Here is a 239792-nt window from a genome sequence, read left to right on the forward strand (position 1 = left end):
AGTTGGGGGTTGGAGATGTTAAGGGCTCGGTGGGTGGCCATCAAGATGTCAGTGGTTTGGGTATCTAAATCTATTCCCCGTGGTTTAGGTAATGCCAGAGGGTGGTAATTGATTTTTGGATACAGGTTTGTTATGAGATGTTCTATTTGTTTTTGTACTGAGATTTCGCTTATTCTATCTTGTGGACCACCACTATCAGAAACATGTATAGGGGCCTTCTTATGCCAGCATACTGGCTTTCCAACAGTGCCTTGGCAAGAGGCCTGTAGATACTTAGTAGACCCAATTGGTGAAGGATTGGACCCCCAGTCTCCTCGGCTAATAGCATTTTGCACTTTTTGCAGTATGGCAGTAAAATAAGTGACATTAGAGGAGATACATTCTTGTATTGACTCATAACAAGTAGAATGCATTTGATTATAGAAGGTGGTGCATTCCTTGGGACATGCTCCTGGCTTGCCATTGGTAGTGAGTATGATGGGAGGCTTATTTACACAATGCCACCTCGGTTTAGAAACCCCTGTATCAGTTACATTATATTCGAGGTAGGCCTTTTTGGAGCCGCAATCTACGGTTTTGGTATAGCGACTGGGTGTGGCGTAATTGGTGGCAGTACCTCCCCTGCAGCTGCAGTAATGAGTCTATGGACAAAATCTGCAAAAGGCTCATCTGGTCCTTGTTTAATGTTAGTGAGAGAGGAGCTCATATCACCCTTAGTGGGGAGCCTCCTCCATGCTCTTGTACCTGCTGACTGAATTTGAGCAAAAAGTCCTGGATCATATTGCATTTGATTGTCACTAATTGCATAGTTGCCTTCTCCAATTAACATATCAAAATTCCACCCATTATTTGCTTATATATTGCGCCTAGCAGTATCCTTACAGATTTCTACATATTCTGATTTCCAGAGGAGATAGATAGTCTCCTCCAGCTAGGGTCGCTCGAGCCAATGTTTGCCAATCACTTGTAGTGAGCCACTGATCTGTGACCGATTCTAAGATGGCCATAGTGTAAGGAGCCGTGGCTCCGTATTGAGCTACTGCTGTTTTCAATTCTTTTATGACTTTGAAATCAAATCCAGTGTGGTGTCGCCAGGCCTGTCCCGGGGCATCTACTGTTTCTGATACCAGAAATGCTTCCATTTCTTCTAAGCCTAGTATTGGGGTATTTTGGGGGCCGCTCCTCTGACTGGGGGCCTCTGGCTCGGAGGGCCCTCCAGAGAAGGCTCAATTTCTTTTTTCTGCTTTCCTATTTTTAGCCCCTCTAATTGTCTTATTAATTCCTGATGTTCCTTCTCTAATTTTATTTGTTCTTTTAAATGTTCAATTTTATCCCTCAGTTCTTTTCAAGGATCAAGGACAGGGTACGCAGAGGGGGGAGCGGAGGGTGAGGTATAGGGCAGTGGCCTTGTTCCCAGAGGTGGCCAGTCAGGGTTATTGTATTTGGCTGTCTCTTCCGCCAAGCTATCCAAATTAACCTCTCCCTCGTCAGAATTATTTGCAGTATATTCTGATAGGTCTGGATATGACTTCTTTTTTGATTTTACCGACACTTCTTTAGGTGCCGCAGCTCCCCCTTCAGTAGTCTGACCCTTTGCCAGCTTACTCTTCGGACTGTTCTGTTTTCCTTTTGGTTTGACTACCTCATTCTCACCGTCACTCTCAAGAGATATTAAATCATCCTCCTCTCGGCTGTCATTTCCCTTATTTTTTCTACTTTCCTCCTTATGATCTGTCTCTAAGATATTTTGACCTTTTTCTACTACATTAGCTACTACAGGATCACTATGCCTTTGAGATAGGAGTTCATCTATTAGATTCCAATAAGAGAAGGCAGTTACAGGAACCTTCTCCGGACCAAATGTATTATAAAAGTCTTTTAAAGCATCTCCTACGCTTTTCCACCGTCGTGGATCAATGTTCCCCTCAGTGGGGAACCAGGGACATAAGTCTTTGATGTAATCAAAATATTTCAACAATTGTTTTACCTTAACCTTAACTCCTCATGCCTTGAGAGCCTGTCCTAGCTGTTCAACAAAGAGTTCATGTCGGCTCACTTCTTGACCCATGATCGCCGTTCACTTACCGAGGTGAGGTCAGCGCGGCAGGTTCCCGCGTAGCCTTTTCCTCTTTTCTACTTGGCCGGCTCCTCGAATGGCGTCCTTCACTGAATCCCCCGTTCTCGGGCCCCACGTTGGGTGCCACTTGACCCGTCCCGCAGGTCGAGCAACGAGGACCCTAGAGGGGGAGTGAGGATGAAGAAGGGACAAGAGACACAAGGGGAGGAGACAAGACAGTGCTCTGATCAAGTCTCATTTATTCTTAGTCAAAACAGCATTCTTATAGCTCAGGAGAAGAGGACTTTTTCATTCGCGGGGAACGCAGCTGCAGCTTGGGCGTTATCTGGTAGATATGAGTTAAACTGCAGGACAGCAATCCCAGGAACAGAAAGAGGGTCGTTGCCCTAGTAAGGAGTAAACAACTATTATGGGATGGTGAGGCCATGCCAAGCAGAACTTTAGGATGTCAGTTAGTAAGACTTCAGCTGAGGAACTTTTTAGTTCCCCATACAAAGTGACTATTAAGTGTGTAAAAGGAAACCACATTAAGTAAAAAGTGACAACTCAAGATTAAATTGTACATAAATACTTAATATTTGTTGTTTTAAAAATGGTTATTTTTAATTTTTTGTAAATCACAAAAAATAACAATATTTAAAGAAGACAACCTTGTTACATATGCTGCTTTTGGGATGTCCTGAGATGAAATGTCAATTCTTTCATTAATCTGCTCACTTTTCCGCATCTTGATCTAATTTATGTCATCTCCCTAGTTTCCTTCTGATAAATAATTTCTTTATAAAAGGAAAAGTTAAATACAGAGTTACGATATGACTTAGCAATTCCACTCCTAGTTATGAAAACATATGTCCCCACAAAACTTATGCACAAAGCTTAAAACAATGTTATTCATAATAGCCAAAAGGTGGAGTCAACCCAAATGTTCATCAACAGGTGAATAAACAAAATGTTGCAAATCTATTTCTATATAATAAAGAATTTAGCAAGTCATTATCCCAAGTTCCTGGGAGATATCCTCTAAATCCTTGAAATTTCTCCAGTAGGTGTGTCTTTGTTATTCATGGTGCTCTCTGATAGCTTATGAGTCTCTGCCTTTGGCTTCTTCAGATTTATATCTACAAATAAATTTTTTACTTTACTATAATAAAATTGTAAGTGTAGGGACACTCCTGAGTTCTGTTAGTTGTTCTATTGAATTATTGATCCTGAGGAAGTAGTGAGAACCTCCAAATTTGTACCAGCTGATCAGAAGTGTGGATAGCCCGGGGACCCCCAAGCTTGCAGCTGGAGCCTGACTTGAGGGTAGTCTTATGGAGGGCTGTGCACTTAACCTGTGAAGTTTGGTCCAACTCCAGATAACTGGTGTCAAAAGTCATTGAAGTTGCTGTCAGGAGAAGTGGAATTTGTTAGAACAGCTCTGACACACTGAAATATACAGTTTGGGAAGAGAAAGAATAAAACGGTGGGGAATAAGGAACCTTGATTCTTGGGTGTCAACAGATAATCTATGGTGTAGAACAGCAGCCTGAGCCCACACAGGCTGTTCATTTTCAACAGTATAAAACGGAAGCTGGAAGGTCAGTAGGGACAAATTCTCTATACACTAGAGCTGTGTGGTGGGTACACTAGGACTTAAGGCAAAAGCCTGTGACTGCCTCTCAGTGATGATTGCTGGGAATTTGGACCAAGGAATTTCTTTTTGAGGGCATATTACTAGCTTGCTGTCCCATTAACTGAAACTGCTCCTATACCTAAAACAGAAAATAATCGTTTTTTTTTCCCCCCTTTCCAGAAAAGTTTTTATTGCCTTTGGTCCACAGCTGGTATTTCACTTTATGTCTTGTTCCCAGGGCTCCTGAGTGGGGCTGGTCCCAGAGAGGGCCTCCTGGTGAAGTTCCCCGTGCAGTACTTGGTTGGGAAGAAAAGACTAGTATGGAATGTGGGGTCTGGCTTTGCCTCAACCACTCAGAACTCCATTGTTCTGTCTGGACCTCAGTTTTCTCATTGGGCCCCTGGGAGGACCCTGGGGAAATCCAGTTCCTCAGGATGCCTAAAATATCTGGGGACTGTGGCCTGGCCCTCTCCCAGGGGACTTCATTCCCAGCACCCCTCTTCCACCATCCCCGCCCCGTCCCCCTGGATTACTTTAGTTTCATTAAAACTGCCTGAAACTTTTCTAGGTACAGAAACCACAAACTGATCAGCATAGAAAAAAGAAGGGCAGAAGCAACTGGAACCATCTGGGGCCAGTTTTCCTTCCTACATGGGTTTCTTCTTCCCCACACAGCTTGGCCCAAAGCCTGCTGGGAAATTTGCTACCTGGCTGTGCCCTGGCAGGGACTCCCACCCAACAAGCATCTGGATCTGGCCTTCACAGATCCTCAGCTGGAAGCCCTTGAACATACAGAAAAACAAGATGAAGACACAGAAAAACCTGAAATCCCGGATTTGGTGATGATATCAGGAGACACCCCACAAGGGAGGCTTCAGTAGCCCGCCTCATCTTGGTAGTAGGGGGGTACTCTGGGGTCCTCCTTGGGCTTGGGTAGTTGCCTACTGACCTTGGAGCCCCATCAGCCACTGGGCCTTGGGGGCAGTATTTGGGTTCATATATCTGCCAGCCTAAGGCAAAGACCTAGCCACTCTAGTTGGTGCCCTGCATGTAGCCCATCTGCAGAGACATGGAGGAGTTGTCACACTTGTCAGTTCCCAGCTTGGTGTCACAGATGTGCCACCAGGTCCCAGGAGCCCTCATGTCCACCTGCCTGGCACACTTGTTGCTGCCCATTTGGAAGCTGATGGTTGAGTGGTCCATGGCTGGCAGGATATGGTTCTTGGGGTCATACAGATGCCTTCTAGTGCCATATGCCATCATGCCTGACTGGGTGGCACACTTGTTGACACCCATCTGGAGCCCGATGGTGCACTGGCCTGCCTTCAGGGTAATATCATCAAAATTCCGCTCCTGCTTTTCCAAGTACTTGATGCTGATGTCCACACCACTCTGCAGCCCCTTTGTCATGGCCTTCCCTGCCAGAGCCAGAAGAGACACCTGCACCTGTGTCATGTTTCCACTTTTTAACTGGCCTCTAACTGGTTCACAGAGTTCATGCCGCTGCTGACAATGGCTTTGGTGAAACTGGAGAGGTTTTGTAGCTGGTGTCAGTTTTGCATGGAGCAGCTGATCTTAAGGACTGAGCCGGGCTGCAGCTTATTCATTAGTGTGTTCAGGATAATCTTGCCCTTCAGACCCTTCTGGGAAGTCAGGACTCATAGACCCATCAGTCCCTCAACCCAGCTGCAGAGCTCTGCTTACTTCTGAGGGTCATAGTTGGACAGGAGCCAGTCTTGACCTTGGCCGAAAGCCTGTACAAGGGCAGATTGTTGAACTGCATGGAGCTCATGCTGGCAGCAATGGCAGGACAGATGGCCTGGTGGTTGGATGGCACAGGACTTGTGAGTCTGGGCCAGAAAATAATCTTAAACATGAAATACCCATAATATTTTGGGTTATATCAGAAAAGTTCTCTAATGGGTAGAAAAGTGCCTAGAAAATTTCTATAATAAAATGAAAATTGTTTGTGTATCATATTCCTCAGCAGGTATACTTTTTCTCCTAGGCGCTGCCAGATTCTGTCCCCACCTGCACAGCCTCCTATTGCCCAGCAAAGAGCTACTTGGTTTATAATGGCAGTTCCAAAGTAAACATACAGCATCTTGTTTGTAAGGCTGCCACTCTGACTGAACAAGGTAAAAAATCAGCTCAATAGGCTGAAATGCAGGCTGTTTGCCCTTGTGTTTGGGTTTTTACTGACTCATAAAAAATAGTGGCATAAATCAGTAAGAACTGGCCTACCCATATGGTCAGGTAGAAGGGCAATGGAAAAATGACCTGCTAAAGGGATGCCCAGCCCTGGCCAGGTGGTTCAGTTGGTTGAAGTGTTGTCCATAAACCAAAAAGCTTGCGAGTTCTATCCCTTGTCAAGGCACATACCTAGGCTGCATGTTTGGGCCCTGGTTGGGGTGTGTAATGGAGGCAACTGATCAATGTTCCTCTCTCACATCCATTTCTCTCTCTCTCTCTCTCTCTCTCTCTATCTATCTCAAATCAATAAACATATCCTCCTTGGCTGAGGATTAAAGCAGTTAAACAGATGCCCATATGGAACATAAACCTACGGAAGCCACTATGGACATTTGAAGGATTTATTAAAGTAGGACATGTCAATGACCAACAGAACAGCCTTCTAGAATTGAAAGGTGATTGGAATTAGTGAGTGGATTTCCTAATATGCTCCCTTGAGATGCTCACCTGGGTCCATAAAGTTAGTGTACATGGGGCTGCTGCAGCAGTGCAGAGAAGGTCTGGATCTAGACATATTCCTCTTGCACCTTCTGAGGCACAAAATGCCAAGAACTGTTCTGTTTGCCAACAAGAGAAACCGGCTACAAGTGGCTCTGGGGCAGACTCCCCAGGGGGAAGGCCCTATACACATACCTGGTAAATGGACTACATTGATCCAATGCCAATAGCCTTGGGGACTATAAGTGGGTCCTGACAGGGACTGAGATTTTCATACCTGGTTGTTGTTGCAGATGTTCAAGACACTATTAGATGATTGGAATAAAAAATACTGTACCAATTGGGGTCACCAATTTATCTTTCTTCAGACCAAGAACCACACTTCACAGCTCATAGTGTCCAATATCGGACCAAGAGATACCACATCAGATGGGCATATTATGTTGCATATCATCCTCAGAGTAATGGTTTCATAGATAATTGGAATGAGCATTGAAACATCTGTTGTCTAAAATGTGGGTGAGGGGAGCAGATAAAGTCATGAAGGGCTTACTTACGTACTTTCCTGAGGGTATGCTCACACTCAACATGAGGGCGCCAAGAGGGAGTCCCCACTAGATAGATTTATCCACTTTTCTGGGGGACCTGGGGAATAGGGAGTGAGGGAGGATGCTGGCATGACTACAATATTCTTTCCCTTATCACCCCCCCCCCGGACCAAGAATACATCTGCAGGTACCAGAAGCAGGATGATCCTTAAACAACCAATTATAACCATGCCTTTAACAAACTATAGAAATTATTTCTGAAAATATAGTTTTAAAAGCAGCAAGAGAGAAGAAGAGAGTTCCTACAAAGGAATTCCCATAAAGCTATCAGGTGATTTCTCAAAGATACTTTGCAGGCAAGAAGAAACTAGGAAGAAGTGTTCTGTATCTGTGTAACGTTACTTTTTATGAGGGGGTGTGGACTAGGGAGAGGGACTTACTAGACTAGTATTGTTGCCAGAAGTCTGGACCAGCACAGGGGTCAACCCTTACATCCCTTTCAAAGGAGGAAAAGTTTGGGTGTAAGTGGAGAAAAGGAAGAAGAGTTGTTGGGGGTAAAAGAGTGAATAAGTGGATTATGCAATGAGGAAAATTCAATATTGCACTAACATTTTGAAAGAGGCTCAGAGGAAAAGATGATGTTGTTTCTTAGCTCAGTTATGACGGCTGTCTGGAAGTTTGAAGCCTTGTATTGCAGAGACCTCTTCTGCTTTTGGAACCTGACAAAATTGAATGGAAGACTGCAAACATGGTTGACCTTGCTGTGAGAGACATTTTTATCATAAAATATAATGATGGACTGTACTAATTTTTGTTATTTTTACATTACATATGCACAATAAGATATACTGTAATACTGGCATTGTTGGTAAGATTATATTACCTATATTGATAGTCACATGTATGGGGAAATTGAGCTCAAAGCCTCCTATGCCTACCTCACACTGATTCTTCCAAATGTTAAAAATATTAATGCTGTTACTATTGCTCTATCTTTGTCATGCTGGCACCTCTAGATAGCTTTAAGATAGAGGAGGCTGCTGGCCAGAAAAGCCAGCCATGTGGTTAGAGGAGTGGAGTTGAGCTAAATCACATAGCCACTGATTTAATCAACCATGCCTACATAATGAGATCTCACTTAAAAAAAAAAAAAAAAAAGAGCTCTGGACAATGAGGGTCAGGGAGCTTCCTGGTTGATGAACACATTGATATACCAGGAGGCTACATTCCAGACCTTGTCCTGTGTACCTCTTCATTGGATTGTTCATTTGTATCCTCTGTAATAAAAAGGTAATCATAATGAAAATGCTTTCCTGAGTTTTGTGAATCATTTTGGTGAATTAGTGAAACTAAGGGGCCATCATGAGAATCCCCGAATCTGTAGCCAAGTCAGACAGTAGTGCAAGTAGCCGGGGACCCCACTTGTGGCTGGCATCTGAAGTTAGGAAAATTTTGTTGAGGACCTTGTGTTTTAACTTGTGGGACCTGACACGAACTCCAAGTAGTTAGTGTCAGAATTGGATAGAAATGTAGGATGTCAGGGTGGTGTCAGAGAATTGGTGTCACAAACAGTAAGCATAATGCTCTCCTAATTTCTGTAAGTTGTTCTAGTGAATTATGGAATCTGTGGATTCATGGGAAGCTTGAAAGTGTAAATAATGGTCAGAGTGAGAGAGGACTGAGGATCCCTGAGCTGGAGAGCAGTGTCTAAAGTAAGGGCAGCCTTGTGGAGGACTGTGTTCTTAGCTGTGAAGTGTGGCCAAACTCTGGGTAGTTGATGACAAAAGTCATTTCATCCCCATGTGGAATGGTAGCCATAGAAAGGGAGGAAGCACTGATACACCATATAGCTTGAAGGGACCTTGAAAACTATATGACAAATGCAAGCAGTCAGTCACAGAAAGATCACATAATCTATGAGTCCATTTATATAAAATGCTCAGAATAGGCAAATCTATAGAGACAGAGGATTAGTGACTAGGGATGGAGTCAGGAGGGTGTGGTTAAGGAGGTGATGGGAAAGGGAACCAAGTTTCTTTATAAAGTGATGGGAAAGTTCTAAAATTAACTGTGGTGATAATTACATATATCTGCAAACATACCAAAAACCACTGAAGTGTATACATTAAATGGGTGAAGGGTATATGAATTATATTTCAATAAAGCTGTTATTTTTTAAAGGGGTGGTTACCTTTTATAAATGCATACTGAAATAGCTATGGATGAAATAAAAGGACATCTGGGATTTGCTTGAAAAGAATCCTTTGAGGGTAAGGAGGGGAACAAAGGAAATAAGACTGGCCATAAGTTGATAATGCTGAAACTGCGGGCTTGGAGGTTCATTATATTACTCTCCACACAGTTAGATATGTTGAACATTTTCCCTAAGAGGAAACAAAGAAGAATCCCTCTCAATGTTCTAACTCAGGAAAGAGGAGACTGTCACATCCTTTGATTAAGTTATTACTTAGAGGCCCCGCCCAGAGATCCTCATATCCGAGATGAATTATTGAGGGGAATCTGAGAGGCATAGAAGCCATACAGTATGGAGAGACACTGAGTGCAGGGGCCGGTTGGGGCCAGGGCAGTTTGGCCCCCATGGCTTTCACTGACAAGCCACAGGCCATGTTCACTGTGGTGGTGGAAGTGGAGCGGGGGAGAGAATCAGGTAAGAAACCACGCGCACTCATTCTCAGTGCTAGTGCAGCTTGGGAGAACCTCCTGGGAGAGGGAGATGGCTAAGCCATCTCAGGATGGGAAACTGAGGCAAAGGTTGAGGGCAGGACTCAGGAGTCCTGGGAGCTCAGTCTCCCCCATGAGAGTTGATAGGAAGTCCACCTTTCTTAGGCCCTGAGAAGACCTGTCACCCCATGCTCCTTCTGGAGGGGTCCAACAGCATCCGCCTGCTTCAGCCGGGGACTCTGGAGACCCAGGTGGAGATGGGATGAAGTGTGGGCAGGGCAGGGGAAGAGGGAGCAACACTGCTGACCCCAGTCCTGCCCACAGGAACAAAGCATCACTTTCGACAGGGTCCTGGGATCCGAAGCTGCTCAGGTAGGGGATCTGATAGGGTGATGGGAGGAGGCTGGGAGCCTCAGCCCCAGGAATCTGGGGTGCTAAGCACTTCCAGAGCCCTTTGCTCAGGCCAGTCTGGGCCAGGGCACCTGGGACAGGGGGCTGTGTCTGTGTCTTCCTGCAGGAGGCAGAGCGGGAGCTGTTAACACGAGTCCAGCCCACTCTGGGCTCTGTAGGCCGAGGATACAATATGGCCCTGCTGCTTCGGGGTCGAGAAACAGAGGCGCCCCGCCTTGTGCCTCAGGTGAGTCCCAGAGGAGCCACCAGATATAGGTATCATGAGGCTCAGGTGTTGCTTCCTCTAGGGGACCTTTGAGCACCTTCCTTTCCCCACCATAGCTAAATGAGGTACCCTCTCTTGGGGCCCCTATTGAGCCCTGTGATCCATACAGGATGTTTGGCTAGGGTCAATTTATTCAGCAATTGACAGGTCAGAGAAGGTAGGAGGCTGGGGCTGATGGGGTGAAGGTCAGGGAGGAGTGGTGTGCAGAGATCAAATATCCAGGGAGATATTATTTTCACAGTTCTTGATAATATTAATAATGATAATAAATTTGAAAGTTTTTTTGTTTTGTTTTTTAGATTTCATCAAAATGCCCCCAAATCAAAATAACTCCCTCAGGACCTTGTCATGGTCCCCTGCCCTAGCAAACAGCAGGTCTCACTACAATTGTCTACTCACTTTGCTCACTTGTGCGGTTGCTGTGAACTGTGAGGCCTGGGCCTATTTCTAGCCTGGACACCATTTTCCCAGCACCTCATCGGGCACAACACAGACATCACCCTCGGAAATGTTGAAAGACATTTCTTAGTCAGTCCCTTTATCAGTTCATTTCTCAACCCCCATCGAACTCCCTTTTTTTCCACTTTAGCTGCTGCAGATGCTGTTTGAGGAAGCTCTGCCTCTTGGGGGATCGGATCCTGTGCTTAGTACCCTTAGCCTGGTGCAGGTGAGGCCCTGGAGGACCGGGAGACCTGGGAGCCAAGGCCATGGTGATGCTCCCGAAAGAGGCCGAGGCTGGAGGGCAGCCGGAAGAGCCTGGGTCTAGCTCCATTCTGCTGCTTGCCAATGTGGGCTGGCCTTCCTGGGGTCTCCTTTCTCCTGGCTGAAATTTCTGCATTTTGGTGCCTTGCTTGGCCCAGGGCTCCAGGACGAGGATCATGTGAGCTGAAAGCTGGGGAAAGGCTTGGTGTGTAACAGGTGTTGTGTTTGTGTGATCCCAGCTCAGCCCCAGTGGGAAGACTCAGGACCTGCTCTCTCCAAGAAAAGAGAACCTGTCAGTGCTGGATGTGATGCCTCTGGGTTTGTGAGTGTCCGGGGCCCAACAGAATCCAAGGATGCTTCTCTTAAGGCAGGGCTGACACTCCCAAACCAGGCCCTTGGAGGTTTTTCCCCACTGCCACCCCAGAGGGAAGCTCTGAGCTTGGGGTCATGCCTACAGGGCCCAGGTTCGCTCCCAGGACTCCTTCTCGCCTTCTTCCCCTCATCCCATACCCTTGTTCTTCTCACTCCTCTCACACATCCATTATACCTCTGCAACTCAATCATCATCATCCTGGGTGATTCAAGCAACTCACTGAGCAGAACTTTATTTTCCCCATCTGTAAAATGGGAGCAATCCCAGCTGCCCTGCTTGCCTCCCTGAGCAAATGGCAGGACAAAAATAATAATAAAAATATATATATAATAATAAGGTTGTGAAGGTGAGAGGTTTTTAGGGGATATACTGAATTTGGAGCTTTAGGGATCATTTTCAAAGGCTCTTGGGAGCCCCAAGGGTGCCCCAGGCAGAGGTCCTGGGGAACTCTGGTACCTAAGAGCTGAACTCAGCCTGCTCTCCCTCCAGGGTGGTGGAAGGCGCCAGGGAAGTGGAGGTGTCTGACGCAAGAGCTGCCTCTGACCTGTACTTGCAAGCCACAGGGTGTGGAGGCAGGTGAGGACAAAAGGGTACCTCCTGTCACCTCTCACCTCTCAGGCCTTTGGCCTGATCCTAGCCTCTCCTCCACAGGGCCTGCTCTCTGCTTACTGTCACTATGTCCTGCCCAGGGCCTGACCCTCCTAAGGGTCCTGGGACTCAGAGTGTATGGAGAGGGGCTTTGAGGATCCTGCAGCTCCCAGGAGCCCTGTAAGTCTGACAGCTTTGGGAGTGGGATGCAGGGGGATGTGTGTGACTGAAATACTCAGCATCTGAGATTTCCTTCCTCACCTCCAACAGGCTGAAGGACTCCCTGTAGCATTTCTTGTAAGGCAGGTCTACTAGCAATAAATTTCTTCAGCTTTTGCTTATCCAGGAATATCTTAATTTCTCCTACATTTCTGAAGGATAGTTTTGCCAGATATAGAATTCTTAGTTGACAGATATTTTTTCATTCAGCACTTCAAATATGTCATCTTACTGCCTCTGGCCTCCATAGTTTTTGATGAGAAATTTGTTTTTAATCTTATTGAGGATCCCTTGTACGTAACAAGTTGCTTCTCTCTTGTTGTTTCCAAGACTGTCTCTGACTCTGGCTTTTGGCAGTTTGATTATAAAGTAGCTTGGTGTGGATTTCTTGGAGTTTATCCTCCTTGAAACTTTTTGAGCTTCTTGGATGTATAGAGTCATCATGTCTTTCATAAAATTTGGGAAAATTTTGAGTAGTTCTTCAAGTATTCTTTCTGGCCCTTTCTGCCTCTCTTCTCCCTCTGGGCTCCCATTATGCATTTATTTGTATACTTGATGGCATCCCACAGGTCCCTTAAACTACTTTTCTTTCACTCGTTTTTCTTTCTGCACCTCAGACTGGATAATTTTATTTAACCTACATTTAAGCTGGATGAGATTTTCTTGCCCCTGCTCAAATCTGCCCTCTAGTGGATTTTTAATTTGTTACGGTGCTTTCAGGTCTAGAATTTCTACTTTAAAAAAAAAAAAAAATCTGCTCTCCTATTGATATTCTCTATTCACTGAGACATCGTTTTATTGATTTTCTTTAGTTTTTCTGAGCATATTTGATAGCCGAATCAGAGTCTTTGTCTAGTGAGTCCCATGTTCATGATTTGCCCTATGAATGAGCCATACTTTCTTGCTTATATGCATGCTTCATACTTTTTGTTTGTTTGCTGTTGGAAACTGGCCAATATAAGTATTTTTTGTAAAGTCTGTATTCATTGTGTCGGTCTCTTAAGTCTCCATCTTTCCCCTTAATGTTCTGATGGCTTGGGTATGGTGATGTAGTGACTCTGAAAACCAGACTCACCCTTCTCTCCAGGGTTTGTGTTGTTGCTTGTTATGGGATGAAGTCCTCTGTTTGCTTAGTTACATTCCCAAACAACTTTTGCAAAGACTGTATCCTTTGTGATCACTAAAGTCTCCATTCCAATCTTAGTGGTTAGCCAGTTACCTGACATGGAGTTCCTTAAACTCCTGGGCGGGATCCACATAAAGAAGGAAGAAAGAGAGAGAGAGAAAAGGGAAGGAGAAGGAGGAAGAGGGGAGGAAGTGGACAAGGGAAAAAAATTCCCCCAGTTTCTACAGATTGGCTCTGTGTTGGGTCACTCCTCTCTGCTTAGCCAGGCCATTTATAGTTCTGCTTTAGCCTCACCTCTTGCTGAGCCTTCTTAGGGCCTTTCTCAGCCAGCATCCTGCCCTGGGCACTGTGCATGGCTTTCTAGGTTCCCCAGTACACGTGGGAACTTTTCTAAGTCCTTATTCCACCCAAATCTCACTCCCCAATTTTTCCTTTGAATCTTTCCATGTATCTATTGTTTATCCCAAGTATTACTATAATTATTATTTTTTATTCCTTTTAGAGAGAGGGGAAGGGAAGGAGAGAGAGAGAGGGAGAGAAACATGGATGTGAGAGAGAAACTGGCTCCTTGTACATACCCTGACTGGGGACTAAACCCTCAACCCAGGCATGTGCCCTGACCAGGAATTGAACCCATGACCTTTTGGTTTACAGATGATCCTTCAACCAACTGAGCCATACTGGCCAGGACCCAACTGTTATTTTTGCTTGTTCTTTCATCTTTCAGCATTTTGGGGCAGGGAGGTTATGTTTTTAAAACAAGGTTTTCAATGTTTTATGTTCTCCGGTGTAGCTACTCTTCCCTGAAAAAGTTCCAGGAAAAGTTAAACAAAGGAAGCCCATTTTGTCAGTCCTTTAGGGAAACTCCAATGAGTCAAAAGAAACCAACACAGTTCCTTGGGAACAAGATCTGCTCCGCTCCCTCCAGAATCAGGCACCCCCAATGGAAATGTTGACTGTTGTCTACAAGACACCCCTGTGCTTGGGAGGAGACCAGGGCTAGGTTAAGTTAAAACATCACAAAGATTTCTTACCATATTTAAGTTGCCTTTCTTCTGGCTAAGCATTCTCTTGGTTGCTATAAACGTTTAAATCCCATACTTCTAGCAAGGTTGATTCTGGTCATTTTTGCCATATGTTTCTGGGGAGAGACAGATCCCCAGAGTTTTCTACTCTGCCACTTTTGTTGATGTGACCTTGCTTTGCCATTCCAAAATTGGGTTATTTGTCTTTTCCTTATTGAGGTATAAGAGCTCTTTATATATTCTGGATACAAGTACATAGTCAATAAACAACTGACATTTTTTATTATGAGAATATATTATTTGTATAATTAAATAATAATGATAAAATAAAAATCTACACAAGGTTGTAAAACTGATGGTGCACAAAAATTACTGGAAATAGTCAAACTTTCCATCAGAGTGTGATTTGGGACAGTTTCTTTCCTCATCCACCAGTGAACAGGTTTCTTCCTTCTTCCCTCTGCCAGAGACTGCCCCCTGCTGCAGGTGTTGGCTGGTAAGGCTGTTGATGAGGAGGTGGAGGGCTCTCTGCCCTGGATTGTCTCATGGCTCCTGGAAGGAAACAGCTACAATGGCCTTCTTCTTCGCCTGGACCCTCAAGGTGGCCTGGGGGTGGGGGGGAATGTCCGGTTTTTTTAGAAAGCTCTGGAATCTGGCCTTAGGCCTGCTCCACCCTCTCACCCAGCCAGCCACAGCCCCAACCCTAGCCCAGAGAGAGCCTGACTCTCTGGGAGGGCCAGGGTTCAGAAAGGCCCCAGGGTGGCCGACCTGCAGAAGTCTGGAGAGGCAGGGCTTATAGTAAAAATAATCCCTCACCCTTCAGAGGCCTTCAACAGTTTACCAAGCATTTTTACACTAATGTCTTTGGTTCTTACTAAAACCCCAGGAGGCAGATCTAATTTACAAACAAGGAAAGGGAGGATCAGAGAAGGAAAGGTAAACTTGCCTACATTCACACACCCATTTGAAAAAAGAAAGCTTTGGCTGCCTGTCTCTAAAATCAACAAACACACATTCATTTGGCTAACACATTCCCAGACCCCCCCCCCCCCCCGCCCCGTGCCAGGCCCTGAGGAATGTGGCAGATATGTTGGGACAGTTCACAACCTCAAGGATAAAGCAGCGAGGGGCGTCAGGCGCATGTTTGTAGGCCAGTTTGGTATCATGATTAATCACACAGGCAGACCTGGGCTTGACTTTCAGCTCTGCCAGTCATCAGGGAGTTGCTTGATCTCTCTGAGCCTAAGTTGCCCCATCTGGAAACTGGCAGGAGGCAGGATAAAACTTTTAGAGCTGTTGCCTCATTGGAGAGTTGTGTGGCTAAAAAGAGGCACCCAGAGAGAGCCTTACCACAGTGACATCAAACACAAGTTAAAAAGCCTGATAGGCATTAGCTGTTTTTATGAATAGTGCTATTAAGAAAAATTAAAAGTGTTATAGGCAGTATGCTTTGGGGTCCAGAGGAAGGAGTGATCCACTCTGAGTCTCCTTTTACCAGGCAGCTCCCTGAGCTTGCTCCAAGCTGCTCTCTTGGGAGCCGCAGGAAGGAGGATGCAGGTAAAACAGGTGAAGCCCACCCTGTGGGATGCAGCAGAAGAGGCCCGAGCCCGCCGGGCTGGCCTGAAGAGCCTGCGTTCAGGCCTCCTTGGGGTCCCACTGACAGATGGTGGGCTCAGCCAGCTGCGCAGGGCACTGCAGGAGTTGCAGGTGAGCAAAGTAAGCCCTGAAGGTGCCTGGGCCAGCAGTGGCCACAGCCCACCTTGAACCATCTCTCCATAGGTGGTAAAAGCCTGGAGCCGGTACCCAGGCAGCCGCTTGCTCAAAGGGGTCAAAGCTGAGGCTGTGGTGCAACCAGAACCACAGGTATGTCTCTTTATCCAACCTCTTGGGAGCCGCACTGATGTCTGCCTGCCTTTCCTCTGTTTACAAAGCACTGTGAGGGAGCCCTTCCTCTACTCATTAATTTATTGATTCCCAAACATTTATTGACTACTCACTATGTGCTGGGCACAGTGCCATGTAGGCTCTAGGAAATCCCTGTCCTCATGGAGTTCACAGTCTGCTGGAGAGAAACAATTACAACATCATATCAGTGCTAATTTAAAGGGCTCATCAACACAAGGTTCCATGGGGCATCTACGTTAGTCTTGGCAAGAAAGGGAAGGAAGACTTCAGGGGAAGTTGATTCCTGGCGGAGGTGGCCAGCAACAAGTGAAGAATATTTAGGCAGAGAAAATAACAAGCACTCAGAGGTAAGTGAGTGCTTGTTCTCTTTGGGGACCTGCTAGCAGCTTAATTTGTTGGAGGATAGTTTGAAGAAGAGAGTCAAGAGAGAAGGATTGGAGAGGGAAGCAGGAGCCAGGTCATACAGGGCTTTGTAAATCTATTGAGATGTTTGGACTTTATCTTGACAATCTAAAGGAAGCTACAGAAGTATTTCAAGCTGGGAGGACAACATTGCTCCCACTTTTCTTTTCTTTCTTTTTTTAAATCCTAACTTGAGGGTATGTTTATTGATTTGAGAGAGAGAAGGAAGGGAGGAGTGGACGGAGGGAGAAAGGAGGAGGAGAGAGAGAGAAGGAGAGAGAGGAGGAAGAGAGAGAGAGAGAGAGAGAGAGAGAGAGAGAGAGAGAGAGAGAGAGAGAGAGAGAGAGAGAGAGACAGTTGACCGGTTGCCTCCCGTATGCACCCTGACCTGGGACTGAACCCACAACCTAGGTATGTGCCTTGACTGGGAATTGAACCCGAAACCTTTTGGTGCACAGGACAATGCTCCAACCAACTGAGCCACCTGGTTAGGACTGCTCCCATTTTTCATGTGAGCAAATAGAGGCTCAGAGAAGAGAAGTGAGTATCCCAGGGTCACTGGAATATCAAAGGCCACAACGGTGCAGATGCCCGACTCCTGAGACTAAATGGGTGTTCTTTCATCCTCTCAGGGTGCAAGCTCACTCTTGTGCAGAAAGGGATACTATCGTCCATGATTTGCCACAGGGTGGCTGGAAGGCTGCCCCTGTCTAGCTTTTCCCGGTTTTTCCCTTTTCACAATTACTTACAACTTGTTTTTATAGCCTTGGGCCTTGGGAATGAGGCCTGTAAGCTCCCATTTATTGAGCAGTGCCTGTCACTGCTCAGTGCTTTGGGTGCCTTATCCCATTCCATACTCTATAATTTTAATCAGTTCCATGTTACAAATGAGGAAAAATGAAGACTCAAAAAGACTAGTCACCTGCCGGAGGTCATACAGCTAAGAAAAGGAGGTGCTAGGACCCTGATCTGTTTTATTTCAGTCTTGCCCTCCCAGGAGGAAGCATGTGGACTTCCCGCTCCTAATATCTTCTCAGCAGGTGGCAGATTCAGAAGCAAGCCACAGCCCAGGCCCCCGAGGAGAACCCCAAGGTGGGTTTGAGGCTTGGGGGTGGAGCGGGGGGGTCTTCACCATTGATGTGCTTAATTGCATTTTCCTCCAGTGGCAGGAAGAGCAGCATGTCCAGGACCTGGCTGCCACCAAATGCATCCCCCCGGGGACTCTGAGGAACAGGTACCCTCAAGTACCCCAGAACAATGGAAAGCTGTTGGGGAGTGAAGAGTTGCAGAGTTGCAGAGCCAGTTAACATGCCTCCGGCTTACCCTGTCCCAATAACAGGGAGGAATATGGAACTTCTGGCAAACGAAGGACCTGAAGGTGTCCTGGATCCCTAAGGGAGGGGCATGGAAGGCCCTGTTTTCCTACTGGGTTGGATTAGGGGAATGCGATCCTTAGGGCCTCCATGGCATCTATTGGCAGAGCCAATACTTTCGCTCTCCCCACAATGGCCTCTGAGTCTGTCCAGACTATAGGCTCTCTCAGGCCAGTTAGTTCCAGGTCGTAGTTCTGGGAGTATCCCTGGTAACAGGACTCTGTTGGAAATGTTGGCCCCTATGTCCCAGTGCTGTGTGCATACATGGGCTTCTGGCTGAGCCCACTGATGCCACCTAGGCCCAGCAGGCCCCAGATGTGGCCTTGCAGTTCTTCCTGGCCCAGGCCCAGAGGCAGAGACTGCAAGAACAGCACCGATTTTGGATCCAAGAGGAACTGAAGCATTTGGAACAGGAGGAGGCAGGTGACCAGATCAAAGGCCTGGTGGCAGGAGAAGAGGTAAGGAGGGTCATGTAGGGGACTTTTGTTCATTCTAATTGGGTCAGTCACTGTGCTAGGGTGCTGAGATCCAATGTCGATCACAACAGACTGGGCCATACCCTCTCTCCTGGCCCTTACAGCTTGGTAGGGGACAGATGAAGCAATTCTCGGTGCTAAGTGCTGTGATGAGGGGAGCTGGGGGCTGTGGGAACAAAGAGGTGTACCTGACCCAAGCAGGAGTGGTCAGAGACAATGGCATCCAAGCTGAGAAGAAAACAACAAATGGATCAGCCACGGAGATTCGCTAGACTCTGCAGGTTGTGCTCATCACACAGAGGCACTTGGTAAATGTAACTTGCCTGAACAAATTGAAAAACAAAACTTATGTGCATGGGGTTTGGAGGGTGGTGTGGAGAAACACATGTTCTAAAAGAGGACAATACTGTATGAACAAAAGTCCAGAGGCAAGCACTGGCCAAATGGGTTCTCAGTATTGCAAACTGTCCGTCTGGATGGAGACTGGCAGGTGCATGGTTAGAGGCAAGGCTAGAGATCAGCGTGTGCCATGCCTCTGCATCTGGGCTTTACCCTGAGGATGATGGCGAACAGTTGAAAGGCATGTCATTTCCAGCTCTGCCCCTCACTAACCATGTGAAAATTTGGGCACATTAGGTCATTCCTCTGATCTAGTTTCCAAATCTGTAAAATGGCAACTACCTCATAAGGTCGACACTGGATAAAAAGAGATCATATACATGAAGTACGTATAACAGAGTGGGTACACAGGTGGCACTCAAGAAAGTCATCCCTTAGTATCCACGGAGGATTGGTTCTAGGACCCCCATGGATACTAAATTCATGGATGCTCAAGTCCCTTATATAAAATGGCATAGTGTTTACATGTAACCTTCCCACATCCTCCTGTATACTTTAAATCATCTCTAGATTACTTATAATACCTAAAATAATGCAAATGTTATATAAGTAGTTGATATACTGTATTGTTTAGGGAATAGCGACAGGAAAAAAAAGTTTGTAGTGTTCGGTTCAGACATGCAGCTACTGTGGGCCAAACTACAGAGTACACATCAGCAATAACATAACATTTAAAAATATATAATTTCAACCTGTGGTTGGTTGAATCCGCGAACCATTTGTGGATATGAAGGGCTGACTGTGTTTTCACTTAAGGCCTCCAAGAGCCAGAGGTGGCACCGTGAGCAGGCAGTGCTGAGACTCCAGCTGGAGGCTCTTCAGGCAGAGCGGGATGCTGCGGAGCAGGACCTGCTAGCCCTCTATGACCTGCATGTGCAGGCCACTCGAGCTCAGACGTGCCACATGTTACAGGTCAGTAGGGACAGGTCTTGAGCTGGTGACAAGGCTGGCTAACTCACAAACATGTCTGAATCTGGGCACAGGTATTCCGAGCCTGGCGGGGACGGTGGGAGGAACAGACCATGACCACAGAGAATCACCACTGCAGCCTGCTGGCTGATATCCTGCAAGACACCATCGACCTGGCTGCACAGAACCAGGAGCTCCAAGCCCAGAACGAGCAGCTTCGGAAGGCTGCAGACTAGGCTGGGTCCTTGCCCTGAGAACTCTGGTGATCAGTAATCCTTCAGAGGCAGTTTCCTCTCTCCTTATTGCTTTTTGTTTTTTATTTTTATTTATTGATTTTAGAGAGAGAAACATTGATTTGCTGTTCCACTTATTTACGCATTCATTGGTTGATTCTTGTTTGTGCCGTGACAGGGGATCAAACCCACAACCTTGGTGTATAAAGATGATGTTCTAACCAACTGAGCTACCTAGCCAGAGGCTTGTCTCCTTATTATTATTATTTTTTAATTTTAAAAAAGATTTTATTTATTTTTAGAGAGGGGGAGAGAGGGAGAGAAACATTAATGAGTGGTTGCCTCTTACGCACCCCCAACTGGGGACCTGGCCTGCAACCCAGGCATGTGCCTTGACTGGGAATTGAGCCAGCAACCCTTTGGTTTGCAGGATGGCGCTCAATCCACTGAGCCACAGCAGCCAGGACATTCCTTATTCTTAAGGGTCCTACAAGTTAGAGGAAGTTGAGACAAAATAACCAAGCTAACCTTCATTGTAATTAATACCACCGTTAACTAGGTGTCATTGTACCAGCCCCTGCTAAGCACCTAATGTCCATTATTTCATTTAACCTAACCTCTTCTACTACCCAAAATAGTTGTAGTTACCACTGACCACCCATTTCAGAGCTAACACAGCTGAAGACAGGAGATGTTAAGTATCTGCCCAAGGACAGTGAGCTGTAAGTGACAGAGGCAGAATTCAAATTCAAGTCTAGTTGGCTATGGCTCTACACAGCTGTTAGTAATGGTTCACAAGTGTGTATCAGGGTCACCTAGGGAGCAACTTAAAAGAAAAGAGATTCTGAAACTCCACTCCCTAAAATTATGCTTCAATAGGTTTAGGACATTTTTTAAAAACAAGTTTACCAGGTATTCTACCATGGGAGCAGGGCCTGCCATTCCTCTGGCCACGAGGTCAGATGACAGGCAGTGAGGAATCCAGCGGAAATGAGAATCATAACTACATTGAATCCTTAAGAGTTCTCTGGCCTAGAGTCTCATTTGTCCTGTTGGGCCTTAGTGACTTCTATTCCCAAGATGCCTCCACATTCCCCAGCACCCAAGTTTTGTGCTTCAGAAAAACCTCAAAAGCACTGTGACAGAGAACAGTCTTTTCTCCTAGTCTATGAGTTAGTTACCCTAGGATTAAGATACATAGGACATTAGGGAAATAAAATTGTTTAAGCGGAGCTAAGCAACATAGAATGCACAGGACAATTATGGCTGATTGTAGGAATTGCCTACACTCCAGAATGCTTTATTAAGACCTTATTGCTTATGCAGTTAGACATTGATTGAGCTATACAAGGTTCCCTGTGCCTGGTCCCAGGTCATTCTGTGTAAAACTTCCGTGGCTGTTGGGAATGGAGACACTGCTAGGCAGCAGCAGGACCTAGAGCGGGAAGGATGGTAACTCCTAGGAGCTGTAGACGGGGCAGCGGGCTTCAAAAGTCTTTGGAAGAGTCGAGAGGTCAGGAGTATAGGCTTAAGCCAGGGCCCAGGGACATTTCCTGAGATGAATTAAGCCCCAGCCCCTCTGGGGTTTCCAAAACAAAGGCTGGGTGTGGAGAGCAGCACTGTGGAGGGAGCAGGGGGCACTGGCTCCAGACGCTGCTAGAGCTAGGGGAACTCCTCATAACAGCCGAGGCAATGGGGGTGGTATCTGTGGCCGTTGGGCTTTTCTGCAAGACAGTGTGTGTGTAGGGAGGATGGGCAAGTATCCTTTATGGGGGAATCATGTGCCACAGCTGGACTGGGCACCCAGCACCAGGCCTTGGGGCTCGGTCTACTGGGGTGGCCACAGCAGGCAAGGAGAACCAACTGTCACCCACGGCCCAGTTTAAGCAACTGCATTCATGGAGGACACGGCAGGGAACCTTCTCCATCAGGGATGTGGGGTCATTTCTCAGGCCTAGGTATTGATGCTCCCTTGATTCCTTAGGAAGAACTCGGGGGAAAGGGGTGTTTTAGGTTTCTAGTTTCCTTAATCAAAGCCACTCTACAAGTCCCTAAGGAGTACACCATCTACCCACCTGGCTGCTCTCACGTCCCCAGCTTTTCTCACAAGGCACTTGTTTCAGGGCTGCTGAGGGAAAGGGGGGCTGGGCGATGCCCAGTCTCCAGGGTCGGGAGTCAGGGTGGAGGTGGTCAGGTGCTAGTGGCTGCCATAGTACAGGCGCACTGCCAGGCCAATGAGCAGTGTGGCCAGGAAGAAGGCGGCAGTGAGCTGCAGCCGTAGCAGAGCTGCCGAGAGCACGGCGTTGACCACCAGTGAGCAGGACACCACGAAGAGGCGTGTGATGCTGCTGCCGTGCTTCATGACAGCTGACATGAGCAGTCCATTCAGTGCCTGGCTCAGCACCACAAGCGCTGCCCATCCTGAGAAGCCCTCTAGGAGGCCTGGGCCAGGGCCACCACCTGCATGCAGACCTAGGTTCAGGAGCACACCAAAAGTGTAGAGAAAGAGGTTCTGAAGTGCCAGGGGCAGCCGCTGTCGCTTCAACAGAAGCTCTGTGTACACAGATGACAAGCCTGAGATGAGGCAGTACAGGACGAGGAGCAGCAGTCCTAGTGGAGTGATATGCAGGGGCATGGGGCCAGCCGCAGCTGCTGGAGGGGACCCAGGAAGGGTGTTCCTAGGGTCTTGGAGGCCACCAGCTGCATAGCAGGCCCCCGCTGCCGTCAGCAGCAGCAGTGCTAAGCCCTGGCGCGCAGAGAGGCGGTGCCGGAGGCAGAGGCAGTAGAACAGGGCCGTGCTTCCAATCTTGAGATTGCTCAGCACCTGGTAGGTGCTGGGGTCCATGTAACGTTGAAGATAGATCACCAGGTTATTGTTAGCTCCATAGAGCAAGGCTGATAGCGCAAAGGGGGCAGCCTGGCGCCAGGGTGGGGCCCCCCGGGGCCATGCTTGCCAGCCCACCAGGAGGGAGAAGGCGCACAGCAGTAGCTTGGTCAGCTCAGTCAACAGCACAGCTGAAGAGGGTCGGAAGGGCACGCGGCCATCCACATGGCACAGTGCCAACAATGGGGCATGGGCGCCATACATGGCAGTGGACAAGAGTAGCATCAGGGTCCAGCGGGCCTGCCTGGAACGGCCCAGGCCTGGCACACCCCCGTCTTCTACACTCATGCCCACACCAGACCCTGGGTAAACTGCATAACTAGCGAGGGGCAGTGAGGATTGTGACACATTTGGCGAGAATCAAGATATGGAGCCAGTTCACAAGAGGAAAGAGCTGTGGTACATGGCCAGAGAGAATGCTAAGGATCACAGTCAGCTGCAAACTCTATAGTCAAGGCAGGAAAAGGTCTGGTGGCCTTAAAAGCCACAGTCTTGGGATTAGTCCCATGGGGACAGGAAGGAAAGGAGTCCAGGGTGTTGGCTGATAAGACGCTGTCCATCCTCTGCAGGAAGGGAAGCAAGGCCAAAGATGGCAGGAAAGTTGCTGACAGCAAATGGGTGACAGCTGGGGAAGCCAGATATGGTGTCTATGGTCAAGAGGTCTCCACCTGCAGGCCCCAGCTGCTCATCCTGCCTCCCCCATGGGATCCAGAGCTAGCCCGGCCCCTTGCGCAGTGACTGCAGATAGTCCCTCAATGTCTTCTCCACATTTGGTACGGCATATGCCTGAGCTGCGTAGATGCCAGTGCAGGTGCCCACGGCAAAGCCCAATACTGCTGATGCCCTCAGTTTGGCCACCACATAGCCAGCCAGGAAGCCTTTGAAGAATGGGGAGGACAAGAGTGAGCCATCCTGTGGAAGAAGATTGAGGAGGAAACTCAGTAAGTTCTCCCCTTCTCTAACCAGGAGCTACTCAAGCCGGGGTTAGAGCATCCTGCCACCTGCTCCTCCTTATTCCAGAAAGCTGTAGTATTCTCTCCAAAGATTTTCTCAAGGTTCTGGAGGCAGAAAAAGAACCTAGGAGTCCTGATCATATAATCTTAGAACCCTAGGGTTAGAAAGCTCCAAACTCAGAACCCTACTGCCACAAAGCAACAGATATGTCCTTGAGGAATCTGACGTCTGTTTGCTTCTCATTTCCTAGCATGCTCTCCCACTATCGCAGCCAAACTGAACTGCTGTCACCCCCATGTTCATCGTGTTATCTCCCACCACAAGAATTTTGTCTCTGTTGTTCCATCTGCCTGGAATATTCCCTCCTCCCCTCTTCACGTTGTTAATCCCCATTTAAGATCCCAGTTCAAATGCCATTTTCCCAGGGAAACTTTCCTTGAAGGTGCAGAGAGCAGGCCCTCAATAACCATGTGCTGAATAAATCTCTACCGCCCATTCAAAAGCATATTCGGCAATGCAAACTAAGGGGGTGGGGTCAGAAGCAGCAGTTACCTGGCCCACACCACTGTTGACTTCGTCTTCCACACGCTGCTGTAGGTGCTCCAGCTGGTTCTTGAGAAACGCCAAGTCCTTAAGCTTGGGCAGAGAATCCTAGGATAAGGGAGACACTGGCTCCAGTAGATTGACCTAGCCCCATCTCCTGTTCAAGCCTATCAGAAGCTGGGATGGGGTGAGCTTGAGAAACCTCTTCATATAACACCTTCCTGAGATGACAGGAAGGCACTGAATTCACACTGGGGCCAGGGAGGGGTGACAGATGAGATGTCCATCAGTAACCTACAGGAACTTTATATAGTAAGCAGTGTGTAGGGAAGGTGGGAGGGACAGCTAGGAGACCTGCAATCAGATCAGGGAAGTACTAATGACTAGAACATAGGCTATCTGGAAGTGGAGGCCAGTCTGTCCTGTCTACTGAGTCCCAAGGCCTAATGCAGGGTAAACGAGGGAGTGGTGCTGAACTTCCAGACCGAAGGTAAGAAATGGCCCGAGACAGTTCCCTGGACAAATCGGGGGCAAATCTGATTTGTGCTGGAACTTCCCCCTTCCCCTGCAAGGCCACCCAAAATGAATGTGTGACTACGCACACGTGCACGACGGTAGAGATCGGGAATGGCTGTCTGTAGGAGTGCGGGTAAATGAACTGAGAGATTTTGATCGCAGGTAAGTAAGAAACTCAGTGTGTGCGCAAGGGACTGTTTGAATGAGGGTGTACCAGCGTGAACTGGAAACGTGTCTCTGGGAGAGGAAATTTCGAGGGCTAGGAAATGGAGTAGAGGGAGGAGTGTGTCAGAGTGCAAGGGTTTGAGTGTGTGCGAATAACTAGGGATCGTGATGGTCTCCCAGAGGGGACACCTGCGGGATCCCCAGCTCCGTTGCCTCCCGTAGCGCTCCGCCACTCTACTTCCCACTGTTGAGGCCGTCGACAGAAGCAAAAATCGGCCCCCAGGGAAAGAAAGGGGCACCCTCACCTATAAGCTGCTCCAGTGTCGTTCTTTCCCCAGGACTAAACAGGTGTGAATACTACCCTGACTGCAGATCACCCCCATGGTCACTCACCTTGTCATCCGCCATCTTCCCCGCCGAACTTGGTGCGCAGGCGCAGCCCCGCCTCCCTCATGCCAAGTGCTAAGCCCATCACTACCTAAAGCGGAGACACTTCCGGGGCAGTTTTGGAAAGGGTGGACGGGCTTTTCGGCGCCCGAGCCTAGGCGGTAGGCTGCCCACAGATACTCCCCAGTGACTCCTGCTGTCGCTTCCCAGGCTGCGCGTGCGCGCGTGCCTACGACCTGGGCGTGATGATTTCACTTGTGTGCGTGTGAACGTGCACACGTCCGCCCGGCGTGTCCCAGCCGGTTGATAAGCCCGTAGTTGCGTGGTGGTGTAGGCAAGCGCGCTCGCGACGGAGTTCCTGCCCCGGACCCAAGCACCAAACGCGCACCGACTTGGAGTCCAGACGCCTGTTTACATGCGCCGCCCCTCGGCGCGCGCCGCTGCTCAGCCCGTCCTATTTCACCACCGGGACCCAGCCCCTGCCCCGCTCTGTACCTGGGCAGTGTCCGCTGTCTGGCTGACTGCGGCGCAGAGAGGCTGAGCATTTCGGCGCAGCAGCTCCAGAGGTCGAGCTGGGCTGACAGTGCAGGCGGGCGGAGGCCGGCGGGGACGCGGCCCGGGGAATGCTGGGCAAGGATTACATGCTGGCCATAATTCTGGTCAACTGCGATGGTGTGCACGGAGGGGCCCCATGGGAGGGAGCACCGGCAATTGAGAGAGTGGAGGAGGGAGCGCGAAGGGCTACCCCAAGGCTCAAAGACAGGGAGGGGGAAACGTCCCGGGGTGAGAACCAGGGTACAGATGAACCCTGATCTTTGTACTGTAATAATTATCCAAGATTGGGAGCCTGGACCGTCAGCCGGGACCTCCAGCATAAGGGTTGACAGTGTTTTTCTGAACCCACGAATATGCCCTTCTCCAATCTTGTGTTCCCCTTCCTCATCCCGTGTTCCTGTAGATGACTTGTGGGGAGACCAGAGTCTGGAGGGAGAGGCAGGCCTGCCCCCTGGCTGGAGGAAGATCCATGATGCTGCAGGTACTTACTATTGGCACGTACCCAGCGGTAGTACCCAGTGGCAGCGCCCAACCTGGGAGCCAGAAGATGCAGAGGGCCCATGCATGGTAGGTGGAGTGTGAGGAGGGGCCCTGAGCTCATGTATGGACCTAGCCTGCTGCTACACTGACCTAGTTCCCTCTCTGCAGAGGACAGAAAGGATTTGGGGACTTCGGCCCCCCAAAGGGAGATCTTTCTCCAGCCTGGAGAGCTCACTGGACCAGAGGTAACAGGAATAGATAGGCCTGGTCAAATGAAAGGCTTGGGGTGCCATGACACTCAGAAATGCAGCTGGATCCACAGTCTGCTTTCCAGCCTAGGTTCTGGACTCTGGCCCATGTTCTTGGCTCTCAGTATTTTGAGTTTTGTACTTATTCCAATCTCTGTCTTTTGCCATATGTTCTTTTCCATATTCTGGGTCCTGACATACCATGTTCTAGACCTTGGCCACTGTCCTGGCCTCTGTTCACAGAAGTTCTCACCCTGTGTTCTAGTGTCTTGTCCTGATTTGGGGCTCTGGTCAAAATTTTGGACCCTGTTCCATGTTTGCAACTTGTAGTCTATGTCCTGTGTCCTGATATTTTCCTCAGATTCTAAGTCACACTCTTTTTTAAAAAAAAAAAAAAAATTATTTATTTATTTATTTTAGAGAGGGGCAGGGAGGGAGAAAGAGGGGGAGAAACATCAATGTGTGACCGCTTCTCACACATCCCCAGCTGGGGACCTGGCCCACAACCCAGGCATGTGCCCTGACCGGAATCGAACTGGTGACCCCCCAGTTCACAGACTGGTGCTCAATCCACTGAGCACCCAGCCAGGGCCTAAGTCACACTCTTTACGTTACATTTATTTAATATGGCCTGGCCTTGTTCTGCTCTGGTTTTATATTTGGGACACTATATTCTGGGTCTTATCCCATATCTGTTGCCTATTAAGTAGTCTGTGCCTCACCAGTATCCCTTCTATAGGAAGTGTGGTCCCTTATTAGCTCTGCTCTGTTCCAGTAACTCTCTGTCCTGGTATGGTGAGGAATCCTACATCCAGAACATGGAACCAGGGGCTAAGGTAATGTCTTGGGCCTGAGGGCCAGCCCTCGGCATTGGGGAGGGTCCCAAGGGAAAGGTCAGGGGTGGGATTGGGCTGAGCAGAGATAATCAAGGGTGAAGGGAGGGGGTACCAGAGGTTTTCTATGTGTGGAGCCTATGGCATCTCCTACCCTGTTCCACCTCTACTCACTTGGCGCCCTTCTGCCCTTTCTCCCAACCCATCAGTGCTTTGCAGTTCGCTCTCTGGGTTGGGTGGAGGTACCTGAAGAGGACCTGGTACCAGGGAAGAGCAGTATTGCAGTCAATAATTGCATCCAGCAGCTGGCCCAGACCCGTAGCCGGAGCCAGCCTCCAGATGGTGCCTGGGGCGAGGTGAGTGGGCCAGCCCTTCAACAGCTTCAGCCCTGGGTCCAGCAGAGGTAGTCATCTCTGAATTGCCTGTTCCCCATGGCAACCATCTTCATCTGAGCTCCAGGCTGTGTTCTGTACTTGGCAGGGCCAGAACATGCTAATGATCCTGAAGAAGGATGCCATGAGCCTGGTGAATCCCCTGGACCACAGTCTGATCCACTGCCAGCCTCTGGTGCACATTCGTGTATGGGGTGTGGGCAGCTCCAAGGGCCGGTGAGGACTCCTACATCCCCCGACCCCACCCTGCAGGCTGTGCTCCCCACTGATCCTGATCCCTTGTACTTGAACCCCTGGACACAGATCCTCTGACATGGACCCAAGCTCTGCCTTCCCTGCCTGGTGCAGCCCTGGTTGGGGAGGGTGGGCCCAGCTCAACAGGGACAGATGGGGGAGAGCCTGAGAGGCTGAGCTGATTCTCTCTTGTGCTCCCACATGCTTCCGGAACAGTGACAGGTGAGTGACGGCTAGGTGCCTTGAGCTCCAGCCCTGACCTTCCTGTCCATCCTTTTCCGTATCCCTTGCCTGACTTTCTAGGTTCCTGCAGGCACTGCAGGTCCCTGCCCCTACCCAGCCTCTACCCTAGCCCCATCTCTGACCTGCCAGGGACTTCGCTTTTGTGGCGGGTGATAAAGACAGCTGTATGCTCAAGTGCCATGTGTTTCGCTGTGACGTCCCTGCCAAGGCCATTGCCAGTGCCCTACATGGACTCTGTGCCCAGGTAAGGGCCAGGAATGTGGGAGGGAGCTGGGTCTGAAGCTGCCAGGGTGGTTGGGGCATGTGGTATTGGCTCCCTTACTTCAATTCCCCTCTCCTTGTGCCTTAAGATGGCTGCATTGTGTTTCAGATCTTGTCAGAGCGAGTAGGGGTTGGTGGTGATTCCTCTTGCAGTTCCCTAGACCCTATCTCCCCAGAAGATCTGCCAAGGCAAGGTATGGGGAGGGAGGTCTGCATTGCAGCAACAGGCTCCTTTAGTGAAAGACGGGGTGGGTGTCCTGGTCACTTAGTACCTCCCTGGAAATATGGGACATCTGATATGTCCTGATTCCAGGAATCCCAAGCGCTGAATTGGAGGCGCATCCATGGTATTTTCTTCTATCTTCTGCGAGCTCCAGCTCTCTCAGAAGGGTGGGGAAGTGGTCATTGAGAGAGCACCCAGGCCAACATGCTGTGTATATTTCAGTGGAGCTGCTGGATGCAGTGAGCCAGGCTGCTCAGAAGTACGAGGCACTGTACATGGGGACCCTGCCAGTCACCAAAGCCATGGGTGAGGACTGAGTGGGCTAGAGGGATTGGTAGGCTGCATAAGGCAAGGGGAAGGTGGATGAGGTGGGATCTATCACTCTTTCTCAGCATGTTTCCATGGGCCTGTATAGCCTGGTATGTACCACCCTTTCCAACTCTGGATTCTAAGCCCAGCTCCAGGAATTCTCTTCCCTTCTCTCTGAATTCCAAGTCAGTGAGATGGGCCTAGACACTCCCTGCAGATGCTTTCCTTCTTTATGTCTGGGAGACACCATGGTGGACATATTCCCCCAGGAATCGATGTGCTGAATGAGGCCATTGGTATCCTTACCACTCGGGGGGACCGGGATGCCTGGGTCCCCGCCACGCTCAGTGTGTCTGACTCTCTCATGACTGCACATTCCATTCAGGTACCAGGAGTTGAAGTTAGGGGTTGTGGAGGGGTGGGCAGGGATGCTGGGGGTCATTCCTTGCTGCCGGAAGAGCTCAGTGGTTCCAGCCTGTGCCTGGCCCTCTAGTGACTAGGCCTGGTTGTGGGCAGGCAGAGGCTGATGCAGAGGATGAGCCACTGTGGCAGTGTCCTGTGCGCCTTGTGACCTTTATTGGCATTGGCCGCGACCCACACACCTTTGGCCTCATTGCTGACCTGGGCCGTCAGAGCTTCCAGTGCGCGGCCTTCTGGTGCCAGCCCCATGCAGGGGAACTCTCTGAAGCTGTGCAGGCTGCTTGCATGGTGAGTTAGGGGTGGGAATGGTGGGTAGGGTTGCCCTGCAGCTGCTTTCTACTAGTGACTGGGGCTCAGGATTGGCACCCTCCCCAGAAATCACAAACCAGTGATACCAGGGCTGACTATGGTTCATAGTGTCTTATTTGGCTCTCATCCTATTTTAGTAAGTTTTAATGAGTTGCCAATATTTAAAGGCCAAAAAACTTCACATAATAATTGCTGTTCCTTTTTTTTTTTTTTTTTTAGTATCAGAAGCTCTGATACTGAGTCCACATGCACAAATTTCAACATTCAGCTGGAATTGTGTAGGGGCTGTGCCCTGTAGAATGGGCATTGTCTTTCCTTTTTGTCTTATGTAGGTTATTTCCTGGTGGGCATTTGAATGTGGAATGGTCACACTCTTCAATTTACTCATTCACTCAACAAATGTGAGTGCCTGCAGGGAACCAGGCACTGTCCTTCAGCCGTATAGAGAGCACAGCCTTAGGTTAATGCAGAGACAGACTAGAAAGGAGAAGGTCCGTTCAGGGGTTCAAGAAGCCTACCTGAAAGAGGTGATTGGAAATTGAGAATTGAATGTCTGAGGAGGAAATTAACTAGGTGAAGGGAAGTAGGACAGGAGGTGTGCCAAGTACAGGGAACTTCAGTTGTAAAGGTAAGAGGTATTAGTGGGATAGAGTATCCGAGAGAATCCAGTGTATCTGGAGTGCGAAGGGGGGGATGGAGTGAGAGATGGGGGCAGAAAGAATGGCAGAAACCAGGTTGTGGAAGAACTTCTAGGTCAGATGGGTGATGAGTGTATTTTATCTTGAGGCACTCTATAAAAGCCATTGAAAGGTTTTGAGAAGGACAGTGAAGTCAGGTTTGTGGATTAGGAAGATCACTTAAGCTATAGTGTAGGTAAAAGATTTGGAAGGCAAGAAGACCATTTAGAACCCTGTTGAGTTCAAATGAGAGAAGATTGGGGTAGTTGTATTGGGAATAGAGTTTGAATTGAAGACCCTCTCCTTGATTAGGGAGTTCACTTTGCTAGAGGCCAGTCCATTGCAATGAGAGATGGAGAGTCAGCGTAGTGGTAAGGCATGGTTTAGAGCACAGGCTCTGCAGTCAGGCAGAACGAAGTCTGAATCCCAATTCCCTCATTTTCTGTTTAGGTGACCTCGGGCAAGTCATATATTCTCTCTAAATCTCAATTCCCTCATTTGTAAAATGGGGATAATAACATGTGATAAATAACTGGGTTGTTATTTTATACAAAGCATTTAGCACAGTGTCCAGCCCCCCTTAAGTGCTCAGTAAATGTCAAGTTTTATATTTTTGTTCTTGAGCTACCTGCGAATGCTGTGGGGGCTCCAGATGTGGTGGAGTACCAGCCTCCTATCAGACTGAAGCCTTGGCCAGTCCCCTGTCCTGCAGAAGCTTTCAGGGAGCCTGAGGCAGAAAGGAGCTGGATCCTCACATACCCATTCTCCCTAGGTTCAATACCAGAAGTGTCTTGTGGCCTCTGCAGCTCGTGGCAAGGCCTGGGGTGCCCAGGCCCGTGCCCGCCTGCGGCTCAAGCGGACCAGCTCCATGGACTCCCCAGGAGTTCCCCTGCCTCTCCCTGTGCTCAAAGGAGGGGTTGGGGGTACAGCCCAACGAAAGCGGGGCATTTTCTCTTTTCTTGATGCCTTCCGGCTGAAACCCTCTCTGCTCCATATGCCCTAAATTGATCTGTGAGGACTGGGGAAAGAGGCTCTGGGTCCATGCCCACTTCTGTTCCCCTTTATTCCCCAGGGGCCTGCAGCCTTTCACCCTTTGGAGCCTTCTCTGCCTGTCCCTCCCACCTTGCACACTCTATTTATTGCCCAATTTATTAATTGTTTATATGGATGACTGAGAGGCCCTGCACCACAACCTAGGACCCTGGCTCTCCTTTCCCTGGGTCCCTGTGTTCCTTGCCCCTGTCCAGCCCTGGACAGTTGGCTCTACCTCAGCAACACTTTATAGCAAAATCAGTACAAATAAAAATCCCTCAGTGACCTCACTGGATGTGAGTATATTGGGTCTGGGACAGGGTTGGGGGTTAACCTGTGTGAAGTGAGTGTCTATGTCTGTGCTTGGTGTTGGTGGCTGTCTGTAGTCACATGAGGACATGGGTGTGATGGGAACCTGAAGTCATTCATTCAACAAATATATTTTCTAAGGTCTTCTCTGTGCCAGGCATTTAAACTAGGCATTGGGGATGTGATAAAACAGGGTTTCCATTTTCTGAGACTGTCAGAAAGGGAAACCAACAAGGGCCAAACAAGATAGAAGATAGTGTAGTAAAACTAGGAAATCTCAGACTTGAGGGAGCTCAATGGGACAACCTGGCCTAAAGCAGTAGGAGGCTTCCTGATGACACCCGCGTACCAAAGGAATTTTGTACTAATAATCAAGTCTACAGGGTATACGTGTAGAGGCAGGGGTCCGGGGTGAGGTTCTAGAAGTCTGCCTGGTTAGGTCACAGACGGGCATACGTGGGGCAGGAGCTTCTGGTGGTTTAAACTTGCTCCTGAGAGCAACTGGGAGAATGGAGAGATTGAGGGTACTAGGGCTCCTAGAGCGCCGCCTCCTAGAAGACAGCCCAGCGCCGTTTGGTGCCTGTGATCAGGGCCCGTCCTTTGAGAGACTGGGTGCAGGGTTGCCGGAGTTTCTCAACGACAGTCCAACCAGAACGGCTCCAGGCCACCAGCCCGGGGCAAGGCCCCCCCCTCCCCGCAAGCTAGGACCGGCTACCGTCCCGGAAGTGACGCGTCGCCCCGCTGGCCGTGCGGAAGTGGAGATGGCGGAGCTATACGTTAAGCCAGGTGAGCACAGCGGGGGTCTAGGGGCGTTGGGCCCTCTCTTCCCAGGCCGGGGGTGGTGACTGCGTGGGGTGCAGACCCTCCGGCTCCCGTGGACTGGCTTCACACTTGCCCTCCGCCCCGCAGGCAACAAGGAGCGCGGTTGGAACGACCCGCCGCAGTTCTCCTACGGGCTGCAGACCCAGGCTGGCGGACCCAAGCGCAGTCCGCTAACCAAGAGAGTCGCCGCTCCCCAGGATGGATCCCCCAGAGGTGCGTGGGGGCCCTGGGCGCGGAGACCGGCCGAGAATGTGCAGTGCCAGGGATAAGCTTGTCCCGAGGGTCCTTTTTGCTCCTCGGAGGATCTCGTGAGAGAAGTTGGAGCCCCGAAAAGGGGCAGCCCCTTTTTCTGACCCCCTTGTTTTCTCTACTGCCCAGGTCAATAAATAATACGTTGGTTTCAAAAGAATCTATGTTTTCATCCAAGGTGATCTCATCCAGATCTATGGCTTTAATGTAGTTTTGCTCTTAAGTTACTTTCAAATTTTATTCCCAACCTGGATCTCTTCCCAGAGCTCCATAGTGGTATGTCCACTTGTCTGTTCCACCTCTTCTCTTGCCTATGTAATAAGCATCTCAGACTTAACATGTTATTCATTCATTATCATCTACTGAGCATCACCTATGAGCCAGGCACTGTTTGAGGGGGAACTAGAGAGCAATGAAGAAGACAAAAAGTTTTCTGCTTTCATGGAGTCCACACTGTAGCTTTGGAGATACACAAATGAAATAGTGGTAAGGAATTTGCAAAGCAGTAAAAGTGATGTGAGAGTGACAAGGTAGCTAAGGTGTCTGAGGGGCTGACATTTAAGCTGAAATCTGGATGATTAAAAGCTATTTATGCAAAGATCAGATGCCAGAGCACTCTAGGCATTGGAAACAGCTAGTGCAAAGGCCTGAACAAGTTTGACAAATTCAAGAGACTAAAGGAACACCTAGTGACCAGAGCACAGTGGGCTAGGGATAGAGATAAATGGTAGTCAGGGGCCACATCATAGTTTTGTAACCCAGGATAAGGAGTTTGTATTTTTAATCTACGTGAAGTTGAAACCATTGAACAGTTTAAAGTAGAGGAGGGCTACATTTTCTCCTGAGCAGTCCCCATGCCAACAGGTACGACTGTGGCCCCAAGAAAGGCTCAGATTCAACTCTTAGCACTCCTCTATTCTCCACACTGTAACACTGCAGAAGAATGATATAAGCTAGGATTTCTTAACCTTGGCATTATTGACATTTTGGGCCAGATAATTGTTTGTGGTGAGGGACTGTCCTTTACACTATTAGGATGTTTGCAGCATCCCATTAGATGCCAGTAGCACCCATCTAGTTGGGACAGCTAAAGGTATCTTTAGACATTTACCCCAGGGGAAAAATCTTCCTAGACTGAGAAACACCGATTTACATTTTAAAAAAGATCACTGTAGCCCTGGCTGGTGTGGCTCAGTGGACTGAGTGCCGGCCTGTGAACCAAAGGGTCGCTGGTTCGATTCCCAGTCATGACACATGCCTGGGTTGTGGGCCAGGTCCCCAACTGGGGGGCATGTGAGAGGCAACCACACATTGATGTTTCTCTCCCTCTCTTTCTGTCTCCCTTCCCCTCTCTAAAAATAAATTTAAAAAAAATCATTATCTGCTGTGTGGTAGGTTATAGGGAAGTGGAAAATTAATAAATAGGCAAGATTTAATGATGAATGGGGCAAGGGTGGGAGTACTAGAGGTGGTAGGAATTGGATGGATATGGGTGGGATGTGTTATGGAGAAAGGAATGAATAGATTAGGAAAAGAAGGATCAATGTAATTTGAATTTTTGCTTGAGAAACTGGCTGGTAGTTTCACTGATATCAGAAGACTGAAGAATAGGGGTTAGGGGGGAGAAGGGAAAGCAAACTTTGTTAAATTTGGGCTGCTATATTGGGGAGAGGTGTAGGCCAGAATTATAGAAATGAGTCACCACCATATGGATGGTATTTGATGTCATGGACTTGACTTAGGTAACCTAGGGGAGAGTGTGTGGATAAAGTCCTAAAGAGGATCCAAGACAGAGCTCTAAGGGTCTGTAGCATTTCAAGGTTGAGTAGAGAAGGAATTAACAAAGGAGGCTGAGAAATAGCCAAAGAAATAAAAAGTAAAATTTATTCAGAGTAAAATCTTGACTCAACTGTGATGAGTGCTGCTGAGAGGTCAAGTAAGAGAAAAGGGACCCCTGGTTTTGACATACATAGTGATCACCACTGACGACCTTAAGAGCAGTCTGTGGAGTGATGAGAACAGAACCCCAGCTGGAATGGGCTGAGAAGAGAATGTGAAAAGACAGGGAGAAGTAACTAAAGACGAGGCATTCAAGAAATTCTACTGTTAAGGCAGAGATTAGAAAGGGGGTGGGGTACCTGAAGATGGAATGTGAGGCAAGGAAGGGTTTTTGTTTTCAAGGTAGTATATACACTACAGTGTGTTTGTATGCAGACAGGATGGTTCAGTCAAGTGGGAGAACTGGTGGTGCTGGAGAAAGGGGATAATGTCAGTGTGGAAGGCTAGCGAAGGCAGGAGAGCCTGGGTGCAGAGTTCAGCTGGAGAGATGGCCTCTGATAGGAGCAGGGACCTTTCACCTATTGAAGGCGGAAGAAAGTGGCCACTGATGTGGTGGGTTAGTAGAATTGGTGGTGAGAATATAAGAGTTCCTGTTCAATGACTTTGATTTTCTCAGTGAAATATGAGGCAGAGTCAGAAGTAGAGAGACAGGTAGAAAGTTTAGAGATGTAAAAATAGTTATTCCGAAGATTGGGAAAAGAAGGCAAAGTGTAGGATTTCCAAGCACTGTTGAACACCTTTAAAAATTTGTAGCCATGGATTTAAAGTGTAACTCCTCAGCATAGTTTTTTTTTTTTCCTTCCAGCAAGTGCAGGCAAGCTGGATTTACCAGAAAAGTGGGACAGTGGGAGGGGATATGTGAGGTAAGAGTGTTAATAAGGGAGTGATTTTAATGCAGGGTCAAATCTGTGTGGCTGAGCTGGAAGGGCAGGAGAGGTGGTTGGATTTTGGAGATGGTTCAGTGTTGTTGAGAACATGGCAGAGGGGAATGAGACTGAGGCAGGGTGGAAAAGATGGTCACTGGAGGTGAGGTCAAGAAAACGAAGCCAAATTATTAGATGAATCCATTATCCACGTGGATGTTGATGCATAAGAGTAAATTCTTGGTTTTTCTCTTCCAGTCTTCTCTGTTTCTGTAGTGGTCCCGCCATCCCATTACTAAAGTCAGACACCAAGAGTCATCCCTGACTCCTCTCCCTCATCCCCAATCCACCAAGTCATGTGTCTGTTCTCTCCTAAATAAATCTGGCCACTCCACTTTCCCTCATCTCTAGTCTTTCACTCAAGTCCATGCAGCAGCTTTTCTTTCCAGGACTTCAGCTTCATTAACCTCCCAACTGGTGTCCCTGCCTCCATTCTTGACCTAGTCTCATCAGTTTTTCACAGAGCCTACAGAATTAACATCTTGACTTTTCTGGCCTCCTGGGCACTGCCCGTACCTCTACCTAGCACTCATTTCCTTCAACTTTTTGTGGCTACATCTATCTCACTCATTAGTTCTTAACTCTGTGAATAGGTTTTGCTACACACCAATCTAGGAGCTGTACCTATATTCTTTTTTTTTTTTTTAAGATTTTATTTATTTGTTTTTAGAGGGGAAGGGAGGGGGAAAGAGAGGGAGAGAAACCGTAATGTGAGAAACACTGTGATCAGTTGCCTCTCTCATATGCACCCTGACCGGGGACTGAACCCACAACCCAGGCATGTACCCTGGCCGGGAATCAAACTGGCGGACCCTTTGCTTTGTGGGATGACACCCAACCAACCGAGCCACACTGGTCAGGGTTGTACCTATATTCTTAATCATCATTGCAACTCTTGAAATAAGTGCTATTATAGTAATATCCCCATTTTACAGATGAGGAACCCAAGCTCAGGTTAAAAGTAACTTGCCAAATGTCACATAGTGGTTGGGCTGGGATAAAGTTAAATGGCCTTCTAGGTAGGACCCTTTATTCCTCTTTATCACTTTATCCATTTTAATTCTTTATAGCATGAAATATTGTAATATACTTTGGTGCCCCGTCCCTTTCTAGAATTTAATCTCTGAGGTCAGAAACCTGTTTCCTCCATCTCTGATGCTTTGCACATTGTCTGGCATGTAGTAAGGACTTCATAAATATACATTTTTGAGTGAATGTTGTCCTAGAGAATAGCCCTCCTTAGAAGGGATGAAGCTAGAGTTGAGCTTCTTACCTATGCAGCAGCTGTACCTTTGTTTGTTTGATCCTGCTTTCCCTTTTCAGTCCCCACTTCAGAGGCTTCTCCTGGGCCCCCCCCAGCGGGGCTTCCACCTCCTTCAAGTAAGGCTTCCAGGCCTCCAGCTATGGGGAGTTGTCCTGCCTCCGCTGTGGAGCCTGCAGATGTCCCAGTCATTGAGTGTGAGACTCTGCTGGAAGATGTGCTGAGACCTTTGGAACAGGCTTTGGATGACTGCCATGGCCACACAAAGGTAAGCCCTGGCACTCCGGTCGGGTGGGGAGGGTTCCTATGGACAGCCAGATGCAGGTTTGACTCCCAAAGGTAGATTCTCTGATCCTGTGGGCAGTGACTCTTAACCTTTTCTGAGTAGTGGACACCTTTGGAAGCTGCTAAGAACTTCCCAGCAAAAAAGAACACAGGGTTTCAGGAGGGTTCAAGGGACTTTTGAAGACCAATTGGTGGAAGAGGCTTATAGGAACAAGAGTTGAATTCAAATCGGGTTAGTGATAAACAGCCTGATTTTCATAACTCTAGGACCTCTAGGCCATTCAGAGCAGACCCTGCCAATTTTGTGCTTAGGAAGGGAAGGAAACCCTCTTTTTCTATCTGTGATGTTTAAGTTCTCTGGAGGTAAGGGATCTGAGGAGTCTTAAAGGCAAGTGGCATAGTAATTTTCACCTCTTTGGTCCTTAGTTTTTGTATTTGTAAAGTAGCACTATAAAATGAGTTTCTGAGGGCCTGAGAAACAGGAAATTTTCAAATTCTAGTCTTACATGGCATTTTTCTTTGAAGGAGATCCACAGGTTTCATCAGATTCTCAGCGGGGCCTCTAAGCTTTGGGTAAAGAACCAGAATGCTAAGATTAAGTGTTAGGTTCCTGGGTCAGAGAAAGCAGGTGCTCCCTATGTGATGCAAGGTCTCCCCTGCCTGTTGGGCAGGCAGCACTGACTTGGAGGGCGTCTCTGTCTCTCAGAAGCAGGTGTGTGATGACATCAGCCGGCGCCTGGTTCTGCTGCAGGAACAGTGGGTTGGAGGGAAGCTGTCAATGCCTGTAAAGAAGAGGATGGCTCTGCTGGTGCAGGGTATGGGTGGGTCCCTTGGTATAGCCTAAGGCCCTCATCCAGCCGTCGTTGGCTAAGCTGGACTAGGTGGTGAGGTTTTGACTGGTTGGGAGGGGAGGAGTGGGAGCTGTCTTTTGCCCCAGACTGCATGCTCAGCTGCTCTCTCTCCTCAGAGATTTCAAACCACCGGTGGGATGCAGCAGATGACATCCACCGCTCACTCATGGTTGACCATGTGACTGAAGTCAGTCAGTGGATGGTGGGAGTTAAAAGATTAATTGCAGAAAAGAGGAGCCTGTCTACAGAGTCGGCAGTTAATGAAGAGAAATCTACAGCCACAGCTGAGAACCAGACCGTACCAGGTGTCCCACAGGATCCATAATCCTGCCTCAGATTCACCTCACAGCACCTCCTGTGTCCTGGCATGGGAGTCCTTGTCTCACTTGGCTCCCTTTTAGCACTTGGGAGACTGTCTGCCTCATTGGGGTCCTTGGCCTGACCCATCTCTAGGGGAAGAGGTCCCACCGGGGCCACAGAGAAGTTACTTGTTAACCCTAACATATGTATTTCAATAAAAACAGCTCCATGGTGGGCCCTGGTTAAGAGATAAACTCTTCCCATGCCCAGCTGGTCACTTCTGGTGTCCTTGACTGTCCTGCTCTCTGTGTACCTTACAAACCTCAGTTCTTCCTCCTTTCATCACGGATGGCCTTACTAGGAATGACCAGATTACTGCCTGCCACTTTCCCCCAAATTAGAACTAAATGCCCACCCCTTGCTGGGCTGAGCAGCCTTATCTTTATATGCTTTCACTTCAGCATGAAAACAGGGGTTCAAATAGCATGGGGAGAATTTTCCTTCAAGAAAAGGAGACTGCCTTGTTTGCACTGTATCACCCTTGAGGCATGCAAGAACATAGCTGAATAAATTTGGGCTCTAAGGTTTCTTCTGACCCTTTGAAGACAACAGAGTCAGGTTGAAGGGGCCTGAGAAGGGCCAGTACAGGCTTTCAGGGTTGGAATAAGGGGATTGGTACTTATAGGTGGGAGGCAGAAAAGCATGGGCAGAGCCCAGAGAGGGCTGAAAGGTTAGGGCAGTGCCTCTTTTTTTCTGCTTTGGTAGATAGGGAGGGATTACTGGAGAGGCCAAGTCCAGGAAGGCTGCTTCCTGGAAAGGCTGGAACAGTCTTTGGCAGGGGTCAGGCTAGTGCTGTTTATGGCTTGGTGTCTTCTGTAACTTGCCTCCACAGCCTGCCACAAGCTCTACTTGCTACTGGGAGTGGGCCCAATCTGCACTGGGAAGGGACCTGGGACCTCTGATCCTAGCCAGGTCTGCTGGGGCCCTCAGTATTGAGAACACTGGAGCCAAGGCATTTCTTCGAATGTTTACTAAGCAGTCAGACAGTGACATACTGCATCCCCCAGTCCCTGCCTCAGCCCCTGGGGGAGGAGAGCTGGGGTTGAGAGGAGTGCCTACAGACCAAAGAGAGTAGAGCTAAGGGCTTGGCAAGGTGCCCACTCCTATACTTGGTTTAGCTTCCTCAGAACTGAGGGAGGCCTAGAACCAAGTCACTCCCTTTCAGATTAGATGAGGCCAGCTGGCCTTTGGATATCCCAGGAAGAGGTGGTGGCAGCAGCAGCATGAGGGATTCTTCTAACTCCATACACAGATCATGTGCACTGGATTAGATGTCCATTACAAATTGTGCGTCATCTGGAGAGAGAAAAGGCAGGACTGTCTGCAAGTTCAGCGTCAGTGCAAAAACCCCACTCTTAACCTAACCAGCACATTTGGACTCAAAGGCATTTCTTAATTTTTAGGTCAGGCCCCACTTTCCTTACCGGGTATCTCTTCCTCTGTCTCCTTCTGCTCCTTTAGCAACTCCAGCTTGGAGGGTGGGGCTGTCCGAGTTGTGACCCCGGGAATCTGAGGGAGGCAGCAGGGGGGTGTCCGGGCAATGGGTGAGTTCTTGCACTCCAGCAGGAACTTTCGCTCGTAGATGATCCTGGTGCCTGTTAAGGGGTAGGGGCTATGTAAGAGGCAGGAGCTTGGATATAGAGCTGTCTGGGGCCCCAGAAAGGCTTTTTTAAGGACCTAGAGGTCACGTTTCCCTGTGTTTTCTAGGGCTACTACTCTAGCCCAGCCAGGATCTCAGCTGACTAGCCTTCACAGCACTTAAAAGACTTATTAGGCCTAAGCAAGATGCTGCTAAGCAAGTGGGACATCCCAGCTGGCCTAAGCAGGAGCATTTGGTTTAGGGAACTTAAGGTCTTGACTCTAGGAGGAGCACCAAACTTGGAGCTCAGGTGCTTCAGGCTACTCTTCTCTGGCTCTGTGACTTCATTGCTTTGGTTTACAAGGTAAAGCCTAGGTGGATCTGGAAACCAAACAGCAGATGTGAAGGCGCTTTACCATTGCTGCCACCTGGGCTCTAATATCCTGCAGGGAGGAGCCGTGTTCCCTATGAAACAGGGACATACTGTTCTTATCCTGACCCCTCCCAAGTTCTATCAGGCTCAGCCCAACCTAAAGGAACTTGGCATAGACTTCTGTCCTCAAAGGGCCCCGCCCTTGTCCTCAACCCTCCCCTGAGCCTTCACGTGGCAGGAACCCCTGAGTGGGAAGCCCAGCAACTTATGACCCCAGGGCGGCTTGCCCAGTCAAACAGCCACCAGCTAGCCAGCCACAGACACCCGAAGCCCATGCCCCCAAATGCCCAGCCCGCTCTAGCAAGTTTGCAAGACCTGGTGATCCCTGCTGAAGCCAAGCTCAGTTGGGGCCATTGCCTCCCACGCAGCAAACTCAGGAGGGACGGGTGAGCAAGGCGCCCAGAACCGAGGCCAGTGAGGATTTGGCCCAGAGTCACCCAGAAACTAGGCTTGGGCTCCACCCGCCCTCCCCCAAGCTACAACCAGCAGTTGGGCCTGCGGAAGAGTTAAAGGACCGCACCTCCCCACCCCTGCCCGTGACAGCCCACACGCGCCGGCTTCCCCATTGCCTGTGGACCCCAGGCCGGCCCGCTGACCTCCCGGGGTAGTGCCGTAGAGCGTGCCTCCCGGCGTGGTACTGTAGCAGTCGGGTAGCCGCTCTCTGCCCCCGGGAATTGGGCAGCTCGTGGATGCGGACATAGCGAGCCAGAAGAGCAGGAAGGCAAGGACGCGGAGCGGAACGCAGCGCGGCGGAGTCTGAGGCGGACTCCGTTGACCACGTGCGACCGCAGCAACAACACCAGGAAAACGTCACGCCCGGGGCGGGACACCCTCCCGTCACTCAATCTGACAGTCCCGCCCTACCCATGAGGGAGCAACACAGGGCTTGACAAAAGTTTGGAAGGCTTCATCGACTTGGAGTTCCTCCTGGCCCAACATTGGCCAGCCAGCCTCTGAATTCTGCAGACGCTCAGCTACTTACTACTCGCTGTTTACAGCTGGGTGGGAACAAGCGAGGTCCCGCACACATTACTACCGTGTATTAATTCACCCATTCCTTTCAACAGTTTAAGACAGTAAAATCACTATTATTTGCCACCTTTTACAGGTGAGGAAACTAAAACCAGAGGTTAAGTCATTGGTTCAAAGCCACCTATCTTGTAGAAGTCCAAGGAAAGTGGGATTCAGACGTGAGTGTATCTGATTCCAGAGCCCGTGCCTATCAGCACAGCTCTGTACTGACTCCCCTTAATCAATTACAGGGTGAAAAGTGCTGTGAAGGCCTAGTGCACAGCACCAAGGGAAAGTCAGGGGTTTTCTGGAAGGAGTGATACCTGGACTGATTAAAGGATGAATAAGTTAGGTTGGGGGACAGGAGACGTCTGCTCTTTCATCTTTCAGCCACCACTAACCTCTTTAGGAAACTAAAGAGCAGGGGGCTGGTGAGGAGGGCTTGGCCTTTCATCTTCTGAAAAAGAAGGTCAGAGTCTGGCCTTAGAAGATTTTTTGAGGTGGTGGGAGAGTAAATCTAGTACCTATATATACATGTGAAGATCACGCCATCCAGTTGTCCTCTGGCTTCCTCAGAATCAGTATTCGGCCACCCCCACCCTCCAAAAAGTATAGACCACCTGACTTCATGCATTTATCAATATTACTTGAGCTCTGGCTTTATCAGGTTTTCCCTTAGCTCTGATTTCTTCACTGAATAATAATAATAATAATAATAATAATAATAATAATAATAAAAGGCTTTTATAAGTCAGTGCTTCTCAAACTTTACTGTGTACATAAACAAGCTGGAGGGCTTGTTAAAATGAGGATTTTGATACAGGTCTGTGGCGGGACCTGAAATTCTGGGTTTTTAATAAGATCCTGGGTGATACAGACCTGTATGTCAGCAGGTCCTTAGAATCACACTTCAGGGACAAAGGATCTGTATATTTTATATTCTAAAAAGGTTTGAGCCTCTTAACAAAGTGGTGTCTACCTAAATAAAGTGTCTTTGCACTGCTGGATGGTAAGGCTTGGGAGCAGATTGTAAGGAGCCACCTATGACAACTCAGCTTTTAAGCAGGTGAGGGGAAAGGGGATGGGATGTAGAACACTGGGACTGAAGGTGAGGACTCTCGCCTAGTGAAATGGGGTGGGCAAAAGGGCAGTGACTGTGAGCATGGAGAGAAGTGAAGGGAATCCAGATACAGAGAGAAGGAAGAATAAGGTGACAGATTAAGGGTGGAGTGAGGGAGATAAACTAGGATAATTCTTCCAGTTTCCTGACGTGAGAGTCATGGTAGCTAGTAATATCACCTAATATAATAGGGAAAACAAAGGGAAGGGATTATCTTATATTGGGGTTATAGGATGTGTGTGGAATGCTCAGATGGAGCACAGTAAGGAGCCAGATACGCTGGTCTGAAGCTCAGAGAACTTTGGGTTAGTGATGCAGATCTAAGTGGAGTGAAATCCAAGAGCAAAGGATAAGATATCATTTGACAAGAAGACACAGCAAAAGAAGAGACCTGGGCACATCAATCAACATTTAAGGGGTAGTGAAGGAAGAGGATTCACCAAAAGAGACTAAGACCAGCCAGAGAAGAACCAGGAGAGAAGTGTCAAAGTTTTCCAAGAAGGATCAACGTGGAAATGAGGTCTCCCTTTGTTAATCTCTACTACAAAACAGCAGCAGGTACTACGACTATAAGTCTGCTGGTAGAAGCTTACTTTTCTTGAGAAGCTGTGTGCTATAAGGGCTGGGGAACAAAAGACTAGATATGTAGTTGGCTTTAGAGAGAAAACCAGATCATCATCCATGCAACCTGGATGAAGGACCAAGAGTTTAAATCAGATAATCAACAATGATTACCCATTAGAGTATGGGAGCTTTAAAACAAAACAAAACCCTATTCCCATGCCCCAGCCTGATATCTGCCTGAACCCACAAGGGAATATCAGGTCTCTGCCACCAGGCAACTTACAGTTGACTCTAGAACAAGATGGGTCTGAACTGTGTGTATCCACTTACATGCCACTTTCTTCAATATACAAGGTCTGTCTGGAAAAAGTCCAGCCATTGTTAATATAACGAGAATGCTTTAAGCAACACTGATGTTACCTGGCAGTCAAGGAGAGTGGACTGGAATGCAAATGCATGAACAATGACAACTTCATTGTACTAGTCAGTGGGGGCGGTAGACACCGTTGAGTGAGCATGTGTACTGTGTGACCATCGCATTCAAAATAACAGAGTGAGTAGGGCAACGAACCTGCATCAAATTTTGTGTTAAACTTGAACGTTCCTCTGTGGAAACTGTTTGGATGATTCAGAAGGCCACAGCTGTGGGCAACTGGTGATTGTCAGCTTCATCATGACAATGCACCTGCTCATGCATTAGGTCTCATGCAGTTTTTCTGAGAAACATCAAATCACCCAGGTGCCTCAGCCCACCTACAGTCCAAATTTGGTGCCCCGTGACTTATGGCTTTTCCCAAAACTAAAATCACCTTTGAAAGGGAAGAGATTTCAGACTATTGATGAGATTCAGAAAAATATGACAGAACTGCTGATGTCAATTGGGAGAACTGTGTGAGGTCCCAAGGTGCCTACTTTGAAGGGGACTGAGGAGTCATTGTCCTATGTACAATGTTTCTTGTATCTTCCTCAAGAAATATCTTTTTCATATTACATGGCTGGATACTCTCTGGACAGACCTCATACTGTGAGCCCTCTGTATCCCTGGGTTTTGAATCCATAGGGCTGACTGTTTGCATTATTCTATGCCATTTAAAATAAGAGCATCTCAAATTTTGGTATCTGCAGGGGGTCCTGGAGCCATTCTCCCATTTGTATACCAAGGTACGACTCTAATTTGGACTCACACCAATGCCACCAAGGTAAAACAGGAGTTGAAAAGTAATCACAAAATAGGTTTGCAATCTGATAATTAGATTCATGATCTTGTTTTCCAAATTAGGTCTTGAATCTCAGGCCTCTGCCCTTTTTTGGTGGTGGTCTTAAAAGACTTAAGTCATGGATATTTAAAACCACCTTTCTCTCACCCATTTCCTAACAGGAGAGTGTGAAAGTAAAGGAACCTGTCTGTTGGTAAACTGACAAATCTTTGAAAATAAATAGAAAATGCAGCATTATCAGAGCCCTTCACTCCAGGGCAGGGTCCACTGGAAGACGTCACAACCAGCCACACTTCTTGGTAGAAGACGACACCTAGGGCTAGCTGGAGAACAAGATGTTCAGAAGCTGTTTTCCTACAGGCTTGTTTGCCTCTTCCCTGGGATTACAACGTGGTCCAAAGGTCTTAAACAGTGAGACAGAACCATGTAAACCAAGTACTCTGTTTGGCTTGAAACTATATGACCAGCCTTTCTACACTACAAGCTACCTGAAACAGAGGATGATCCCCTCATGCACCAATTTTGAGGTTTGGAGTTGGGTTTGACCAGAATCTACAAGAACAAACAGAAACTGTAGTTTCATAGTTCCAAGTCCTGAGATTTCTTACCTCTGGTTAGGAGAGGCCACCATTGGCTGTCCAACTCTCTTCTTCGCTCTGGTTAGCTGAGGTGGTGGGATTTCCCCTTTGAGAGCAGGGACTGAAGGAAGCAGACTGGCCTATAAAAGGGCAAGTCAGCACACTGTAGCCACAACAGGTTTAAAGGGTCTTAAAACATCAATACTTTTATTGATAGTGAAATATTTTTTACACTGAAAATTACTTAAATAAGTGGGTCCCTGATGATATAGTTTTATTCCTTGAAAGAGGTGTTATTCTTGGATTTGCTCTATGCCTCAGCAGGATGTTTCTTAATGACTTGAGGGCTGACTACTGATGTGCAAGGTTTTCTCCTTCCTCTACTAAAATCTCAAAATCAATACTGGACCTAACAATGGCAGGATTTTATTCCATGTGAGAATCAATGGTTGGGGCTCTCAAACCTCAGCAATGTAAACATTCTATTGCCTTCCACTATTCTCATACTGTATATTCTCATTCACAAGAAAAGGAAGAGAATCTGAGTTAGAACTAGGAGACTCTTTTGAGTTTACTAACGTTCAAGTTCATTTTCAGATGAGGAAAGTGAAGCCCAGAAATAAGAAGTCACTTGCCTGAGGTCATATAGCTTCAAGTGGCAGAAATGAAAACAATTTAGGCTTCTGAATCTTGTTCCACTGTACCCATGCTACCTCCCTACCCCCCCACCTCCAATCCCTTGTATAGTTGGAAAGTAATTAAGGTCTTACCTGAGCTAGGTTTAATCCAAGGTTCAGGCTGATAAAATAGCAGTAAAGTAATGCCAGGAAGAGGCAAGATAGAAGAAGAGATTTTAGCAGCAAAATGGAATGGGGAGTAGGCTATTGGGATCCAAATAGTCAGAAAGAAAGGAAGGCAGTGCTGGTAAGAGGGCAGAGAGGAGGTTAGTCTAAACTACTATCAACCGTACAGCTCCTTTTTCTTCCTAATCCTTCTATGGGTTTCTCATAATTGCCTTCTCTTCTCATGGGTTCTAGTTCCTAAGCTGAGACACAATTTTTCATTCTGTTGTCCTCAAGGTGCAGAAGATGGGGTAAAGGACTCTTCCAGGTAATTCAAATGTATTGTAGATAGGTAAGATAGAACAAAACTCACCTTTCTGTCTCACTACATAATTTACTTAATATCATCTTTCACTAGTGTATGTTTCATCAAGAGTAGTTTCATTCATAATATCAAGTGATTTTTTGTTTTGTTTTGTTAGTGCTAAACGGAAACAGCAGGATATGTAGGTGATCCAAGGGGTCTTTTATCCCCCTCAAGGTGGGGGGGGTGTCTCTTGAGAACACTTGATGTTGTTATCAAGCACTTCAAAGGCAATAGCTTCAACACCAGTGATACATTCCAAATCCATTCAAAATAGAAAATAAGAAATGAGTTTAAAGAAGTTTTTATATGTAAGATGATATGAAAGACAAAAGAACCAGGTATGTCTAACACAGAACAGTGTGTCTCATCTAGGGGTAGTTCTTGGAGCTTGGCAGAGAAGATTAAGAACTACTTTCGGTGTAAGAGTAGCAAAGTGCTACTTGTATGGTTCTGCCCCTAATGACTATTTTTCTGTGCATTCTTCTTCTTTTTTATTTTTTTGGTTGATTTTTTTTTTTTTATTTGTTCATTTTGCTATTTTTTGTTTGTGCCTCCTTCTTTGCCTTGATATGTGCTTTGGCTTTTCTATCAGCCTCAAATATTTTCTTATTTACACTGTTAATACATAACACCAGGAAATTAAGCTATGTTAAAACATGAACAAGTTGATGACTGTTCTTTTCAGTGGGATAGTTTTTCCTTTTCTGTTGCATCAGACTCTTGGCATATAGCCTATGGTTTGACCAAGGCAATCTATTCCAGTGTTCCTGCATTTAGCTTGTTAAACATATTGGCTCTTCATACTTGGTGCCATGAACTCAGCCTTGAATTAGTCACCTATTCATAAGCATTACTCAGCTAATTCAATAATACAACAGAATTATTGGAGCCATCCCTGGCCCCTCCCATGTCCCAACCCAAACAAAACGTAAAACACATAAAGTCAAAATATTTAGATGAAAAGGTCAGGAAGTACAAAAGGAACCTGAATTCGATGACTTGGGTGTTCCCCAGTTTGTTCAGTATCATCTGATTGAAATCCTATCGTTCTTAATCATACTCATCATCCATAAAGAGCTAAACCTATCAATCTGCCAACATCCAGTAAGACACATTGTAGGGCTTGAAACTTACTCACTTATAAAATGATATGGAAGAGAAAGAGAACAAGGAATGTTCACAGAATAAGTAGATAACTAATCTTAAATGTGCTTTTTTCAAGGCAGTCTAATAATGGATTCTAAAGTGTAAAATGTGAAAAGCTTGCTACAAATATAGTATTAACAATCTGGTTCAATATGATTGTGATTTGGGTGGTACCTACATGACCACTGAAAGGATCACACCCCACTTCTAAACACTGTTCATCCTTTTATTGAATATTCCGGTAAATATTTCACATTAATACAGGCTACATTAAGTAGAGCCACTATATGACAAGAAATTTACTCAGCTTTTTCCTTTTAAGTATGTAAACAACTGTACATGTATTTACCACCCTAAAAGGTAATCATCTAATTCTCTTCTGCATACAAGTAGCATTCAGTATGTTTAGCCAAAGCACTAAGTTCAAAATGGCTAAACTAATCACAGAAATAATCAGGTGGATAGGAAATCACTTTGTTCTTACACAATGGGCAATCAAATTTCCATTGCTAAAGCCTCAGAGAAAATTTCTTAGTTTAGGCACATTAAAAAAAAAAAAAATCCCCAGGGTTCTTCCAAGGTCATAGGTTTCTCAAACAAGGCTAAAGAATAGGACCTTCTAACTTAGTTGACATATTTGAGATGCATGTTTCCAATATGAGGTGCCCACGTGCCAGGCCAAATCTGAAAAGGGGGAGGAAAAATTGGAATTTCTAATTAGGAATCTTTAGACATTTACAAAATGAATATATAAATGCAATGGCAATTCACTGTTTCTGCCTAGGAAGAATACACATACATGAAATAAAATGTTTAGTAGCAGCATCTTGATATAGAAAAACTTAATTCAGAACAAGGTGATTAGATGTCACGAATTTTGATATTCAGAACTTGCACTACCCAAAGAATGACATGAAAAAATCTAAAAAATAAAAGGGCATTAGGCCTGTTTTACCTGCTGGGCATCAGTGCATTCAGTTGAATTCTGAATAACTTTTATCATAGGATTCCAAGCAGGATCTGGGTTATGAAGTCCATTAAACAGAGGGCCTCCTGGAACATCAGCAAGCTGAGGATGAGAGGGTATTATGGTGCCTCCATACATGGAAATTGGCAGACCCTAAAACAGCAGAAAGAAAGATTTAGCCATTAATTAATTACACAAGGTGATTCCATAATATAGTATCAGCTTAGATCTCTCTAGTTTTCCTTCATTCAAAGAACTCCAAAGGATCCTATATGTACAGTGTTGAGAAACCAAACAAGGTTGTCTGCCTCAGCAACACTTTTCAACAAGAGAAAAAACAACTAAATCCAATATTAAATCATCAGGAAATGTCCATATTTGATGGATACATATAATACCTCAATTTTCCCATAAGCTTGTGCTAAGAAGAAAAGGGGAAAGCTATATGACTGCTTGCAGCCATAATCTGGCTTTATGGCAGGCAGGAAGCTCTCAGAGCAGACAAGAGGGCATCAGGGAGATGGCTGCCAGCTTTTTGAGGGGCAGAGGCTGCCCTAAAGCTGTGGCAGCAAAACTTAAATTTCTCAGGCTCTCAGGGAATAAGGGGGCATCTTCAGCATAGTTTGAGGACAAACTTCCAGACACAACACAATCCACTCTTGAAATTGAGTAAAAGATCCGGCAAAGTCATGGAAACAAATTAGCTCCACCAAAAACGAGAATTATTTCAATACAAACTATTCTTTCACATATGACTACACTGGTTGGCAAAGTGTTAAACAAGTTAAAATGATGTTTGTCAACTCACTTTAGAAAAATCCACAAAGCTGCTTGCCATAGGCTGATGAAAAATGTTAGAGGGGGCTACCATTCCAGAATCATCTCTCTCCATTGTCTGATGCTGGGAGAACGTACTTGGGTCTGATAACTGTTGATGCATTGGATGGTTCCCTATCACAGACTGTGACCAACTCGATAAGCCCTCTGGAAAGAAGAATTGAGAACAGGGTTTGACATTTATTTGGATGAAATAACGAAACATTACCACTTGATCTTTTTTCATACTAAATTTTATAAAAATCATTCCCAGGAAGAACGCAGGGCACGTTCATGACAATCTCCACAAACCAAAAAAACAAGTTCCTGGAAAACTGGGTGAAGTCTTCTGAGTACCCGGAATACTCTACCTTGTCCTTCAAAAGATTAGGTGCTTTCTGGAAGAATTCAAATGATTGTCCCATTTTTATACTTCATGAGAGAAAGGAAATATGCTTTGAATTTTTTACTTCTAATCAACTCAATATTTATTATTTTATATATTATTATTATACATATTACATATATATATATATAAAAAACATTCCAGACTCTGAGACTGGATTGAATTTTTCAAAAGTATAAACACCCCTACTGATTGTTAAGTGTAGGAAATAAGTTGTTTTATTTATTTATTCATTTATTTGAGAGGTGGGAAGGGAGGAGAAAGACAGAGGGCAAAACATCGACGTGTGAGAGAAACATCAATTGGTTGCCTCTCACACACCCCCAACTGGGGACCCACACCCAAGGCATGTGCCCTGACTGGGCTTTGAACCGGCAACTTTTCAGTTCACAGGCTGGTATTTAATCCAGTGAGCCATACCAGCCAGGGCTGTTTTGTCTTATTTTTAAGGAACTAAATTTTTTTTTTTTTTAAGATTATTTATTTATTTATTTTTAGAGAGAGGAGAATGGAGAAAGAAAAGGAGAGAAACATCAATGTGTGGTTGGATCTCATGCACCCCCAGCTGGGGACCTGTCCCACAACCCAGGCATGTGTCCTGACTGGGAACCAAACCTGCAACTCTTTGATTCACAGGCCGGCATTCAATCCACTGAGCCACACCAGCCAGGACAAGGAACTAAGTTTTAATGGCAAAATCCCATAACTTACTTGAGAAATCCCTCTAGAAAGAAGGCAAGGTAATTGTACCTGACATGGCGTTGACACCAAATGACCAGATTCCACTGTGTCCAACAGGAGCAACAAAACTGGTCCCCACAGGGGCTTGTGCGACAGACCCTCCTTGCCGAATCCGGGCTAGTCTCTCTGTTCCGATGGGGGGAGGTATTTTTCGATCCTGATTGGCATTGCCTCCTTTTGGTTGGCCCAGTGTTGGTGGGGCAGAAGTGGCTGAAAGAGGTGAAGATGATCCCGAGGAAACAGATGGAATAGGAGAGTCACCTGGTGGCAAAATATTTCTCTATTGTTTTATTACATATAAAAACTAATGATGAGAATATGAGAAACCTTGTTGGAAAGATCTATTCCACAACATAGGTTCTGTAAAGAAAAATTTTATCATTTTATGGGATCATTCAAATGAGGGTATGTAAGTTCTAGAAACACGACTCTACACTACTTCTGCCTATAGGAGTATAAACAAATAGTCAAAAAAAAAATTTCCACATTGAACTGAACAAGGCTAGAAAAAAGGCCATTCTTATTCTTATACTAGTTCTAAATTAGCTTATGAAAATATATATTGTGATAGTTTAAATGAACTTAAATGTGGCAATGTTTGCACAACAAATTGTCTGGAAAACAGCTGATGACGCTCTATACCTATTAGCTGTTTTCTTTATTTCTCTTTCTATAGTTCTTTTTTTCCCATAAGGAAGACAGGTTAAATGTTAGCAAAACATCATAGGACTCAATTCATGGCTTTGTTTCTTAATGGGACTGTCAGGTAATATGGGTAGTTTTCCTTGTCAAATGGGCCAATATTCACTGACTACCTCATGATGCTCATTAAAAAAATCAAATCCTGTTTAAGTACTGTTATAGCTTCATTCATTCAAAATATTAAAATAAATAAGTCAGAACAGTGGAATACTTTTACTTATAAATGGCAATCACACAATTGCCTAAAATGTAAAAAATAAATAAATCAGGAATCATACCAAATTGACCAGATACATAAATTCAACTTCTTTTCAGACTTAAGAAATTATTTCACAATCTTGTCCCCAACTGGTCCTTTTATAAAACTACTTGTAATACCTCTTTTCTTGGTCCAAGTCCCAATGTAAACATTTTTGGCTTAGAAGAAGAGCTTGACCCTTCTCAAGTTTTCTAACCTACAAATGACTAACCATTTTTGACATGACTGCAATACAAACCTTGAGTATCTGCATACCATTTAGAATACTAAAATTATAGTACAGTGTTCCCTGAAACGAGTAACTTAATAACTTATTCAAGACTCTTAGGGAAGAGTTCCTCCAGGATCCCTACATGAGTTTGAGGCGCTCGTCCAAGGATGGGGAGAAAAATGTTGTCTGTTGAAACTAGGAGTCCCAACAGGAGCTGGCCCTTGCAGGAAAACACGTGTTCCCGGTATGCCGGAAAAACTTGTCAGAGGAGCAGAAGAGGAAGATGGGGAGCTGCCTGATGGGTCAATGGATGGTAACCCTGAAATAGAACAGGTCCAAGACATCAAAATTAGCCAAGGCTTTAAAATGGCAAGTCCAAGGTTCACTTTTCTTTTTACAAAGAAAAAACATGTAGTTAATTTTATAGATTACAGCAAAAAGAATCCATTTATGTGCTGCATAGCCCAAGCCCATTCTTTCTTGTAGTCCAGAAGCCTATCACCAAACAGCACTAGATATAGAAAAAGTGAGCCCAAGGTATAAGAATGGCAGCTACTAGGAGTATGTTCTAAATAAATTTCAAAGCTTTCACTGGAGGGGACATGAAATGAGAGCATGTTGTGACTAAGTGGTACCCATCAATAACTTCTGCTTTCCCCTTTTGTGAAAAATCTCAAAGTGCAGCTGTGCGTCTTTGTACTATAGTCATTTTCTATGGAAGATGAATAATAACAAAACCTACTAATGTTTCCTTCCTAACAAGGAGGAAAAACATACTATCTGACTAAAGATAATTTCACTATGCCATCTGATAAAAAAATCAACAGACACAAACTATAACAAAGTATTTTTTATCTAGTTTGCATAAGTTTAGATTTAGCCATCTTCTCAAATTCCATTGCTTTCTCTGGAGAAGATATTTGGGAAAGAGAACAGGGTCTGGAAAAGGATTACAGGTGCTCATTTCAGGAAAAAGTAGTTAATATGAACAAAAACCTGTCAAACTTTTAAGCAGGTCTTATTCATCTGTTTAAAGTGTATAATTCAAAGGCTTTTAGTATATTCACAGGGTTGTGCAACCACCACAATCAATTTTAGAACATTCTGTCTCCCCTAAAAGAAACTCTATGCACTACCTGTCAGTCTCTGTTGTCCTTTACCCCCTATCCTCACCTCTAAGCAACCACTAATAAACTTTCTATCTCTACAGATTTGCCTGCCTATCCTAGAAATTTCAGATATTTGGAATCATACAACATGCGGTCTTTTGTGACTGGCTTCTTTCACTTAGCATACTGTTTCCAAGGTTCATTCATGCTGTAGCATAAAATCGGTACTTCCTTTATATTATATCTGATTATACAGAAATTATAATATGTATTAATACAATATATTTGTTATATAATAAAAAAAGTCTAATTTAATAGATATGCCACATTTTGTTTTTCCGTTCATCAGTTAAGGAACAGTGGGTTGTTTCCACTTTTTGGCTGCTATGAATAATGCTGTTATGAACATTCATGTACCAGTTTTCATGCAGACATATGTTTTCTCTTAGGTATGCCTAGGAACAGAACTACTAGGACATATGGTAACTGTTTAAATTTTTGAGGAACTGTCAAACTTTTTCCAAAGTGGCTGTACCATTTTAAATTTCCACCAGCAGTGTTTAAAGGTTTTGATTTTTTCATATCCTTTCTCATCTTCTTAACTATTAGTATTTCTTATCTGTAAACTAGAAGAGTAAAAACTATCCCTGAGAGAAGAGCACCAACAAAAGAAAGTATACAAGCAGTTAAGAAATGAGGCCAAACTTCATCAATCCTGGACCCCAAGAGAAAGGTCAAGAATGAATGCTTGTTTTTTTAAATTATTATTTTAAATCAGCAACACATTATTTTGATGTTATGGATATGAATAATTAAAGTCCCAAAACCAAACTAGTCAGATGATTTCCTTGACTTTTTCCTTTTATCCAGACATACATAATCTGTACATTTTCTGGGATGTAGTAAGCGAAGCGCAAAGGGCTCAAACACTGGAAATGAGAGCTCTGAATTCCAACTCTGGCTAAGGTACTCTTTATTCACATATTAGTTAGTGCCAGGCGAGTCAAGAATTAATGCCTTCTATCACAGTGTGAGCACTGGCAATGAACCCTTCTTTTATTCTGGGGCCTTTGAAAACCTCTATTCGTTTCCCGAAATTGAAAAACTAAAATAGATACCAATTTATAAAATACAGAAAAAATCCTAGAGAATATTTTGGATCACAAATGGTCTCATGTAAGTTTACACTTCTATTTGAAAGATGATACAACAGCTATGTTTTCCTGAAAAGACAAGTAAATGGAAGCATATCAGAAATGAAAGCTAAGGCTCTACTATATCCATAAAGTCACAAATTTTAAACAACATAGATCAATTTATAATTAGCAAGAAAGGAAGGATACTGTATGGGATGATTTTCCAACTGTAAGAAAAATGCTAAGTGGCAGTAATTTTTACCTCTCATTCTAGGTCTGCTGTAGTTTCTAATTTGTTTTTCAGATTAGTGCAGGTTGGAGTGAAATTTGTCTCATAGATTCTGGGACATAGATTCTGGCTTTCCAAATACCTCCAAGCCAACACTGGACTCATATCTTTCTATATATGTCTCATAATGCCTCAGCAGCTAATTTCTGATTTTGAGGAATAAATAGCTGAATCTAAGCTGGTCTTTTTAAAATAAAGAGCTCAGAGATGACTGGATGTCTTCAACCAGCTCCATCTAATGTAAATAACATATAGAGTACTACTAAACAAAATCATTTAATATTCAGTTTGAGCACTCGAGACTAAAAACAAATAATGAAGATCATACACTGGTGCCCAAACACCTATGTAACTCAAACTTTTTAAATCTGAGAAAAGTAAGCAGAGTCTGTAAATCTGGAGTCCTTGAAGCATCCTATGTCTTGTTTTATTAATTTCATCTTATTCCAGTTCTAAGAAAATGGACTGACACAAGACCACTGTTAGGAGGGACAGAGAGATCACAGAGAACATAAAGCAGCTCACTATATGTGAGTGACTTACTTTCAGCTACTTTCTTGCCCAATCAGCAATCATTAAATGGTCTTTACCATTTATGAAATATTCTCATTTAAGATTATGTAACATTATGCACAAAATAAACTTTATTATTATCATCTTAGAATATTAGATTATGCTGTTGAGCTGCAGTGATAGTTATAATAACTTACCAACTGGACTAGTAGAAACTCTCTGGGAAGGTGGTCTGAAACCAGGTGCCTTGGAGTTGTCAGGGTGTACGTTTTCCAAGTGTCCAAGTACAGAGTTATTCAGAAATGCTGACTGAACAGTGAAAGAGTCTGCGGCAACTCGTGAGGACAGTGGACCATCTCCCCAACCCTGGTTAGCTGGCACCTGACTGCTGTCAAAAAGACTACTGAAGTGATTAAAAAGCGTGGCTGGGCCAAATGTCGGTGGCAATGATTTATTTGCTGGGTTAATGTGCATCTGAGAACCATTCATAATGTTCATGGCAGAAGAAAGCTGCACTGCAGCTGGTGGGCCTTGAGGTGGTGTTAAAGGAACTGGATTTGTTACAAAAATAGACTGGGGATCCTGGTGGATGGTTGCATTTGGTACCACTGAGTAAAAAGAACTTCTGGGCTGCATTCGATGAGAAACTCGAGGTGCTGGTACAGATAATTGAGGTAAATTATTGGTGTCCTGATTATCAGCAGCAACCAATCTCGGTGATGCCAAAGTCAATGGAGCAGGTTCTGAATTAGACGCAAAAGGCATTGACATAGGACTTAAATCAGACACATTGGATGGCTGCGCATCCTCCTGTGTGTTGCTGGAGGGAGGAGTGGGACTAGCAGATGGGTGAGTTTCTGGAGCTCCTGGGGTGTTACTGGCAGAGCTATTGCAGCTATTTGCAGTGGAAGATGGGGTACACAGGTTTGCCATGGGTTGCTCCTGTGTGGACACTTTTTCTTTGGGGGGTGGCATGGCAGAGAAAGACTCCATCTTTTGTGAAGAAAGCTGTGCTTGAGGAGTACTTGTGGGTAGAAATGTGGTGGGAACTTGCCCACTAGTGACAGGTGCCGAGGAGACTGAAGGCAGGGAACTACAAGTGCTTGTCACAGAAGAAATCACTGTTGCTGGAGGACTTGTCTTAGGCACACAGGCGAACAATTGCTTTCTGACCGACGAAGGAGTCCGGGTGTTAGTCATGCACAGTTGCTGACTGGCAGCAACTACAGAAGAGACAGTGATAGGACAACTGGCAGTAGCTAGTCCAGCAGACTCAGAGGGTAAAACAGTTCCATTTTGGTTAGGTACACGGCCTGTGGTGTTATGCTTTGGAGAACTATTTGCATTGCCAGGATTCACAGGTCTCACTGGGAATGGTCCCCAAGTGTTGGGAGAGGGTGAAAAGGTTCCTCCAAACTGGGCCATGGGTAAGCGAGGATGCCGAATCTGTTGCATAGTCTGAGCTGCCAGCAGGGCAAAATGAGGGTGGGGATAAGCTAAGGGCAGAGAAACTGGGAAAGAAGAACGTACATTTGTTGGAACGTTCTTATTAAGTTTATTAGTGGGCTGGAACGTAGATAATGTTGTCGCCTGTGAAGTTACAAGAGCTGGAGCACCCAAGGGAAATGTATTTTTATTGGAAGCTGCTGTGGTGCCTACTCCAGATGAGAAGTTTGCATGGATGGACTTGGTGCTGGTGGGTGTTCTGATATGATTTTTAGGAATCAAGTCTTCCAGTTCCTTAGCAGGATCTTGAATAAGTGCATTGATAAGTTGAACTGCATATCTTGTTGATTCTGTACCACCCCTGGGAAGAAAACAAACAAAAAAACAAAAAACAAGACCAAAAACGTAAAAATCCAGGTTATCTTTAACATGAAAGAAAATTCTTGATTCTACCATAACTAACAAAAGTATGCTTCTAATGAAACTTAATTTCCACACAGAATTAGCAATATACATTTTCTACAATTACCTTATTGTGATCATTCTCTCGCCATTCTTATCTTTTTGTTTATCCACATCAATATGGGCACCAGTAACATCTTGTATTGCGGTGATATTGCACCCTCCTCTTCCCATTATCCTGGAAACGACTGAGGCTGGAACAGACAATTTCTTTGACCTAAGAAATAAAGACTACACATGAGCTTATGAAATTCAAATGTCTCTGAATAGTAAACTTATTTATAAAAAAGATGTCTCAGTAAGTATGTTCATGGACGTCTATAGAATACTATTTTTTAAATCTTAGGAGAAAATTGTTAAATTTCTTTTTACCTTAAAAACTGACCTCATCACATTTAATTTAGTAAAGGTAAAAATATTTTAATCATTCATGGTCTAAACATTCAATTTGTCCAAAATATCACATATCAACTAAACCGCAGCAACCATACATATTGACTCTTCCTAAATTAAAATAATGCATACTGTATTGTTAAACTTCATACTTAATAATAGAGGCCAGCTTATCAATATCTACAACTTACAGTTAGCAATAAAGAATAAAACTAAGATTTGAACTACATAAAAAGCAACTCACAGGTTTCACTCACTTCCATGGGGGGGTGGGGGGGAGTGAAGCCAGAGAGAAGACTAGAGGGTGATATTGGGATCTAAAAAGATGGTCCAATGGCCCTGCAGGATTATCAAAGAAACTCAGTGTGTCCTGGCATAACGAGATGAGAACAATACTCATTATTTTCATGGTGTCATTGGTAGGCCCTAAGATTCCCCCTTTGAGGGAGGGACATTTAAACTTGAACTACTCTGTCCAGGAGAATATCCAATAGTAGCCCCTAAAGTAAATTTCACAATCAAAATTTACTATCTTAATGCAGACAAGTTGGGAAGAATATATTTATATATTTTGAAAGCTAGAGCATAGAGTAGGCTATATGCCATGAATAATACTTAAATCAATTTGATCATCAAGTGTGCATCAAGGCTCCTATGCTGCCAAGACTTCTTCCTTTTTTGTTTGCAATTATGAATACAAAGTTTTAGAAACATTACAGAATAAAAGACTATATATCTCAGTCCTTTGGTGATTAAATGCACATTAGCAAATCTATGTCTTATCCTGATTCCCTGTTGTAAAGCATGAACAGAGGCTAGAGGTATCATCTGGATTGCGTGTATCATTTAAAAGCAGTGGCCTCTCTCTGCTTTTATTCACTTTCCCCATCATGGCTGAAGTATAAGGCAATGTGAATGAAGGTAGTTGTCAGGGTTAGCTTCAGGGCTGTGAGTGTTTTTCTTATTTTTTTTTTTTTTTTTAAGAGGAAGGTGGTTTTGATTTTATAGGCTCCTTTCCCCCCTTTTATGGTGATCTAATTGAATTAAAAGTAGCTAACTAGTTCTTCAGAATATGCTCTCTAGCCCAGTCTAACTTTATTTAAACACTATAAATAAATAAGCTTGATCATCTAAAATGGGACCATTAAACAATCATAGCCCTCACTAATAACACTGTGACTCTGCTGTCAAGTGTAGACTCTTCCCTTTAAGAAGAAGCTTGTGACCACTTTATATAGTTTGTAGACTTCTGTAAATCTTATTTTTTAAAAAATCTTATGTTTTAATAAAATATATTTTGTCTAAGGCCAACACTTGTTTCATATAAAATATGCATGCAAAATTTATATATTGCTTCTAATTTTGCTTTAGTCTACTCTGGATTTAGTGTGACCCTGCAGTTTAAAATAATAACAACATTCAAATTATTCATTAATTAATTAAATCAACTTCTTGCAGAGAATCTATACAGTCTATGAAAGTTAAAAAAGACAGGACTAATTCTACCTACCTTCGTACAACTTCTTTCCACCCTTCTTCTCTTTTTTGCCCCCTTTTAGGGCTAGTCAGATTCAGCTTTATGTTTGGAGAGCTTAATGGCAATGACACTGACTTGTAGCTTGTTGATAAGGAATTAGAATTCACTTCACCTTCAAGTCTGAGAAGAGAGAAATAGCAAGTCCAATAAATAAAAGACACATTTTACTTTAGATACTCAACAGATTATTACTAAATGAACAAAGTTATGCTGAAATATATGAATTAAAATTTGGCATATCAAATTATCAATAATTCAGAAAAATAGAAATAGATTCAGAAGTCAAAAGTTGTACTATAATGAGTAAAAATAACATAGTGAAAGTCAAGGTATGCTAATATTTTCAACTTCAAAGTGGAATCATAAAAATTTTTAATAATTTCATTTCATAAACAGCACATGATAAGGAGATTGGTAAATTTCACTTCTGAATACTAAAGAACAGGTAATGAGGTAGACTTCAACTGTCTAACATAACTTATGCTTAAAGAATAAACTTCAGAAAACAAACACAGGAGCCTGTCAGAATGAGGAGACAGAAGTATGGCCCAAAAGGGGAAACGGATCAAGGTTCCAGTGGGAGAACTAAGCGATGAGGAGATAGCCAACCTAACAGATGAGAAGAGAGACAACCTAACAGACACAGAATTCAAAACATTGGTGCTAAAGATGCTCATAGGCTTGACAGATAGGCTTGAGTATGGCAAACGCATAAGAGAAGAAGTGAAGGCAATGCTAAGTGAAATGAAGGAAAATCCACACAAAACCAATGGTGAAGGGAAGGAAACCAGGATTCAAACCAATAATTTAGAACATAAGGAAGAAAAAAACAGTCAACCAGTGCAGAATGAGGAAGCAAAAATTGAAAAAAATGAGGAAAACTTCACAAATTTGGTGAAGGAGATGGACATCCAGGTCCAGGAAGCGCAGAGGGTCCCAGGCAAGCTGGACCCAGAGGGGACCACACCAGGATGCATCATGACTGAGATGCCAAAGGTGAAAGATAAAGACAGAGTCCTGGGGGCAGCAAGAGAGAGGCGGAGAGTTGCCTACAGGGGGGTGCCTATAGGACTATCAGCTGATTTCTCAGAGGACACTTTGCAGGCAGGAAGGGACTGGCAAGCAGTATTCAATGTGATGAAAGGCAACCTGCAACCAGGATTACTCTATCCAGCAAAGCTATCATTTGGAATGGAAGGGCAGATGAAGTGCTTCCCAGACAGGGTAAAGCCAAAGGAGCTCATCATCATCAAGCCATTATTATATGAAATGTCAAAGGGACTTATTTAAGAAAAAGAAGATCAAAACTATGAACACTAAAATGACAACAAACTCACAACTATCAACAACTGAATCTAAAAAATAAAAACAAAATCCAACTAAGCCAACCAGAATAGGAACAGAATCATAGGTCTGGGGATCATTTGGAGGGTTATCAGCTGGAAGGGGGAAGGGGTGAAATGGGGAAATGGTGCAGGGATTAAGAAGCATAATCGGTTGGTACAAATAGACAGGGGATGTTAAGAATACTATAGGAAAGGGTGAAGCCAAGGAACTTATATGCACGACCCATGGACATGAACTAAGGGGGGTGGGACTGCTGGAGAGGAGGGAGGTACTGGGCAGAGGGGAGCAAAGGGGGAAAAAATTGGGACTACTATAACAATATAATCAATAAAAAAAAAAAAAAAAAGAATAAACTTCAAATTATTGTGCCAGGCATGAGGAAGGACAGGTGGATGTTGAGTTAACAAATCAGAAAATTTTACCGTGTTTGAGTTTTAGAAGTGGCAGTACTCGTTTTTTCTTCTTGGGAATGGAGTAGCAGTGAGGGGTATCTCCGATCACCAGAGGAATTCACATCCACAGTGAAGTTTAACTCTTGGCTTTTACCACCACTGCTACTCTCACTGTTGCAATCTGTGCTGTCCAAGTTATCTGAATCACTATTCCCACCTGTACCACCACCTCTGGGTTCTCCATTTATTTTATTTTTATCTGCCTTTTGCTGTGCTAAGGAGATATGTTGTTCTGGTAATATTAAAGGTGCAGTGGAAGGGTTCTCTTTTGTTTTGTTCTTCTTATTTTTCCGATTGGTGCTGGGGGTTGTCACCACATTGGCCCTTTTTTTCCCAAACGCGTTTGTGAATGTTGCAGATGTTGCAGAGATTCCAATTGTGGTGGTGGTGGTTGCACTAGGAGGCTCTATGGGAACTTCTTGCTCCACTAAAATTATCAAAAAGGATAAAAATTACATCGAAAGCCACATATCTCAAAACAAATTATTACAGGTAAACCTAATACTTCACAATAACCCAGCTCTTTACATATTTTCCTGTCATTAGTATTTACTAGTAAATAAAGAAATCTTTGCTGTTGTTAGAACAAATACACTATATCATATTTTGATGTCTAAATTGGTATAAAACATTAATACTGTTAACATTCTTAAGATATGAAATGCTTGTCTCATGAACTAACCACAAATCACAATATAGTTTGAATTTAGGAAATTTTTCGAATAGGATTTTAGAATTAGAATCAAAATAAAGCAAGATCATTTGCCTACTACAAGCACTGACAGACTGTACAATAAACAACTCTTTGAGAGTAATAAACCCCAAAGCTGTAGAGCTTTGAGCCTGAACCTTAGCTAAAAATTTATTGAGGAACTGAGTTCAACCACTTTCCAACTGGGGGAGGAGAGCATAAAGAAGAACCTGGCAAACCTCTCACTGTATTACTTTCAGGACATACACAATGTTTTACAGGGTAACTTAAATTACAGCACAACTGAACTTCCTCCAATTACGTTTGTTTTCCCTTTTCACTTCCTCTGTATCACTTTACAATGTAAAATATTTAGAAATACTTACTATAAGAGTCAATTGTCAAAGTCAGATTAAAGTAACTGAATATTTAACTAGAATTAATTAGAGCAAAACCACTCAAAAGAAAGTTGATAAACACAGGAGAATTTTATCACTAATTTGATGGGTCATTTCTCACCATCTTCATCATTCTCCTCTTCATCTTCGTCTTCTGGTAGTTCTGAGTTTTCCTTAGGTTTGTTTTCTTCATCTTCTTCCTGCTTCCTTTTCTGCTCCTCTTTTTTCTTTTTTCTCTTTTCTTTTCTTTTCTCTCTTTTAGCTGCAAGAGCCTGCTTTCTGCTCTCCTCTCTTGACTGCAGATAAAGTAGACATATCTTATTACCAACAAAGCAATAATTTAAAATAAAGAATGAAATTTTATTTTTATGATATGAGGGGCTTCCCATGAATGTCAGTTTCAAAACTTATTTATAAAAGCAACAAAAGAAAAAATAAACTGGACATCATGAGAAATAAAAGTTTTTGTGCTTCAAAGGAACCATTAAGAAAGTAGGAAGACAATCCATAAAAAGGGGAGAAAATCTGCAAATCATACATCTGGCAAGGGACTTCTATCAAGTATACAGTAGTCCTCCTTTATCCATAGTTTCGTTTTTTGCAGTTTCAGTTACCCATAGTCAGACCATTATGGCCTGTAAAGGCTAAAGTATTTACTATTTGGCATTTCATTTTTTTTAAAAAATTGCTGATCCTCTATATTAATGAGAAAGGGACTAAAAGAAGAGACTGTATATTCTCCGTCACACTTTCAAAATAAATAAATAAATAAATAAATAAATTTATTTATTTGTTTGTTTGTTTGTTCAATTACTGTTGTCCCAATTTTCCCCCTGAAGAGAGACTGTATATTCAATTAAAAATCATTTCATTACTCTGCTGGCATAAACCCAATTGGCTATTTAGAGAACTGCTGACCATGTCCCCGTGTAGTTATAAAAAAATAAAAATTATATATGTGGATGGGACCATAGTTGTCATGTAACTTCAAACTTCGCTTTATTTAAAAATGAAGATAGCTTTTTTCCTTCTGATTTTAACTATAATCAAGTTTATCATGGAGGTACTAAAATGTTTTCAATTCCCTAATTACTAAGACTAAGGTTTACACTTTCCCCCCTATTATAAGCAATGCAACAACAAATTATCCTACATACATTTCTATCTTTGAGCATTTCTCTATCTTAGGGAAATTTTCTGTAAGTGGAATGGCTGGAGTAAGGGTATCAGCTTTTTTAATTGATTCATTTGTCAAAACACCTCTGTTAATAGTTATACTAATTTACACCACACATTAAAAAAATCATACTAGAGTGCTAATTTCTCCATACCCTTTGCCATCAATAGCTATTACCAGACCTTTAAATTTTAAGCTTTGACAGTCTGGTCAAAAAATTTAAATCACTCTTTTATTGTGTATTTCTTTGTTTATTTATGATGTTAGGCATTCTCCATCTATTTTTTGAACATTATCTGTATTTCTTCTGTGAATTGCCCATTTGTGTGATCACTTTTTATTCTGAGGAAGTTCTCTTTTTCTCATTGATTTGCAAGCAATCTTTTCTTCTGTCCTTAGCTTATAAGTTTTGTTTTGTATTTTTTAAACTAAGAATTGGTGCCAAAATTTTAGCATTTCTCAAAATGGGATCCTTTTTCTTCCTTTAAACAACAAAATATCTCCACATTAAGTTCTTACATTCCTCGAATGACTCTATTAAATCATGGAGTTTGTTCTTTTAATGTAAATTCTGGATTCAACAATAACACCCTCATTTTCCTGGTAAGCAGATTGAGTGTCATAATGGTGATCTTATTTACTTAATTTTTTCCATTTTAGCACACATCCTAGCATACTTAACACTTAGTCTTTAATTGAGGATCTAATAAACCACTTATAGCCCAGATCTTATAATAAACAAATAATCTCCAACATTTACTAAATTTCTTCTCAGACTGTTACAATCACAAAGGTAGTAATGTCATTTGGTAAACTGTGATCTGCTTGAAATATAGTCCCTCACGGCTATGGTTCAAAATATTTTTTATGAATACGTTCGAATAAAAAATTATTATGGTTTGACAATTTATTGATAATTTCCTTTGAAAGACATTTTGTTAAGATTATTGGTCATATAAGGGGCAAATTTATCCTAGATTTTCAACAATTTCTAATAAGGAAAATTCTTTTTCTCACTCACCTTTTCCAGATCAAGTTCCTTTAAAAGAATACTTGCATTCTTGTTTGCTTCTGCAGCCTGCTGGTCTTTAGCCTTCACAATTGTCTCCACACATTGGTGGCATTTTTTCAACAATTCCTATAGTGAAAAATGGAATTATGTCAATACAGAGACACATAACAATGAGGTGATTAGTATACCAAAATTCAGGGCTTAAATCTCAAATAATTGAAAATTCACTAAAACAAATCGAGCTATCCTTTGAGTTAACTATTAATCAATCTTTTATTAAAATAAGGAACCATTTTCTAAAAACTTTATATGTTCTTAGAAAACTTTCTAAATCAGGCTAATGGTCTAGTAATAAACTTAAGCTGCAGTCACTGTACTTATGGTTCAGAAGAGCAAGGGAATAATTTATCAAAAGTATTATACCCATTCTCTATTTACAAATGGAGAAACTAAAGCATAGAAAGATCAGGTGATTAAGTCTCACAGAGGAACAGGTTGGTAACTGCATATTTTGGTATATAACTCCACAAAAAACAAAAACATGCTTCAATAGCATATTAAAACCTACCTTATCTGTAATCGTTGCTATGTATCTCATGCACTCTATATCAGAAGGGAACTGATTGACTTCCTTCACCAAATACTGAACAACTTTTACATGACCCTGTAAAGAGTACAAGAAAAAAATACGCAAAAGAATCCTTTGAAATTTTGCCCATATGCTTAAAGACTTAGAATAAATGGTATAGGGATACTTCAAGATAGTTTATTAAATTACAAATTGAAATTATAAAAATAAGAACAGTTTTGAGTTTATAAATAGAAAAAGTACAACATGCTCAGGAATATATGGTGTGGACCAAAAGACATTTCTTCTGAATTTAATATGCCCATTTCCCACTGAAAATAGAAAAGCTTTTGCAAATTAGTCCTAAAAATAAAGAGGATATTCTAGATCCCAAAGCATTATTTTGGCTCTCACCTTACTAAAAAAGTAGATTATCACATTTATCTGAGTCTTATGACTTGAATCTCGGTAAAACACTTTCTAAATGTCATTATCAGAGGCTGAACAATCTGTAATCAATTGTAAGTATATCTATTTTAACATAACCAAACTTGCATAGTTTCCCCTCCTATTAAGGTTCTAAAACATCCTCTAGAATTAGTGTAATGGTAACAAAAAACAAAACAAAACAAAACAAACAAACAAAAAAAACTAAGAAAAATAGTTGCCTCCAGGACAGGGAAATAATTGAGAAAAGGCATGATGAAACTTTCTAGAATTATGGAAGTATTTTATATCTTTACGGGGTGTGGGTTACATGGGCATGTGTATTTACCATTACTCATTAAACTGTGGATCTTAGATTTGTGCATTTCACTGTATGTAAATTATACCTCAATTAAAAGGAAAGAAAAACAATGAAAAAAGAATTAACTCTAGAAAGTATCTTAAGATTTTTCCTAAGAAACATAACTTACACTGCTCTCATTCAGTAGCTATTTAGTTACCAGCTATTATGAGTTAGGCACTGTGCTAAACAACTGGGTATAAACATTGGTGAAAAAGTCATGGATCTTGTTCTTCATGGATCTTCCAGCCTAGTTGAGGAGATAGGCATTAAAAAAAGTAAACACATGTTTGAATGTATAATTACAAATAGGGATAAGGAAAACAACAGTGTACTATAAAAGAGAAGAAAGACCTTTTTCAGATTGGGTGTTAGAGAAAGATTCAGTGAAAAGTGACATTTAAAATAGGAGCAAAAGGGTGAGAAGTGAGTCAGGTGATAAGCAAGGGAAAGAATGTTTTGGGGAAAAGAAAACTAGTGAGAAAAAGCCCTGAGGCAGTCAAAAATTTAGTGCATTCTAGGCCAGTGTTTGAAGTATAGTGAGTAAAGAGGAGAGGTAGCATAAATGACTGGTCTGAGGAGACTGGCATGAGCCATACCTTACAAGGCTTTATAAACTTATAAGCCTTGTTAAGTAGTTCATAGTTTATCATAATTGCAATGGGAAGGCTTTTAAAAATATAACAGACAAGTGAACCTTCAAATATGTGTGTGTGTGTGTGCGTGTGTGTGTGTGTGCGCGCAGTATAATAAATGGTTATGAAAGAGTCCATTCATTTTTGTTCCTCCTTAGGTAGAGAAGACATCCATCTGCAAATAGTATTTAACCTTAAATCTCATGTTTTATGTACAACAGCAGAACAAAACTAGTCTAGACACCAAGTGATCTAATAGAGTTGTTTGTAGTGAACTACCATATAGCTGTTAGATTTGGCCATGAATAAAGTGCATATATAGCAGTGATTAGTGTATAGATATGTAGTCAATTATCCAAAGTCAATTTATCTTTCTTACATGGTTTTGACTTAAAATCAATAAATTTTATCCCCCCTCACCCACATCCAATTACCTTGCGAAATGCTGACATAAGAGGTGTGATTTTCCGGTTATCTGCTGCATCCACATCAGCACCTGCTTGCACTAGCAATTGCACCACATCGAAATGACCACCATTGGATGCCAACCAAAGGGGTGTATTTCCCTTCTTGTTATGAACATCAATATGGGCCCCCCTATAAAATCAAAGGATCGTAATATAGTTTGTTTTCTATGAGAAAAGGCAGACTTCTATTTTTCTCTATTTGTCTTCTATCTTTTACAAAATATCAGGCAAATAATCTGCTCTTTAAAATGTCAGTAAAGTAGAACAATTTTATTAACTTTTTTTAAAAGTATATTTTATTGATTATATTGTTACAATAGTTGCATTTTTTCCCCCTCTGCTCCCCCCATTTATTAACTTTAATGCTCTGAAAAGTGAAAGGGATAGTAGAAAGTTCCAAATATAAAATTTACCCACCTGCTAATCAGGAGCTCACAAAATTTGTAGTGACCTTTGTCTGCTGCTATTGTTAAAGCAGTGTCTCTCGAAGAAGGCACAGGAGGGGCATTGACATCTGCTCCTTTATCAAGGAGAACTCTCCCAACCTCTGCATATCCTCCAGAAGCAGCTTCCATCAAAGGGGTAAGACCAGTCTGTTTAAACCAAAAATTATTCAAGTAAATTAATATAATTTCTTTAAAAGACTAAAACAATTGATATGTTTTCCACTTGTGATTTTCTCTCATAAAAGAGCTAAGCAATATTCAGTCTTAAATTTCACTAAAAAGCAAGTGAAAATTGTTAGATTTAGTAAGACAAACTAGAAGGAATTAACTTATACTACCCACATGCTAAAGTAAAAAAAAAAAATTTACAACTTCTATATTGTTATAAATTTACACGAGATCATAACTTCTCTACACAATAAATATACAGTATTCCCTCACTTATCGTGGGTATTACGTTCTAGACCCGCCCCACCGTGAAGTAGGAACTTTACATTTATTCTACACTCTTAAACCTACGTAACTCTAACAACATACATATATAGTACCGCAAAATCCTGCGATATAGCGAAAAATCCGCGATAAATAATGAAATATAATATTTTTAAAAATCCCGCAATACAGTGAGGCCGCAATAAATGAACTGCGATATAGAGAGGGACTACTGTATTGAAAGTGAATAAAAAGAAACTTAAATAAGGCACAATGTTCAATGGGAAAACTTTTAAGAATATAATTTATCCGCCCTGGCTGCTGTGGCTCAGTGGATTGAGCGTCGGCCTTCGAGCCAAGTGTCGCTGGTTCGATTCCCAGTCAGAGCACATGACTAGGTTGCACGTCAGGTCCCCAGTTGGGGGTGCGAGTGAGAGGCAACCACACAGTGATGTTTCTCTCCCTCTCTTTCTCCTTTCCCCTCCCTCTAAAAATAAATAAACAAAACTAACAAATAAATAAATAAATAAATTTTAAAAATGGTATAATTTTTCTGAGAATGCAGTTTGCTAAATAATTCAGGATAAATTCTTTCAATCCTATTCAAATGTAGGTAAAGTAGATTAAAATATCATTTCATAAATTTTATTGTCTTTTATTCATTAGTCTCTAACACTTTTGACAAAAGACATTTCCTACTGATATCATTTCCAAAATATTGATTTTTCTAGGACTTCTAATAATCAAGTGGGTCACACTGAATATCTGTAACATGAAAAGATAAAACTAAATACCAGGAAAAGCTCATTTCTTTGTGCAATGAAAAGTCTGAGGAAAAATTGCAGTTCTTCATTAAATTTTAAGAAATATAACTAATAAAGTTCAAAGAGAAAATATAAAATTTTCATTCAAACCCTTTCAATTTGAAATGACAACCAGAGTGGCCACTGTCCGATTATTAAGAATTCTACATAAGCTATGTTTTTCTTGGGTTCTAAGTACCTAACAATTCTAAGCAAAAAATAAAAACAAATATACTGACATACTCTTACCTTCTGAATGCTAAATAGTCAAGGAATTATCAGAATCTGTCATGGTGAGATTAGATTTTCTCTGTCTTAAATTTATAATCTATGCAGTGATTTTTTGATTGGGTTTTTTACCAATGGCAAGCACATGCTTCATTAAAGAAGTTCTTTAAAAACCTACATTAAAGGACTCCACAAAATAATCTTACTACTCAAAAACATCTTACTACAAAATAATCTTACTACATTCAAAAGTTGCAAACTGGAGGATTAAGAGAGCCACTCCAGCCTGAGGATGAAAAAAGTACTGATTCTATTCCTTCACTGTCCTTAACAAAAATCATGAATGGTGACAGTGTGTCACTGACCACTCTATATCACAATTCTCCAATTCTGCATTGGGGCATCAGGTTTAACTTATGACAATTTAAAACGGCACATTCAATTTGAGTTGAAATGCCATTCTGTCTACTAGAAACATATCTGTGGTAGCTGACAAGTTATTAAATGCTTACCTTTGCCCTATGTTCAACATTGGCTTTTCGGTCCAGAAGCAAACTCACTACTTCTGCTCGGCCTTGGAAACAAGCCAAGGTGAGAGCTGTGTTCCGATTGGTCTCTATTTGGGCGTTAATGTCTGAACCCATATCAAGAAGCAATTTCACTGCAGGAACATGTCCATTCATTGCAGCCAACATCAGGGGAGAAATACCTAGTTTACTCCCAGTCCTAAGGGAGGAAATGCACTTAGAAAATTAAAATGTTACCTGTTATTTTTTAAAAAGCATGGAGAACATAAAAGATGAAAATGTTTCAGTAAAAAGAAACCAATGAATGAGTTAATTGTTTAGACTAATAATTAGAAGTAGGAAAGTTTTACAATTTAAAACATAATTCCTATTCAGAGGTTACAAATTTCCGACTATAGATAATAAAGTACTTTCTGAAGGAGATCTCTTAAAAACAGCCACCTTAGATGAAATAATCTGTGATTATTTGGAAGCACATTACAGGAATAATTATTGGCCCTTGCAACTTTAGTACTATCTGAATTAAAAATGGTATATGTCTAAATATTTAGGGGAAGATACTTATTCCAAGTAGTAACTTATTGATCATGAGTAAGAAAACAAACAAGTGATAGATACCTGGAATTAATTTCTGCCCCAGCATTAAGCAGAATCTTAATGATATTAACATATCCTCCAGATGCAGCTAGACTCAGTGGTGTATAATCAGACACATTCCTATGTTCTTTATTTGCACCTCGAGCCAGCAGCAAGTCTACCACCTACAAAATAAAATATGAACAGAGAAGTCTAGTTTACACCAAGGGTTCAACTTACAATACCATTAATTAGGCTTTATGTATTCAAATATTAGCATTAGAGAAATGGATTCAATTTCACATCATGGAATTGAGAGCTCTGAAATCCCAACTGTATTGAAATTACAAAATGTTACTCTTTCTATCTGTCAATTGTTGAGTAATGAATTTGCATTTCCTATATGTAAGAATTGTGGTTCATTCATCATATGCATATTTAAAATACAAGCAAAATATTTACAATATTAAAATTAACATCAACACACCTCCTGACGTCCACCAGAACAGGCCAATGAAAGTGGAGTATCCTTAGTTCGTTCAGATTGTGCTTCTATATCTCCACCTTTATCCAAAAGGATTTCAACAACTCCAACATGCCCTGCTGTTGCTGCCAGGATCAGTGGTGTAAAACCTAAATCAGAAAATATATGTCTCAAACAAATGTGTGGTTTTCATTTATTAAGTCACTGCTTTCATTGATTTATTGTTTTAGTAGAAAAGTCTCTCAGGCAGATGCTTATAACCATGTAACATAAAACTGCTCTAAACCCTAATTTGTTAGTGACAAAAATCCATAAACACTGAGAGAAGGGAAATGCTAAGTCAAAGAAAACTATTAAAGTTTATACTTGTAATGCACTTTGATACCTCTGCATGCCCAACTTTTGGATTAAAAAGAAAGGCAACCACACTTGCTGTACTTCACTGATGATCTACAGTCTAATTTTTGGAGAATAATTTGGCTCTGAAGATGAACAAATCTGGAATTCATAATTGGAATATGCCTAACCATCTTTTTACTGAAATAGTCTAAGGACTACTTATTGGCAGTGACAACATTCAGACTTTTTGACTGACATTCTTTACCTTTCTTGTCTCTGTGCTCGATTTTAGCATCTCGTGCAATAAGTACAGACACAAGTTCTTCATGACCACCAGCACAAGCTAGTGTTAATGCTGTGTCATGATTGCTCTCAGTCTAGAAGGACAAAAAAATAAATTAAGATTTTTTTTTTACAATGCAGTTATCAACTGAAGAGCAAATAATATCGTTGCAATGAATATACAATGATATTTTCCAAAGGAAATAAAAACATGCAAAATAAGTTTAAATAAAGCAATATACTCACATGTGCATCAATGTCAACTGAGGGATACACAGGGGGCAATGACTGGGAAGCCACATTGCTTGGAGACTGCGAACAGGGTTCAGGTGTAAGACATTCTGTGGTCTGAGAGGAGCTATTTGAACCAGTAGGCACTCTGCTACTCACAGCTGAAAAACAATATTCATATTCCTTAATTCTACTAAAAAGAATAAAGTCACCCACATACAAAAAAATACAGAAAACATAATATCCTGTATCAGCAATATAATGTATTATATAAATCCCAAGCTTTGGAGTGAGATGGACCTATGTTTGAATCCCACTACTGACTTTCTGCTCTTGGGCAAGAAATCAAACATCTTGGAATCTCAATTTTCCTTATATGTAAAATGGGGATAATAATAATGCAGGTAAAATACACAGTACAGTGCCTGGTACTGAGTGCAATATAACAAATAGTAGCCTTTTACATCATCAATAGAAAGAAAATAGTTTCCAATTAAAAAATTTGTTTTATATCTTAACTTGTTAAAGGCAATGATAAAAATATCCTGAAAACAATTCAAAAAGAGGGAGGGGAGAGCACAAGTTAGAATATTTCTCACATAAGTAGCAGAAAGCATGCATTTTTTAAAAAATTCAGTATTTGCTTTGAAAATTTGCTACAGTAAATCAGTGCCTGAAAATCAAACTATTTTTAAAATGAACATTAGAACTTTTATTTGGGATCTCAATATCTGGTGTTTGAAAACTTTATTAACTGAAATTATATCTTTATGTCTCTGCATTTTTCTTACATCTCTTTAGAGATGAAGTCTTCCACATAGAGGGAGAAACAGGACCTATCTTAGAGGGATGCTGTGAATTGTCAGTGAGATGATTTATAAAAAGCATTTAACACAGTGTTTGGCACATAGTAAGTACTTCATTATCAGATACTTTATGGGACTTTTGGTACTATTATTCACTGTATTAAATATAAAAAATTACTAGTCACTCAAGAAGGAAAAACCTCAGAAAAAACATATAATCATTAATAATATAGAAAAAGACAACAAAGCTTCAGTGATGGCAATAAACAAACTTCTAACACTTAGACTAAAAGTCAATCAAAAACACATAGGTCTTAAAGGGAAATTTAAGCATTCAAATGTTAGAGAATGTTCTTTCTCTAGAATTTTGATAGGACTGGACCCCAATTACTTGCTAAGGTATTCACAAGTGTGAATGACTCGGTTTAATACACTACTTTTTAAAAATAACAAATTTTAATATGTTCAGATATATTGCTACCATGAACTGTCCTCCCCTCACCACCATCAATATGTATAAAATTATCTCCGCAATATGAATTTCTACAGCTTGTCACCACATAATTATACGTAATTTAACTATCCACTTAAAAACAGAAATGGTTATTATACATATTTGTTTCACCTATAAGAACATGCACATGGGAAAAAAGCTTTAAAGTTTTTTGCCACTTAATTAAAAACAGGTTATTTGTTACATGTCCTCAAAATAGCTGATATACAGTAGTCCCTCTCTATATCACAGTTCTGCAGTTCACTTATCACAGCCTCACTGTATCGCAGGATTTTAAAAATATTATATTTAATTATTTATCGCGGATCTTTCGCTATATCGCGGGATTTTGCGGTACTGTATACATATGTTGTTAAAGTTACGTAGAGGTTTAAGAGAGTAGAATATGTTTAAGAACATATGTAGTGTTTATAAAAGTGAGGAAAAGGTTAATAAGGGAGTGGGAAAGGTTAATAAGGGGCTGGGAATGGTTTATAAGTGTGTGGGAAGGGTTTATAAAACCTTAAAATATGTATAAATACTAAAATAAATGTAAGGTTCCTACTTCGCGGATTTTCACCTGTCGCGGGGGGTCTAGAAGGTAATACCCGCGATAAGTGAGGGATCACTGTATTTTGAAAACAGCTTCAGTAAACAAGATACTAAAGATTGATATATAGCACCTTTACAGTAAGATTTTTACAGTGTTCTCATAAATTACTAAAGATCTACTTTTCTCTCATTATTAATTTTATTCATGTTATTTCTTTGTTATATGAAAAGCAGATATTTAAATTTTTTTAAATAGTTAACTAGAGTGCTGTGCCAGAATGTGATGTTATAAAAGACTTCTTTAGAGTTAACTTTTAAAAAATACTTTTGTGCATTTAAAAACTCTTATTGCCAAACATGTGTTGTTACATCAATTATTGTACATTTTCTACAACATTCTTAGAAACATTTTTTCCTCCTTGCAATAATGACAAATCAGAAACATTCCATAAAAGTGACTTTGATAGGATTAATTACATACAAAAAGTTAAAAAGATAAAACTAGAAAGTAGCAAAGATTTAAAGGTACATGTAGAATAAAGGTTTAAGATAAAATTATACCAAGACTATGACACTTCATAAATCCTAAATTGTTTCCTACCTCTGAACAAAATGTCTCTGAAAATGTCTAAGATCACTATCACAAAAATCACTATATAATTAAAATTAAACTTATGCATTAGCTTAAAAAGGGGTGATAAAAGAACTAAGTATAATATTCTACTTAATTCTTTAAAAATAGTGATACTAGGTGTACATAAACTATGCTGTAGTTTTAATAAATTAAATCACTATAATCTGTTTTATATAATAATATTAGTTTCACCTAAAGAAATAAAACTCTATAAATGAAATATTAACATCTATTAGAGGAAATTATTTAAAGGTATTTTATTGTAAATGCTCTCTAAAATAGGAGGATTTCCTAATTACTCCTTTATTCTTAAGCCACACTGACTACCAGGGGATTATTTAAAGCAAAATACTTTTGAAATGATATTTGTTGTAAGAGAGTCTATTAAGGTGCCAACAGCAATAACAATATGCTAAAGACACAAAACTATGTTAAACCTTACATGCACATCAAATCTTAATATAAAAATAAGAAAAATTTTATTTAATGTAATTTAGAAGTTTGAGGAAGTAATATCTTTAAGATACATTCAGAACTTCAAGTTGAATCAGATGCATGTACATTACATCTTAGGTTCTTAAACCCGGCTGAACTGACTTTGACTCTTATTAGTTCCTAACAACTTAAATTTCCACCGGCCTCAGTTTTTTAACAGAAAAACGGGTGGAAAAACACCTATTTCATAATAGTATTATAAATAGCGCACAACATAATGTATATACACATTTAGCACAGAGTTTGGTGCATGGTAAGTGCTCAATAAATATGAATAATTGATAGTAGTTGATTTTTAGCCAATGTTCTTTATATACTAATAACAAAAATTTTACTAGATGTTTCTACAACTGCTCACTGGTTGAAGCTATTTTGAATTTCTTTAAGTTGCTTTAAATTTCCAGGCCTCAGTTCCAGACATTTGAACTGAGAGTAACTTAGTATTATACTAAACTCTAAAAGCCCAACACTTTCAGAAGAAAAGGACTTGAAGAACCATGGTCCCAATCAAGAATTCACATATATTATGTCTGGGACTATATCAAGTGTGACACAAATAAGACTATATACTAAAAAGCTAAGTTAGTCAGCTAGTCAAGTCATGACATTAATAAATTATGTAATTACCAACTCATTATCATGACAAATTTTGAGAACAGAACAAGAAAAATACTCCTATATTTGAAGAGTAAATTTCTTGCTATTACAAATGAATATTCTCTAAAGTATAACTGTTAGATGTACAGTATTCTCTCCATTAAATATAAAGCATGAGAACTAGATTTAAATTACTCTTAATGGAAATTTTTAATACTAACATAATTTTTGTATTTATTGGCTGATTTACAAATTAAGGCTTATTAATAAAAGAATATTGTACAATATGGTAGGTCAACTATCACTAGATATTAATGTCTAACAGAAATGAAATTTTAGTTCATATTAACATCACACATAATTAAAAGATATTTTCTATATCAGCTTTTTGAAGTTTCATGTGAACTTTGTAATAGACCATTTCAATTTTAAAAATACTTCAGTGAAATAAAATTTGACCTCCCCTAAAAGAACCATCCAACCATCTATTAAGACTACTATAAAGGTCTTATCTACAAGTTACCTTTAGAGCTGTTTATATAGCCTTTAAAAAACAAAAACAAAAACAAAACAGGTCCTAAATTACAACAAAACTAGATCAGTAATGTGGGTTTCATAACTGAATATTTAATTAGGAACATTATAATGCTATTTATAGAACCCTATGTCTTAAAAATTACTCCCAGGTCACTAATTTCATTATTATTCATAGTCATAGTTCATACTCCAATATCTGCTTTTACCCAGATTAGGAATTAACGCTATAAGTGAACTATAAGTTTATTCATAATTTATAACAACTCTCAACGCTAATGACAAAGTTAATTTGAGTTAAGTGGCTATGGGCTGAAGATATAAAAACACAAATTAAAGACTAACTCCTTAACACATTTCCAAGCATTTTTATTTACTTTACAGAAACTAAGATACCCCTCCTCTGCACAGCGATAACTATTACATATCAGAGGGGTCCCACAGGCTATATTACAATTCTATAACCATTGGAAGTCATACACATGCCCAATAAAATTCCTGATTTAAGTAATCTCATCCCACATTTTTAAAGATCCAGGAAAGAATAGGAAGACTAAAGGTTCACAAAAGATGAATGGAAACTGGAATAGCATATTTGGGTTGGGAGAAGGGTAGGAGAATATGACAAGAAGAAAACAGACAACAGTAAGAAAAAAAATGTTGCAATCAAGAGACAGAGGACTGGCCTGCCTTTGAATATCACTCCAGCTACATCTTAGTTCTTGGTCTTCATCCACTGTCAACAGCCATCTGGCTGCATTTCTGAACTGGGCTCTCATGGAGGTGATACATTCACCAGCCATCTTTAGGAAGGTAAATGATTAATTGCACTGTTTTCCCACTGCTGCAAGGACAATGAAAGGGAAAGTAAACTTGTGCACCTCATTTCATATCTAGTTGTAATATTCCACCGAAAAACAAAAACAAATAAAAAAACCCCAGAAACATATACTTTAATGATACCAGGACCTTGTATGTATGTATGTATGTATGTATGTATGTATGTGTGTGTGTGTGTGGTGTCTGCCTGTCTGTGTGCTTTCATCAACAGTTAATATAAAAATCCCAAACTCCAAATAATCAAGTTGACAATAATTTATAACTTTGAATATTGTAACCACAAACACTGTACCAACATGGAACGCTTAGTTTTCTCTGAACATCTATCCCTTTTAATTAAAAATATTTAAATTGATTTAATAAAATTATAAATAAAGAAAAAGCAATGTAATTTAGAATTCTGATTTCCAAACATCAAAATCACTAGTGGGAAAATTTAATGTATAATCTTAAGTGAATCTCTCTAAAGCCTACAAAGAAATTCTACTTTGAGATTTCCTAACCAAGACACAACACAGGATGGTTTTGATAGCAAAGGTCTAAAATAAAGGACCATGGCAACTTTATCCCTTTTCCTTTGCAAATAACAGAAAAGAAGAGGGGCAAACATACTTGTGTGTTAGTGCTGTTGAGCTTAGTTAAATTCACTTCCAAAACACCTCAAGAAATAATTTTACAAAGATAGTTCTAAAATGGAAAAGTACAAAGTTGGTGTTTTTGGAGGGTCATGTAGAGAAGTTGAGCACACAGATTAAAGAGAATTATTACAGATATATTTCTTAACCCACCTGCTATCAGGTCATCAAGAGTGTCGGTAAGCGTCTGGGCTGGAGTTGCAACCATTAGTCCATCTGGTTCTTGAACTAACAGCCCCTGATCATGTCCAGTAATAGCAATCTGAGGCTGTCCTACAATCTGATGATTACCTGATACTTTCTGAAGTTCAAAAGAATTTGTCCCATTAGAACCTAAGTCACTGGAAAAGTTACACTGTGGAGATGATAAAGGCTGGACTGGGACAAAATCAATTTGTTCTGCCGATGGTGGAGACTGTTGCTCATCATCAACATCATTATCTTTAAATAAGATTGTGTCAACCTGAGGTAACTCTGAAAAGTGATGCTCTAGGAGACTACCATCTCCTTCCCCTTCTGGGAAGACTCCTCTCTGAGAGCACTGCTGGTGTAGAGATATTGTGTCTTTCTGACCTTTGGTTTCCAAGTATTCTTTGGTAAATTGCTGCTGTGTTTTCATCTGCAACTGCCTTTCCACTTTCTGCAGCTCTTTCAGTATTTTCTTCTTCTTCTGGACTTGCTCTTCTCTGTTCTTTTTAAGTTCTTCTATCTTATCTTTGTTCAGAGGTTCACCTTGAATTAACTCCAATGACTTAAGCTGTGCTTTTTCAATAGCACTAATTCTTTGTCCCAGTTCATTCAGCTTGCCTTCAGTCTCCTCTACTATGCACTCCAAAGGCTGGTATGGGTGAAAAGGTGGCAGTACGTCCTGATCTGCTACCTGCAGGGAACTGGACTTCTGCTTGGATGTACCTAAGCACATGAAAAATGTTTGAAAAAGTGCCATGCTAAAAAAAAAAAAAAAAAAATCAGCTCCCCCTCCCACACACATGGACCTCCCTCCCAGAACCCTTTTAACTAATGCTGTAGAATGAAATGTTCAAAGATTCACACAGTGGTAGGTAGATTAAAGACTATACTCATCTATTTACCAGCAAAAACTGGGAAGTTGCTAATTCAAAAGATGTGAATTTTTTTAAATAAAAAATTTTAATCTTTAAAATAGGAAGGTTTTGGAAATTAAGACAGGACAGGGAAAGAAGAAAATCAGAGAGAAAAGAATTGCAAAATTCTGCTTATTTAACTAGACTTTTTAAAGAACATCAAATCTAAAGCAATATCAAGTGTTAAGATACCATTAATGTTAGCTTAACTGCCCAATTGTTCTTTGCACAATATTAACTGTGCAAGTAAAGATTACTACATGAAACTATAACTTGTAGATGAAAGTAAAGTGTTTTGCAAAATGCCAAAAATGTTTCTCTTAATATGTTAAAATACAATGTGAAATAAGTTTTTTCAAGACATATCCTTCTAAAATATTGTACTAAATCTTTTAACACTTCTGTACCTGAACACTAATATTAAAAAGGACAATTTTCCTGAATTTAATTATACTCTTCATGTAAAAGTCTGAGAGAAAAAATAAATGTTACCTAGGAGAAAATCAGATTTCCCATATAAGATTACTCATATTGAAAATGTATGTTGAAATAAAATAAATGTATATTATTTTAAGGTTTTGAATCACACTTGTTACTCCCCTCGTGACAAAATAATTATCAATATTAACAATCCTAACATCTGCACATAGAGTAGAAGATATATATAATCACCACTTTAATTCAAGGCTTAAAGTTCTTGTTTAGGAAGAACTGGGACTATTCCAAATAAAAAGGAACAAACTACTGATATATCCTACAACATGGATGAACTTTGAAAACATAATGCTAAGTCAGCAATTTTCAACAGGTGTGCTGTGACACACTGGTATGCCACAAGAATGTTTGAAATATACAATACCTGACTATTTAGTCAGGGGCACTGACCTCTTTTCACTTAAGATTGTCAAATTTAAAAAATGACAACAGCCAACACAACAATAGCTATCTGGTGTGAATGAGTCAAAATTATACCTATTTTTTCAGTCAGTTTGGCCAAAAAATGTATTTTGTTTGGTGTGCCACAGAAATTTGGTAATTATTTTATGTGTGCCATGAGATGAAGAAGGTTGAAAATCAATATGCTAAGTGAAAGAAGACAGACACAAAGACCGTATGTTGTGCAACTTCATTTATATCAAATCTATAGAGACAGAAAGGAAAGTAGTGGTTGCAGGGATTACAGTGGTGAGAATGAAGACTGTTCACAAACAGCCATCAGAGGCCTTTTGGAGTGAATAGAAATATTCTAAAATTAGATGGTGGTGATGGTTGCACAACTATGTAAATTTATTAAAACTCACTGCATTGTACACTTAAAATTAGTGAATTTTATGATATTTAAACTAAACAACAATGAAGCTGTTTTAAAAAAAGAACTGGGTAAAAAAAATAGTTGTCTACTCTTTTGGATTATAGTCAATATACATGAGTAACATAGTTAACTTAACAATGTAAAAAATAATCATTCAATGCATTCAAAATGATTCTCAAGTCCAAAGGAAAAACATCCCCATTAGATGTTAAAACATACTGAATTGCAAGAGGGTGAGAAAACCATTGAAGAACAGTATCAGAGATTCAATTGCTTTTTTGCTAGAATAGGAGATCTTAAAATTACAAGTAGCTAAAATATCTGCAACATATTTTATTACTGAAAAAGTTTGTTTTTTCACAAGAAACTGTCACATGGTCAAAAGACAGCAGTTTCAAAATCACTGCCACCACTTTAAGAGACCTAGTTTTTTCTTTAAAAGCAAACTCCAGAAAAATTTATTGTCTATACTCAAATTTTATATTCCTATCTGAGCAAAGTAGCGGGGAAAGACTATCCCTTCATGGACTTCCATAAGCTTATACAGGAATCCATGGTTTGGATTTATTTGTTCAAAGTACCTAATGACAATTGACAGATAAGAAAAGTGAGGTTAGCCAGCATGAATAGCAATATATAAACCTGCTAGCCCAGCAAGGACATTTTCAGTTGTGTGATAAATTCAGTGATATCAGCAGACTAAATTTAGAAATTCTGCAAAGACTAAATGTTCCTTTAAACATTTATTAATGCCAAAACACCCTTATATAGTTGCTATGTAATTTGTATATAAGATTAAGGAAATCCATGTAGGAGTACAACACTAACCAGACTGGTAATTATATGAATATATCGGATGGTCAAATAAAAAATCTTATAAATAACAAGATGATCAAAAATAAGACGACAGTACCAGATAGGAATGGCCCTTTCTTAACAAATAAGATGCAAGAAGTTTAGAATACAAGATTACTAACAGTAACTTAACTGACTACGGAAACTATAAGCCTACAATATATGTAGCAGTAAAATCAAAGGATGGTGAAAGGAATGAATAGAAAGCAGTTCTTCCCCAAAGAGCCAATGGCTGAGTATCTGTAACCATGGAGCTAGTGGTATTGCCTGGATCCATATCAAAGCACTAATACAAGTTATAACATTAAGAGAAAAGCAGGTTAGTGAAAAATAAATAATGTAACTTAATCATTCCTAGAAGCTGAAGCAACACTTTCAATTTTGGGGAAAAGTAGACAATGTGACAAGTGTCTTTTTAGTAACAAATTTTCAGTTAGTAGGAAGAGAGTAATATATATAAGATGCTTGAAAATAAGAGTCCCATCTCCTTCCAACACCTCCCACTGCCACATATAAATAAATAAATCTGTTCATTGGTAACTTTGAATAACATTATAAAGTACTTTCTAGGACTTTAGGAAAAGCCACCATTGCATCTTTTTGGTTTGGTTTTTATCCTACTTCCTGATCTTTTACTTTTTCTCCATTAATAAAAGTAGAAAAAATTTGTAATAGGAAACCATGATAAAGCGGCCTTTATTTTTTTTAATGGGCAGTGAGGGAATGAGGTGAACATGTACTTGCCAAATATTTAGTTTACTACTGAAATGAGTTAATTTTACCTATCATTTTGGGTCTAAAATAATTAATATACTGTGAGATAGAAAAATAATGGCCAAAGGACAAAATGCATGACATACAGATGGATCTAGATTTGGTTTCATATTTTCTTACTTGGTTTTGTCTAATCAAATATAAACTTTGGTGTGTGATTCCTTTGCTTTCTTATATCACTACATAGTACCTTACTAGAATAATGTTTTTAAAATTTATGATTTTTTAAACAGCATTCCAAACTGGTTTTTCAATAGAGATATAAAAAAAGGTTGATGAACTAGTACAGAAAATAATATATCAAATGTTATAGAGTACATATTATCTAATGAAATTTGTGTTTGGATAAATTAGATGTATATCGTGTCTTGGGTTTCAATATTCTTACTGTGATCATAGTAAAAAAATCAAAGCCATTGGCCTAGAATTGACTCATTTAAAAAAAAAGTCTAAATATATACGCATCTGTCTCAAAATTTCCCACAGTAATAGGGCATGCTATAAATCTTTAACACAGTGTCCAAAGATAGAGCATCTGTGTTATAAGCTAAGAGATTATTTATTCAACATTCTGCCTTTTACTATAAGCAGTTATATGTTAAAAGACCATTAAATCTGGGCATATGTCATCAATGTAAACATGATTGCATATGGAAATCTACTAAACTAGAGAATATCAGTAAAATTTCCATAAGAACATTCAATTTAATTCACTGTACCTATATTTTTTTCTAAATACATTTAATGATTTGATATAAAAACATGAGAACTTTTCATGTTAACTATTCACTCTGGGATATAAAGCAGCATGTTAATGTAATACTTACTTTACATTTATATTTGTTTTCAATCTTTCCCTCATCATTCTAGAATACTATTTTTTGATTAATTAAAAAAAAAAAACATTCTCTTTAATCACAAGGTCTCCATTCTTAAAAATTCTTAATAATTTTCTTTTGTCTTCAGAGTAACCTATATTCTTAGCCTGACATTCATTAGTTTATTCAACAAATACTGGAACATCTAGTACAAGCAACACATAGTGGATCATACAAAGATAAACAACATAAACCCTGCCCTTGAGGAGCTTACAGTCTAAAAGAGGAGATAAAAGATGTACAAGTCCAAATATAAGGATAAATCCAAGGATTGGCAGGCATGGAGATGGGGGTATTTAGGAACCCTTATGCATTGCTGGTGGAAGTGTAAACTGCCCTCTATAGTCATTCTAGAGAGCAAATTTGTTTAATAGTACTGTCAGATAAACATTTTGCGTTCCTATGACAGGCAATTCTACTCCCAAATTTATCCCAAAGCAATTCACACAGATCCATAAGGGAAGTGTACCAGCATTTTCATCACAGCATTGTCTGTGGTGGTGAGAAGTGAGAGGCCACTGGGTACCCATCACTGGGAGAAAGGATTAGAGAAAAATGGAGGATATATAAGGTGAAGAAGCAGTGTACTGCAGTCAGGAACAATCTAGAGGCAGACATATAACAAGATCTTAAAAACAGCAGTGAGTGAAAAAAGTGAAAAACAACATGGAACTATAACACAATACCATATATGTAAATTAAAAATACCCATAAAGTAGTAAACATAAGAATTTGTAAGAACAAAAAAATCTGCATATCAAACAAAACAGAATGACTGCCCACAGGGCAAGCAGGGGAATATGAACAGGAATAAAAGGTAATAAGTAAAACAAGAGAAGAGCCGCAATATCAAAGCATCAGGAATTGAGCATGATTAACTCAACCTTCTATGGCTGAGGTCCGAAGGGGAGGGCCATAGGTAGGAGTGACCAGAGCCAGACGGAAGACCCAGTAAAGTGCTGCAGGAGTTCAGAGCAAAAAAATTACTCCTCGAGGGCTTGAGGTGCACACAAAAGATGTAGTTTTGTTTTATCCTGACAAAGTTAAATGCTTTGTAACAGATTAAATTCTAAACTGTAAACCTGCATAGGATAATTGAGTCCTCTCTTTTAGAATCTCTGTAAAACCATTACAACAAATAAGTCAGATGCAACAAATAGCTTCAAACAAATTTATTTTAAAAATTGATTTTGAAAGGCAAAGGGTTGATATTACTTATATATCCTTTCCCATCTGAATATTCACGACTATATGTAATAAAGCTAAATAATGCTGGAAAACTGAGTATATCACATTTTGTTTAGAGATGATTCTGAGGTCTGTCAGATGCCACCTAGAATCGCAAATCCTTGAAAATCAACAATAGATACGTGAGATTAGCTGCCTAACTCAGAACGTGAGTCAAGATGGATGGAGCCTAGACAAATGGTGCACATGGGTCATGAAAGAAAAGAATACGTGACTAGGATATATATAAAACACCTGGGTAGCATTTAAGGGCATGAATATATTTTTTAAAAATACAGGTTATAAATAATAAAAAGATTTACTTAAAATACACAGAAATAAAATGTTATAAGAACTTGAAAAGACGATTGCTAGAAGAGGAAAATAAGAGAATCTTAGAGAATAAGAACACTTCCTTTATCCCTAATCACCTATGCAACACTGATATAATATAATACAGTCCTAGGAGAAACAAAAGGGTCAAACATCAATTTCATCACTTAAAGTAACTTCTCTAGACATAAATGAGAAGTTTTAGAGAAAAAGCTACCTTAAGGAGAAAAATATAATAACATATCTTTAATAATTTAAGATAGGTTTTTCTATCCTGCAGATTCAGTGTGTACTTCTATATCAACTGATTTTTCCTAATTCACACTGATATAACATTCTATGATGCACATGAGTTATCCTAACATTACTTCAAGACGATGCATTATCACAGTTTGATCCTGCGTTAAGTACATATTAGGTTGGCAATGTCACTTGGTAGCTGGCAACAGCAAGTATCCAAGTGTCTAGATATAAGTGTTAACTTTTTTCCATCCCTAATAATTTAAAACAATGAAAGATTCCTTAAAAGGTTAGTTCATTTTTATACTATTAATGAAACATCAAAGTGAAGAAGTAGATATTCTATATAAGAAGGATCTCAATAAGCAAAAATATGATTACTCATTTGAGTACCAATTAAAAAAAATCACTACCCAAATGTTTCAGTTTACTTACATATTAAATCTAAATTTAAAAGATTTTACTTCCTCTCTACACATACTTCATGTCTTTCCTAGCTTATTTCTTGGTTATTTTGTGGGCTGTGTTAATAATATATATTTTAAAAATTTCTTATTTAGTACTAAATTTCCCTAGCCAAAGTTAGTACAGTCCTCTATAGGGTTTAGCCAAACAAGAAACAACAAAAACAGAGGCATTTAGGTTTCAATATTTTCCTAAAGGCTGTCAATTAGTTATGATGCTCAGATTCCTTAATAAGTACATGCTTAATTTGCTCTTTGTTTAGATTACAAATGACAGCCTTCATTTTCTGAAAAGTTTGAATAGCTAATGGAAAGCTGCTCAAATTAGCATAAGTCAGAGACTACAGATATGTTATCTCTGAAATTAATAGTTTAGAAATGAAGTAATCCTTGGTGAAGGCCCTCAATCCGCTAAATTACTAACATTGGCATAATTTGAAAGAAACTTCTGTTTGCTGCTATGACAATTACCCCTAACCAACTTTTCTTAAAGCACGGTACTAGATACTAATACACCCTATTGTGATTTCAAAAATCTAGGACTTGATTATTATATACTGAATGAAATATGCTCATAAATTTATTCTTATGTAGTTTACAAAGTACCTATTTTCACATTCAGAGAACTCAGACATAATTATACATGATGTTCAAGTGAAGATATTTTTTATATCTACAGTGAAAAGACAGAAAAAAAAATATCAGAGCTCATAAACTTGAGTCCTTTAAATAGTGTTATCTCCGTAATATTCACTTGGATATTATTTATATACTTTTTGATAGTTATTTGTCTGGGTTTACCTACTGACAGATGTTAATCCACTATATTTTACAGTATGTGAAAGAAATTAAATTTAGTAATTAAAACTTCTCAGTCACTGAATTGAATTGGTGTTACTAAGACTTAATTAGACAACAACTACACATTTTCATTCTTAATATTATACTACTATTTAGCTAAAGAATTGTCAAATGGGAAATGAATGTCTGATAAATTTTCACTACTTTAATTTAATCAAGAACTTGGTTTGCTTCTTCAGTATTTTCACCTGTGCTAGATAAAAACTACACCTAGCAGTATGTTAACAGGAAAATACATTATTTTTCCTAGTACTTAATGTCTTTTCTATTTTAAACAGTCTGTAGGAACTATTAGCATTTTCAGAATTACCTACCTCAATTAATCATGGGATTATGAATTCACTAATTAGATAATAAAATACCCATTTTAAGAAAAATAATTCAACAACTAACCTTTTTGTACTCCTAAATGCGCAGGGGAGTTCTCCTGTGAAGTTCTGTCAGGCTCTTGGGGAGGTACAACCATGGCGAGTGCATGCACTGGTACACGTGGGACCTAAGAAGTCAAGGCAGAAAAAAATAATCTCAGACCAAAGAATAAAACAAAGGGCCACAAATTAAATAAAAGATCTTGTTTTAGATTTTCTTCAAACCACCAAATTCACATTTTTGTTTCTTAAAAAAAAAAAAAAAATCGTCTATTAAGGAATAATTTCAGAAAACACTGATTGGACAAACGTAGGCAATCTACAAGTATTGAATGATTTAAGCTAAATGGAATTAACATTACTCTCTTGCTAAAAAGAAAGCCTTGCTAACTCCAATTATAGTCAGGAATGCAAGTCACATATTCACTGGCTAATTTACCCTTGTTCAAACTTCACATGGATCAAAAGAAAAAAAACATTCTAAATATTTCCTAAATTAGGGTATATTAGCAGTTCTCAGGGTAATTCTGTGGACAAGAATTTATCACTGAACTCTCTATACTTACTTAGTATACTGTCAATATTCTCTCCATATTTTTACGTAGGTTTAAAAATATCTTAACGAACTTTTGGTGCACATATCCTGGATAACTATACTTTGCTGGTTGACAAAGTAGTTATCTCTGGGATAAATAACAGTGTCTTGGAAGGCATTAAGAGAAAAGCTTATTCTTGGTTTAAAAATATGCTTAAAGCATTCATTAAAAAACAAATAACCCTAGCACTGGCCAGGTAGCACAGTTGCTTAGAGAATTGTCCCGATATGCCAAGGTTGTGGGTTTCATCCCTGGTCAGGGCACATGCAAGAATCAACCAATAAAGGCATAAATAAGTGGAACAGCAAATCAACGTTTCTCTCTCTCTCTCTCCTCTCTCTAAATCAAAAAATAAAAAGTTAAAAAAGACACCCACCACACTGAAGACCTCGTTGTAATAAGATGACAACTTGGAATATTTATATTCGGTATTAAGTGTTTTTTAAAAAAATATTATTTTTGTAAATAAGATAAAAAAATTTCCATGAAGAAAATAAGCCTTAATTTCAGATCCTGTTTATCTCAATATGTAATAGAAAAGAGAAAAAAGCAATTTTACTCAAAACAAATTTTAAACAAAAATTCCCAATTTGCAGGAATAGTTATATTTACAAATAAGCTCTGTTTTACTTTACCTGAGATTGATCTTGAGAAGGTGGAGTGAGCAGAGATACATCTGTAGTAGGAACTGACAGAACGTTGTTTGGATAATCCAATAGATAAGAAACAACATTAGTATGGCCACCTTTTGCAGCTTCAATTAGCATTGTTGAGCCATCCTGAGAAAAATTGACACCATAATTAATTATTTGTAAATGTCTTCTTATATGATTACTATACATATTCAGTTTCTTAACAACTAATGTAAAATCAAAAGTCATTTAAACAGTAATGAATATTAAGCACTAAGAGATCAGACAAACATATTGTATTAGAGGATACCTATTTAATTAAAGCTTTTGGCCTGAGGATGTGTTTGGGGAAGAACTAGATTTTAAAAGTAGTATGAAAAACTTATAAAACAGAAAGAGAGGAATGCAAAAGAATAGGGCATGAAATCCAGGAAAAAAATATTTAGAGAAAGTGTAATATTAACTAACTTCTTCAGCCATCATGGCACATATTCAAAATATTATAAATATCAAATAAGATTGAAAAGTACCTCAAGTACTTCAGAAATAACTATAAATTGAAACCTAGATTATGGAGAGCAATTGGGAGGTAATATAGAAAAAGAATATACCATGTGATAAACCAAAATAGCCATTTGGAATTAAGGACAATTCTGAATGATAAAACGAAGCAAAGATGTTTATATAAATGAACTTGCAACTGATCAAATTCATAACTGTGTCTATTACCCAGAGCAGGAATTCTAAAATTTAAGATTAGGAAGTTCTTTCTCAATATACTTTAATAGTAATGTATTTATTATTTATTTATTCACTTATTTTTAAGTAGAATACCTTGAGTCGATGAGTAGGATCAGCCCCATGAGCCAAGAGTAGTTCAACAACTGCCAGGTGACCTCCTGCACATGCCAGTGACACCACTGTATGATCATTATTGGCTGTAGCCCTGTTCACATTGGCACCTTCAAAGAAAAATAAACAGCAATCTTATCAAAAGTTGCAAACAAGCCAGTTCATAGACAATATCATTGTAAAGATTTTTTTGAACTATAATACAGATACAAAAAAGCATATAAATCATTATTGTATAGTTTGAAAAATGTTCACAAAGTGCACAGCTGTTTCATCAGCACCCAGATTAAGAAACAGAATATTATCTACACACCAAAAGTCCCACCTTGTACCCCCTTTCAGTCAGTACCCTCCCTCCAATGGTAACTATTGTCCTGACTTCCAAACTGGCTTTAGTTTTTGAACTTTATATAAATGAAGTCATACACTGTATTCTTTTGTTTGTGTCTGGCTTCTTTCACTCAATATAATATTTGTGAGCTTTATCTACATTGTTGCATGTAGTTGTAGTTTGTTCATTCAATACCACTTTTAAAAGGGAAAATCTAGAAGACTAAGATTAATAAATATAAATAAGTTAACATAAGCATCAAATAACAATATTGTATGCAACTTTCCAAATGTTTCTAAGACATTTTTGATCTATTTCTAGAATGTGGCAATATAGCGAGGTCTCAAAGTAGAGAAAGCAATTTTTTTAAACCATATTTAAGTGAAATATAATTCTTCATATTGTGCACTTTAAGAGCCAGAGGGATCTGGATATGAAGAGAAGACAAGATTATCCAAATATGTTATTTGAAAGGCTATTTAGTTAAGTTGCTTCATAGCTTTGTACAATATGACCTGAAGCAAAACTAAATGCAAAATTTTTCTTAGCCTCCTTTTGAAATACTGTTTTTTGGCCCCTGGAAAAAAGAATTGGTTTTTAGTTCAACTACCTTTTATAGACTTCAAAGGGCTAAAGTAAATAGTTGAGACCATAGCAATATTCATTCTTCCTTCTTCCTTAATTCCAAACTTACTTTATGAAGAGAAAAATAAATCTATGGGTTACTTATTAATAAATCTATTAATTTGTTTTTCAGAAATATCCAGCTGAACCTAATGCTTGGGAAAGGCAAGACCCATCAACAAACATCACATCTTTACATTAATGACATCAGATTACTTTTAAAGTTGTTAATAAATATAGATGGTAGGACTATTTAGCAGGTACTACATCCTAAAAGGGCTATAATCAATGTGTTTCTATTCCTGATGAGCCTGATTATATGCTTAGCAGGATAGTTATTGGGTATGAAAAGGAGCATGAGAGAACTTCAAAGCTTATCCATCTGTTTATTCTGCGTGGTTGAGGTAAACAATATTTACAAAGTATGTTATAACACTATATAAAGATAGGCCTTACTTGGTAGCAGAAACGTGATATGAAGAAAATAAACCTTGTTTTATCCAATTAAAAATATTTTATATTTAAAATGATAAACTATTACACTGAATTCTTAATGGTACATGTCAGAATTTTATTGTAACAGGGACATAAAATTTTTATTTTAATAATATGACATCACTCAAGTGGACATTCCTTGCATCTCACCATCCTATACTAGCATTTTTCAACATATGCCAGAGTACCTCTAACACTATAATACAGAGTTAGACTGAACCAAATTAAAGTGCTGGTATTATCCACCATTTTTGATGTATAAAGTAACAACTTTATATGGTTCAACCTAACATGGGTTCATTCGGCAGCATTTCACTTTTCTATAGTAAACAGTATTGAACTACCTCTTTATATATCATTTGAACTTCTTTGCCTAAATATAAATGAATAAATATAATAACAATAAATAATATCCTTGTATACTTAATTCAACTGTCCCATAAACAACAGTAGCTAAATTTCTCCCTTCTACCTTTCTTCCTCATTTCCACCAGAACTGCCTTATCATTTGCTAAACAATACTTGATCTACAAAATATAGCTGGACTTTTACATTTGGCTTTTCCAACTTTTGGAAGTTAACCACCTGCTATTTGGTTGATAAAAACTTCAAACTCAAAACTAATCAATAAAGATCCCAGTAAGTACCTCAGGAACTCTACGAGTACTAAACAAAATAAAGCAATAAAAGACTAGACTATAGCACTTATGCTGCAGGCAAAGTGGCTTTAACATAAATTTCAACAGTTTAGGATTTTTTTTAAGAAATTGTATCCTCTTGGAAATGATCACTTGTACTTTCTTTACCTTTGCTAATAAGAAACTGCACAGTGCACAAATGACCAGCTCTTGCAGCTTTCATCAAAGGTGTTCTTCCACCTTCAGATTCATGTTCCTATTAAAGAAACAAAAATAATCCATCAGTAACAATTCATTAACTATTTTAAATACTTAGTACCAAAGACATACACATAACGAAGATTTAATGCTTACACAACCTACCTTCATTCCTCCGAAATATAGGATTAATTTCAGTCCACACTAGATGGTGTAATCTTTTAAGGCCAAGTTCAATTTTGCATACCAAACAATAACCATTAAAGATAACAGGTTTAGTTTGATCCCCAAAGAGAAACTGCAGCATTTAAAAAAAATTTTTATTTATTTTTCGAGAGAGGAGAAGGCGGGAGAAAGAGAGATATATCCACTAGTTGCCTCCCTTATGCCCTCAAGTGGGGACCTGGCCCGCAACCTAGGCATGTGCCCTGACCAGATCCAACAGATGACCTTTCAGTTAGTGGTCTGGCACTCGATCCCCTGAGCCACATCAGCCGGGAACCTTTTTTTTTTTTTTCCAGTTCCTAAGATTAAAAAGATGTTTTTCTAACTATTCATCTGAACTATGAAAAAGGAGCCTTAGCATTGTGAAGTTTATTAGATCTTGATCTTCTTTCAGAAGCCAATAACAACTTGGTCATAGGATAAAAATCAATCCCTGAAGAGAGACACTATGGTATTCCAGGAGTAAAGTAAAAAGGAGAGCAAAAATTATACCAATAAGAAGATATTTCTTAGAGTAGAAATTAAATATCTGATTACCAAAGGCAAAAGAAACAATTTTATAATAGCATAAAGATTATTATTCTTTCTAGGAAGTCTGCCAGCAAGAGGAATGAATGATTCAACAGCTTCCAACCATTCTAACATCAAATCCCACTACAAGGAGTATACTTGCATGGTAAGTAGCACTTTCACTATGTATGCAAACACAGTAACTTCTGTTGTTCTGGTCCTCTTCTGTAATTAGGAAATACTTGGTAAAGAACAGTGATTAAGTCAGGCTTTATTTCAGATGTGTTCTACTAATTAACAAAGAATCCTTTAGCTACCACATAGTCAATTTAAAAATTGTGTGCTCTGTCAAAAGGATAGAATTGAATCTATTTACACAACTATATCTGATCTACAACTCAGGCAAACTAACAATGAGAAATAAGAGTAGATTGTCAACTCAAAGGAAATGTACACTGGCCTGCAGTGAATGGAACAGCACTCTAAAGAAATTTTTAAAAATCTTGATGGTGTAGAATCTTTCAACCTCCTATAAAAATCAGTTTATACTTTGACTTTTGTTTATAAAAGTAGGCTTACAGCTGTGAATACATGAAGCAGTTTATTCCTGTACTATTATTTATTATTGTATTATTTTCCATATGAACAGATGTAGACCTACTTTTATCCCACAGTATATTGACTGGACAACAATCTTTATTAAGTCTAAGGTATGGAAAAATGAATATATATAATGCCAACATAATCTGGAATTACAATATAATGGATTTTGAACTTACAGTCAAATGTAGGTAAATCTAAGATTCTGGTAATTTACTTCAAATAAAACAGAATATACACCCACAAAGATCTTACTCAGAAAGGCCTAGAAAGTTGTTTGTTCAGTTTTTCATCTGTCTTTATTTCTGAATTATCATTATCAACTATCAACACACTGGAAATAAATTACTCCTTTAGCAACTTCTGAGGCAAGAAGGGAAATACCAAGCTGTTGTTTCTTCCCCATTTTGATCATTTATACATTTATAGGAAGAAATCAGTATTGATTTCGTCTAAGTATTCAAATTTATTGATTGTTCATGACTGTCTTGCAAAACCTTTAAAGATCTCTACTGCAATCAAATAGTTATAACTTCCTTTAAGTATCTATAATTTACCTGTGCCTTACCCCTTTTTGAAAAGAGTTTGGCTTATCTGATTTACTTGAGTAGTTTTTAAAAATCAGCTTTTAATTTTGCTTTTTACACCTATTTTTTCCTTTTTATTCTTATATTTATATTGTTTTCTATTCTATTAACTTTTGCTTTCATCTTCCTTCTTTACTGTTCTTTTATTAGCTTAATTTATTCTCATTATATAAATACACATATAAAGTTTTCCTTCTACAGACCATTTTAGTTGTATTCTCTTACCCAAGTTTTGATGTGTAGTTTTTGTGATAATTTCTACTTGTAATTTTCACTATGATTGCCTGTTTAAGCCATGAATTATGTAAAAGTATTTTTTATTTCTTAGATGGGAATTTTTTTTAACAAAGATTTTGTTGTTGATTTGTAATTTTAAAGCAACAGAGATCAGATAATGCAGTCCATATGATTGAGGAGTTTTTTTAAAAACTTTTTGTGGCCTAAAATATGGACAATTTTATATATGTTCCATGTATTGGATAAGAGCACATAGCCTATTCATTTATTTATAAGAGCAAACTTGATTTTTTCTATTATTTTTTTTAAAATAGATTTTATTTTATTTATTTTTAGAGAGAGGGGAAGGAAGAGAGAAAGATATTCTTCTTTATCCTTAAAAGTTCTACAGTTTCATTTGTATGCTTAGTTGATTAATTTTTCAATCATGGATTCATATCTGACTTAAATGCTCGGAAATTCTACATCATTGTTTCTTCAAACATTGCCTTTTTTTTCTATTTCTAACTTCTCCTTCAGGTACTTCGAATAGATGTATGGTGGAGCTTCTCGATCTAATCTCTTTCTCTCAATTTCTCTTCATATTTGTGCTATGCTATTATGTTATTTCTTTTTTTATCACCTGGTTCACTAACTCTTCTACTGTATTTAATATACTATTTACCTATATATTGAGGGTTTTTTTTTTTAAATCCTCACCTGAGTACATTTATTCATTTGTTATACAGAGAGAGGAAGGTGGGGGACAGGGTTGGGGAGGGGGGCAGAGAGACAGACACACACACAAACGTTGATATAAGAAACATAAGAAACATCAATTGGTTGCCTCCAATATGCACCCTGACCAGGGATCAAACCTGCAATCTAGGTGTGTGCCCTGCCTGGGATTGAACCAGCAACTTTTCAGTTTACTGGATGATTCTCCAACCAACTAAGCCATGCTGGCCGGGACTATATATTTAGTTTTTATCTCGACAATTTCTCCCCCTCACGAAGTTTGCTATATTTTATATCTACCTGTTTTTAATTCATAATTATCATCTTTTGTTTTATTGTCTCATATTCTTTAACAGCTATTGGCCATAGTTTAAAGAAGCATGTTTAAAATGTTCAAGATCAGAGTCTTTTTATTTCAATTTCCTTGTGTATGAAGTCTCCCATTTTGCTGCTTTTTGTGTGCTTGCCTTTTGACTACTTCACTTGACAATAAATGTGTACTTGAGCTTTACAATTTTTCTTATTTGAATAAGCTCATTTTGCATATAGTAGTTTTTCCTTTTATTTCTATTCACAAACTTATTCCTTTTCATCAGATGGTTTGCCAGTTGCTTCAAACTGGCCCTTCAAATCCATTTCAGAAGATCTTTTACTGGTAACTTGAATTTCTGGCCCCATGGAATTATTTCAGTTCTGCTTACTAAGTCAAAGAATGGTGCTCTCCACGTTTTAGTCACTGCTATCTTTGTTTCTCCCCTTTAGCAAGAACAATTAAATTAATGTCTAACTGCAACTGTGGGAAGCTGCTTGGAGCTTTTTACCCATCTTGGTTCACAGGAAAGACAATAAGGTCCCAGTTCCTTGCTTCGTTCAAGGAGACTAGATCTATTGTGCTCCATGTGAGGTGTGTTTGGTCCCTACACGCACATGAAAGTTGAAATCCTAGTCTCACTTCCCATGGGCCTGTATCTTCAACTGTGGATAATGATCCATTTCTACTCCAGAGCTCTTTAGTCTTGTTTTTGGGTATAACTACATATTTTTTAGTTTAGTTTGTTTTTCTCCTACCTATTATTTAATATGCCTATGTGCTTGAAATGATAGAAGACAGAGAGGTTTCAAAAAGGTAAATCAACTTTACATTCATAGCTGAAAGTCATTTGTACTTATGTTTAAACAACCTTGAGACAGCTGAAAAGAATTCATTCAACACACAATAACCTAGAAAAAAGAACTTGGCCTTTTTTAAAGAAAAGAACACATTAGAAATTGCGTGTATTTCACAGATAGTTTTAGATTAAAAAAATGGGTAACTTTTCAAGTTTTGAGTAGTAAAATGAAACAATACGGATATATATTAGGACACAAAACAAGTCTCAATAAATTTAAGAAGACTGAAATCAAATCAAGCATCTTCTCTGATGACAATGCTATAAAACTAAAAATCAATCACAACACACAAAGACATGGAAGCTAAATAACATGCTATTAAACAATGAATGGGTTAACAATGAGATCAAGGAAGAAATCAAAAGGTACTTTGAAACAAATGAAAATAAGGACACAACAATCAAAAATCTGTGGGACACTGGGAAAGCAATCCTATCTTAGGGAAATTCATTGCATTATAGGCCTATCTCAAAAACAAACAAACAAACAAACAGAAAAGACTAAAATAAACAACCTAACTTCACACTTAAAGGAACTTGAAAAAATAATAAACAAAGCCCAAAGTCAGTATTAGGAAGGAAATAATAAAGATCAGAGCAGAAATAAATGAAATAAGAATCTAAAAAAAAGATACAAAACATCAATGAATCCAAGAGCTGGTTGTCTGAAAAGATAAACAAGATAGATATAAAAAAGAGAAAGGACCCAAGTAAATAAAATCAGAAATGAAAGAGAAATAACAACTGGTGCCAAAGAAATACCAAGGATTGTAAGAACATATTATGAATAGTTATATGCCAACAAACTGGACAACCTGGACAAAACGGACAAATTTCTAGAAACATACGATCTTCCAAAAATAAACCAGGAAGAATCAGAGAATCTGAACAGGCAAATTACTCTTAATGAAATTGAAGTAGTAATAAAATAAACTCCCATGAAATAATGTCCTGGACCAGATGGCTTCACAGGTGAATTTTACCAAACATTCCAAGAAGAACTAACACCTTTCCTTCACAAACTAGTTCATAAAATTCATGAGGCAGGAAGGCTCCCAAACCCATTTTACAAGGCTAGCATTATCCTAATTTCAAAACCAGATAAAAACACTACCAAGAAAAAAAATTATAGTCCAATATCCATGATAAACATAGATGCTAAAATTCTCAACAAGATATTAGCCAAATAGAGCAATGCATCAAAAAGATCATACACTATGATAAAGTTGGATTTATTCTGGGAATGCAAGGTTGGTACAACATTCACATAAACAAAATGAAGGACAAAACTACACAATCATATCAATAGATGCAGAAAAAGCTTTTGATAAAATCCAGCACCCATTTATGATCAAAACTCTCAGCGAAGTGGGAAAAGAGGAAACAAACCTAAACATAATAAAGGCCTATATGAAAACCCACTGTCAGCATTATATTCAACGGGCAAAAACTACAAGCGTTCCTCTTAAGATCAGGAATAAGACACCTCTACTATTCAACATAACACTGGAAGTCCTAGACACAGCAATCAGACAAGAAGGAAAAAAAGCATCCAAATTGGAAAAGAAGAAGTAAAACTGTCTTTATTTGCAAATGTGACATGATACTGTTTATAGAGAACCCCAAAGATTCCACCAAGAAACTAATAGAACTGATAAATGAACTCAGCAAAGTAGCAGGATACAAAATTAACTGCATTTTTATATGCCAATAACGAACTAACAGGAAAGGAAGCCAAGAAAACAATCCCAATCACAATTGCTACAAAAAGAATAAAATACATAGGAATAAATCTAACCAAGGATGTGAAAGACCTGTGCATAGAAAATTATAAGATACTGAAGACAGAAAAAGAAGAAGATACAAATAAATGGAAGCAGATACTGTGTTCATGGACAGGAAGAACATCATTAATATGTCCATACTACCCAAAGCAATCTATAGATTTAATGCAATTCCTACCAAGATTTCAGTGACATATTTCACAGAACAGGAAGAAATATTTCAAAAATTTATATGGAACCACAAAGGCCCCACACAGCAACAGCAATACTGAAAAAGAAGAACAAGGTAGGAGGAATCACTCTACCTAATATCAAGCTATACTATAAGGCCATAATAATCAAAATAGACCGGTACTGGCATAAAAAGTGATACATATCAATGGAATAGAATCGTTCGTTCGGCAGCCGTCCGTCTCGAGAGACGATGGTGTAGCTTCTTAAGAGTCTATCTGCACCGCCGAGAATGGCTGTGCAGTCCGACTCGGGAGTGACACGGTATCTGTCTCCTCCCGTGTTGAATCGACATCTTGTGATGACGCTGGAGTGTCCTCTCCAGTGAAGCTGAAGCTACAGAGCCTGGGCAGGGTGATATGGAGGGTCTGCTGTTGCCCATGCAGCAGACCCCCCCTCTCTTCGCAGCTGAAGGGTCCAAGGGAAAGACGGAGTCAATACAGCTTGGCTTCAGGTGCGCCGCAGGAGTTGCCGGTGTTGACTACAACGTCAAACCGCCTTAGGGACTCCGGCTCCGGATTTTCTGTCAGGGTTTACTCCCTTAGCCTTTCCCCTGAAGAAGTATGCCGCAAGGCAGCGGAGGTTTTTTGGAGTCAGAGTTTTCCTTCTCTGATGTGCCCTGGAATAGAATAGAGCCCAGAAATAATCCCACACCTTTATAGTCAATTAATATTTGACAGAGGAAGCAAGCACACACAATGGGTTACAGTTCAGTCAACAAATGTTGGGAAAGTTGGACAGATACAGGCAGAAAAAATGAAACTAGACCACCTTCTTACACCACACCCAAGAATAAATTCAAAATTGATCAAAGACTTAAATATTAGACCCCAAACCATAAAAACCCTAGAAGAAAACATAGGAACAAAATCTCGGATACTGCGTATAGAAATCGGGTATGTCTCCCCAGGCAAGGGAAACAAAAGAAAAGAATAAACAAATGGAACTACATCAAACTAAAACATTTTTGCACAGCAAAGGGAATCATCAACAAAATAAGACAATCCACAGAATGGGAGAACATATTTGCTGATACATCTGATAAGGGGTTAACATAAAAAATTTATAAAGAACTTACAAAACTCAACACCAAAAAAAAAAACAACATAATTTTAAAAAAGGCAAAGGACCTGAATAGGCACTTCTTCAAAGAGGACATACAGATGGCCAATAGGCATATGAACAGATCCTCAACATCACTAATTATCTGAGAAATGCATATTAAAGGCACAATGAGATACCATCTCACACCTGTCAGAATGGCTATCATCAATAAATCAACAAAGAAGTGCTGGTGAGGATGTGGAGAAAGGGGAACCCTTTTGCACTGCCAGTGGGAATGCAAACTGGTGCAGACACTGTGGAAAGCAGTATGGAGATACCTCAAAAAGTTAAATATGGAATTTCCTATGACCCAGCGATCCTACTTCTGGAAATATATCCAAAGGTACCCAAGACACTAATTCAAAAGAACGTATGCACCCCTATGTTCGCTGCAACGGTACTTACAATTGCCAAGATATGAAAGCAGCCCAAGTGTCCATCAGTACATGAGTGGATAAAACAACTATGGGACATTTACACAATGGAGTTCTACTCAGCCATAAAAAAGAAGAAACTTTTACTCTTTGCAACAGTATGGATGAACTTGGAGAACATTATGCTAAGTGAAATAAGCCAGTCAGAGAAAGGCAAATACCATATAATTTCACTCATATGTGGAATCTAACAAACACACTGAATTAACAGGCAAAACAGAGACAGACTCATAGACGAAGAGCAGATGACCATTAGTGGTGGGGGTTTAGGGGATGCAGGGATTGAGCAAAAAGTATAAAGGACGCATGGACATGGAAAACAGTGTAGTGATTGCTAGGGGGAGGGGAGTATAAAGGGACTAAATGGTAATGAAAAAAATACAATAAAGATTAAATTTAAAAAATATAAATAAAGAAAAAAGTATCCCAAGTTTTGAAACTTACAGCTAGAGAGATTTATAATCACATTTCCTTTAACAAATCCAGGAAGAAAGAAATACATTATCTGAAATAACACTCAGCTTTGTATTCTAGATAGGAGCCTGAGATATTACACAAACTGACTAAAAGTTCACATTTTCACATAATATTTTGTGAAATAAATTGATTTACTTTGTTCCAACTAGAATATAACAACTTCTTATTCAACAAGCATTAATGAAGATATTTAATAAGGATCATAATTAAGAGCGGCTTGATACTGGAAAATTTATTTTAGGTGACCCAACTGAAACGTGATCCAATCACAATTTATTTGTAATTTATATAAATTAAGCACTGCTTCTGAGTTTAAACAAATCTCTCTGGATGACAATGAATATTTACTTGACTTTTTAAACCATCAGGCACAAATTCCACCTATTTTCTCAAAGGAAAAGAAATGTTTACCTATGAACAAGTATTCACCTTCTTAAAAACCAATTTCAGAATGAGGTAACAGGAGATAATTTTAAGAAAAAACTTTATATAAATTAGGGCATGAATAATATAGTAAAAAATGTAACTAATTTTTTGTTTATGAGTTTATATTTTAAAAAATCCAATATGTCACCTTAAATCTAAATTTCATATTTTTTTTGATGAATGAATTTGAATGCAAAGGATGTTATAATTGAGATTTTTTTCCTCTGGGGTATCTTAATTCTCCCTATAAGGGAGAATACAAAAGAACTATCTGAATAAGAAAATCTATTTTCACCTAGGAGATTTTTTGGGAATACCACAATAAAAGAGTACTGAGGAAGCAAATTACTAGTAATGTAAATCTCTTTTTATTTAAACTTTGTATCTTTTTTAATTGAAGAGGATTTCCTTAGTAACCCATCAGTGTCCTGGAACTTCTTGGCGGAATTCAGATATCCAGAATTCTGGTTACCTACAACATCTAGCCTTTATGTAGTAGCTTACAAGCATCAAAGGCCACCCTCACCTGATGCTTGGTTGGATCTACGCCCTCCAAAACAGCCTTCATGTTCTCCTGCTTGTCCTGTGAAAGGAAAAAGAAGAACTCACGGATCTTACTCCAAAAATGAAAATCACATTTGGCCATGAAGACCTTGTGATTGGTATTTTACATGCTGGGCTTTGTTAAACTCAGGAGCTTCAACTAAAAAGATTCTCATCTGTAGAGACCATAATCTCAGAAGCAGAGCATTATTTTTTAAAGGGTGTGATAATGTGGTTCTCTACCAATATAACTTCAATATAAAGCTTAACATAAGCAGATATAATTCTGAATTATTTGATTTTATGCCTTTGTTTCCAAACACAACTAAAGCCACTGAATCAAGACCAATATCTTTTAACATCCTACCCAAAGAATATAATTAATAGATTTGGAAATATCACAAGTTGAGAGGAAAAGGAAAATATCGTAAGATAATTACATAGTTATGTAGCCACCCCCCACATTACAAATGCACTTAGTGCTCACACTTTTCAACTAAAATGGGAACCTTCAAAGAACTTGAAAGACAGAAATATCTGTCTTTTCTCTAGACCTAGACTTGCGACAGAAAGAGGACTTGAAGATGAGACAGCGGTATAACTGAGTAAACAGTATTAAAATTTGCAGTCACTGACCAAAGCCAACTAAGTCTCCAAATAAAAATGTAGCCTAGAGAAGTCTTTGTTCTAAGTCAGTCCTAACTCCTACCTGGGAGATGTGCTTACCTTAAGGGGATGCTTGCTCCTATGGTAGAGATTTTGCGAGAAAGTATTGTGAGACAACTACATGATTTCGAGAAGCTGAACAACTGAGTCTGACTTCCTCTCCCTGTCCCACCTCTATATGATTTCAACAAATGGCAAGCCCCATTCAAATATGAATAATAAGCAAAAAGTATCCAACATAAACCTATTAAGAAGTTCCTTCAAAAATGGAAACACTAAAATTTTAGTCAAATATTGCCCTACACTTTCAAATAAATTAAAGAGAACAAAAATTCTTTAAATACCTCAACAGAGTGATATAATAGCAAGAGGAGATTTAAAAGCGAGCTGGAAGAGCAGAAGAAGCTAAGTAATGATAAAACCATGAAAACCACACTAGAAGCAACAGGTATACAGAAAAAATTGTGACCTGGAAGATGACCTGGAGAGAGAAATAATGCAGAGGAAAAGGAAAAATAAAAAGAATTAAGATAATACAAATAGGGGAGGTCCAAACTATGGATAATAAACATCCCAGATGAAAACAGAATAAAATAAGAAGTATTCAAAGATATAATGAAATAAAACTGGAGGAGGAGACAGAGAAGGAAGAGGAGAAGGAGGAGGTGCAACAAGAGCAAAAATCTTTAGTTAACTTCTGGCCAAGATGGAGGTGAAGATAGACATGCTGTGTCTCCCTCCACAACTAAGAAGGAATACAACTACCTCAAAACTGGCGACAATCAGAAGTTCCAGAATACTGAGCTGCATGGAAGTCCAACAAAGATATAAAGAAGAAATACTCATCCAGACAGGTGGGGTGGGGGGTGGAACCTGGGTGGAGTGGACGCAGCGGCAGCAGCATACCGGCAAAAAGCACAGTCACACATTTTAAAAAGTAGGGAGGGACACCTGGGGAGCACTCCCTGCACTAGACCAGATCGCACAGCTCATAGTTCCAGCACCAGGGAAAATAAAGCCACTTTGCTTCTGACTGTGAAAATCAGTGGGGGCTTGGGGCTGAGGCAGAAACTGCCGGCCTCTCAGCAGAGTCTATTTGTTTAGAGGCCCCCACAGTCCTAGAACGTCCACAGACCCACCCACTCTGCGAACCATGGCCAGGGCAACAGCAAGAAAGGCACCAGTCCCATATGGGAAGTGTGAGAGGCGCCTGGAAAAGGGGCCAGTGCTGAGCAAGCAGCATTGTTCCCTCTCAGACCCCTCCCCCATATACAGTGCCACAACATGGTGAAATGGGTCGCCCCATACTAATGAATACCTAAGGCTCTGCCCCTTAAAGGTAACAGGTGAGAAAGCTCTACCTAAGACACAGAGGCATACACAGGAGCCTGTCAAATTGAGACAGAGAAGTATGGCCTAAAAGAGGAAACAGATCAAGGTTCCAATGGGAGAACCAAGTGATGAGGAGATAGCCAACCTAACAGATGCAGAATTCAAAACACTGGTGACAAAGATTCTCATAGACGTGACAGATATGCTTGAATACGGCCAATGCAGAAGGGAGGAAGTGAAGGCTAGGCTAAGTGAAACAAAGGAAAACCCATGTGAAACCAAAGGTGAAGGAAAGGAAACTGGGTTTCAAATCTATGATTTAGAACATAAGGAAGAAATAAACAGTCAACCAGTACAGACTGTAGAAACAAAAATTGAAAGAAAATGAGAATAGGGGAGGTAAGATGGCGGAGGAGTGAGGAGAGGTTGCGGTTTTAGGCTCCGGAGACCCGTCTACAGTTTGGTCTAATTGCAGACAGAACATCTCAGTGAGCAGCTGGACATTGGCGGGAGTTGAGCCAAGGCACTGTTGGATTAGAGAAAATCCACCTGGGAACAACCTGTTTAGTGAGGATAGCGGAGAAAAAGGGGACGAAACGGGATTCCTGACTGGGGCGGCTGCCTGAGCTGTGGCGGGAAGCACACAAAGGATTTTTGGCGACCACAGGCTACCCCAGAGAGGAGTCAGGCGGAGAGCGGATCTCTGCCCGCTGGCAGAGACGGGACTCGACCAAGTGGCATTGGCGCTGAAGGACAGGAGACAGCGTGCTACCGGGCAAGTGAGAACATAATTCTCCTTTATATTTTTCTCTAGTGGATGGTGGAGACGGGAGGAAAGTTTGGGTGGGGTAGGCCGTTCTGGAGGAGCCCAGGCGCAGGGGCGCGCTAATCCACTCCTCAACCCTACCATTGGGTCGCGGGGGCGCACATAGGGAAGTGCTCTCATTCACTGGCCCAGGTGCGCGGGGCCGTGAGTCCAGGCGTCCCTCGGACATTCCCCAACGGACATAAGATCAGTGCCCCAACGGGCACAGGGAGGGCCCACTGAACACGCAGAGGACTGTGCACAGACACCCCTAGACAGCTCCCGTGGGCGTAGGGCCCCAGGCCGGAAAGCAGACCACTAGCGCAGGCTCTGTTTGTGCCCGCCCAGACGGGTGAGGGAAGGCGGGCGGCTGCAGCACGGGAACAGCGAGAGGCGGCGACCCACGGACGCTCGATTCCACTGAGCGCAAGTGTCCCTGGCCCTGCCCTAAGAGGCGAGAGACCAACTCCCGGAGCTCGGCTCAGCGGGACTGAGGGCACGGGGCAGCGTGCGAGCGTGAAAGCACCTCAGCCCGGGGTCAGTGGGAGCTCTCTGGCCGCCTGTGCGGGCAGGGTCACCTTGGCGCAAACGGGGAACCGCCGCGGCCCAGCGAAAGAAGGAGCCAATCCCGGGGAAAGCGCTCGGGCCGTCCGCGCGGGCAGGGTCACCTCGGCGCGAACGGGGAACTGCCGCGCCCCAGCGAAAGAAGGAGCCAATCCCGGGGAAAGCGCTCGGGCCGTCCGCGCGGGCAGGGTCACCTCGGCGCGAACGGGGAACTGCCGCGCCCCAGCGAAAGAAGGAGCCAATCCCGGGGAAAGCGCTCGGGCCGTCCGCGCGGGCAGGGTCACCTCGGCGCGAACGGGGAACTGCCGCGCCCCAGCGAAAGAAGGAGCCAATCCCGGGGAAAGCGCTCGGGCCGTCCGCGCGGGCAGGGTCACCTCGGCGCGAACGGGGAACTGCCGCGCCCCAGCGAAAGAAGGAGCCAATCCCGGGGAAAGCGCTCGGGCCGTCCGCGCGGGCAGGGTCACCTCGGCGCGAACGGGGAACTGCCGCGCCCCAGCGAAAGAAGGAGCCAATCCCGGGGAAAGCGCTCGGGCCGCCCGTGCGGACAGAGACACCTTGGCACGAACAGGGAACCACCGCGGCCCGGCAGCAGTGGGCTCCAACCGCGGGGCAAACTCTCGGGCCGTCAGAGCGCGCAGGGGCTTACGCGCAAGGGCACCTCAACTGGCTACAGCGGGCAGCAAGGTAGCGCGCCGCGCCGGCAATCGCGGGCGCGCACCATAGCGGCAACCGGGTGCGCACACCAGTCCGGCAAAAGAACAAGAACCTCTGACCTGCCACACTAGACCAGCTGCGGACCCAGAAAAAGAAGGCAACACACCAAGGCTAAAACGCAGTAAAAACATCGTTTTTTTTTTTCTCCAAATTTTTTCTCCCAAATTTTTTCTCCCTTGTTCTTTCTTTCTTCTTAATAATTTCTTTTCTTTCCTTCTTTCTTTATTCTTTTCCTGGGGTTTTTTTTTGGGGGGGTTTTGGGGGGTATATATATATATATATATATATTTTTTTTTTTTTTGGTTCAATTTTTTTTTCTCTCTCTTTTTTCTTTCTTCTGTATTCTTTCTTTTCTATCTTTCTTTGTTCCTTTCTTGCTAACCTTTTGGGGTTTTTTGGGGGGGGTTGTGGTAAATTTTTTATTTTCTTCTCTTTCTCTCTTTCTTCTTTTCTTTCTCCTATTTTCTTGGGGATTTTTTGGGGGAGTGTTTTTCCTCCACCTCTTCCAATAATAACAAACTTTATCTCTAACGTGTTGCATATAACCTCTCCTTCTCATCCTTTCTCTTTAATAGTGGTTTATTCGTTTGTGTGTCTAGCTTAGCCCCCCTATTACTTTAAATAATACAATATAATTACTATATAAACCCAAATACAATACAATCCCACTTTCTTACTATACTAAGTATTTTTCTATCCTTTTCTTCTATTTTTCTTAACATACAATGTAAATATTACTAACTGGCTTGCACAGTCTCAACTATTATTAATCTATCAACCCCTCTATCAAAAATTATATTTTTCCTCCCCAAAAACAACTCGTATCTATTCTTCTTATAGTATAAAAGCTCAAATCTCTTTACATTTATATTAATACGGGCTAGTTGGCTAACGATAGCAGGATAGAGTGGGGGATACTTTCTGAGGGTGTGGGTCTCCTGCCTGGGCTGTGTGTTTATGTCTTTAACAGCATATCCACAAAAGAACTCAAGACAAAGCAGATAGAGTGACTCTCAACCAAGTAGCCAGAAGGAAGATCCTATCAAAGAACATCTGAAATATAACCGAACACCATAAACAAACGACATAAAGGGTAACTTAAGACCATCAGGCTCAGGATATCAAAGAGACTGCACCACTGAAACTCCCAGACCTTCGATAAAGAATATTACACCACAAAGGAGGGAAGTCAAAGCAGACTACCCCCCCAATAAATAAATAGATAAATAAATAAATAAATAAATAAAAACAAAAAGAATCCAACATGGTAAGACGCAAAAATAACCCCTCAATGAAAAGAAAAGAGGAATCCTCAGAAAGAGAGATAGACGAAATAGACATAGCCCAAATGTCAGACATGGAATTCAAAACAATGGTGGTAAAGAAGCTCAATATACTCGACATCCTTAAAATCAACTATGACAACCTTCAAGGAAGTTACCAGCAGCTCCAAGAAAATTACAGGGAACTGGCAGAGAACTACACCAGCATAAAAAAAGACATAGAAATCGTTAACAAGAACCAGGAAGAACTTAAGAATACAATCTCTGAACTGAAAAACACAGTAGAATCAGTCAAAAGCAGACTAAACGAAGCAGAAGATCGGATTAGTGAGTTAGAAGATAATGTAGAGAAAAACTCCCAGACAATACAGCAAAATGAAAAACGATTGAAAAAATATGAACAAGATGTAAGGGAATTACAGGATAGCATTAGGAAAAATAATTTAAGGATCATCGGAATACGAGAGGAAGAAGGAACATGGAATTGAAAATCTGATAGGAGAAATAGTGACAGAAAATTTTCCGAACCTGATGAGAGGAAAAGCTATGCAAGTCCAAGAAGCACTGAGAGTTCCAATCAAGAGGAACCCCCAAAAACCCACTCCAAGGCACATCATAGTTAAAATGGCAACATTCCAAGACAAAGAGAGAATCCTAAAAGCAGCAAGAGAAAAGCAGCAAATAACATACAAGGGAGCTCCGATAAGGCTATCAACTGATTTCTCAACAGAAACATTACAAGCCAGAAGGGAATGGTCAAAAATATTTCAAGCAATGAAAAACAAAGGCCTACAACCAAGAATACTCTACCCAGCAAGGCTCTCATTCAAAATAGAAGGTGAAATAAGGAGTTTCTCAGACAAAGGAAGACTGAAAGAATACATCTCCACCAAACCAGCATTGCAAGAGATGCTAAAGGGACTGTTCTAGGAAAAAACAAGAGAGGAGAGGAACAGAGGTACAAAGGGAAATGAATAAATACACGTCAATAATAACCTTAAATGTAAATGGATTAAATGCTCCAATTAAAAGACATAGGGTAACGGAATGGATAAGAAAACAGGACCCACATATTTGCTGTCTACAAGAAACACACCTCAAAACAAAAGATTTACACAGACTGAAAGTAAAGGGATATAAAAAAATATTCCAAGCAAACGGACCGGAAAAAAAAGCCGGGGTAGCAGTTCTCATATCAGACAAAATGGATTTCAAAGCAAGGACAATAAAAAGAGACAAAGAAGGACATTTCATAATACTTAAAGGAACAATCCATCAAGAAGATATGACTTTGATAAACATATATGCACCCAACATAGGAGCACCCAAATACATAAAGCAAATACTAGAAGACCACAAAAAGGATATCAACAACAACACACTCATAGTAGGGGACTTCAACACTCCATTATCAACAATAGACAGATCATCAAAGCAAAGAAACACCAAGGATATACAGGCATTGAACAACACACTAAACCACATGGATCTAACTGATATATATAGAACTTTTCACCCCAAAGAAGCAAAATATACATTCTTTTCAAGTGCACATGGGACATTTTCAAAGATAGACCACATGATAGGTCACAAAACAAGCCTCAACAAATTCAAGAAAATTGAAATCATATCAAGCATCTTTTCAGATCACAATGCCTTGAAACTAGAAATCAACCTCAGAGAAAAAAATCAAAGACACCCAAACTCATGGAGATTGAATAACATGCTATTAAATAATGAATGGGCTAACAATGACATCAAAGAAGCAATCAAGAAATTTCTAGAAACTAATGATAATGAGCACACAACAACCCAAAACCTGTGGGACACAGCAAAAGCAGTCCTGAGAGGGAAGTTTATAGCAATACAGGCATATCTGAAAAGGCTAGAAGAATCTCAAATAAAAAACCTAACCACAATGCTACAAGAACTAGAACAACAACAACAAACAAAGCCTAGGGCAAGAAGAAGGAATGAAATCATCAAGATCAGAGCAGAACTAAATGACATAGAGACTAAACAAACAATCCAAAAGATCAACGAAACTAGGAGCTGGTTCTTCGAAAAAATCAACAAAATCGACAAGCCTCTAGCCAGTCTAATCAAGAAAAAAAGAGAGAAGACACAAATAAACAAAATCAGAAATGAAAGAGGAGAAATCACGACTGATACCTCAGAAATACAAATGATAGTTAGAAATTACTTCAGACAACTGTATGACAAGAAATTTGACAATCTAGAAGAAATGGACAAATTTCTAGAAACATACAACCTTCCAAAACTGAATCAAGAAGAAGTGGAAAGTCTCAACAGACCAATAACAAAGAAGGAAATTGAAACAGTAATCCAAAATCTCCCGGCACACAAAAGCCCTGGACCGGATGGCTTCACAGGCGAATTCTACAAAACATTCAGGGAAGAACTAACTCCTATCCTCCTCAAACTGTTCCAAAAAATCCAAGAAGAAGGGAAAATCCCAAACTCTTTCTATGAAGCCAGTATTATCCTAATCCCCAAACCAGGTCAAGACACAACAAAGAAAGAAAACTACAGGCCAATATCACTGATGAACATCGATGCTAAAATCCTCAATAAAATATTGGCAAACAGGATCCAGCAACACATCAAAAAGATCATACATCATGATCAAGTGGGCTTCATTCCAGGGATGCAAGGATGGTTTAATATTCGCAAATCAATAAATATAATACATCACCTAAACAGAATGAAAGACAAAAATCACATGATCATATCAATAGATGCAGAAAAAGCATTTGATAAAGTTCAACACCCATTTATGATGAAAACACTCAGCAAAATGGGAATAAAGGGAGCATATCTTAACATAATTAAGGCTATATATGAGAAGCCTGAGGCCAACATCATACTCAATGGACAAAAACTGAAAGCATTCCCCCTGAACTCAGGAACGAGACAAGGTTGTCCACTCTCTCCACTCCTTTTCAACATAGTGTTGGAAGTCCTAGCCACAGCAATCAGACAAGAAAAAGAAATAAAAGGAATCCAAATTGGGAAAGAGGAAGTGAAACTTTCATTATATGCAGATGATATGATAGTATACCTAGAAAATCCTATAAACTCCACTAAAAGACTACTCAATATAATAAGTGAATTTGGCAAAATCGCAGGGTACAAAATAAATATACAGAAATCCAAGGCATTTCTGTACACCAACAATAAAATAGCAGAGACAGAGACAAAAAAGAAAATACCATTTACTATAGCAACAAGAAAAATAAAGTACCTAGGAGTAAACTTAACCAAAGAGATAAAAGACCTGTACTCTGAAAATTACATAACATTGAAGAAAGAAATTAAGGAAGAAACAAATAAATGGAAGCAAATACCATGTTCTTGGATGGGAAGAATCAACATCATCAAAATGGCCATACTACCCAAAGCAATTTACAAATTCAATGCAATCCCTATTAAAATACCAATGACATATTTCACAGACCTAGAACAAATACTCCATAAATTCATATGGAACCAAAAAAGACCCCGAATAGCAAAAGCAATCTTGAGACAGAAGAACACAGCAGGAGGAATCACAACACCAGATATCAAACAATACTACAAAGCCACTGTAATCAAAACAGTATGGTACTGGCATAAGAACAGACATATAGATCAGTGGAACAGAATAGAGAGTCCAGAAATAAACCCAGGCCTCTATGGTCAACTAATCTTTGATAAAGGAGGAAGGAACATAAAATGGAGTGAGAAGAGCCTCTTTAACAAATGGTGCTGGGAGAACTGGATAGGGACCTGCAAAAAAATGAAACTAGACCACCAACTTACACCACACACGAGAATAAACTCAAGATGGATCAAAGACTTAAATGTAAGCCGTGACACCATAAAAGTCCTAGAGGAAAACATAGGCAAGAAAATATCAGATATCTCACGTAACAATCTCTTCACGGATACATCTCCTAAAGCAAGAGAAATAAAGGAAAAAATAAATAAATGGGATTACATCAAACTGAAGAGTTTCTGCTCAGCAAAAGAAAACAACAGCAAATTGAAAAGGAAACCAACCATATGGGAAAACATATTTGCCAATGACATCACAGACAGGGGACTGATATCCAAAATATATAAAGAGCTGATACGACTCAACATCAAGAAAACAAACAACCCAATTAAAAAATGGGCAAGGGACCTGAACAAACACTTCTCCGAAGAGGACATACAGAAGGTCCATAGACACATGAAAAAATGCTCAACATCATTAGCCATCAGGGAGATGCAAATAAAAACCACAATGAGATACCACCTTACACCAGTCAGAATGGCCATCATCAACAAATCAACAAGCAACAAGTGCTGGCGAGGATGTGGAGAAACGGGAACCCTACTGCACTGTTGGTGGGAATGCAGACTGGTGCAACCACTATGGAGAACAGTATGGAATTACCTCAAAAGATTAAAAATGAAACTGCCTTTTGAACCAGCGACTCCACTACTAGGATTATACCCGAAGAATCTTGAAACACCAATTCAAAAGAACTTATGCACCCCTATGTTCATAGCAGCACTGTTTACAATAGCTAAGTGCTGGAAACAACCTAAGTGCCCATCTGTAGATGAGTGGATCAAAAAACTGTGGTACATTTACACAATGGAATACTATGTAGCAGAAAGAAAGAAGGAACTCCTACCATTTGCAACAACATGGATGGAACTAGAGAGAATTATGCTTAGTGAAATAAGCCAGGCAAAGAAAGAAAAATACCATATGATATCACCTAATACAGGAAACTAAAGAACAACACAGACAAAGGAACTAAATAGAACAAAAAGCAGAGTAGCAGTCAATAGGGGGGAGGGGAGAGGGAGAGAAGGGGGATAAGTAAGGGAAGGGTTTAATTAAAGAGCCTGTATGAAGGACTCATGGACATGGACAGCGGGGAGGGATATGATTGCGGGAGAGGGGGTGGGCTGGGTGGGGGAGAGAAATTGGGGGAAAAGGGGACAACTGTAATTGAAAAACCAAAATAAAAAAAAAAAAAAAAAAAAAAAAAAATGAGAATAGGCTTAGGAGCCTCTGGGACAACTTGAAACATGCCAACATCCGAATCATAGGGGTGCCAGAAGGAGAAAAGGAAGAGCAAGAAGTCGAAATCTTATGTGAAAAAATAATGAAGGAAAACTTTCAAAATTTGGTGAAGGAAATAGACATACAAGTCCAGAAAGCAGAAAGTCCCAAATAAGCTAGATTCCAAGAGGACCACACCAAGACACATCATAATTAAAATGCCAAAGGTTCAAGATAAAGAGAGAATCTTAAAAGCAGCAAGAGAAAAGAAGAGAGTTACCTACAAAGGGGTCCCTATAAGACTATCAGGTGATTTCTCAAAAGAAACTTTGCAGGCAAGAAGGGACTGGCAAGAAGTATTCAAAAGTGATGAAAAGCAAGGACCTACAACCAAGATTACTTTATCCAGCAAGGCTATCATTTAGAATGGAAGGGCAGATGAAGTGCTTCCCAGACAAGGTAAACCTAAAGGAGTTCATCATCACCAAACCATTATTATATGAAATGTTAAAGAGTCTTATTTAAGAAAGAGTAGATAAAACTATGAACATTAAAATGACAACAAAGTCACAACTATCAACAAAATCTAAAAAATAAAAACAAAAACAAACTAAGCAAACAACCAGAATAGGAACAGAATCATAGGTTTGGGAATCATTTGGAGGGTTATAAACTGGGAGGGGGAAGGGGGAGAAATGGGGAAATGGTGCAGGGACTAAGAAGCATAATTGGTAGGTACAAAATAGATAGGGGGATGTTAAGAATAGTCTATGAAAAGGAGAAGCCAAAAAACATACAGGCACGACCCATGGCATGAAATAAGAGGGGTGGGACTGCTGGAGGGAAGAGGGGTACTGGGGAGAGGGGAGCAAAGGGAAAAACAATTGGGACAACTATTAACAGCATAAGCAATAAAAGATACTTAAAAAAACCCACAAAACTTCAGTTAAAAAGCTCAGTTTTCCAGGTAAAATTAATGTAGAATAATAAACACCAAGACGCATCCTGGTAAAATCACAGAGGTTTAAATGTAATGGAAGAATCCTATTATAATCCAGGGAGAAATAGGAAATTACTTCATACAATGGGGAACAGTCTAGCAGGTTGTGGCAATATTCAATACTGCAAGACAGAGAATAGAGTGCTTAGAATTTTGAGGGGAAAAAGCAAGTGATTCAATAATTTTATATATGGTGATACTCATTTATAAATACAACATACAGTAGTCTCAAAAATGCAAGCACATGAGAACTTCTTTTTCTTTTCCCCAGGGGAGGGGAGTAAATTCAAATACAAATATCAGTATCAGCCAGACAAAAGATGAGTCAATTCAGGTACTCAGGTTAAAAAGATACATAATATGAAAGAGTAGCAAAACTGACTCCACCTAAATATACAGTTAAAGAACTGGCAGGAAGTGTCATAAAACAGAATGTAAATGTTATAAAACCACTGTAATGTAAAAAATAAAACTCCTGAAACTCCTATGGTAGATGACACATTTATTCTCTTTCATAATGAAGTCAACAGATATTGTCTGAATAATTGATTTTTAAAATATATTTGTTCTTTAAAGAAATTAACAAAAGATTTCAAAATCTGCATTTGAAAATGATTTATGAATATCCTTCCAGAAAATAACTTCATACCTGTGTTTTACAGTTCAAAGTTTTGGGAGCAATTGATGAGAAGCTCATAGGGATACTTGCAACATAGGGAGAATTTTTAGTTAAAACAAACATGGGACTATGATCAAAGATTAGAAAATTAAGCCATCGAGAAAGAAGGAAAGATAGGAACGAAGGAAGGAAGGATGTAGGTAAAGAGATAAATCAATATAACTCATGTTAAAAAGAATGTTGGGCATTAGGAAGTCTCAATTATTAATAGAAGTATAGACTGGCTCAACATTTTTGACCAATCTGGCAGCAGCTATCAAAATTTTAGATGTGGGCCCTTTGATAACCAGAATTCCACTTCTAGGAATTTATCCCTATAGATATATTCACAAAAACAGAAAAGATGTAAATATCTAAACAATATTTAGTGCAGCACCATTTGTAATATTTAAACCTAATAACCCAAGTGTTTGTGAATAAATAACTATTTAAGGAATAAATAACTGAAAAGGAATGATAAATCCATAGGAACTGACATAGAAAAATATTAATAAGGAAAAAGTTGCAGGATATATGTGTGCTAACAAATCCACTCATATAAAAATAGACACACGTATAGGCAACATACATAGAAGATACAAATACTTGGGTGTAGAGAAATGTCCAGAGGACATAAAACATATTAAGTTAAAAAAAAAATCTTATAAAAAGAGGACCTTGTCCACATTTCAATTTCATAAGATTTAATATAAATATCAAATTGATTCTTCATTTTTTCCCCTCCTTTAAGGGAAGTCCATATCAAATCTCATTTTAAGAAGATAAATTCCAGGAATAAGAATCAGAGGACGCTAAAGTTTCCATTAGTTCAGTTATTCTAGGAAAATGCCCACCTGGAAGTTCATTTGGCTGGTAGAATACAGTCCAAGGAAAAAGCAACAAGGGTCAGAGGGCCTACACTTTACGGTTAAGGAAGAAAATCAGTGATAGACTACTGTGACATACTCAAAGGGCCCAATTTCCTCATCAGAGCAAAAATGTTCCAATTTTTATTAAAACGTTAAAAATAATAAACCCTTAAAAGCTATGATCAACACTACAGAGAAAATCAGTATAATAAAAACCAAATTCTATCTCAGTAAGAAATTATACAAAGAATTAAACACTGATAAGAATGTTTCTTTCAATATATGTGACTTTTCATCATTCATACATAAATTATCTCTGGAACAATTTAAGAAATAAACAACATTAATTGCCAATAGAGACAGAAACTGGGTCCCCAAACATTTTTATACTTTGTGAATTTTGAACCATGTAAAGGTATTAACTACTTGCAAGTTTTTTAAAACATGTATTTTTCAAGTAATTTTAAGGTTTTGTTAAATAAAAACTCAGTCACAATAATGAGAAAAATAACTAATCGACACAGGACCAACTATTCAATATAGCAAAGACTCCCTGGTTAGGTATTTCAGTTGATTAGGGTGTCATCCCAATACACTAAGGTTGTGGGTTCAACCCCCAGTCAGGGCACATACAAAAGACAACCAATGAATGCATAAGTGTGTGGAACAACAAATCAATGTTTCTCTCCCGCCACCAAAAAAAAAATCAATTAAAAAAAAACAAAAAGGACTCCATAATTAGCAACACTGTGTGCCTACCGTACTTCTTTAGGTTGGTTCCATTTATTTCCTCTGACCCATTATATATAAAGCAGTTTCATTATGAGCATAAAGAAACTATGTTCTATCTCCTGTCCTTGGGGATCCTCTTCCTCTTCCACCCCTATCTTCAAGGTGACAAACATCTTAAAGTAAAGTGGTATTTTAAATTCCTTGTTTTTCAGTTCTTATATAGACTTGAAAGTCAAAGCTGAAAAAAATCTAAACAAAGGAAATTCTGAAAAGTTTTAAGACATAAAACATGAAAGGAAGACGATGTAACACAAGTTTCCCCTGCTACTTGAAATAAACTTTTCTTGCAGCAAAAGAAGAATAAATTTATCATTTAATAATTCCAAAGATAACAGGAGAGACTATATTCTTGACTTAGTATTCCACAAGGGAGGAGGAAGTAGTTTACTTAAAACAAAAATCCATTTTGAGAAAAAGCTTCCTACTTTTTTGGCAATATTTAGGTAGGAAAGACTTACGGTGGAAGAGATAATGATTTAGCATTATAATGCCAGATTATTCTTTATTGAGATAGCCTTACTAAATTAACTGCATTTTAGGGACTAATAACTTTTATCTATTAAACAAACAAAAACCACACCTGGGCCCAATAAACAAAGATGCCATGCAGAGAAAAAAAAAGGAATAATATTTACTTTAATGCATGATAAGTCCCATTATGGTGGTAATAAGAAATACAAATAGCAAGAAGATATGAATCAGGTTATTTGTTCAGGGCTCCTCTGCTTACAGAGCAAGCTCAGTGCTTACAGAGTAGTTAAAATGATTCTGAATGCTATACAAGGAGAACTTTAAAAAATCTCTGGTATCGATGGACAACTTTTAATTTAATTATTGTTTTTCAAAAAGAACATTTTAAGTGGCCTATTTAAGAGCACATGTGGCTCAGCTGGTTGAAGAGTCATCCTGTAAACTGAAAAGTTGTGGGTTTGCTTTGATGCCCCATTAGGGCACATACATGGGCTCTGGGTTTGATCCCCAGTTGGGGCACATGCAAGAGGAAACCTATCTAATGTTTCTCTCTCACGTTGATGTTTCTCTCCCTATGTTCCCCCTCTCTAAAATTAATAAGCATGTCCTCAGATGAGGATTAAAAAAAACCTAAACTAGCTCAAAGGATTATTCAAATTTACGAAATTATTAAAAAGTTAGATAAGCTACATATCAATCTATAATCTCTAAATATGATGGATATTCAGTGCGCTTTTAACTGGAACTATCTATAAATATTTTAAAATATTTTAAAACTAGAAAAACATGAAATTTGAAATTAGAAGATGCACTTATTTCGAGAATCTACCTGAAAATGCTCCAGTATGCCATTTGTTCTGGCTATAAATTTTTTAAAAGCAATAAATAAGAAATTTTCTAGATTTCATTTAAAATACATTCTAACTTATACCTACCACATATTTAGAATGAAAAGCCCTAAAACTTAGCTTCATCTCATGAAACAATACAAGAAAATCAAATTGTTGCTTGAAAAAATTTTAAACCATAATTAATATCTTAACTAATTCTGGTGCAGATATTTTAAAGAATGGGAAATAACTTTTAAACTTTTAAAAATTACAATATCAAAACCTTAAATTATGCCATGGCCAGTGTGGCTCTGTGGATTGAGTGCTGGCTTGTGAACCAGGGGGTCACCGGTTCAATTCCCGGTTAGGGCATGTGCCTGGGTTGCAGGTCGGGTCCCCAGTTGGGGACGCACAGGAGGCAACCACACATTGATATTTTTCTCCCTCTTTCTCCCTCCCTTCCCCTCTCTCTGACAATGAATAAATAAAATCTAAAAAATAAGTAAATAAAATAAAATAAAATATTTAAAAAAGATAAAAGGGAAAAAAAAAACCCTTAAATTATAGCAGAAGTTACTCTAAAATCTAATTAAGTCTTGAGGGTTGGTCCCAATTGTGTGCCAAAGGTTTACTTGTACATCTTTATTTAAAACTGAGTATAAAAACAGTTCCCAAAAATGAAGGTTCTCAACCAGCCCACAAAAACATCTATTTAACTTAAAGAACTAGCAAGCCTAGATATCAAGAGCACACCCATGGAATGCCAGGGATGGACTATATCTCCACTCCATGCAATGAAAGTAGAGAGTCTTCCATCTGGAAACTACAGGAGGAAATTACTATAGCCCAAAACAGATACTAGGAGGTGGAAACAAAGAATGAAGGACAAGAAAGATGCTAATGCCTTGTTATATCCAGCTAGCAATAATTATTAATCATTTTTTTCAGGACTCGTACTGATAGGCCTGCTTTACTCACTTCTAGTGTTTGACTAGCTGTTTTTTTTCTCTACTGGGCTTACAGTAAAGCCTGAAATTACAAAGTTTATTTATAGGTTTTGAATACCAAACTTACTATACTTTCTTTTACTTTCCACATCCTCTCTGAAGAATATATAATTAGGAAAAAAACTAGTATTAAAGTGGAAATGTCTTCCACAGAGTGCAAACGCATGGACTAGGCAATATGTTTTTTAAATCTACCTAATAATTCAAAAGAAGAAAAAAAGAAAAAGTTATGCATATGAAGCTATTAATTCTAACAGTACAACAGTGAAAAATGAAAAGAAAGTCTAAAGTTCAATAATAAGTGAATGGTTATGGTTCATTAATTTGATGGAAGAGTTATAAACATATAGACTATGTAATAATATGAAAATTATGAAAAAAACACACTGGCAAAATATAAAAATAAATATTAATACCTATGTTAAAATAACAGTATTACCTTTATATTAGTATAGCCTTTATATTTAATTAAGATATATATTTATCTGAGCCAATTCTTAAATCTTATATTTTGAATATAAAATAATATGGTACATTCAAATCTTTCTATTTGTTCATTTAATGCAATTAAAAAGAACTCTAATCACAACTACCTAATTTCAGAAGACTATACAAATAAACCATTTGAAAATATTTCATAACAGATTCCTAACTCAGTTAAAATCAGTAAGATTTTGCTATACATTAGAGCACATTTAACAGACAGTCCCTCTTTCTCCTATTTAATATATTCGGAAAAACTCAACAAACAGGTTAAGAAAGTGACTTTGCTGCAGAAACATGGAAGAAAAAGAGAGAATTCAGTAAGAATTTGGAGGATAAGAGTATTAAATTTGTTTACAGCATCTAAATTTTTATAATCTACCCTATTTCTTCATTTCAAGTGGTGAAATACTCCAATTCTTAATTTTTACAAATGACCCAAAGCAACTCTAAAAAAGGAAAAAGATATAGAAAGAAGGCAGAAGATTGAGATCTACTTATAGTCATCTGTATAATTCTTAAATAAAAAAAGTACACCAGAAATTCTAACTGATGTGGAAGATCCTACTTAATGAGAATGAATGCTAGTGTCATTAATATTTAATATTTGTAACAGTAATAATAAATGGCATAATTATACTATACATTTACCTTATTCAATAATTATATTTTCTAACAATCTCAGGTATCTGTTTTGGAATGTGTGTTATTGGAAATTGTTTAAAAGGCAATACTTGCACAGTTTTTTCTAAATAACTAAAACTAATAAACTTGATTCATTACAACATATCTCAAAAATTTTTATGAAATATATAAGGGAATTCTGTGAGAAACTTTAGAAAGCAGTTTAAAGTACCTTAACAAAATAAAAATGAATCAAAGCACACATTTCAGCATGAAGAATAAACCTTTAAGTGGGATATGATTTATAATTTCCATAGTTGTAAACAATATTACACATATGAATCTACCGTCTAATTTGAAACTTCAAAAAGCCAAAGTAGAAAATGCTAAAACAAACAAACAAAAAAATACTAAAACCAACCCTGGCTGGCGTGGCTCAGTGGATTGAGTGCTGATGGCTGGCGAACCAAAAGGTTGCCAGTTCGATTTCCAGTCAAGACATATACCTGGAATGCTGGCCAGGTCCCTAATTGGGGGTGTGCAAGAGGCAACCAATTGATGTATCTCTCACACATCAGTGTTACTCTCCCTCTTTCTCTCCCTTCCTTCCTCTCTCTAAAAATGAATAAAATCTTAAAAAAAAAAAAAGAAAAATAATAGATTGCTTTAATAATGTTAGCTTTGTTTTAAAAGTTCAATTAAAGAAATAAACAAAAAAATATCACTCAAAGTGATTTGACAAATTATTCTATTCTGTAAACATATTATTGAATTTATAATACGTCTAATAAAGGGCAATTTAAAAAGTTTAGGAATGCCAATTGGGATTGGAGTGAAAGGAAAAGACAAACTAATAGTTTTACCTAGGAATAAAATGGTACACCTTATTAAAAACCAAGTATTTTTAAATACAATTAATAAATGCAACAAAACTAGAAACAATAGCCAATCTTTTAAAAAATAAAGCATGCAACTACAGATCTTGATTAGCTTTTTTCTAAATGTTAAAAATAAATGTATGAGAATTAACACAAAAATATTTGAAATTAAAAATATCTTACTAAATCTGCCCCTGCTTGAAGTAAAACATCTGCAACATCTGTATGTCCATTTTCACAAGCATAGGTTAAAGCTGTGTCTCCTGTTGCTGTTGTAGCATGAACATTAGCACCTAGCAAACAAACAAACAAATAAAATCATACATTTACTTTGTGAATTATAAATTATATTAAATAGTTCAATTTTGCAATTTGGTGAAACTGATAAATTTGAAGTATAAAAATATTGGTATGTATTTTAAATGTCCTAATTTTCCTTTAAATATGCTTTGTAAAAATGCTTTTAGCTACACAAAAAGGAACTGTATCAAATGATTTTAAAACATAGTAAAATCTGCCTACACATCCCCAGTAAGATACACACTAAGAAAGAAAAGAGCTACAAAAACAAAAAAATACCAGTTTTCAGAAATCATATTGGTGCTAGTGTTGGATTGTGTTCTAAGACAGTTCTATGGGTATTGTGGTAAATCAAATAATCCTTTGGTAAAAAGTGAAATTTCTGGCATGGTTGAAAGAAAACACATATGAGATTGTTAAGTAAAAACTCTGTGGTTCTGAATTGGAAGCACTAACATGAACTAATGATGTATTTTACCCATAAAAATAGTTAAGTATTTCCTAACTCTGACCAACTAAAAAGGCCCAGAGACAATGACAGACCAAGCAGAAAAAGTAATCTCTAACTACCTTTTCTTACTAAGTAGAATGGGGGCTTCTTAGAAAAATGATTGGTTCCAAGACTGAGGCAGAAGCTGCCTAAGATGAACATGAAATACCTTGCCATATCAGACAGCAAAGAAACCTCAAAGACTACAATGAGATCATATCAAAAGGATTTAAGGATAATCTTATTAATCATAAAGAGTCAATTACTCTGCCTTCTGACAATTTTTGAATCAATAAAAATGAGGACGGTGATGAAGTAAAAGCCATCATATGTTTAAAACCAAAGTTCAAAATAATGTTCATATCAAAAAATAAAAACACTTCATTGGTCACTACTGAAGGATGCTAGGGAATCACCTCATTATTTTGGAAAGATAAATAAAGGGCGGGAAAAAAAAATCAAACATTTATACTGTTATTCCTACGATTTACATTTAAGAGTAATCAAATAGTTCATGAGGGGAGCTTTCTCTTTACAGACATATTCCAGATAATAAACAAGGAAGAAATAATAGAATTTAGAATATCACCACTTTGCTACCCCTACTGAATTAATGGATGTAAGCAATGATCATCAATGGCTAATATTACAAAAAGAAAGACAATCGGACATCTATTATCTCAAGATAATAAATAATATAATAACAAAAATACCTACAGTCCAGTAAACACACACATACACACATGCACACACAATATCTCATTTAATTAAGTATACATATTTAACTACTTTCAAGAAAATCCAAGGGATAGAAAAACAAATTAAATGAAATCATGGAGATAAAATTAGCAAAGGCTACACATAGAAAGCCTAAAACATAAACATTCCATTTCTTCAACCAAAACTTGTAAGCAGTAAAAAAAAAAAAAAAAAAATGGAAGGGAAGCCCACAGATTAAAAGAGATTTAAGAGACATATTGATTAATAGTTATTATATGAATCTCATTTGAATACTGATTCAAAAAAGTCATTAAACACAAACATACACTTTTATAAGACTATCAGGAAAATATGAAACTAAACTTATTATTTTAAAAATTTAGGCAGGAAATAGTACTGTTACTTTGTAAAAGATTATCTTTTAGAGCTACATATTAAAATATTTATTGATAATTAATTTACAAAAATAAATTTATTTTAAACTAATTTTCAAATTTAAAAAAATTAAAATTTTAGTTTAAAAATGTTTTTGTTAATTATGTATGGTGACAGATGTTAATTACTTTATATCAGCAAAATTTTAAAAGTGCTTATTTTAAATAAAAATAATTTTATAAAAATAATGGGAGATTGAAGAATATACAGATGAAATGAGATTGGCCATAAATTCAAAGTTGTTAATGCTGGCGATGTGTTCTTAGGGTTCATTAAACTACATTTTCTATATGTTAGAAAAAATATCATAGCAAAAAAAGATTTTTCATTTTTCAAACCTGTATAGGCAATGAATTAAAAGAGCGATTGCCTTTTTCTTTAGTGCTACACTAAAAGAAGAACTTTATGTAAATACATTACACTCTAATCTGGAAAAAAGAATGTTTACTAGTACTCATTAAAAAAGTGATTCTCAAACCCTGAAGATAGTTCTGAAAACTACATGCTTCAAGTTAGCAAAAGTAGCTCAGTATGAGAATCAATGGTGATGTAACAGAAAAAACGTTAGGAGTTCTAAGTCTGAATATTGGCTTTGTCACTTATTAGCTTGGTTACATTAGGGAAAATATGTAACATGACCGTGCATCTGTTTCCATATCTATAATAATGTGTTTAGTAATTCCTTACTATATAGGGACCAGTTAATATCACTGGTAGAGAGTGTTTTAATTGAGGTATAACTGACATGAGAAAGACTCTTCACTGGGACACAGACAGTCACTGAAAATGATGAAGAAATAATGCATACACTAGCTATAGTGATTACTAGTATTTGAGTCAGGGAAGAGGTCAGCTTGATGGCTGGTTTGTGCATTAATTCAAAATCTAAACAATCATCTGAATTATTAACCATCTGGATTAAAAAAATTATTTCAATAATAATTGAAAGAAAAGAATTGAGGCTGGGCTATAGTCAAATTAATGTTAACAGTGAAAGCCCAAAAAGGACGAATCAAGTTTTGCCAAATATCTTATTTTCCTTTATGTAGTTTTAAGCAATATATCAGATGTGGTTAAAAGTTTTTTTATTATTTCTAAAGGATATATAAAGTTTTACATCTAACTGAATCAATTTGTTTGGTATATTCTTACTTTACTCAATTATTATTGCTTAACAACGTATAAATTACAAATTATTTAAAAAGTTTAGTACTTTTGCCAAAATGTAAAACTTCCACTTGTTCTTTTGTGTAAGTGTGTGTATGTATATGTAGACTCAGAAATGTCAAGTAATGAATGGGTTTAAAAGTATGAAATTATGATCTCTTATAATGTCATCCCCGCCTCCTGTTACTAGCAAGAGAGACTAGAATTTAGTCTCTCCCTCTTTCACTTTACCTTGTGCTAACTAGAAGTTAGGCTCTCTCCCTTCCAGAAGCCATAAAACCATTCCATGGAGAGAGAAAGTCAATGAGAAGCCTATGGTCACTAAGCAACCTTTTTAAAAATGAAAAAAAAAACCTTCTTAAAAATGATATTTTTATAGATTTAGGAGCCTAAGAAGAACAGTTAAATTGTGGCACACAGCTGTCCTTCAACTTTTGTAGAAATGAAAAAGTTAAGGTTAATTGAAAGCAATGTAAAAGCCTTTTTCTAAAAGGCATTTTAAAGCCACATACCAGCAGCCAATAAATATTTAACCAACTCCAGGTGTCCCTCCTGAGAAGCCTCCATGAGAGGTGTGGAGCAGCCAAGTTCTATATCAGCCCCCGCCTTAATCAGGAAGTCTGCAACTTCAGAAAATCCTCCACAGCAAGCCAAGGTCAGAGCAGTTTCTTGGGTTTCTTCTGTCTGGGCATTTATATTTGCTCCTGGGGAGAACATAAAAGTGGATAAAACTAAGTAAAAAGACTTAAGATAAAGATATTAACTGTTCTGAATTATGATAATCATCTCTATCTTCTCTGCTTCTGGGGTTCCTTCCAGGGTATTGATAATTTACCATAGATGGAAAAAAATATTTTAGTTATAGTAAACTTCATTGATACTGACACAAAACATCCAAAAGAAATTTATTTATTTTTATTAAAGAAGTAAAACTACTTTACCTTGTGCTAAAAGTAGTGCCACCATCTCCTCGTGTCCTTCCCGAGCAGCTTCCATCAAGGGAGTGTATCCTTCATCATTAACTTCTTCAAGATTTGCTCCCCTTTCAATAAGTAGAGCTGCCAATTCAACATGTCCTCCACAAGCAGCTAATGTCAGTGGAGACTCGAATGAATCTGCAGGCATGTTCACTTGAGCACCACTATCCAAAAGCAAGCGTGCTACCTCTACATGTCCATCCTGCAGATTTTCAGAAGTAAAGCAAGAGGAAGGAAATTTTTTGGAGATTTTTAAAGTGGGGAAAAAAGAAGCAAGAAATTAAGGAAATACAGAAAAAAAAGAAAGATGCAACTTAAATGTATATACATTATCATACCTATCTGAGCAATTTGAGATCTGTCTTGTCAAAAGCCCATTAAAATTATTTTACCTTATTTTTGAGCAAGCCCAAAATTTTCCAAAATATTCATACTTGTGATATATGGTTACAATTCCAAATAATTTTGAATTTCTATCTTCTTTGAAGTTAAAAAAAATCCATTAAATCCATAACTGACAGTACCTCAAAATAATGTTTATGTTACCGCCAGGTCAAATATATCATAGCTATACCCTCAAATTTAGGTGTCATGTTTTAGTGTAGAAACTGTGTTAGATCTATTGAAGAAACAAAGACTTGGCAAAAAATAACAACAAATTCTGTGAGGTCATTACCACTTGGGATTATGTTACCAAGGTAAACCCCTATGGACTGATAGTACCCTATATTTTTTCTCATCACTAACAAGCTTGTTGTAATGAGGCAAAGAATTTTACAAAAATGTAAAAATAAACACCCTAGTAAGGCAATTAACTAAAACATTCTCATACAGGGTATTCACTTCATACTTCTATTGCCATAAATACACTTCATTAGTTTCAAATTCTGTAATGAAAAAATTTATGTAGGCCTTAACTGTTGTTGTGCCATATACTATATTGTTCAATACTTTAAACATGACTAAAATATTCCTAATGAAAAGTAAAGACTGAGTACAAAAACAAGGTTTTATAAGGTTGAGCAATTCTTTTATTAATGAATTAATTAAAGAAATCTTAATTAATGTTAGATTTCAGCATCCATCAAGAGTTTCGTTATACTTACATGACCAGCCTAGCTTTAATAATTTGACACAATGCCAAAGACAAGTGACTTCACATTAAAATTTTATTTTACTAATTCTTCAAATATATGTAAAATGAAAAATATTTTAACCAAATTACTGTATTGAGTTATTTGGGGTTTGAAAAACATTTCTAATTGAAAAGAAAATAAGGATTTATAAGTGTTCACAGATCAAGGAACTACTGCCGTGCCTAGCTCCCAAAGGCTCTCAATAAATTGTTTTACTTGAACTTACTTGAATTTTTGAAGATTCTTTATGGATTCTGCTAACATATCTTGAGTACATACATTAGGAGAGACTCTGTACTAATCACTTTTTGATATTAATGGACAATATTAATTTTGTCTAAAATAAATAAATAAATAATCACTCTTTAAGGTCTAGTATCATTATTAATTTTTTTTTTTTTTTTTTTTTTTTTACATTCTAAGACTTCTGTCTCAGTCACAACACAGTAGCTGGTATTGGACTTACTCTCCTATCATAAATAACTATAAAAATTAGGGGAAAAAGATAAAGCAATGGGAGGCACTGAACAGCAACTAAGCTAAGGGCTAGGTTATAATCACTGAAAGAAGGGAGCAATGAGATGAACTCTACATTCACTCCAGCTTTTTGGGCATCTTTCAAACCATGGCCAAAGGAAAGAGAGCCTAAACAAAGAGAAAATTTCTGGGCAAAGGAAACAAAATCAGAACACAGGACAACCAAAATACTTAGGACTTGGGGAGTGTAGGCAAGATACCTAAGAAAAAGAGGACACAGAGAAGGGGTCCTAAAAATCTATGTAAAGTTATCCTCAGATACTTGGGCATCTCCTGAGCTTACACATCAAGGATGAGACTCCCAGGATGCCTAGCAGAGAATGGCTCCAGAAGAGTGGGACTATGGGAGTTCAGACTCAGCCACAATGAAAAGACCTCAGTGAGTATCTCAGGCTATCAGCTGAGATGACAGAAGGCCATAAAGAAGAAAAGAACCCAGAGTCCCTAGTCTAGGATCAAAAGAGTAAAGATTTAGGATTAAGAGTAAAGCAGGAATGAAGCCTCAATAGGATCAGAGTGATCCATTGGTAATATGCTTACCAGAATAAAATTTAACAGTCTTAAAAAGAGGACAGGATAATCCAGAACATTGAAAAGGTATTATCCACAGCACATGGTTTACAATAAAAATATTAGCAGACATATTGAGAGGCAGGAAAAAGAGACGAATTATCAAGATATAAAATAACCAATAAAAGTAGTCTCAGAACTGAGTTAAAGATAGGAGTTAGCAAAAAAGGACTTTAGATGAAAAATGGAAAAATAGATAAAAACAAATTTCAATATAGAACAGAATATAAAAACACCATATCAATATTTATATTTAAATGTAAATGGTCTAAAAGAACAATTAGGAAACTCACTTCAGTATAATGATATAGGCATATTAAACATTTCAAAGTTTGAAAAAAAAGAATAAAAATATTAATTGGGTAAACATTAATCAAAGGGAAGCAGGAATAGCTTTTAATATTAGATAAATGAGACCTCAGAACAAAGAAAATTACCAGAGATAGACAGACTTTATAAAATAATAATAGAATTCATGAAGACACAGAAATTCTTAAAATGTGTATGCACCAAACAACAGAGCTCCATAATGTAAAAAGTATTTTTTTTAAATCCTCACCTGAGGGGAAAATGGGTGGAAAAGGTGAGGGGATTAGGAAGTACAAATTGGTAGTTACAAAACAGTCACAGGATGTAAATTACAGCACAGGGAATACAGTCAATAATATTGTAATCACTATGTGTGATGTCAGGTGGGTACTAGATTTATTAGGGGTAAGTTATATAATGTCCAATCACTGGGCTATATATCTGAAACTAATATAATATTGTATGTCACCTATAACTGAAAAATAAAAAATTATCTAAACTCAAAAAATTTAAAAACTTTGATGCATGAAAGGACAACCAACAAATAACAGGGGAAAAAATTTGCATATTATATCTCTGATAATGGATTAGCATCCAAAATATAGACTCCTAAAACTCAACAATAAAAAACAACCTGATTCAAGAAAGGGCAAAGGATATGAGTAGACATTTCTATAAAGATATAGAGGTGACCAATAAGTACATGAAAAGACACTCAACATTAATCATTAGGAAAATGCAAATTAAAACTATGCAGTATCACCTCACAATCATTATGATGGCTACTTTTGAAAAACATAAAAACAAAAAACAGAAAACAGCAAGCGCTAGTGAGGATGTAGAGAAACTGGAACCTTTGTGCAGTGTTGATGGGAATGTAAAATAGTACAGCCACTGTGAAAAACAGTACAGTGGTGATTCCTCCAAAAGTTAAAAAGATTATCATATGATCAAGTAATCCTGCTTCTGGGTATACATATAGCCAAAAGAGCTGAAAGCAAGGACTTGAACAGATATTTGTACACCTATGTTCATAGCAGCATGATTGAGAACAGCTAAAGCAGAGAAGCAACCCGTGTCCATCAATAAATGAATGGATAAGCAAAATGTGGAATATACATACAATGAAATATAATGCAGCCTTAAAAAGGGAAGGAAATTCTGACACGTTTCAACATGAACGAACCTTTAGGACATTATGCTAAGTGAAATAAGCCAATCACAAAAAGACAAATACTGTATGATTCCACTTACATGAGGTACTTAGAGTAGTCAAAATCAGATAGAAAGTAGAATGGAGATTGTTACAGGCTGGGGGAGCAGGGAATGGGAAGTTGTTACTCAACAGGCATAGAGTTGGTGTTACAAAATTAAAATATGAAGATGGATGAGAGTGATGGCTACAAACATTATGAATGTATTTGATACCAATGACTATACACTTAAAAATGGTTAAGATGGTAAATTTTATGTGGTTTATTTTACCAAATAAAAAATTAGACCTAAACCAGCGTGACTTGGTTAGGAGACATTCCGCAAGGTGCAAGGTCATTGGTTTGATTTCCTGTCAGGGCACAAGCCTGGGTTGCAGGCTCAGTCCCTGGTTGGGTTGCAGAGGCAACTAATCAATGTTTCTCTCTCACATCAATGTTTCTCTACCTGTTTCTCTCTATCCCTTCCCCACTTTCTAAAAATAAACATCTTATTTTTAAAATGGGAAAAATAATAAAAGTGTACCAATGAGTTGGAAATGACATGGCCAACACTGCCTTGTGTACTGTTTCCTACACTGACAGATTTACTATCAAAAGTTAAACAAAATATTATATATTTCCCTTTCTCTCTTTAGTATTCTACAAATTTTTCAAAATCTACTGATGTCATAATAAATATTCTTCAAAAACATAATATTAATTCTTAAAGATTTAAACATATATGACCTTTTCTTCTCAAAAAAATCTTGAGTGAGTGCAATTTAAAATTACCATGCAAGCCTCCATTAAGGCAGTGTGCATCTCATCTGTTTTGTGCTCTTGATCTGCGCCAGCATCAAGTAGAAAGCGAACCATATCCAAATGGCCTTCAAAAAAAAAAAAAACACAAATATTAAAACTATATTTCTAAAGACCTGAGTATCAATTTAATATTTAAGTATTAAAACGGGGAGTCTTTTTCTTTCAGAAGTCTAAACAAAAATTTTAACAGAACTTCTTTTGCATTCAATAAATAAGTCAATGACAGTTTTACAAAGCCAATCCAAAATAATAAGCAGGCTCTCAGCAAGGTATCTAGGTTTTAAAGATTAAATTAGTCCAAAGCACGTAATTCCAGTTAAGTAAAGCAATAATACTTATTCTTTGACTTAATCTGTATAAACTATCAAATCAAAACACTGAAATCAAATAGAATGCCAGGTAAAGTATGTTTGGATCATTTTTCAGAAAACCAGCTTTAAAATAACAACCATAAACTCACTGTGGCAATGAACAGGCACAGAAAACTCCATCAAAATAATTTCAACCCTCTTGATACATATAATATATAAAAAACCTCAATAGTCAATAAAAAAGACAAACACTCTAGCAGAAAAATGGATGAAGGACATAAAATGGTTAATTCAAAAAATAAATGCAAATGAGTATGAAACTGATGAAGAAATATTAAACCTTCCTATTAAACAAATGCAAATTAAAATGACACACCATTTTTTTTACTATCAAAATGGCAAGTATTAAAAAGAATGATAATACCCAGTGTTGGTGAGGGTGTAGGGTGGGGTAAAGGGCACTCTCAAACACTGCTGGTGGGAGTGTAAATTGGTTCAACCTTTCTAGAAGGCAATTTGTCAATATGTATCAAAAGCCTTAAAAATGTCCATACCCTTTGACCCAGCAATTCCACTTCCAGGAATTTATCCTAAGGAAATAATCAGAGATTAGGCAAAAATGTCTGTACAAGGATGTCATCACAGTGTTTAATAATAGTGAAAAACTGGGAACAAAATTCATGTGTCTAACAATAGGCAATTATGGTGCGTCCATTTGATGTATTCGGCCGAGACTGCTAGTTTCCTACTCAATATACATTCTCTCAGTGTTCCTTAATAACAGAACTCTGATTTTATCTGAGTGGCAACTTGCCTGACTAAAAGACTACATTTCCCAGACTGCCTTGTTGCTACATGTAGTCAATGACACGGAAGTGGGAGCTAGTGATAAGGTAGAACTTCTAGGAATACTTCTTAAAGGTAGCTTACCAAATTGGAAGGCACTCCCATTTTCCCTTAACCTCTTCCTCCTTCCTAGAATATATATTACTGGGGCCATAGCTACCATCTTGGTAACCTTGAGAATAGAAACCACATACTAGGATGGTGAAGCAGAGAAAAAGAATGCTAAGATCTAGATTACAATGGAACTGCCATACTTGTCCTTGACAGCCTAACTCTGGACTTGTTTTAACAAGGAGAAAAGGCTTCTCTTTTGTTCATATTATTATTAATTTAGGTTCTGCAGCCAAATCCACTACTAAATGCAATAGTGAAATACTCTGTAACCATCAAATGTTGTATTATAAAAATACTGAGATGACAAAATACTCATGATGTACTGCTAAATAAAATAAGCAGACTATAAAATAGTGTTAGAGTATGACTGTTTAATTTAAAAATACAGGCATACCTCATCTTATTGCATTTCGCAGATGTTGCATTTTTTACAAATTAAAGGCAAGACCCTCCACCTGCAAAAAGATTACAGCTTTGCTTTACTGCGAGACTGCTTTACTGCGGCTGTCTGAAACGGAACCCGCAATATCTCCGAGGTATGCCTGTGTGTATATATATTTGCTTATAAATATACTTTAAAAGCACACTAGAACTAAATACTCTAAAATAGTATTTACATGCTTTTTAAATTTTTAGATGGTACCATTCATTACATGTTATTATAAAATTTCTTTGTTCTATTCTGTGTTTTTCAGGTTTTCTCTATCAAGTGTGATTATTGTATTATTTAAGTGCGTACTATTTTTTTAAAAAGGCTGGAAAAATCGTATAAAACAAAAACCATTAAAAAATGGAAATCTTCTAAATCTGTGCTAAGAGCTGGTTGACTTCATAGCTAATTTAATCTAAATTAAAATAATAAAGAAATATACACAGTGAGGCTATACTTTAGGAAATACAGGCTAAAATAGACTTTCTATATAATATAAGCTAAATAATTTTATAGCACAAGGAATATATAAGCAATATAAAATAACTCAAATACTCAATACTCAAATATTCAAAGTTGTTAGTTTAAAAACCCCTAAATAGTCATACATATATAGAGTACCTTTGTAGCATGCAAGTGTAAGAGCACTTTCTTTGAATTCATTCGAATGAGTGTTGATGCCTGCCCCATGATCCAGAAGAACTCTTGCAACTTCCACATGACCTGCGCTGGCTGCTTCCATTAAGGGGGTATGTCCATTTTCATTATGATCTTCTATATTTGCACCTTCATTAAGTAGCACTTTCACAATGTCAACAAAGCCTCCAGCACAGGCATAAGTTAATGCAGTGTTGCCTAACAAAGAACAAAAGAAAGATAAAATTATGAAAGAATGAATACAATTATGATTATGCTACTCCTCTTACATAAATGAGTAAATTATCATCTCAAGGTTTTTTTTGGTATTGGTTAGAAGCATCATCTTAATTTTCTTATTAATTAAAAGATTAAACAGACCAATTTACCGCTCTTCACATTTCCTTAGCTCAAGATTAAGTACCACTTTGAAAAACCACTTTCAACATATTTTTATCTAAAATATTCTAATATATCATTTAAAATTACTCCTTTTTCTTTCAACACTGTACAATTTAGAAATAATTTTCTTTCTATGTATATTCATTTCTTCATTATCTTTTACCTCTCCTTTATCTTTATAGATTTATTCATAAGATCCTTCATTGTTTTAGGAACATTTTCCTTCTGAAATATATCTTCCACCTATATTTATGTGACCTAGTGAGACAGATATAAATCCCCCTCAGTATAACTCCTTCAAAAGAAAAATTTCTTTAAAAGGTCATTATCCCTTGGTTTGCCAATTATTTTGAGGATTTTTATTTATTAAAAGTAGTGGGGAGACGGTTTAACCATCCAACAGAATGATACTAGAAAAGATTGTTTTAAAAGGTTCAGCGAGAAAACTATCATTTCAGAACCAAATTTGTTCAGAGTTCAACCATTTAACCATATCAGACATTATGCATATTAATGCTACTACAACTAAGACAAAATGGTCAGCAAAATGACCTAATATTTCTTACAGGAAGTCTTGATATAGCCTATACTTATTTAATGGCATGGAACACAGATAAGCTTCCATTATTTAAATTTCTTTTTAAACCATTTGGGTGCTTCACTAAATCCAAGGAATCTCACTACTACAACTATACCTATAACTCAAGACATAGGAACAAGGCTCTTCTTGTCTATGAGTCTGGCAAGCATAATAAAAGACTAGTAGTAGTCCTTACTAGAATAGCTTTCATGCATTATCTTATTAGTAAATATATTCAATACACTTAACATGAAAAACCCTACAGGGTAAATACTCTCAGGTTAATCTACAGTCTAAAGTCAAGGGAGTTGCATTTAAGTGAAATAAAGAAATTATAAAGGAAACGGTTCATAATTTTGAGTCTTTACACAATGAATATCATTGTGGCCCAAAAACAAAAACAAAAACAAAAAGATTTTCCTTTACAGAAAAGTTGCCACTCTTACCAAATAGAATCTAAGTTGTTTTAAAGACTTTTGAAGATATCAATTTCATCTATATTTTACTCAAAGACTCTAACCAAGGGCTAAGGCATTCCTGGAGGTTTACAACTGACTTTCCCTAGGAATCAAATTTTTATCTCTTGGCTTATAATTACTTACATCAATTTATTTTCCTCAAATTCACATATCATTTTCATTTTTCTTAATTTAATAATCTTTTATTGTATTTTTCATTACGATTTAGTCCCCTTCATACATCATTTTCTATATACCTGTTGCAGATTGGGAGTTGACATTTGCATCATGAAGAAGTAATAATTTCACAATATCTAAATAACCTCCACTGGATGCTGCCATTAGTGGAGTTATGTCTCCTTTAGTCCCTCGATCTTCAACATCAGCATGCATAGCAAGCAATACCTTTAAAACACATACACACAGAGAAGTTATCAATTCTTACTCTTAATAGTATATTTGAAAATATACTGACTCTGGGAAGATATTCTTTTAGATTGGGGGGTGAGGAAAAATAAAAAATAATCTTCTTTGGGAAAATATGCCAGTGTTCACTGCTCAAAACATCAAGTTTAGATGCTATATTTTACAATTCCATTACATATTAATCGTTAAGTACATAATGACATTAGCCATTCTATTATAAAAATGAAACTGCTCTGTGAAAAATTTAGTGTTATGTTTGGGATCATCTAAGATAACAGCAAAACTACACTCATAAGATAGAAACTGATAAACACATGGCTATTTCCCAACATTGCTGTAACAGAAGAAAAAATTAAAATAATTGGGGTAATCTGGCAAAATAAAATTAAACCATTTCTTTCTATTAGAGTTGTGTATTATTTCCAAAGACAAATTTAAGTTACTATTATTATTTCCATGTGTTTATTGTATTTATTCATTAGGACTAGTCTTGACTAAGTGGAGAAAAATGGAACATGTCTAGTTGCATGTACAGGCAACAAATTAATTATGTGTCAGTTTCTATTGTACTTAAAGCCAAAAGGGAAACACCTTGGCCTATAATTATAATTGTTTTTATTAATGATAAAAATAAAACATCAAAACCCTTCTATAATTTTAATCACTAGAGGTTATTTCTGCTTACTTGTGCTAATTCATAATACCCTGCTGAACAAGCCAAACACAGCAGGCTTTCTCCTTCTTCTGTATGCTCATTTACACTTCTGCCTTCATCTAGCAATTTACGAACAGCATTTACATCCCCATCTGAACAAGCTTCTGCCAGACTGCGACTGAAAACAAAATCATCAACAATTAACCAACACAGAAAGACTCAGGGTCCTATGATAATAAATTACATTAAATATAAATAGTCATGCATAGACAAATGACATAGTAAAAAAAAAATTGTATGAACATTTTGTTTACTGAGCATCTTGTGTGCAATATTTATTCATGGATGTCAACTAAGCCAGAATAAGAGAATATGAAATAGCTGCCATTTTTATCTTTCAAATGTCCTAACACACTGTCATATTAAATTTTAAATGAAGTTTTTTAAAGCATTAGATGCATAAGTTTTTAAACCATACTATATTAGTGTAATGACTCCCAAAGACATTTGACACATAATCCTATGGTTTAGAATTTTATTTGGTAGAGTAGGTGAAAATCTAAGTAAAAATTTTATTGCAGAATGATTAACAAAAATCAGTGAATCTCAAATTTAATGTGCATACAAATCAACCATGTTTCTTATTAAAATGCAGATTCCAATTCAGTAGATCCAAGGTAGGGGTCTAAAATTCTGCATTTCTAATAAACTCTGAGGTGATGCTGATTCTGCTAGTACATGGACCATATCTGAGTAGCAAGCACCTAGATTATTGCATTAGCAACCCATTTAGTTTATTATTTTTCCCCAGTTTTGCTGAGCTATAATTGGTATAGAGCACTGTACAAATTTAAGTGACTTGACTTACATATATTATGAAATGACTACAGTAAGTTTAGTTAACATCCACCATCTCATATAGATACAAAAAGGTAAGGGTTTTTTTGTGTTGTGACAAGATGATTTACTCTTAGCAACTTTCAGCCATTTTATTTATTATTATTCAAGTAGTCAGTTTAGAGTTTATTCCTCTAATTGTTAGAAAAAGTAACTTTCTTAAAAACGGAAACCAGGTTTTATTCAGTTTGATTTCTCACACTCTAGTATAGTACAATACATTCCATAAGGATGCTCAATGAATATGAGTAGAATGTAAGATAAAAAATATATCTATTTTTATACTCATATCATAAATACATTTATATATCAACTTAAAATACAGGAGAGGGAAAAGTAGGTTTACAGCTGTTTGTATGGAAAAAAGACATGCAGGTTATTATTACAATAGCTTTATTAAATCAAAAGAATGTCAAAATGGCATAGTAAACCTACTTTTGACCATCTCTGTATAATACCCATTTGGCTAAAGTTATAAGCACTTCCAAAAGATATATTTAACCAAAACTTGCTAGTTCCCCAAAATGCACTCAACCAAACATCTAGTATCCAGCAGAAGTCATTCAATACATACGTGTCTATTTGTCCTGCATTGTGGCCATTTTCTGCTTTCATTCGTGTCAGTGCAGCAGCAGCTTCATCCAGTGCACAACTTACTGAGGATGTCAGTCTGCGCAGTACCTCAGGATCTGCAAAAGCTTTACCATCAGCAGTTGACAATTTGCCAATTCCTTCAGTGTGTGTCAATCAATTGGAAGTGCAGGGGAAGAAAAGCATAAAAGTGCAAACTGTAATTATATTTCTAAACATTATTAGCTAGCGCAAAAATGGCAGAGTCTCCATAGAGAAGGCTGACAAGACTATTAGGGTGATGATTTCAATCTTGCTACTAATGTCAAAGGCCACTGCATAACCACCTATGTTTTAGACTTTCCATTTTTTACAACGCACATAATATTAATTTGTCCTCCAAATGTAACTTAATATGAGATTCCTTTCAAAGTATATAGTCATGCCATAAGATCTCTAGTATAGAATCGTACTTGTCTAAACTATTTTGGGCAGTAATGAAGGGGATATTCTGTAACATCACAATTAACAATCCAATAGTTTCTTCATTTGGCCAAACAACCAGTTAGAACCATCTCCTAGGGCCACATTATAAATTGAAATAAATTCATTCTATTTTTAATATTTATTATTTGCTTATGATGTGTCAGACAAAAGGGAGACAAAAAGAAATAAGGCACAGTTCCTGTCTTTACAGCACTCCCAGTCAACTAGTACGTATCAGACATCTAAGTTGACAATAAATCATTTTCTCTAGAATCGGTGAGGAATCAGTGACTACTGTAACAGGAAATTTTGTTGACACTATCACTGTCTATTACTACTAAAAATGAGAGAAAAATAGTCAATAAAATTTTGGAAAACAAAAAAAGGGAAAACTTGCCCAATAACATATAAAACGCATTATGATGCTATGCAAATTACAACAGCAGTATACGTGCACAGGAAAAAGGAGAACTATATCAAGGACACAGAAGTCAAAGAAAGAGATCCTAGATCACCTGTGAATTCAACATATGACAAATCAGTGGAGACTGTAGGGTTTACTTAAAAAACACTGTTCAGAAACTGGCTACCACTTGAAAATTAAGTAAGCTCTCTAATTCACAAAAATAAATACCAGGTAGACTTAAGATCTAAATGTGAAAACAAAAACAAAAACAAAAAACGCTGAAAAGTACTATTATACTGGGTAGTATTTTTCTAATTATGAATGGGGGTGTGATGGGGCTTTTCTAAGCATGAGATCAAATCCTAAAAGCCATGAAGTAAAAGATTAGTAAATATCATATTAATCATTTTTAATTTCAGTAAAAATTTCTCCATAAAAATACCATGAATAAGGTTAAGGCAAAATCAAAACTGGAAAAATTAACACCCGATGATTTTATATTATCATATATAAACAGCTACCACACAATTTACTGGTAATATTAAATAAATGCAAACAATGAAATTGACCAAAAAAAACCTGACTGAGGTGTGAAGTCCTCTCATAAATTGTTGAAAGGTATGTATATTGGTATAAACTTGGGGGACAAATCTGACAATAGTTATCAAAATTTGAAATGCAAATATCTTCTGACCCAGTGATATAACTTTCTAGGAGTTTCGCCTATAAAGATACTTGCACAAGTAAGAGAAATTATATATATATGTAAACTACAGCATTATTTGTGATATGGAAAAATTGGAAATAATCTAACTATCCTTCAAGAAATTGGTAAAATAAATTATAGTGTATCCAAGCAACAGAATATTATCTTATCCCTTAAAAGAATGAAAAAGAACAACATACATGTTAAAGGTGCCCACAATAAATTAACTGAAAAAAAGAAAATTATATCTTGTATGGTATGATCCTACCTCATTTTTAAAAAATTATATACATTCAAACATTTAGATGTCGTTATACAACCATAAGGGAAAAAGTTGATATGTTATGTAAATCTTGACAATCGTAAAGGGTTTATAGCCTACTTAATACATTTCATATTGCTTTAGCTATTTTATAATACATATTACATTTATGATTTAGAAAATATTTTTCTTAAATTCTTGAAATGGCCTTAATTCTTAATTTTATTGATGAATCTCAAAGAATCTTAAAAAAATATCTTCACCTTAATTCTTTCAGTTAAAATAGGGTCAAGAATTCTAGACCCTTAAGAAGCCTAGTAATGTATCATACATTCTCATAATTAAAAACACAAACATGTCTAAAAATTCCTCTTAGCTGTTACAGGTGCAACACAATGTCCAAAAAGCAAATAAAAATACTGAAGAAAAAAACAAACTATTTACTAAACAAGTGACTTGCACAGAGCACATCATCTTAAAATACATCTGAAAATTTCAATGTCTGAAGTTTAAATAATCAAAATATACAAAATTTTAAAATTCAACAATTTTTGACACCTAATGGAAGACAGAAAGTCATGATTTTCAAGGTTTTCTTAAGCAATTCTATGGTATCTTCATGAACCAAAAGAGAAAAGGGGAAAAGAAAAATGTTTAATGTACCATAAAAAAGCCAGTCTTGCCTGAGGATCATGAGGTGTCCAGAAAAAAAAGAGAAGTGAATTTAAAACCCTTAATCAAGAGATCTGAAGTAGTACTCACAACATGAGTGAAGTGTCAGCCTAAACTAAAAGGTAAAGAAGTGTTACCACCTCTAAAAAGAAACTTGGTCTGGAGAAGGAAAGGAAATTAATCCAGAGAAGATTTGGAGAAGAAAAGTGCCTTTGTATCTACATTTCTTTCTGCTCTAAGAAAATGTAAAGTTTCAAAGCACAGGAAAAAAGAAAAAGAGGGTGGCTGTGGCACCTCCCCTTTCAGAAATCTTACATAGTATATCCCTAAGTCACAACTAGGAGACTCACAAGAAATCTCACTAAAAGGGAGAGACATCCAATGTAATCACTAATGTGATCTTCATACCCTTTTTTGTAATTACTAGTCCTGCCCTAAATTAAAGTCTTTTGCTGGATACTTACATATTTTGTTCAATCTACTTTTAAGTCTGTATCAATTTCAAAAAGAGACATTAAATGGACTAAAAACCAATCTGTTAAAAATCATATCTATGCTTTTTCATAACAGGATAAAGTTAAATATCAAGATGATATCAAGTAAATATATTCCCAACATACTATGGCTTTCCGAGAATAATATAGAAATACTCATTTTATTTTAGCTCCTACTTTTCTCCTAGTCATTATTTGGTCAATTGTAACAATGTTTATATTTCCCTCAAGATGAAACTGTTAAAAGGCTACTGTGATTTTTCTAAACACTTGGCTTTAATATTATGCTTATTGAAGTACAGTTGACCCTTAAACAACAGGAATTTAAATTGCATGGGTCCACTTACACGCAGATTTTTTTCAATAGACAAACAGTTGATCCTCCATATCCTTGGGGTTTTGTATCCACAGATGTGGAAGGCCAACTGCATGCATTACTTAATGCCATTTTACACAAGAAACTTGAACATCCGTGTATTTGCTATCTCCAAGGGGTCCTGGAACCAAACCCCCCAAATACTGAAAATTCTGAGGGAGTCAAAATTTACATGTGGATTTTTTACTGTGTGTGGGTCAGCTCCCTTAACTTCCTGTGTTGTTCTAGAATGCCTATATTAAGAAATTCAATGAAATTTTCTATACTTTAAAAAACTTTTTACCTTGTATTTTCTGTATTTTAATAGCTTTAACATGGCCTAAGGTATATATTATGGCCCCCTAACAAGTTTCTAGGCACTATTTTTTAAAATAAGCTGTAAATTCTTCCAGATTAAATTCTTATGTGTGTGTAATGTGCACATATACTTATATTAAATAAGTAAATAAAGTGTCATACAAAGTGAACATCTCAAAAGCAATATACAAGTATCAGAAAAAGTTAACTTCCTTCTTACAGTATAATTTTAGGAGATAAAAGGTTTTCATTACAGTGTAATGTAAACTTTGTGTAGCAAATGAGCAGGTTAAAAAATAAAATAGTAATAAGTACATATTATATTGAGAAAGCACACTTATCATAGATTTTTCTTTTCTGCTACTTCAGAACAAGTTGACATAGCTTGGTATATCTGACTAGGGCTGGTCCAATTTTGTGTTCAATTTTTATTTAAAGTCTTCTAAGTAAAAATTAGCAATCTATTTTAAGATATATACATATAAAGAAAAGAAGTAATTATGGAATTCCCTAAATCAGTTAAAAGATACAGTTTGATGAACTAAATTTATCTTTCACATTTTTTATTTTATAATGTAATTAGTAAGGTTTCCTGATAACTAGCTTATTATATACCACCTTAAAAATGTTAGTTTGGAGACCAGAAATCACCCATAGAAAACTTTCAACCAACGATTTTTAAAATATAAAATGTGAACATTTTCTTTAGTAAAAAAATTAGAAATTTTACAGAGATTTCAAATTTCATAAAATCTTATATAATTAGGGGGTAATCTTGTATAACTTTATATAACAATCTAGACTTCTAAAGAGATGAAAAAGAGAAAACAAAAAATAATGTACCTGCTGCTTCTAGCAATGCTTCTAGTCGTGCCTGTGTCTCTGGATCTACAGTGCGTAAGTCTGCTCCTTCTGCAGTACTTGATAAGAATATCTCTGATGTTTTAAGCACTGGGTTATCCAGATCTTCTTGGTCCAAAATAAATGATTCAACCTGTTTTTGAATTAAAGATGCAAGATCCATGAAACTGATCTCATTATTGTGAGAATAACTGCATTAAAAGTAGATTGACTTCTGATTTGGAATTTAAGTATAACTAGATAAATTATTGTAGAAATATGGGACAATGGGAAGGGACTTTGGGGGAGCCTCCCAACCAGCTGCTTATCTTTAGATCTGACTAGAGGTATCAAATAGACACATCGAATTCAAATTTCCTAGAGAGAACTGTATCTTATGTGCCTAACACAGAGCCTGAAAAGCAGCATTTTTTTAAGAAACAACTATATAAACATAGCCCCCAAGATGATGTATACAGAACCACATAGTAAAAAGACTAGATGGCATAGATTAAGTCATTCAGACAGTTTTTCCTTGCTTCTATTAATTTATTCAGTTCTAATTCTTTAAGTAAAATTTAATCCATTGCCAAATATGTGGAGCCCTATAGACAAGAAAGCTCCATGAGATTGAGAACCATTATCTATTTGTTTACTGCTCTATCCTCTGGGCCTAAAAATACCTTGTAAATAGTAGGTATTCAATACATACTCGCTGAAATGAATAAATGGCATAAACAAAATCAAATTATAAAAATAAATGCAATCCTCTAATTTCAAATCAAGTTAATTCTAAATAAATTTTCTTAAATAAAATATGCACAACTCTTCTGGAATGCAATTTGGAAATGTGTGTCAAAATGCTTTAAATAGCTCATGCCCTTTGTCCCAGTAATTCCATTTTAAGGAATCTATCCTTTAAAAAATTTATATGAAAGCCAAACAAAAGTACAGAAGGATGTTCACTGCAGCATTAATTGAAATTCCAAAAATAGGAGAAAAGTAACTATAGGGAATTTGATAAATACATTTTGTACATTCACATACTACATAGTCATTACACACAGTTTTCTGAAGCACATTGAATGGCATGAGAAAGCATTCATAAAACTACCAGATGCAAAACAGAATGGTCTTTATTTTGCTAAAAGTATATATGTACATATAAGTAATCATGAACATGGGTACTCATATATATAATTATGAGTACCTTTTTATATAACTATATATGTCTATAATATATAAAAATGTATGCCAGGGGAAGTTAAGATTTTTGTAAATAGGTAGAAAAACAGAAATAGAAAGGTTAAGTACTTCTTCAAAGTCACACAGCTAATAAATGGCAAAGCTAGGTTTTAAACCCAGGCCACTAAGCTACAGAATCTATGCTCTTAAAACACTAGGCAATACTACTTCATAAATTTATAAACAAAGGACTACAGTATTTGGACTAGATTATTTGGCATATTTAGCTAGTTGGTCATCAGTTTTCAAAATGAATACCAGATAAAGATATCTTAATACAGACAGTACAGTTAAAATGATTTGGATGTAATTTATTATCTAGTGTACTATAATTTTACAAAAAAAGTCTTTTAACTTCAGATCTAATAACACTGAGCCATGTACTATGTATTGTATGTACTTAGTACAATGCAACATAGCTTTTTTAATATGTAATTACAAAGATGGCATTCTAGAGCCATACCAATAAGTAAATGTAGACTATTAGTTGTCAAATGATATTGAAAGGTAACTAACAGTACAACAAAGAACTTGTTGCAAGCCTACGACATTAGGTATTTGCAGATACACATACCTGCCATCTTTCCAAATTCTGGAATTTTTTTACTGAAGATGGTGTTCAGATGTTAACATTTCTCTTTAAAAAACATTGGTATGACATGTATTATACATTATAAAGACAAATACAAACTATATCATGTAAAATTAAAAAAATCCAAGTTAAGGATTTCTAATTCTCTCCCATTTGTTTCTTCAATATTTACTGAAGTCCTGTTTTATACAAACCACCATGAGAGCACAAAAATGTGGTAGAAAAAAATAAGTCAAAGACTCTTAACTATTATAGAAGATCTAAAGAGAAATAAATGGTACAGCTATATACATTAGAGGAAAGTCACTTCCAGCCCCAGTAATCTAAGAAGACTGTACAAGTAGTATTTGAGCTAGGCTTTTAAGGATGCATAGAATTTCAATAGGTGGTCAGACATAGGAGTAGAGGTGGAAGGGAATAAAATGAAAAACAGGCTTACAGATGCATTTGGAAGATGATGAGGGAATGGTTCTCTCTCAGAAAACATAAGACCCCCTTCATAAATTGCTAGGGGGAATATAAATGTTGCAACCACTATGGGAAACAGTTTGACAGTTCTTCAAATATTAAACATAGAATTACCATATAACCCAGCAATTCCACTTCTATGCATATATATGAAGATTAAAAATGTATATACATGTTCACACAAAAACTTGTACATAGAAGTTCATAGATGCTTTATGCATAACAGGCAAAAAATAGAAACCACCTAAATATCCATCAACTGGTAAATGGATAAACAAAATGTGGTACATCCACACAATGAAATATTATTCACCCATAAAAAGAAGTAAGTACTGACACATGCCAGAATAAAGTTATACGAAAGGTCCAGCATAGGCAAATCTGTAGAAATAGAAAGAAGATAAGTGGTTGCCAGAAGAGTCAGGGAGGGAGGAATGTGTGTGACTAGTAACAGGTCTGAAGTTTCTTTCTGGAATGATGAAAATGCCTGGAATTAGACAGTGGTGAATGCTGGATAACCTTGTGAATGTAATAAAAATCACTGAATTGTACACCTTGAAATGTTAAATTTTATGGTATGTGAATTCTATCTCAATTTTTAAAAAACTGTAAGGTACTTAGAGAAGTATGGCTTTAGGCCAGAAAGAACAACTGGAGGTAGATCTGAATAAGACCATGTAAAGGTGATATGACTGCTCACAGCCTACCTAGTCACCACCAGCAGATCAGAGAGATAGCACATTCCAAAGTACTTGGGAAGAATCAAGCTGAGAAGAAAAACACTACAGATATGTGCCCCTTGCTTTCAGAGGGCTTGTAACCTTTTTGAAAATTACAATTCACAAGACCATTCACTGAGTTTAATTCTCCAATTTCTTACAGTGCCTATAAATTCATTTCAATCAGACAACAAGGCATAATGGAATAAATATTGCAACTAGAGACCAGGAGAATTAGGTTCAAGCACTAGGTTCCATCAGGCATAACACTCAACCTTTCCAACATTCCATTTCTTCCTCAATAAACAAAGACAATACCTGCCTCACCTATCTTCCAGTGCTATTGAAATGATGAAATAAGGTAAAAAACATTTTTGATGATAAGCGTAATTTTTAGAATATAATTCTGTATAACCATAACCCTTTTGTTCTGTCCCTCGCCATGGTATCTATCTTTTATGCCTCTTTAAAATAGAAAAATGATACTCACTGAGAATCTAGCATGATGCTTTTTAAATCAACATTCACTTAAATTTTCTTTTTTTTATTTTATTAATTTTTTCCACTTTTATTGAGATAGCAGACATTAACACTGTATAAATGTAAGGTGTACAACATAATGATTTCATATTGCAAAATGATTACCAAAGTATGTTTAATGCCCGTCACCTCAGTTACCATTTTTTCTTGTGATGATCATTTAAATTTTCAAATGTAGTTTTAGCTATTTTATATTTAAGTTCTAACCCACAAGATCAAAAAAATTTAAATATCCACAACACTTGCGGGAAAAACTTTAAGTTGCCAGGATGTTATAGTCATATACAATGAAATACATAAATGATTTAAATACATTTGTGTCAATCAGATGTGCCAAAAAGCACTCAATTATGTTACACACTGTGTCCTTTCCCTTCTAAAAATTTAAAAGCCTGTTTCAATGTGGAATCAATAAAAAATACATCCAGTTATGCTCACTATTTTGGGAACATTTGGGGATTGCTTTTGGCAGTTCACAAATATCTTACTAATAAACTCAAAGAAACACATGCTCTTGCAATTCAGATTGTAATGACATTACCTCAAAATATATCTGGGCAGCCAAAAATGGAAACCATTGATAACTACATGAAAATATTAAATAAGATCTATTCTGTACATTTAATAAAAGCTTAGTGATATAGTACCAAAAAAAAAAAAAAAAAAAGTCCACATAATGGGTAATTTCAAATTAATGACATATTTAATGAAATTAGCATTCATTATGCAAAGGAATATAAAAAGGCCTCATAGTTCCTTACATATAGCTGAAGGATCACAGAAATTTTCCTTATTGCCTGATGACACAGTTACATAGCTCATCTCTATCCAGCAGCTTCATTCAGTAGCAGACATAAAACATCCTCCTAGACTGATACTGTTTTGGCCAATGGCAGAAAAGTTTATTTCAAGTCTTAAACACTGCAGATTTTTCTTCTACCTTTGATTATGTAGTAAAATAAAAGGTAGAGGAAATAGGACAAGATAGAATCTGGCCCACAAAACAAACAAACAAACAAACAAACAAAAACCACACCCATTTTTCTCTTATAGCTAATCTCTTCTAAAATGCTAAAGGCAAAAACTTTGCTTTCCTTCTCAAAAGTCATTTTCTATTCCCCTTTACAAAAAATAAGTGTTTTTAGCTCCAATTAGAATTTAAATAAAGGGGTGGAGGAAAACACGAAAAAGCATTTTGTCCTATTTTTTTTTAAAAATCTCACTTGACATTTCAGAAATGAACCACTGGATGGCAACAGTTACTAGGAAGAATAACCACAGAATCAGCTTGGGGGAAAAGGGAAAAAAAAAAAAAAAAATAGGCACCCTGGCCAAAATCTAGTTAGAAAAATCTTTATCAATCCAGTTATGATTTGGCCAAAACATGCTTCCACTAAAAAACCAATTTATATCAAGTGTAAGTAAGCAGCGTTATACTTAAAATTTTCAATAATGTTAATATGTTTTGTCATAATAGTAAAAATCTCACCTCTACATTTGTCAATAACCAATTTTTACCTCCTCTAAGACAATAGTTCTGTTAACAGCAATTACTATTTAAAAGAAAAAAGAACTTAGTAAAACTGAACACTATCATAAAACATGTACATTATATTATATATGTTTATATGTTCTCTAGTCAGGTGGTCATATTATGCAACAAGCATGATAAAGAACACCACCAAGCTCTCAAAAATAAGTAGAAAATACATTGTTTTACATAGAATGACTTTAAAAAGACAAATGGATTATGAATTTCTTATTTTTAACATGTTATTTTGTATTTTACATTAGTGACTAAAATATCAGTAGCCACAAATTTTGTTTCTGCTAACTTTTAAGAATAATCATCACTCCCATGAATTCCACCTGGAGCTATGAAAAAAGCTTAAGGGAAGGCTAAATCTTTATTTTACATTAACTCTCCTCACAAACCTTCAAAAATGAAGCTCCCTTAAGAAATTCATATTTGATAAAAATAAGCTAAATGAAACATTTTAAGCTTCTAAAATATAATTTTTAAAAATGTACTTGCTATTTCTCCTCTTCTCTCTTATTCATTCTATCTATAGGATAGACCCACAAGCCTCGCCTTTCCCCACCTAAATTAAGCCCTCTGCCTTTAAGTCAGAATCATCATTTACACCAATTTTAGAATGCAGATGGCTTACTATATTGATTTCTAGTTGGAGCAACCAAAAGGATGGGTCAGTGTTCCAAAACATAATTACTGAAGGACACAGTAATTCCTTTTTACAAAGAAACACAGTATTCCAAAAGTTTCAACAGTAGCATCCACCACAAATATGTTCCAAGAACCTCTCAAAGGGAGAAAGTAACACAGTTGCAATTCAAGACCAAATAATAAGAAATTTAGTAACGAGTTTTGCTGAAAACAGTAAGTCCTAATATAACCAGCAACATACTGAAATACTGGGGAAAAAAGGCTATATTCCTTAACATAAAAACGTCTCAAATTTCTTTCTACAAGGAAAACTGTATTCCCAATTTCAGACCCACAATTCTCTTTTCATAAAGCATAAATGGTATTTTGCGATTTCTTTCGCTTCACACAGAACGAGAGAGCCATCATGCTTTTCCTAATTCTAAGTTAAAACTGGAGAAAATTAACACTACTTTGCTCAACTACAAAAACTTCATTTCTAAACTACAGTTTTAATATAAAATCTATTATTTTTGAAGTCTCTAATTAAAGATGGGAGGTCTTTTAAAAAATAGTAACTACCGTTAAGTACTTAAAAATATGTCACCATTAATAAAATGCCTCATATGTATAAGCATGTTCCATATATTACTCCATTCAACCATCTCAGCTATTCAATGAAGTCAATTAATTGATCATTATTTTAAGTAACAGACTCAAAAAAGGAAGTGGCTTGCCCAAGATCAGACTCCAAAGCTCACACCCTTTCTTTCACCACATAAAACTGTTTTAAGTGAATCTCTTAAACAATGCAGTATAACTAAAACAAATACAAGGCAATGAAGTAAATAGAGAATCTACAAGTATTGCAATGTCACAGTTTAATAGTAATAGTAATGTCAGGAAAAAACTTTTTTACACTAAATTAAATTAAATTAAATGTAATAGATTATCAAACACACTAATTCCTGTCTGCCAGAGTTCTTAAATAGATGAATCATGCTTTCATTTAGTAATTTCTGGCAGCTACATCTATATTATTTCTAACCAGCACACGTATAACAAAATTTGTGCCACAATAAGTTTCTAAAAAAAGAAGACTGCTTACATATTCATTAGAAAAGCCACAGGAATGAAGTATCTGGCAATTAAGGACAAGAAAATCTTACTGTTCAACAAAGAAATGTTACTCTACATTTTTCCTATCATAATAAATGGGTAAGGTTGAAAGAAAGAAGTCCTGGCTTCTGCTCATTATCTTAAATAGAAAATAAACATTGAACACTCCAAATACTCAGTTTAATAAGTTAAAAGAGCTCAAACACCCATAAACCTCCAATTAATACCAATAGGGGGAGGACAGCATAATGACTAAGCGCAAGGACTCAGAATACCAGCTCACATAGCTCACAGTGTGATCTTAGCTAACTTGTTTTACCTCTCTTAGCCTCATTTTCCTCAGCTATGAAGTAAGGATAGCAGTAACTATATCACAGTTATTGATGATTAAGCAAAGCAATATATCTAAACTTGCACAACAGTGTTTAACACATGGTAATTGCTTAACGAATAGTTATTACTATTAATATTACTACTACTACTATTAATGTCAGTTTGCCTTGGGACCTTGTCTTCCTATACTCTCACTCTCTACTCCACAAAAATAACATAGAATCCATTATATTTGTCTTAGATTAACAAGTAACCCGAGCATATTAAGCACTACACATATATTCATTCAACACTTATTAAGCATCTACTATGTGCCAGACTTTCTAGTATATACTGGAAACACAAAAATAAATAAGACATGATTTCTGCTCATTAAGACAGATAATCAAATAAATGCAATAACATATTACAGACACTATAACAGTTACATATGTAACATGGGAACACAGAGAAAGGAATGGTCAATTCCAATTGGAATAGTAATGAAGGAAATCAGTTACGACTCTAAAAGAAGAAGGTATACAATAGGATGGGGAAGAGGGACAATAGTGACAGCAGCAGTGTATAGTAGTAGTAGGAGTTATAAACATCAGCTTTACAGTCCAAAAAAATACCTGGATTCAAATCCTGGCTCGATCATTACTAGATGCACAACTTCATATGTTACCTAATATCTCTAAGCTTCAGTTTCCTTACCTGTAAACTGGCAATAATATCACTTTCTTCATATGGTACTGTAGTTGTAAAATGTATTTGAAAATATGTAGGTAAGCATTTAAGCTCAGCAGACAATAAGCACTCAACATACAGTAATTACTGTTACGATTCTAGAAGCCAAAGCAGTGGAAGAAAATATACCATGGCATATAATAGCTTGAAAGGTTCAAAGAACTACAGATGGAATATAAAAAGGAAATAAAGTATAGAATTGGGAAAACAGAAGCAAAATCCTACATAACCTTGTATACCATACTAAGGAATTTGGATTTACCCTTTATCTAAGGAATGGGAAGGCTTTTTGCCAAAGGCGTGACATGATTGAACTGGCAGTAGAGAATTTACTCTGATAACATGATAGAGGAAGAATTAGAGAGGTTTAGTCTTGAAGGTAGATAGAGCCAAGGATGACTGCAATAAGTTCAGGTGAAAGATGATGGTTTGATTTACAGCAGAAGCAGTGAGGATACAACAAAAGGGACACATAAATAAGGTGCTAAGAACAAACCTACAGACTTAGTGCCTGTTTAGATGTGTGCGGTGAGAAGAAACAGCAGATGTGAGGTCTGACGTTTCTGAAGACTGACTAGCTTTAGGGCAACATAACTTAAAAAGGTCAGGGGGAAAAAAGGATGCGGGTGGAAATGATGAGTTCAGTTTGGAACTGGTGAGCCTGAGATGTTTATGGAATATATTTACAGTAGGCAGCTGGAAGGCCTCTTAGCAGACTGCTAAAAGAAGTGAGACAAGGAAGCAATATGGATCTTGAAGAGAAGATTGCTGAGATTGAACTGCAAATGCCAAAGGTCCTGAACCCAGACATGCTTGGAGAGTTTATAGAACGTAGTGAAGTAGTTGTGGCTTTGCTCAAGTATGAGCACAGAAGACAATCTTATGCTGATGGACTTTGTAGCCTTTCATGTAAAATCACAGCCCCTTTAAACCTTCCACTTAAACCCCATCAAACTACTGAACACACCCAAACATCAAACCAGACCCTGATCATCCACTAACACAGGTCAATGACCCATACTTAGTTTAGGATCTTGAACTGTCACAAGACCATGAAAAAAATTAAATGAGGTGATACAGTTAAAGTGCATAATGCCTAGAACAAACACTCAAATGTAGTTGGTTAATATTTAAAGGAGTTTAGAAAGGGCAAATATAATATGAATAAATAATTTACTTTGTTTTCCTATGCCCTGAAATGTTTAGTTCCTGAAAAGACTGATGTTTTTAACCAACAGGGACCACTTTTTTTTATCCTTGTAATTCCAGAGCCTAGCACAAAGCTTAACAAATAGTAGGCTTTAGATAAATTATTGTGTAATAAATAAATCTACTCTACGATACCAATCAGAATTCTCAAACAGACTGCCAAGGACTCTTAACTGTGAGAGACATAATTTTATTATGCAAGAAGCCCTATCACAAACTAAAGTCTAATTTCTTCTGTAGAGAATGAGTTAATAATAATTGTAACAGATTAGCAGCAAGGAGATCATACACAATAGTCAGTGCCTTTGATACTGTATTATCATATTCTAAGTTTTGTTAGTGGGGTAGTTATAGGTCAAATCCATGTACCTGATTGAAGTAGTCTTAAATAATGGTCTCTTCAAATTAAAAGAAAATAGACTTTCCTTTGCTTAACTTCTCAGTCGAATCCTAAGTAAAAAAGGCACTAAAATAGAGTACAGACTCTTACTGTTCTTCAAATTAAAATAAACAGTAATTTAACATAATTGGAACCACTTGAGCAGTGACATCCAAGATTTGATTTTGCAGTTTAATCACACAGGTGATAACAGTGGCTTGGGTGTCAAGTAAATTGTATGCTACTTAAATATCGAATTCACACCTCTTAAGCAGTTGTTAGAAGATACCAGACACAAAAACTCTAATTGATATGTTTTATATGTTATTCGACTTATCCATTTGTTTATTATCCTGGAAAAACAAATTTTGTCCCTGTTCTTCTTGCAGACTATATTCCACATCAGATGTGCTCAAACTACAATTACCCAAACCAACCATCTCCTCCCACTTCAGTTTTGACTCCTCTCAAACATTTTTCCAGGCTTTGTTAGGGAAAAGATGGATTAAAACAAAACAAAAAAAAACACCAATAATACTATGACAACTTACTCTTCTGGTAGCACAGCAAACACAACTTAAATCACATGAGTTCCCTCCCATCCACTTTCAGCATATACAAGAGGAACAGAAACTTCAAGAGCTGGAATATTATGAGGAATGGGTGAGGATCTTTTGTATGTGACCACAAATTCTGCAGCATATTAAACACCCTCCATTAAACCTCTCTTGAAGACCAAATCAAGAGAACAAGAACAATTCAATAACCCAGAATAGACAAAACAATCTTGAAAAAGAACAAAGGTGGAGGATGTACACTCCCCAATTTCTTGATACTTTTGGTATCAAGACAGTATGCAACAGGCATAAGATGACATGTAAATCAATAGAATAAAATAGAAATAAGCCCTCATATTTACAGTCAATTGATTTTTGACAAGAGTGCCAAGACAATTCAATGGAGAAAAAAATAGTGTTTTCCTCTGGCCCGGCGAAAGGTTGCCTGTTGGATTCCCAGTCAGAGCACATGCCTGAGTTGGGGCTTGGGTCGCTGGTCATTGGGGGTGAGTAGGAGGAACAACTGACAATGTTTCTCTCTCACATCGATGTTTCTCTCCCTCTCTTCTTTCCTCCCTTCCACTAGCTCTAAAATAAATAAAATCCTTTTAAGAAAGTCTTCACAACAAATGGTGTTGGGAACAATTGGCTATCCACATTCAAAAGAATAAAGCTGAGCCTCTACCTCACACCTTACATAAAAATTACCTCGAAATGGATCAAAGACCTAGGTGTAAAAGCTAAAACTATAAAACTCTTAGGAAAAAACAAGCATGAATCTTTGACTTTGGATTATTCAGTAGTTTCTTAGACACGACACTAAAGCACATGCAACAAAAGAAAAAAATAGATAAGCAAAAAATCGGGCTTCACCATATTTTAAAAATGTTAATGACACAATCAAGAAAGTGAAAGACAACCCACAGAATGGGAGGAAATATCTGCAAATCAGGCATCTATAAAGGACTAGTAGTATCCAGAATAGGTAATTTTTTCTAAAAAATAAACAAATACAATTCAACAATAAAAAGACAACCCAATCAAGATATGAGAAAAATATTTGAATATACATTTCTCTAAAAATATACAAATGGCAAACAGGCACATGAAAAGATGCTAGACTTTATTAGTCACTAAGGAAATGTAAATCAAATCACAATGAGCTATCAGTCTATACTCACCAGATGACTAGTTAAAAAACAAAAACAAGTATACAGAAGTAGAGATAGAGATTTCATAAAAATTCATGTTTTTTGTGAAGTTTAATATGTATTCAATAGGAAATACATAGATAGTGGAAATTTGTCTGATTCTATTGTTCTGATGTGTTTTCCATTCAGTTTCTTTTGTATTTACTTGTTAAACTAGGAAAACGCTGTGTTCTCCAACAAGGCCACGCAAGTAATGTCAAGTTTACTAAAGAAATAGTAAAGTTAACACTGCACTAAACATGTACACTTTCTCTACCGATTCCAACCGTTAGAAATTTCCTCTCGCTGTCATAGCATTCTTATTTTTCATTGTGTGTTAGTTAACAATGGAATTATTAGAGTATATCAAAGTAAAGATAGATTTCATTAAAACTCATGTTCTCTGTGAAGTTTAATACATATTCTATAATAAATACGTAGAAAAGTTAAAAAACAAAAACGAGCAAAAAAATGTTAACAAGAATATAGAGAAATTGGGACACTCACTACATTGCTGATGGAAATGTAAAATGTTGTAGTGCTGAAGAAAACACCTTGGTAGTTTCTCAGAAAGTTAAACATAGAGTTATCATACGACCAAGCAATTCCAGTCCTAGGTATATACACAAGGGAACTAAAGAGATATGTTTGTGCAAAACCTGTACACAAATATTCATAGCATCATTATTCATAATAGCCAAAATGTGGAAATAACCTAAATGTCATCAAACAAAAATCAATCACAAAATGTGGTATATCCACAAAATGGAATATTATTCCAATAATACAACATGTAGAAACCTTGAAAATATGCTAAGTGAAATAAGCAAGGCACAAGACTATACTGTTACATTGTATGATTCCATTTATATAAAAATGTCCAGAGAGGCAAATCCAGAGAGAAAGTAGGTAATGGATTACCAGGGACATCAGGAAGCAGGGAATGGGAAATGACTGCTAATGAGTACAAGGTTTTATTTAGGGAGGATAAAAATGTTTTTAAAATAGACAGTGGAGCCCTGACCAGTATGGCTCAGTTGATTGGCTATCACTATAGAGCGAAATGCCGCTGGTTCAATTCCCAGTGGGGGCACATGGCTGGGTTGAAGGTACTGTCCCAGTCAGGGAGTCTGCGAGAGGCAGCCTATCAATGTTTCTCTCCCACATTGTTTCTCTCCCTCTTTCTCCCTCCCTTCCCCTCTCTCTATAAAGAAACAAACAAACAAACAAATAAACATGATGGTTGTTCAACTTTGTGAATTAAAAACCGAATTGTACACTTTAAAGAGTTTTATAATGTGTGAATAATATTTTAATTTTTAAAACTTTGGGAACTTGAATTTGAAAAATTTTCAGAATTTGTTAATTTCCTATTTTGATAAATATACTGTAATTATGTAAGATGTCTTTGTTGTTAGGGATGTACACTGAAGAATTTAAGGGTAAAAAGGCATAATGTATGCAACCTACTTTCAAATGATTCCAAAAATAAATTATTTTCTGTTTATGGAGAGAAAAAGAATGGGTCAAAATGACCAAAATTGGCAAATCTAGGTAAAGGGTATATGGGAAGAGTTCCTTGTACTATTCTTGCAACTTTCCAGTAAGTTTGAAACTGTATCAAAATAAAAACAAAGAGAATGTATCCAATATTATTGGACTATTGCCCCTTTTGGGATTTACTCTTTGAGGATAGTTTGTTTCACATTACTAAACTTAGCAATTATACAATTAAAAAAAAAAATCCTCAACCAAAGATATGCCTCTACTGATTTTGTAGAGAGAAAAGAAGAAAGAGAGAGGGAGAGGGAAAGAAACATTGATGGGTTGCCTTTGCATGCTCCCAGACTGGGGATTGAATCTGCAACCTAGGCATGTGCCCTGACCAGGAACTGGATCCACAACCCTCTGATGCACTGGACAATGTTCCAACCAACTGAGCCATCTGGCCAGGGCAGCAATTGTACAATTTTTAAAAGACAAAAATAAATGTAGAGATTTAAGCAGAAAATAAGTAAACATGTACAGGAAAAAAATCAACTAGAAGTTGATAAGAGTTGAAAGTTCTTTCAAAGTATATCACTCAAAAGTATCAACTGACATGGCCAGAACTTTACCTTCTGACTAAGATGTCATAAAATGCCTATGTAAAAACTTTTAAAATTTCTATATCATTAAAGAAAATACTGTAAGTTCATTTATCAAGGTTTAATACCATATAGATAATTTTTCTAAAACTCAACTCACCGCTAATCATATAAAGGACAAAAAGTATTCTTCGTAGCATTTAATCAATATATGAAGCATCATAATCAATTGCAAATAGTTAATATGAAGACAAATCAACAAGAAAATAAGGGTTATATTAACAGAAACATCTCCTCAGAGCACAGTATTCCATGTTAACTGGGTTCAATGGCTTCAAGGAAGACATCAGTAAGTGTTCAGTCTCTCCCTGTTACAGGTGCTTTTTAATATTTTGCCAATATTTTCATTTGTTAATATCTATTGTAATATTAACATATAATTATATATTATTTCATCACAATAGATATTAAATTGAACAGATTATTTGTACAGCCATGTTCACAGTAGCATATTCACATCAGTCAAAAGGTAGAAGCAATCCAAGTATCCATCAATGGATAAATGGATAGACAAAATGTATATACATACAGTGGGATAGTAATCAGCCTCTAAAAGAAATGAAATTTTGACACCTGTTTATAAGTATGAACCTTGAAGACATTATGCTAAGTGAAATAAGCCAGTCACAAAAATAGAAATACTGTATTATTTCACTTATTTGATGTACCTAGAGTAGTCAAATTCACAGAGAAAAAAGAGTAGGTATTGCGGTTGCTAGGAACTAGGGAAGGGAAGCTGGGTACTACTGTTGAATGGGTGCAGTTTCCATCTGGGAAGATGAAGAAGTTCTGGAGATGTCTGGTAGTGAAGGTTACACAACAATGTCAATGTACTTAATGCCACTGAACTGTATACTTTCAAATGGTAAATTATATCTTAACACAACAAAGAAAAACAAAAAAATGGTTAAATTGGTCATTTTTATGTGATATATATGTTACCACAATTAAAACAAAACACTTTGTTCTCAATCTGTCCTCATTACAAACTGTTAAACATATCAAACTTACCTTGGCAACTTCTTAGCAACTTAATAAACTGTTCTCAGGCTCAATTCTTTAGTTCTCAGGGCTAATCCCTGGGGTTCACTTAGACCTTCTCTTTCAAAACTGCACACTAATGCAGGTAAATCAAACCACTTTGATACAGTGGGATATGTACTTAAAAAAAAAACACAAAAAAAACACCCTTTCTACCACTGAAAACAGCATCCATTAAGGAAAAAAACAGAAAACTGAAGTGTGTGTAGTGGAGAAAGGACAAAATGTGCTCTTTCACAGAACAGTTGCTCAATTTCATCCTAGCAAATAAAAAAGAGCCTTATATACAACTTTACTTTCTTCCTGGTTTATGTAAAGTTGGCCAGAAGAAAAGTAAACCAGTCAATCATCCTAAGGCAAATGATTTTCATTCACAGGAACCATACACTGTCAGTAACTACCACTAGGATAGCATACAGGTTTTAATTTTTACAAATTACTTAGAATGTAACAATACTGCAAAACAAGTGTTTCCCATATTGGCAAAGTTGCAAATGTTGATGCAAGGTTGGATATATACCTTTCTTCATCAGTGGTTTTAATATTTCTAATTCTTTAAAAATGAATAATGACAAGGCCTGAACTTTTCAAGTAAGTTCAATTACAAAGCGACCTTAGAACAGTACTCCTTCTACGCTCAATAGTACACCTTTAATTTTTTCTTAATATATTGATCTATAGGGTAGTCACTAATTTCATTAAATATAAAACCTTTCCAACAAGGTCAACTATGGATTATATGCTAGTTTGAGATAGGCATTTCTTAGGCAACTAATTAATTCACTGGTACAATGTATCAGAAGAGAAACAGTAAGCAGGACAATCTAGCAAGTCGGATAACTAGAATGGGAGTCGGATGACCTATTTTTACTACAAATTAGTTGTGTGATCCTGGATAAGTCACGTAGCTCAATGGTTCCCAAACTTCTGAGGCTTTACCCAGGGTCCTGATAAGCTTCCAATTTGATATTTGTCAAATACAGGTATTTTAAATAATCATTTTGTAAGAGTAGGAAGGGGATTATCTCAAAATAGAAAACAAGTGAAAAAATAGCTCTATGAGAAATTCACTACATTGCCCTTACTTTTTTATTTAACTTGTGAAAGAGAAAGAGAGGGAGGGAGGGAAGGGGAGGAAAGGGAGAGAGACTGATTCATCATTCCACTTATCTATGCATTCCTTAGTTGATTCTTTTATGTGCCCCTGCAACCTTGGTAATCAGGAAGACGCTCTAACCAGTTGAGCTACCCAGCCAGCACCTCCTTACTTTTCTCATTTCACTTTATGATCTATGAAAACATCCACAGGGACTAAGCAAGCATATATTAAAGAAAAAGCATTTTGTAAGCGAAAACCTTGCCTATTTCTTAATCTGAGGAAGCTAAATAGTAGCATGGGTTCTGGATTCAGTACTGAATTCAAATCCTAGTTTTACCACTTACTAGCTGTGTAACATTTTAACCACTTTTTGTTTGTGTTTTGGATTCATCATTTCTCTGAGCCTACATTTATTTGTCTATAAAAATATAGATAATATACCTACCTCAAAGGGATGTTGAAACGATTAAATAAAATAATGAAAGTATCTAGTACGGTACAGGCTTATAATAAGCATTCAATAAATGGTAGCAGTTACCTAAAAATGAGATGAGATAGCATTATCACCAAGATTCTATAACTTTATAGACAAGCAACAGGAGAGGAAAATTATAAATAATAAGGTCAAGAAGATAGATATATTGAAACAGTTCACTTGCAGTAGGTCAAAAAAGAAAGAATTTATTTTATTTCTTACAACTTTGGTTCTGTAGGAAGGTAAATTTGGCAAAAAAAAAAAAAATTAGTAGACTCATTTCTTTTCTTTATACTTGCCAACTCAAGACTAATACTTTTAAAAAACTGCTTTGCTTTCTTTAAAGCAACATACTTTATTTATCTTATCTTCATCACTGGATCAGAAGGCCAGAACTGAAAGGGCATCTAGTACATCATCACTCTACTACCAGACAGGTTCAGAAAGGAATGTCCTTAAACTCCTCCCAAATGCTTCATTCTTAACATGTTTTATCACTTTGTTTAGATAAGAAGTCTAAGTCCTTCCCAAATTTACCATTTAAAAATCTCATATGGATAGTATGATATCTTTTGTGTAAGTGGGGAAAATAAAAATACATATTCGTATTTCGATAAAGAAAATATGAAAGAACATACAAGACATTAAAGGTGTAGAGGGCAAGATACTTGGGAGGAGGGGGTGACCTCAAGACTTTTAATTGTATTTGTCTTTATTTTACTTAAGACTTATAAACTATATGAATGTAATCACTTATTGAAATGTACTAAATAATAACTAAAAGAAAACCCCTACATACTTCAAGTTTCACAATAAGGTTTTCCTTTACCCATACCAGCCAACTGTTCTGACTGGTTATGTTATTCACATAACCGTACTCATTAAAACACATTATTTTATATGTAAAGTCTTCAGGCATGGTTGATACTCATGCTACATAACAAATCATTATAGTCAATAATATGCAACTTTTCCTTCAATAAACATTTCCATTGTCTCCAAAATTTGCTCACTAGAATACAAAGTTCCATATCCTATTTATAGAACAAAGCCCTTTCTACCTTAAAGAGAGTTCCCATAAAGGTGTTTTAGAAATTTACTTTGCTGAATAATAAATGGATTTAAAAAAATAATATAGTACTTTAAGTGAAAGTTCCCCCAAATGTTAAATTTACTTTAGAAAATTTACAGCATTAAAACTTTCAGTACCCTCTTTCAATATTTTTCTTATTCTGGTTATATGCTTAAGCCCTAAGATGCTATTAAAAGCAGTGACTCACCTTGTTTATCTGAAGTTTGAATATAGAGTATAGGATCATAAATATCCCTAAAGAAAATCAGAATGGAACGTCTGTATGGGCCTGTGTCTTCGACTCTGAAAGTGATTCTCAGAAGGAAAAAAACAATCCCTACACAGCTTTTGTTATAATTTGCTATATAATCTGCTATAAATTATTATATACAATGTATGCACTTGCCTCAAGGGGAAAAAAAAAAAACCTCATTATGATATAAAGCTATGATTTTTAAATAGATACCTGTCTTTTTACATGAGACTATATTTTAATTTTTAAAAAATCATACACACACACACACACACACACACACACACAGTGTATGCATACATTCTTATGACAGAAAAATTGAGTCATAAACCTCACCGAAGTCCTTTCTTTAGAAATTTTTTCTTTTAACTTGCTGAAAAGACTACAAATCTAAAATTAACATGTAAAAATTGGTTTTTAAAGAATTTTCAACCTGATCTCTATTCTGAACAATGGGTATATTTCAATAGAATCCATGCAAGTTCCGACTTCTGTTAGAGGCCTCTGACAGGTAAGGAACATTCTCATTATGTGTGAAGAAATACATAACACCTATTTACCCCAATATTTACAACAACAAGAACTAAAGAGTCCTTTGTATACCAAATGTATGACTTCAACTAATTCTAGAACAAATACACTAGGTCTCTATGTTTCTTACCCATTCCTCACCTAGACCATCTGGGGAATAAAACAAACTTCATTCTCAAACTACAAACAACTAATTATTTTGGGGGATGTCTAGATCTAAATACTTCATTCTAAAACATCTATGAAAGAAGAAAATAAAGATTTTAGTTTTATCATCAAATGCCAGTTTGGTGAGTTTTTTGAAGATTATTATTTATGGTCTTCACATTGAAATTCAAAGGCAATAATATGGGAGAAGATAGCTCATCTTGTCAGCCAGAAAAAAAAGCAAGAAATCTGCTTGGCCAAAATAGGTCATTTCACTTACAAGGGCATAGACTATATCCCACCACCTGTACTATACAGCAGTCACTAGATGCTCCAGGAATTTCTTCTCTATGTGATATGGGAGAAATAGAACATAACAAAATTTCCTTTCTCCACAGGTTAAGAAAGAATCTATATACACACTGAGCATCATCTTAGGCCAGTCTCCGTGTATCCTAGAAATCTCTACTTCAAAAAAGAGGTCTACATATACACTTAATACTTAAATCCTTTTTAGGCACAGAGAACAAGTAAACAGGAAACTAAGTAAGGAATTCTTCTATCATTAGCCTAAATAATTTCTATGATAAAAATCAAAACAAGACAAAAGATGTGGATTCTACTCATAGCTTTAACCACATGGTATGCAGACTCCAAATGAAATGCTGTGTGTGCAAGCCTCAGAGAAATGGTAGAAATGGTAAAAATGGTTATTTTAAAAGCTCATTTTCCAGATATAACACATGAGTCCAAAGAGTTAGATTTATGACTTTGGAGGCTCACTAGTACTCTACCTCTGAAGAAATTTAAGGAGACCAGTTATTATGTAAAAGCAAATGAGTGATCTTTTATCCCACCTATGATAATTATGTAAAAGTAGTCCAGAAAATCAAGGACATCATCTTCCCATCACTCTTAGACCAAAGCAAACCTTTTCAGTCTCTCATAAGTTTCAAAGAAAAACAGACTCTAGAGTCTAAAGATAGATACAAAGTATATGTGTTCTAGGATCACCTCTCATCAATTTTCATCAAAAATACAGACAATCAAGAGACTAGCTCTCTTAGAGCCCATACACTGTTTTTTTCCAAAGCAAATGTTGGGGTCAGAATGTGTATGAAGGTTTTAAACCTAAAGGAATCCCTGTTCAGAACTAGAATGTAAAACAGAGCACTAACTGTATTCTGCAACCCACAGATACAGTTTCTCCTATCCTTCTCAAATACAACAGCCAGGATAGTTGTACACACAGAGAAATCCTTGTACTTTAATACCAAGATCAGAGGTTAAAATAATTGGTCATAAGGGAAGAACTAGGCACCTTAGAACCCAAACAGAATACTCTGAGCACTTAGAACAATCGTCATCACAGTACAGTATTACATCCAAGTTATAGTCAAGAAAGGAAAAAGTACATATAGAAAATATCTCCTTTTCCCTAGAGCCCAAAAGATGATGCCTATTATCCTAGGTTGCTAAAAAGGCCCAGTATACACATAAGAGTTAAAAGAAGGACCTGATTAACTAACTCCCCTCATTTCAAAATATGTCGAGGGTGCCTCGCCTTCTCCAAGCCTTATATCTACAGAGTTCAGCTTTCCAGCTATTCAGTAGTTGTTCGGGAACTTCCTTTTCTTAACTTCACAAAAGGTCCCAGGTGCAAGACTCACGTGATTTTTCAGAGTAAAGGCAAGGAGATCCTCAACATTCACCTGTCTCAAACTAAAGACGGGAATTAAGAACACGACTTAAATACACAGGTGAGGAATAAGGCAAATAAGTGTCCAACCCCTCAACTTTGGGGAGAGGCATATAGTGGAAATGCTCTTTGAGCTAGCTAGCTCTGAACTCCCTGTCTCTTCTGACTCAGTCTCTCTCCTCTCTGTCTCGCTCTCTCAGTACCAAGGGCAGGGACTCTGGCAAGACCCCGCCCCCCCATCTCCAAAGCGGGGTGGGCGGGAGGTAGCCTGACGAGTCCTTGTTCCCGCGCGAAGCTTAGAGACCACTGTGGGTCTATGGATGGTGACGGGAACCGGTCCGGCTGGAGCCGCGGGCTGAAGAGTAAGCGGAGGGAGCACTAGGCCCGCACCATGCCATCGCCGCCTTGGAGAATGACTGCTGTCAGAGAATGACTCCGCCGGGGCAGCGGGAGGGTGACCCCCGCCCTGTACTGGCCCATAGGAGCTTTCATGCCCCACACTGTGTGAAAGGTGGGGGTCCTGGTGCCGTACCTCGGACACTTCGTCCTCGTCGCTGCCAGAGGCACCACCTCCACCCCCGGTCCTCAGCACAGCAGCCGCCAACTTGAAATCCAGCGCCGCGTCCCCTCCGCCGGCACCGCTGCCGCCTCCACCGACTCCTGGCGCAGGCCCGGGCTCTCCAAAGAGTCTCACGGTGCGGATCCCCAGCCCGACCCCTCCCGGCGGAGGCGGCTCCGAGGCCCCAGCTGGGGCGGATCGCGGAGCCACCGAGTCCAAGTCCTCCTCAAAGGAGGTGCCGCCGCCTCCGCCATCGGTCAGCATGATTCGCACGCGGAACCGGAGGCACTGCAGAGTCACTCGCGGCCACCGCCGCCCCTGATCCCGGGAACGAGAAGAGCAGCAGGAGGAAGAAGCGTCTCCTTTCCCCCGTCCCAGCAGCGCCACTAACTTCTCACTGCCTAACCTGCTGCCTCCCGCCCCCCACACTCGCCACTGGCTACAGCTCCAAAGCTGCCGCAGATCATTGGCCAAATAGACCCGTCACTCAGGCTCTCCGTCACGCGCCGCTCGCTGGCTCCGGGCCCCCAAGCTGCGTTGACCTGCGCAGGCCTAGGCTGTTGTGAACACCCGCCTTCTAGTCCCCGCGTGCTGACTTCCGGTCTTTTTCTACGTCTATTGGTCAAGTTCTCTGACTATCGCGTCACGACCTTAAAGTGGATTAGTTGGCCTTGTGGTCAGTCATAGGGACCCCTGACAGTGGAAGATTTCATTGGCGTCCTTAAATGCCGGTCACTTTGTCACAGGACGTCGCGTGGTACAATTGGTCATTAAGAGTACCATTCATCCCGCCCCCATCTGAGGTGACGGGAAAGGGTTGGGGAATTTCCACTTCTGATAAAAAGGACGGCTGAGGTGAGAACCAGCAAGAATCGGTGAGATTTGAAATAGAATTCACCGGGCGCTCGGAGGCTTCTAAGTCAAGTATGCAAAAGACGCGGAGGTAACGCCGCTCCCACCTGTCGCTCTGCCAGGCACTGAGACTGCGGCCGGAGGTTTCCTGCACCGGGATTGGAGGAAGAAACAATCAGTCTCAGCTAGACTCCGCCTTCCCGCCCGGCCCTGGTTGGAGGAGTGTTGCGTCAGTCACTAGAGCGGTCGCCCCTCTGGGACAGGTGAGGGTGCCCAAACTATTTCCTCAGGCTCTTTGGGACTGAGTAAGGGGGCAACGAGAGGCGTGGGACAGGGCCCGTCCTGCTATGTGCCTCTCGCCTTTCCGAACACAGCCCAGTGCGAGGATTTCAGGGGACTGGTGGGGCTGCTGGGATGGGCTCCCGGAGGACTTTCCGCCCTCCCGCGTGCAGTGACGCGGCTGGGCGCGGCAGTTCTACAACCTGCGGGCGGGATCGCCCCGCGGGGCCGCGTTCTCTTCTTGCAGAAGGCTGCGGGCCTGAGAGCTGGACAGCGCCATGCCTCAGTACTGGGAACTGTCCCACGAAGGAGTGGGGGGGTGGGGGGAGGGGGCTGCACCCAGCGAGCGGAACCAGACCGCGGGACTGAAGGCAGTGGTTAAAAAATAGTGCGTGATCTGGAGCAATTTCAAGTTCTGGTGCCACCACTTATTTGCTGTGTAACCTTTGGGCGTTTGTTTAATCTCAGTGACTTTCAGTTCGTTCATCTGTAAAATGCGAGTCATATTGGTACTTCCCTCTTTAAGTTGTTGCTGTTATGAATAAATTAGATAATAACATAGGGCTCTTAGCATAGTGCCAAACTTACAATAAAAACTTATTTTTGTTAGATACTCTTCGGTTCACCTGCCCCTGGGTCCTGCCAGCCAAACTGATTCTTGTCAGATCTCTGTGATGAAGTAGAAAGCTAGCTAAGGGGGTCCCTTTGTCCTCTTAAGGAACTCGACCTCTGTCTCCTTTGTCAGTAAAGAGGGGTTTAAAAATGCTCATGCTCCAACTAATCCTATGATCAGAGATCACAAGAAAGGCCCTTGGTGAAGTGTATGGCAGATGTCCTTTGACCCGGAAAATGTCCGTATGATTTTTAGCCAACAGAGGCTGGCTAAAAGCAAACGATTTGGCATTGTCTCCTCTTTTGCAACTTTAACAAAGGGCTTTGTACATCTTGATTGTGCAATATTTAATATTTACCTCTCTGAACTGGAATCTGAAAATTCTGTAAAGAATATAATGGTTTTTTGAAATGACTTTAAAAATGGATTCTGCCTAACGTTTATTTAAAGAGTATTTTGAAGATTGTGAAAATTTCTTTGGTTTGGTACTTGCTTATATTGGCATTTCACGTTTAAAAAAGCAGCAGTGTTCTGTGAGCAGAACATGTAGGGTAAATGGTCTTTCTAAATAATAAATTGTAGAAAATGGAAAAAAATTTTGTATCTTCTATAGAAAACTATTTTGATGTAAATGCCAGGTACATACTGGCTGATGTTAGAATTTGTGGTACTTAATTAGCCCATATCCTCAGTGCTGTTTAAATTTTCAAGGCCTGTGTGACTAGGTCACAGCCCAAACTAATAACACCAACAAAAGAAAGCCAGCTCTGCCCATCCCACTTCAAAGCTGGATTATCCAGAATTGGTAAGGATACATCCTTAGGCAAAAACAGGTATTGACTAGTGCAGCATTACAAAGGAACTACTTGTCATTCCTACTACTAATACAAAAATAATTTCTGATGCAACTCCCTAAACAAACTCATTAAATTCTTTAAACAAATGTAATGAATCTCAAGGACAAAGGAAATTTGGGTATAGAAATTTTTTCCCAGAATATGTAAAATACTCCTGTACTCAGTGCCTAGCAACTAACCTTGAGGATAGCCAGGAAAATATGATTGAGCAATAATCTTTTTTTTCTCTTGGACATTTACCTAAGACACTTACCGTCAGTAGTTTGATAGTAAATATGGGAGTTAGGAACTCCCAGTCTCCTAGATTTGGTGACTGCTATATAAGCTCTGTATTAAAAATGATTTAATTTTTCATATATACCACATTCATGTGGTTTTATAAATGTAAAAGTAATTCATAAATATATAAAATAACACAATATATTCAGTGTAAAATACCAATAAACTATTAGTGTGATTTGGTGGGTAACCTTAGTTTTGATATGTTGTATCTTAAGATGATATTTACTAGTAAAATAAAAGGTGATACATGGACTTTTCAAATGCTGAATAAGTTGTAGAGAGCAAAAATTCTTTTTAAAAGTATATTTGTTAGAAATGAGCATTAGAATAAATGTATTCCCATAGGAAATGAGTGGGAATATTTATTAAGGTATTGCAATGTGTTTCAAAATACTCTTCTGACCATCTTTCAGAAAGGGAAGGAAAAGGAAAAAGGGGACACTTTTAAAACTTCTAAGGTAACAAAAGACTTCATTCCGCATAAGAAACATGAGATTGGCAAACTAAATTGCACATATACGGACTTTAGTTAAAAGTAGATCTTTCACTGCAATCTGAATTTCCTCAAGACATTTAATTTCTGTATGTCAGTCTATCTCAGTTCATTCCAATATATAAGGAAAGTAGATTAAGTAAGCCAACAGATTTGTTACACTAGGATGTTACATCATTTAACCCTTATAATAATAATATAAAGATTTCACCCACTTTGTAGATGAGGAAATTGAAACTCCTTCGTTTTTGACTGGTTCTTTTTTATGGTTTCTCTGTCCTTTTTTGTGCTCTTGAAGTTCTCACTAAGTTTCTTGAGCATGCTTATAACCATTGTTTTGTACTCTGTATCTGGAAGTTTGACTCCATTTCATTTAGTTCTTTTTCTGGACCTTTATCCTATTGTTTTCATTTGGGACCTATTTTTTGTCTCTGCATTTTGCTGCTTCCCTATGTTTGTTTCTATGTATTTAGTAGACCTGCTATGTCTCCTGGATTGGTAGAGTGGCCTTGTGTAGTAGGTGTCCTGTAGGGCCTAGTGGCATAGCCTCCCCAGTCACTCAAGCTGGGCACGATGTGCCAGTGTGCCCCTGTGTGAACTGTGTGCACTGTCCTGTTGTAGTTGAGCCTTGATTGCTGTTGGCGTCCCTGGGAGGGAGTAACTCCCAGGCTGATTGGCTGCAAGGACCCGCTGCAACTACAGAAGAGGAGCTGCTATGCAGGAGTTGACCCTATGGAACAGGACTTGCTTCAGTAGGGCTTTGGTGTTCCTGAGTCCACCCCTTGAGTGTGTCACTTATGAAGGTGATAGAGTTGTAATCCGGCACGGTCTGAGGCTGTCTATCATAGGCACTGGGGCGTCCGGGGAGGTGCAAGGTCAGCCACTGCTGGTGCCCTGACTGGGGACCCCTAGCATGAGCTACAGAGCGATTTGCAGATGGCTGCTACTTGTACTGGGCTTGGAGGTGCCCAGAAGAGGCCAAGCTGTGAACCAACGCCTGCTGCTGCTAATACTGGGCCTGGGTCACTTAGCAAGATGTATGGGGCTTGCTGAGGCCAGATGCTGCTTGTTTATGAAGTTTTAGGAAAGTCTGAAGCATGAGGCAAGAGAGGTCAATTGTATGAAAAAGCCACTGGAAATGGTTTGGGTGGGCCTGCAAGTTGGGTGCAGCAGATCTCAGGAAATTACCAAGGTGGGGCAAACATGTGTGAGCTATCTTGATGGAGACTCACATATGGTGCCTGCTGACTGACTCCATGGGTTGGAGGGGTCTCAGAAGAGGAACAATGGCCTTTGCCAGCATTTTTGTCTGGCAGAAAGCTTCCCGCTTCAGCTCTTGCCCTGATGCCAATCAGTTCCAACCCAGTGTGTCCCTGCTTTCTTTCAAGCTGCTGCCCTGGCACTGGAGCTCAGAGTGACTGAGTCCAAGTAAGTTCATGGACAGGTCCTTTAGGAGGAACTGCCTGGGACTCCAGAAGCCCTCTGTCTCACTCAGCCACAAATCCCACTGGTTTTCACATCGAGAAGTTATGGAGACTTCTTTTCCTGTCACTGGAACCCTGGGCTGAGGGGCCTAGTGTGGAGCTGGGGGGACCTTTGTAGCTGAGGTATCCCACCTGATTTTTAACCACCACAAATGGGTGTGGGACCAGCCTGTTCTGCTTCTCTATCTCTCCAACCAGTCTTGATGTGGCTTCTTTAAATCCCTAGCTAGATTTCGGGTGGTTCTGAATGATGGTTGTTCTGTAATTTAGTTGTAAATTTGATGTGGTTGTGGAAGGATTTGCATACCTCGTTTTACCTACACCACCATCTTGACTGGAAGTCCAGTTTTGCAATTTTTTAAATCTGTTCATTCAGTCAGTATTTATTCAATTCCTGCTATGTGCATAGCACTGTGCCAAGAGCTTTAGAGAAAATGTAAAAGAAACAGAATATTTTATGTATTTCCTTTCAATTACATTGATGAATGTACTTATTGACTGATGATCAGATGGAAAGAATGCACGTGGAATAATAGAGAACACCTTTAAACAACAAATTAACTCTTACAGTTTTGAGTACATGTGAAGTAGAAGAGAAATCAAAATGGAGTGAATGTGTTTTAGAAAAATCTTTGATTATGATCATTTTGAGCTAGGAGACTGACTGAGGGAAATAGAGGAGATAAAGCATTCCAAATGGAAAGGAATGTTAGGAATGATGACAGAATTGAGGATCTTCAGATTGCGTTGTTAGGATGATAAAAAGACAAACTTGGTTAATGCAGAGAAATTGCAAAGGAGAGTGAATGAATTTACATAAATATTGAAGACTGGACTGAAGACTTTCAGTTTGGTTCAATAGAACACTCACCATAGATCTTGAAGAGCAAAGTTACAAAGATAAAAATCGTTAAAAGAAGATTACATTTTTTCGTTGTTTTGGCTGTGTTGTGTGAGTTGGGTAGGAACAAGGAGATACTGTAGTCTAGGAAACAAGCTGTCTTGATGTTGCATTTAGTCCAGTTGTGAGGTAATGAAGGTCTGGATCAGAAGAGTGGCTATCAGAACCCAGAAAAAGGGACTGTCAACACGCATAAAGAATCGGAATGATTTGGTGCCTGATTACATGTGGGGAACAAAGGAGTATAAGAACAAAAATTATTCCAGATAAATCAAATACAAATACAGACTTTGTGAAGAGAAATGTGACTTTATAAATCAAGATCATTTTTCTTTAAATTTTTATTTCCACCTATTCGAATGGCTAAAATCCAAATAAACAACAATACCAATTGCTGGCAAGATGCAAAGCAACAGGAATTCTCTCATTGCTGATGAGAATGCAAAATGGTGCAGCCACTTTGGAAGAGAGTTTGGGAATTTCTTACAATGCTAAACATAGTCTTACTATACAACCCACAATTGCACTCCTAGGTATTTAACCCCTGATTTGAAAACTTATGGTCACATAAAATTGTGCATGTGAATGTTTATAGCAGCTCTATTCTTAATAGCCAAAACCTGGAAGCAACCAAGAGGCTCTTCAATAGGTGAATAGATAGATTGTGTTGTAGCCGTACAATGGAATATTATTTAATAATAAAAATAAATGAATAATTAAGCCATGCAAAAGCATAGATGAATTTAATTTTTTTAATTAAATTTATTGGGGTGACATTGGTTAATAACACTTTTAAGTATAATTTTTTTCTTATTGTCTTGTTTTATTTTTTTAAATTATATTTTATTGATTACATTGTTACAGTAGTTCCAATACTTTTCCCCTTTGCTCCCCTCTGCCTAGTAACCCCTTCCCTCCAGTAATCCCACCCCCCTTTGTTCATGTCCATGGGTCATGCATGTAAGTTCTTTGGCTTCACCCTTTCCTATATTATTCTTAACTTACCCCTGTCTATTTCGTACCAACCGATTATGCTTCTTAGTCCCTGCACCATTTCCCTATTTCTCCCCCTCCCCTAACTCAGCTGATAATCCTCCATATGGTCCCCGTACTTATGATTCTGTTCCTATTCTGGTTTGCTTAGTTGAATTTTGTTTTCATTTTTTAGATTCAGTTGTTGATAGTTGTGAGTTTGTTGTCATTTTAGTGTTCATAGTTTTGATCTTCTCTTAAGTAAGTCCCTTTGACATTTCATATAATAATGGCTTGGTGATGATGGACTCCTTTAGCTTCACCTTGTCTGGGAAGCACTTCATCTGCCCTTCCATTCCAAATGATAGCTTTGCTGGATAGAGTAATCCTGGTTGCAGGTTGCCTTTCATCACATTGAATACTGCTTGCCAGTCCCTTCCTGCCTGCAAAGTGTCCTCCGAGAAATCAGCTGATAGTCCTATAGGCACCCCCCTGTAGGCAACTCTCTGCCTCTCTCTTGCTGCCCCCGGGACTCTGTCTTTATCTTTAACCTTTGGCATCTCAATCATGATGCATCCTGGTGTGGTCCCCTCTGGGTCCAGCTGGCCCGGGACCCTCCGTGCATCCCAGACCTGTATGTCCATCTCCTTCACCAAATTTGGGAATTTTCCCTTATTTTTTTTTAATTCTTGCTTCCTCATTCTGCACTGGTTGACTGTTTTTTTCTTCCTTATGTTCCAAATCATTGATTTGAATTCTGGTTTTCTTCTCTTCACCATTGGTTTTGTGTCGATTTTCCTTCATTTCACTTAGCATAGCCTTCACTTCTTCCCTTATGCGTTTGCTGTTCTCAAGCATATCTGTCAAGCCTGTGAGCATCTTTATCACCAGTGTTTTGAATTCTGTGTCTGTTAGGTTGTCTATCTCCTCATCTGTTAGGTTGGCTATCTCCTCGTCGCTTAGTTCTCCCACTGGAACCTTGATCCGTTCCCTCTTTTAACCATACTTCTCTGTCTCCTCATTCTGACAGGCTCCTGTGTTTGTTTGCCTCCACGTCCCAGGTAGAGCTCTCGCTCCTGTTAGGTTGTAAGGGGCAGACAGAGCCTTAGAGATTCGTCAGTACAGGGCGACCTGTTTCACCACGTTGTGGTGCTGTATGTGGGGGAGGGGTCCAAGAGGGAACAGTGCTGCCTGCCCAGCACTCATCCCTTTTTCCGGCACCTCTCCCACTTCTGCACTGGACTGGCACCCCTCTAGCTGCTGGCCTGGCTGTCGTTCCCAGAGTGGGTGGGTCTGTGGACGTTCTAGGACTGTGGGGGCCCTTTAAACAAACAGACTCTGCTGAGAGACCGACAGTTTCTGCCTCCGCCCCAACCCCCACTGCTCTGCACAGTCAGAAGCAACGAGGCTTAATCCTCCCTGGTGCTGGGACCTCGAGCTTCAAGTTCCAGTGAGGAGTTGGGAATCCTCCCCAGGTGTCCCTCCTGAATTTTTAAAACACGTGACTGCACTTTCCGCTGGCCTGCCGCTGCCGCCTCCACACCACATCCTCTCCACCCTGGCTCCGCCTCTCCTGTCTCTATAAGTATTTCTTCTTTATATTTTTGTTTGCTGGACTTCCATGCGATTTGATTTTCTGTAACTTCTGGTTGTTTCTAGTTTTGAGGTAGTTGTATTCCTTCTTAGTTGTGGAGGGAGACGCAGTGTGTCTGTCTACGCCTCCATCTTGGTCAGAAGTCTTGTTTTTTCAAGAGTATAATTTTATGATATATCGTCTGTATATTGCATTGTGTGCTTACCACCCATAGTCTAGTTACCCTTTGTCCTCACCATCCTCCTGCCACCCACTCCCCTTTGGTAATCTTCATGCTCTTGTGATATAGCTGAATTTTAAATGCATATTGCTAAGTAGAAGCTGGTCTGAAAAGGCTACATATTGTATGGTTCTGTTTATATGACATTCTGGAAAAGACATTGTATAAATGTCCAATAGTCGTTTTATTCATTCATCTGTTGATAGACACTTGGGCTGCTTCCATATGTTGGCAATTGTAAATAACACTGCAATGAACATAGGGATGCTTATGTTCTTTCAAATTAATTTTTGAGTTCCTTTGGTTATATTTCCAAAAGTGGCATTGCTGAGTCATAAGGCAGATCCATTTTGAATTTTTTGATGTATCTCCATATTGCTTTCCACAGTGGCTGCACCAGTCTGCATTCCTACCAACAATGCCAAAGTGTTCTTCTTTTTCCACATCCTCGCCAGCATTTGTTGTTTGTTGACTTATTGATGATAGCCATTCTGACAGGTGTGAGGTGATATCTCATTGTGGTTTTAATTTGTATTTCTCTGATGATAGTGACGTTGAGCACCTTTTCATATGTCTTATTGGAAATCTGTTTGTCCGTTTCCGAGAAGTGTCTATTCAGGTCCTTTGCCCATTTTGTAATTGAATAATTTGTGTTTTTGGTGTTGAAAATTACAAGTTCTTTATAAATTTTGAATATTAACCCCTTACAGATTTATCAACAAATATGTTCTTCCATTCAGTGAGTTGTCTTTTTTTATTGTTGACTTTGCTGTGCAAAAACTTTTTAGTTTGATATAGTCCCATTTGTTTATTTTTTCCCTTGCCTGAGAAGATATATTAGAAAAAATATTGCTATGAGAAGTGTCCAAGATTTTACTGCCTATGTTTTCTCCTAGGATTTTTATGGTTTCAGGTCTAACATTTGTCTTTAAAAAAAATCACTTAGTAGATTAGGGAATTTCAGAATGGAATGCAGGCTATGACAAAAGAATCTAATTATATCATGAATTTGTGAAACAACTTCATTGAAGGGAGTGAAAGAAAAAGGTACCTACGTAACTTTGGAAATGAGTGGTGGTCTAATACCAAAGGCAAAAAGAGCAGCACATAAGAACTGTACTGTAGTAGATAAAGTTGTTTCCCATGGGGATATACATGATCAGTTCAGGAACTACTGGAATTTAGCAAGTATGTAAATGGATGGCAGTTGATGGGGGCATGGTTTCTCACTGTTGAAGTGGGGGATTACAGATAAGCAAGCAGAGGAGGCTAAATGATCTATGTTCAGTATGAACTCATATTTAGTTTAATACAGTTACAAGTGGATTCATGTAAAAACATGTAGATAGCTACGTGTATGTACACAGATAGTATACACATACTTTTCCTTGCTCTATCAACTGAGCAGGCCTAGAAACAATAACACTCTAGTAGCAACATTCAGACCTTGTACTGAGGTCTTGGTTTTTAATATCATTCTTCAGTATAAGGAACCATGGCTCCTTGGAGAAATGGCTGATTCTGGGATGGGGCAGGAAATACACAAGCTGGGCCTGGAACGTCTTATAATGCCATAAAGTAGGAAGGTACTAAATACACGCAAATGCACACATACACATGCACACACACAATAATGAGGGTATATCAAAGAGTCAGGAGCTAATTGAGAGCTGTCAGTGGCCAAAGCTGAAACATTTGAGCAAATAAATAGTATTGGATTATAACTTAAAGTAAACAAATATTCATGAGTCCATCTGGATATAAATAAATGATTGAATAAATAAATAAATGGGGAGAATAGATCAATCTTCCATTCAAAAGAGTTCCAAATATATGTAGATACTCTGTCTTCAAGGAGGTGAAGCATTAACTCCCCTCTCCTAAGTGTGGGCTTTGCAAAGTGACATTCTGCCAAAAAGTACCATATGGAAGTTGGGGGTGAAATAACTATAGTGGAGAAATTTGGTAAACACTACCTCAGCCAGGCGATCAACCACAGTGATAGTCACGTGGATAGTATGTACCCTTGATATTGCGTGCAAGAAAAGTATGAGAAACTGTCACAGTCAAGAGGAGACTAAGAAGACATGATGACTAAATGTAATATGGTATCGTGGATGGTATCCTGAAACAGAAGAAGGATATGAGGTAAACCTGAAGGAAATCTGAATACAGTATGTATCTTAATGATAACATATTCATTAGCTAATAAAAATGTATCGTTGTTGGTTCGTTACTTGTGACAAATGAACTATTCTAATGTAATATGTTGGTAATAGGGGAAACTGGGTATGGGAACTCTGTATTATCTTAATAGCTTTTCTTTTAAATCTAAATTTTCTAAAATTTCTAATTTTATTTTTAATTAAATTTATTTTTGTTAAAAATTAAAATGTTTTCCAGTTCTATTGAGATATAATTCACATGTAATGTATCAGTTTAAGATATGCAACATAATGTTTTGATATATGTACATATTGCAAAGTGATTACCACAATCGCTTTGTTAACATACATCTCACATAGTTTTTTTCTTGTGATGAAAATGCTTAAGATCTACTTTTTAATAAAAGTTTATGGTTTTTAAAATGTCTGTTCCTTTGGTCCTGGCTGGTGTGGCTCAGTGGGTTGAGCACCGGCCTATGAACTGAAAGGTCATTGATTTGATTCCTGATCAGGGCACATGTCTGGTTGCTAGCCAGGTCCCCAGTTGATTGATGTTTCTCTTGCACATCAATGTTTCTCTTCCTCTCTTTCTACTCCCCTTCCCCTCTCTCTAAAAAAATTAATAAAATCTTTTTTAAAATGCCTATTCCTTTGGCCTTCTAGGAATTTATCTTTCAGAGTAATTCAATACTTTCTGTCAAAATGGCAGCATTGGTAAACACGGCTCACCTCCTTGCACAACCACATCAAAATTACAACTAAATTATAGAACAACCATCATTCAGAACCAGCAGAAATCAAGTTGGATGGAAGTCTGACTCCTATAGAATTAAAGAAACCACACCCATTAAGACTGGTAGGAAGGGCAGAGACATGGAATTGGCTGATCCCACATCCACAAATTTGGATAAAAATTTGGGAGGGATAACTTGGGAACAAGGTGTCCCAGCCCCCCACCAGGCTCCCAGCCCAGGGTTCCAGTGCCAGGAAGATAGGTGCCTATAACTTCTGGCTGCAAAAAAACAGCAGGGATTGAGTCAGTAGAAGAAACTCTTGGAGTCCCAAGCAGTTCCCCTTTAAAAATCCACACACAGACTTACTCAGACTCACCTCCTCTGAGCTCCAGCACCACAGTAGCAGCTTGAAAGGCATCAGTGGCATACTGGGGGGAACTGAAATGTCTGGCATCAAGGCAGGAGCTGGGGGATGACTTTCTTCCAGAAAGAAAGGCAGGCAGAGGTGATTATCCCTTTCTTGAACCCTCCCCCAACAGAACCACAGAGCCAGCAGGCGATTGCCATATCTGAGAATCCATCAGCCTGGCTAACACTGTTTGACCTTCCTTGGAGATCCCGTGAGCCTCCGCCCCACTCAACTCATGGGCCCACCCAAGATATGTATCACTGGTCTTGCCTCATGCTTCACAATTTCCTAAATCCTATCAAACAAGCAACAGCTGGCTTCAGTAAGGCCCCAGCCTCAAGCCCCCATTCTTTTGCAAAGTGGCTCCAGGCTTACCTAGCAGCAGCCAGCCTAGATTCACAGCTTGGCTTCACCTGGGAATCTTCAAGCCCAGGACAAGATTGCTTTATAGCTCATGCAGGTTGGCCCCAGGAAAACACAAATTGGGCCTGATCTTGGCCTGCACCACCCAGGAAACCCGAGAGCCTGTGCACCGAGTGGACAGCTACAGACCACGTAGGAGCACCACCACCCCACCCCTGCACAGTGGATCCTCCACAGAGGGTGGAGGTTGGTGGTCAGTGGTCACAGCCAGTTCTTGCAGCTGACTCGCATGGGTAAATCCCTCCCATTGATCTGCCAACAGCACTCGAGGCTCAACTACAAGAGAAGGGTGTACTTAGCCCACACGAAGGGCACACCTTGAGTACCCAGCTTGAGTGATAGAGGAGGCTACGCCACTGGACCCAATAGGACACCTACTACATTAGGCCATGCTACCAAGACAGGGAGTTGTAGCAGCTCTCCCTAATACATAGAAACAAACACAGGGAGGCAACTGAAATGAGGATACAAAGAAACAGGGCCCAAATGAAAGGACAGATAAAACTCCAGGAAAGGAACTAAACAAAATGGAGATAAGCAATCTATCAGATGCAGAGGTCAAAACACTGGTTATAAGGATGCTCAAGGAGTTTAGTGAGGACCTCGCAGCATTAAAAAAGTCTAGTCAGAAATGAAGGATACACTAGTTGAAATAAAGGACAATTTACAGGGAAACAACTGTAGAGTGGATGAAGCTGAGAATCAAATCAATGATTTGGAACATAAAGAAGCAAAAACGAACCAATCAGAACAACATGAAGAAAAACGAATCCAAAAAATGAGGATAGTGTGAGCAGCCTCTGGGACAACTTCAAGCATTCCTACGTTCACATCGTAGTGGTGCCAGAAGGAGAAGAGAAAGAGCAAGAAATTGGAAATCTAATTGAAAAATAATGAAAGAAATACCCCCTAATTTGGAAAAGGAAATAGACATATAAGTCCAAGAAGCACAGAGAGTCCCAAACAAGATGGATGCAAACAGACTCTCTCCAAAACACATCATAATTAAAATGCCAAAGGATAAAGATGAAGAGAGAATCTTAAAAGCAGCAAGAAAAAAGCAATTAGTTACCTATAGGGGAGTTCCCATACGGTTGTCAGCTGATTTCTCAAAAGAAACTTTGCAGGCTAGAAGGGATTGGCAAGAAATATTCAAAGTCATAAAATTCTATCATTTAGAATTGAAGTGCAGATAAAGAGCTTCCCAGACAAAAAAACTAAAGTAGTTCATCATCACCAAACCATTATTATATGAAATGTTAAAGGGACTTATTTAAGAAAAGAAAATTAAAATATGAACAATAAAATGGCAATAAAAACACACCTGTCAACAATAGAATCTAAAAAACAAACTAAGCATACAAGAAGAACAGAGATGGAATCATGGATATGGAGAGTGTTTTATGGTTGCCAGATTGGGAGGGGGGATGGGTGAAGAGGTGAGGGGATTAAGAAGTACAAATAGGTACTTACTGAATGGCCGGGGGGATGTAAAGTACAGTGTGGGAAATGGAATAGCCAGAGAACTTATGCATGACCCATGGACATGAACAATGGTGTGGTGATTGCCTGAGGGAGTGGGAGGTGGGGAGTGGAGGGGGGCAAAAAGGGAAAATAGGAAAACTGTAATAGCATAATAAATAAAATATAATTAATAAAATGAATAGAATATTTCCATACATCACAATGACATACACCAGACAGAGATTATCTATGGACGGTAATGGGTGATTTTTATTTAATTTATATATTTGTGCATTCTATAAGTAATGTGTATATTACTCTGGTGATCAGCAAAGATTTTAATAAAATTTGTAAGAAAAAGCACTACAGGTGTAAAATCAAGGGATTAATCAAATGGGTTATTTATTGGCAGGAACAGTTATTTTTCAGGTGAAGAAGATGATGATGGGTTCACCCTATGTGTTTGGTTTCAGACAGCATTAAGAAGAACTTAGCCAATATAGAACATTACACAATAAATCAGCCAGAAACCCTCAGGAAAAATATACTAAGTAAGAACACAGATAAATATCTACTGTAATTGGGGGGGGGGATTTTTTTTTAAGATGTCAAATTGCAGCTTCTTTTTTTTCTTTCCCCAAAAGGAAGCATCTCTCTGCAAAAAGATCATGTGGTTAGCAATGAAGGTTAAGGTACTTTTCCCCCAGGTGAATCCTCTGTCATATATTTTGGGTATTGCCTCCACTGGATGATACATACTGAAAATATGAATTATTGCAGCAATTATGTGAGCTTCCCTTCACTTCTCAGTACTAATTAAAAGGGAAGGCCAAGAATCACACTGAAGAATAAGTACCAGCAAGTGTATAAGGGTTCAGTCCAGATGCCCTGGTCCATCGTTATATAAGTTTTTGGTAAGAATTGGGTTCTAAGAACCTGCAATCAGTAGATCCTTTGGAGAAACCCAGAAGTTTACCAAGTACATTACAATGAAGTTCCAACTTCCTATTCCACACATGGGAAACCTGAGGCTAACCGCTCCAAACATCCTGTTTCATATATCATCTTGTACCCTGCAACTTGAACAGCAACAAGCATCTTCTGCAGAAGCTCTCCTTGGCTGGTACCATGGCATTCTGCCACAGACTTTAGAAGGTCCCAACACCAGCAAAAGTTTGGAATCTCATGGTCTGAGCAATTTCCTGGCGATAGAACACTTACATAGTAATCACCATAGCAAGAACTGGCTTATTCTCCAGGTCATGGTGGTCTGGTATATAGTGAATCACTACATTTGAATCAAGACCCCTGAGGAGTCATGTAGTCTTCATAATCCCCTTTTTAATAAAGGAAGAACTGGAAAACTGGGCATTAGGGTCAATATCTCCCAGAAATATTTCTGAGGTGACCTACATGACCCCATCCATTACTGATATTTCCTGTTAAAATCAGAAGTACATCATTGCTTACCAATGTGAGGAGAGCAAGCCCAGGATTCCAACTGGAGAGCAATTTTGTCTTATAAGTGAGAACTGAGTCACTCTGAAGGCTGATCATGGAGACTCTTGTGAAGCGTTTGAACTCAACTTAGTTTACCACTTCCCTTGCTCATCAAGGCAGACCCATAAATCAGGAGACGCAGCCTGGCATTCACCTGCAGGGCAGGTAACAACTCCCACCTCCCAGGTGTTCTTCCCCAAAGAAGTAGCATGGTGTCTGCTACAGCTCCAAAAGAACAACTAGAGAGTCTAGTTGAGGCATAAGTTTGGACAAGATCTCAGAAGCTGTAAGAAAAAATGTGGTTGGGACTCTACCCTGTAACTTTTCACTTAGAAAATCTTCTTAAACCCTGACATGGGCATTTTTTCAGATCAAATCTAGGAAATTACATTTAACTCCAAGAAATGTGAACTTAGGGGAGAAATATTTACATGTATTTCTACATATACACACATAACGTATATTGCCTGAGTTCTCAAAGTATGGTCTATAGGCTCCTGGAGGCCCCAAGACTTTTTTAGGAAGTCTATGAAATCAAAACTGTTTTCATTATAATTATAAGATACACTTTTCACTGTGCTGACTTTTGCACTGATAATACAAAAGTAATGATGGGTAAAAATTGCTGGTGCCTTAGGCTATGGTATCAAACTGTTAGTAGTTAATGTAATCTTCTCCACTGAGCACTCAAAGGGGGAAAAAGCCGGTTTTACTAAGGATGCCCTTAATGACACAGGACAAATTAATTTTATTAAAACTTGACCCTTGAGTACATGTACTTTAAAAATTCAATGTAAGGAAATGGGAAATATATGTAGAGCACTTATGCTATACATGGATTGTTTCAAGTACATCAGTTTTCTCAAGTACAGTACATTGTTTGTCTCAGAAAAAACACTTGTAAAACTATTTCAGTTGCAAGCTGAACTAACCACTTTTTCCTGAAACACCATGTTTACTCGAAAATATGACTAACATGAATTTTGGTAAATCAGACATGCATTTGGCAGACATTTTCTGGAGCCTGCCACTTGAAGGAAAATAGCTGACAGTATTTGTTTCCAATCATAAAATTCAAGCTTTGAGGGAGAAGTGAGGATTTTGGAAAGTTATATTCCCTGCCATTGGCTGACAGTTTCCCAAAATGTAAAGATTTTTCTGAGGAGATAGGTGATGTTATTAACGAACGTGGTCTTTTACATTATATAATAAAATATGTCAATATTTGCAAGATCTGCATTACTCAGTGAACCAAGATTTCCAAAACGACCAAAGCATAATTTTACAAAACCATGCCTGAGTAAAAGAATCATCCAAAAATATAACAATGGATTTTAATTGTAACAGAGTACAAATAGTTTATAGTATGATTTCAACCTTCACAAAACTAATAGTTGTTTAAATATGGTGTGGTATTAAGGGGAATAATCACAATTATCTGAAAAGTCATTAAAATATTTCTCCCTTTTCCAACTACTTATCTTTATGAGTCCAGATCTCCTTCACATTTTCCAACCAAAACAGTGTTACAATTGACTGAATACTGAAGCAGATATAAGAATTCATCTGTCTTTTTTTAAGCCAGGCATTAAAAATTCCAATCTTATCACTAATTTTTTTGAAATATATATCTTTAATAAAAATGTTACTTATGTTCACATTTATGAAATGAACTTAGATTTTAAAAATTCCTCAGTTTTATGATATAGTCAATATCAATAGGTAAAAGCCTACATATATAAACAAGAGCTCTTTGATTCTTAAATAATAAATAAAAGCTCTTTGGGTCCTTAATAATTTTTAAGAATATAAAGGTGTTCTGAGACCAGAAAGTTTCAGAACTATTGCAATACCGTATAGCAGTTCCAATGGAGGCAGAAGAATGGAGGAGATGACCTATGGAAACTGATGGATTTCCAGTCTTTTCCCACTCAGCAACTCTCATCTGTAGCCCAGCAGTCAAAGCTTGGGAGCAAGAGCTCTGAACTGTGCTCTGGGTGAATATATGAAAGGGAAAAGGCACTCATTTCTCTCCTCCTTCTCTAAGTCTCTAGACAAAACTGGGGGCAGTGCTGTGCAGGGTGAAGAGAGAGGCTGGGAAAGGGCAGCTGAGAGTAAGGGAACTTCCCAACCATCAGGGGGTTCATTTAGGAACTGTGAGGTTAGATGGTAAGGGCCTGTCATCAGGGGCCACAGCAGGTCCACTCTGGCAGAGGAGCCAAGGACATCCCCTAAAACAGCAATATTCATATTCCCTTCCTCCTGCTCTGGCCCATTTCTTTAAATGGACTAAACCCTTCAATGACCTTTAAGAAGCAACAATTCTTCTATGCCACAGAACCACATGGTTAACTAGAAAAGGCCAACATGGAAAGAAATCAAGCTTAAAGAAAAAAAAATGTAAACCAAAATAGTAACAACTTCTACTTGACCACATACCTCCCCTTCCACATCCAACTCCACTTACCCTCCCCCTTTCCTTCCTACCATCTGTCCCATTCCCCTGACTCGAGCCCTGTCCTTCTTTAGGCTGTTACTGATGCATTCGGGCAATAGTCACCAGCATGGAGAATTTATGGAAATTATTTGAGTCCCCTCTATGCCATTTACTAGCTGTGTGATTGATCAGGTAACTGTCCTTTACTGAACCCTTAGTTTCTGCCTCTTATGGATGAAGTGATCTTCCAGCTCTGTGAGCCTATGGTTATTAATAAACAGGAAATATGTCCATCCTGGAGCTAAGACTGAAGTGAATGTATTATTGAAAAAAGCAAGGGACCAAGAGAGGGAACAGAATTGTAGTTTGTATCACCACACATTATCCCCTTTGGACATGGATATATTCATAGGAGATGAATACAGATTTCTGAAAACAACCTAGAGAAACCTCCCAAAGCCATGGTTCATCCCTTGGGTTCACTTAGCTAGTAGGTTCCTGGAGTTGGTATTAGAGAATTCCCCAGTTCTTGCCCAACAGTGGTAATTCCTTTGGTCTTGGAGGCCTTAGAGACTTTCAACCTCTTTGTTGTGCTTGTTAATTAGATAACAGGCCCTGCCTCCTACCTTAAAAATAATTTTTTAAACAACTTTAATGAAATTTAATTTACATACCATACAATTCAACCAAAGTAATTCAGTGGCTTTTGTTATATTCACAGAGTTACACAATTATAACATCTATTTCAGAACATTTTCATCACTCCTAAAAAGAAATCCTCTACCTCTTAACAATCCCCCAGGTCCCCAGACCTAGGCAAACACTGGTTTACATTCTGTCTTTATAGATTTGCATATTCTGAATATTTCACATAAATTGAATTACTTAACATGTGGTCCTTTGTGACTGGCTTCTTTTGCTTATAATGAGGTTTTCAAGGTTCATCGATATTGTAGCACAAATCAGTGCTTCATTCCACTTTATGGCTGAATAATACTTCACTGTATGGACATAATCGTCGTCGGCAGCCGTCCGTCTCGAGAGACGATGGTGTAGCTTCTTAAGAGTCTATCTGCATCGCCGAGAATGGCTGTGCAGTCCGACTCGGGAGTGACATGGTATCTGTCTCCTCCCGTGTTGAATCGACATCTTGCGACGAAGCTACAGAGCCTGGGCAGGGTGATATGGAGGGTCTGCTGTTGCCCATGCAGCAGACCCCCCCTCTCTTCGCTGCTGAAGGGTCCAAGGGAAAGACGGAGTCAATACAGCTTGGCTTCAGGTGCGCCGCAGGAGTTGCCGGTGTTGACTACAACGTCAAACCGCCTTAGGGACTCCGGCTCCAGATTTTCTGTCGGGGTTTACTCCCTTAGCCTTTCCCCTAAAGAGGTATGCCGCAAGGCAGCGGAGGTTTTTTGGAGTCAGAGTTTTCCTTCTCTGATGTGCCCTGACTGGAAGATCGAACCAGTGACACTTAGCTCGCAGGCCGACGCTCAATCCACTGAGCTAAACCAGCCAGGGCAAATGGACATAATATATTTCGTTTATCCATCAGTTTGGGTTGTTAGGTCATTTGGATTGCTTCCACCTTTTGGCTATCGTGAATAAATGCCTCTATGAACATTGGTGTACAAGTATCTGTTTCAGTCCCTGCTTTCAATTCTTTTGAGTATATACCTAGAAGTGGAATTACTAGATCATATGGTAATTGTATGTTTAACTTTTTGAGGAACACAAACTTTTCCAGAGCTGCTGCATTATTTTACATTCCCACCAGTGATGTATGATGGTTCCAATTTCTCCACATCCTTGCCAATACTTACTATTTCTAGCCATCCTAGCGGGTGTGAATGGTCTCTCATTGTGGTTTTGCTTTGTGTTTCCCTGATGGCTAATAATGTTGAGCATCTCCTCATGTGTTTATTGGCCATATATATATCTTCTTCAGATTAATGTCTACTTAGATCCCTTGTCCATTTTTAAATTGGGTTATTTTCCTTTTTATTAAGTTGTAAGTTGTATATATTCTAGATACAAGTTTCTTAACAGATATATGATTGCAAATATTTTCTCCCATTATATGGGTTGTCTTTTCACTTTCCAGATAGTGTAATTTAGAGTACAAAAGTTTTAAATTTCGATGATGTCCAATTTATTTTTTTTCTTTTGGTATCATCTAAGAAACCATTGCCAAATCCAAGGTCACAAAAACTCCCACCTATGTTTTTTTCCAAGAAGTGGTTTAACCCTTGCATTTATGTTTTTGATCTGTTTTTAGTTCATTTTTGCATATGGTATGAGGTAGGGGTCCAACTTTATTCTTTTGCATATAGATATCCAGTTTTTCTAACACCATTTGTTAAAAAGACTATTCTTTCACTGTTGAATTGTCTTGGCACTCTCATAAAAAATTAATTGACCATAAGTGTGAAAGTTTGTTTCTGGACTGTCAATTCTACATGCCTTTCCTTATGCCAGTACCACACTGTCTTGATTACTGTAGCTTTGAAATAAGAAACTGTGAGTCCTCCAAATTGTTTTTTCATTTTCAAGATTGTTTTGACTACTCTGGATTGTCCTCTACTGTTCTAACCCCAAGAGACAAGCCTCACCCACACTGTCTCTTTCAAGGTACCCATTATTGTAGCCTGCAGCCCTAATCCTCATCCTCTCTAACCTCATCCTGCAATGTTCTCTCCCTCACTCCTTCATTCCGGCTACGTAGGCCTTATCTCAGTTTTTCAAACATTGTGAAATCTTTCCTGCCTGAGAGCCTTTGAACTGATACTGCCTTTGCCAAAATGCTTCCACTCCACTTCTTCCCCGCTATTCCTAAGACTAACTTCTTTTCGTCATTCACGTCTCTGCTCAAGTGTTATCTTCTCAGAGGAGCCCTCACTACCCCCAATCTAAAGTAGTTACCCACCAAACCCTCCCTCTTTATCACATTAACCTATATTAATATTATATCACTGTCTGAAATTATCTTGTGTATATATTGTTATATTTATTTTCTGTCTCCCTCTACTAGAATGGAAACTCCAGGAGAGCAGAGATCTTGTCTCACTTGACAGTGAATTCCTCCACATAAAACACTTCCTGGCATATAATAGATATTGAATACATATTTGAATGAGTGAATCAATCAATCATTTGTTCAAGCTCTAGATAGCCCCTATAGTGGGGATTCAGCACCAGGCAGAGAGGTAAGGAGCAGTGAATTGGTCCTCAAACCAGGATTACTTTCCTTGTGTTCACCTTCTCCCATTTTGCACCACTCAGCAATTCCTCCCTCCTTTTATGCAAAAGTTCCCCCCAAACCCTCCTCCTAACATCTGTCTACATTTGGAAATAGATACAGAAACATTTCTCCCTCTTCCAATCTCTGCCCTGCATTGCTCTTGGGAAAAATGACCAAAGCTATCTCAGATCATAGTGTATATGCAAAAGGGCACACTGAGGTCCATTTGCAAAGACAAAAATCTAGAGTGTTGGAAAGCATGAGTCACTGGGTAAGGGGACAGAAGAGCACAGAACTAAGACAAAAACCCAGAATCTCAGAAAAAGAGCCTAACAGTTCATAGTATAACAGCCTCTGATTCTAATGCCCACAAAAGGTTGAGAACCATTGTTCAACAGCTACAGACTAGAGACGATGGGCCTAGGTTACTGATATGAAGAGAATTTCCCTGGGGTTTGGGAGGCTCTAATAACCCTCTATGCAGACCAGAGTCTTTTAATTAAAGATCTTAAAGACTGTTACAGGCATCAATTAACCCTGGCAGTACCCTAGAATCTAGGCTTTTGGCCCTATTTTACTGACGGAAAACTGAAGCTTATGGGTTAGAGCCAGGAAAGGAATATTCCAGGCTCACATGGCCTAGACAGAGCAAGCTAAGGGCTAAGTTTGAAGCCAGTACTGACCTCAAACTCTTCCCCTTAGGACAGGGGTTCCCAATCCAAGGAGAGGAGAGCACTTAAATCCATGTATATGTTTATCACACCTTGACTGCTGGCAGATGATAATTTGCCTGGTTCCTTGCCATTCAGGTCTCAAAGGTGACCTCCCCAGAGAGGCTTTCCCTGAAAATCCATCTTAAGTAATGTCTTATCCCAGTTCCTATCATATTACCCTGTTTTATTTTTTATTTTTTGCAAGTATTTGCCATTATCCGAGATTACCATATATCTTGCTTATTACTTCTCCCCTTCACTATAGTGTAAGCTCCATGAACTCAAAAACCTTATCTGACAGGACCTTGTCAATGTTCAATAAGTATTTGTTGACTTTAAATATGTATATCTAAATGAAGATATTTTCAACAATGTGTAGATGCTGTTGAAATAAGTAAATGTACAATTATCTAAATTTAAATAATACTTTTGGTATGTATTTCTCTCAGTCAGTAGATACTTAGACTATCATGTTAGATCCTTCTTTATAACATTAAAAAGGACCATCAGAATTTCTGTTTTTGTCATTGTATGGATTTAAATTTCTGAGCAGTCTCCTAACTAATACAATAATATGCTAGGCTAAATATAATTTTTATCTTACCTAAATGAACTGGCACAGAAGTAAGGAGTTAGAATGACTCAAAAACGAACTGTAACCAGAAAATCTTCTCCTTGAAACATTTTCTTTATTTCAAGAATGACACCATGTTTTTCTGGTTTTGGCTTTTATGTCACTACCCACTCCTCAGTCTCCTTTCCTGGTTGCTCTCCAACCTCCTAGCTAACATTAGAGTGTTCCAAGATTTCGTCCCTGGGTCTCTAACTCCATCCACAGCCTTGGCAATCTTATCTAGGCCGTTTTAAATATATTTTAGATCTAATAAACTTACAAATTTTTATCTCTAATTCAGACCATCCCCCTGAACTTCAGATTTTCAGGTCCAGTGTCTGTTTGACATCTCTACATAATTGTCTAAAAGTCATCATACTCAAAATGCCCTAATATGAACTCAGTGAGTGGCAATTCCATTCTTCCTGTTGCTTAGGTCAAAAGCACTGGAATCATCCTTGACTCTTCTTTTTCTCATATTCCAAATGAGTAGAGGGAGGAAAATGGAAAAGAAAAAGAAAAGACAAAAATAGTATGTATATACTGACATGGGGAAAATATCCAATGCATAATCAGTGATAAACGTTATAGAAGTTAAGAGTGTAATCTCACGTAATACAAATATTAATGTGTCCATTGAAATAAAAATGAACAATATACACTCAAGTGTGAACACTAGTTATCTCTAGATGGTTTCCTACAAAATTATACAGTTCTGTAGTATTTCAACATTTTGCAGTAATTTCATTTACTTTTGTGGTAAAAAGAAACATTTTTATATGTGAGAAAAAACTTTCAAATAGAGGAATACTTATTTTAGAAAGAGGTACTCTGTCTCCCTTTTGCAAGCTGAGAAAAGTTCCCCTACGACCCACTAATTCTGTAAAAGAGAATTTTTGAGAACAGCAAGTTCAAAATGGGAAGGGCTTCTGGATTCAGGTCCCTTTGATGGGGTAGAGCATGAATGGGGCCTGGTCAGTTCCTCTGGCTTACCAGCCTTTCCTCACCAAAAAGCAAACCTGCTTGTTCCCTGCTGCTCTTCACCCCAGTTCAGGAGGGTGACTGAGGTCTTGGCCAGCTGCCTTCTAGTCTTGACCCATTGTTCTAGGTTCCCAGCTGACTGAGCATCTGGAAGTTAAGCCAAGGCAAACAACAGCCTGACTTCCTGAGTAAAACACCTGTGAACTGTGAGAAGACACGGTGGGGTCAGAGCAAGTGCTCAGGTACACAGTAGGGCAACAAACAGCAAAGCCTGATAGGGGATAAGGAAAGCCTAGGAGATCTTGTTCTGGGCCAGCCATTGAATCTCCCTGTTGCCCCAGAATTTTCTCTTGTAAGTGGTGAGCTCTTGGGTTCCGAGAGGCATGGAGAAGAGGGTATTCTGTGGCCCCAAGAGTGCTCAGCTTGGTTGGGGGCGGGGGGGGGGGAGGGCAGGATTTCCAGGCTTTGTCCATGTTGTGCCCTCAGCTTGTCCTGGCTAGCTTCTATTCATTCTTCAGATTTCAAGTTGTAGACCACTTCCTCTTTTTTTTTTTTTTTTTAAGATTTTATTTATTCACTTTTAGAGAGAGGAAGGGAGGGAGAAAGTGGGAGAGAAACATCAACGTGTGAAAGAAACACCGATTGATTGCCTCTCAAATGCAGGGTCAGGCCCTGACCAGGAATCGGAATGACAACTCTTTGCCTTGCTGGATGACACCCAACCCACTAAGCCACACTGGTCAGGGCTAGACCACTTCCTCTTTGTAGGCTTCCCTACTCCCACCACCCCACCTTCCAAGAAGGGCTAAGAGGACTCTGCTTACACACCCTGCCCTATTGCACTCTAACAAGTTGCCTGTTGGTCTTTTCCACTGGAGTTTCAACCTCCCATGGTCAGGGACCATTATTCTCTTAACTACTGTATCTCTAGTACTTGTTAAGTACTCAGAAACTGTTTTTGATGAATGGATGAATATAATGAAGAAATGGCAGAGAGGGCAAGTGACAGAGAATTCCTCCGCTTGTCTGGAGTGTAGTTCTCAGGAGCCCAGGGCGGAGCCTCCAAAGGCAAAGGAAAGCAGCCAGGAGATTGGTCCTCCCTTTTCTCCTCCCCTCCGTCCCATTCTTCTGTCATTGCATTTCTCCCTTCCCCACATCCAAACTTCACATCCAGTTTGGCCTGAGATTGAGCTCCCTCTACTGGCCATACTCTAGTGCCGCAGGGAGCCAAGCCCAGGTACCCTCATTTGCTTTTTCTTCCCTCTGGAGAGGCTGTTTACCCACTTCTGGACTCTGGGGTTCTTGAGGACTGGAGCTTTAAGAGAAAACAGAGCTGGTCAACACACAAGAAGTTTCCTAGGCCTGAGCTCCCATCCCATCCCCACCCCCATTCTCGACACTAAGGGGACTTTCTCACACTCTCACCTCATGCTCAGTTCCAGCTAATTCACAGAGATGTTGATTTCTGGAGCCTTTGGCTGATACATCAGCTCTGACTGTGGAACAGAGATCTGAAGATGAGTTTGGAATAGAACAACAACAAAAACAGAAGACAAGGACAACAGAGAGAAAGGGACCCAGAGAGTGAAAGGATATAAACCCACATTGTGACGATCAGGGTTGAGAAAGACAGCCCACCAGAGCTGTGTCCCCAACCCTTTTCCACCCTCCGTGGGCCCATAAACTAGGGCCCTGCCCTAAGAAGAAAGATTTCCCTCACCCCTTCAGTGTGCCTGTCAACACAGAGCTAAGGGGAGCAACTGTATTGATAAGGTCTTCAGGCTTAACAGAGATTTTAGATTTTAGGGACAACTCCTGGATGACAGTGCTTTGCCCACCCCTGTTTCCTTCTCCTGAGAGGGCCCATCCTGGAGCTCACATCTTCACTCTCACTTCCACTGCATGAATACTCTGGCTCCAGCTCCTTCTCAGGGATGCTCCTTTCCTTCTCTGGCATCAGCTCATCAAGCCAGAGGAGTTCCTGTGGTGAGAAGACCCACTCCAGTGCCTTTCGGACCCCGACCAGGCCCAGCAACTGCAGGGACAGAAACAAAGCTCAGGGCTCTCCGCAATAGCAGCAGGAACATTAACAACAGTAACATTTATTCAGCACTTCCAATGTGCTAGGCATTGTGTATCATTTCACTTAATGCTAACACATTCCTATGGGATAGATATTATTGCCATTGTACAGAGAAGGAAAGTGAGGCCTGAAAGTTTAGGAACGTCAGAGGTCACGCAGCTGGGATGTGCTAACCAGATTGGTCCTGTTGCAAAGCCCATGGCTCTTTAACTTCCTCAGTAAGAACAAGGCTCGAAGCCACCTATGTTACCACCTCACTAAGTAACGGAAGTGGCAGCGTTGCCTTTCCCAGAGCCTCAGTTTTTGTTTTTGTTTCTTTTGGGGGGTGGGGCTTATATCCCTACCTGTGTTTGGTCAGCCCAAAAAGGTTGGGAAAGAAGTTGAATCGGGTATCCCAGGACTAGCCCATCTGTAGGCATCCCTCAGCCATCTTTCTTTGTTCTAGAATTCCCGACTGGGCAGAGCCAGGGCAAGTGAAAGGGGGAAAGAGTCTTCCTCTTATGGAGGCCTCGGCCACCCTCCCAGGCTCGGAGTCTCCCAGGAACCCCCAGGATACCACCCAGCCCCGAGTCACCATGATGGGGAAGATGATGGCTGCAGGTGTAGATTTGACTATCCAAAGCAGACCCAGGCAGGCAAGCTGGATGCCTGTGAAGAGGTGGACCCTTCTCAGAGGCACATGCCTCAAGAGCAGGAGGTCTGGCTGGTGTTTTGCTGGCATCAATAATAGCTGCACCCTCTTCGCGAACTGAGGGAACAAGGAGGAGGAAAGCAGGTGGCCTGGAGAGTTTCACTGTTACCCATTAAAGCTCAGCATTGGGGCAGTCAGAAGACTCCCTTGGCACCCTCCTCACTCAGAGCATGGCAGCGGAGTTTCTGTACCCAGAAGAATCAGGAGAAGAGGACAGAAGAGGAACTGGCAAGTGCAGGCAGGAAGTACCAGCAGGAAAGGAAAGGAGGAGTCGGGTTTCATGGTGATTTTAATGGGCTCACCTGGATGCTGCTAATTGCTGCCACCCCCATGTACAGGAAGATGCCATAGAGCACAGGCATTGGGATGAACTGGTGGAAAGAAATGGAGAGCCAGCAAAGGAGTTTGCCTCTGCCAGTTGCCCAGGTACCCCCATTTAGGGTCCAACCCCAGCATCCACATCTAAGTCTACTCAAGTCAGTCCCTTCCTTTCCCACTTTGCATGCCTGATCTCATTGAATCTTCACATCAGTCAAATGAGATAAATTCTGTAATTGGCTCCATTTTACAGATGGGGAAATTGGGTTTCAGAGAGACTTAGTAATTTGCCCATTACCTGGCTGACCTCTCTGATCTTGTCACTTTCCTCTCTGCTTTCTGTTCCTGCTTTATTGAACTCTCTTCCTTCCCTCAACATGCCCAAGTTTATTTCTACCCCTTGCAGGGCCTTTTGCTTTGCTATTTTCCTCCACCCAAAAATGCCCTGACTTCCTTCTCACTATTCATGCTTCTCACTGCTCATCTGATGGCCCCCAGAAAGGCCTTCTCTGATCATCTGAAGTAGACCCCAGACATTCTTAATCACCTTACTCTCTTTTACTCTTCATAGTAGTGACCACTACCTAAAATTACCCTATTTTATTGTGGGGTGTTTTGTTTTTTGTTTTTTTTTTTAATTTGTCTCCTCTCACCAGATTGCAAGAAGTGGATGAACTCTTTTGATCACAACTACATGCCATTCCTGGGACAGTGCCTGGCATGTGTTTTATGCTCAGTAAGTATCTGCTGGATGAGAGTCCCCTAGTTAGTAAGCCGCCGATCCGGTCCATCTGGCTCTTTCAATGACTCCACTCTCACCCAGGCCCGTGACCTTTCCCTCCCCTAACCTGTTGTGCTCCTGCCAGTGACTCTTGTGTCCCATTCTCCACACCCTCCTTGACTGTTGCTGTCAGCTTGTTGAACCTTTCTGCTATTATTCATTATTTATTTTTTGTTTGTGCATGTGTGTTGCTAACAGGGGCTTGGTCCTATATTCCTTTTCAATACTCCCTCTGCCCCTGCCACATTCTCCCAGGTGCCTAGCAGAGCCTTGCACACAGCAGGTGTTCTATAAACATCTGGTGAGGGAGAAATGAAGGGCTTCTACTTGAAAGTTTTTCTGGAGTGTGATGATCACACTCTGAGTCTAAAGCTTGTTGGGAGGCTGGAGCAAGGGTAACGCTTGGCCCCTGGGTTGGGGGGTGGCATGCCTACACCCTGTCCACTGGGTAGAAAGTCCACTGCGTAAGAATTTGGGTTCTCAGATCTAGGAAATGCTCTCTTGGTGACCTCTGAGCTACTTAATTTCTTTAACCTTCAGGCTCCTCATTTGTAAAGGACATATGCATCTCAGAGTTAACGCGAGGATTGAATAAGGCCAGGTATGGAGAAACTGAACATGCAGAAAGAGTTCATCCAGTTTTGGTTTTCTCATTTATTATTACAACCCTGCCCTGATGCCAGCCTGCCTAACAAAGGTACCTTGAGTATAGGTGCCAGGAAGATGGAGATTCCTGTGAGAATGAACACCACCAGGCCTGTCAGCCTCTGCTCCCTGTGGGGAGAGGGAAGGTTGGCCAGGGCCTGGGAGAGCCCCTGGGTACCAAGGCTGAAGACCCAAGCCAGACGCCACTATAGAACCTGGTGGGATGGAAGTGGAGGGACCTCCAACAGTCATCTATCAGGGAGGGGCCTTAGCTTGGCATGAAAAACTGGTGGAGAAGGGGCAGGGCGCTTCATTATGAGATCCAGGCCCCTCCATCAGGTCTTAGTTGCTCTTTGTTTTTATTTTTTTATTTTGTTGGAAAATTAGCAATCTTTACACTGCCGTGAAGACTTTCATCTCAGTTTACCAAGTTGATTTCACATACTTTGGATAGTATGTTACAAAATTGTTTTTGTGATGGTTACTTTGTAACACCAGAGAGGAGCTTCCACACTGAGTGGGGTTTATTAGGTGACACCTCCCCCTTGCTCAGCCCTGGCTGCCTCCAGCCTTACTTCAGTGGTGCTCATCTGAGGGCCCTCCCAGTCCCGTGGCTGAAGGAGGAGAGGGAAGATCTGCCACACCCATCTCAGAGCCCAGAACCCACTATTCACCCACTGCAGTGATCAAGGGGGCAGTGAGAGAGCCCTCTGGAGTCACCAGCTGAGAATTTAAGCTGCGCAGATAACTCTGCCTTGTCCCCTGCTGCCCTGCCTTGCTGTACACCTCTCATTCCAGCCTCCTGAATACTAGCCTCACCTGATGCCCAGGAAGCTGGGGGGCTCCCCCGGAGCACAGGCTCTGCTCTCCCTCCGAAGGCTGTCCATGTGGGCCAGGGAGATGACTGTGGCTGAGACATACCAGGGCAGCCCAAGTGCTGATGTGAGCAGCATCAGCACAGCCACACAGAAGAGGTCCAGATGGAAGCCAGCTCCCTTCTGCAGGTGGCGGTGGGGCAATGAGGATGAAGCCAGCCCAGGCTAGCCCTCTGGGGTGGGAGAGGGGAAGCCTGGAACCCACCCAGGGGCTTCTGTCCCTTGTTCCAGAGGCCTAGGGTATAACCTGGCAGGCCTTACCCGCAGTCTATATTCGGCACGGTTGAGAATGACCGCTGTGATCTGCTGGTCCATGAAGATGAGGATAGAGAGCAGCAGGGCAGGCAGGGCGGCTGCCACACTCAGCCACCAAGGGTTGGTCCCAAAAGAAGGTACCAGCCAGTCACGCCCAGGTAGTGTGGGCTGGGGGAGGACATTCCATGGACAGATTGGAGAAAGTCTCCCAAGGACACCTCACCTGCACACTCCAGCCTTGGCATTCTTCCACACACCCCTTACCACAACCTCTCCCCATGAAGACCCTGGATGCCAGGTGGGAGCAATGAGTGTGCATGCATAGCTGGTTCAAAGCATCCCAGTGCCTTAAAAGAGGGCAGAAGGAGGGAGACGAGCCTGGGCTCTGGAGCCAGGGGCTCTGGACTTTGGTTCTCTGGGGCCCTCCCTCCCTACAGATAGAGGAGGTGGTAGATGAGGCCTGCCCATACTTTTTGATGTACAGAGCTCTTCCTCCCTAGGCACCCATCTCAACTTCCAGGGTGGGGCAACTCAGGCTCAGACCTGCCTTGATCTGGAGCAGGGGCAGGGGCAGGGCGAGGTGTGTCTGTGTCTGCTCTCATTATAAGCGTCTGTGTGGGGGATGGGGCCCCAGTTGTCTCAGGTTCTGAGTCCCTGAGGCAGCCTCCATTGGAGTTCCCCTGTGTCCTGTCCTGGGGGAAGCTGGAAGGGAGGTCTCCAAATGCACAGGCAAAGTCTAGGTGCCAATGCAGTGCACTGTCATGCCCAGGAGGGAGCTCCAGCTTTCCTGGATCAGAGCAGGCAACCAGGGGTCAAAGAAGAGAGTAGTGGAATGGGTAGGGCCATGCCAAGGATAGGGAGAACCATGACAACAGCTAACATTTAGTGAGCTAGCTAACATTTGGCTAACGCTGTGATAAGTACTTTACACTATTATCTGTAAACTTCAAAACACCTATGGGATAGAATATATTGTTATTTATTATTTGTATTTTTAGAGATGTATAAATTGAGGCTCAGAAATGTGGATTAACTTGCCTAAGGTCACACAGGTAGGAAGTGGCAGAACTGGAGCTCAGACCCAGGGCTGGATGACCGCAACCCATCCTTCTAACTCTATACATAGAATAATAGCTACTGAGTATTCTTTGCTCACTGTGTGTCTGGAGCAGCATCTTATTCATCCTCACCACAACTCTGTGAGGCTATTATTACTATTTCTATTTTATAAGTGAGCAAACAGAAGCCTAGAGGAGATGAAGTGTGGGATCTATGCATCTTCTTCCTCTGGGGTCCTGTCTGCTGGTCGTGCTTTCCCCTCTCCCAGCTCTCACCTTGAACTCTCTGGGAACCATGAGCTTTGGCGTAGCTAGGCCCAGGAAGGCATCAAGGCCACAGCCCAGCAGGATGGCCAGGACTGAGGAGAAGTCGCTGAGTACCTTGCGTACCTGGCCACACAGTGGACACTCAGTCAGGTTCATGCCTGCCGTTACCCTAATCCTATACCCCTTCCCATTTACATGCAGGGCCCAAGGCCAAGAGCTAGTCCTCTCCCACAGAAAGAGAGGCAACACTCACCACAGATGGGAAGAAGCGGCTTGTCTTCACATGCTTGAGGGCCATGGCAAAGAGGAAGGAGGTAAGGAAGAGGAGAAGTGAGAAGAAGGCAACATCTGGGACTGTATGACAGCTGGGGCCACGAGGGTGGCCTCCCCGCTGGACACACTCAGGTGGAGGCAGCAAGGATGCATTGACCAGGCCTAGGTCCTGTAGGGATCAGGTTAAGGGTGGCAGCATGAACATCCACTGACACCCACTGAGACACCAAGGGCGCAGGAGAGGAGGTTCCCCAGCCACAGCAAATGGCTGAGTCTCAGTGACCTACAAGAGTTTCTCTAGCCTGTGGGATGGAAAGACCCAGGAATCACTAACTTCTTTGGCCTCCACCCTTTCTTTTCCAGGTTCTCCCAGGAACCAGCTCTCACCATACTTGAGATGTCATCTCTGTCTCTTGGCTTTGTCCTTGTCCACTGAGACTCATTTCCTGGGAGGCAGAGAAGAATTTGAATGTATGTCCCTCCCCTGGGAACTTTCTCCAGCCTGTCAGGAGCCCAATCTCATGGGTCCAGCTGAACCAGAAAGTTCTTAGTTCTGACTCATCTGTCTGCTGACTCCAAGTGCTACCATGTCTGCTCCTCAAGACACTGCCTGGTGCACTGACCCCTTCAGATTCTCTGCTTATCTGTATCCCTGGTGCCCAGAGCAGATGCCCAGCAAATGTTTGCTCAATGGATGAGCATAAAAATCTACCAGGGGCAAAAGTGGTCTTGTTCAAGCCTAGCACAGAGTCTGGCACTCGAGGGACACCTCTTCCCCAGTCCTAGTGTTTCCGTCCCTGTGGAGGGATATGTGCAAGTATAATACTCTGAGCTTCTTTCCACCTGGTCAGTCACTCAGCCCCAGGGGAAGAGCAGTGATTGATTTGATTGATGAGTTTGGGAGAAGGAACTGGACAGGTCTGGCCATGCCCCTTCCTCCCCTGCTCTTGGGAGTAAGCTGCCTGGGCATGTGCATCTAACTCTGCTCCTCTGGAGCAAGACAGTCCCTGTCCAGTGTGGCCATGTTTGGGTTTCATCACTAGAAAACCCATTCACCCATAAATATAACCATGTTCTATCAGCATTGTCAGCATTGCTCTGTTGACTTATTTTCAACTGATTTAGAATCAGAGTGGGGAAGAGTGCTGATTATTCGGTAAGTACTCAGAATTTTGCTGAACTTATCCAGTGGGGACAGCAAGGAGACATCCCCCCTCCCTCTTTATCCTTTCTCATCTTGCCAAGCTCCCTATTTCCCTCATGCACCTCCAGGGTCTGGGTACTGGCAGAAGCAGCCATATGTGGGAGAGCCAGGCCTCTGGATGGGATAGGCACGGGTCAAGCTCAGCATTTTGCCCACAGCATCATAGATGAAGATGAGGCTGATGAGGGCACAGAAGCCTTCCTCAGTGAATCGAGTTAAGTAGCGCACCAGCACACTGGCCTCTGTGGCCACCAGCACCAGGCAAAAGGTGGCCACCCAGACGCCCACCCACAGGCGAAAGGGCAGGTAGTCCAGGCTGTAATCTCTGCAGGGCGAGAGACGGGCAGGGCTTGACAGGGCTGTTCTGCTCCCCACTTAACCCAGGTCCGGTGCCCCTTGAGCCAGACCAATCCACCCTCCCCCGTTGACTCAGCCAGGACCAGGCTATTGAGGTAAGGGAGTACCACCTGCTGAAGTTGAAGAGTAGGCGTTCGAAGACCAGCACTGGCCCCGTGCTGCTGAGGATGGTGAGGGGCTGGCCGGCCATTAGGCAGAAGACAGCTCCAGCCACTGCCGTGCCCAGGAAACTTTCCAGCACCCCCTAGAAGCCAACAGGGGACCCTGTCAACACGGAACCCTGGAGTCCTCAGCACAGTCAGCACAGGAGCGCAGGCCTCCAGGAAGCCTCCTCAGCCCACCTCCAGCCCAGGGAATGGCGAAGGTCATGGCTGGAGAAACACCCAAGATGGGGCCTGCCCCACTTTCACATCTCCACCCACCTGAGCACCATCTGTGGCTTCTCCCAGCAGCCCCCCAAAAGTGATGGCATTGGTGATGGTGGCCAGGTAAATGTAGAGCACAGCCGAGAAGCACTGGGGGTGCAGGGCGTCCAAGAAGTCGCTGGGGTACCACGAGGCCTTCCGGCGCACATCCTGGACAAGGCCCCCAAACAGCCTCCCGCCCATTGGTCGTCAATGATACAGGTATCAACACCCCACACCCCTATCTCCACTACTGTCCCTGACAAGGTGAACACACATCGCTATGCTCCTGGGGTTCCTCACCCCTCCCAGTACCCTGACCCTGACTCTTGATTCCCACCCTAGCTCGACTCACCTGCCCGTCCGCTGCAGCTCCGTGCTGGGAGCGTGCGGTGGGTGGCCATGCCTGTCCTCAGCCCAGGCCTTTCGCGGTGCAGAGGGGCCCTTAACCTCCTGCATTTGCAAGGGGAGCCTGAGGTGAAGGGGAACCATGGTTGAGTGAGAATCTCTAACCGGTGTCCAACTGGGCACCAACTTCATAGTGCCCTGCCCCCTGGTGGCTGCTCCGTGTTTCTGCCGGCAGACTCCAAATCCAAGGGTAAGTCCCTGTTCCTTTCCTGGGATTCCCTCCCTTCAACAGTGGAACTGGACCCAAGACTGTGGGAGAGAGAGATCTATATGGGATGATGACTCCAGATACCTTTTGTGCTGAGAGGGCAGACATTTAGGTGGGGAAATCCGGACTGTCGGGTCCCACCGACCTGGAGGGAGCACTGTCACCTCCTCTAGGAAGGCATCCAGGGCTGCCAGAAGGTCATGAAGGTTGCTGGCCCGACGAGCTGCCCACTGGAATTGCTGGGGACAGGCACAGAGTGTGAGTAAATGCATGTCTGGGTTCTTACAAGCATTTTCACAGTCTCAAAAACTAGACACACACGAGTCATGTAGGCAGTCTAGTCATTGAAGCATTTGTTCATTAATGCATGTATTCAGTGAGTATCTATTGGGTGCCTGCTGTATGTCAGCACTGTGCTAGGAAAGGGGGCTACAGTCATAGCCAAGGAAACTTCCGTCCTCATGCCCACAAACACAAAGCCATACTCTAGCTCATTGCTGTAGTTAATCACACTTCGAGTATACACACACACACACACACACACACACACACACACACACACACACCTGTCCAGCTCACCGGGTCACTGAGGAGGACAGCCACTGCCCGGCCCATCTCATGGTAGCTCCTTCCCAGTGTGGCAGGACCAAGGAGGAGGCAGAAAAATCTGAGGAAGGAACCAAGCCTCAGGGAGGGTCAGAGGCTGCTATCCCAGCACCCCTGACTTCTGACTCCCCCTCCCGCCCCCATACACACACTCACGTGCACACCCACTCTGCAGTCCTGTCCACTCATCCCTCCTCAGTCCCCTGAGCACCATCCCCCACACTCCCCAAGAGAACTAAACCAGAGATTCCCCAATCCCCTCCCCAGTAAAGGCTCTTCCCTGGGCTCCAGGATCCCTCACTCCCACTCAGCAGCCTCACCTGCTGGGGAGGCGCACCTCCATAAGGGACCCCAGCACCACAGGATCCCGCAGTCGCACAAAGGCCCCCAGTGGCTGTGCCAGGAAGCTCAGCTCTCCTGCCAGCACAGCTCCCGCCTCAGCCCCTGGAGGTAGTTTCTGTCTCAGAGCATTCTGGCACTGAATGGGGATTCAAAGAGACACAGAGGATGAGCAGTTATTGGTGGAGGGGATGTTGGCTGGGTATCAACTGATGGGGAGTCCTGTTAACCCCTGATCCCTCTCCCAGCCCTGCCCAAGGAAGGGCCGCAAACCTGTTCCTTCAGGGGGGCTTCCTCATCATGAGAAGACTCTCTTGGATGGGCAGGGCCTTTAAAACAGGATTTTGCCGTGATTAAGAGCACAGGCTCTGGGAATGGATCCACCAGGGCTCCCTGACCAGCTTTGCCACTGACAAGCTGTGAAAACTGGAGCACACCCTGAGCCTCAGTTTTCTTATCACTAAAATGGGCGTTACTGTGGTACTACTGCACAGGGTGCTTGTGAAAATTACATGACACATGCATGCAAAGCTCCCAGCGCAGTGCCTACCAAGACCCCTTCACAGAGCTCTTGCTGTTATGATTCTACTCCATCTCCCCTCACCGTTCCCCCCGCTTCCCCTTACCCATGAATCCTGCGTTGAAGTCTAAGCTGAAGCTAGGCCACTTCTGGTCCAGGAAGGTGCGGGAGAGATCCGGGACCCTCCCACCCCAGGATGTTTGGTCCTGGGCCCAGGGAGGGACCTCTTACCCCAACAGGGCCTGGTGTCTTTGGTCTGGATGAGGTGCTGGGGTCTCTGCAGCAACAAGGACTGCAGCTGCCCTCTCAGCTCCGGGCTCAGTGACTCCACTCTGGTCACCTGCTCTGGAGAACAGAGATGGGGTCCAACTCTTTCCTGAGAGCTCTTGGTCCCCAAAATCTTCTTTCCTCTCTGCCCAGGTCACTTTCCCTCCTGGGAGTCACAGGGAACAGAGGAACCGGTGAACTTGATCCTTCATTCTGATTCTCTCCACCCCCACCCCCATGACAGGGATGGATAATCCCTAAGGCGGGTGTGGTGGGCTCTGGAACATTCCAAGACTTTGGGGGGAAATCTTAGAGAAATGACGGCATGTCTGCCCAGGCCCTCCCTAGAAAGGCTCCCAGCATACCCACGAGCTCCAGGAGGCTCTGAGCTGGACAGTCCAGCAGGACAAGGCCCTCGGCCAGTAGACTGCGGAGCTTCTGCAGGCTGGGCAGTGCCAGGGTGGGTACATGGGGGGCACTCCACCGGCCCCCACCTACCTCCAGCTTCTCTTCAAACAGCACCCACCTGTGGTAGAGAGGGGTGAACAGTGTTATTTGGGGCATCTCTCCCAGGTCCAGGAGTGGGGACATAGGAGAGCCAGGGAAGGTAAGTTAATGAGGGGAGACATGGGCCCAGTGATGCAGAGTATTCTTCTCCCCAGACAGTCACTCCTAGTCTTGGGGCTTGGAGAACTCAGAATTAGACTGCAGAGAAGGCTGAGCATCACACAGGTTGAAGGCCTAGAATATGGACACAGAGAGGAACTCCTGATTGTGGGTAAGAATACTCACCTACAGGAAGAGCTGGGGTCATGGAGGAGGCTCCAGCTGAGGAGGGGGAGGACCCCGTAAAACTGGCCTGCGTTTCACTCACCTGCCTGTCTCTCTCCACTCCAGCACCTGGGGCCAGCCCAGAAGCTCATTCAGCTGAATGAAGAGCAGAGGGTCCTTGGGTACCTCCAGTTCCTGGCTATCGGTGTCTGAGAAGCTATCAGGTCTGGATCCAGAGCCAGGGCCACTGTCCAGCTGTCCTGTGGGCACATTTTTATAAGCACTGTGGACATCAAACTCCTCCTGGCCTGGCAGCTTCATCTTGGTGAGGCTTGCACAGCCTTTTAGGACTAGTGCGGTCCTAGCTTCTGAGGCCAGGGGCCTCCGGGGTTGGCTGCATTTATAATGTACCTGCATGGAGCACAACACAAACAGAGCAGGGCCTGCTGACTCCAGAGCCAACCGGGTCACTTCCTCCTCTCTTGCTACCCCCACCCCCATCCCAGCCTAAGAGTGTTTGCAAGGCTAGCCTGAACTCTCCCGGGCTCTCCAGAAATGCCCAAGCTGGGGCCAAACTGTTGTGTGCATTTTCTGTGGGATCAGGTCTGATCTCACTGTGTTTTGTGTAAATGAACAGTAAGTTGTTGGCCAGGGTCTGAGGATTGACACCACCAGATATGCTGCCCCCTATGCTGTGTCAAATAAAAACACCAAACACTCAGGACTATTTTGGGTGTCACCAACACACCCTGAGGTCACTCACTTGAACAAACAGAGACTTAACAAATGACTGGATTTATAGAAGCCAGGCAGGGTAAGGGAGACAGCAGGCAGAGGCCCTGTCCATTAAATGGATGAACGATGGAAAGTGGAAGCAGTTCATGGAGCACACCAATGACTGGGTCTTGCATTCCTTTGTCAAACAACACTGGGGAAACTCCCCAAGCTAACCGTGTCCCTGGGGACTTCACCTTTAACTAAACCCCCCAGTGAGGATAGAGGAGCCAACTAAGGTGTGTGTCTGTATGAGGGAGTTCCTGAAGCTGAATAAGCAAAGGAGAATGTGGCCTATTAGCAAGTCCTGTTGGTTCTGCCTTCTGACTATATCCAGCATCCAACCACATTGTCCCACCTCCAGCGTACTACCCTGATCCAAGCTGCCATCATTTTCCACCTGAATTATTTCAATAGCTTTCTAATCTCTTCCAATAATCTCCCTACTTCCACTCTTCCTTCCTTGCCCAAAGTCCATTCTCCACACAACAGCTGTAAGGGTCGTTTTAAAAGGTTCAAAATTCACCCAATACATTTCCATTACTCCTAGAAGAAAAATTAAACTCTGTCATGGCCTGCAAGAGGTATAGTCTGGCCCCAGCCCACCCTCCTGACCTCATATCATTCTTCCTTTGTTCTTTGCTTTCCAGCCACACTGGCCTTTGTTTTGCAAGGTCTGCTCCTACCTGAGGATCTTTGCAGTATCTCTTCTTGCTGCAAGGAAAGCCACCCCCCCTAGATCCTCACATGGCTGGACCCCCATAACCTGAGTCTCATCTTACATGGTATCTATTCAAGGACACCTTCCTTTTCCATCCTGAGTTTCCCTCTTGGGTCTCTCTTCATCACATTTCTGTTTTATTTTCTTCCTAGCAGTTATCACTATCAGTAACTACCATCGGTTATTTACTTGTTTATCGTCTATTGCCTGCCCCTACACACAGACACACACTCACACAGTGGAATGTACCATCCACGGATCAGGTATTTTATCTCTCATCTTCACCGCGACCCCTGGAGTACCCAGTGGCTGGCCCTCAATAGATACTTCAATGAGCGCATAGAAAGGGAGGGTGGGAAATGAGATGCGCTTCTCCTGGAAGCCACGCGGGGGCACTAGTCCCCGCAGACAGGATCGATAGGGCCACTCCCTTGGGCCGAGCGGCGCGGTGAGCAACAGCGAGAGAGCAAGGGCGGGATTCTTGATTGTCCGCTTTGCCCTGGCCCACAGCTGACTGGCCTGATGGGACCCGGTGTTGGGGAAGCGGGACAGGGATGGGGAGAGAAGGCCAAGCAGGCTCCTCGGAATGTAGTTCAAAAGCCCCTCTAGATGCCTGGGAGCCATCTCCTCTCTGAGAAATAGGACTCACACTAGCCCTCCCCACCAAACGCAGTCTGGACTTGGGGAGATTTGTCCCGTGTTCCAAGGGCTCACAGGCCAAGAACTAGAGGAGTGAGTCACTATATTATTACCAGTTCAGGACACAGGGTGCCGAGTCCAAGGCGGGAGTTGGTTTCAGTCCTAGGAGCAATAGAAACTGGCTTAGGGCCTGAGAGGGCCTGGAATCCTGTGACCACCCCCTTCAAGAGTGTGCCCCAAGCTCAGGGGCCAGTGACTCAAGAGAGCCTGAGGGGGACAGGAGCATGGGCTTGGTGTGAATACCCCCTCATACAAACACCTTTCCTTCCCACCCCCTACTCCTGTCAGAGTTCAGATGGCCTACCATTGCCTTCTCTATGGCCCCAACTACCCTGGCTCCCAAGACTGCCTGCAGTAGAGGACCACCATGCCTCCACTCTCCCCAGGTCCCATTTCCGCCTCTTGGGCCTTGAGTGCCTGAGCTGGGCAGGTTGGTGAAGGATGCAAGGAAGAACTCAAAGGTCTGCCTGTCAGCACCAGCAATCTCCCAGACAGGAAAGGTGTGCTGTGTGGGTGAGCAGCTGGGGGTGAGGGCACCAGAAATTGCCCTGGCCCAGAAGTTCTGGGACTGGAGTCTCATCCTGGCTCAGTCACAGACTTGTTGGATGTCCTTGAGCAAAGCCCTTCCTGAGTTTTCTTATCAGCAAAGGGGGGATAATAAAAGTACATACTTCATAGGCTTTATTAAATGAAATAATGCATGTAAAACAGAACTGGCACAGAATTAACATAATAGAGAGGGCTGTGATTATTATATAGCTATGAAAATAGTCACTCCCAGAGTGGGGAAGAAAGAAAATATTATACACTGAAATGCCAATTGTATTCAACCCTTGTGCTAGGCACATTATCTTATATAATCCTTAGAACAAGGTTCTTAAGAAGTAATTTTTTAAAACTTTTTTTAAACAAAGAGGAAGGGGGAGAGAGAAAGACATTGATTTGTTGCTCCATTTATTTATACATTCATTGGTTGCTTCTTGTATGTGCCCTGACCAGGGATCAAACCCACAACCTTGGCATATCAGGATGATGCTCTAACCAACTCAGCTACTCAGCCAGGGCTAACTTATCTTTTAAACTATTTATTTGTGTGAGTCTAATTATAGAAGAAGAATTACAGAAGTTGAAGAAAAAGTACAGAGAGGTCTCTAGCTGGTACTTTTCATCCAGTCTTCCCCAATGGTAACATCGTACCTAAGGCTAGAGAGTTCAATATCAAAACTAGGAAAATGATATTAGTATGATACTGGTAACTAGACTACAGTCCTTACTCAGGTTTCACCAATTTCTACATGAACTCATAGTTGTTATTTTTGAAATTTTATCACATGTATAAATTCACTTATGAGTTGGGCAAATTGCTCAAACTCTTTAACCCTTGGTTTTCTCACCTATAAAATGAGGTGAAAATACTGTCTTCCTCTGATGACTGTTGTGAGAATTAAGTAAGATAATATATGTAAAATTCTTAGAGTAATGCCTAAAATGTAGTGAGAGCACACAGTAATTTTAAGTATTTATTTAGAAAAAGCATGTTTTGACCTTGGCCAGGTAGCCCAGTTGGTAAGAGCATCATCCTGATATGCCAAATTTGGGGGGTTGATCTCTGGTCAGGACACATACAAGGAGCAACCAGTGAGTACATAAATAAGTGGAACAACAAATCTCTCTCTCCCTCTCTCTCCACCCCTTCCTCTCTCTCTCAAATAAATAAATAAATAATGTTTTTTAAAGCATGTTTTGAAGTGACTTAAAATACATAAAAACTAATATTTCTTATAGAAGAACACAGGAAATGTCCATAAGAGTAAAAATAACACAAAATAAAATTTTCATAATGTCCTTATCCCCAAATAACCACTGTTAAGCATTTTACACCACAGATTTGAGGTATGTTTTGTAATTCCCACTCTTTGTAAGAACACTGAGGCTCAAAGAGGTTCAGCAACTTGCCATAGTCACTGAAGTTATGAGTGAGGAACAGATTTATTTTTCCCCACTTTAAACAACTTTGTTAAGTTATAACTCACATATCATACAATTTACCTATTTAGCATATATAATTCAATGTTTTAAAATATATTAACAGAGTTGTACAACTATAACTGAAATCTAATTTTATTTTATTTTTTAAAGATTTTATTTATTTTTAGAGAGAGGGGAAGTGAAAGAGAAAGGAGGGAGAGAAACATTGATAGGTTGCCCCTCATGCACCCCCAACTGGGGACCTGGCCTGCAACCCAGGCATGTGCCCTGACTGGGAATCAAAGTTGGGACCTTCCAGTTCATAGGAAGGTGCTCAAACCACTGAGCAACACCGCCCAGGGCCAATTTAATTTTAGAACATTTTAATCACACCCAGAAGAGACCCCATACTCATTAATGGTCATTCCTCATTCCCTGCCATGATGCCACTCATCTACTTTCCATATCTATAGATTTGCCAATTTGGGATCTTTCATATGAATGAAATAATAAAACATGATCTTTTGTCACTGGCTTTTTTTCTTAGTATAATGTCTTCTTTAAGATTTTATTTATTTATTTTTAGAGAGAGGAGACAGGAGGGAGAGAGGGAGAGAAACATCAATGTGCAAGGGAAACAAATTAGTTGCCTCTTGTATGTGCCCTGAATCTGCAACCCAGGTATGTGCCCTGACTGGGAATTGAACCAGCAACCTTTCTCTTTGCAGGATGATGCCCAACCAATGGAGCCACACCGGTCAGGATATTAGCATTATGTTTTCAAGGTTTATCCACATAGCATGTGTGAGTATTTCATTCTTTTTTATTGCCAAAATAGCATTCCTTTGTATGGACTTACCACATTTTATTAATCCATTAGAGACTTTTACCATTGATCTGTTTTTGAGGAGCTGAGATTTAATGCACACTCTTGCCTCCAGGAGCTCACTGCTGGTGGCAGCAGACAGGCCTATGAGTGATACCAACCCAGGCCGACTGGGATGAGCAGCTACTGCCGGCTTTGAGTGCTTACTATGTTCTAAATGCTGCCTGAGCACCTCCCAGATTATCTCAGTGAGTCTTCATGACAGCCCTTTGAGGTAGGTATTGGTCCCGTTTCTGGAAATTGAGACTGAGAGAAGACTCTTGTTCAAGGTCAGAGCTAGGGACCAGAGGACCCAGCATTCAGAAAGAGGTCAGTTGCTTGCCTCAGCCTGAGCTTCACAGCTTCTCCTCCGAGGGGTCCAGACAAGATGCTAAGGGAGTGTGTGTGGAGAGAGTCTCTCCAGTTGGAGCTTTGGGCTTCTCTGATCCTGGAGCAGGGGTGCCCTTCCCTCATCCCACTCCAACCCCAGACCACCAACATCCAGCCAAGACCTGGAGCGGGCCCTGACAGCTGAATCCTGTTTCCATTCCTTACAATACCCACATCCCTTTGAAAGGGAAGAGGCAAAGGTATCAGAAAAATTGAGCTGCAGAGGAAAACCACGTGAGCCTGCCACAGACTGCTCTGCCTCAGGCTCTCCAGGCACCTGTGACCTGGACTGCCAGACTCAGGAAGGGTTGGGAAGGCAACTGCAGGTATGTTGTTTTTGAGTTTCCAAGTAATTATGTTCTCCTTCCTTACAGGAAAGATTTAAAGATAACAAGAGACATAGATACAAGTAAATATTTAAAGAATGATTAAATATCCCTGTGATGAAATCAAATTAGAGAAGAAAAAAGAAATATTTGTCCTTGAAATGCTGGGCGAGGTAGGAGTAACCATTGTAAACAAGAACCAAAACTTAACTGTGATATTCCTGATTCACAAGAATTTCACACCTGTCATTAGTTAATAAAAGGAAGTACTTATATCAGACAGTCATGAGTCAAACTTCCTAACACTGAACTATAAGAAGAATAATTTATTACCCTTTATTCAGACACTGGTCAGGGATATTATTTGTAATAGTATCTGGCACAGCATACTTAGCAAGAATACAGAAAGGCTTTTCATATGACTGTCTCTTGTGTGAATGGTTCTCAACCTTTTCACAATCAATCTTTTCTTTTCATAAATGTTGTTAATACTTGCTTACTATTCTGAAATAAAATTCACAGATACTATCTTATCTGCACATTTATTCTGTAAAGAAAGTTAATACCCTAATTAATATTAAAGAGAAAATGATTTTAAAAGTTTGAATATATAAGTACTTGGTCACAACAACTCTAGAAATGTCAGTGAAGTAGCCCATTGCTTGCATCTACACACTCTTATTTTGAATATGACAGCTACAAATACTGACTGATACAGCTGTATTGTTTGGTCACCGAGATAACACCAAAATGAATAATTCACACTAAATTCATTCCTGGAAAACTCGGTGCAGAAACTTTTTTATTTTTGTGTAAATTAGAGATAATTCTCAGCTTAGGTAATTATAATCACATTTTTCACCCATATGAATGGCTGGGGAGGATACTTAAAATTAGTGTGAAATATGGGGGCAATTCTTAATTGTGTGAGCCTGACAGCCCCACCGCCTACCCCCCACCCCTCCACCCCCCAGCCTCATGCCTGAGGACTCTCCGATCAGCGACTATCAAAAACTCACCCAGACATTCCTAGAATGTCCTCTAGGGGTCAGTATCTCTTCCTTTGTGAACCACTGTCTTAGAACAAACCTCAGTTAATAAAAAGAGCAAGTGGATAATGTTAAATTGTGAAACTGCAAGCTCTGTGACCGCATTCCCAAGAGGAACTGAACCTATGCATTCTTGGTTCAGAATGTGCTGTGACCTCATTCCAGGGTTGAGCCCCGGAGAAGATAATAACAGTACTGATCTATTTATACAGAGCTTTCCATTTTGCCACTGCTTTCTCCTTCAACTGTCATAGGAACCTTTTAGGTGATTGTCATTCTCCCCACTCATAGATGAAGAAGCTGAGGCACAGAGAGAAAGGTTATCTATCATGCCCTGTAGATTAGGCACTGTGGATTGACATAGACTTGCTTCAGTAAGCTTTTTTGACAGCATGACTGCAAACAATTCATGATGGATGGCACTGGTCAGTGCCTGAAACAGCAATTGTTCTAGCTCCTCATTTTACATATGAAGAACCTGAGGCTTGAAGAGGGAGGTGGATTATGTAATAGGTGAGTGAGGAATCACTTGCCCCCTCCTTGCTGACAGCCATCTGTGCTAGGGAAAGGGCCCAAGTCCTGGGACGGGAGATGTTAGTTCCTCAAAGTCACAGAAATGGGCCCCCAATTGGAGGCAGATGGCTTGGAATCCAGGCCTGAGCTAAGTACATTATTATAAATGTCCCTTCTTCAACATCTTCTGGGGGTACCAGTGATTCCTGACTCTCCCCATCTCACCCATTCCTATTCTTCATCCAATTCAAATGGATCCTGACCCCAGGCAATCAGACAGGAGAGCCTGTCTACACCCCAGTGTGTGTGAAGCGTTATCTGGTACTACCTCCAGTCAGCGTGGGAGGTGCAAGGGGGCTCCAAAGGGCAGGCCTGAGCTCAAGTCCAGCTGCATCCATAAAACTGTCTGATCAGCTGGTTCAGATGGGGATAGAGAACAGGGTTGAGAGAAGCCTGCTTGGGGCAAGGAGCAGTGACCCCTTACCCTGAGCTTCCATGTTTGGGTAACTCTGGGCTCGTGACCACCTGGTAACAGAAATGTCCTCAATGGGGGCTCTCCTCCTTTATCACTCTCCCCAGCCAGCACAGCTCTGGATCTGCTTAGAACTCACTTCTGGTCAGAGTGGAAGGAGAAAGCAGCTGAATCCCCTCTTTCAGGGAGCATGCACATGCTTCTCTCTGAGCTCTGAGCCAGGGTTGCTTTCTTGAGTGGAGGTTTCCAAAACTCCTGGTGGCTTTGCAGATGCCCATCTCATTGATAAGCATGGCCATCTAGCAGCAGAGAGGGACCACTTCAGTCTGAGGATGGCTGGCTCAGGGTAAAACAACACCTTATTTAAATTCCCACTGGAAGGAAGGAAGGAAGGAAGGAAGGAAGGAAAAGGGAAGGGAAGAAAGAAAGAAGGGAAGAGAGCAAGAAAGAAAGAAAGGAAGGAAGGAAGGAAGGAAGGAAGGAAGAAAATAAAGACATTTGTTCTCAGTAATAGCTCTCACTGAGTAAGCACCTACTATGGGCCAGACATCATCATATTCTGCTTTATACACATGATCTGATTTAATCATCACGAGAGTCCTAAAATAATAGTTACTTTTATTATCTTCATTTTGCAGATGAGCAAACTGTAGGTCAGAAAAGTTGAATAACATATCCAAAGTTAGAAAGCTGAAAAAAAAAATAGCAGAAACAAAATTTGAATCCATGGCTGTCTGGCTCCCAAGAGCGCACCCATTTTGCTGGCTGCCCTGTTGCCCTTATTTAATCCTCCTTCCAGCCTGTAAGGCAGAGGTTCATATCCTCACCCCCAGGACAAATGGAGCACTGAGCCTCAGTAAGGTTGACATGTTACTGTTGCTAGAAGCTGAGAGAGGGCAGCGGTCGCCTCATCCACTTATTCAGGATAATGTTCAGTTTAGGAGCACAAGTCCAGGACAAATTGAGGCTGAGATTCTTACTATTAGGGTGACCTTGGGCTGGTACTCACCTCTTTAAACTTCAGCCCTTTAAAATGGGGAGAATTATCTACTTGTAGGTCAGTTGGGAGGATCAGGCCAAGATAATGCATGTGAAGTGTTGAGGATGTCGGAAGTGTCTTTAATTAAAGCTCCTTGGCCTGTGCCTTAGTGGTTCAGATTTTGTTCAGATGCTTGACACATTATCCTAGATAATTGTGCAGACCAGTGCTTCCAAACCTGGCTGATGTAAGAATTAGTTGCCAAAAGTGTCAATGCTTAGGCCCACCCCAGGAGGTTTTGAACTAGGAGGACTGAGCTGGGCCTTAGTGCTTTTTATCTTTAATAAATTCCCAAGTGATTCTCATGCACAGCCACCAATCCACTAGTGTAAACATCTCAGCCACAGTGCGGAAGAGACTCAGATTTGTTCCTCTCTAAGTCCCTTTCTCCCCTTCCTTGTAACCACCCTTTTGCACAGCTCCTCCCCACTGGCTTGTGAGTGCTCTCGCCAAATCAAGGTCTATATGGCTTAGCAGTAAGCCAGTGGCACCCAGAGTATCATGGACCGGCCTCTCCAGATGCCTGGACGCCCAGCATAGGGCTGGGAAGCAGGATTCCAGGGTTTCTAACCCCTTCTGACTCATTGGTGGCCCAGGGCTGGTCTATCTCTAAGCCCCAATTTTCTCATGGTCCATAGGTCATCAGGGAAAGTGGAGTGGCCCATTTATTGGGACTCTGCTTCCTTAGAAGTGTGTCTCTGGCACTAGACAGCCAGAGAGCAGGTAGGGGAAGATGTGAAAGAATCTGCATGACTGTGCTTTCCCAGTGACATCTCATTTGATGCTCACTGCGGTAGGGAATAAAATCAGCGTCTGCCTCGGCCTGTATCATCTTCTGTTATCTGTCTCTAGCTTTTGCTCCAATGTTATCTCATATCCCTCCTTCTTTTTTGGCCTCCTTGCTGTTCTTTGAATGCTCTACACTTGTTCCCACATCAGAGTTTTTGCACTATTTGCATGGCTTAGACTGCTTTTGCCACAGATGACCACAAGTATGGTTCCTTCTTATTCATGCCTCACCTTACATGCTACCTGCCCAAAGAAGCCTTTGTTAATCAGTCACCAAATCTAAATTGTCATCCCAAGCACTGGGACACATCATTTTATAGTACATCATTGTATTTTGACTTTCATCTTGGCTCTGTCATCATAACATCTATTTTTCCTTCTTTATTGACTCTATGCTGCCTGTGTCCCCCTTCTGCAGAAAGAATGTCAGCTCCATGAAAGCACATCCTTGGCTGTCTGGTTTATTGCTCAGTCCCTAGTGTCTGAAAGGCATTCAGTGGGTGTTTGTGGAATAAATGAGTTAATGAATTTGCCTAGCATTAATCGCCATTTCTTTTTTGGTTAGGAGACACTCAGTGTTCTGAGAGGGGAAGTGACTGTCCCAAATACATTCCAGGCCTTTTGTCTTCTTTTCCAGGCCCTTCCGGTAAAGCCTGGCTGACACACAAACCTAGCTGGGGTGGGGCTTCCAGGTGTGATGAAAGCCTGGAGTTGCCCCATGAATGGGACTAAGGCTGATGTGGGGGTGAGAAGGCAGAAGAGCACACGAAGGGAGCGGCAGGTTGGCACAGGACAGCAGGGTGTAAACTTGGCCTTAGGTCTGGGAAAGAGGGGTGACTTGGCTATGTGTCAAGAAGTGTTTCCCTCCATCCTCCCTTGGGGAGATCTCTGACCCAAAGGTGGCTTTTAGGGGTGGGGGTGAGGGTGGGGGGAAGAAGCAGGTGATCAGGCAGCTGCTGAGGTAGAACAAAGGTGTGGCCCACTTCCGACCATCCACTGAGACCCACGCCCAACACTGATCACCCAAAGAAATAATTCTACAGTGGCACTTGGCCAAATAGGTGACAGGTAAACTTCTGCCTGGAAGCAGCCCAACTATAGTATGGAACTTCACACCTGTGGGGAAAAGGGAGAAAAGAGGCCTCTAAGGAAATAGATTTGTCAAGGTGGAATACTTAGTGATGATGATGAAGATGATGATATCACATGTATTGAGAGTTTATAATATGCCTGGCGTGGTACTAAGTGCTTTATATGTGTTCCCTTGTTCAATCTTCAAAAACCTCTCTCCAAAGTAGGTGTTAATAGTATTAATATTATTCCCATTTCAGAGATGTGGAAATTGAGGCTCAGTGAGATTGAATATCTTGACCAAGTTACACAGTAAGTAGAAAAGGGAGGATTCCAATTTAGGGCTGTATTGATTCCAGTGTACCTTATAGCCTAGGCCTGGGGAGGGCTGCTGGGGGCAGGTTAAGAGGGCAGAGCCTGATTGACCCCTACAAAAGCAGGAATGGGGAGGGACAGTAGGATTTATGCACAGTAGGATAGACTGTGTATAAATAGCAGGCCTGTTTTTATCCCTACACATGGGCTGAATCAGGCAAGCAGCTCTATCTGGCACAACTTGAGGGCTCTGAATGCCAACCCAGCTCTGTGTCATACAAATCCCTCCCCAGCACGTTCCTAGGAGCTGAAATACCCTACTGAGAGTCATTTCTTTGGGTCAGGACATTGACTCCAGAAGACCCCTGTAACAATAAATAGGTTGGAAGAGAAATACATCACTCTCCTGCCACCTGTTGAACAGAGCAACCCTAAGCTAGCTAGCTGCGTCCTGCAGAAGTGGAGCTCAGTTTCTCTGTTGTAGAAGAAGGTCGTATTCAAAGGCAAGGAAAAGTATGAGGCTTCTTTCACAACCTGTGTCTCTCCAATCCCAGAAGCCTGGAAATTATAATCCATAGTCCACAAATTCTGGTGGACACTGTGTCCTCTGGGGGGAAAAAGGGGGAAGGTTGGAAGAATCCTAACCTCTGCTTTTGTTGGATTGATACCAAGTGTCTGCAACTGCAACTCTGGTTACTCCCGGCTCGTGAGACCTGCTAGTGTTCATGTGTCTAATAATTAAATGACAAATAAATGTATTATGTATCGGTAGGCAAAGAAGCAGGTTTCCGAAACTGATAAGCCTTACTGGTAGAGAGCCCCGCTTTGGAGCAGGGATGACCTTAGGGACCGGGCCTGGGAGAAGGAAAGGAACGTGGGTGTCCAAGGGCAGAGCTCAACTCAGCAGTCGCAAGGCTGCAGCTTGACAAAGGTTTGGGAAAAGGTAGAACTGGTCCCCGCCACCTGCCGGTCACCAGTCTTACCCATAGTGAGGTCGTGGCTGCCTTGGCGTGGTCCCCAAAAAATGTGAGGGCCGCCCCTACTCCCGCCCCTTTCCCCGCCGCGCCCGCCGGGTCGGGGGCTCTGCTGCAGGCGCCGGGAGCCGGGCGACTGTCCCAGCGCAGGAGGGGGAGGGGGCGGCGCGAGGCGGGGCGGAGCGTCAGCGCCTCCGGGAGCCTTATTCCCAGCCGCTGCGCGCTGGGAGCGCTCAGTCGACTGAGGGAGCTGCACACATCACGAGGCCCGCCAGCCAGCCTGATCAGGGCGCAGGGGCTTGGGCGGACAGAAGCACGGCCGGACCGACGGAGTGAGCAGACAGACACCCGGCGGCCGCTAGCTCCGTGCAGGTCCCAGCAAGGCTTGCACCCAGAGGCCGGCAGCAGTCCGCGCCCCGCGGAATCTCCTGCGCTCCTCCCTCCCTGGTTACCGTGCCAGCGCCCCGTGGCCGCCGCCTCAAAGTGACTGCTGCCTCGCCGCCTTCTCAAGTCCGGGACCATGAAGCTGCTGCCGTCGGTGGTGCTGAAGGTCTTTCTGGCTGCAGGTGAGAGGGCTGCTGACGGCCCCAGAGGTCAGGGGCGGGGGTTGGGGGCGCTCTGCTGGGGGTACGGGGAAGGTCGCTGCAGCGCCCCCAGTGTGGGCCACTTGGTGGGGCCCGTGCTCCCTAGTAGGCGGGCGCTGGCATCCATGCATGGCGACGGGGGTCTGGGCGGAGGGTCTCATGCGGCCTTGCCCCCTCACTCGCAGTGCTCTCCGCGTTGGTGACTGGAGAGAGCCTGGAGCGGCTTCGGAGAGGGCTGGAGGGTGGAACCAGCCACCTGGGATCTCCCACTGAATCTACGGACCAGCTGCTACCACCGGGAGGCGGCCGGGGCCCGGAAGCCCTGGACTTGGAAGAGACCGACCTGGACCTTTTCAGAGGTGGGTGTGGGGGCTGCCCATCCTCAGACCCTGGTGGGCAGGTGAACAATAAACAGATCTGGGATTCATATTGTTTGGGCACACCTGTGGGTTTGGGGTATTCATGGAAGACTTCAAGGGAAATCTGCTCAGCCTGGCAAGCATACTGAGGGATCCTGGAATATGGGTCCCCCTCTTTTTTGCCTTTGGTTGCCATATGCCAAGTTTCTGCCCTTATAGTACCTTGGAGCAAATGGAAGCAGGCAAGGTGTCTGAGGTCTGTACATTCCTCTGAGGTAAGCTGGGTGGTAGGAACAAGAAATGGTTGAGATGCTTTCCCTAGAGTTTCTATGTAAATGAGCACAAGTCCTAATTTCCACATCAAATGACTGTTATTTAGAAAATAACAGATGTGGAGATGCTAGGCACATAGTGGGTATGCACTGTTAGTCTTCTCCATCCACCTGTCTCCAAGTTGGGGAAACAGAGGGGAATGAGAAACTCTTGGTCTCCCCAGGTGAAGCCAGCACCTCCTGGGAATGTTATTAATGCTGAGCACTGGGTCTCTAGGGAGCTGTATTGAAATACTGGGTGTCTACAAATCCTACCCAAAGTCTAGAGACTTCCTGACCACCTTGAGTCCTTGAGAGAAACTCCAAGGGAGGAAGGGCCCAGTGGGATCCTCCAACCAGCAGATGCGGCCATTGGCTGAGTATGGGAACAAAAAGGGCAGAGTCCAGAGCCTCTGGCATTGCCTGTTTCCCTGGCCTCAGCCACCTGTAGCAAATCTTGAGGGCGGAGCAGGGACGGAGCCCTGGAGGACCGGAATGACTATATTTGGCTGGAAAGATACCCACCTGTTCTAGCCCCGCCTCCAACCACTAAAATCCCTCCTTATGCTGGGCTCCTTAGGTGCTGTCTCCACTTTGTAAAATCAAGGTTCTGCAGCAAAGCTCAGCCTGGGTTCCCACCCTTCATCTTCTCAGAGTGGACCTTTGGGGTCACCTCTGAATGCTCCTGACCCCCTGTTTCTAGGCTGGGCAGAGCTGAGCTGTGACTCACCCTCCACCCACACAGCTGCTTCTCATACCTCTGCAGACCTGACTCACTGCTCCTTCTCCCAGGCAGGAGATTGACTGTCACCCTGTCACTCTTTCCCTCCCCTTTCTGATTGGCTTGGGTTATCTGTCTCAATTTCACCACAGCTCTGGCCACTGAGTTCCACTGAGCATCCACCTCACCTTCTGAGCCCTGAAGGGGCCTGCCTGGGTCTGCACCCGAGGAAACTGGAGACTCTGGGACTGCTAGCACCTGTCTCTCTTCCCTTCTCTTGGCTTTGCTGGGGGAAGATTATTTCTTAGGTCTGGGTATCCTATCACTTAAAACAAATGTTGCCATTTATTAAGTGCCTACTGTGTTCTAAGCATGCAACATGTTATTGTAGGTTTATTAATCCTTATAGCAACCCTCTGAGTTGGGAACTCTTACTGTCCACTTTTTACTGAGAGCCCCAGGATTTAGAGAGATTAAGTGACTTGCCCAAGATCATGTGGCTGAAATGGAAGCACAGGTCTGCTGATTTCAGAGCCCATTCATTATCTCATTCCTGACTCAACATCCCAGGTGCTCTAGACTTGTCTAGGGGAGGGGACAAGGGTATGTGAGGCAGCTTAGTGTATTGGGAAAGAGTACTGGATATGGAATCCAGAGACTGTGTTTCTGATCCCAACCCCATATGACCTTGAGCAAGTCACTGCCTTTTGGGACCTCAAGTTGTTCATTTGAAATGGAAAGCCATGCTGTTTCAGCTTGAGGACCCTAGGTCTCCAGTCTAATGTTTGATGCTCACCTGTCTGCCATACACATGGCTGCAGCCATGGACAGTGGGCATCTTTTTTCCTACTGTGGGCAGGGAAGAGAGGGACTAGTGTTAGACCCTTGAGCTGATGGACGTCACCCATGGTCAGTTCCAGTGGGATGTTTGGATGAAGTGGTTTTTCCCCTTTGAAGTGTGGAAAGGATGGGGGGAGTCATCTTCGTTTCAGTTCCTTCTGGGTGGTTTCTTACTTTTCATCTTTCTATCCCATGTACATGCCATACTCCTCATCCTAGAGAGCCATAAACAGGACATTTGAGGACAAATGTAAATGGACCTTTAAGAGAAGTGGCGAGCTGCAAAGGGCACAGAGCAGGGTAAATATTTTGCTTGAAGTCAAAAAAGCAAGGCCCTGACCAAGGATGGTTGCTTGCTGTCCCTGAGCCTGGCTCTGCGCTGGGCTCATGGTACTCTGGTGTTAATAGGTACCCCAGAGGAGGCCACCTGGACATGGGCACTGCTCTTACTTAAGAAGCACCCCCCCCCCCACAGAAAACCCCTTCAAGAACCTTCTGCAGCAGCAGTTTTTATCTCTGACACTGTCTTCCGGCAAGTGGGTCACTGAGTACAGCATCAGGAAATGAGACTGATTTAAGGCCAAAATAGAATCGAGTGGGCGTGGGGCAATAGGAGGTGGGATGGACAGTGCAGGGGGCGGGGGGGGGGGGGTGAGGTTGGGAGAATTGCCCAGTCAGCTGCAGTTACTCAAGAGGAGCTAGCATTCTTGGAACAAGGTTCTTAAACTGAGTTTGTGAAATACCTTTCTTGAGACCCCCACTAGCCTCTACTTCCTCCACCACTTTCTGGTAGTTCTGCCCAGTCTTCCTTCAGTCCCTGGGAGGCACGGAGGCACAAAGGCAACGGGCCTTCCCAGGCCTCTGACTTCAGGTGGGATCAAAGAGTGCATCCTCCTTTGAGACGCTGTGCTCTTCTGATTCTCTCTCCTGGGTGTCAAAGACTTAACGGAGTGCTTGTCTCCTGCAGCCGATTTCTCCTCCAAGCCACAAGCTCTGGCCACACCCAGCAAAGAGGAGCGTGGGAAACGAAAGAAGAAAGGCAAGGGCTTGGGGAAGAAGAGAGACCCGTGTCTTCGGAAATACAAGGACTACTGCATCCATGGAGACTGCAAATATGTGAAGGAGCTCCGGGCTCCATCCTGCATGTAAGTGTTGCTGCGCTCGGGCTGACTGTCAGAACACTCTTTGTCAGCCACGTGGCTGTTCCTAGTTGTCACTGTTCCTTGAATTCATAATTCCACCCAGTTTTTTCTCAACCTCTGGGCGGAAGTTGGGAGGAAGGAAAATATTTTTAGTCAGAGGAAGGGGCTTCCCCCCGCATAAGATGCAATTTCCTGTGGTGTGCTTCTGCGACGTTCTTTCATCCTTGGGGACAATTCCTGCTTGCTCAGAAATAAGCATGTGGCTAGGAGAGCTGATATCTGAAGACAAGTCCTTCATTCCTGCCTCATGCCTACTCCAGATGGGATAACCCAGTAGGAAACATGGCAGAGTATCTTCTGGGTGGAGCAGAGCTCCTGTGGCCTCCTTTCTCAAGCCCTGCAGGCAGTTATGAAGTACATTTGGACACATGCTGTGCAGGTGTGTGTATACTCAAACATGCGTGCACAAGAGTGAGCTAATGTGGGTTGAATCTAAGGCATGGCAGGACTGCACAGAGTGATCATCGTGGGAATAGGGAGAAACCCCTTCTTCCTCCACCTTCCCCCCAACAAGGGCCAGGAGGTGGGGGACATGGTGGATATTGGCCTTTAGCCAAGGGGTGGGAGAACACTCCCTTTGTGCATGATTAACAGGAAATGGAACCCGATCCAGTAGGCATCAGCCCCCCCAGGCAGGCAGCACCACCCTTCTCTGGGCAGGGGTGTGGGTGGAGGGGCCATGGGTTCCCCAGCTGATGTGTTAGGCCAGGCCCAGCAAACGGCTGTCTTGGCAATCCCTCAGGGATGACGGCACTGCCATGCTCTCTGGCAGGCATAATGTCGCCAGTGTGCCTGAGGCCAACACCCGCGTCAGGCTGTAAACATCCACTCTCTTCTGCTGGGCATGAGGCCCTGTGGGGAGACGGGCTCTGTGACCTGGGAGACTGGACACGGCCAGGAGACTGTTGGGTGCACACCACCTCCCAGCCTGTCAAGAAGACTGGCTGCCTGGCATCTCTTCTGCTGTGATGGTGCAGATACCTTGGCTTTTTAAAGCTTCCTTGTCCCGTCTGATCGCACGTAGCAGAGCTGCCCTGTTACTTGGCAAGTGGCAGACAGACCCCTTACTGCCCACCATGTTCACAGTCACTTGTGTGTCCTCTCCTATAACATCCTTGTCAGGAGTTTGATATAGGAAGGGATTGCTTAAGAATGACATAGGCAGTCTCCCTATTATCCTTCCCAAAGGTCTTGGGACAAGGCAGGAAATGTTTGTCTTAAATTTATAAAATGGCATCACTGGCACAGGGTGGAGGCAGTGACTCTGAGGGTAGTCAAAAGGGATTGAGGCCAGGAACCTGTCTGGGCCAAACTGGTTCAGGGCGTTGGTGGATGGGCTTCCACTGCTCAACTGAGAACCCTGTAAGGCTGCTGTCCTGGGGAGCTGGGCTCAACCAAACACCTAAGCCCACAGAACCTAGGTGAGGGTGCCCAGGGCTTTGGTGGCCCTAGGGATGGTGATGATAATCATGATGGTGCTTCTCCTTTGCCCTGAAGCTTCCCAGCTTACATTTAGCATGAGTTGAGCTCAACAGGTTGATGCCAGCTATTCTAGGGGATGGGGAGATATAGTCCTGTCATGGGATTCTCAGAAGCCCTCTGCTGGATAGACAGTGCTTGCTGTCTCTATTTGAAAGATGAGGAAACTGGAGCCAGGAAGTAGGAAGTGATTTGCCTGAGATCAACAGCTAAATAAGTGGATGGAAACAGGACAGGGACTCAGGTGCCTGACTTGCAATCCAAACATGCCTTTTATGTTCCCGGGCTGCTCTCGGTGTTGGCTTGCATCCTTCTTCCCCATCTGTCCTGACAGAGTTTGAACAGGATTTTATAGAGGGCACCTGTTAGCTTAGAGGTCTCTTAAGGCTTTTACTAGCCAATGAGGATTGCAATCTGATATGAAGACTTTGTGTCTGCTTCCTAGGCATATTTTCAAGGGGCTGGATTCTGGGTCTGGTGTGGCTGCCTCCTGCCTCCAACCCTTCGTATTCAGGGCAGAAGGCAGCAAGAAGATGCAGAACTCCTGGTTTGGGAGAATGTGACATCTGGATACCTACATCTGGGGCCCTTTGTGGCTCCTCCTTGCCTCCAGACCCAGGAACCGCCACAGGGTGTGTCCAGGCTGCTGTGGCGAGCTTGAGGCTAGCTGGCTTCTTGAAACAGCCCTCCACAGCCACTATCCACGGGAAAACTCTTTTGTGTCACCAGCCAAAAGTTGTCCTCAAAGAGCAATTTCCTGGGGCTCCTGACTGCCTGCTGACCCAGATATTGGCTGCAAAGTTTCCTGTGGCTGGAGGGAACCTGGGGGCAGTTGGGCTGAGGAGGACTCAGGGCTGGCATAGGACAGGCATGGGGGCTCTGCTTGCCTCACTGCCAGGCTCCATCTCGCTTCAGTGCCCCATTTCTCAGGTGTGGATAGTATCCTCTGGAGTCTGATTATAGAATAATGCACACATCCATGGGACTTAGCCTCTTATTAAATGCTTTTATCTATATCATTTGATCTTCGTAATACTCTAGTAAGGCAGGCATTTATTATTCCTGTGTTTTACATGAGAAAACCGAAGGTTGGAAAGGTAAAAGTAACTTGCTCAAGATTGCCTGGCTAGAAATAGCAGCAGAACAAGCCTGGAACTCATGTGTTCTGAGACACCTGCACCAAATGGTGCCCCCTCCACCTTCTGGAGTAGAGGTGGAGAAGCCCAGGTCGGAAGATGTCTCTGGACCCTAGAGGGTTCTTGCTTCTGTTGTAATATGAATTCTGAAATGGGTCACAGACATGGGTAGGAGGGACATGTCCCAGTTTGATGCTGACTGGGGAAGACACACAATCTTGCCCCCACCTGGGGATGTTTGGAATGCGCTCATCCTCCCTCCTCTGGGGAATCCTGAGCCTGCCGCAAAGGGAGGGGGAGGTGGGTAATATTAGGATGTTTACATTATTATCCTTTTGACTCAGGGTGGGGGTGGAGGGATTATGTAACTGAATTGCAGGACTCTGAGGCCAACCTTTATTTCTATCATCTGAATAACTACCTGTGGGGTTTGAATGATAGGCTGGAAGTGAAAAACAGGCTCAACTTCAGCTTCCGTCCCCCCCAAGAGAGCATAGTCTCCGAAGTCATCCGGACTGCTGGATGGAACCCTGGCTCTACCACTCACTAGCTGTATAACCTTGGGCAAATTATCTAAGAAGTTAAGCCTCAGTCTCTTCATCTTTAAAATGGGAATAATAATTTCTACTTCATAGAGATGTTTTTAAGATTAAATGAAATGATCCTTGTAAAGAAATTAGCACAGAGTACTTGGCTTATTTATTATTTAAGTTAATAATAACAATAATAACAACAACAGTGGAGTCAAACAACCTTAGGAACCCATTGACCCATCAGATATGTGTGTTCTGATAACCTGCACTGTCCATGACATTAGAATATGCCAAGACTGGTTTCTAGTCTTGGCCCTTCTGCTTTCTAGTTGTTTAACTTTTGGCCAATCAATCTCTCTGACCCTTGGTCTTTCAATTCTGTAAAATTGGGCTGTACCTGTAAGCTGTTCATGTCTGGGCATGAGTGACTTTTCCTGGGTGTTCCTGAGAGCTTCCTCACGTCCTGGCAGGAAGGGGGTCATGGTTTGCCCATCTGAGCCAATGAGACAGAGGCATGGACTGTGCTCTGCTATGTGTATAGGGAACCTAACCTACATTTGTCCTGCAGCGAGGTGTTCCCCAAAGCACCCAGGAGGAGCTGGGGCCAGGAGAGGTGCTGGGCAGGAAGGCAGGGGCAGCCTGGCCCCTCCGCTGCTACTAGAAATGGACAAGCCTGTGTCCTGGGTGCCTCTCACCAGGAAGAAGGGATTCCTTGTTCTGAGGCACCAGACGCACAACCTGCTTCCCAAAAGGAGGCAGAGCTCAGGATAGAGGGCCCTGGGTTCTCAGGGCTTTTTGTGGTAGCTAGTGGCCTACAGCCCCCAGGCAGACAGTGGACTGCACCCCCTGATCAGGGAGTGGACAGGCAGTATGTGAGTGGGCAGCTCGCTGAGCTCAGATTCAGACAGTCCAGTCCACGTATCTGCCCTGCTGCATGCCCATGGAGCAAACAGCTCTGCCCTGCTGCATGCCTGTGGCATTCCTACCTACATCAAAGGGTTTCCTGGCGCTCAGAGAAAGGAAGGGACAGAAATGTGCTTGTTCAATTGTAAACACTTCCGAGTCTTTCTAAGAGCTTCCAGGAAATGCTTTGTGTTAGAAGAGGCAGTTGTCATCTGATTTATTTCTAGAGTGAGGAGAGCCAAGGGGTTCTTTCTGACATTCTTCCGTGCTCTGGTAGGACAGCTGGGCAAGATGTCACCTTGGTTTCTTTGCTTTGTCCTGTGCTGAAGGAGGTCCCATAACCCAGCGTTCAGAGGCCAAAGGCCAAAGTTGAGCTCTCAAGTTGGACCCTGCATCCAGGGGGAGCTGGGAGTTAAGTCAAGGGGGCTTGAGAAAAGTGAGTTCTGGCAAAGGCACAGGACCTATTAATAGGCTGGGCAGTGGCGGGTAGGGACTGGACTCGGGAAGTATTGATGGGTAAGACTGGGTTTATTTCTGGGTAAGAGTGTTGAGGGGCCTCACTACAGGGAGCAATGTTGAATCTCCTCAGCTCAACCCACCAACTCTTGTGACTAAGTCCTCCTGACTGGCTAAACAGACCATTTTCATGCACATGCAATAAATCATCCGCACCTGGAAGATATCTAGCCGAGACCTTGAAGTCCTCCCTCCCTTTTTCCCTGCCTGGAGCAGGAATCTCAGGCCAGAGAATCAGGGAGTAGAGAAGGGGGTGGGTGAGGAGTGAGGGAGGAAGGCCACAGAGCCCTCAGAGGGGCCTTTAAAGAATCCCTACTGGAGAAGGACAGAGGGCAGGGATCGTGGTCAGGGACTGATAGGCTGAAGGTGTGAGTAGTGGGCTTTGGCTCATGTAGGCGGACCATTGACAAGAGTGAGAGGTCAAACAACTAATCTCATCTGTGCTTTGCTCTGTCTTGAACCAGCTGCCACCCGGGTTACCACGGAGAGAGGTGCCATGGACTGAGCCTCCCAGTGGAAAATCGCTTATCTACTTATGACCACACAACCGTCCTGGCTGTGGTGGCTGTGGTGCTGTCATCTGTCTGTCTGCTGGTCATTGTGGGGCTTCTCATGTTTAGGTGAGTGTTGGGGGCCCCTGCAGACTGTTTCTGCAAATCACTTCCATTCCTCCAAATCACTTCCATTCCTCCTCTTCCTCCTGGGCCCTCTGCCTGGCGATCACATGAGCCCTCCAGCCTCCCCAAATTCTGGGCTAGCATTCTGATTGCATTCCTGAGGACAGGTTCTTCAAGGACCTGACTTCTCTGGTATGACATGAGCCCAGGGCAAAACTCGCCAGGCTGTAGCAGATCTTGCTACTCACAGCAGGCCCAGTAACCCACCCACGGAGCCACCTCTCCACACAGTTCTTTCTCTTGGCTCTATTCTTTGATGGCATTAGTGTGTGGTTTGGTAGTTCAAGTCATGGGTAGTACTGTTGGTATATTATCCCAGTTCTGCGGCAGCTGGACCTCGGGCCATGCTGCCAGTCCAGGTTGTAGTTGAGATTGGAGGAGACCTGGCAAGCACTCTGCTCATTTTCGAGAAGCACAACTCATTTTTTTTGAGACCTAGACCAAGTTACCTGTCTTTCTGAGGGTTGTAATCTTTCAGTTATTGTAATCTCTGTCCCTCTATGTCATAAGGATGCTGTGAAGATTGTATAAATGAGTTGTAAATTTCTTAGCAAATTGTAGCCTGCTGTTGGGGACAATTTGGGTCCCTTGGGGCAGTTGAACCTTTGACCAGAGGTCTAGTGGGCTGCCATCCCTCTAGGCTATTCCACATAGTGGATGGAACCACCCTGGCATCATTCTTTAGAAGGACCCTCTTTGGGACCTGCGCCCTGTTGTAGCAGGAAGAGCTTGCTCACAAAACTTAACCCTCCTCAGGTACCATAGGAGAGGAGGTTATGATGTGGAAAATGGAGAGAAAGTGAAGCTGGGCATGACTACTTCCCACTGAGAGAGACTTGTGCTCAAGGTAAGAGTTCATTCTTCGCCCCCTGGCACCATCACTACCCTTCCTGGGTTCTATTTCAAGGCATGCTGAATTCTTCTCTTAGCCTAGGGGTTGGCTTGACCTGGGCAGGCAGGCCACTGTAGAGTCTGGGCCCCCTTGCAGAATCATTTTCAAAAAGGCTGCCTGAGAGAATAGCTTCTTCTGCCCTCATTCCCCCCTCTTCCACCCCTTCCCACATGATCTTTCCACTTACGAAGATTGGACCTGGGAGATTCTAAAGACCTCTTAAGACTGGATCCAGCTTTAAAATTCTTCTTGTTCTTTAGGAATCAGCTGGGGACTGCTACCTCTGAGAAGACAGAAGCTGATCACAGACTCTACAGAAGGGAAGGACTTCACAACTAGCCATGAAGACTCCTTCGTCCCCAGTTGCCATCAAGATTGGGCCTGCCATAATTGCTTTACCGCAGTCTTCAAGTGCCAAACAGAATATGTCCAATGGAATCTGGGTCAGAAGGAAGCAAGAGTGAGGGACCTTCATGCCCTTCTGATTACTCTCCACCAAACCCCACTTAACCCCTTAAAGTTTGTTTCAACACTTGTCTTCTGGATTTTAAATTCCATTTGCTCCAGGATCTTTGAGTGAGAAAAAAAAAGGAGAGAAAGAAAGGAAGATTTGTGGACTCGAAGGAAGTAACAAAGATTGAAAAGCCACAGACTTGAGTAGTCACCAAGGGATCTGCCATTTGGACCCTCCAGTGCTGGATTTGATGAGCTAACTGTGAAATATCATAAGCCTGAGAACTCTGAATTTTGGGACTTCTACCCAAATGAAAAAATAACAACTATTTTTTCTTTTGTTTGTAAAAATGCCTCTTAAATTATATATTTATTTTATTCTATGTATGTTAATTTATTTAGTTTTTAACAATCTAACAATAATATTTCAAGTGCCTAGACTATTACTTTGGCAATTTCCTGGCCCTCTCTGCCCCCCACAGTCCCCCACCATCTGGATCAGCATCACTGTCTTCTGCCACAAATCTGACGTGGCTCTGTGGCCCATCTGTACTAATCTATCATCTGTCCACATTTCTGAAGCTCTTCCATGATCAGAGTGCCACAGCGGGGGCGGTCTGTACGGCCGGGGTGTAGGAGTTAACTTTGTCAGATCCACTCTATGAGTCGGACTGCAGTCTTGCCTAGGCGATTTTGTCTACCGTTTGTGTTTTGAAAGCCCAAGGTGCTGATGTCAAAGTGTAACAGATATCGGTGTTTTCCCATGTCCTCTCCCTGCCAAATCTCAGAAGAGGTTGGGCTTCCGTGCCTGCAGCTTTCCTGGCCCATGCCCCCCATAGCCTGAGGCCCACAGAGTGGTAACTCACTCTTCCTTGTGTCAAGACATTTCTCTTACTCCTGCCATTCTTCTGGTGCTACTCCATGCAGGGGTCAGTGCAGCAGAGGATAATTGAGAGAAGGTATTAGTGAGAAAAGAAAAAAGACTGAGGAGGAACAGAAAACATTGGAATGGACTGTTCTCGGTAATTGATAACCTATCACTTGCTACAGAGAAGTTGGAGTGGAGGTGCGGACAGTTTTTATGTAAATCTACCCTCCTCACTGAAACTAGGAACATATGCTGTCATGGTCCCTTATGGAAGTTTCTGGTGCCATTTCTGAACTGTTACAACTTGTATTTCTAAAACTGGTTCGTATTTATACTTTGCAATTCAAATAAAGATAACCCTTACTCCATAGCCTTCTGTGTGCTTGTTTTAACTGGGAACTGGTTTCACTAAGGCCTGATTTGATGTTAGGTCTAGCCAAGCCTGTTTATATACACTACCTCAGTATCCCCTGTGATGGTGGTACTATTGTTGCCCATTTTTGCCACAGAGGAAACTGAGGCTCAGAGAGGTTATGTAACTTGCCTAAGGATACCCAGTTGGAGTTGGTAAGTGACAGCGGGAACAGATAGTCTGACTCCAATGATTTGTCTGAATGCTTACATCACACTGCTACTGAGACTTTTCACATAGGAAGTTTGGCTGGCTGTAACCAGGAAAGGCATCTACCCATTCAATCAACAGGTCGTGGACTCAAGGCCTGATCCCTGGCTGTATATGTAAGTGGGCATTGCACTTGGTGGAAACAAGACAACTTTGACTCCCCTCTCCTGCTCCACAGCCAATCCATCAGAAGGTCTCATCAGCCCAGCCTTTAGAATATATGCCAAATGCAGCTACTTCTCATCACTACCACTGCCACCACCTTAGTTCAATTTACCACCATCTCTTGTCTGGACTCTTGTGATGGTCTCCTGCTTCCTTTCTTTCACCTTGCTCCCATATGGTCCATTTCCAACATAATAGCCAGAGTAATCATTCAAAATGTATTCCAGACTTGTCTGCCTTACAGACCTTTCCTGACCACTCAGTTATACAACAACATATTCCTTCCCCACCCCACTCTTCTTATTCCTCTTATATTGTTTTATTTTTCTCTGTAGCCCTTATTACCACTAACATATTCTTTATTGTCTTTCTTCTAGCTCCATAAGAGCAGGTGTACTTTTCTCCAATCCCAGATTCTAAAACAATGCAGTTGAGTTGTAGGCACTAAATATTTGTTACATGGATGAATGAACTTAAGAAATGACTAAAATTCACTCCAAGGCCAGCAAGTGAACAGATATGTGATCCAATGCCACCCTGGAAGTGTGGTTGGGTTTCAAGAAGGGCCTTTGTTGGGGAGGGTGGATGGGAATGACAAGACGAAAGTGGAATTTGGGGCAGATCATGTGGCCATGGTGTCCTGGGTGGATTGGAGACAGAGACCTATTGGGAGGCCACTGGACAAGTGCCACTGGACTGGCTTCTCATCCTCTTCTCTTAGCTCTGACACTCTGAAGTTTCTCTCAGAGCCCACACACAGATCTTGTATGTACTTCAAATATTCCCTTAAGACTTCGGGCAGCAATCACTACCAAATCTGAATATATATGCATGCTATATAATCCAGCAATTCCACTACTAGGGATACACAGAAGAAATGAGTACATATGTTCACCAAAAGATATGTCCAAGAGTGACTTTAGGATTATTTACAATAACTGGAAACTACTCAAATATCCATTAGTGTTTGATGGTGAAACAAATAAATAAATTGTGATATAGCTATATAATAAAATACTAAAGAGCAGTATGGATGACTCTCACAGCATAATGCTGAGTGAAAAAAGCCAGACACAAAAGGGTACGTTCTGTGCCATTCCATTTATTTAAAAATTAACAACAGGCAGGCCGTGGCTGGGTAGCTCAATTGATGAGAGCATCACCCTGGTACACCAAGGTTGCAGGTTCAATCCCTGGTCAGGGTATATGCAAGAAACAACCAATGAGTGTGTAAATAAATGGAACAACAAATTAAGGTTTCTCTCTGTCTCTCTCTCTCGTTCTCCCTTCCTTCCTTTCTCTAAAATCAACCAATAAATAAAACAAAATTAACAACAGGTAAAACTAATCTAAGGGGAAAGAAATCAGGAAAGGGATTCCTACTGGGATTGGTAATGACCAGAGTGGGCAGAGAGGGGGGCTTCTGGTGTTCTCATAACATCATGTTCTATAATCTGAGTGCTGGCCCACAATCTGGGTGCTGGTCAACTGGTGTATTCTCTTTGAGAAAACTCATTGAGTATGACCTGTGCATTTTTGTATCTGTTTTAAACATGAGTAAACATATTTTTAAAAACTTAGATAGGAGGACTCTTTTGCTATTTGCATTATATAAAGCTCTGTAAAGTGCCAATGTATTACTTTGGTAATCAGAGAAAATAGTACACATGTCAAAAATAAGGGTAGAGCAGTGAGTTACTTTGAACTCTTCCTGGGGCTCCCTTTCCTGCTTCCAAGCTTCAAGCCTCCATCCCTCACATGGGGCTGGGCTTTTCCGAGTACACTTTGTTGCTCTAGTTAATGTTTCCTGTGGGCTCTGAGCTTCCTGACTTTCAGCTACTCTATCCTCCTGCCCCTGCTGTTGATGGGAGTTCTTGGCATGTTGGTGCTCCCCTGGGCATCTACTTGGCTGATACATTGATTTGGGCAGCCTCTGAGCCTGCAGTGCCAGATTTATTATCTCTTCTTCCCATATCCAGAAATGGTATAGTAAAGAAATCTTATGAAAGGGATCTTAGAGAGCAACTCCTTAGAGCCCAAGAGTTTCTTCTCCTGAAGGCTTGAGGTGCTATATTAGGGTGCAGGGGAAGAAAAAGGAGTGCAGGCTGACAAAAACTTGGGTCTGAGTCCCTCACACGTGACGCCCTCATGCATAATGCCTGACCTCTATAAACCTGTCTCCCTATCTTTAAAATACTGATAATAAAAATATTCACCTGGGCCCTGGCCGGTGTGGCTCAGTTGTTGGGGCATTGTCCCTCAAACTGGAAGGTCATGGGTTTCATTTCTGGTCAGGGCACATGCCTGGGTTGTGGGTTCTGTCCTGGTCCTGGTGAGTATGAAAAGTAGCCAGTTGATGTTTCTCTTCCTCTTCTTCTCTCTGCCTTCCCGTTTCTCTAAAATCAATGAGCATGTCCTCTGGTAAGGATTAAAATAATAATAATAAGCCCTGGCTGGTGTGGCTCAGCGGATTGAGTGCTAGCCTGTGAACCAAGGGGTTGCCACTTTGATTCCCAGTCAGGGCACATGTTGGGCTGCGGGCCTCATTGCCAGTTGGGAGCATGCAGGAGGCAACCACACACTGATGTTTCTCTCTCTCTCTCTCTCTTTCTCCCTCTCTTCCCCTCTCTCTAAAAATAAATGAGTAAAATCTTTAAACAATAATAATTATAATAAATTTTCAAAAAAATCCACCTGGAAGAGTTACAAAAGTAATAAGCGTGACTAAAGGGCCTAGCTCAGGGCCAGGCCCATGATAGATGCTCAGTAAATGTTGGTTATCTGCAGCAGCCTGTCGAAGGAGCTAATTAGTGTGGCACATCAATAATTAAAACCCAGCCCTCTGATTCCCCACCCACAATTCTTCCTTAGAAACAAACAATGCTTTGCAATCACTGTTTTACATTTTAATGTCAACTTTGGTTTCAAAGGAGTCCCCAAGTGTCTTAATAAATACTTGTGGATTTAAGAAGCCGTGGTACAGCAACTATGTCCAAATATATCACTTCAACTCAGGCTGGCCTGCAATTCTTTTCTTTGTCAACAATGCCTGAAATTCAAGCTTCCTGTTTGAGAATGCTAATACTCCTGTGAATAGCCCAGCGTTAAGAGGCTGGTATTCTTTGTTGGTGTAATTCATTTTAGCTTCATTCATTCAGCGAATATTTGTGGAGGCCTCCCTGTCACCTTCCAAATGAGATTCATGCTCTGAAGGAGAGAGGGCGTTTTGGTGAAGTGAGGGTCGGAAAAGAAAAGAAGTAATTTGGAGGCAGAGCATTCATTTATTCATTTAAATAAAAATTGGGCACTTATCACGTGCCATGTGCTATTTTTGTTGGAGACTAGGGACAAGACTGACACATGGACCAACAATACATGTGTAAATAAAGAGGTAGGATAATTTCAGAAATAAGTAACACACACACAAAAGAGGGTGTGATAAAGAGTCAGCGGGGACAGAACTAATTTATACAAGCAGCTCCAGGAAGGTCTCTCTGAGGAGGTGACATCTGAACTGGGATAAGATGGGATCAGGCATGTGAAGGCCTGAGACAAAAATAAGCTTAATATGCATGAGGGACAGAAAGGGACCCCTGAGCTGCAGCACAGTCATTGGAGGTTGTAGAGGGAGACAAGACCAGATCACATGAGGCCTTGCAGATCACAATTTGGAAGCCAGTGGAGTGTTTTGAGCAAGGGAATGATATAACTGGAGTTATGTCTTAAAAATAAAAATAGGACTGCTATACAGAGAAGGTGGCTCTAGAGGATAAAAGTGGAAGAAGCAAGGCCAGTTAGGAGACTTTTGCAGGACATGATGGTGGCCAGGATGAGGGTGGCAGCAGAGGAGGTGGTGAGAAATGAGCAGATTCAGGGTATGTCTTAGAGGAATCACCTATATCACAAGCTGTTGGATTGAATGTAGGTATTATGGGAAAGAGAAAAATCAAGGATGATTTCTTGGATTTTAGCTTGAGAAACTGGGTAAATGATGGTTCTGTTCATTGAGTTAGAAAAGAATGGGAGGTTCAGAAGGGCCATGGAAATCAAGAAATTCTTTTGTGGACATATTAAGTTTATACAGGGTACAGGGAGGGCAATGGGAGGAAGGGGAATGCAAGAAGGAGAAAAAAAAGGAGGCAAAAACATCTAAATAAGACGGACTTGAAGACAGAAAACAAAATAAGGACATCTGACATTTAAATGCTGTTTCACAGCTGTTAAGAGGACCTCTCTTACAGAATCTTATTTAATCCTCACAGTGCCTCAGGGATGTGGGTAGTATTGCTGCCCCAGTTTAATGGATGAAGGCCCTGAAACTCACAGGAGTGAAGAACCTTGCATAAGGCTACCACTAAGTAATGCAATTTGGCTCGATGCTGACCTATTCTGGCCCAGTCACCACTGCCCATGAGCTTTCATCTTGGCTGCCAATCTCCAAAGAGGAGGAGGCTCTGTGTTTTCCTACTTGCTGTGGTGCCCAAGCCAGGACAGGCTTTCAGTGAATAGGCCACCAGGCAGTGTCTGTCACTCTATGGGGACCTACCCCTGAAAGAGAAAAAAGTCTAAGCTCATCCAAGAGCAGGAGAAGGAAGTCAGAATTGCCCCCTTCTGTGACTGATTTCCGCAGTGTCAGGCCACTACCAAATCAATATAATTTGGTGGTTACTGTGGCTTGGATTTTCTTTCTGAACTTTTAAAATTGCACATTTTTCTTGATTGCCCCCTTGGATTTGATGAAGAAGAGAACAGGAGCCGCTTAGCTCACTGCCACCCACACAGCTGTGAAGGAAGCCGGCTGCCCTCTTGCTCTTCAGAGGACATCCCTCCCTCTCTCTCTCTCTCTCTCCTTCCCTCCCAGCATCTTGGCCATTACTAAGCAACAGGGCATCTAAGGAAAAGGGCTCCTTTCAGGGCTGGAGTGCTGTAATTAGTGGATCATAGCCTGTGTGGGAGGCTTCTCCAAAGACATATGATGTGGGTGTAGCAACCAGACGGGGGGTGGGGGGTGGAATTAAGTCACCCTTTTCCCCAACCCTTATTACCTTGCCTAAGCTAGAAGCCATTGGGTTGGTTTCACTAGAATGCGGGACTAGTTTTATTTCTACTCCCCCCTGCCCCCTTCCCCCCCCCCCCACCGTGCCCAGCTTTTGACAGCTGGCAGGCTCTCGATGGGAATGTGAACCTAGGAAGAAGCTACCAGCTTGTTCTTCCTTCATGCCACTGATGTTTACATAAGGCTGGCTATGTAAACTGTGCCGCACCCAGGGCTCTCTAGGAAGGCCTACCTTCTTTCTATACTTTCGTGGTACTGAGTGGGTCAGGTGGCCCTGTGCTTGGTAAGAAGGGCCCAACCAGGTCCATTTGGGCATAAATGTTCTCTCCTGCTCAGTGTATGCAACTCCAGACCCTGAGACTCCAGGCCTGAGAAATGTGACCCAGGTTCAACCTTGCAAGTACAGACATCTTCTTCCAGGTGTGTGCTGGGACACCTTCTGGAGGAAGACTGTCACCCACCCCTAGTCTTAGTTGGATTGATTACTCCTCCTCTGTGTTTCCATGGCACTAAGCCTTGGACAATGCAAGGAAAATTGGTCCTGTAGCAGCTTTGGTGTGCCTCTCCCGTGACTTTCATCATACTGTGTATTGTCATTGTTTGCTCATCTGTTTCTCCCACTGTGAACTCTCGAAGTTCATGGAGTGTGTCTTTTTACAGTTCTGTACACCTGTGTCCCCATATAGTTCCTAGCACAACAAAGGCTCTTACTCAATGTTTGAAGCATGTGTGAATAAATGAATGAATGCATGATTAAACAAGTGAGTGAAAATAGAGTGGAGGTTAAGAGTTTTGGCTTTGGATCAGACAACCTGGGTTCAAATCTTGCCCATGCCATTTTCTGTTGTATAATAATCATGGAGAAGTTATTTAACCTCTCAAAGCCTCAGTTTTCTTATCAGGATTTTTGTGAGGATAATAGTGCAAGTAAAGCCTTTATAACAATGCCTGGCATGGAGTAAGGACTCAATACATGATAGCTATTAACAAGCTCTGACTTCTAGTTTATCCTCAAGGGTCTTGTTGGCACCTCCTTTTCTATATTATTGGCACAGCCAAGTTTTTGCCAGACTCAAGGCTTGGCTCACAGAATTGTCCCAGTGGGTACAAGTTGGGGTCAGGTTGTGAGTGGGTACAGCACTGGGGTTCATTGAGAAAGGGAAGTTGTGGCAGGGGCTGACAGCCGTGCAAACAGGTCAGCTGTCACCCCATCGTCTCAGGCCTTCTCTGCTGTTGGGTGTCTCCAAGAAAACAAGAACAGTGCTGCATTTAAGGTGTCCAGATGACAGCCACATCAAATATGTGACCTTTTCCTAGGAAGCCTTGTTTCCATGGTGAGCGGGGCCTCATGCTCTTTCTCAAGCCACACTCTGTGGCTCCCTGCCTGTTCTGGAATGTAATGACAGTGGTCTCAGCAGCTGGGTGAGGACATCTGTCCAGGGTCTGCCCCTCCAAGATCTCCAGGATTGAGGAGGGACTGAGATAGCCCCCTGAGGTATCTGATGCCCACAGCAGCCCTCCAATCTGGAAGGATTTGCACTGAGGTCCTGATACAATGTCATCTCCCACCACCCCATCTCCACCCCCGCCACACACACACTGAATGGCTCATGGCCAACTGGCTGCGAGGCTGGTCAGAAAGAAGGGGACCCTTTCTGTGATTCCCCCATCTTAGGCAGAGGCCCTGACCTCCTCTACCTCATCTTGGCAGCCTGGACTGGGAAAGAGAGCCTGCCTCTCTGGCCTTGGCAGGGTGTGTATTTGGGCCCTGCCTCTGCAGCTGCCAGAACAGGAGCTGAATGCCCAGTGTGTCTGCCAAAGCTTGCTGACTTCTTTCTTCTTTCTCAGAGCTATGCAAACGGAGGCCGCTGAGGAATGCCAGGGCTAACCTCCCCAACACCCGCCTCCCTCTTCCTTGGCCTATGTTCCCTTAACCCGCCAGGCTGGAGTCACATCAGAAAAATGCAGGGGAAGAAAGAAATCCCCTAATGTGTCATGACATTATATTTCCGCCTGGTGCTCAGAAACAAGAAAAACGGGAGGGGAAGATGGAGGTAGTGTGATCATAGCTAGAGCCCTGTGACTGTCTCATCTGGCTGCCTCCCTGGAGCCGATTACCTGTTGCTTTGGGGCTGTGACCTCATTAATAAGTGGGGAGCGAATCACCCTGACTCAGATGGCAGAGAAACTCTAAGAATTAGCTGTCTGCTATCATAAAAGAGCACTGATATTCCTAAGAGTCTGCTGAGAGATGCCATATTGCAACTTTAAGTTGCAACTAGGTCACAGCTCACTTGTATTCATTTAACAGATGTACAGTGATTCCTACTTTGTTGTAGAAGCTAAGAACACAGGGGTGAGCAGGACCCAGGCTCTGCCCTCTAGGGCACTGTAACAAGAAAGATAGACAATTAAGTGACAACAATCAAGAATCAAGAGAGTTATCTTGGGCAGTAGGAAGTGCTCCAGGGGTCAGGAAGGCCACTTCTATGAGGATGTTAAACTCAAACTAGGGCCAAAAGGGTGAGCAGATGTGATCTAAGGGAAGGGGCTGGGGTTAGAGTACCTGGGCAGAGGGAATAATCAGAGCAGAGAAGGGGGATGATGTGAATGAGGAAGTGAAATGAGTTTGGTGTGAGAGGAGTAGAGACAGCTGGGTTGCAGAAGCAGTGAAAAACCTGCAGAGAGCGGCTGGGCCAGATCATGCAGGGCCTTTAGGATTGTGCCAAGGAGTCTGGACTGGATCCTCAGGGTGATGGGGAGCCAGTGAGGGTTTTAAAGTGAGTGTGGCTAGGGGGTGGCATGATGGGATCTACTTTGGGTAGATGACTCAGGCTGTAATGTGGAGAATGGGCTAGAGGCATAGCTACAGTAGAGTAGGGAGATGGTTCGTTGGTTACTGTTATGGTATCTAGTCAGGCTGATAGTAGTAGCAGTAGAGAAGAAGAGAAGGATATGAATTCAAGAGAAATGTAGGAGGTATGTGGAGGATATGAGAAAGGAAAAAAGAGTCAAGGGGGACACTGCATTTTAGGCTTGTATGCCTGGGTGGAAAGTAGTGCCATCCACTGAGATGGACCACACTGGAGAAGGAGGAGCTGACTGAGGGTGAAGATAGTAAGCCCAGCTTTGGTTACATTAAGTCTGAAGTGGTAACCACCATGTCAGTAGGGATGTCCAGTGCACAGTTGTGGAGCCAAGTCAGAAACCCAGGAGAGGGCTCTGGGTTGAAGAGGTATCATTGTCCTGGAGAGAGTAAGGAACTGTGTAGTTGATATCATGCTAGTTGCTCTAATAGGTAAACTCCCAGCCTCAGTGACCTATCACAGTAGTTGAATTCTTGCTCGGGTTAAGTCCAAAATGGGTGCACCTATAAATGAGAGGCTCTTCCCCAAGGAATAGTTTAGGGACCTGTGCCCTTCCATCTTGTGTCCCTGTCATTTTTAATACATGGCTGCCAAAGTCACTGTGATGGGCAAAGTGCAGAAGGATCATGCATGGGAGAGCCTAGCATTGGCATCCACATTCCACTGACAAAAGTTTATTGAATGGTCACACCAACTGCAAGAGAGGTGGGATGATGTAGTGTAGGTGGATGTCCATGACAAAGAGGAAACGAGCTTAGCAACTAACTAGCCTGCTGCTGGCACAGGAAGGCACAAGAGTAGATAAGATCACTTGGCAAATCTGGGTCTTGCACTCATTCATGTGTCCCCATTTTTACATGCCAACACAGGCACAGGACTGACAGGAGTGAAGTTAAGCCACTTTTCCCCCTCCCCAGACTCATGTTCTTAAAGACCAACAGGAGAGAATAGGCTCCAACCCATTTTGGTCCCTCCTATATGTTGGACAGACCTTCTGGGTACAATGATCTTATACTAGTTAGTTGTATTGGCTCTGACACTGGCCTTCACTGAGGTTGGTTGCCATACTCCCTCACTTCACTTTCCTGCACCTCAATAAGCATTCACTGAGTATCTGCTATGTGTTGGGTTCAAGGTCAGATTCTATAAATGCAGCAATAAACAAGGCAGAGGTCCCTATATTAAACTGCTTATTTGCTTGTTGTTTGTCCCTCTCAGGAGATTGTAAGTATCATAAGTAGGATCTGTGGCTTATCTTGCCTACAGCTGTATCCCCTGCCTTCAGAACAATGCCTGGTACATAGCAGGAATTCTGGAAATAATTGCCAAGTAAATAGACAGTTCAATGAAAGCCCTTTGGGAACTCATATCTGCAATGAGTTCTATGAAAGGAGAAGAACAGGGTTATATGGGGGTGGCCTATAGTATGGTGATGAAATCTGGTTCAAGAGGTCAAGAGAGGTGCTCCGGGGGAAGACATTTTTAAGTTTAGAATTGTAGAATAAGTAAGTGACAGACAGATGAAGGAACAGAGACATCAAAAGGATGCAGGAGGAACAAAGGAAGTTCAGAGTGGCTGGAGCCTAGAGGGTAGGAAAGAGTGTTGCAAGATGAGACAGAGGAGCAGGCAGAGACCAGACTGTATGTGACCTTGAGGGACTTTCTAGAACTCTGTGTTCTGTTCTGAGGATGCATCACTCAGCAGCTTCTTTGACATGCAAGCATTATACTTCAAGTCATTGTATTGTATAAAAAGAGCAATTTTCCCCCTTTTTAGTGTTTTTCACATCATTGTCTCAATAATGGTTGAATTGGAGATGGAATTAAAATTCCTGTCTGCCTACCTGATCCTACTTTCCATGCAGAGACCTCTTCTCCTTTTTAGCAAAACAGACACAGAGACTCTTCATTTTGCTGAAGGGTGTGGGGGAAATGAACAAATGCCTTGGTGTGCTTGATATTTTTAAGTAAGACCTCACTCAATTATCAAAAGAACTCTGGGAGTTTGGCACAATATCCCCATTTTATTGATAAGGAAGTTGAGCCCTAGAAGAAATGAGGATCTTTCTAAATTAGAGATTTTGTAGAAAACATTAGTCTTTATTGGAAAAATAACAACTCTGAACTGCCCTAACAGGCTGCAAACCGGCAGAGCTTGAGAACAGTTGTAAAGGAGCCAACAGTCTAATGAGTCCGATTAGATAAGCGGCCAGTCAGAAAGTATTCACTGACTTCCGGGATGCTTAGCACGGCATCCCGGATGAGTAAAATGTGGTCCTTGCCCTCAGGGAGCTCACAGTCTCCTGGGAGAGACACAGACAAGTGAACTGTAATTTCTGCACCGTGTGAGAAGTTGCTCTCACAGAGGTATGAACCTGGAGTTAGGAGAGCACAGGGGTATCAATAAAGTTTACTGTGTGCTCAGCGCTGAGCGGGGGCAGGGAAGATGTATAGGAGCTGGCATTTAGACTGGATCTCTGTTCTTTTAACATCTGTTCATTCATCCCACCAACACTTAAAAAGTGCTGATTATGTGACAAGTACCAGGAATAATGCAGTGAACAAGTAGATACAGTACCCACCCTCAGTCTAGTAGATGAGATAGCCACTAAATAAATTATTACATGGACCCACAAAACTATATAGAATGTCTATAGAATATAAGTGATAATAGCATTTGCCTGTGAGAAGAACTGAGAATCAGAGGTAAGGAGCAGGGGGCTGATTTTTTTTCTTCCTGGTATATGATATACTGTTTTCATGTAATATGTAGTTATTGTATGAATTACTTCTTTAAAAAGTGAAGTTTAAAAATAATCACACAAGTAAATATACTATTAAAAACTGCGATAAATGCCATGAAGAAAAAGTGCAAGGTGCTCTGGGAGAGGATATCAGAGAGGAGCTACTTTAAATTGAGGAGTCAGTTAAAGGCCCCTTCAAGAAAAGGCCATTGAGCCCTGGCTGGTGTTGCTCAGTGGATTAAGCACCAGCCTATAAACCAAAGGGTCACCACTTCAATTCCCAGTCAGGGCACATGACTGGGTTGCAGGACAGGTCCCCGGTTGGGGTTGCATGAAAGGCAAACACACATTGATGTTTTAATCCCTCTCTTTCTTCCTCCTTCTAAAAATAAATAAGTAAATAAACAAAGTCTTAAAAGAAAAGGCCAAAGGCCATTGAGTCTTGTTCCTGACTGGTGTGGCTCAGCTGGCAGGGCATTGTCCCTCAAAGTAAATGGTTGCTGGTTGGACTCCTGGTCACGGCATGCCTGGGTTGATGGTTAGTCCACCGTCAGGGTATGTATGAGAGGCAACTGATTGATGTTTCTCTCCCTCTGTTTCTCCCTCCCTTCTCCTCTCTCTGAAAATAAATAAATAAAATCTTTCATAAGAAAGAAAAGAAAAGGCCACCAAAGCTGACATGGTGACAGGGCAGAGTGTAGGTACGAATGTCCTAAAAGAGAGTCAGCATGCATAAAGCCCAGAGGAAAGAAAAGGCTTGGTGTGTGCTAGGAAAAGAAGAGAAACTAGTGTGATGGAGCCATTAAAATAGAGGAAAAGATTTCTTTGTAACTCCAATTCTCAGTAAGTCTGTGGAATGAATCCAGCACCTACGTCAGACTGTAAGGGTCATGAGGACTGCTAGAGCATTACTTAGCCACTGGGAGTCATGTAAATATTTGTTTCAGGAATAAATAAATAAAGTCTATATATGAGTAGTTTTTTGTTCAGAAAATATAAAAAAGCCAATATGTGATGGATTTACACTGATGTCCTATTTCTCTGAGAACTGGGGATTCACAGAAGCTGATGGTCACTGGAGGGTAGAGTCAGGGAAACAAAGTGTGGGCTAAGAGCTGGTTTGCTGAGGTGTAAGCTGTGATCACAATGCAATGCAACAGAACTTTGACCTTCTTCTGAATTCCACTGTTTTCTTTATGACTTCTGGGGTTTCAGCTCCTCTCCTTTCCAGGAATTCTAATTTTCTCTTTGTCATAAATACCTGGAGCATTTACATCAGAATGGCTTCAAAATGCCAAGTCCTGAGATAATTTTTTCTTCTCCCTCACAGAAAAGTATTTTCATTATGTTCTCCTATAGCTGTAGCTTCTAAGGCTGATGAGCTTCTAAAAGACACAGATTCCTCAGGTTCCAGCACAGATCCAAGGAACCTCCTCTCCAGAAAGAGGGCCCAGCTATCAATGCTTTTAAAGTTTTCCTGCTAATTCCGATGACAACCCATATTTGAAAAATCACTTTAGAGTGGTGGTTCTTAACCTTTTGAAGGTTTTTAGCTCCTCTGAGATGCTGAGGAGATTATGCTCATCCTGATCAAGAAAAAAAAAAAAAGGCTCACAGCACAACATTTAACATGCACTGCCAAGGATATCATAGACATCCTAGTGTATTTATGGAATATTCAAAATTCTCAGTGCACAGTCTAAGTCTGCTCTAGGAGTCCTGGAGCTTTTTCTATCTCCTCTTCCTTTGGTGCTCTGGGATTGGGACCCTTTTCAAGATCTATATGTTTTAGTGCCATTGAAGAGATGTAGACATTCTGGGGGTCTGGGATTCAAGGGTCCGCAACCCACTGTGGGTTCCTGGCTCTGTTTAGGAAAGAATTTGAACATGAGCCAACATAAAGTGAAAGTGAGTTTATTAATGAAGTCGTGAGACAGAATGGGCTGCTCCACAGACAGAGCAACGCTCCCTATAGCAGAATTTGCTTCCTTTATTAAGGGGGAGGAATAGTCAGAGTCCAGGGAAAAGGGTGGAGATTTCTCAGAGGACCTCTGTCTGCCATTTTGTGTCCTTATATGGGCTTTGTGTTTCCAATAATGGCCTTGTGGGGTGTGTTGTTTTTCACGCTAATGTATTTCAATGAGCATATGATGAAGCTAGAGGTTACCTTTAGGTGAAATTAGTCACCATGTTGGATTGAGCTGGTCTCTGTTTTTAAGCCATAAATCTGGTTGGGGGTGGTCTTACTCCTGGTTGACATTTCCTATAGCTGTTATTGATTGCAGCTGTTCCGCCACATACTTTATCTCAGAAGGTAAGTGACTACAAAAAGGAGCCCCGTGTTCCTGAAACAAATGGAGCTTCTTGACTCCAAATTCTTATGTGTGAGACTTAGTAGTAGTCTTGCTGGAATTTGCCAAGAGAGGCCGTAGGGTGAAATGGAAGGAACTCTGGAAAAGAATCCCAGACTCCTGGGCTCTAGTCTTAGCTTGGCACCAATTTGCTGTGCCCTTTGCTAATCACTTCTCCCTGTGAGCCTCATTTTTCTCAACTATAGAGTGAGGGGATAGGCTAGAAGAACTCAAAGATCCCTTCCAGCTCTTTGAGTCTAGGATTCTTTTCTCAAGTGTTTATACAGGACCCTGTACTTCAGATGGCAGAACACAAAGGAGATATGTGGCAAATGGATAGACTAATAGCGTTCCCTTGGATAGTTTCCCCCTTGATTCTATATGGCCTTTTGCTTTCAGATTCTGATGTTCCACGATAAGTGTTCCTGCTCGTGACCTCTTATGTAATCTACTAATCACTGTGGTTAGAAGAAAAAAATCTATGCGGTCACAGAGGCTACCCACCCACAGCCAGTCATGTTTTGCCATCTTCCCAAACGCAGGCTGACGCATTTGACTTTAGCTAAGGGGACAAAAGTAAGTGATAACTTCCACAATCCTATCAACAGTGGCTGTTACAATTTGTCTTTAATGAAACAGAGAGACAGTAGTCAGTGTCACTGAGCTAGAAAAACCAAACAACATTAAGTCTTAGATTCAGTCCCCTTGGATGGGACCCTTCATGTCCAATGATCTAAGGACTCCATTGCAAAACAAGACTTTTACCTTGAGGTCTCCGACCAGCGCTATCTGAGAAAGAATAGGGGGTTCCCTATCATGAAGTTCATGTAACCACTGAAATGAAATTGGCTCATTCATTAGGAGAGAGGATTGAAAATTTTGAAATTTTGGCAGCTAAGGTATAGTGGACTTTTGTTTCCCCCCTCTTTGATAGTTACATTTTACTCTTTTGTAAAGAAGATACTTTTCCAAGCTGGAGCTCAGTCCATGTGTTTTTGAGTGGGGCTGATCCTCCTAGCTTTCCAGGAATGGCTAGGCGACCTGCACCTGGTTGACCCCAGCATACCACATCTCTGGCTATTCTGACTGTTGCAATGATGGGCACATGACTCAAGCTAGGCCAGAGAAACCTAATTCTTGCACTCTTCCTGGAACCATAAAGGAAAGAGGCATTGTCTCTTTCCACTGTGGAGGTTAAACTGGTCAAACATAAGCCTGGAGCTGCTTGTGGCTGAATATCAGAGTAACAAGGTAGACTATGGGGGCTTCCCATATTGACTAAATTTGTTGCCTACTGCGTGCTACAATCACTTATGTTCTTCTCATTTATAACAGGAAAATTTAGCTTTTTATTTTTTTTAGCTTATCACAATTTAAAATAAATTAAAAAACAATAATTTAAAAACTTAATAAACTTTTGGTCCTGCTAAATGTTAGTGCTCTTGGAAAAGCTTTGGTCACCTGTCCTAGGTACAGCTCTCAGAGTGAAAAACCATTCCTTTATGCGGGTACTTTTTGGTGCCTATTTTTAAAATGCAAGGTGAGCTTTGTCCAGATATCAACTCAACCCTATTGTATTCCTCTTGCTGCTCTAAAGGAACGTCAATTTTTTCCGCTTGGGGTGAGCTGGTGGATTCTCAACGGGGCTTTTGATTCCTTTCCTTTTCTTAGGCAAAGTCCCCTATTCTCGGCTTTCACCTCTGGTAGGGCCCCCCCCTCCCCACTTTTACTTTCTCTGGTGAGCAACGGCATAAATAACCCCGCCTTTGTTATGCTCTGTTACCCAGCTTCATCACTTACAAAGGTTTAAATCATCACATTCGTTTTCTTTGGACTTTTCATAAACAGATTGAATCAGATGTGGCAAGGTGCCTGGGAAAAGCCACCACCAATTCCTGCCTACGACTCACTTCCTCTCCTGGCAGGGTTTCCAATGACTACTTCATTTGGTAGGCACCGCTAAGCCCCCTTTCCCTCCTAGGAAGGTCCCAACCCTAAACTTTACTTCGTCAGCTAGAAGAGTTACCTCAGAGTTTCTTGGCAAATGTGTCACTTGGAGAGTCTCAGTCCCTATCCCTGTCCTTGAAGCCCTCAAAGAACTATCATACAAATGCCTTACCCCATCCCATTCTTCCCTTAGGCAGACAGTTGTACAGAATTTATTTTCAATAAAACAGGTGCAGATGTCTCTATTATCAGGAGGCTACTCACTTGGGAGAAAGTCTTAAAAGCCTTCAGTTCTGTTCAATTCAATTTAATACTCTCAGAAGCTACCCACAGGCCAGAGAGTGTCCAGGGTTGTGGACCTTTTCCTTGCCTTGGGTGGGATAATTGAGAGCTTGAAGCGAAGGGTCTGCAGACATCCAAGAAATGATGACAGAGCAAGGGTATGTGTGCGACAGAAATGAAAGAAAGCAGAAGGCAGTAGGTTTGTAATAGCTATAATTTCAAAATGTTTGTAGCAGATAGAATGTTCCAGGCACCAGTATAAATACTCAGTATACGATAATTCATTTAGCCCTCACAGTGACCCTGTGAGGTAGGAACTACACTGCATCATCCCCATATTTCATGTGGGGAAACTGAGCTACAGTAGGTAAAGTCATTTGCTTACGGTCCTATACCTGATACATGAAGGGCTAAGATCTGAATTCAGGCAATCTGTTTGCAGACACTACACTGCCTCCCCATAAGGCTCTAAAGGTTGGATGACCGACTATCCCAGCCTGCCCATGACTGAAGGGTTTCCCACAACACAGGACTTTCAGTGCAAAACATGTTATAGTCTTGGGTGACCCATGAAGGTTGGTCAACCTTAGATAGAAATGTTATCAAAAAAGATGTTTCTCTAGTAATTTAAGTGATGCAGAAGCAGCTGAGAAAAGGCAGAGTTAAGAGAGAACTTGCTCAAGACAGGACAGAAGTGTTGAAGAGCAAATAAACTCTGGGGCTCTCCTCTTCCCCCACTACTTTAGGTCTAGCCCTCGGTGTCTGGATGGCTGCTCTAACTCTGATTTCTCTTCTGCCCTTTGGGATTCACTCCACATCAAACAGCCATGGTAATCATCTGGAGCGTAAATGTGACCAGTTGCTCCCCTGCTTACAACACTCATTGCACTCAGTGACCACAGGATAAAACCCAAGCTCTAGAGCTTGACTTGAAAGGCCTGCTACCATTGCCCCTCATTTATCTCTGTCCCTTTCTCTTAGTGATTAACATGCTTCAGCCATTGCAAACAACTTGTATTTCCCTGAAGACACCAGGCTCTCACTTGGGTGTTTTTGTTTCTCTTCTAGGAATATCCTTTCTCCCTTCCTTGCCACAAACTCCCATTTTTCCTACTGGACTCCTGGTTTAGGAGCCCCTCCTCTGTGTTCTTCCAGCTCCTGTGGTCACTTCCTCTACAGCAGAATTTCCAGATTCTTCGATAACTCTCTGTTTATTTATGTCCTCCACTGTACTGTGAACTGCTTGTTTATTTATCTGTAGGTTCACCATATTGATACATAATAATAGCTAAACTTGATTAGGTGCAACTATATCAGGCACTTTGCATGCATTATTGCATTTAATCCTCATGATAACCTATAAGATGAGTACTATTATTATATCTGTTTTGCAATTGAAGAGACAGAATCTCTGAGAGGTTAAGTAATTTTCCTTCGAGTCTGACATCCTTGGCGGAAACAGGATTTGACTAGGATGTCAAACTCCAAAGTTTATACTCTATCCACTCTGCTAAACTTCCTCTCAAACTTTGTAAGAACCCTTCAGAGTCTATCTTACAAAGCTGTGAAAATCAAATGACTTGATGAATAGAAATGACTTTGTAAACTGAAAGGCTCTGCTGTCAGAAATTGCTCATTTTCCCCAATAATTTTTTTAATTCCCTTTCATAATGTTGAATTCCTGGTATTTAACTAGACATATAGTTCCCTATAATAATAACTACATTTCTGAGCCTCTCTTGTAGCCAGGATTCTTTGGGGGCCAATGTGATATGAACAGAACTGCACCTACTACTTCTAGGACATGCCATCAAAGAGAAGGCGTGAGCCTGCCCTTACTTTCCCCCTTTCTTCTAGCTAGGCTGTGGACATGGTGATGGTGAGTCAACTTGGATCATATGGATAAGATAGAAGTGGGTTGGGAACTCTGGCATTGTGGAACTCATATACTTACCCTACCCTGCTTATGCCTGGATGATTGTGAAAAACAGAAATAAGCTTCTTTCTTGTTTCAATCATTGCTATTTTGGATCTCTGTTATAGCAGCTGAAACTATACTCTCAACGAACGTAAGTCTATTCACAGGGGGGATGGATTATTCTTATTATTCCTGCAGAGTGGCTTTGAGTCTGCATGCAAGCTATATCATAAAATTTAACTTTCTCTTCTTGGTAAAAATACCACTCACTAATTTGATCAGGTCAGAAACCTAGAAGTCTTGGTTTTCCTTTTAAAACAACTTCATCGAGCCTGGCTGGTGTAGCTCAGTGTATTGAACTCTGGCCTGTGAACCAAATGGTTCCTGGTTCAATTCTCAGTCAGGGTACATGCCTAGGTTGTGGGTCAGGTCCCCAGTTGAGGGCATGCAAGAGACAACCCATAGATGTTTCTCTCCCTCTCTTTCTACTTCCCCTCCCCTCTCTCTAAAAAATAAATAAAATAAAGAAAACAAGTTTATTGATATACAATTGACATACAACAAACTGAATACATTAAAGTGTATAATTTGATAAGTTCCCACCCAAGAAACCATTGCCACAATCAAGATCATAAACATACCCATCACCACAAATGCTCTCTAATGCTCCTTTGAAATTTCTTCCTTCTGCCTTCCTCCCAGTCCCCCTCACTCCAAACCTACCTGTCACTTTAGATTTGTTTGCATTTTCTAGAATTTTGTATACATAGAATCATATAGCATGTTACTCTTTTATTCTGGCTTCTTTCACTCAGCATAATTCTTTGGAGATTAGGAATGATCTTTGATTCCTCTTCTTTCAGTGCCGGCCCCTGCTCCCAATCTATTCCTTCATCAAGTTCAGTAACCTCTACATGAGTGCATTGACTTCTCCCTTTCTGCATTGCTATTATTTTCACCTAGACCACCATCATCTCTCCCGTACTACCGCAATAGCACAGGGGAACAATTTTTAACATAATTCCTGTTGAGTTCGATTTTTCAGCTGTTTTAGACTTAAAGAGGCATGCTGATTTCAAAACTACAGTTAGTTTTTTTCTATCATGTCAAATTTTTCTCTACAGCTTATCTTAATGCGACCACTCTAGGCTGGATCGAGCCTGGATCCAGCCTGGATCCAAGGAAGCACTATTGCTCTCCTATTGGCTGAGAGCAAACCTCTCTTGAGTGGGGAGAGGTGGGGGATGACCTTGGAGACCAGCAACAGGTTCATACTTGTCTAGGCTATTTAGTTACACATGAGATAGTGCGGTGAGAGGTTGTGTGCCGCTCTATATAGTAAATCGTATTCCGAAGTGTAGTTTTGAGTTCTTGTCTGTATACAAGGAGTTAGCAGAATTTATTTTTTATTTACATATGTACTTATTTCCTTTCCTTCAGATCATGTCTGCCTCTGCTATTTCTTGTCGTAAGTGCCTCAACAACCCTGATTCATTTTGTTATATCTGTGGCAGTTTCAGCATTCCCAAAGGACAAACATTAGTGCATTTGTCAGGCAAGACCTATCCAAGATAAGTCTTGGGTCCCTCACAAGGTGTGCAAGCAGTGTGTCAAGAGTTTACGGATGTGGACAAAGGGAACAGGTGACAAATTGCCATTTGGTATACCTATGGTTTGGCGAGAGCCCAGTGATCATTCAAGTGACTGTTACTTTGTACAGTGAAAACATCAGGATATAACAAGAAAAATAAGTGTAAAATAGAGTATCCTAGTCTACCATCAGCTATACGCCCAGTGCCTCATTCAGCTGAAATCCCAGTGCCAGTTTTCATTGAACTACCCTCTTTCGAAAAACAGGAGTATGCTGAAGAACTAAGTGACAGCAATGATGAAGATTTTGAAATTGAAGATGATTCAGTTTGTAAGGGAGTTGATTAGCATGAGTTGAATGATTTGGCATGAGATTTGGGACTACCCAAAATGGCTTCAGAACTCCTAACATCAAGACTGCACGAGAAAAACTTGTTTGAAAAAGGAGCGAAGGTATCCTACTTTTGATCAAGAGAAAGTGCATTTCTGCAGTACTTTCAAAGTGACAGTGGCTTTGTGTATTGCCATAACATACATGGTTTAGTGGAGGAATTGGGAATTCCAATCTAGAACACGACTGAATGGCGACTGTTCATCCATAGTTCAAAGCAGAGCTTGAAGTGTGTCCTGCTCCACAATGGCAATTTATTTGGCGCAGTCCCAATTGGCCACTCAGTTTGTTTTCATGAAGAATATGAAGACATAAAGAGAGTCATTGATCTGTTGCAATATCACAAGCACAATTGGATCATCTGTGTTGACCTTAAAAGGACTGCTTCCTTCTTGGTCGGCAATGCGTACACACTAAGTATCCCTGTTTTCTGTGTACATGGGACAGCAGAACTCTTGAGAAGCATTGGGTGGAGTCAAATTGGCCTCCAAGATCTGACCTTAAACCTGGTGATCCAGACATTCTATATGAGCCACTTGCTGACAGAAAGAACATTATATTCCCACCTCTGCACATAAAAGTGGGTCTCATGAAACAATTTGTTAAAGCTTTGCCAACTGAAGGAGACTGTTTCAAGTATCTCGTTTTGGCATTTCCTAGCGTGACATTTGAAAAGATAAAATACCTTAATATGTATATTTGGTAGCAGAACTTTACTACTTGTACACAATTTGACTTATAGTAACAATATATAGCCTTTATATGAATAAAAGAACTCTAAATAAACAGTCTATTCAGGTAACATTTTCTTTATTTTCCTTTGTATTACATTAGTATGATTTTTGGGAGAAAGGGAGGGTATCCTGTACCTTAAAAAGTTGATGTGATAGAGAAAAACTGGGGTCATTTTTGGATTCAGATGCCAAAAGTTAGTCAAAAACAAGTGTCAGATCTAACTCAATGAAAATTGTGTTCCCCAGCGTAGTCCATCAACTGATCTCTTTGCTTCCACTTTTGCTACCTCCAATCCATGGTCCCCTGTCTAGCTCTCTGATGTCCCTCCTAGTATTCTCCCCATCCAGATTCTTTCTGTTCTTCAAATATGCCAATCCTGTTCCCATCTTAAACCCTTTGCTCTTACTATTCCTTCTGTCTGGGATGCTCTTTCCTCAGCTCTTTGCATAGCTGGCTCATTTTCTTTTTCTTTTTGAGTCCTGTCCTTCCAGAGAGCTTCTCACACCTAAGTGGCCTCCATCAGTTCATCTCTAACTATGCTCCTATTTTCTTCCTTAATAACACTTATTAATACCTAAAATTATTTATCTGTATGTTTATTGTTTGTCTTTCCCCACTGGAATATGTGCTCAATGAGGTCAGGGAGTTTGTTTCTTGCTGCTATTATATCCCAAGGGCCTAGACTGGTACCTAACAGATGTTCAAAAAATATTTGTTGAAGGAATAAATAAGTGTATTAACCACGGTAAAGCAGAGCTGAGGGATAATACGACATCCCCTAATTTCCACAACTTATTAAACCTCAAAGTATTATATTCCTGTACTAGTGAAGCCTTCAGTGTGAAGTCTGTTTTTCTCTATGAAAATAATAGAAACAAGCATGTCCTGGTTATTCTCTAGGCAAGTGTCCAAGTACTGCAGTGTCTTCAGGGCTTTCATAGATAGTCTCTTCCTGCCATTTTATAAGCTCTCAAGAGAGAAAGAAAATAACTTTATATTGAAGACCCCAGTGAGAAGGAGATATGGGAAAATAATATAGTGGCTTACAGTCCATAAATGTGCATCACATTCTGTCAACTGTATGCTCAGAGAAAGTTTTCTTTTCCCCCAGATTTGCTTCACTCATGTGGTATCAAGAATTAACATAAAAACTGGTCTGGAACCATGAATCTCATAAATCTCATAGGGCTTTGGTAGAAGTGAATGTGAAGCTACCCTTATGGATGTCTCTACAGTCTGGGACGTGATAGACACTGAAGGTAGGTTCTTAGTAAAAAACTTGAGTCAATGAGAAAATCAGCTGTCATAAGAAAGACTAGCAGATGCTCCCAATGGAAGAATTCACACCTGAAAACCCTCAGCTGATAAGACATTGTAAAGAAATTGAATAAAAAAGAAAAAAGCAGGTGGATTGCTTCCATATTTTGAATATTGTGAATATGCTGCTATGAACATGGATGTATAAATATCTGTTCTCATCCCTGCTTTCAATTCTTTTGGGTATACACCAAGAAGTTGGATTTCTGGATCTTATAAAAGAGACCCCACAGAGATCCCTCGCCTTTTCCACCAAGTGAGGACACAGTGAGAGTTCAGCAGTCTGCAATCCAGAAAACAGAGGAGGGCCCTCATCTAAAAATGCTGGCATCCTGATCTTGGACTTCCAAGTCTTCAGAACTGTGAGAAAAAGTGCTTGCGATTTATAAGTTACCCAATCTGTAGTAGTTTGTTATAGCATCCTGAATGGCTAAAACATTGGATTAGGGCCCACTCCAAAGACCTAATTTGAAAATGATTACCCTTGTAATGACTTGATTTACAAATAGATGCAGGTACTGGTTGTAGGACTTCAATACATCTTTATTTTTTCGAGAGTGGGACACAATTCAACCCATAACACAAAGACTAAGAGAGTTTACTCCTCAAAGACTCTTCCTGAAAGAATCTAATGAAGATTTACTTTATCAAGAAGGAACAATGACCAGAGAAGGTGAGAGAGGACTCTTGCCTAAAGTCACTTTGCTGTTAAGTTGTGCCGGTAATACTTGAACCTAGGTTGCCTGACACCTTAGCCTATGTTCTTAATTTTTATATAATACAAATCTCTATAAGATATTTCAAAATCTCATGAGGTAATGTACAGAAAAGTATCTGAGACTTTCTTTGAATTGTAATATTTAGTCACTATTTACTGATCATATATAATGAAGGTCTAAGAAGATCCCAGAGTAGAATTAGGACCTTTGTTTTCTTTCTGAAATTAGAGAGTGATGACAAATTTTCTCCTGAAGAATTCATTCTCATTGAGTGTTTAATTTGTATTTGTTTTGCTGTGATAGGTGTTCTGGGTAGAAGTGCTGGAAGGACCATTATTCTATAGTTCTTGATTTCAAGGAACTTACAGTCTAACAAAAAAAAATTTTTTTTTAAAGAAGAAAGTGTCCTGTGACTTGAGAGATGAACAGACATAATGGAGAGGTGAGCTGTTTGCTGGGCCTTGAAAGACAAACATGATAATGTTAACTACATCAACTTAACTACAACTATTGATTGAGTACCTACTTTGTGCACGGTGCTATGCTTGAAGCTTTACATTTGGATCTTATTTATTCCTCACAATAACCCTGTTAGATCAATATTGTTATTCTCAAATTAAAAGAGGAGAAAAACTCTATTGCCATACACAGCTAGTAAGTGGAACCAGATAAACTTAGGCTCAAGGTAGACCAAACCTTCAATTCGGGTCTGGTTTTTTGCAAATTCCTGCCCTTTACCCTCCAAGTTTTTAGAGTAAGTAAACATCTACTTTTTCCATTTTCAAAAGTCCAATTGCTATCCATCCTTCTGGTTCAAATTCTAGGTATTTTTACAGCAAATTCTCAAAATGTGGTCTGCAGAAGACTTGCATCAGGTCATAAGGGTTGTTTGCAGAAGTGCAAATTTCTGAGACTCAGCCTCATATATTCTCATAACTTTGGGATGAGGACCAGAGAATCTTATTATTAGTATTTTAAAAAAGCTTATTTGGCTTCTCTTGAGATCCACTGTGTCAAAATGGTCTTCCAGGAGCGTTCAGTAGAAATAAGTTCTTTGGAAGAGCACTCCAATAGCATTCTGGTCTTCTTTATACTGGCATGCCTGAGGATCAGGTTGATTTTTTTTTTTTAATCTCTGGCAGCACATGGACTAGCTGAATGGTGGAAAAGGTTTCGGCCTTGCCTATATACATCTCAATTTAGCAGCATAAACTAAGCTATTTGTTATAATGCTTGAAACCATACACAAAATTTGCATGTTGTGTTGTATCTGGAAGGATGTGAAGAAGCTGGCAAGGCATGATAGATTGGAATCCCAAACATTTCAAGAGTTACTACACTGGCACAGCAAAGGAAATTCTCAACAAAATAAAAAGACAACCCACTGAATGGGAGAACGTATTTGCCAATACATCTGATAAGGGGTTAATATCCAAATTTATCAAGTACTTACAAAACTCAACACCAAAAAAAACCAACCCAATTAAAAAATGGGCAAAGGACCTGAATAGACACTGCTCCAAAGAGGCCAACAGACAAATGAAAAGATGCTTAATGTCACTAATCATCAGAGAAATGCAAATTAAAACCATAATGAGATATCATCTCACACCTGTCAGAATGGCTATCAATAAATCAACGAACAAGTGCTGGTGAGGATGTGGAGAAAGGGGAACCCTTTTGCACTGTTGGTGGGAATGCAGACTGGTGCAGCCACTATGGAAAGCAGTATGGATCTGCCTTATGACCCAGTGATCCCACTGTCAGGGGAGCCTTGCTCTGAGAAATCACCTGGAGACCACTATGGGATTAAGCAATGGGTTTATTGAGGGAAAGGGGGAAGGGAAGACGCAGCTCCCGGACCAACTCAAGGGCCCGTAGGAGCAAGGGGAATGGGGAATGGGAAATGGGGTTTCCCGGTCCTCCTTGTGGGCCCGTAGGGAGTCCCACCTGCACTTCTGTAGGCATCTTTTTTATACTTGTCAACCACACATTTTGATGAGAGTGAGTTTGCTTATCAACAACAATTCAGTAGATCATTTACATCTGATGGCTCTCCCCCGACCCCCACCAGGTTAGTTAACATATCGGGCTAGGTTCATTATTATTTCCCCTGGGAATGGTTTCAGTCCATCAGCATATCTTTTTGGAACTGCTAAATCTATCAGCATATCTTTGGAAACAGCTAAGTCCAGGGCCAGGTTGATTAGCATATACCAAAAGTCCAGGTGTGCATTCTAGCTGCCTCCATGTTCTGACACCCACTTCTGGGAATATATCCAAAGGAACCCAAAACACTAATTTGAAAGAACATAAGGAACCCTATGTTCATTGCAGCGTTATTTACATCTGCAAACATATGGAAGCAGCCCAAGTGTCCATCAATAGATGAGTGGATAAAACAACTATGGGACATTTACACAATGGAGTTCTACTCGATCATAAAAAAGAAGAAACTTTTACTCTTTGCAATAGCATGAATGGACCTGGAGAACATTATGCTAAGTGAAATAAGCCAATCGGAGAAAGACAGATACTATATGATTTCAATCATATGTAGAATATAACGAACAAAACCGAACTCACAAACAGACAGACTTAAGAGATGGA

General features: G+C 40.8%; 9 protein-coding genes, 1 long non-coding RNA gene and 1 pseudogene across 20 annotated transcripts; 5 read left to right on the forward strand and 6 right to left on the reverse strand.

The window, feature by feature from the left end:
- Positions 1–4566: 4566 nt before the first annotated feature.
- LOC150000675 (calponin-2 pseudogene) lies at positions 4567–5484 on the reverse strand (annotated as a pseudogene).
- A 4045-nt stretch (positions 5485–9529) lies between these two features.
- LOC150000676 (uncharacterized) lies at positions 9530–20079 on the forward strand. Its single transcript, XM_090290250.1, has 14 exons — positions 9530–9599; positions 9779–9864; positions 10131–10250; positions 10879–10956; positions 11231–11313; positions 11854–11940; positions 14790–14923; positions 15821–16029; positions 16102–16185; positions 17613–17721; positions 17793–17863; positions 18302–18460; positions 19643–19789; positions 19861–20079. The coding sequence occupies exons 1-14, from the start codon at positions 9530–9532 to the stop codon at positions 20020–20022; spliced, it is 1599 nt and encodes a 532-aa protein (XP_090146376.1). The 3' UTR covers positions 20023–20079.
- Positions 20080–21286: 1207 nt separating this feature from the next.
- On the reverse strand, positions 21287–23196 carry SLC35A4 (solute carrier family 35 member A4). The gene has a single exon (XM_090288180.1). It carries the CDS (start codon positions 23189–23191, stop codon positions 22217–22219), a length of 975 nt encoding a protein of 324 aa, XP_090144306.1. The 5' UTR covers positions 23192–23196; the 3' UTR covers positions 21287–22216.
- A 56-nt stretch (positions 23197–23252) lies between these two features.
- On the reverse strand, positions 23253–25664 carry SURMIR (SLC35A4 uORF mitochondrial inner membrane regulator). The gene is made up of 3 exons (XM_090288182.1): positions 25475–25664; positions 24410–24508; positions 23253–23815 (listed from the first exon to the last, which is right to left on the reverse strand). The coding sequence occupies exons 1-3, from the start codon at positions 25487–25489 to the stop codon at positions 23618–23620; spliced, it is 312 nt and encodes a 103-aa protein (XP_090144308.1). The 5' UTR covers positions 25490–25664; the 3' UTR covers positions 23253–23617.
- On the forward strand, positions 24811–31974 carry APBB3 (amyloid beta precursor protein binding family B member 3). Of its 6 annotated transcripts, none has more exons than XM_090288179.1 (13): positions 24811–24890; positions 26427–26504; positions 26672–26748; positions 27527–27587; positions 27794–27940; positions 28065–28192; positions 28583–28697; positions 28824–28908; positions 29160–29243; positions 29516–29631; positions 29763–29954; positions 30308–30376; positions 31425–31974. In XM_090288179.1, the coding sequence occupies exons 2-13, from the start codon at positions 26427–26429 to the stop codon at positions 31653–31655; spliced, it is 1383 nt and encodes a 460-aa protein (XP_090144305.1). In that variant the 5' UTR covers positions 24811–24890; the 3' UTR covers positions 31656–31974. The 6 variants fall into 6 exon arrangements, with proteins under 6 accessions (XP_090144305.1, XP_090144304.1, XP_090144300.1 ...); XM_090288178.1 differs by lacking the exon at positions 24811–24890 and adding an exon at positions 25605–25629; XM_090288174.1 differs by lacking the exon at positions 24811–24890 and adding an exon at positions 25645–26140 and having other exon boundaries at positions 26427–26590.
- A 71-nt stretch (positions 31975–32045) lies between these two features.
- On the forward strand, positions 32046–38800 carry SRA1 (steroid receptor RNA activator 1). Its single transcript, XM_090288181.1, has 5 exons — positions 32046–32779; positions 32903–33028; positions 37150–37355; positions 38079–38187; positions 38340–38800. Exons 1-5 carry the CDS (start codon positions 32503–32505, stop codon positions 38546–38548), a joined length of 927 nt encoding a protein of 308 aa, XP_090144307.1. The 5' UTR covers positions 32046–32502; the 3' UTR covers positions 38549–38800.
- Positions 38801–39538: 738 nt separating this feature from the next.
- Positions 39539–41422, reverse strand: EIF4EBP3 (eukaryotic translation initiation factor 4E binding protein 3). Its single transcript, XM_090288183.1, has 3 exons — positions 41192–41422; positions 40008–40178; positions 39539–39879 (listed from the first exon to the last, which is right to left on the reverse strand). Exons 1-3 carry the CDS (start codon positions 41292–41294, stop codon positions 39851–39853), a joined length of 303 nt encoding a protein of 100 aa, XP_090144309.1. The 5' UTR covers positions 41295–41422; the 3' UTR covers positions 39539–39850.
- Positions 41423–47592: 6170 nt separating this feature from the next.
- On the reverse strand, positions 47593–155882 carry ANKHD1 (ankyrin repeat and KH domain containing 1). 2 transcript variants are annotated; one of them, XM_090288172.1, is made up of 34 exons: positions 155459–155882; positions 135222–135372; positions 130684–130840; positions 129243–129390; positions 128389–128536; positions 126677–126910; positions 124325–124419; positions 119752–119989; positions 119323–119514; positions 115882–115991; positions 88587–88674; positions 86313–86440; positions 85482–85625; positions 84276–84378; positions 75989–76747; positions 70265–70410; positions 70002–70113; positions 69401–69546; positions 68956–69098; positions 68323–68536; positions 66319–66494; positions 65869–66031; positions 64013–64108; positions 63454–63570; positions 61377–61551; positions 60137–60593; positions 58341–58487; positions 56505–56654; positions 54727–56336; positions 51625–51801; positions 50320–50520; positions 49156–49331; positions 48336–48500; positions 47593–48064 (listed from the first exon to the last, which is right to left on the reverse strand). In XM_090288172.1, the coding sequence occupies exons 1-34, from the start codon at positions 155747–155749 to the stop codon at positions 48005–48007; spliced, it is 7617 nt and encodes a 2538-aa protein (XP_090144298.1). In that variant the 5' UTR covers positions 155750–155882; the 3' UTR covers positions 47593–48004. The 2 variants fall into 2 exon arrangements, with proteins under 2 accessions (XP_090144298.1, XP_090144297.1); XM_090288171.1 differs by having other exon boundaries at positions 50320–50571.
- Positions 155883–156259: 377 nt separating this feature from the next.
- On the forward strand, positions 156260–197272 carry LOC150000683 (uncharacterized). 5 transcript variants are annotated; one of them, XR_016513298.1, is made up of 10 exons: positions 156260–156600; positions 185884–185996; positions 186319–188142; positions 188266–188518; positions 188710–188794; positions 190935–191046; positions 191166–191364; positions 195930–196005; positions 196143–196301; positions 196644–197272. It is a non-coding gene; the product is annotated as an uncharacterized LOC150000683 (long non-coding RNA). The 5 variants fall into 5 exon arrangements; XR_016513299.1 differs by having other exon boundaries at positions 156260–156360; positions 156460–156600; positions 196143–197272; XR_016513297.1 differs by having other exon boundaries at positions 196143–197272.
- SLC4A9 (solute carrier family 4 member 9) lies at positions 177785–191432 on the reverse strand. The gene is made up of 22 exons (XM_090288184.1): positions 191144–191432; positions 190634–190867; positions 190233–190346; positions 189755–189810; positions 189463–189620; positions 189116–189203; positions 188621–188775; positions 188276–188392; positions 187939–188113; positions 187627–187760; positions 187222–187484; positions 186343–186401; positions 185936–186124; positions 185692–185805; positions 184364–184525; positions 184047–184225; positions 183284–183356; positions 181786–181854; positions 181367–181540; positions 180589–180744; positions 180135–180205; positions 177785–180024 (listed from the first exon to the last, which is right to left on the reverse strand). The coding sequence occupies exons 1-21, from the start codon at positions 191358–191360 to the stop codon at positions 180152–180154; spliced, it is 2940 nt and encodes a 979-aa protein (XP_090144310.1). The 5' UTR covers positions 191361–191432; the 3' UTR covers positions 177785–180024; positions 180135–180151.
- Positions 197273–202209: 4937 nt separating the features above from the next.
- On the forward strand, positions 202210–214848 carry HBEGF (heparin binding EGF like growth factor). The gene is made up of 6 exons (XM_090288185.1): positions 202210–203570; positions 203774–203947; positions 206787–206964; positions 212053–212208; positions 213022–213112; positions 213418–214848. Exons 1-5 carry the CDS (start codon positions 203525–203527, stop codon positions 213092–213094), a joined length of 627 nt encoding a protein of 208 aa, XP_090144311.1. The 5' UTR covers positions 202210–203524; the 3' UTR covers positions 213095–213112; positions 213418–214848.
- The last annotated feature ends 24944 nt before the right edge of the window (positions 214849–239792 follow it).

Source organism: Furipterus horrens, unplaced genomic scaffold (assembly GCF_987537825.1).
Source record: "Furipterus horrens unplaced genomic scaffold, mFurHor1.1.pri manual_scaffold_10, whole genome shotgun sequence".
Lineage (NCBI taxonomy): Eukaryota > Metazoa > Chordata > Mammalia > Chiroptera > Furipteridae > Furipterus > Furipterus horrens.

Excerpts from the sequence above, each read along its gene's own strand:
- LOC150000676 (XM_090290250.1), top strand. The coding sequence starts at position 9,530 with ATGGCTTTCACTGACAAGCCACAGGCCATGTTCACTGTGGTGGTGGAA. Across the intron at positions 10,251-10,878 it reads CGCCCCGCCTTGTGCCTCAG|CTGCTGCAGATGCTGTTTGA; the intron begins GTGAGTCCCAGA and ends TTTCCACTTTAG. Across the intron at positions 18,461-19,642 it reads GCCTGGTGGCAGGAGAAGAG|AGCCAGAGGTGGCACCGTGA; the intron begins GTAAGGAGGGTC and ends AAGGCCTCCAAG.
- SLC35A4 (XM_090288180.1), bottom strand. The coding sequence starts at position 23,191 with ATGAGTGTAGAAGACGGGGGTGTGCCAGGCCTGGGCCGTTCCAGGCAG.
- SURMIR (XM_090288182.1), bottom strand. Across the intron at positions 23,816-24,409 it reads TCAACAGTGGTGTGGGCCAG|GATGGCTCACTCTTGTCCTC; the intron begins GTAACTGCTGCT and ends CTTCTTCCACAG.
- APBB3 (XM_090288174.1), top strand. The coding sequence starts at position 26,092 with ATGCTGGGCAAGGATTACATGCTGGCCATAATTCTGGTCAACTGCGAT. Across the intron at positions 26,141-26,426 it reads AATTCTGGTCAACTGCGATG|ATGACTTGTGGGGAGACCAG; the intron begins GTGTGCACGGAG and ends GTGTTCCTGTAG. Across the intron at positions 29,632-29,762 it reads TGACTGCACATTCCATTCAG|GCAGAGGCTGATGCAGAGGA; the intron begins GTACCAGGAGTT and ends GGTTGTGGGCAG.
- SRA1 (XM_090288181.1), top strand. The coding sequence starts at position 32,503 with ATGGAGAGATTGAGGGTACTAGGGCTCCTAGAGCGCCGCCTCCTAGAA. Across the intron at positions 33,029-37,149 it reads CCAGGATGGATCCCCCAGAG|TCCCCACTTCAGAGGCTTCT; the intron begins GTGCGTGGGGGC and ends TTCCCTTTTCAG. Across the intron at positions 38,188-38,339 it reads GATGGCTCTGCTGGTGCAGG|AGATTTCAAACCACCGGTGG; the intron begins GTATGGGTGGGT and ends CTCTCTCCTCAG.
- EIF4EBP3 (XM_090288183.1), bottom strand. The coding sequence starts at position 41,294 with ATGTCCGCATCCACGAGCTGCCCAATTCCCGGGGGCAGAGAGCGGCTA. Across the intron at positions 40,179-41,191 it reads CTACGGCACTACCCCGGGAG|GCACCAGGATCATCTACGAG; the intron begins GTCAGCGGGCCG and ends ACCCCTTAACAG. Across the intron at positions 39,880-40,007 it reads GACAGAGGAAGAGATACCCG|ATGACGCACAATTTGTAATG; the intron begins GTAAGGAAAGTG and ends TTCTCTCTCCAG.
- ANKHD1 (XM_090288171.1), bottom strand. The coding sequence starts at position 155,749 with ATGCTGACCGATGGCGGAGGCGGCGGCACCTCCTTTGAGGAGGACTTG. Across the intron at positions 88,675-115,881 it reads TTCAAGCAGGGGCAGATTTA|GAACATGAATCTGAAGGTGG; the intron begins GTAAGATATTTT and ends TTTCTTTAATAG. Across the intron at positions 85,626-86,312 it reads ATCCTACTCATCGACTCAAG|GATGGCTCAACAATGCTAAT; the intron begins GTATTCTACTTA and ends AATTTTTCTCAG.
- SLC4A9 (XM_090288184.1), bottom strand. The coding sequence starts at position 191,360 with ATGAAGCTGCCAGGCCAGGAGGAGTTTGATGTCCACAGTGCTTATAAA. Across the intron at positions 188,776-189,115 it reads CTGTCCTCCTCAGTGACCCG|CAATTCCAGTGGGCAGCTCG; the intron begins GTGAGCTGGACA and ends GCCTGTCCCCAG. Across the intron at positions 184,226-184,363 it reads GTGCCGAATATAGACTGCGG|AAGGGAGCTGGCTTCCATCT; the intron begins GTAAGGCCTGCC and ends CGCCACCTGCAG.
- HBEGF (XM_090288185.1), top strand. The coding sequence starts at position 203,525 with ATGAAGCTGCTGCCGTCGGTGGTGCTGAAGGTCTTTCTGGCTGCAG. Across the intron at positions 203,571-203,773 it reads GAAGGTCTTTCTGGCTGCAG|TGCTCTCCGCGTTGGTGACT; the intron begins GTGAGAGGGCTG and ends CCTCACTCGCAG. Across the intron at positions 203,948-206,786 it reads CGACCTGGACCTTTTCAGAG|CCGATTTCTCCTCCAAGCCA; the intron begins GTGGGTGTGGGG and ends TGTCTCCTGCAG.